The following is a 284,525-nucleotide window of genomic DNA, read 5'->3' on the forward strand; positions in this document are numbered from 1 at the left end:
CTGATGGACTGATGGCCCGCAGGGGAACTGGTCCCACCAGCCTGGTCCAAAGTCCACTGAAACCAGTAGAAAAACTGTCCCAGACTCCAGCATTGTGCATGACCCAATGGGACTGCTGAGCTCGTGGGGACGAAATCAAGTGTTAAGGGGTGACAAAGCCCCTCTGGACTGGGCTGGATGAGGGAGGTCAGGACAGGTCCCTTCCGGGAGGTTTTGCCGTCTCCAACTATCCCTCATAAATAGGAGAAAAGTTCTGGCCAAATCCTCATTCAGAGTCAATCTAAGCATTTCCTGACTCGGTGTTGATTTCACAGATTAAAGCTGGTCAAAAACAACCTGGTCAAAATCCAGCCAGCATTAACTTTTGGAAAAAAACCTTGAGGAATTTCATTCGAGTTTGTTCTGAGGGGACGGGCTGCGCTTTTCCCACCCAGAAGCTTGTTTGCTCTTGAAATACGTGCAATAAACACATGAACGCCGAGCCCCAGCTACAAGCAAAGAGGCTGCCTTCCGCTGCAACGGCATTATTTTTTGCAGAACTATGGGATATTAGTCAATCTGGGGTTACGCCTTTAATTTCAGGTCTGCCAGTGAACAGTATTGCAACTGCACCCAAGTTTCCATGTTCACATGAGGCTGCAGTAACAGCCTGGGGTTTGGCACAGGGAAGCAAGACAGGAGTTTAGGATCAAAAATCCCATTGATCCCAGAATAAAGGAGGGGAGGATGTTAAATAAATCCCTGCATATTCCTGCAGCCGGTCAGAGGGAAGCTTTCCTTTCTGGTCTTGTTGACCTGTTCAGATAGAGCGTGCCCTCGCAAAGACGAGTGGAAACCCAAAACACAACACTGCAGTGTGTGCTCTGAAAATATGTGCAGTCCAACCGAGGCAGATCCCAAATTTTGGCAGATTCCTAAGATCAGGAAATTCCTTGAGAGTTCGGGAAATTCTCCAAGACTGAACCCAAGCTATTTCACTTGCAGAAGATATCAAGTTCTCCTCCTCTTTTTTTTTTTTTTTTTTCTGGTGATGGGTCAGTGGGACCTTGGCGAGCACACGTTGCTGTACAGTGAGAAAGAGGATTAGCAAAACACTGCAGAAGGCCAAACGCAGATGCAGGGCCCGCAGGAACAGCTGCTTGCAAAGGGAAGACGGCGAAGCCAAATATCAGCCACGAAGTCCCAGCTCCAAGCAGGTCTGGAAAGAGCCCAAGCTGGTATCAGTTACACTTTCTTCCCTGCTCCTTTGCCTGTGCATAAATAACCGCCCATTATTTATGGCCGTTCCCCATCGCACACCCTACACGCGTGCCTGCAGGGTCACCTCGGAGGACGGGACAGAGCTGGCTGCAGTGGGAGGGGATGAAGGGCCCCTCTTAGGACCCAAAAATAACTCCCCCTCATCCCCTTGCCTCAAGCAGCATGGATAATGGCAGGGTTTCAGCCCAGCTGTTGCCACATTGATCCATCCAGAAGTCACCCGGTGCTCGGGGACACATGGGAGCCGTGCTGCCCATGGCTTGGAGCAAGCAGCCCCAAGGTGTGGGAAATCTCCTTTCCGCCCCAGGATCCCATCTCCAGGCAAAATGGCCACAGCTAGGCCAAAACAGGCGCAAAACAGAGAATCAAGCATGCAGGCTAACTTGTCCCAGGCAGGCTCATAGGGCTGCTCTCCAACATCCACCCCAGAAACACGCATTTGCCACTGAGACAGTCCTCATCCAAGCAGGCTGTTGGAGCAGCCAGGAAAGCTCCACATGGCTCCTGCCCCCAAAACGCAGGAGATGGGGGAGACAGAGGACAACCCTCAGGCTGCTTCTTCACAGAGCCCTGCAGCCGCCTCTGCACTTGGCCATTGCCTACTCAGGCCCACCCTGTGCAGGGAAACCTGTCCCCAAAGCCGCCTCTCAGGTCCATCTCTCTTGCTGAAGTCACCCCAGCAGACATGACTCCCTGCCTGGGCTATTAGCCTTCACCTTGCCTGCAGCAACCGGGTGCCCAGGGGCAGCCAGCCCTCCCAAGCATCCCAGCACTTCGATGCCAGGCAATCTCCGCGCTTTGCAGGAGTGTCAGAGGTTACAATTAGCTCAACTGTGTCTTGTTGCTGGGTGACTTTAAAAAAAAAAAAAAACCACACAGCAAAGAGGTCCATTTGTACTAATGTCTTTCAATATTCCCCAGGTCCCAGAGGAAAAGTATTTTCTTTCCGCTCTTGTGGTATTTTTCTTCCACTATGTGCAGCAATGAGGTCACCGAGCAGAGGTTTTGTGGCTAAATCATTGGGTTGCTGCCATCGTCCTGTTCCCGGGAAAGGCAGAAGTTGGCCCAGCTGGACATGCAGCCAAGGAAGAACATGGATCTTCCTGAAAGCCAGAGGCACAGCTCCGCAAAGGACCTGGCTGAGCCCTGGAGAAGCGATCAAATGTACCAGTTCTAGGGGCTTTTCTTTAAACCAAAATGCCAGGCTGCTGTTCTTCCCACTTCCAGTGAAAGTTTCTTGCACCAGGGACGGTCCCTACAGAAGAGCATTCGTGCAGGAGAGATGGAAAGGACCATCGGAAGTGCAAGTGCTGAACTACTGCAGCGGTGTGGAAATGATTGAATTATTTCGGTAGCACATGAGGTCAACTTCTGCTGAAGACAACCTCTCCGCAGCCTTGCGGCACGCACCAGCTGGGGTGCAGCACAGAGCTGCGTTGGGAGAGCCTTCCCCAAGCACGCCTGGCTGCAGGTCAGGCCAGCAGGTAGCCCCAAAGCCATGCAATTCCCCCAAAGCCAGGGCTCCTCAGGCACTGCAGACAACAGGGTTTGTAGGATAACGTGTTGCTGTTGGGGGATGATCTGGCACCAAACCCCTCTCCTGGAGCTGTGGGATGGGCAGCTCAGACACCTGATCTCATAGCTGGCCCTGACTTGAGCAGGATGGACCAGGGACCCCCTGTATTCTCAGCCAGGCTGAATGAGCCCATGATCTGCTGCCAGAGCCCTCTCCAGCAAAGCCTTGCAAGAGGGACATGTACCTCCTTGCAAGGGTTCACGCTGGAAGGACCCCTCCTGCAAAAGCTTCCCAGCTGCACCAGTTCCTTCCCTCACAGTGCATGGCTTGAGCCCTGCTCCTGCCAGCACGGCTCCGTGCCTGACCCAGCCTCAAGCCCTCACCCTGAAGGCATTTTCCTCCCCTACCACCTTCCCTTGGCTTCAGAGATATCCTCGCAGGTAGGCAGGAGCTGACAAACTTTTTTGTTGCAACAGAGATCCCTCTGCTCACCCCAGATCTTTACCTGCCTGCAGAGCAGCCTTTTCTCTCACGCCCCCGTTGCAGAAACACACAGCCCTCATCCTAAACCCTGCCAGCTCCCCAGGCTCTCCAGCCGCAGGCAGCCAACCTTTTATAGCATTCCCCAGGCTCCTGCTCAGCCCAGCCAGAGCTGACGGGGACCAGCTGAGATCAGGGCTGCTCGTCCCTGGGGCTTACAGGGCCAGCCCACCCCAGCGCAAAGCCTGGGTCCAGGCAGGTCCCCAGTGCCCCACCATCAACATGCTGGGGTTTACTGGGAGGGTGTCACCTCCTCCCTTGCTCAGTCTACAGACTCCCCACCCTGTGTCCGTGTACTGCTGAATCCAGCTGGGACTGCCCCTGGAGACGGCTCCTGCTCCATCTCCACAGCTGTTGGCTGTTAATGCTCTCTTGTCCCTGGGGTCCTGGCACGGCTGGGAAAGGTTTATTTTAAGCACATCACCCCTGTCACACACAAAGGACCTCCAGCCTGCCCCTTGCCCTTGCTAAATCTCCCCAGCCAGCCTCCTTGCGCATTTTCCTGGAGGAAGGACGCTAACGGATATATAAATAAAGCAACCTGTGTATTCTTCTCCCCGCTCAGAGCTTGTGTAACCTGCGGTTGACCCCTCCTCGTCCTCCCCAAACCACAGCCCCAGTATGTGCTGCCTGCCGCCACCGCCGCTGCTGCTCTGGCATTTTTATGAATGGCCTTGAGCCCAGGGAAGAGATGTGAGCATGGATTTGGAACAGCTCCATCCCTTCTACCGCACGCGCTAATCTTGACAAATGATCAGCGTGTGGCTTTCGAAACCAGAGATAAGGCTGTCTGACCACTTCAAGTCACTACACTTTCCCACAAAGAAAGGGATTTTGTTCTCAGCCCCCGGCCGCAGCTTCCTCCGGAGCCTGGGCAAACCCAGGTGCCCCCCGCCCCATAGCTTGGGGGGGGGGACACTGCAATCACACCCCTTGGGAGCTGAGCCAGGGTCTGATTCAGAACAAAACCTTGGCAACCTCCAAACGAGGCAGACGTCGTGACATTGCCTGGGTTTCTGATACCACTGGCTGGACCAGGGCTGCCTCCTGCCTGCACGCCTGCATCTCCTTCCCGTTGAGGCCAACAGAGAAGTAGTCCATGCCCAGCACGGAGCTGGGATGTGCCAGAAGCATGTGCTGGGAGCCAGCAAGAGCTTCCAGTCCTGCAGCTGAGCCATGGCCATGGTGGGCTTCCTTGAGCTCAGTTTTAGCTGGGAACTGGAGCACCTGGAGAACTCCTGGCCCTACTGGGGTCACTGCTCTCCTTGGACTGGTATCCCACTGCACTGCTACGGCATTTGGGACATGCATCTTGCCTGCCAGTTTGGGCAACACAGTGTCCCTCCCTGGGGCTGGGGAAGCAGCCGTGGGATAGCTGCAGTGTCTTCACAGGGACTCTGAAACGGTAGAGCGAGCCCTGGGTGGATCCTGCTGGACACGCACCTGGGAAAGCTGGGCACAGACACAGCCCCGCTGCCAAGGGAAAAGGCCTCTGCAAGTGCCAATTCAAGGAATGCCTTTGATCCAGTGGGAATTGTTAGGGAGAAACTTTGCCTCTAAATTGAGCTGCTCTCTTGCCTTGCCACTTTGGGAAATGAATTTGTACTTGGAAAAACTCAGGCTGGGAGCGATCTTGGGAAGACATCCAATCCATTTCCCTACCCCAAATTGGTCCTGACAGGTTTTTTTTTATCTAACCTTTCCTTTAAAATCTCCAGATGGCTCAATACAGTCTCCTCCAGGGCTATATTCATTTTACTACCAGCTATTTTTTTATTATTAATATCCAACTTAAATTTCCCTTCCTGCAATCTGCTCCTATCCCATGGCAACACAGAGGGCAGCTGTCCTCTTACCACTGCGCCCGGTGCACCCCACCCTACCCAGCGTGGCGGGTGCCTTTCCGGCAGCGGTACCTATTTAAGGCTCAGGATTAGGATGGACAAGGCTGGTTCTGGCCAAGCGCAAGCAGAGTTGAAGAGCCCCTGGACTGTCCTATCACTTTTCCTATTGCTGCGCTGGCCCGCAGGAGGGTTTGGTGGGGCAAGAGCGCACAACCGCTGCTCCCTGTGCAGGCACCAAACATCGTACCCAGGTGGGAACGGGAGGTCAGAGGCTGCTGGCTTGTTGACCCATGAAGGGAGGCAATTATTCAGCTGATGAGGCCATGCAGGTGTTAATTAAAAAGCATGCGAAGCAGAACAGGTCACTGTTTGGTGTCATCCGCTCGTGAAATTAGCGTCGCGGTGGTTCCCCCAGCCCTGCCTGGGAGACAGAGCAGGGGAAGAGCTTCCTGTAGTACCTCTGCTCTTACTCTCATCTCCTCCAGCTGAGCTCCTATTTCTGGCTACCTCCTGGGTCCTGCACAATGTCCCTGCTTTTTGGCCAAATCTCTGCTGGATCCTTAGTAGGGAAAAACTTCTACCTGTTCATTCCTGGACTGGTTTGGAGCGTAAGCTGTGCAGGGGTGAGAGGTGTAACCAAAATAATCAACTCCTGGCAGTCCAGGTGGAGAAACAAGCTCCCTAGTCACGTGCCGAGCTGTTGCAGGAGGTGCTCACACGGGGACACTGATGGACACAGCCTCCCAGGTCAGGCACCCCGTGGGTGTCCCTTGGTAGGGTCTCAGATTTGCCGAGCATCCAGATTTGATCATCATCAGCAGCTCTGATCTGATCCCCTTTACTCTCCAGCCAAGGCCAGGAGGGAAAGCAGAGCTTTCCTCTGGGAAGCACCATGGGCTGGTGCTCCCTGAGCCAAAGGTTACCAGCGAGCAGGTCTGCAGAGCCTTTCGGCAGCAGTTCAGGGTGGCAAAGCCCTTCCATTCTGCTGGAGAGCTCGGTGCTCAGCACGCGCTTCACAGCTCTGGGAGATGGTGCTTGGCATCTTCTCTGTTAACCCCTGGGACATGCCCGTGTCAGGAGGAAGCCCTGGTAGGAAGGAGTCTCCTGCTTCTTCTCCACATGAGCACTTCTCCAAAGCCAGGATGCCGTGCCAGGCTCCACACGGGCACCCTCCTGTGCCTGGCCAGAGCTCGCGGTGCGTGGGGACCGGCAGCAGCACGGCTGAGCATCAAAGAGTCAAACCCGAGCTGCCCCCTGAGAAGTGCAACTTAACGAATCCCAGTTTCCTGCCGCTCTGTGTCTCATGGTTGGATTAGCTCATGGCTAATAAGGCTCATGAGAGTTTTTCCCATGGTTTGGGGCACTCGTAATGGCTCTCTCCCGTGTAGATTCTTTGATGTCTTATAATAGAGTTGATGATGAATCCATTTCCTCAGTGGCGACCCAAGTTTGGCGCTCTCTTGTCTACCCAGATGCCTTTTTTCATAAAACAATTAGACAATAGAACAACAAAATGGAATTCAGTCTCTCCGAGGATCCTGCCTCGCTATGAAATCTGGCAGAAAGTGACCCGGAGCTTCAAAAGTGGGGTTGGACGGCAGGGACAGGCAGACAGATACACACACGCTCCCACACGAGTGCAATGGCTCCCACCTCCTTCCCTTTCACAGCCAGGCTAGCAAGAAGGAACGAGCACTCTTAGCTCTGCCCTGTCGTGCCCGTTCATCACAGCACAGGCTTGAAGGCCAGGACCAAGGGCTTTTTCAGAAACCGTGCAACACCAGATGTTTTTTTCCTGAGGCCTCAGACACACACGTGCAGCACGCTGTTATTAAAACTGGCTCATACTCCCTGTGCACAGGGAAAAAAAATTAGGGCTGTGTGCAAGGTTAGTTCTCGACTTTGGCATCCAGCATTAAACCATGCAGGCTCGGTTGACTTTTGTTTGTTTTTATAGAGTTGCTTCTAGACCGTCCCGCCTGCAGCATCCCAGCAGAGTGGAACAATTCGATGCACCAGCTGGATGAGAAGTGCTTCATGTGCTGCCAAATATACCATGTAAAAACCATAATGCAGCCACCTCTGGGGTGCAGCCTGACAAGCGCACGGCAGCTCGCAGCAACACCCTGCAGCAGATTGAACCGAGAGGAGGGAGCCGCTTGAGAGGATGCGCTGGTTCATTACACAGACTTCCTCCTCTTGGTTTTCCGCCTGGTCTCTCCAGCCTGCCTTCCCCGGCACGGCTCTCCTATGGATTTTTCTTCTCCTGCTAATGTTTCTGTATTCACCTCAGACCGAGCCAAAGGCTCCTTTTAACTGAAAAAGGCCGTTTGTCTCGGTATCTTACCATCTCTGTCTCAGTGTCAGCCCAAGCCTTGATGCCTCCTTCCCACAGCAGCAGGTTTCATTCCTGCACTTGGGATTCCACCCAGCCACCCTTTCTCAGCCGCTTCTTGTTTTCCTCCAAGAGTTTCGGAGAAGCATTGCACACCTCGCCCTGGTGCTTCCCTGCCCGGGCTGACTTGGGGCTGACCTCTGCCAGACGAGGCCGGAGCCTCGTTGGACCCCTGGTGTGGTCTTGGTGGGTTGCCCAAGGGTGCGAGTGGCCTGGGGGCAGCGGGATGCTCAGCCCAGGGTCTGCTTATACAACAAAATCTCCTGTTCCTTGGCATGGCCTCACCTCTGCAGGGCTACCAGCTGACCACTACTGGATAGCACCAGGGGTGTTACCCCCCTCCCAAATTACCGGTGCCCTGGGCGGGGGTCCTCTCCCCCACGCCCAACAGCAAAGGCCCCCCGTGGCTCACACAAAGGGTCTTACACTGCTGTGGTTAATGGTGTGGTGCCTGGGGGGGTGCTGTTGGGACAGGGTAGGGTGCTCAGTGCCCAGCACCCACTGCTGTGGGTCACATGCGGGTGGGGGCATCGGGGTGCAGGTTAGCAGGGATCTCTGCAGCGCACAGGATGGGAGGAGACCTGAGCCTGCCTTCCAAAGCCACCTAGGAGGAAATGCACTTGGCTGTGGGAGATCCACGGGACTGCAGGGAAAGGCAAGGGATTCCCCGCTCTCTCCTGGAGGCTGAAACCAAAGCCCAAATCTACCAGGGAGGGCTGATATCAGCTCCAAAACAGTGCCGCTTCCCTCCTCCCCTTCCTGCAAAACCCAGGTGCTGGGTTCGCTGGGTCCTTGGTGATGCTGGATGCATCAGGCTGGTGCCAGCCAAATGATTGACAGCTGCCAGTCTCCAGCAGCACACATCGCCTCGAGCCGAACACGCCCAAGGGACAGAGTTAAGGTCCCTCCAGCCTTTCTCTTCGCCTGCGCTCAGGCGTGAAGCGGAGCGGGCCTGCGGGCTGGGGGGCGCATCAGGAGCCGTGCGGGTACCCCGCGGCTCCAAACCCCGCTGCACCTGCTACCCCCGCCCGGTGCCCGGGGAGGGGGCAGTGGGAGAAGGGACGGCTTCGGGGCCGAGGCCGGGGCGGGGGTGCGTGCCCCTTCCAGCCCCGCTCCGGGGCCGGCAGCGCTCTCCTCCCGAGCTCCGCTGGGGGCTGCGCGGGTCGAGCTTCAGCACCGCGGGGGCTGCGCGGGGGGGGGGGGGGGGTCGGAAGGGGGGTCGGGGGGGGGGGGGGAGCGCTTTGTCTCCCCGCCCGCGGGGCCGGGGGTCGGCGGCTGTGGGAGGGCGGGAGGAGGAGCGCGGCCCGCCCCCGCCGCCGCGGTACAAAAGGGGTCGGGCGGGCGGCGGAGCGGCGTGTGCCGCCGGGCAGGGCAGGGCAGGGCAGGGCAGGGCAGGGCAGGGCAGGGCAGGGCAGGGCGCGGCGCAGCGGGCGGCGCTCCGGTCCCCTCCGCAGCGCCGTCCCGGCGGGGCCCGCGGCCGCCCCGTCCCGCCCCGTCCCGTCCCGCTCCGCCGCCGCCGCCGCCGCCGGGCCCGGGACCATGAGGCGGGCGCGGGCGCTGCGCCGCCGCGGAGCTCTGCTCGCCTGCCTCTCTCTGGGGATGCTGCTGGCCCTCGCCGACGCCAAGGGTGCCTTCTACCCCCCCGCCGCCCCCCTGCCCTACGGCGGCAGGTACAGCCTCTACACGGCCGGCTCCAGCCCGCAGCTCGGCCCCGGCAAGCCCGTGGGCAAGCACAAGTAAGCGACCCTCTGCGCGCCCCCGTCCGCGGCCGCGCAACCGATCCGGCCCCCGGGCATCGGCCCCTGGGTGCTGGCTGCGCGGCGGGGCTTTCCGGACACCGCCTCCCGTCGGGCATCCCTTACCGGGCACAGACCGCGGGCACCGGCTACCGGCCACAGATCTGGGCTCAGCAGGCAGCATCCCCGGGGGACCGGCTGCCGCGGGCACCCCTTGGTGGGTACCCAACCCCCCCGTACCGATCACGGGTACCATCTCCCAGGGCTCGGCCGCGGGCATCCCTTGCTGGGCGGCGGTCCCTGGGTACCCGCTGCGGGCACCCCTTGCCCCACACCAGCTGCTGGGTAGCGACCTGGGGCTGGCGTGCAGGGCAGGGGTGTCCGTGCGTCTCGGTGCACCCCTTCCGTGTAGAGCAAGGCTGGGGGGCCGCTCAGCGCAGAGGGGGCACGGGGCTTGTGTTTCCAAGAGGGAGCGGGCTGCGTGGGGGGGGGGACGACGACGTGTGTGCTGCAGTCCCATGTGGGTCAGGGCTGGGGTGGCGAGGATAGGACGCCCGTGTGTGTTCGTGGGGTAGGTGCATGTACCTGTTCTGCATGGCACGGGCGCGGGGCTGTGATGTGCGGGAGGGGAGGATGGCAGTGCACAGACCTACGCGTGAAAATGCAGTCTGGATTGGAGGGGATTTGCCGATTTGCTTGTAAAGCACAGACTTACTAGAGTTTAAATATGTTTTCAAGTAACCTGGAAAGCTCAGGCAGATGAGGAATGTGGGCTTTACACGTACTATAGACTTTTTCCATTCAATTGCAAAAAGGCTGTTACATTGGTGGGGGGCTCGCTTCCCTCCCCGCTTGTTTGCGAGAACCGTTTCTGTCGGGCTTCTTTGAAAAGGGGAGGATGTGGTGTTATGAACAAGCTGAAATGAATAAAGTAACATTCGAGACGAACAATACTGGCAGTGCCAGTGAGAGCTTTCCAAAACCCGTAACATTTTCCAGCTGCTCACTCTTAAAACATCAGGCTGGAGCTATAAAACTGCTAGCCACAGGTGGGTGAGAAGGAAGGGGGTTTCTGAGAAGGAGAGTGAGCCAGAACCACCCTAACCCAAGTAGTCACAGGCAGGCAGTGTCTATTAGTAGCGGCTAGTAGATCTGCCCGTGTTGGCTGCTAGCTTACTTACAGAGGGGGTTAGGAGTGTGTTTGTAAGAGGATCCTGGATTTATGGATAGACAGTGATTCTAAATTTCCACATGCACACGTACACATGATCTCCCTTCCCTCCAGCTAAGAAAAGTGGCTGGCCTTCGCTCTCGTGTGGCCCTGTGCACGGATAAATGACTCACTTTTGGAGGAGCGGGGAGCAGCATGGATCCCTGCACACACTCTGAGCCTGGCAGCCTCTTGCCGGGGCTGAGCTGCTTGTGTCTGGGCAGGCTGGAAATGCCAGTCGCTGCTGGGAGTTGCGGTGCTCATCCCAGGGGAGCAAAGAGCCCTCGTCAAGGGGCTGGGGTAGAGGTGCTGGTGCTGCTCCTGGGGGAACAAGGGGGATGCGCTGGGGGTGTGGGGTCGGGGGGTCCCTGATGGGAGGGAGCAGGGAGATCCAGGGTGTTGGAGGGAGGATGAGCCTGCTCGCACTTTGCTGCTTCATGGAAAGAGCTCCTGCCCCATGTGGGCTGTTGGAGGCGGAGGAGCCTGCTCGGGGCCTCTGAACGGGGGCACTGGGGGGCTTATGGTAGTCCTTGGCATGGGTAGGGGATGTACTTTGTCTTCACGTGTTCGCCATCAGTGCTTGTCCCTCCTTCACCTATCTTTCCCCACTCAGAGTGAGCCAGAGCCCCACTGCTCTTTCCCCAGGGGGTGAGAGTGGAGGGGCTGGGGAGGGCTGTGCACACCCACCCCCCTGTGCATGCACACACATACATGCACACGCTCACTCCCCCAAACAGGAGACACTGCAGTCCTCCCCAAACCGTTCTGCTCCATCATGACTGTCCCAGTCCCTTCCCTCACCTCCACCTGCCAGAGTTGTCTCAACGCCACCAGGACCATCATCATGCCAAGCCTGTGAGAGCTGGGCTCAGGCCCTGCAGCTTGTTTCTCTGGTCAGCCCCAAGGCTGCTCTCCACAGGCCATGCAATGGCGATGCCAGGGGACTCCGGCTGCTTCCCAGCCTGTGGCCAGGCAGCTGAGCTGCAGTGACCTCAGCTCGCACAGGGAGAGCCGGGTCCTCTCGCTTCACTGAACGCCTCCTCGCACCTGCAGCTCACGCCAGCCCATCTGTTCCATCCCGCTGACCCTCTGTCTCCACCTCAGCTCTGCACTGTGTGCCTGTGCCCTCCTCTCCTCCTGCTCTGCCATCTGCCACATCCCCATGCCCTTAATCCCTGCCTCAACACACATCCCTGCTGTCTCTGCCCCTGTGGACCAAGTCCATCTGCTCCTGCCAGCAGCCTTGCCTTCAGCTGGAATAGCCTTGGCCTCCATCTGTCCCACCAGCTCTCCCGCATCCTTCCCATGCAGCCTTCCTCCTGGCCACCTCATCCTCAGTGCCTGGGTTTGCTGGTCGGCTCAGGAGAGGTCCTGTGCCTGGGGCTGGCTGGTACCCTGTGGCACCCAGCTGCAGGCACGATGGCAGGAGGGAAAAGGCTCCGCTCCTTGCACCACCCATCCAAGGGATCTGAAGAGGTTTCCAGCTTCCATCCAGCTTGGGACCTGGGTCGTGTCCCTGCCTCCATGGCGGAGGAAGCTGTGATGCTGCGGCCCAGCAGAGCAGCCAGCCTGCATCTCCTCTCCCTCTGCTGACTGTAGCATCACACTTGGTCTGAGTGTGACAGCACCCACAGCAAGGTCCAAAGGCTTTTGGGCTGGACCCGGCACTGGCAGCACTCCAGGAGCTGCAGGTGGACAGACCACCCCTGCCAGATGCTGCTGGAGCTATTTCTGGGATCCTATTCCCATAACTGCTGTTGCTGGTGGGGTTCTGCTTGTCCCCCCAGCCCCTCTCGCCACCCAGGCCATGCTGTGCCGAGCACAGCCCAGCTCTGGTGACAACGTGGCCATGACCGTGACAGCAGCAACTGTGCTCAGCATCTGGCCTTCTGCAATGCCGTGGCACTGCAGACCTGCTTGGGGGGGCTCTGGGTTTCTTGCAGACAGTGAAATGGCTCGTGAAAAACCAGAATGTGAGGGTGCTCAGCCTGTTTCCAGCACCAAGGCTGATTTCTCAGGCAGGGCTCAACTGCAGAGGGACCGCAGCTGGGGGAGGATGGGGCAGCCACCAGCTCGGAGGGACATTGTGGGGCAGGCACTGCCCGAGGCTGAGCGGAGAGCCTAGCACAGCTGAGGAGAGCAGAGCTGTGTTGAGGGTGCAGGGGTTTAGCTGCACCCTTTTAACCCAGAGGAGAGATGCACCTGGACTGAGGAAAAGGCATTGCTGGGGGGTGGCACCCTGGCACCTGGAGGGCAGCTAGCGGGGCTGGGAAGGGCTGGGCAGCACTGGCTCCCGTGGAGGCTCTTGGAGCTGGTCAGGTGAAGGCAGGTGAAAGCCGGGGTGCCTGGGGACACCAGGAGCAGGAGCCAATTCAGCCAGCCCGGCCCGACCAGGAGTGCCTGCCTGCCCCTTGCTTGCGCATCCAGCAACAGGCTGGGCACTGGGGGACTTTGCTCCATCCCCGCTCCCTGCACTCCCCCAGGCCCCACTGCTGTCCCTGTCCCCAGTGGGTAGGGTGGGCGATGCCCCCTCCCCAGCAGCTGCACAAGCTGGGGGGTCCCTCCAGCTCCTGCCCCCCCAGAGACCTTGCCGGCAGTGTTAGGCAGGGCAGGCAGACCTGCCCGGGGACTGGTTGAATAGCCGGGGTGCTGCTATCTGTTGAGGCAGGGGGTGACGGTGTCTCGCTGTGCTTCCCCCTAGGAGCTACTGTGCCTACGTGGTGCAGCGCAACGTGACGTGCACACTGCAGGACGGGGCCGAGAGCTACGTCAAGGCCGAGTACCACAAGTGCAGCTGGGGACCCAAGTGCCCGGGGAAAGTGCTGTGAGTACGGGGGATGCTGGGGCACAGTGCCCTTCCACTCCCAGCTTCAGGTCACAGGTCTTCTTGGGTTCCTGAGTGCCCGTGCCACCCTTCCGACCATCAACCCGTGTTTTCCAGAGGGCAGTGAAAGGGGCTGAAGGGCTTTTCCTGGACGAGACAGTCAATGGCAGGGCAGCGGTGCTGGGAGGAGGCAAGGTGGGATCTGTCAGGAGGGAGAGGGAGCTCTATCCATCATCAGAAATAAATCAGGAAATCATGGGAAGCTGAGGGGGTGCATGTGCATGTGTGCAGGGAAGCATTTTGTCACAGACCTGCAACTTGGCAGAAAGATGGCAGCTAGGTGAGAGCCTGACCGAGAGGAGGAGGAAACAGAGCCTGTGGCTCAGGCCTTCCTGCCCCAGGAAAATATTTGCAAAACTTTGCCACCTCGTCAGTGCTGGAGGGAAACACCCCGCCGTGCCGCAGCCAGAGCCGCAGCCCGGGCAGGGTGGACACTGGGACTTTGTGCTTCGCCACCCTCCACAGCCCCTGGCCAGGGATGCTGCTCCATGCAGAAATGCTGCTCTCCTGCATCCTCCCCTGGGCCGCCGAGAGTAACAGAGCCGAGCACCGAGGAAAACCGGGCTGAGAGGGGCTTTTGTCGGAGCCTGGCACCCCTCCTGTGGCACCAGCACGCAGCGCTGCAGCCAGCCGGGACTTGCCATGTGCTGGTGGTGCCACGGGCTCTGCAAGCAGCCTCTCCCGGCAGAGATGGGCCGTCGGACCTGCTCGCTGACTTGCTCTTTCCTTCTTCCCATCACAAGTGCTTTAGCAGCATTTGGGGACTTCAGGACATCCTGCAGCTGCTGGTACCTGTGGCGGAGATCCCCAAAGCCTCTCCCATCTCCATGGTGTCCACTGCTTGGCCCCTCCAGCCCTTCAAACAAAACCGGGGTGAAAACAGGGTGTTTTCTGAAAGCAGCTGGACCCGTAGCTGAACTTTCTGCACAGCCTCGGATGCTGCATCCATGCACAAGAGAGAAACATGTTTTTTTCCACGTGCTGGGGCCATCAGCTAATGTTTGTGCAGCTGCAATAAATACTTCCCCTTGCTGCCATTTGGAGCAGGGGGAGAAGGGTTCGGAGGTACCGAAGGGCTCTGGGCTCCTCTGTAGAGGCTGGCATGACACACAGAAGGTGCCCTGCCTTCTGGATGCCATCCTCATCCTCACTTCACCCCCTGACAGTGGCTGGGTGCAGCAGTCTCCTGCTGTGGTACATCCAGGCAGGTTTCTACACACTAAGACAGAAGGAAAGACCATAGAAACTCAGCAACGTCTGTTAGAGGAGTAACAACAAGAAGAGCTTGTTCTGACACTGTCCCGTGCCTTTGGGAAATTGCTGATGTTGAGAAATTTTGAAGTGATTCAAAGAACAGAGGATTTGGATTCGCTTTCTCCTCCTGCCCTGCGGTACACGTGGAGGTGGCTGTATTGCACCGGGAGTCACATGGAAGTGGCATTGCCCGGGGGCTGCAGCCAGGGCCGGGGGCACTGAGGACCTGGGCAGGGACACTGACGACAGGGGCTCGGCCCCATGTGCTGCCCTGAGCAACTGGATGGGTGCGAGTGCCTTATGCAACCCCTCCGTACAGCACAGACGGTTCTGCCACCTCCTCCGAGACCTTCCGCTGAATGTGCTGGAGAAGAACAGGGGCCCAATTGTGTGTTTTGTTGAAAAACAGCAAACTTCAGGATTTTCAGGCCCTGGTAAATTCAGATTGGAAATTTCCAAAAGGCAGGTTCAAAGCATTGGTGTTTCAGAGGTGGTGAGAAACACGCCGTCTTCAGCCCTGCGCAGCTCAGCTCGGTTGGTGGGGGGAGCACGGGTGCTGGCGGGGTCCTGTCCATCCCTGCCACCTCATGGGAAAGTGCCACGGAAGAGCAGGGAGCAGCTGAGTCCTCCCCGCTGGGCTGGTGGGGACCCCACATAGAGCGAGAGCAGAGAGGGAGGTGTTAGTGTCCCACTGGGCAAGGAGGTGGGCTCGCACCCTTGTTTGCTGTGTATGGCGGGGATCGATGTTGTAGTGCTCAAATTGGTGGTGGAGAAACCTCCCAGGGCATCCCAGCTGGGGGCAGGAGGAGGCGTAAGGAGCCATCCCTCTGTGCATACCGCACAGCATCGCCCCGGTAAACCTCGCCAGGGCTCTGCTGCCCCACTGCCAAAGCTCCCGCTTGCAAGGCCAGCCCAAGCCACTTAGGCTTCCCATCAAACTGATGCCCTCCACACATAGAGAAAATACCTTTCCAAAGGTATTTTAACCCTCCTGGAGGCTTCAGGACAGGATTACAGATCAGAAGAGGATTTTTTACCCCACTAGGAAATTCTCTAGATCGATTCAAAGTGCAAAACACCCACAAGCAGCCCAGACCCCTCTTGGAAGTGATCTGAGCTTGCAGGGGTTCTGGAATCACTTCCATCATTTCATCTTGTGTTCTCCTGGGCCAAAAGTTGCCAAACTGTGTGGCATCCGTCACAGTGGTCATCTATCGGGCCAGAGACCAAAGCAATACACTTACAGCAGCTTTTCTAAACTAACAACAGGAATCCCAGGTTAAAAAAAAAAAATCTGACAAAAAATCCTCTCCAGAAACCACAGATACATAAATAATGGCTCTGCTCAGATAGTCCCTCCTCACCCCTGGGCTGTTTGTCAGGCTTGTCTAGTTGTGTTACTAACTCATTGGGGAGAACTCTTCTCTCACCATGTGCTGTCACACCTGCACCTCGTGGTCCAGTCCTGGAGAGGGTGGGCACATGTTTTTGGAGTGCTGGTTAATGAGCTGTGTCCCTGGACAGGCACTGTAATGCTACACTGAGCTGTGGTGCAGCAAGAGCTCTTGGAGGAGGTGGGTCATGGTCTGCAGGTGCAGCACACGGGTCTCAGCCAGGCTTTCCCATGTGCCCGGATTTCCCACACCCAACAGGACCCATGACCCCGCTCTTCTCTATTGCTTGACGTTGAGGTTGCTCCTCTAAACTGTCTTCTCTCTTCCTCCCCTCTCCTGGAAAGGTACCGCACCTTCTTCAGACCCAAATACAAGATTGGATACAAGACAGTGACCGAGCTGGCCTGGAGGTGCTGCCCAGGCTTCATGGGAGAAGGGTGCCATGACAACCCGACCGACCAACCCGGCCTTCTGCCCCGACATCCCAGCCCTAAAATGCCTCCGGGGCAAAAGATGTTTCCAATCCCCAGACTTCCTCCCTATCCCAAAAGCCACCCTGACCTGTTTCCAGGACCAAAGAAGAATCAGTATGGTGAGATCTCGCTCCTGCTTCACATCCCCAGGTTACCACACCGCCGTCATGCTCTCAAACCTGTTCTTTCTGTTCCAGCACACGGCATGAATTTAGCAAACCTTCGGTGGGTGACGTGCTTGCTGATCAGAGACTGGACATTTGAGTGCTTTGAGGATCACTTGCTTTTTTAATCTAGTTTCTTTCAAAACGTGCCCACTTGCTTTTTTAATCTAGTTTCTTTCAAAATGTGCCGCTTCAAAATTGCCTTTCCTCATTGCTTTAAAGCATTTTTCCATTAATTTGGGGGTCGATAGAGTGTGTCTCAAGAGGAAGTTCCCCGGGGTTTTCTCATCACCTGCTGTTGAACTTGGGAGCAGAGGGCTTGATCCCAAGAAGAAAGAGGGTTTCCTGATCAGCTTAGGAAGAGATTTAGGGGAAAGGAGGAAGGGTGGGCCAATATTTTGCTGAAATGGCAGTAAGACGGAGGCAGGAGCTAATGTTAGTTAGTATGGAAAAGGACTCAAATCTAGAAGATAGCCAAGGAGGGAAGTTAAAGGAGCACCGGCCCTGACTGTGCCCTCTCTATTTCTTTCCCTGTGCAGGCAGGAAGCTGCCCGGCCTCTTCGGGGACCGCCTGGATCGGCTGGAGGAGGAGGTGAGGCGCCTTTCCCAGTCCTACGACAGCCTGCACACCATGGTGAGCGGCCTGGGGGACCGCCTGCGGCTGGCAATCCAGGAGGACACCACCAAGATGATCGGCTCCCTGATGAACAGCCCGGGCACACCTGACTCGACGGTGGGCTTTGGCATCATTCCTGATGGCCTGGTGGATGTGGCTGACAAAGCCGACATCGCCACGTACCCTCCCGTGGGGGAGATCCTGACCAAAGTGACGGAGGTGAGCGACGTGCTGAAAACCAAGGCAGATTTGCTGCACGAGGTTCGCGGCATGGTCCTGGACCACGACGGGCAGATCAAGCATCTGCTGGAGTCAGCCCGGCCCTCGCCACTCACGTCCATCGACCTGCTGGAGGAGTACGTGGACACGCGGCTGAGCAACCTGCGTGGAGAGCTGCTCGATGGCTTCGAGAAGAAGCTGGGGAAGATCCAGACCACGTGCGATTTCCGGATCCAAGAGGTGCGGCAGCAATGCGAGGAGGAGAAAGCTGCCAACCTGCGGCTGCAGCAGACACTGGACGGGAAGGAGCTAGAGATCAAGAAAGAGATCTCCCAGCTGGAGACCCAGATCCAAGGGCTGACGGTGGTGGAAAGCTGCTGCAGCAACCTGGACTACCTCACCGATCGCATGAACATCCTCGAGAAAGGCCTTCACAGCATCTCTGAGTCCCAGAAGAATTTGCACTCACGGCTGGATGGAGAAATCTCCACTGTCACCCTAGGGAACCTTTTTGAAGGGCGCTTTGAGGACCTGGAAGCCAGACTCAATGCTACAGAGAGAGAAACAGGGAGCTGCTGCTCCGGTATAGAGGACAGCATGAGAGGCACGGTGGTAGCAGAGGTGGATGGCATGAGGACTGCCTTTGAAGATAAAATGCAGACCCTGGAGGACAGGTTCATGACCATAGTGGGGGAGCTGAACAATGTCAGTTCTCCTGTGGGCATGGACGGAGCGGTGGTGCCCGTGCTGGAGGGGGAGCTCGCCAGCATGAGGAAACGGACGGATGAGACGCTGGAGGTGTTGCAGAATCGCCTCATCATGCTGGAGAGCACTTGTTCCCTGGGCTGCACCTCTGCCTCCAAAGATGTGGAGACCTTCCGGACAGAGATCGAAGACTGTCAGAACAAGAACCAGGACCTGCTCCTCCGGATGGACAGCAACTACGACCTCCTGCGCAAGCTGAACGCCACCATCCTGGAGATCCAGCGGCGAATCGAGGAGGAAGCATCGGGGGCTTTGCAAGGGGAGATCACCTTGCTAAAGATCAACCTGAACACCGTGAGCAAGTCTCTGACGGGGCTCAAGGACTCCGTCTCCCAGTACTCGGACACCGTGACTCACGTCAACTCCTCACTGGATGAGCACGAGCGGAAGATCGAGGATGAGGTCCACTCCATCCAGGAGAAGGTCAACGACCAAGGCTCCCAGCTCTTCTTCAGCAACCGGCGTGTCCTGAACCTCAAGGGAGACTTGGAGCGACTCAAAGCCAGGATCGTCAACGACCTGAGCTCCTGCAAGAGCGTAGCCCGTGACCTGCAGCAGGAGATTGCTCACTTTGATGACCGGGTGGCCCGGGTGGAGAGCGTCTGCGGCAGGCTGGGTGCTGTCACGGGGAGCCTGGACGGCATCAGGGACGAACTGGAGAAACACACGGGCAGTCTGTGGGACTACATGGGCCACATGAACGGGACCCTGGCTGCCCATTCTCAGGAAATAACGGGACTGAAGGACAACCTGCTTGACTGCCAAGCCAAGGTCTCCGAGCTGGCGGAGCAGGTCGGCCACTTGGAAGAGCAGGTGGAGGGGAAGCAGCATTAGCCACGCCGCCACGCGCTTCTTCCTCCTCCTCCCCGTGAAGGACAGGATTAACTTATATCACACAGACTCGCTCCAATGTGACAACAGTTCTTGGGATAATTTTTTTAATGAAAAGATAAATTAAAAGCTGCTACAAACCCTTTTTTTTTTTTTTAAATCTTGTCGGCCCCACTTTTCCATAACTCTGCCGTTACAGTACTCGCCTCCCGACACTCAGCAGCTGTCCCGACCCTGGTGCAGCAGGGTCACTGCCTCCTGGCCGGGGGCGTTGCTTTGGCTCCCGGGCTAATGACCCCAGAAGGACAACTCAGGAGGCAGCTGGAGGCAGGAACGTTGTTTTTTTTTTTTCATTTTATTTTTGTGGATTTATTGCTTCTTGAAGAATAAAACCCTGTAGTTGTCAGTTGAGGAATAGAGTTTCTCTGACCTAAAGACCACCTGCGTCTTAATCCAGGGACTGAGCAGAGCCAGGGCTCCTTACAGGGAACAAAACTCACCACAAGAATTGTGGATTTCAAAGAACACCCGTATTCGCACGTCCCCCTGGAAACTGCCTTCCCCTCTCCGAGACGGCAGCCCTCCTCGTGTACGGTAAATCCATTTATACTGCTCACTCCTTCATGCAAACGCACATGCCTTACGGAGCATATGAGGATATGCATTAGGAAAACACACATACGCATATATATATATGTGGTATGTGTATATGTATTTTTGAACAATCCACTGTCATGGTGCTCATCCGATTGCAAAGTTTCCTCTTGCTGCCCCCACGTCCCTTGCCGTGTTTTGAAGAACCACACCGAGCAGCTAAAAACCTCTGCAGCAGCACTTGGGGGAGGGCCCCGCGATCCCTCGGGGCTGCCGTGCTTTGCAATCCCACTTTGCTGTGCTCTCTGGTTAAACCTGGGACTGACGTGAAGGGTTATGGAAAACTTGTGTCTTCCCCAAAGAGACGTGTGTCCATAGGTCTCCGCAGAGACCAAGATGGGCATGGAGCAGTCCTGTCCTCCAGCTCTAGTTCTCTCCTGTTTTATTGCTTAAACTGTGAACGTGGTTTCCCTCATCTCGTCCTGGGGCAGGAGAGCTGCAGCTGCTCCAGGGTGCGAGCGTGAGGCTTTCCCTGTCTGGCAGCGCGGGAGCAGGAGCCTGCGTCCTCCTTGTGTTCTTCTGAGCCCACTGGGATGCCAACAGCCCCGGGGACATGCACCAACATGGAGCCCCAGGGAGGAGGGAGGCAGGGCACTTTTGAGAAGACCTCTCGAGACCTCACGAAAACTGAAGTGATTTACCCAAGGTCACTCTGGTTTCCCACGAACAGGCAGGCTGGAAAAGGTCGTACATGTTCCTGAGCAACTCCAGCCTTGCCCTTTGGAGCAGGTGCCTGGACCGTGCGGTGGTTGCACACAAACCCCACCTCTCCCAGGGAGCCCGGCACGGGTGTCCTCCGCTGCTCAGCCAACAGGGACTTCGTTACCAGAAAGGATGAAGAGGAAATTAAAAAGCCTCCATCTGACCAGCTCTGGCACTTTATAGCAGAGGAACATATTTTTCTATCAGCTCGGCGTTGCAGCTCATGGACCCTTCCACACCAGCTAGCCTTCAGCTCCCACCCGGTGCCCATCACCCTCACCAGGCTGCCCCTACTCTTCTGCGCCACGATTCCCCCCCTGGTCCCCCCTGCCCCACAAAGGAGCGGCTCTCTGCTCCGACCAGCACAAAGCAGCAGCAACTCCCAGCAGAGATGCATCTGGGCGCCTTTTCTCCTCCATAAAAACTGGATGAGCTCCCTGAAACAGATGCTTCCAGGCTGGGGAGGACCACAGGGATCACCGAGTCCAGTGCACCGCGTCATGTTACCCTGATGCGTAAAAGCTCTTTCCCCTGCCAGAGGAGCGTGGGCCATCAGCTGTACGAGCAGGGAGAAGGGACCTGGCCTCCCACCACTCGCTTACCCCCGGGGGCTCGCAGGCTGCTGGATGCTCACAGCACCAGAATCCACTCTTGCTCCTCTGGGCTTTGCTGATTTGGAGCTGCGCTGCAGCTGCTGAGACACTTCTCCAGCTGAGAAGCAACCTCCAGCTGCCTTTGGGCATCCTGCAAAACCTGCTCTTAGACAACAAAACCTATTTTTTTTTCCCCAGCCCAAGGAAGGAGTCTCGAGCTAGCCCTCGGCATTTTGCAATGGGCCAGGGGAGCCCTCGCCCCACAGGAGCATCCTGCCCGAGCCCCCTCCCCATCCCCTCACAACAGGGAGAAAAAAGGCTGCAGCAACCAAAGAGAAAAACTAAGCCAAGGGCCAGGCTCACCCCTTCCCAGGCCAGGGCTGGGTTAGAAAGCAGCTGAACAGCAACAGCTTCCTCCAGCACAGAGGGAGCTAGGACTGGCCGTAACAAAACCAGGACAAGGAAGAAGTCTGACCTTCCAGAAAATGGTGCTACGTTTGGACTATTCCTGACTAGTCACTTGAAGATAGGGACAGTTTCTATTTCAGTTCTCAGCTATTCGTGTTTAAAAAGTGAAAGGAACTTTGTATAAAATAGGGCATTTTTTTTTTTTGCTTGCAGAGAGGGAAGGAGATGGTGCCCGTGTGCTTGTCCTTGCACAGGCAGCTTTCCAAGGCAGTTGATAACTGATCCTGTTAAAAGGCTGCGTTTTATTGTTTCTAAAACCTTGTACATTTGTTCAGATTTTAAAAGCAAAAAAAGTGTTTGTACTGGAAAGGAAAAAAATAAAGTATTTCTTGCTGAGGTTTCCAGGATCAAGATGACTTGTGTGGCTTTCAGAAAAGCAGAGCTAGAGTTGAAGCACAGAGGCAGGCACACTAGAAGGAGATGATTTACACTTGCACACAGTGGTCAGGGAAGGAGAAGCTGGATGGCAGACTGGAGCCCAGCAGTGCTCCCACCTGTTTTATTTTATATAGTTACAGCTGAGAGCTCCCAGAGCAGGGGCACCAGGCTGCTGGCAACCAGGTTTCAGAGAAGTCCCCCACCCAGCGTGGGGACAGGCTGGTTGAGTCCCAGCCCAACCCTGCTTTAGGACAGCTGAGCTTTCCTTCAACGCTCCAATACAGGGGCACAGGAATAAGCTCCTGCCCTGGCACAAGACTGTGGCAGGCTGCCGGCACAGGAGAGATTCACCCTCACGCACACATACATAAAGCCAGGGTTTGCTTCCTGCATTAAATCAATTTCGCAACCCTTACCTGAAGGTAGGAGGAAAAAAAATAATTGAAATAAAAGTCCTTTTTAGTGCAGCTGCTCCACAGGCTGAGGAAGCTGTAGGTCCCGCTCCCATCTCTACCAAGACCAGACCCCCTTGGCAGGGCCCTTCAGCAGGATAAACCCAACCACGTTTGTAAAAGGACATGGAGCCTGGCTCCCGCTTCCATGCACAGGGCTACAGTGGACAAGAGGCAGCCTGGATTAAGGATTTACTAGTTATTGCTATTTTTTACTAGTTATTGCTATTAGTGAAGAACACTCAAAACCCCAACAGCTTCCATCCACCTTAACGAGATGTTAAGCCACAGGACAGCTTCGCTCCACCAGCTACCAAACTGCAGGTAGCCGGACTGTCTGGGAACACTGGTCATACTGGAGGTACAAATAGCTAAGCCAGAGGCTCATCAATAAATAAGACAGTGATCCACCACCACCACCTATAAAAAAGAGCCAGGCTTTAAAGGTGTTAAGAACATTAAGAAGAGACCTTACAGGAATTTTAGTTTAGTAAATGGAGTTTTTATAGAGTCAGAGCTCCCTCTCACACACCCCCCTTTGGCCCCCTGAAAAGGGGTTTCTAGTGCAGAACACAACCCATATTAGAAGTGCAAAATGCCTGAGATGCAAACAGGGAGGAAGAGACGCATCTGGAGCATCCAGTCCTGGCAGAGGACGCACAGGAGAGCCCTGGGTCAGGTCTCCACAGGTAATGGGGTCAGGAGAAGGCATCCAGATCAACAGCAGGCAGTGGAGGTCTCCAGTAGGCAAAGTGGCTGTACTCTGGACACACCAGAGCAAGGCTCCCACTCTGTCCCAGGGGAGGGAAGATAAGCTCCACTAGCTCCGACAGCCGCCCGTACCTATGGGGGTAAGAAAGAAGTTGCATTGGGGTCACTGGGGTTTTGTTTGCTTTTCCACCCCATGAGATGCTTCTCTGGGTTAAAGCCAGATTAATCCAAAGGTGCTGAGGAACAGGCAGGTCGCTTACGTTGACTTGTGGTTCTTCGTGAGCTCCTGGATCAGCTCTCCCCTGGGGTTGACCGTGAATATGCGGCTCTCTGGCAGGCCCACTTGCTTGTAAGCGTAGACATCCTGCCCAAGGAAGGCCAGCAAGGCATGAGAGCTGCAGGAAGGCACCACCACCCCCCCAGCCTGAGCCCTCCCTCCTCCCCAGGAGACCCACTCACGTTGGCTCTGTTCCCAAAGGCCGCATAGAAGGGCAGCTTCGTGGCAAACAGGTTTTGGATGTCCATCAAGCAGGCAATCTTGAATACCTCTGGCTTCTTCTCAATCACCTCCCTGCAGCACAAGACACATGCAGAGAGCAGAGGTCAGAGTGACATCAACTGGCCAGGGCTGTGGGCAGCCAGGCTGTCCAGGGCTCAAAGAAGTGATTTGAAGGGCAAGAGAGCTTTTGTGCATCAGGAGCTTCACCATGAAGATCCAGGGAGAGCAGGCAGTTCCCCTGCTGCCTCCCATGAAAGGCATCCCTGCACCAAGGAGGCCAGAAGCAGTTTAAGGCTGCGACATCCCTCAGCGTCGAGCTGAGGGAAAGGGGGGTGCCATCCCCAGGGACACAGGAGGTGCAGGGCTGGGGAGGAGGAGAAGACGCAGTACCTGTGGAAGGCAGAGAAGAGGCTGCTGGGGGCAAGCAGGATGGGGCCCTTGGGGAGGGCACAGCCTTGCTCCTTGACCCATTTGAGGTAGCCTTTGGTGATGTGTGCCATGCCGATTGCTCTGGCTGAGCAGTAGAGGAACTTGTAGCCGTTCCTAGAGAAAGCACAGGGAACCCCTCCGAGCTGTGCCCTGGACAAGGCATCCTCCTGCTCCTGTTCACCCCTTCAGCAAGCAAGGTGGCTTCACAAACAACGTCACTCACTTACCCAGGGACCCAGGCTAAAACCGATCCCCATCTGCCTCGCTGCTGGGGAGCGGCACTGGAGGGGGACCCCGTACCACCCTCCAGGCCCTTCCCAGCAGCCGCATGCCCATCCTGGCTGCAAAGCACCCTCTGCTGCTTGGTACCCGTGCACCCAGATGGGACCCCCAGGCCAGCACCTTTATCGCACCAGGCTGCGTGTGGCTTGCAGAGTGCTGGACACAGCCCCTGCAGACCCTCAAGCAGCCCGCACGGCTGGATAGGCACCTCGGGCAGAGTGGGTATGGTGCTCTTGCGGAATCAGAGGTGGCAGGAGGCAGCCGAGGTGTCAGCAAGAGCAGCCCCAGCCTTGCAGCAGTGCACCCGCAGCCCCCCGGGGAGCGGGAGCCCCGTGTTCCCCCCCCCGGGGCCGGGACGAGCCATCCGCGGGCCCACAGTGCCTCTTAGTGGCCACAGGTGCCAGGGACGGAGCTGAAGGCCGGGCTCCGCGGGGACCCACTGCCAGACTCTGCCGGGTGCGGGGACAGCATCGCACCTCGGGGCGGGTCGGTCCCCTGGGGGCACGGGAAGCTAGACGCCCAGAGGGGCAACCGGCACCGATCCACGGGGCCGAGAGTGCCGGCTGGACCCCTGTGCCACTGCTGCGCAGCAACCCAAAAGGTATTAGGTTGTGCCTGTGGCCTCTCAGGTGTAATCTTGTATGATCTCATCTCCTTCAGTGCTCAGCTACATCTCCCCAGCAAAGCCTCCACCGACACACGCTCCTCCCAGGGAGGGCAACACAAGCATCTGCTCCCAGGGGAGGCCCCCTGCTTTCACCCCCCAATGTCATCCAGACACCACAGCAAGCATCAGTCATCACTGACGGCAGAAAATTAGGCTATTTTGGCCAGCATCTGTAAGGAGCCCTGACTCTGGCTCCCACTCAGCCTCTCCTCCATCATCCTCCCACTTCCCCTTGGCCTCAGTTGATCCAATACCTACAGATGGATTTTGTGGAAGAGTTTAGCAATCCCACAATGAGTCCAGTCTTTTCCCAGATGTGGCAGGATGTGCCCAAGAGCATCTGACCTAGAAGGAGAGGAGACCAGGTTAGGCTGATCCAGCCTGGTGGGTATCCGGAAGATGACGTGGTTTGTGGTCCCTCCTAGCTGCTTACGCAAGCTTTGAAAGGACACGGTGCCCTAACAGGGGGGGAGCAGGGATGTGGGGTGGGAGAAAGGCCCTTTACTTGGTGATGGTGCCGTCAATGTCCGAGATCACCACCTTGTCATCCCAGTTCCACAGGTAGATGGTGGCCTCACAGCGGCATGTGCCCTGGTACTGAGTCGTCACGCTGAATGCCACCTCGTTGGGGCCATCCTGCAGATTCAGTCTTCCCTGCGGCAGAGGGGGAACAAAGGTGGTACACCAGCACTGATTCACACCAGTCCAAGGCTTGCCAGAGGCCAGACTGCCACCTGGCCAGACCAGAGACCCCAAGCCTCTACAGGGTGGCCACCCAGGGCAAAATACTCGGATGCCCTATAAAAACATTAGGTCAGGAATAGAGAAATCCCTGTTTAAAGGGTTGTCTCACACCTACACACACAAGCAGGCACTGAAGGAGGAGGAGTAAAGTACATACGATTTGTTCGGAGGAGAGCCGCAAGGATTTCTTGTAGGTTGGCTGAGATTTCTGCGCAGGGGCATCCACTGCTAACACGTCCCTGGGGTGCAGGGGCTCATCGTCACTGGATGACACCTCCTCCTCCTGCCTATACAAGAAAGGGAAGAGCACCTTGGCTTTACTCCGCAGACCACGGCTTTCCCCATGAGCAGCAGGGGATATCTGGAGGGGACCCAGGACAACCCACCCACCAGGAAGCAGCCATGGAGGAGCTTGGCTGGATCAGGGTCAGCCAGAGCCTTAACAGAGCTTTCTGCCCTCATACATTAGGTAGACTTGGGAATAAATGGTCATTTAGGAGGAGAAGAGATCATGCATAGACTCCTAAAGGCAACCTGGGAGGGAGACACTCACCTCTGCCAAGCAGAGTCATGCTGCAGCATCCCCACGTTGGCTTTCCCCGGCCTCGACTGCTGCAGGCAGAGAGTGGCGTCATTAGCACCTCAGTGCCACGGGCAGGAGCAGGGGCTGCTTTGCTTTACTGCCACTCAGAGCAGCGATACCAGAAAAGAGGTGGCAATGCACCCCCCCGCCTTTATGATGACATTGGCCCATGGAAGAGGAACCACAACCTGGTGCTGTGGCGGGGCAGGGAGACCAGCAAGCACACGTGGTGCCTGGGCTGTGGCATGAGGGGCACGAGGTCCACTTTACTGCATTACCAGTTGTTGGTAATGTTGGTTAATGCTGCTCGGGCATCAACAGACCTGAGGAGACAGCAACAGCCTTCAGAAGTCAACTTGCCACCAGGTCCCTCTGGCCGCTCTCGTACTCAGCCTCAGGCCGTCCCCAGGACCCTGCTACTCTCCTATCCCCACCCCTGCCAGCCACCAGAATGACTCCTGTGCTCTGGGGACACGGTTGTCACAGCCGCCATTGCAAACACCTCCTCCGCTGGGAATTCTCTCCTCCTCCAGGAGAACCACCACCTGCTGCCTTTCTTGGGCATCTTCTCCTTCACCAGTCGGTCAATGGTGCCCTGTGAACATGGCAGAACATGAGATGAAGTCAGTCCTCAGCCCAGGGAGGCTCAGCTGCCAACAGGCTAAGGAGACCATTGTCCAGGCAGGGTTTCCTTTGCAAAATTATTCACAGGATAAGATGCGCGACTCCTGCCACATTGTGAGCTGAGATGGTTTTGGGGTGCAGGGTACAGTGACTTGTTCCCTTCATGCAGCTTGGGAAAAAAAAATAAAAAAAAAGATCTGGATGCCTTATTCCATACAATCCCAGCCGGGTCTACAGAGCCCTGGAGCAGGCTCATGCAGTCCCAAATCCTCCAGGCTGCCAGGGCCGCTAGCTCTGGGCCAGCCTTGCACTGATACAACCGTCAGAGCAGGAGATTTTTTGACAAGGAAATCTCTCTCTCCAAGCATCAACGGTACGCAGGTATCTAAAAGCCACCCTGAGGTACCTCTGGGGGAAAGGACAGACCTCAGAGTTTGCGGGCTGGAATGATGTTCAGCTCTGCCCCAGACTGCCCACAAAGCCCCAGATGGGCAGCTTGGCCTCTTGCAGCCCCACTGTGCTCTTCAAGCCCTGCTGAGAAGCATGGCCAGTAAATGCGTTGTGCCACTGACCTCAGGAATGTTCCTCTGGAAAGCCTGCAGAGACAGGACCATGGGAGCAGCCACTGCCCAGTTGTAATACCTGGAAGAAGCAAGAGGGATGGGAACATCACCACTCCTGGAGCGAGGGCTGTTTCCAGATCACCATCCTGCAGCATGGCCAGAAGGTCCCCTCCCCACAACTACTGCAGTATAATCATTGTCTGGGATGGACTCATACTCCTACAGGAGTGTTTCTGTAGGGACAAAGGGGCCACACTGGTCATCTTGGGATGAAGCAGCAGGAAGAGCAGGCCACTCACTTCTTGTTGATCAGTATCACCAGGTTTGGGTCATCGATGAGTCCTGGATTCTCGGCAAACTGCTGGTAGGAGACCATGTGCTCCATGAACTTCTCTGGTGGGACAGAGGCTGTGTCATGCCACTGGTATATATAATGGATTTCAGGACAGCAGATTCCCTCTTCCCTCCCACCTACCGCAAGAGATCTGCCTGCTGCCCCCCAGGCCTCCGCACAGCGACAGGGCAATCGTGGGCATCGAATCAGAGTCGGAGTCCATGGGGCTGTCGGCAGGCAAGTCGGATGGCAGCTGGACACACAGAGAATTGCTGAGGTCTGCCACAGGCTTTGAACTCTGCTCTGTGTCACTACCAGCAAGAGAAGAAACAGTGGCAGCATCAGGCAATAGCTTTAGGCATACCTCCATCCTTTGCTGTAAGGGAATTGCTCAAGAAGGTCTGAGCTTGGCCAGCTGGGGCAACCCATACCTCCTGGGGAAATAGAGAGCCACCTGCTCCTCATCCAGGTTGGAGAGGTCTTCCAGGTAAACATCACTGGGACCCAAGTGAGGACTTCTTTTGGTGGATCCTCAATGCACAGACAGAAGGAAGGGAGAGAGCTTAGCTGAATCACCTTTTCCAACCATCTCAGTATCTATCGAGAAAGCTAACAGCATTTTCCTCTATCATATTTGTACATCATTAAAGAGGGCATCTATTTTCCTACTTGAAAAGCTGCCTTAAACCAACAGCAACAGAAGTACCTCAAGACACCTGCACTGGCATGAGACCGCTTGCCAAGAGGACACAAAGGACAGGCCAGAGTCCTGACTATGTTCTGCTATGACAATCTGAAGGTGCTATTTGAAGTTAGCGCCATGCAAGATAACACTTTGTGACCTCCCTCTTTGTACAATGAGGAATCCCAAGCGTCTTTTCTTCAGGAAGACCATTTTGTTCCGAATTTATGCCGGCTGGAAGAGTAAGATTTGTGTTATTACTTGTCCTAACCAAAGTCCTTAAGTACACTGTCAAGGGAGACAGATATATGCTGCTTCTCTGTGTGATTTTCCACCTGAGTTGGCATGCTCAGCATGAAGACATAAATCAGGCCAGGTGCTGCCAGACACTTCAAGTGAAGGTATGGTCTACACTGCTGAGAAATCTTCTAAGCATGCAAAAGCAGAGGCATCCAAGGATGGACTTCAGGAAATGTAAGGCAAGAAAGCCTTCCTGGGGATCTGGGTGGTCACTGAAAGGAGGAAACCTGAGGAATGTCTCTTCAAAGCAAAGGAGCTGGTAGCACACGGAGAGGGCAAAGCAAATATGTCACACCTTGAATACCCATGACAGTCATGGAGTTACACTGAATGAACAGCCCAGCCCCCCATCCAAGTCAGATACATCTGCAGGCCCAAACACCGCTTCCAGCAGCGCCAGTCACCCACTCACCTTGTCTCCTCTGGCTTTCCAGCTGGGGCTCAGGGCCCTCCGAGCCCACCTGCCTCAGAGCAGCGGCTCCCTCAGAGGGCTCCACATCTGGCTGAACCTCTGGCACAACATTCTCACCCCCATCCTGTTTCTCTTGTGGGGCTGAGGAGGCCTCCAACAAGCTCTCTGCCCCCACAGGCCTGGGGACGTCCTTCAGCCTGGGGAGGCCATTCCCATCGTGGGAACAAGGTGCACCCTGATGTCCCACTGGGCCTGGACCTTCTTCCAGACCTTCAGAGGTGGCAACAAGATGGGTTGCCTCATCCACTGGGATTGGTGTCACAGAGACAGTAGTTGCTGCAGTAGCAAAGGTCTTTGTGGACTTAACTGGTTCAACTCGTTCCGATTTATTCACCTCAAAGAGAGCAGAAGAACAGGTTTGAGGATGGGAAATTGCCCAAAGCATCAGGCAGAAGAGGACAACTCCTCTAAGGCTGCCTGGCCACAGCCTCCTCCAGTTTAGCAGCTGGTGGGAAGGGGGTGTCTGAAAGGCCTGCAGAGAGAAGAGCAAGAGCAGGGACTCACCTGAGGGAGCCTTCCCCAGGTCCACTGCACATGGGATTCAGCCCCTAGAGCAAAACCCTCCTGCGATCTGATCTCCAGCTCAGAATCACTTTTGGGAGAAGATGGATGGTTCATGGTGGGGCTACAAGAAAAGAAGGGAATGTGGGACCTCATCTACCCTACAGCCCCATGCTTTTCTATCACTGCAAGGACATTTAGGGCCAAGAACACTGTAGGGTTGGTTTCCCATAGGGTCAGTTCTGCCCCATAAGACTATCACTTACTATGGGAAGCTGGGGTCCAAGGAAGCAAAGTCCTATGCCACCAGCTGTCCAGAAGCAGCTCAGCAGCAGAGGCAGGAGAGCCCTGTGCACACAGGCTTCTTGCATCTGTGACCATGGCCAGAAGTGTCCCTCATTGGCTCCGAGCTAAGGAAAAGCTGCTCTCCTGACATCCCCAAATCCCTTTTCCTTACCACCTTCCCAGCCACAAGGCACATCCCCTGCTCTCACTAAAGCCCAGCAGATCGCCTTGGCTCTGCCCGTTACCTGTCCACAGAGGCCAGCTCCCCGTCAGAGTAAGGGTGCACCTCTGGGGACTGCAATGACCCGGTTTCTTCTCGGGGGAGATCAGTGAAGGAGAAATACACTGAATCACTGCAAAGGAGGAAAGAGGTCAGTTATGATACTCTCAGGCACCAGCCTCCTCTCCTGGAAAGCTGGCAATACCAAACTTGACCATTTCCACGGGCTTTCTACTCCACAGGAGGCTGGAGTCCAACTCAAAACACTATCCCCATGTTTCAGTACTGCTGGGCATCACCGAGCAAACCTACAGGCTCGACCCACCCACCGTATCACCCTGCCCAGACCAAGCCACTCACCTGGGGGCTGGCAGCTTGCATGGCTCCTCCGCGGACATCTTGCTTTTGGTCTCCTTGCAGCCTTCTAACTCAGAGTCCAACACCTCCTTCCGCTTGGGCTTCCTCCTGCGCCGTCTCCTCTTGCGCAGGGTCCCTTCAGCACTGGAGGCCTCCTGCCCATGAGAGGACTGAGCAGCATCCTCCGGGCTCTCCGCCCTGGGGATGGGGGACGTGCAGAGGCGGGAGGGGATGCTGCCCTGCAACAGGGATGGAAGAGCCTGTCAGCTCCAGCCCCCTCTTTTCCAGCCTGGCAGCTTATGGCTCTTGTCTGTGCAACATACACCACCAGCACAACCAACACCGAGCCCTCAGCTTGGGGGTGGTTTTGTGGCTAGGCCCAAAAGGAAAGATTTTGTACATGCAACATGTGAGTAAAGAAAAAAACCATCCAAAACCAGGGTTATCCAGCCACAAGCTAAAGACATCTTTAACGTGGGCAAGGAGAGGCGGGCAGGAGATGGCACCACAAGACCAGAATTACAAAGGCTGCAAAATGGGATTCGGCTCTAGAGCCCTCTCCCTGCTCTCAAACCCAGCCCAAGCTAGCAGCAACCACAAGTCAGCCTGGGTGAGAGCTGCCAAGATTTCTGGAAGCCACAACTAGTCTCATCCCGCTTCCCAGTAGAGCGGGCAGCCTGCCACAGCATCTGGCTCACTCTCATCCTCGTCACAAGATCCCCCAAGAGGCCAAGCTCCAAGATATCTGCCTGGCTGGCCAGCAGCCATGCCCAGAGAGGAAGGACAGCCTGGTGCAGATGTTTGGTCTAATGCTTCCACAGGGTGCTCCACTGCCCAGATCCTCCACACCGGTTACAAGGTCCTTTGAGTAGGAACCTTTCCGGACACACAAAACATCAGAGGGAATAACGGAGTCACCCTGGGGAAGAAGAGCTGTCCAAACCTGGTCCTTTCACCTCAAGTCTGCACTTCCAGGTGGTCACAGCAGGACACAGACCAGCAGCACCTCTTCATCACCAACCTCATTTTCCTCTGTCTCCTGGACGAAGAAGGCCTCTCCATTGTCACCCAGCTTCATGTGCAGGTCCACAGGCTCCCCATTGATTTCAATGTCAACCTGGCAAGGGGCAGAAGAAGCCTGTCCATCTGAACCCACTCACCCATCAGCGTACAGGAAGGCACTTCCCCAGGGAGGGGACGGCTTGGGGTTGCTCGCAGGGCTGACGGCCACCCAGCCTTTGAGGCAAGGGACCTCTCCCAGTTTTCCTGGGAAGCACAGTCCTCCCTGGAAGAGGATGGGTTCCATTTGGGGCATCCCCTCCAAAAATTGGCAAGCACCCCTTTCAGCAGGTGGGGTTATGGAAGATTTTAGGTCTGGAGACACCAGAGAGGAAGCACAGTCCCAGGGCAGGCACCACTTACCACCTTCTCCTTGGAGCGCAGCACACCCAGCTTCCCAAAACGCACGTGAAACGGGGAGCACTGGAAGGAGTTATCGGGCTGCCTCACCACAACCACATCGATGCAGCCTGTCAGGGTGGCAGGGTTCAGACCCCGGTACAGCTCCTTCACCGTGACGAAGACGGTCTCAGCAAGCTGCCCCACGTAGTTCATTGTTTGAGACTGCAAGTGAGAGACAGGAATAGACTCAGGTGGGGAAAAAGGGCTCCAGCAGCTAAATGCTGTGTGAGTTTACTCCAGGAGAGTCATTTCACAGCTGCAAACACAGCCCCATCATGGGGACAAGTAAGCCTCTAGGGAAACTGAGGCAAACACGTGAAGGGCCTTGATGGAGATCAGCCAGGGCCTCTGTGAGCACCAGAAAACAGGACAGAAGTCAGAGCACTCATTATTGCATCCAGCTTGGAGGAGAGAGACCTTTGCCATTGGGATGCACCATCACATCTGTCCCTTGGGAGGACAAATGCTACCTCACAGCAACACTTCGCAATCACGCTGTCAACATCCTGTTCAAACAAGAATTTGGTTGGCAGGAGACCTCCTGCCCTGCACTGTCCTTAAAAAACTCAGGGCAGAGAGGTGGGAAGCCCGAGGAGCTGCTGCGTACAGCACATGCTCACTTTGAACAAAGTCCAAACCTAACGTTTCCCACTCGGAGGGGAAGGCATCCCGCCTAGGCATTGCCGAATAGGCCAGACACGGCCCTTGTTAAGCCTGAACTCCCTGGTCTCCATGCCTTGGCCGCTGCCGTCATCATCCACCTTCCCAGGGAATCCCAGCAAAGGGGCCACGCTGCCCGGAGGACACCTGGACAGCTCTGCAATGCCATTTTCACAAGGCACTGCTGCACTCCGAGGTTGCACGGCTCCTGGTTTTCATTAGCAAGAACACGTGGAAGGAAAGCCTTGCCTGCTTCCTGCTCACCCCCTTGCCTGCTCACATCCTCCAGCTGCTCGCTCCCCAAGTAGAAACAATTCCCCTCCACCGTGCTGGAGGAGAGGCATAGATGCAAAGCAGGAGATTCACGTGATCCATGCTGGGGCTCACAGCGCAGCCATGCCTCCAGCCACACAAGGTGGCACACAGGCTCCAAACCGCTCTCATGCGGCCCCCCTTCCTGCAGGCCACCACTGGCAGCTGCCTCCTGGTCAACACATTGAAATCCCTGGAGTATTTTCTTGCAGATCTATGTCAGGGTGCTGGGTGTTGGTCCCAGCCCCTGGCCCAGAGGAGCCCCTTGCTCCGTTTGCTCAGCACTTGGCATCAGCAGGACAAGTCTTGGTGTCAGTGCATCACACCAGAGGCTGAGGACCACAGAGGCTGAGCCCAGCTTCCCAAGCTGCCAGCTCTGCATCCCACCTCGCCCCAAGGAGAGGATGAGGGCACAGGATGACCACTTGAGAAGGACCACGGATGAACTAAAGGAAACCTCTTGTGCCAGCAGCATAATCAGCTGATGGCATAGTGTCCCCAGGGGCTCTCAGCACAGCCCACAGCCAACCCAAGGGGCGGCTGGTGAGAGTTGGTTCCTTACCCAAAGGAATGAGGACAAGCAGGTGCCACCCGACGAGCCCTCTGCCCCAGCAGGCACCCAGCCTCTCCAATCTGTTTTGCATAAGCTCAGCCCCGTCCTGTCCCCAGACATCGCTTTGGGAAGGCAGTCTGCATGGGGAGACACAGTCCCCGCTCCATGTCCCGTCCCCCCTGCCTCTCCCTGACAGCCAGAAATAAGCCCAAAGCCTGGATCCTCCCCGGGGGGGGATGACAGCAGGGAAGCGCTAGCTGGCTCCCGAAGCTTCGGTGCCTCCATCAGCTCTGCTGCGAGCAGGGCCAGGGTCATGGGGCCACCCACCAACCTGCTGAGCCCAGCTTTCCCGGGCAGCCCTCCAGCTGCCTTCCCCGCTGCGCTGCAGGGCCTAGCAGCAAACAGGAGAGAGCTCCTCATGGCAGGGGGGCATTTTCAGAGAGGAGGAACAATTGGGCTGGCCCCGATGCTCCCAGGGCAGCGCTGATGGGCTCCTGGCTGGGATATACGTTGAGACAGACCTGAAAACCGCATAGGAAAAATCCTGGGCAGATAAACCTGCATGGCCTGTGGCGTTTGGGATGGGGGCTTGGAAAGACTCCCCAGGAACAGCCCCACATTGAGCAGCACCTTCACAATGAACACAGGGTGCAAGGGCTTAACACAGCGCTGCAGCCACCCAGCGAAGCATGCTGCTGAGCGCCTCGTGCCAGGGCCACATCCCCTCTGCAAAGCCAGCGTTTCCCCCCCCCCCCCCCCCCCGGGGCTTCATGCCCCTTTGCCTCAATTGCACAGCTGCCCCCTCCCCAGGCATCTGCCTGCACATTGCTGGGGACCCGGCTCAGCCCCAGGGCTCAGGGCAGTGGGAAGAGGAGGGCTCTGGTACAGTTTTCAGCTCAGTGAGTTTGACTCCCTGTGGATTTCACCCAGGACAACTAGAGACAGGCAGGGACCAGAGAGAAGAGGCTCAGACTTCTCACAGCTCTCAACCCCACCATGGATGGAGCAGGTCCATTAGGGAGATGAAGAATAAGTTACCCTCTGGAGAGAGATTAATAGGCAGACAGGGCAGGAGAAAGGGTTTTCAAGCCACCCCAAGGACACCAAGCCACATTCCACAAATAAACCCTACAGAGGAACGGGGCATTCCCACACCTCAACCCCAGAAACAGCGGGATCACAGCCCTTCACCACACAGCTCTTGCAGAGGGCAAAGGGGGCAATCCTCCCCCATGGAGGCAACACAGCTCGCATTCACCTCTCCAGCTAAAAAGACTCCCAAAATAAGCCAGATATTTTCCTAACAGCAGCCTGCTCTGCTCTTAGGTGGCAGCAAGCTGGGCCACCCCACGAGCAGCACACCCTTCCCACCCTGCACATCCACGCTCCCCGTCCACCACACGCTGCAAACTGCCCAGAACCTTCCCCATTACCTGGGCAGCTGCTGAACCTCAGCACCTCCTCAACTTTGGGGCAACCAGCCCAGAAACCCCAGAAGCTGCTCTCTGCCAGCAGTAACGCCCGCTCACCCTCAGCTCCTCCTCTCCCTACCGCTTCCTTCCTCTCACCTGAGCAAGGGGAGGGCCCTGTCTCCCATCCAGCACCCAGTCCCAGCACCGTGCCTCCAGCTGAGCCTATGAGGGCTCCCGGGAGGCCGGAGGGTGGATCTGGGGAGGCCGCTGACACCTGCACGGAGCAGCTGTGTCTCATTGCAACCAGCTTGTTTGTTCCAGCAGTTCCGGGCAGAGCTGCCTTGCACTGCTGGCGACCTTTCCTCCCTCCTTCTCCAACCCAGCATCCTGCAAGGCCACTGCAGCCTGACCCACCAGGCTGGAATTTCCAAAGACAGTCCTTCTTTCATTTTCCAGACCAGATCTCCCAGCGTTTAACCCCTCAGGGCACAAACTATACAAAGCCCCAGCTCTCAGGACCCCAGGGGAGACTGAGCCCTCTGAAAAGGTGCTCGCAGAGGCCGAGTGCGCAGCTCTGGGAAAGATCTGCCCTTTAAAAGCTGCCTTGCAATGGCTGGAGAGCATCCTCACGTAGCCATGGCTGGGCTGAGGACAGTCCAGAGTGGGAAGTATCTCGCTAGGGAGCCTGTGCCAGATCCTGGTTTCTCCCTCCTCCATAGGGCTATAGGGATGGCTATAGGGTCATATGGACTAGGATCATGAAGGGTGGGTAGGGTGATAATTGCTGTGTTGCTCACTTAATTGCTCCTGGATGTAAGATTGGGTGCACCTTGGTCAGGTTCAGACTGGGAGGAATGTGGAAGGTGCTAGTGTGTGGTGCTTGTAGGGAGGAACGAGGCTTCACCAGAACCCAAGGCTTTGGGGGATTTTGAGGAATAATTTTAGCTGCTCTGCAATAACTGCAAACTTTGGGAGAGTGAATTTGGGTGAGTTTATTTCATTGTGCAACTCAGGACTAGGACCAGACTGGGACACCGGGACCTTTTGCACAAACCAGCCCGTGTCCCCGGGCAAGCAGGGGAAGGCAGTGTTTCCTACCGGGGCAGCGCCGGCCGGGACACACTGACCTCCTGCAAAATCCTCTGAGGCTGCTGCAGTGCCCTGCCGTACGCCGCAGGGAGCCTGGCCTGCTCGCTGCACCCACCCTCAGCACCCCTGGGGGCTCCACAGACCTGTCCCCCCAGGGTGGCAGCTTTCCCTCCCCTTCTCCCAGCCTCCTGCCCTTCCCCTGCACCCCAAAGTCCCAGGGTGTGGGTACCCTGCACCCCGGCAGCCCGTGGCTGTTTCACCTCTCCACCTCCATCATTGTGGCTTTCTGCTTTTTGGTTTTTTTTTTTTGCCTTTTTTTTTTTTCCCCTCCGGGCCTTAGGAAAGCTTTGGGACAAAAAGAAGCACCAAGTATCATTTTACAGAGGCACCACCAAATGCCACAGTGAAGTCTTAACAAGACATAAAGGGAAGGATTGGGTGGCCAAGCCCCAGGGGCTCCTCTGCCCTGCGTTATCTCCAGTGGGACGAGAAAAGAGAGCACAAGTTGAAAGAAAAGCACAAAAAAGCAGAGGCTTTAAGAAAACTGAGGCTCTCCAGATCTCAATGGGCCTGACAGCGGTGGGGAAGCGATGCAGGAATAGCCAGGCGGACTCAGGTGAGAAACTGAGGCGGTGGGGGTTTTTGTGCCCCCAAAAAAGTGCATTGGCTCCCACCGGACTACGACGCCCCAAGGGCAGGAATGTCGCTGCTGTGGGCTCTGCCCCACGACCGCCCGACCCACTGCGAAGGTGATTCCCCAGCACCCTCTGTGCCGAGTTTTGGAGTGACGCGGATTGAGTGGCTGCGGCTCCTGGTCTGCACAAGAGCTGGTGGCAGTTTGGGGACAAAGGCTCTTCTGCTGGTGTCCGTGCAGGGCTCTCCCACCCATCGCTCGTGGAGGTGACGTTGCTCTGTGAGAGCGGGGAAGCGTCAAAGCTGGAAGGTGGTTGCTTAGCACCTTTTCAGTCCCCGAGGAGAAGGGTCCAAACCACCCAGGTTGGTCACAGCTGATGGGTTGATCTGGAGAAATGCCACAGCTCATTCCCAGGTGTCACCTCCCTGTGCCTCAGTTTCCTCAGCTCCGCCATACTGGTGAGGTCGATGGCAGTGGGAGGCACAGAGATCCTCCCCCCCCCCCCCCCCCCCTCCCCCCCGTGCCTGCACAGCACCGAGCACAGCCTGGACACGAGGTCCCAGACCCAACATAGGAACTTTCCTAAAGGCTGTAACAAACCAGCTAAGGAAGGACGCCTGTTTTCCAGCAGCTTAATATTGGACCGAAAGCAGCTCTTGTGGGTGGCCAGGCATGGCTGTGGTCCCCGAGGAGGGTGGGCTGGCACCGGGCAGCACCAGCTGCTGACCCCAGTGGGGCTCGCGGGGAGCCCGGGGTGGGAGGCTGCCACCAAACCCCGCAGCCCATGGCTAGGTCACCAGGCACTCCCACCCAGCGGGGAAAGAGCCTGCTGCAACCTCAGTCTAGACACCTCGGGATGTGACATCTCAGGTGCTCTGTCCTTGTCACGGCGTCTTAGAGTAGTGCTTGGTGATGCCACTGGAGTGGGTCTCACCCGGGGCAGAGGTTTACACCCTGCAAACCCTGGGGCTGGAACACAAATCCCAGGGCTGGAACACAAAAGCAAGGACAAATCTGGGCTGCAGATGGCTGGTACCTGGTCAAAAATGCCACAGAGGACATTTCAGCAGAGGACACCATTTCTTCCTCAACCAGCTGAACGCATCCTCAGGTAAGCACAGAGAAGGAAGGCAAAGCCAGCACGGGCATGCAGGCAGCTCAGCCTTGCTGTGGCTCCAATCCCCCACCCTCTGGACACAGGGGCGAGCACTTGGCACTCGGGCACCCTGCAGAAGTAGCTTCCCCCATCACTTACCTCCAAGGCTCCTTGCTCAGCTGGTTTTCCCCCCTGGCCCTTATGCCCAGCTCCTGACAACACTGTGCTTTGCTCGTCCCCCAGCGCCCCTGCAGCAGATCCCAGCTCTGCCATGGCCGCACTTGGTGATGTCTGTACCTCCCTCCATGCTACCCTGCAATCCAGCCCTGCGGTGTTTTACTTACCTCTTCTTTCCTTCTTTCTCCTCCAAAAAGCTTAAAGCACTTTTAATTGCCATGGTAATTTTTTGCAAAGCCATACAATTATTCTTGGTTCCTGCCAGCTGCTTTTCATACCCCCTCTTGCTCCCCCTTCCTTTTTTTTGGAAGGTGAGCCCTGCAGATCCATCACTCCCTAGGCTTGTAACCCTGAGCACCCCAATTTCTCTGTGCATCCTCTGCATCCTCCCCCCAGGAGCTGCTCCAACAGGGAGAGGTTTCCTCCCCCTTTTGGGAACTCCACAAGCCGCAGATGTTTGCAATGAGCCTCTGCAAAACAAGACGGCTTTTTTTATTAGTCAACTGAGATGCAATACTTTCAGCTCCTTGGATTCCAATGGAAAAGCAAAGCTCACACCCGCCTCCATCTTGGCGGCTTTCATCCTGCATCCCTGGCACTCCGCACCCATCTCGGATTGCAGCCTTCACCCTGCGCAGGGTAGCGGCACGGCCGGCCGCACTCTGGCCCCTCTGTGCTGCCTTGCAGGCTCTGCCGTGCCTCCGCCAGCCGGCAGTGCTGGAAACCACGATCCCAGCACTTCAGCGCCTCTCCAGAAAACCTCCATCCATCCACTTGGCAGTTGGGAGCACCCCAGGCACTCGCTGCCCAGGAGACTCCTAAATTTTCCTCTGTCCCAGAAAAACAAGTTGTGTCTTCAGTCACAGGGTGGGAGAGGGGACAGGCCGTGTCAAAGATGGGCTTGTTTTTCCCCATCTTTGTATTTCGACATGCTGCGGATGAGCCAGACCACAGCCAATTCTTCGGCTGCCTCCAAGGTGGGGGCTGATGGGGGTTTTGCCTCCTCCCTCAGTCACCACATTATTTCTCCAGGATTTTCCCAGCTGCTTAAACTCATCTTTGAGCAGCTCAGCAGTCCCTTGGGACACTTCTCCTCGGATGCCCCCCTTGCTGCCTGCTTCTTCATGGGCCTGGAAGGCCATGTGAAACATCCGGAGGGAGGGTGGACGATCCGGCTGCAAGAGAGACCCGGGAAGCCGGTTAACCCGCCTGCCTCCATGCTGGCTGAGACCTGACACAGCTCAGCTCATCAGAGATGCTGCAGAGGAGCAAGAAGCTCTCCCGGACAGGAGGGGAACTGAGTTGACAGAAAGGGTCTTGCTTTGCTGTGTAGACAAGCAAAGCTGGGGCTGGGATGGTAGCAATCTTTCCAGCCACGGGGCCCAGCTAGTAGCTGGGGACACCAGTACCGTTTGACGGCTGGAAGCCCACCTTGCCAAGCCACTTACTGCAGCATCCAAATCCTCTTCCCACCCTTGAGCCAGGGAACCGCTTTCTCCTGCTCCCTTTCCCACACTGGAAGGATGCTCCGGGACCTCGCTGCTCTGGGGCATGATCTTCTGATGGCCACTAGCCTGGCCCATTTCACCCTGGGCCCGCCCTGTCCTTTCACTTCACCAGCATCCCCCTTACACTGGGGTTTCCTGAGATGCTGGCAAAATCCAAGGCCGTGACGCAAAAAGCAAAGCTGCCTTTTCCTGAATGCCGTGCAGCCCTTGCAGCCACCGAGCAGGATGCTGCAAGCACCACGTGCCAGGTGAGAGATGGCCAGAGCCATTGAGTTTATTGGGCTGGGCGACCCAGCCCAGCAGGTCCAAGGTCCCTGTGCCAGGCAGCTCCCTGGAGCATCTCCCTGCTGCTGGCGAGGCTGTCACCCCTAACCGACATCCCTCCACTGTGACCCTCCAGGGAATCCCTGCCAGAGGTTGGGATGTGAAAGGGCTTTCCCGTTAGCACAGCCCCTTCTCCCAGCAGACAGAAACAGCCTTTTAAGAGCAGGGGGAGCGCGGGGAAGGCCGGCAGAGCTTCCTGCCCCTCTCAGCTGGCCGGGCAGGGTCTCCCATTTCCTTCCCTGGATCAACAAAGGGCTCCAGAGGCTTGTGAAAGGGGTGATTCAGCAAAACACGACGAGAGAAGAGGCAGAAACATCAAGTCAGCACAGCTGGATGGGGTGAAATTCCCATCCGTGAAAGCCACGGAGAGCAAGGCTCAGGTGTCCTGCTCCCTCGGGGATGGGGACAGTTCCTGGAGGTCCAGCTGCTCTGAGTGCCGGCCCTGGAGCCAGGAATACAAGAGGAAGACAGTGGTGTTGGGTTTTTGGTTTGTTTTTTTCTTTCCCATTCCCAGAAAGATCAGGTCAGACTGGCCTGGCATATGATGGAGTGGCTGGGAAAGCCATTTTGCCCAAAGAGGAGGAAATGCCATCCTCAGTCGCCAATCACAAGCATTGAAAAAGCTGAATTACGGCCACAGGACTGGTTGAAAACCATCCGTTCTGGTTTATAAACATGCTCTGCTGATTTGGCTCCTAGTTTCTGACCTGTTAAAAGTTCACATTTCTTCCGTAAACACAAAGGGTTCAAGCTTACTTAAAAAGAAAAACCAGGAAGCTGCAATTCCCACACAGTCGCGTTGCTCCAAGAGCCAGAGCTTGCAGAGAAATCCAGCCAGGCTCTAAAACCGGAAGAGCTGATAGCCCCGAGCACTAAATCGTCCTGGAAAATGAAGTTTCTGAACGTGCGATACACTGAGAGCCCTTAGCTTTTTTGTCCCAGCCGCCGATAATCCAGCCAGGACCCACGCTTTAAAGCCAACACCTTTAGATAAGCGACATCATATTTACATCGACGTAACCGTGAGCAGAGTCTGACCATTAGCTCCGAATCCAGGAAAGGCGGGATGACGTGCACATTTAGGCAGCTGGAAAATCTTTTATCTTTTGTCCAAAGCTGGTGTCTTATTTCAAGACAGACGATGTTTCCAAGCCACACTGTTTTTAAAAAATAATTGGTGCTCCGTTCAATCCCCGACCTGCTCATAGGATGATATTATTAAATGCTGCCAAAGCCCTTGGGGTGCAGTGGTTTGGCCACCCCAAGAGCACCTCTCCAGCCCCGGGAGCACAGCGGTGCCCAGAGCCACTCACCCTGCAGCTGGACCCCGCGAGCCCCCGGCCCGCAGCAGCCTCCATCCCGCAGCGGGTGGAACAAACTCCCCCCCCCCCCCGGGGGGGGGCCAAAGGCCGGGAGCGGGAAGGGGCAGGGCGCTTCCAGCCACCGAACTGCCTGTGCCAGGCTCCATCGGCGCTGGCACAAGGCGCAGAGCTGCCCACGCGAGAGCTGCTCACGGCCGGGTGGGCGTTTCTCGGTAACACCGATGGTGCTGACGGACAGGCTGTGCCTGCGTGGGACACGCCTGACCCATCGCCCTTCTCACAGCCCCACGCGCCAGCCCAGCGTGCCGACGGCAGGGCCCGCGGCCCCTCCGTCCCCCCGGCCAGGCTCCGCAGAGCCGGTTGAGCTCCCTGAGCCGGCAGGAGCCACCCGCTTCGCTTTGGCTGGGGCAAGGCGCCGAGCTGGGGCACCAAAAGGTCGCGGCGGTGACGAGGCGCGGCTGGGGGAGCAGGGCCCCGGCACGCACGGGGCACCCCCCGCTCTCGGTGCCCACCGCACGCCCACGCCACCCTCCCCCGTGTCTGGCTGCACACTCCTCGTCGTCCTCCCGGCGTTCGGTGCGTACACCCCGCTCGTACCCCCGGTACCGGCACCCCACGGACACTCGGGTGCCTGGTACACGCTCCAGCGCACGCACCCGCTGACCTCCCCGCGGCACGCCCCCGATGCAGACACCCGGTGCCGGCGCTCACCGCCCTGCCCCGTGCACGCGCCCGGTGCACGCTCCCGGTGCAGGCGCTCGCCGCCCTCCCTAACGACCGGTGCAGGCTGACCGGCGCAGGCGCTCGCCACCCGCCACAGCGCACGTGCCCGGCGCTCGCCGCCTTCCCGCTGCACGGACCCGGTGCAGGCGCCGCCCCGCCCCCCACAGCGCGTGCACGGCCGGTGCAGGCGCCGCCCCGCCCTCCCCGGTGCCTGCAGCCGGTGCAGCCGCCCGCTGCCCGCTGCCCGGCGCGCGCCGCCCCGCCGCCAGCTGAGCCGCGCGCAAGCGCGCGCGCCGCCCCGGTCCGGCTCCAGTGACGTCACCTCCCCCCCCCCCCCCCCCCCGCCCGGCGATGGAGCCTGGCTAATGCCGGTGTGTGTCGCGCCCGCCCGCCCCGCGCTCCCCCCCGCCGATGCCTGGGCTTGGCGGCGCCCGCCCGGCCGCCCCGCTGAGCCGCCCGCCCCGCCCGCCCCGCGCTCGCCGCCGGGGCCGGGGCCTCCGCCGGACCGCGCCGAGCCGAGCCGAGCCGCCACGGCGGCCCGGGGACCTGCCGCGGGTGAGTGCCGAGCGCCCGGCGCGGCGGGGAGGGTCCCGCGCCCCTCGCCTCACCTCACCTCGCCTCGCCTCGCCGCCGCGGTCCCGCCCGCACCCGCTTCCCCCCGTCCCGCGGGACCTGCCCCCCCCCCCCCCCCCCGGGACCGCAGACCCCGGGCAGGTGCGGGGGGCCGGGGGCGAGGCGCTCCCGCGGCCGCTCCCCCCCCGCCCCCCCCGGGCACCCACCCGGGGGTCGGGACACGCGTGTCCCGTCCCCCCCACCCCGCCGCCGCCGCCCCGCTCCGCCCAGCCCTGCCGCGGGCCGGGGAGCCGTCGGGCTGCGCTGCCCTTCGCTGCGATCGGCTCGCCAGCAATGAAAATCTAAATTAAAATAAATTAAATTAGAAATCGGCCGGCCCGGCCGCTGTGGGAGCTCTGCGTGAGCGCCCGGCTGCGTGGGGCTGCCCGGGACCCGGCTGCCTCTCCCTCGGGGCGGACTGGGCTGGTTTGGGGTTTTTTTTTTCTTTAGTCTGGGTCTTTAGAGGAAGAAAAGTCCTTTTTTCCAGCCCTCGCTGGCTGCTTGCTCCGGGGACTGAGGGGTGGCTGACCCCGCTCGTGTCACAGTTGGGGGTTAGGAGGGTTGGTCACGGGTGGGGGTTTTTTGTGGCTCCTGGTGTTGCAAGGATGCCTGGTTTAACGTGCCTGGCCTTGGGACAAACCGGGATGGGAACAGACGGGAATCTCCCTCTTTGCACAGGTAGGAAAACTGAGCCACTGCTAAGTGACGTGCCTGAGGCCGTGTAGGAAATCTGTGGCGGAGCAGGGACTAAACCCCAGATAGCTCCGTCCTAATTTCCTGTTCGGTGCTTTCCTTGCCTGGCTGAGGATGGTGGTTTAACCTCACACCCTCAGGCTGCCGGGGTAAAGTCCTGCCTGGGCTATGCCAGCTCCTAATCAGGGCTCCGGTGGTGGCAGCCGGGCGTGTGGCCAGGTGCCAGCGGACTGAGGCCGCTCGAATCCGAGCGGCGGATTTGGAGAGCGGAGACCTTTCGGTAAGGGGGATGCGGGTCTTGGGTGGAGAGCGGGCACGCGCCCCTCGAGCATCGCGTTTGCTTGGGATGGCTGGCGTGTCTGAGGAGTGATTACACAGCTCACACTCGGGGCTTTAAACTCCATCCTCTGGTTCGGGGCATGCTTAGTCTGTGCCCTCAAAACTCAAGCGACAAGGTTTTTCCAAGGTATCCTCTTCTATTCTGGTTATGAGATGGGAAACTTTTGGGGGAGAGGTAGGTGATGTATCTCATTTGGCTGACCGACGTACCTGGAAAAACCATATACCAGCCCTTCTTGAGCTGTGTTCTCGCATTTCTGCTCCCCTAAGGGAGCGGGCTCTGCCCGGCTGTGGGCTTTCCCCCCCGCCCAGCGCTGGAGGGTGACTCTGGCCGGGCAGGGAGGGTTTCGCTGCTCTTCTCCCTGACCACCTCCTCCAGCTGCAGTCCCCAACCGAGGATTGCGGGGTCCTGATGAACGATTCTCCACGGATAGGAAGCCAGAAGTTTACTTCATTATCTGGAACAGCTTATTCTAAACTAATTTCTCTTTAAGAGAGGAGGAGGAAGGAAAAAAACCCCAGAAGATCAGAAGCATTTTATTTACCGTGGAAGAAAACAGCAATTTAATGATAACTTCTATTAACTAGGTTGGGTCCGTGACCTTGATGTATTTTACAACTCGGGATGCGTAGCTGAGAAGAGGGAGCAGGCTGTTCCAGTCTGTTTATTGTTTCCTCTTAGTTCATCCCAGTAACTCGCAGCACACGGATGCCCACACAGTTTTGGAGCCCTGACCCACCTTTGGGGGTAGGAAAGAGGAGGCTGTTGGTTTACGTTTTGCTTCAGATACAACCTAATCTGTAGCTTGTGTTAACTGTATTATAGGTGGGTTGGGGTTTAGCATAGGTTTTTCTGACAGGGCTCAGCCTCTGCAATTCTTGCTACTGTAAGAAAGCTGTAGTAACTTGAAGCCCCAAAGTCACTCGCGGGAGCACATCTCTATCAATAAAATCCTTGTTGCACAGCCAAGCAAAACCAGCCCCGTGGGGGCTGCTGGCTTTCGTCGGGGAACTGCAAGGACCGATGCAGGCAGTGCTGACAGCCCGGAGCGGGGAAGTCTGGAGCAGGTGAGCCGGGCTGGTGGTAAGAGCCATCTGGATTGTTGGTGGGGGGAGATTTAAACAGCAGTGTGGCTCCGGTTCTCCTTTATAGAAATGTGTCCCCTCGCTTCGCGGGAAGGTTTTCCTTCTATTTAGACCTCCTCTTCCTCCCCTCCAAAAATGCGGTGCCCTTGTGTATGCAAGCTTTATCATCCGCCTCGGTTACTATGGTGTTACTACGTAAAAGCAGCTCGTCTCGTAGCTCCTGGAATTATCTACAACTTTGGGTTTACAGTCGTGTAACCCTGGGCCATGCCCATCCCTTGTCAGGCCTTTCCCCGTTTGTGGGGTGGGATGGGTCCGGAGGCAGCATCGTTTGCAGGGCACGGCCGTGGCTCGGTCCCCTGGGAGCCTCCTCGGGGTTACCAGGCACAAGGAGCCCGCTGCTCCATGCGAGGCTGTTGCATAGGTGCGTCGCTTGCTATTTCCGAACGCGGGGCCGTATCCTGGGCAGTGATCAGCCCTGGAAGACCCGCTCGTGTTCATCCCATCCGGGGACTGGGCTGCCTGCTCCCTGCCGAACGCAGGCAGGGTGTTAGCTCCCCCAGAAAACTGTTGGGAGCAGAAACAAATAATTGAGGGTCTGTGGAAATCTGTGCAAACAAAAGGCAGAAGATGGGAGCAGACATCTCCCCCCACCCCTGACACCACCGTCCTGCTCAGCCCCCCCCCAGCTTGTGCAAGCGAACCCGCGTGGGCTGGCTTGCTGCTGCCCGCTTTGCTGCGGTGGGTCCCTTGCTTCCCATCTCCTGACATTTTTTTTTCCTTTCTGTCTTTTCCACCTGATTTGCACGTAAAAAAGCACGAGGGAGATTCATCTCATGGAGAGGTCCTTGGTTTGCTCACGGTTAATGTAAGTTATTGTCACCCTTGTTCTTGCAGGGAGCTGGCACGGCCCTGAAATAGGGGGATTTACTTGGGAGGGCAGGAGCCCAGAGCCAGGTCCAGATTCCCCCCACCTTGATCATCCTAAGGATGATTCTCCCCGTGCAGACTCTGAGTCACCCCCTGAGGTGCCTCACTCTTTGCATTAACTAAACAGGAGCCCAGGATGACTATGTTTGTAACTTAGGCACCTATTCTAGGTGGAATGAGTCTAGTCCTGCTACGGAGGCCGATTTGGAGAAGATCCTGCTTGCTAGTGCTTGATATCAGGTCATTGTGGTGAAGGTCTGCAGCATCTCTCCCTCTTGCAGCTGTGATGGCTTTTCTGCTTTGTTGAGTAGGAGAGGGGTGATGTTTCTAATTAAAAAGAAAAAAGAAAAGTCTTGTACTTCTCCCCTTCTTTGTTTGTTTGTGTTTTCTCTTTTTTTTCTGGACAAATGTCCCTGCCCACGGCAGGGGGGTTGGACTAGATGACCTTTAGAGGTCCCTTCCAACCCAGACTACTCTATGATTCTAAGTGTTCTAAATAACAATGCTTAAAATGCAAATGGAGTGAGTTTGCATGAAGTGAAGTCACTGGAGAAGCCCTGGTCGGATGAGGACTGAGGTGGAGTTAGAGGAGCCGGTGGTGACACGTGGCACAAGAGCAGAGCCCAAGCGGTTGGGTTGCCACCAGACGCAGTCACAGCCATTGCAGCCGTGGCTCATCTCTGCGTGGAGGACGTTCTCATGCGTTTCAAAGACTTTGTGGTTTCTCTTTCCTCTCCCCTTTCAGAGGGACACTGTGTGAGGGTGCCCTCTCCTTTTTCTACGTGCACGATAAGGGGACATTTTACTGAACTCCCTTTTTATCTGCGTGCTCTCCACTCCTTATTCCTACCTTTTTTTTTTTTCCCCCCTTCCTTTAGAAATAGAAAAATTGGAGAATGAGCCTTCTAAACTGTGCATTCGGTTGCAGTGATGGCTTTTGTAATGTTCCTCCTACTGAAGGCGAGCGCTGCCCTCGCTGCTCCAGCCAGGCCCCCCATGTGTTGTAGCACTTGCTTGGGGAAAAAAATGAAATAAAATAGCATGGTGTTAAGGTTGCAAAAGTTTCCATTATAGCTTCACCCAAACGCTCCTGCCCAGTAACGCTCAGAAAATTCGGTTTGGGTGATGGGGCTTCCCTGCCTGCTGTGCCGCTGGGCTGCTCAAGGGGAAGGGGAAGAGCTTTTGGTTTTTTTTTTCTTTCAATACAGAGATGCTTGGGAGGGCCACGTCAGGAATAGGGTGGGGAATGAGCCCTGGCATTTGGCCGGCAGAGTGTCCTTAATAAAGAGCCTGGGTGGGACAGGTTTAAAGAGCGAGCACTTAAAAATTCACTGAGGCAAGGGGCAGATGGATCCGTTGAAAGGGGCTTCCAGCGAGGCGAGGCGGCTCTCTGCTATTTGTGTCGGTGTCTTTTAACTCTTCCTCTCCTGAATAGGTGTCTTGAGGTTGTTTTCAGGCTGACTTTTTTGTCCTACTGGTATAAAGGGGATCAGTTTGCTCCCGTGAGAAGGGTAAGAAGGGAGCTAGTTGCTCCTGGAGCCCAGCTTGGTGTGCGAGATGCTCGTGCATGCTCTGCTCTCGTGCTTCAATAAATAAAGAAGTTTTCATGGAACTTATAAAAACTTCTCTTTTGGAAACAGGTCAGGCAAATATTTATTCCCCTAAGGTGTCATGCCAGTATTGCACAAATACTTGAATGGGTAGTCATTTTCTTTTTCCCTGCTTTGTCTCTTTTTACATATTCAGTGCTTTTTTCCAGTGGTGTAGAGACACACATTAATAATTGTATGTAATCAGTCCTGTCGGTCTCTTTCCATCTGGAAGTCTGTGCATCTCCGATGGGCTCGTGCTCTACAATTGCAGTGCTGTAAATCAGAAGCCGTGACACTTTTTTCTTTATATCCTGGTGCTTATCAGAAAGCTGGGGGCTATTTTTTGTTCTCTGGAGGAGTTCAGGTCAGCAGTGGGATCAACTGCCTAAATCAATTTAAAAACAAAACTCCCAGAATCCAGCAAATCTTAACAAAATGGTCATACTGGTGGTTCGCTTTCCTGTCCTGCAGCCCCAGCCGTGGTGTTGCTGGTGTCCCTCTGGAAAGTGAGTCCAATGGTTGGGTTGTCCCACAGATGGAGAGTGTGGTTACGGCCGAAAGCTTGTGCCCTGCTATCTGATGGAGGTCGTTCTTCTGTCTTACCCGAATAACCAGGAATCAGTATCTGTTTGTCTTCAAAGAGGGATTGAAACTTCTTGTCTGTTCTTAAAATGGTAAAAATAAAGAGTTTAGTTTAAGAGGACCAAAATTAGGCTTGAGGTCTTGGACATTTGATCCTGTAGCTCTTCACCTCCAGATCTCAGCGTAGGAGTAGCAAGGGTCTTTGCTGTAGCGCACTGGAGTACTTGGAGTATACTTTGTGTAAAAGCACATTCGAGACGAGGTTGTCTTGGATGCTTTTTGATGTGTAGCACATTTAATGAACTGAGGTCTTGGGTCTCTGCGTTAAGGATCCAACCTTATTGCTGGCCTCTCATGCCTGTGCAGAGAGCAGGCTTCAATGGCTGGAGACCTTCCTGGTGGCTCCAGGTCCTGCCTTGGGGCACCAATAGCACAAGGACCATTTCAGCCTCTGATGCTAGCCGATGCGCTGGGCTTTTTCTTGCAGCCTGTGTCGTGCCTTCTGGCTCTGGTCAGCCTTGTAGAAGTGGTCACCTCTAAACCAGCACCTCGAGCACGGTGCTCGGTGGCTTTGGAGACCTTGATGGCTTGGATGTGGCACCAACAGGGCTTCTTGACGTGTGGGGGTTTGTTTTGCAGCCCTGGAAAGACGGGTGTGTTTACTCTTTGCATTAAGGTTAATTGGCTCTTACGTGTGTTCCTAGTTGTAGGGTGGTCATTAGAGACAAGTCATCCTGAATCGCGTGCAGGAGGTTGTGCGAGCCTGTTGTGTTGCGCTTCGGTTTGTTAAGCGGGATGTAAAAGCATCAGACTCCTCTTCTGAAATGTATCCTGCTCTTTCTTTCTTTGCTAGGAATCATTTCCATGTCAGAAAATATTTAAGACAAGGGGAGCGGCTCTGTTTTATAGAGGCAGAGCTAATTTAAAACAAAAATCCCGGCACAAAACCCCTCAGCCGCGCTAGCAGAGGGGAAGCAGACTTGTGGTCTGGACTCGGAGAATGTGAATATTTCATTAAGACCATAATCCACCTGTTAGGCTCCGTTCCTCCGGCCTTGTGTGTACTGTGAAGTGCAGCGGATGTTTTAAATAGCAGCCTGCACTCCCTGCTCCAGTGTCTGGCATTTTCATGTTGCTTTACAGGCAGGAAAGATGGAGACCGAGGGTGATGTAGCAAGCACTGCAGGTTTGCAGGTCCTTGCTTTTAGCTTTTTCCCCTCCGTTGTTGATGTCTGTCTCAGTGGCGTGGTGGTGTCCAACTCACCCAGCCCAGATTTGCAGTGCTGAGCCGTGTTTGCTCTGCCATGTGCCGGCACCGTTTCTGGAGGTTGGAAATTTGGCCCTGGCAATCACGATAGTGCTTATAAAAGCACTAGAAATGACGGTGTTTTGGAGGAGGCATCTTTGGAGCCAGTGCGCTGGAGGTTAATTGTTCAGAAACCCTCTCCGGTGAATAGTCATTGCCGTGTCCACCTGGACCTAACCCTTTCCCGAGCTCCGTTTGCTGCTCCATGCTCTCCTGATTTTGCTGGCATCCTCTTCTTGCCGACCTGCACGTCTGGATCACAGCAAGCCCGCGATCCCCCTCTGCCTTGATTTAGGAGTAGCTGGCTCTGCCACCCCCCAGCCCTTAGGAGGTCGTCGGTTGCCCCAGGCAGATGCCCGCATCGCTGCGTGCCACCCATGGGGACCCTGCTTCTCAGGCGATGCTCTCCCCAGCATCCAGCCTGGAGCTGGGCTCCTCCAGCCTCCCCGCCTGGGGGGGCCTGGGCACCAGCCGGAGCAGCAGCCGCGTCCCCCCTAGAGCCGGGGCTGCCTGCGCCCCGCTGTGCCTGCCTGAGCTGAAACTCCTGCCCGCGCCAGGGGAAGCTGAAGGCAGCCGGCTGTCCTGCCCAGCTGGGCGGGGGGGTCACCTGGGCTGAGCTGGGGGCTCCGGGGGTGCCCTCAACACAAGGGGATGCCTCTGACCGCAGAAGATGGTGGCAAAATAAGCCTCACCATGAGCGACCCTGGTACCCTGCCTGGCCTCGCTGCCAGGCCGTGCCGCTGCTTCGTCGTGGCTATTCTTCAGATGTGATTTTTCAATCTTATTGTCTGCTCTGGGGACACCTGCATGTTTTCCAGGGTGGTGTTGATTCCCTTCAGCGTTGCAGGACATGTGCTTTTCTTGTCACCTTCTAAGGAGGCCTCAGAGCAGCCTGTGGGTGCCCAGCGGCGGGTGGGGAGCAGGAGGAAAGCCGCTGCTTTGGGAGGAGGAGAGACTGGCTTGTTTAAAGCAACTTTAAAGTCTTCATGCTCCTACTTTGATCTTCTCTGCCATCTAGGATAGGTTACCTTTTTTTTTTTATTTAGTTGTAGTTTTCAACAGGCCAGTTGGAGCTGAGAGGGTGGGGGTGAGAAGGAGCCCCTGCTTTCAGGGGTAACCCCCCCAATAAACAGCGCTGCAAGACAAACACGAAGCCCCTTGTATGCTCAAAGCCCTGCTGTTGACAATACTGGTCTACTGACATGCGTGATTGCCCAGGTTAAATGAGGTGGTGAATAGTATTTGAGATTGACGTAGCGAAATTGGGGATCTCTCTGCTGGGTACCTTCAAAAGAGGGTCTCCATCAGGGACCTGTGCTTAGCTGGTAGACCTGATAGCTGGAGAACCCAGTCCTTGCCGGTGGGCATTGTGGACACGTATTGTTCCGTCCCTCTCACTCTTCTGGGGTGAGGACGAAGCCAAGTCCATCAGAGCTGCTGACGGGGCAGGGGCCATCATGGGACACGTCTGCCATCGCCACCTCTGCTCCCCGCTCACACAAACCCCTGTTCCTACCTCAGCACAGGTGTTTCAGCATTGCTGGAGTCCTGGCCTTGGAAATGGGGGCTTATTTCCCACAGGCGGGGAGGTTTTCCTTCTTCATTTCAAATGTCGGCCAAGTGGAAAAGGGTACGGTTGGTGTGAGGCAGCGGAGGATGCTGTGAACAACAGAGATACTGCTGAACACGGCAGGCTTGCTTTGCCTTCCCAGAGTGTCTACTCCGGAGATGTCATTGCTGTTCTGCCTTGTGCATCTGTTCTGCTGGGGTCAGGTCCTTGTAGGCATGAGACTCGGAAGAAAATGGAAAAAAGAAAAAAAAGTTGAATTTAAAATGTCATTGATTTCTTTTTTCTTTTGGTAATTTTCTTCTAATTTAATCAATTCCCTACTGTGCTGTAAATTCCAAATGTGAATGGGAAATAATCCCACCAGTACAATAATTAGCATGTAACCAGCAGATGAAGAAACCCCAAACTGCTGAGCTGATTGGTGAATGCTGACTATTTTCCGAATTAATTTCAATAATCGCATCTCCCATTAAAAAGGAGACAGGGCGGGGAGGAAGTCTTAAATTTTCCTCATGCTCAATGTAGCGAAAAATGGTATGTGCAGTGTAGCTGTTCTCCATGTGATTATAAAAAAGAGATGAGGGAGGTTCTTGAAACTGAATTGCAGATACAAAGTATTGCTAATTTTGCAACCGAGCAGCTCAATTTCAGTTGCTTCTTTTTGGGGGGGAAATAGAAATTGTAAGTCAAATATCCATAATTTTATGTAGGTGTGTGACAGTAGTCTACTGGAAGAAGAAAACATTCCCTTGCAGTGGTGCTTTGCTGCAGGATGCAAAAATAAGTCCACTGGAGGCCATTAATAGTGAAATTTGTTTCTGTGTTTTCCATCCATCCATCCAGCTCCCGAATACTTTGTTGTTGTGCTTTGAAGGGACGGAGGGAAATCAGCATTTGGGAAGGGGTGATTTCAGAGCATCCAGGAGCTGGGCACCCTCTTACCCCAGGGACCCGCGGCTGTTTTCTGCCCTGCCCTCCTCCGCTGCTTTCTTTGGCCAGTTCTGCCCCAAAGGTGGGTGGTCGGAGAAATCCTCTCTCTGCCTTGATACCTCCGTGGTGTGATGTCCAGACAGCAGCAGCAAAGGTCACCTCTGCAGAGCTATACCTGGCAGCTGGTGTAATTACGCGCCTGAATTCACATTCAGTGTTAGCAGAGATGATTTTATCTCCTAATGATGTTTTTCCCCTCCTAGAGTAGCCCCGGTCATCTCCTGGCCGAGGCCACCTCACCCTCAGGACTTATTTTCCAACAGCAAAGTACAGGTGACGCTGTTACCAGGTGTTGAACCAGAGCATCACTTTAGAGATGCTTTTTCATTCCAGTTTAAACTTAATTTTAGCGACATTTGCTAAGTTGTGATATAGCTCGGTGCTTGTAGGCCTAAAAATACTTTGTTTAGAAATGCAGGGGATGGGCTGCTGAAACCCTGGCCCTACAAGCGCTGCATACGAGCGTACCACACTACGCTGCAAAGGCGAGAAATCCCGGTGCGTTTGATGGAGCAACCATTTTCTTAAGGTGTTCGCAGGATTAGGGCAGGCGGAGGTGCCTGCGATGTGAAACGCTCACTCTGGCATCAAGCCGGTGATCCGGTGTGCCCCCCGTTTTCGGCGTGGGGAATGAGAGCTGCCCGGAGTCGCCCCATGGTGTGACAGCCAGGAAGGGAGACCAGGTCCCAGCGAGCATCCCTGGTGTGTGGCTCTCGGGTCCTCTCCCTCCCAAAGGCTCAGGGTACGGTGACGTTGTCAGATGTTATTTAAAAAAAAAAATTAAAAAAAAAAGTCAGACCAGTCCAAGTGCTTTGAAACAGTATTTATTATTTTATAAATTCAAGCCCGGCGCTCTGTGGGAAGGTATGCAAGCGGATCACTACGGTATTTTCTTTGCATATTTTCCTGATGTTAGAGACGGTCTCAAAGAAGTATCGCATTGTTTCATTTCCCCTCCACACTTCATGTTTTTCTAAAAATAAAAGCTAATGTCAACAATCCTACAATAACGAATGAGTGAATGTGCACGTCCTGCACCCAATTAATGTTTGGGTTTTTGTTTTTTTTTGGTGAAAAGCAAGATTTAGCTGGTAATCACGTTATGAGCTATGGATAAAAAGGTATCTTTTAAACCACCTCACTGATGGCTTTTTGCCTTTTTAAAATGCCATTAATGAAGTTAGAGGCTGCAAATACTCTCACAAAGCAGAGACCAAGAAAAGTCACTTGAGGTGAGTAAACAAGTTGGCATTTTTTTAATGAAAGCCAAAAAAATGGCCCACTGCTGTGTTAAGGGTACCTTAAATACAGAGTCTCCTTCAGTGCTGACAGGCATCCCAAACACCTTTTGTAATAAACCTCTAATTATAGCTTTGTGACTCCGTAGGTTCTCTGGATCAACTTGGGAATATTGCACTGAGAACCAGGGAGAATATTTATATTTTCTGTGACTGATGGGTGAACCAGATTTAGAGCTGGACCTGGTGAGCGTGGTACATAGCGATGTATTTATAGAGTATTACAGAGTTGTGCTTGCTGCTGCATGATACAGTTTTGGGGTTAAACTCTGTATTTTGGGAAATATTTCCCGAATGCATCACTGTGGATTCCTGAATCCAGACCCCAGCTGAGCCGTTTGGAAAAGGGTTCGGCTGGTGGCCAGCTCCTGCAGCCCATCACTCTCTCCTGACGTCTGACACTTGGATTAAAGCCCAGCACTCAGAACGAGGGACTTCGGTGAAAATCTCGGCTTTTTAAAGAAAAAAAGACCTCCAGAGCTTTGTGGTTACAGAGAAAAGCTGGAAAACGGGAATTCTTGGGCAGAGAGGGGTAGGGAGATGCCCTCCTCTCACCACCCCGCGTTAGCCTGGTTATTTCCAAGTATCCCAGACCTGGAGCCGGTGCCGTGGCGTTTGGGGCTTGACTTATGGTTTTAGAAGTTGGCATGGCATGGCACGTTGATTCTTTTCTCCTCCGTTTATTTATTTCCTCCCCCCTTCATTTTAATACCGTCTCCTGGGAGATGCCAGCTGAAATGTATTCGTTGCTGAGATGTTTCTTTTCCCTTGCGTCGTGGGTGCTGGGCCCGGTTTGGCTGTGGTTTGTTTCTGGCACGGAAGGGAAGAGCAGCAGGACAGAAGAGCTGTGCTTGCCGTTGGGTGCGCGTGCGTATGTCCCTGCAAAGACACCCTATAGGTGTTACACACTTGTTGTGTTGTGGGCTCAGCCCCTCTTCCACAGAAACGGCAAAGCTCTCCGTCCATGCCAACGGGGCTTGTCCTCCTCCGTTAGGACCTGCGCATCCCCGGGGCTTTGATGGACCTGCCTCGCCACGCTACTGAGTCAGCGTGGGGTTTTATTTCTGTTTGTATTTTCCTTGCAAGCTTAAGTCAGAGGTTTGTGAGACAGCTATTCTGATGGTTAGGGATAACAGTGGACAGCTTTCTGCTGGTGCAGAAGCTCTTGGAGAGGTCTGGCATGTGCTAAGGGATAGGGAGAGACCGCAGGGGCAAGGACAGGGAGATGTGGGGGTGAGGGAGAGCAGAGCAAGACCTCCTGCTTTTTTTTTTTTTTTTTGGCAGGGTTGAGTGGCTAGATCGTGGACACATACCCTGTCTAGGCAAGCAAAGCGTCCCTGTTCAGCTGAGCTCCAAGGTCCACGCTTCCAGCCACGTGGGACCTCCGTGGCTCTGCTCCCACGCGTGTAGTTGAGCACTGGCTGAAGAGCGCAGCGGCACTGGGGACAGCCGCTCTCCCCTGCATTTGCAAAGCAGTTGTTCTGATGGTGCTTCCAGGGCTGAAGTTCACAGCGCGGTTCCCCCCCCAAAATATTCAGAAGTCACCAGTCACTGCAAAATCCTGAAGCTGGATCAAATCAAGTGATAATCCGTCAAAGGTTCCTTCTGCTTGGCCATCAGTCCTTGAAAATCTGGATCGTGTTGCACTCCTGCTTGAGAGTTTTTCTCCAGAATTGTGTCTAGACGCTTACCTTTTTTTTTTTTCTTCTCCTTTCCCCCAATGAAATCTGAGGTTCTCATGACCCCAAGAGCTGAAGCTTCTCCTAGCTGATGCTTCCAGCAAGAGCATCTTTTCTTTCTCCAAACATTTTGAAGCTCGTGATAAAATTGCGAGGCTTTGGCAATGCCAGTTTGGGTGCTGTTTGTGTGCCAAACCCTGCTGAATACGTCTTTTATCACAGATTTGTAACAGTAGCTGTTGGAGGGGGAGCTTCACGGGAGAAGTGCTTTCAGAAGAATGCTTTTATAAAGGAATACTGTCCTGAAAAAAAAAGTGCCTTGCAGGGGGGGAAAAAAACCCAAGCCCAACATTTTTGTTTTGTTCATGTTGTAAAATTTGCCCATTAATTTGGGCAAATAAGGTTTTGCTTCCATTACTAGACAATTTTGTTTGTCTTCTTTGTACAAACAAGCACTATTGTGCTCCAGGCATTTTTTTAGGGGGCAAAAAAAGACATTTAGGCTCTGACTAAGAAATGCCAAAATCCTTGTTTTGTGTAACCGTCCCCAGGCTGAGCCCCAGCCAGGTCCCTGCAGGAGCTGGGATCGGGACCCAGCTGGCAGTTTGCTCAGACAGGGCGCGTTTGTAGCGGGAAGAGCAAACCGGGAAGACCAAAGATGGGTCCGTTCATCTGTTCCACCTCAAGTAGAAGGAGAGTTTAGGGAGCAGACAAGGCGGTAGGGTTTCTGAGCAGCGAATGTAGTAGTGAGGGAGGATGTATAGCCCCTGGGGGGGCTGCGGTGTGCTCAGCTCTTGTGTCTGCTCTGGGTCCCGCTGACCTTCCCTTTGTGTCCACTGTTGAGTTGAGCTGTTTCTGGTCTCTGCAAGAGCCGGGTATTTCTCAATGGCAGAAACATAAAGCTTGTCCTCCCACGTGTTTGCCTCACAATTAAAAATGCTTTTCCTTTAAAAAAAGGATTTTTCACGGGAAAACCTGCTTTAAAATTACACTGGCGTCTGAAAGCGTTTTGGCTGCTGCGTTACAGCCAACACCTAAGGATGCTCCTGCTGAGCATCCCCCCCTGCCAAGGAGGGGGAGCGTGGCACTTTGCTCCATTTTCAGTTTTGGTTTGGATCGTTGTACGCTGTTCTTAAGTAGCCATTTACTCTCTTTCCCATTTCTTTGGCACAGAAGCAAGAGAATAAAACATTAGAAGAGGAATGTGATTATAATCCCGTAAAAATTGACAGAGGAATTTGGCAGTGGTTGCAGCCTGTGAATGTAATACACAATATTTTATTCATTTTTTAAAATGATTAGATTTCAAGCTGACAGTTTAAATGACAAATTACCTTAAAAAGATATTGTGGACAGTGTAAAAACTGCCAGTGTGGTTTTTCTTTGCTAACTGTGAAGTTTGCAAGGTCCGTGCACCAAAAAAAAAATAGGATCCTTTGGCTTTAGCCAAGCCGCGTGCGGAAGCTGAGCGCGATGAGGTCCCTTGTATTAATAATTTGTATTGTAATAGTATCGTCACTGCTGGCTCCCAGGCTTTTTTATACCTGAGTTAACAGCAGTGCTGCCTGTCCCAGCGTGCTCAGGGGGACTTCTTGGTCAAAGGGAATTTTTTTTGGAAAAAAACTTATATTTTTGCTTTTGTTGTCCCCTTGCTCCCACGAACTGTTTGTGAACGGGACCAGTAATTGCAGCTGGAAGAGGCTGGAGATAAGGGCAGAGGAACTGTTCAGGTATGTTATTGAACGTATTGGCTGTTTAGATATGTTATTCAGCATGGAAAGCAGATCCCAGGGGACTGACAGAGTTCCCCGTCCCAGAATATCCCAGCTCACAGCGGGAGCTGGAGCTAACGATGCAAAACCCTCCGGGCGGTGCAGGAACGGAGCCACAGCTTCCCACGTCCTGCGGGATGCTGTAGGCTTGAGATTTTTGGACGAAAGGGAAACCAGTGCTCTTCTGTTTCGGCCAAACTGGATAATCACACAGATGATCAGAGCCCTGTTAGGCCTTGTGTAAAAGATGTAACGAAGTGATGATTTCTGCTCTCAAATAATAGGTAGTAAAATTTAGATATTTCTGTCCCCTGTGGTCCTCAGAGCATCCTTGTGGGCAGTGAAATGAAAATGAGAGGAGTACGAGTCTGCTCTGTTGTTTCCTTGTCTTGGAGTGAGAAGCTGACTATCGTTTGCCAAGCTTTAATGCTCGATGCTGCGTATACCTCTCTTTTGAAATCCAACCTGAATAGGATTTAAAATTTTTAAAACTCTGCAATAGGAATTTTTAGCTTAACGAGAATATTCCATAATTCCTCCTCCTTGTGATGGAAAAAATGACTAAGGTAGATGTGAATTGGACCATGTCTCTATCTGCTTGTAAATTCTTGGAGATTGGGCATAAAACTCATCTCTCCTTAGCTGAAAATAAACATCCCGGAGTAGAGGTGTGTAGTGCAGAAGGCTGGGGGAAGGTGTCCTCTTCTGGTTCTGGCGGGAGAGAAGAGGTTGGCTGGAGGAGGTCCAGAGAGTTGTGACGAGATTGACTGGCGGTCTAGAAACCACTGTTTTGAACAAACCTGAGTTGTTTGGCTCTAGATAAGAGAAGAGGGAGGGAGGAAATACATCTTCAGGCGCCTAAAAGGGAAGGTGGTGTTTGCTTTCTGCATTCACAGTGGATAGGGCAAGAGGTCACGGTCCTAAAATTGTAGAGAAAAAAGTTCAGATTAAATATTGGGCAATACATTCCCTAAAAGTAACAACTAGATTTGACGGTCTGAAGAGCTTGTGGAGCATCGGTTGTTGGAAGGTGAAAATGGCTTGGAAATATCTTCCTAATATTTCGTGATGGTAATTCTTGTGCGATGAAGGTGCAGTTTATTCTCCCGCAAGTGGGAGTTGTCTCGATGCTTTCCTGTGCTCCCACATCGCTGGCATGGCGTGGTGAGGCTAGAAAGGGTTGTTTTCAGTCTAAAATAAGCAAGAGATGACGAATGATGTTCTGGGGCTTAAATTTTCAGGCACTTAAAAAGATTGAAGTGACTAAAGACAATATAAGTTTGCATGCCTCTCTACAAAAGCAGATGTTGGCTAGAAGTATTTTATGCTCTTTGATTCTAAAATTGAATGTTATGGATGTTAAATTGTACGACTTGCCTCTCTCGATGATACAGCCTTTCCAGGACACTGGTTCACTTGAGTTGGAAGAGACAGAGAGGGGGCGTGAGCGATGTTGCCTTTAGTATAGCTATTTCTCTTTAAAGAAATATCAGTAAAGACAAGTTCCCAGCTCTGTGTAAATACTGGAGAAATAGAAACAGCCACTTTAGAGACCCTAAATGGTAACTTGTCAGTCCTTTAATTGTACCTTGGGAATGGGAACCTTTTTAAAACAGCGTCCCACATGCAGCGGAGCCTGCAGGACCGGACGGTCTCTGCCGGGCTGTCTCGGGAGGTCCCACGTGGCTGAGGAGTGTTTCCTCCACGCGCATCCTTTGCAGGTCAGGACCGTGTTCTGCAGCGTCATCTGCACACTCTTTCCTCCAAGAGTCTTACAAAAGATGCCAGTCTGACACCAGCTTCCCTTTTTTTTCTGTAGGGAACAACCGTTTATTATAGCCAAGAGCAGGGAGCAGATCTGTGCTATTGATTCGCAAACAAGGTGCAAAATCTCAGGCCAGGTAAGAGAGTTAGTTCTTCCTTGGCTGCAACTGTGCTTCACTGCACATCACCTTTTTTGTTAGATCCACTAACAAATTAACTCAGGTCTCAATGTATAAATGAGCTTTTTGCTCCTTGCTAGAGATAATGACCACCTTTAATCAACTTCAAGACCATCTGTGAGAGCTGCTAAGCCGTAACTGTTGTAAACTGGACCGCGACGCTCATTGAAGGGAACCGAAAGACTTGTTTTGTTGTGGGTGTTGGCACGCGGAGCAGCACGGTGAGGAAACCTTGCCATGTTCTTGGCTTTTGGGGCAGAAGGTCCCATGGACCACAGGAAGGTCCACATGGGCACCACAGGAAGGTGCCCATCTCTGCCAAAGCCTGGGGTCTTGCAAAGTACCTGCACGGCTGAGCTATTTCCCAGTCCTGGGAACAGCAAGAAAAGGTGAAGCCTCCCCCAAAGCATCTCCTCTGGGGACCGGCGGGCAGGGGAATTTTCATCTTTTTCTGTATCATTTTGCTCTTCCTCAGCCCGACCTCCAGCGGGGCAGAGTGCAGAGCCGGGCTTGGGGCTGCCTTGTCTGCTTCTGCGAGTATCAGGTTGAACCAGGCTTTGCTCTGCAAGGAGGCTTTGTTCTGGGACAGCCTTGTTCCCTTTCCAGCCGCGTCAAAAAAAAAAAAAACAACCCAAAAGAGAAGAAGAAGAGAGCTAACAGCCGTTAAAAAAAAAAAAAAATCTGAGATGGGGTTGCCAGGTGAAAGGAAAACAGAATAATGTCTATTCTTGAGGCTTTGCAGCAGTTTTGACTGTTAAATGTATAGACCGTCAGTGGACCCCTGCACAGGGATGCTGCTGGGAGGCTGGCGTTTCTCCCTCCCTTTTCACGAGCCTGCTGTCCCAGCTGGTTCAGGCGTTACGGTTTTAAACCCTCAGGTATACGAGGATGTCTTATTCTCTGTGTCAAGTCTGATATTTGGGGAATATATTCTCCATTCTTGAACTGTTTGCAGGTTTTGAGCCACTCGGTCAAGCCTGAGGAAACCGTAAGATTTGGAAAGGATGGCAGCGGAATGGTAACGACGATCAGTGGCTCTGGCAGACAGTGGAAATCCCCGAGACAGAAGGACCCGAGTGTATCGTGGCTATCAGATGCTGGGATTTTAATATCCGAAAGAAGTTAGGAAAAAAAAACATGCCTTGGTTGTCCTTGTTGCTGTTCCACTTTCAGCGATAAGCAGCTGAACTGTTTGCGTGTGCTGCTCGGAGGAAACCCCAACCCCTGTCCCCTTGCTCCAGCTCTCTCCTATATTATTTTACTTGAAGCAGCAACTTCAGGCAGTTCAAGGAGGAGGTGCCAGGGTAATAGTGGCTCACGGTGCCAAATTTGCAGAGGTTTTGGTCCATATTTCAGAACAAGGTTTTGGGAAACTCAGATTTTTCTCTGCCTCCAGCTTAAGTTTCTATTTAAACCACCTTTAATTTCAGGAAGCGTGAAGCCGCTCAGACTGCTGTGATCAAGGTCACTCTTCTTAATTTAGGTACTCCAAGGATCATGAAATCTTGTTTGTTAAAGTCTTAGGCATATGTTGAATCCCTAAAGGAGCATGTGAGTGATATTAAACCTACCATAGCAGAGAGAGCTCGTATAATAAAGGGAGAGGAGCAGTAGTGTTATCGAAGGAGGAATGGCAGATAAGCAGCAGGGGCCATGCTGTTATCGCTTCGTTTGGGAGATGGTAGTGTTGTGCAAGTTGTTACAGGACATTTACACAAATTGCTGGAATAAAAACCCACTCCATCAGCAGTCTAATATTTGTTTCTTATTATATGTTAAACTTTTTTTGGCATAGAAAAGGTTATCACCTGTTATGTCAAGGTCCTGGCATTCAACACTGGGATCTTTCCAAGTGTGTTGAAACCGAATTGGTTCAGAATAAGCCTTCCCTTCATTTTAGGGGAGGGAAAAAAAGAAAAGCAAGGAAAAAAGAAAAAGCTGTGGCATCTAGCAGGCATTTAGAGCATTTTTTCTTGTTCTCTGAACTCTTGTGATTTGCCAGACTTGGGGCTGAATTTTCCCCCAGTTTTGTGCTCACTTTGCATTTCCCGTGAATTAAATTGGGAAAACAATATACAGCAAATAACATACAGCAACCAGCACGGCGGGTCTGGGGGAAGCTTTGTCCAAGCGTGGCTCTGCAGCAGGGAGCGTCGGGACACCTGAGTGCTTAGCGAGGGAACACTTTTATACGTCCTTCAACACTTGTCCAATTCCTTTGCCTTTTTTTTTTAAATTTTCTTTTCTTTTTTAACTCTGCTAGGGTTCGGTCTGTGCGGTTACAGCCAGAGTGGATGCCTCTTGTCTGCAGGATTTTGGATGGGGTCGGGGAGCACCTTCCCAAGTTGTAATGCATCTGCGCTAGTTATTTGGTTAAATCTCTCCATGCTGCTTATTTACTTATTTATTTTAATCAGAGAAACTCACTGGTTGTGAGCAAAGGGTATGGTCAGCGGAATCCAACCTGAGAAATCAGCGGGGCTTTGGCAGGGGACTTCAGCCTGAGCACACACGCTGGCTGAAGCACAGAGACACTTGGGACGTGTTGCTGGGGGAGGAGAACCTGCCCCTGGCTGCGTTCCGGCAGGAGCAGCAAACGAGCCTAAATTTTCCTTTACTCGGAAATCACAACATAATTTTCCTATTTTTCATCCTTGTTACGAGCTCTGGCTCACCTTTTTCCAGGGTGACTCTTTGTTTTTCAGTATGCTGCTTTCTCCCCTGGTCTGAACTTAATCCCAGAAATCCACTTGGCTGGTTATCCCTTTAGACGGTTAAGTTTAGAAATTATGAAATACATGGGGCTGGCTCTGCTGCTTCTCCGGGGATGAGGGAACGGGGACTGGACGGCAGCAGAGGAAAATGGAGGGGAGAGAGGAAGCCCACAGCTAAAAGCAAAGCTGGAGGTTATATATAGCTGCAGGCTGCGGCAGTGTCGGTCAGGGTGCTGTGATTGCTGCTTTAAATATGTTCTCGGCCATTGAGGTTTCCAGTCCTGTTAACGAACCAAGCCCATGAGCGGCGGCCGAGAGCCGGGGAGCAGCGTCCCTGGTTTCCAGCACGCTGCAGCTGGGAGGCTTTTACTTTTACTGGGTTGAGAGCAGCACGGCTGAGTGCTTGGCGATTAATTCAGCAAACCTGGTTAACTTCTGATAAATGACGTCTTTGCTAATTGGGGGGGGGGGGGAATCAAAGGTATGTGTTTTGGGATGCTTCAGTGAGGATGTACTGTGGGAGCACGGCGGGGTGGACAGCATGAGCTGGGAGACACCTTAAACTGATCAGTGTTTTGTTTTTACTTTTAGCCTTTACTAACCAAGGGTCACCTTCTCCTTCGGAGGCGCAGCAGTAATTTTTGGTGTAACGTCTTCTCTTCCAGCCCTGAATCCCGGCGCAGCTGAAGCGACTGCAGGCACTTTAAAGATGCACACGAGCGTCGAGGAGGAACTGGAGAACGACAAGCCAAGGTCGTGGTCCGTCGTGCAGGTAGGTCACCGCTGCCACCTCAGGCCCCGCGTGCAGTGCGCACCATGCAGCTTTCTGTCTTATGTAGCTTGGGCAGAGAGATTTGGCGTATTTCAGTGTATTGCAGGTTTCTTCTATGAAGGCTGTTCTAGCCCGAGGGCTGAAATAAGTGGTCATGCAATGGTTTGCTCCGTTAACCTTTGAGCCCTGCTATGCTCCATGGTCAGTACAGGTCTTGGGTTATGCTCCCAGCGCTCTCTGAGAAGGGGGTAGGGTTTTTTTTGCTTCTGAATGTCACGCCTGGGGCAGGACAGAGTTCGGATGTCCTGTGTGTTTGTACTCTTCTCCTGGCTGGTGCTCCTCTATCTTTGTGCTAGACCACTGATTTATTTTTTTTCCCCTCCCCTAAGAATCCATATAACAATAAATGTTCATCTGTCCCGTCTTGTGGATGAGGGGTCAGGAGAGCGATGCATTTTCTCCTTGGCTTCTGTGGATGGAAGACATGTGCTTGGAAATAACACTCTGGTTTTCCATTACGCTGTTCCAGACTTTTGAAGAAGAAATTGGGTCTCATACCAGAGCGAAGCCATTTTATTTGTAAGAAACGAAGCTCTATGGTTAAGCCTTAGTGAGCAGACTGGCGGGGAATTCATTCACCCAGTTCATGGCTGTGTGATAAATGACAGTGTCCCCATGGAAATGGGGATTTTCAAATCCTAAAGTGATTTCTACCCAGCTTGTGGCATGCCTGGAGACTGCTTGTTTCTAGACTTTATTAAATAATCAGCATTGGGAGTACAACAACTGGACTGATGCTGTTTGCTGTAGCTTTCCTGACACGCTTCCAGTTCTGCAGGCTAAATCCAGTCTGTTAAACTGGTAGGAATAAACTAACGGACCCTGCTGTAGCACGTGATGTGCTGGGATCCACGTGCACCCTCAGCCTCCGAGAGCTGTCCTCCTTGAAGCTGCCCCAATTCATTGCACACAAGGTGGGTCCTCAAACACCTTATGGCAGTAATCTTGCAAACGCAGTGAAGGTTGTTGCTCTCTGGGTTGTCTTACCATTATAGATGGAGAATTCAGCAGGAGGAAGAGGGTGAAGCTTTTGTAGCTTCTCTCCGACTTGGTAAACAGAGTCGGGGCCTCTTGGGAGGGAGAGTAGGGAGAAGGGAATTAAATTTTATATCCCTTGGTATTTGCCACTGAAAGATAGTAATAATGTATTTGGATGCTTGGTGTGGAAGGTCACTGGGTAAGTGGGAAGGATTCCTTTGTGTTACATCTGCAGAAAATAATGTCGTTTATTACTCAAGGGCTTGCATCCAGAGACAGATCGTGGCATTGTAGCAATATGTGTCATCCTCTCTGTGTGCTCGTGGTCCTGCGCTGGCACACGGAGGCTTTCCAATATCTTCTTAGGGAGCTTTAAGAAGCAAACTCAGGATCTCTGCTCTAGGACTTGGCCCCTTTCTCTCCACTCCTCCTCTGGTGTCCTCTCCCTCCCAATTCATTTGTTTTTAAAATGGTTGTGCTATTGTGTGCATCAATATGCACATAGCCCGTCTTGTTTTTCTCTTGGACTGAAAGTGCAAAGCAAATCTGTTTATGGTTTTGGTGAGCTAATTCTTCCCCACCCTAGATTTTTAAATAGACTCTTTCTTTACCAAGCTTGCGGAGCTTGCAGGATGTATTGAAGTAATGGGAAAAATATGTTGTGTGTTAACCTTCCTTTTTTGTAAAGCTTTGTTTACAACACCCTATTCCTAGCAGTGCATTTGGGAAGTGCATATCTGGATGCTGAAGCAAGTAGAAGACTTTGAAATAAGAAAATGGGAATTTAATGCATTCAGGGAGGAAATGTTTTGAATTTTCAACTTTCAGCGCTTGGATTGTGGAGCAAAATCTAGTGAGCTGTGCTTAGTTGTCCCTTCAGTTGTTTAACTTCCCTTCCCCTCCTGCAAATCCCAGTTCTCAGGCTTGGCTGTTCCCTGGGCTGCCTGTTGCCTTCAGACAGGCTCCTCCAAAGCCATTGTTGACTCAGACCTTACAGATGAAGGTAAGAGCAGCAAGGAATGCTCTTGGCCTGTAAATAGTCCGTTGGATTAAGGGCTCGGTATGTCACTGGTGTGTTGGAAATGTTATTTTTACCTCTTGATTTCGTCCTTCCTATGAATCAATCTTAGACCTGTCTGTTTAGGTTAACAACCTTTTCTACATCCTTGCGGGGGTTTGCAGAGCGCCGTCCTGCTCTGTGCACAGCGGTTTCACCAGCGTGTTTTGGTTGCTGGGAGGCAGAGCTTAGCTCCGCTACGGGAGCACTAGAAAAGCCCCAGGGACACCAGTGTCCGCGACGTCCAGCCGGTGGCTTGGCTCCCAGCACTTGTGCAGGAGCTCTCCTGCAGCCTGCCCGCCTCGCTGCTGCACCTCCTCTCCTCAAAACCTGGGCCGTGGCTATTATTTATTTCTACTGCAAAACTATGAGCTGCTTGTGACTGGCCACGGGGCGGGAGCTATACGTGGAGGTGGCCACTACATGTGCAAATGCACTTCTCCAGCCTGAGCTTTGCGGGGCAGATGTTGGCTTGGCTGAGGCCTCTGGGTACTCCTGTAACATAAATAAGCAGGAGTAGGATTTCAAAGCAAGCAAATTTTTGGCATAGTTGGTGTCACGCCTCTTCATCCCTGTGTTTAGGGCCCATGGATCTGGAGGCCCACGGCTGCTAGTATGGTCTTGTTGCTAATAACCTACTGGAGGTGCTTCTGCTGAGCTGGCCCTCGCAGAGGGCTGAGGGGTTCATCCCGGTCAGACGGCGTGATTGTACTGAAGACAGGACCCATGGCGTGAAAAGCATATGGTGCTTTCACAAAACCGGGTGTTCTGTGTGAAATCTCTGGTCCCGGCTACAGCGTTGAACGTGCTCCTCACCGGGGTTTATGGTCAGGTGTTGCGGAGCGACAGCAAGGTCTTCTGGTGAGTAGCCTTAAAGCAAAATGGGCTGGGGCAGGGTTACCGTGCTCACACGGCTGCGATGGGCTATTCCGCCGAACAGCTGCCTCTGCTCTGCCAGTAAAGAAGAGATGGGGAAAAGATATATTTAATTTCCCCACCCTGAGAGAGAAATTTTTCCTGAGAGCAAATGTTCACCTGCAAATCTGCAGCAGAGCACAAAGTAAAGAATTCCCCACTCGAAGGCTTTGCAAAGCAGAATTGTCCTTTATCCATGTAATTTGGTAGCGCTTGGGTTTTTTTCTGTGACAGAGTCTTAGTGGAGGCGAAGTTCTCTCTTTTTTATCTTCTCTCTTCCTGTTGAGCCAACAGAGTTTGGTGCTCCCTGGGAAGGTGATGGTTGGGGGTTAGCACTGAATAATGCTCATCGCTCCCCAGGCAGGCGGCTGTGGCCCTGAGCGTGGAGCTGTGAAGCTGTTCTGGGAACTGACTGCAGTGGTCTACCTCTGTTTTCACTTTCATATCTCCCCAGTCAGTATGTGTAACTGTAAAGTTTTCCCAACTTGCAGCTCAGACGCTGTTTTCCTGATGCCCTTGCATCCCTTTCCCTCACTCCTCCCTTCCTAGTCTTATTTCTTATTGACCTATCTGCTCAGGACATACATGCAATATCAGTGTGACAAATTAAATTGCTTGTACCCAGAAAGATGAGGCCACTGGATGCTTAAACGCTGCATAAACTTCTTGGCTAGCCCCGCACTGACTGTTTTGACTCCCCCCTGTGCAGCCCGCATTGTACTGCGCGAAAGGCAAATTCTATGGCCCTTTCCAAGCCTATTGCCCAACACTTTCACTATTTATCATCAGCTGAAAATTATCTGAGTGCTGTAGATATCCACGGATGTGGTTTGATTGTCTGTTGTATTAAAAATTCCATCTGTCTATCAGAAGGATTTGGTTCTGCTGTTCCTGTTTGCATGTGCGTGGGCTTCTCCCCGTGCTGGAGGTCAGAGGGGTTTGGGGCACGGAATGATGCTGCAGCCCGGGCTCTGCTGTTCCTCTGGGCTCTGTGAGCGAGGCGAGCTGTCCCCCAGGAAGGCATCGGGGTACGTGGGGAGGTGGTACTGCTGGGGCACCAACAGCAGCCGTCCTCACCCCACAGACTTGCAGGAGCAGCCAGCCTGGATGCTACCGAGATGCCTTCAACCAGCCCTGCCCGGTGAGGGTACCCTGAGGGTACGGAAGGCTCCAGCGAAGGCCGTTTCTAGTTTCTGTGAATGGACTGGGGTATGCTGAGAGATGCTGTAGGCAGATTTTCTTTAGGAAGGCAAAGAGCTGTGCCCGTGGCCCATGAAAGCATGGGTAAAGTGCATTCGGGTTTTTTTGTAGCAACACAAACTGATGGCACGCCAGGTTCAAGGAGAGGCCTCGTGCGAAGGGAAAGGCTTTTTGATGTTTGGCTCAGTGGTAAGGCTGCAATATTCTGTTTCATCCAGAGGTATTTATGAACGAAGATGCAAATCCAAGGTGAAACTCAGGAACTGGCAAGCTCTTCCTCACTGGAGGCCACCCTTCAAAACAACGTGATTAACTGCGGAGGAAAAACACCTCCTTATCTCCCACCTTGATCTGGAGCCTTACAAGCACTTTGGTGGTTCAGCTGTCTGCAGCGCTCGGCGAGTTGTCTGTTCCAGCACACTGAACATGCTGCAAGTTTTATTTTATTTTATTTCCAAAACAACCCTTTGAGCGTGTTGGGCTGGAAGGGAAACTCATAATTCTCTGTGCCAATATAATTCAGCATAATCTCTTGGCAGTGCTTTTGTATGCAAACTGGGAAGGTTTCTGACTAAAGGTGACCCATTAAAAGGATGATCTCTGATAAATAACTATACTGGGGACTCGCAAGTCCTGGGTTCAATTACTTGCTTTGCTATAAGCTTCCTGTGACCTTGGGCAAGTTATTTAAAATTGCTCTGTGCCTCATTTCCCTTTCTGTAGCACGTCAGTGACAGCATTTCCCTTCCAGCCAGGAGCTGTGGCAGTGGGAAGGCGGTCCCTACCCTTTTCCATAGTCAGTGTGTGAAGAACCCGGATGGAGTAGAAAGCATGACTATCTCATGGGCCTTTCTTCTGTTCTCCTGGGGACAACAGAACAGGATGATCCATTTAAATGGTTTTACAGATGCCCAGAGCTCTTGCTCTGTGAGATCCTGGGGCTCCCTGCATAACTGCAGACATGCACTAGCAAGGTGATTGCTCCTTGAGCGGAGAAGCCTTCCTTAGCATCACTTTCAGTTTTTCTTTTAGCTTTAAATCGACAGCCAGTTTGGGTAGGGCAGGTTTCTGGTGCTCCTTTGGCCTCCGCATGAAGTTTTCCTTTAATGTAGTCTTCTGCGTTTGCTCCTGTGCTGCCTTTCTGCTTTAAATCCGGGTGGATGCTAGGGAGAGGCGACGGCTTTGTGAATAAAGAAGAGATGCTGGCATGTGGAGCTGCTCCCCACTGCAGCGTGCGGACGTACCTCGGGCAGATTGTTTCATCTCTCTCCACTTCGGTTTCATCTTTGCAGTGGGGGGTAACAGCGCTGACCACCCCTTTTACCAATTCCTAAATGGTGAGAGGCTTTTCCACATCCCTGAAACGTGCTAAAACCTCCTGGTTGGAAAGGCAGGGGGCTTGCTGGCTCCCGCGTTGTGTCATGAAGACCCCTTGCCATTCCCATGGGATAAGCCCGTGGGAAGCCTCCACATGACAGCCACATCCAGGCATCGGCAGGAGCTGCCTCCAGCTGCCTGTGTTTCAGGTGCAGCAGAGCTGCAGAAGGAGTGATGCTGAACCGCCTTCGTCCTGATGGCATGCAGCCCCTCTTCCCTCTGCAAGAGCCTGATGGTCCAGGGGTAGATCCAGGAGAGCCGCTGGCCTGAGACCCCCGCCCCGTGTCAGCACCTCCGGCGGCGGCTGAGCTCCAGCTGGTGTGGGGTGCTGTGGTTGAGTAGATGGAAATGAACGTCTTTGAGACGTGGCAGAAAATCAGGCCTCGTGGTGTTTGTGGGTGGGTAAAAATGCTCCTGGGGAATATCTGACTCTCCAGAAATAACGAAAAATACAGATATGTATATTTGCCTCTGGTCATATAGTTGGGTTCAATGGCTTGTGCAGGCTGTTGAGAAGTACACCAAAGCAGCTTAGCAGCAGAATGTAAACTGGGGCCAGCTCTTTCATCTTTGGTGTGAATATTTGTTGTATGAAGTTTTTATCACCTGTGCAAGAGGCGTGGCCCAGCAGCTGGGAAAATCCATCCCTTTTGGACAGAAGCTTTGCTTTCATCTCCATTCTGCCCTTCCCAAGAATGAAAACCCCAAACCCTTTCCTCTTCAAGGTATCTTGAGTTATTTAATGACGTGCCGGGTGGGATGCTGTGAGGCTGGGCAGCTGGCAGCTCGTGCTGTTCGGGGCAGGATAACAGGTTGGGGCTGCTTCTAGACCAGGGGGTTGTAAACCTCAGACTTCAGGTAGGTCTGCCAGCTATTCCCTTAGACTCTGCCTGTAGCTGGGAACCCTCCCGCGGTAAAACTGTGTCTTGAACAGCAGGCCTGACACTGGTAAAAGGGAAGAAATCAGACTGTCGATATAGGGGATGTGGTATCTTCAGGTGCTTATCCTGTCTAACCACCTTCTTCTCCCCTTGCGTGGCTTGTGTGAACCTCACGCTGGCACAACGCACATTTAAGGCCGTAGACTTTTCCCTAAGTTGTGGGCCTTCTAATTGTTCAAGCTGCTTTGTACATTGGGGAGGGTGAGCTCCAGGCTGGCGTGCATGTGCATGGAAGTTCACACGGACGTGTGACTTCCGAGAGCCTTCAGAGTTGTCCCTTGGAAGATCCTAAAAGGAGGTGCTCTGGGGAGAGGCTCAGCAAGTGTCCCTTGGGGAGAATCTAAAATGCCATGAAATAACTGCTGGCAGAGGAAGGGAGGGAAGAGGAGAAGATGCCAGGCAACGAGGAGGAGGCTAGCAGCAATGCCCTAACGTAGATGATCCCTGGTGAACGGTTTCAGAACACCTGTATGCTCTGGGGGACGGCAAGTGGTGTGTTGCTCACTGTAACTCGAATATCCTCCTGCGAGCAAGGCTTGGCCGGCGGGGAGCTGCAGTCCCGTGGGACCTTGCCCAAGATGGCAACTTGTGTAACCTAAAATGTGAGGGTATCTTCTTCGCCAGCAGCTTTTCACCACTCACCAGCACTTGCCAGGTGGTGATGAGACTTGTGCCTGATTTTAGAAGGGGGGAGAGGATGAAGGGTACAGATAGCAGCTGGCCCTGAATTTTGGGTGCCGCCCCTAGTGATTGCTGAGTCCTTTTGATGTGAAAGCAGATGGTCTAGAAGAACCTTAAAAAGAGTGGCAGTATAGCTCTTCAGTGTTTTGGACAGTGCTGCAAACCACTTTCCCAGCTGTCACTGGGAGGTATGTACAGTTTTACAGCATTAATCCAGGGAGAGTTCACTTAACGAACTCTCTCGCTCGGCTGCTCTGCCTGATCCTGGCCACTTGGGTAAGCAGCTTGACGCAAGGATTCGTGTGATTGATCTTAAGAGCATTACCCTTGCGGGGTTTCACTGCGAAGCTACCTCTTCTGCTTCTGACTTGATTGGGGATGAGTCCTGCAGACTGTGAACACTTCTTCCCCTTGCTCCCCTGACACCGTAGACATCTATTTGCTTAATCTTTTGTCAGCAAGTGATTATGGGCTTGTGTATGGAGGGAGTTCCTGCTGTCCTGAGCTTTATCCAGCGTGACACGCTGTCATTTTGGTGCAATATCATTGAGATGCTTCCAAGTCTGCTCTCTCCCAGCCCAAGGAAGAAAGCAGATGCCTGGAGGACTACGTTCTGCTAACGTGGCTACGATTTGGACTGCTGCCCTAGAAATGAAAGGCTCCATCATGCCATTACCAAGCCCCCGAGCCAGCCGGTCATCCCCATTCCTGTATTTGCAGACTGCCTGCTGACAGAGCAGAAATATTATTTTTACATTATGGTCCCCTGCGCTGACTCCTCCTGCAGTTTAGTTTATCCTGTTGTTTTCTTAGTTACGTTAAGCAGATTTAATGATATATACTGCACCGTTCACCCTAATGATGATGAACGTTTTAGACTGGTGTAATGAAACCACCCTTCATTTCTTTCTGAAAAAGGAGGAGGAAGTCTTGTTTTCTGTTTGTCTGAGGTTGTAACTTAGGCCGTGACGCTTTTGGTGGTGTAAATCAGAAATATTTCTGTTATCCATGGTATACTTTGCAATGAGAACTTTCCCATGCTCGGTTGAAGGGCTGGGAAATTTTAGTTCCCTGAAAGACAGCTTTTCTCCGAAGGCTTCAAGATAAATTAGCTCTAATGAAATGAGAGCCTTCAAATAGGCAAACTGATTTTTTTTTTTTTATTGACTCATTTCTTTTCATTCCTTGGTTATTCCCTTATTCCCCTGGAAGGATGCTGTTCCCATCCTGCTAGCCCTGCACCCAGTCTCGTCTAACTCGCAAACAATTGTTTGCAAAGGGTGGGATGATTTCAAGAGGGCAAAATGCAGCAGTCGGCTCTCCTTTAAGCAGCGTAATGATAGAAAACAGGCACAAATCCTTTCCCTTTTTTCTCCCATCGCTCCCCTTTATGTCACCTGTCTGCCTGATTTGGGCAAATAAAGCAGCTATTAGTAAACTCTATTTGCTGTTGTCAGAGGAAGGGGCAAAAAGTCCTGGAACCTGTCTACATTTATGGTGGGTTTTTTTTTTTCTTCTTTCTTTTTTTTTTGAGCAATTCATCTGGATTTTTGAAAGAAGTATTACTCAATGGTCTCTGTAAATTACACAAGTGGCCAGAAAGCTGTTCTGTATCCATGCAGCAGAAGTTTATAGGAAACAGGAGCTTGGTACTGATAGGCAGCTTCGCCTGCCTGGTGAAGAATTGATGGAAACTCTTTGCTGGGAGTGGGGGGGTTGGCCCAGATGTCCTCCAGCGGTCCCTCCCAGCTTGAGTTGTTATGTGTTTCTATGGCACCCGCAAAGGCCCCAAAATAGGACACTGGGGAGCCGAGCCAGCAATGCGGCTGAGCAGCGGCCTTAATTCTGCAAAGGGGGCTGCGCAGAGCTCTTTGGAAAAGCAAGTGGTGTCATTCTTTCAAGGTGAGCCAGCACCCGCTTGTGGGGACGGGACCGAGGTTTCTACCACGCGGGCTGAGATTGTGGGAGCAAGGCCCAAACACACGTGGCAGGAGCCCTTGGGGTTGGCACGTCGCTGTCAAAACCCAGAGCTCCTGCTCTCCTCTGCGGGACTGTCCTAAGCAGGCAATGAGCTGGGGCGGTGGGGTGGTAGCAAGTCTCTTTGCACTTGTGTGAACATATAAAATGTTCAGAAAACTCATCTAATACAGCTGTTGGAGATGCACTAGTAACTTCACACCTGGCTGCACGCACAGAAAGCAACCCGGGCATTTCCTTGGGTTGTAATTTCTACAGGTGTATTTTTGAAGCCTATGGCCAAGACCTGAAGATCGGTTCGGTATGGCTTGGCAGTAATTGGGCAGTATTTGCATAATAATAGTAATTTCCTTGTTCTCACTTCCTAAATTTAGTTTACAAGACCATGCTGCAATGTGACTTAAAGCTGTAAGTATTTGTCTCTGTTGGCAGTTGGAAATGTAGTATTAGCTGTTACTCTTTACAGAAATAAGTGCTCAGTGTTGGAGCTAAATTGAATAATATGGTGGTGTTCGTATCTTAATCTTTCAAATAGCACTCTTAAGTTCACTCCATTGATGTTTGAAAGGCTTAAAAATAATAAACTCCATTGTATAGAGCTTTGAATACAGAGTGGAGGCTTAGTAATTGCTGGCATTTCATGGGCAGACTCGCTAACACATGGCGAGGAAGCAATTCTCCCAGTGTGCCTGATTTTTTTTAAATTAATCTCCTTGCATCAAGGCCTCGTGATCCACAAATTAATAAGTACATCAATATTTTGAATAAAGGCTTGCAGGAGAGCTCAGTGCAAAACCCCAAAGCCTTTACTTGGGTCATCATACTGTTTTAGAACACCTCTTGTCTTCCTCATCAGTCTGCCGAAAGCTCTTTCCATCCCCGAGCTGTTGAGCAGGGTAGGTGGAATGGGCTGGTGAGCTCGTCTTCCAGCCAGTAAGAGACTCCACCGGCTGGCCATCATCAGAGAGCCGAAATCCTGAGCCCGTGTCCCCTGTAGGAAGGTAACCACCTAACTCCCAACCTTCCACTCTTCACAGGAAGGGGAAAAAAGCCAAATATTTGGTGGTTTTTTTTTTTTTTTAATGGTGTTCAAACTGAGGTCCCTGAGGAATCGAGTGTCGAAGGGAGAGCTCTGAAAGCAGGGATCTGGCTTTGCTGATTTTCCTTGGAAGATGTCTATAGTTCCCCTGCATCCTTGAGAATAAATTTTTAAATGAGGAGTCACAGAGGGCAGCTAAGGAAAAGGTTGGTTAGACCAGCAGACATGATTTAAAAAACAAACAAAAAATCAGGAGAGGGAGAGGAGGAGAACATGATTTGTTTATCACAACTGTACTTGAAACTTATTTTAAATGTCTGTCTTCTGAGAGCAAGGAAATTCCTTTTGCTTCCAGCAGTAAATAACTGGGATGCTTTTAGCTCACAGCTGACCTACAGAGAATGGTGGGTTTTCAACTAAAAAAATAATTGACTCTCCAGTAAGGACAACCCATTCCAAGTGTCACTAAACAGCTGGAGAAAGAGAAGAGTCCTGACAAGCATGGTTCAGATCACAAATAACCCTTGAACTTTGTTCTGTATCTCTGCGTACCGTCCAGGGTGGCTTGACAAATGGTTTTGAACAAATACAGTTTTCAAACCAGAGAGCGGATGACAAGGGTTGCGTTTGGCTGGCAGGTGCGCAATTCGGACGCCTGGATATTGCCCATGGAGATCTCGAATGAAATCCCAAATCCATTTTTCTCTTACTATCAATCCTAAAAGAAATGGTGAGTATTTCAGAGAAAGGGAGAAGGTTGTCCCCTGTGAGGTCTCAGGGATCAGTGGATGAGGGTTTGGTGGTAGGGACTATGTACTTCTCCATGCCTGCTCTTCTCGGCAACTGAGTGGTGGAGCACCTAATGTTAGCTGCGGTGAGGAGGACTTCTGAAGCTCAGCTTCCCATCAGGCATGTCTCAGCAAAGGGTTTGGCCGTTAGGATGCTTAATGGTCTGCCCTAGTCCATGCCAGCAGGAACTATTGGGAAGTGACTAGATGTGGAAGTCTGTCACTTATGTAGGTACTAGAAAGGAGCTGGACTTCTTTGGAAAATGGTGTTCCAGCTGAAGGAGCTGGAAACTTGCCGGTCTGACCATATGCTTCTGAAGTTCTTGTGGTTCAACGCTTTAGGCCAGGGTATTGTCTATTTAAGGCAATGGAAGAAAACCCTGTGCCACTCTTGCAAAGTAGGTATGTGAACTGTAAGCATCAGGACCAAATGGTAGTTCTAGAATTAGATGGTGTCCCTAATTTCCCTCTTCAGTTTTAAGTGGATGCAGCATTCTCCACTTACAGTCTCAACTGTTGTGTTGCATTGTTGTATGGGTTTGAACATCTGCCCCTTCCAGCCACAAAAGTGGCTGTGTTCCAGTGATGGGTGGTTTCTTTCTATTCAGGGATCCTCTGAGGCCTGGAAAAGCTTGAGTATTAGGCATGACATACTGTCAACTGTTGCAGATCTCCTTGGCTCCCCTCCTCCCAGCATCTGCAAGGCCAGAGTTAACCGTCTTGGTTTGTCCATGCACCATGCGTAGCACAGAAAGACCCTGGCCCTGCCAGCTGCTGCTGCTGAACAGGGAGTGGGACCTCACCAGAAACCAATGCCGAAAACATTTGTGGTCCCAGCCTCTAGGAAAGGGAAGATCTGTCGTCAGCTCCTTAGGGAGGGCTGTGTTGCTGGGACCACCCATAGCACCCTCGCTAGTGGATGCTCATCCTCCATGCAGCACCTCTGCTCTAGCGGTGTTGTCCCACTGCGTGGCAGGGAAAGGAGCAGGCAAAGCGGCCTCTGCAAACCTCTGCAGGAGTACTTTGCCCGGCATTAAAAATGGTTGGGATGCTAGAGCAGAGTGGGGGGAGACAAGGTGCCGGTCCCACGCAGGTCTCTCAGCCCAGTATTTCTTTCCCCCGGCATTGTGCTGGTGATTGACTGTCGTTCGCTTGGCAAAAGCCTTTTGAATATTCATTTGGCTGACGGGAGATGAGAGTACGGTAGCTGCTTGAAATCAGCTTGGGGAGGGGAAGCAAAGATGACTGCCTTTTTCTTGCTACTATTGCTGCTTGAACTCTCTCAAATGCATACTTCACATGGGTAAATGATTGTGGAGACCTCAGCCTAACAAACAAGCCTGGTCTTGTAAAGCAAAAATTATAGTGCCTGCATACTTGCCATCCTCATTCAAAAGCCCATTCCTCATTAATATCACTTTGTACATATTATTGCAGCTCGAAATGCCATTCCTCTTCTCCCCACCCATTTCCTTGACTGGCTGTGACATACAGGAACTACACCCAGTGCTTGACTTGCCTCTCCTGACCTTTTGTAACTTGGCTCCAAACTCCTTTTTTTGGGTCTTTTGCAAAACACTGTCAGAAGGGAAAAATCCTTTGTTAAAACACAGCCAACTCCTGCCTCAACGTGGAACAGTTTGTTCTGCTGAAAGAATGAGCCAGTTCAGTGAGCAGAAAAACATTGCCATAAACCAGCGGATTCAATAAGCTGCAAAAGCTATCGGCTGTGCTCAAGGTCTGAAAGAATGACTCTGAAGCAGGATCCACGGGGGAGGGGAAAAAAAAAAATCCACTATCCCAACCTGCCAAACTCCGTTTCCTTACTTTCAGCCCAAGTATTTTGCAGTTGTCTTTTTGGTTATAGCAACTGTAAGCGGGGGAATGGGAGCTGATGCTGAGCCAGAACGTAACGCAGCGTTCAAAGCTAGCATATTGGAAAAGGGCACGGTAGATGAAGTAATCCAAAAATGCTCAGCTGGGAAGGGGCTGCAGCACTGTAGCAGTCTTCAGTCTGTGCTGCAGATGGGCTCCAGCGCCCTATGCTTGCTGTCTGGTACTATTTAGTAGCTCGGTTTAGTCCTTCCCACCCACATCTTGTTTTAAAGCTCTGGACACTCTTTATTTCCCTGGAATTGCTGCGGGTCTGTCCCTTAGGTGGCCGCTCAGTAACTGGTGATCAGCCTGTCTTCAGCAAGCGTTTCTTCATTGCACAAGGACTTGGATGCTCGGTGAGAAATCCGTGTGACCCTCTAGCAGGCTTTTGGGTTTGTGGTTCTGCAGCGGGATCATTTCAGTGCTGGTATAAAAGCTGACGCTGGTTTTCTTTTAGCAATAAATGTGCTAGCATCTAGAGCTGAGGTTCCCGAATCTGGGGTGATGGCCCCCAAATAGGGTCACCCATATGGAGGTGGATGTGCAAACCTGGAAGTGGGGTCGTGAGCAGAAGTGCTTCAGAAACACGGGCTCAGAGGCTTCCCCCAAAATGACTCCTTGGGACTGGGCAGGCTGCAGCAGTGCTGAGAGCACGGTGGGCTTCTGCGCTTCGCGTGCTCTGTTGCTATCGGGTGCTCATACCTGTGAACTCCTCGCCAGCTTGGCCGAGAGTTTCCTGCTGATTTAAAAGACTCGAGTACCCTTGTCAGAAATTTAACATGGACCAAGGTCTACCTCTGGTTCTCATTTTGCTTTGGGAACCGGGAGTCTTTACTCCGAGCTCACTGATAGTTTTTTGGCTTGGAGCCAGTTCAGCAATTTCAGATAATAAAAATACAAAGAAGTATATTTTAGGTGTAACCTACCCCTTTTCACATGCATTCCAAAGGGCTGCGTCTGCCAAAGCTGGTCTTGCCCTACCTAAATGGTGATGCTTGATAATAAGCTCTAAGCGTGGGATCGCAAGGCGTGTAGCAAAGTTCGAACGTGGTGTGGCAGAATATTACTGACCTGCGTGGGGCCGTTTGAGGTGCCTGTGATCAAGCTGCAATCACAAACAGATCCCTGACAATGCAAGCAAAAAGAAGACCTCCTAGAGAAAGCACAAGGGGCTGAAATCGGAGCTCCTGTGCATTTATAAACACGACCGATGCTCTCATACTGTCCTGTTCAGGCACAAACCAACCCGCTGGTATTCACCAGCTGAGTGCGAGGTGATGGGAGACCCAGATACCGATGAGCTGAGGGACTTCTTGAAGCTCCGTTAATGCTGTCTGGTGTCCTCTGCTGGTAGCGTTAACCTCGGAGCTGGCTCTGTTGAGAGATGATTATCGGTCTGCTGGACCTTTTCCTTTGGGGGAACGCCAGGAATGTTTTGCAACATGGGCAAAATGTGAGGATTGAAGCTACGGAGGTGGGTCCCTGGGATGCTGGGACTGTGAACCCTGCTAAGGTAGTGTAACTCGGAGTAAATCTGTAATGAAGCCTCTATGCCAAAAGAGATTTTTATTTTTTTTGGAAGATGTTAATGGTATGATTGCATAACATTTATTTTGTGCTCAATCAAATGGATGAGGGCAGAGGAAAAGGAGTGAGTGAATTAATGCTAGTGATGTTCAAACAGAAGCATGCAAAGCTCCAAGGGATGATCAGTGGTTTTGTTTTGATGTGCGTTGTGGTTTTTTTTTATTCCTGACATTTTCCTGAAATATAGCACGCAGGCTTGTCTCTAAGGGGGGCACATTGCCAATAGTCTAAAGGTTATATTATCCTAGTGACCTATTTTTATACTCTAATCGCGTTCTGTTTCAGCCACCCCTTTCTAGCCTTCCATCTCGCTCGGTTTTGTGCTCATCTGAAAAAAAGCAGAGATAATTACTGTTAGTCCCCGGGTGCTAAGGCAGCAAGCCAGCCTCTACCCAGGTAACGACGGCAAAGGCGAGTTGCTGCTGTTTTGGAAGCTCGAGAGCAATCCAAAAACACAGCTCGTAAATGGGTGACGACTTGAAACAGGGCGATGAGGAGTGTTGAGGGGCAGAGGAGAGAGGTCTTCTCTTAAAGGCAAATTTTAAATGGAGAAGTACAGCAGTTTGTAGAAGGGCAAAATTTTGATGAATAGCTCTGTTTAACTAGCCTAAATGGGAAAGACGCTTTTCTACTCTAGGCCTGCCAAGTAATGGAGAATGAATACGATTGTTCGGTCAACTGGCTTCCACTGCCTTTAGACTGTACACGCGCTTTCAAAGCCAGGCTTAAGCTACAAAGCACCCTGACCAGTCGACATAAAGAGAAATTGTTCCTTAGTACAAATGTTGACTATGTGATGCTGCTTGAAGCTCGAAACTGCTGAAATTTCTGCGTGTGTTTGTACATTTGTGCAGTGCAAAATAATAAGATGCGAAGAGGCTTTTCTTGCCTGCGTGGCTTCTCTTGGGTTGTGGTTATTTTACTGCTGGTTGCTTTCCCTGTTCTTGTTGAGAGCACCTGAATTTTGAGTGCCTGCAGTGTTAGTGCAGTAGCGATCTGCTTTGGAGGGGAAAATCTCATTAACTGTTCATTCATGGGAGCTTGCTGTCCCGTATGGGGTTCAACCCTGAAAGAATTAAGTGTGTCACGACCTTGGTCTGGGTTATGGACCAGCTCTGGGTGGCAGATGCTACCTACAGGTGCCAGCCCTAGGCAAGGGCACGGTGTAGAGATGCACACCGCTTGCCAGGAGCCAGGGTGATGCTCTGCTGCTGGTGTTTTTAGGCTGCTGGAGATGATCCCATCCCGTGACTTCCCTTCCAGCTGCAGGCTTTGCAAACAGTTATCCAGGGAGGATGGCTGGATCCCAGCTAGCCGGGATACACTGCCACAGACTGGGAATAGAGGAGCTCAACCCTGCCAAATCTTGCCTTTTCTTCTCTGTTAGAGAGCCATGCTCGTGCAGCTAAGAGAGGTCCCGTCCGCACCTGGGAAGTTGGGATTTGCTCTAGAGAGGTGGGCTGATCACTCTAACTGCGTCTGTCCGTAGTGAACCACAGGGATGTCGCCTGGAGAGGTCTTTGCCAAGTTGCCGGAGTGTGTCCATCCACATAGCGTGTCCCTGGGATGGATTAGCAATAGCTGCTCTGTTCCTGGCAGGGGACGGTGCCCTCGAAGCCCATTGGTGATGCTGCTGCATGCCCTTTCCCCGTGCTTTGTTATGCTTTTGTTGTAACCAAAGCCTGTGACTCCAAGTCTGTGGCGATGAAACCCAGGTTAGAGTTGGTGTGGGGCAGCCTCTGGTGAGGGAACAACCCTTTGCCCCTTCTCACCTGGGTCTCGAGAGTGCAGGAGTCTTCAGCCTTCCTCTCTCCTGCCAGCCCACGCTGGGTACGTTTTGGCAATAAATTAATAAAACTGGTGAAACTCCTACGTGACTTGTCATGAACGGATTCCAACTGCAGAACAAATGTTAATGCCCAACTGAAGAGAAGTAAGAGTCCCGGGACTGGTGTGGCTGGCAACAGGGGCAGCCATGGGGCTGTGCCCCTCATACACCTGCACTCACTGCTGCATGGACCTGTTTTTCCTCCCCTCCCCAGCACCCAGGTAAATGCACCCAGTCCCAGGCTACTGAGCTGGCACCCAGCGCTGCCCAGAGCAAAGTGTGTGCCTGCCGTGCTGGGGGGGACCCGCTGCGAAACACGGTGGGATTTCCCTCTGGGGTGCTTGGTGGTGGGAAGGGGAAGGCAGCTCAGCCCTCGGGTCTGGGTGCCGCAGAGAGCACCCGCTCATTGGTGCTGGCCACAGGGATCTTTTATCTACTGACCTTTACTTGCTAATTACCTGTGGGGAGTTGGGAAGTCATCATCTGTGGACTTCCCAAAGACAGATGTGCATCTTCTGGGCCTGGCTGGAGGTAGAGCCTAAAGGGGAGAGACAAAAACTCTCAAACGTCAACTTTTTTTCCTCCTTTGATTCCCCCTCCATATTATGCTATCAGCCGGGGCCTGCAGAGTTACAGCTTAAAATCAAACCGCTATTATTTAAAGTGCCAATATTGTGCTTGGCTTTGTATGAGACAGAAACATCAACTTTGTCCCTGACCTGGGGAGTGTGTCTGCCTGCCTAGCAGGCACCGAAAGTGTTGAGAAAACTGTTATTTTATTTCTATTTTGGTGTTGATTTTTTCTTTTTTTTTTAACTGAGCATTTACTTTTCAGCAGAGCTGCATCAAACACCAGAGCCCACAGTAGAGCACGTAGCCATCCTACGTGTCCACGTGGAGCCTTGTCCCCAGCGTGAGCATAGGGCACTCAGGAGGTGGCTGGGCTGGGGGTAGAGAAGGGCGGCTGTCCCATCGTCCCCGTGCCTGGGCGGTGGGACCAGAGCTGCTGTGCCCGGCTGTGCGCTGCCTGGCCGGTGATGCTGCCTGGTGGGTTTTCTGGTGGTTGTTTCTAGGCGAGGTTTGCAAAAGGTCACAAAAATTAATCTTCTAACTGGGGACCTTGGCACTGCGCGGAATGAATGTTTTGCATTAACAACCAAACTCATTAATTCACTGAAACATTTAAAACCAAACCAGTTATATCCAGCCAAGCTGGAAAAAGCTGAAAGTTCGTACTCAGCAGTGCAGATTTCGAAACCTCCCTTTGTTAATCTCTGCAGAAGTAAATTTTCTGAAATTGCTAAGCTCACTTTGACCGATCTCGGCATTGTTTTCCTCAGCAGAGGCAAAGCTGCTCTGCAGAGGGTTAGCGGTGTGTACCTGGACCTGCCGGTGGGGACGGGAAGGCTCCTGTGCTGGGGAGGAAGGAGGGCTGGTACGGGAGGTGTTGCAGGAGGGGAATGCTCATAGCAGCACTGTAGGTTTTGGGCTGTGTCTAGCAGAAACGCTGCGCTGTTTTCATAGATTGGGACCCCAGATTTAACAGTTTCCATTTTCCTCCTCTATTATTATTTTCTGAATCGCTAGGGGTAGTTGAAATCGTAGCCTAGCACGTCTTGTGGTGCTCCTTCTGCTTGTTTGTAAGCTGGAGGTGGGTCGCTAGCATGTGGCCTTTGTGGGCCTCCTACACGGAGGAGAGACGAGCAGACCCGGGCAGTGCAGGAGCCTGCAGTTCCCCTGTCCTCGCCACTGACTCCGAGTACGGGGCTTGTCACTTCTGAGCCGCAGCCCTTGAGAAACTGATGGGTGGCCACCAATCTGGCTGTCCCTGTAGCCATGACATGGTGACAACAGCGTAAAACTGCATCTACCAGTGGAGCAGAGCTTTCCCGTGGTGATTTTTTTAACTGTTTTAAGTTGGGAGCTGTACAGACAAGCAATCGCGGCCGTACATCAGGGAGGGGGAACCACAGCCCAACCCAAGCCGTTCACCTGGGTTCGTGCCTGCCTTGTGCAAAGGCCGGGCTGCTCTGCCCTGTCACGGGAGCGGGGTGTGCACAGTTGTCTCGCTGTCCGAACACACATCAGCCCCAGGGTCAGTTCCTGGTGCTTTAGATACGAGAGAAATGTACCCCCAGCCACGTGCTGGGCTGGGATCCGGCCTGGCCAAAGGAGCCTTTGGGCAGCCTTTCCCTTCCAGCATTAGTTTCTCTGGGAGCATCGCTGGGACTGAATCGGTTTGACTCTGCTTTAAGTCAGTTTTCCCTCAAATTTCCAACAACGGTGGCAGGTTTAGGTGCACAGGTCATTTGACCTGCTTACTCTGCTACCTCACTATTAAATTAGCAGGTATAAATTAAATAGGAACCATGAATTTAAGTACAATCCCTTTGTCTTCCTGACTGCCAGCTATTCCATTCAGCTAATGTCTCTTTGCTCCAGTTAATCATAAAATAATACATGGCTGTACAGCTTGGTCTGAGGCATTTGCAGTGGTGGTATACGGAGCTCCATTGTAAGGCTGTTTTTTAATTAATTAATTTTTCTGCCATTACTTTACCCTATCCATCAAAACAGCCGTGCTTACTTTAATGACGGAGAAATCGGTGAATTATCCATTCTGTTATATATTAGTGGTGTATTAAAGTATTAGTGCATTCCAGAAGGTGAGCAGTGAATAAAACATGCTCCGAACATGTGGTTATGCAACTGTTCCATGGAAATGAAACGGACAAACAGTACACTTGATTAACTTTTTTTTTTCCCAGTAAATTGGCACTGTGATTCACTTCCAGCTAAATTTGCAATCTGTGTTCTCAGGTGGCATTAATATTGGAGCCCCAGCAGGAGAGCTGTGGCGGCTGGGGCCGCTTTGATTGCATTTTTAACGAAAGTTGTTGGAGAGAGCACAGAGCTCGATGCAAATGTGCTGGTAAATGAAATGCAGAGCTTTTAGGTTCTCTGTAGGTGGGTCAGGCCATTCACATTTACCCAAAAGAATAGTGACGGCGTGCTCGGGAGAGGCACTCCGTTAACGTGGCACAATGGGGGTCTTTGTGTATCTCCGTTGCTCTGTATCAAATTTACTCTGTTGACAGATAAAAATCATCTTTTTGATATCTGGTGACTCCATAAACATTAGGTAAGATCCTCCTGGGCCTCGAGCTGTCTCAGTAATGGAGGCTCTGGAACTGGATCTCTATCAGGAGTTTGCTGGAAGTGAAAAACCTTGCAGAGGGCCCAGCAGTTTCTCCCTGGCCTGTGTTAGAGCTGCAGAATAGAATTAAATAAGAATTCCCTTTTACCGTTGCTTCCCTGACATGAAACTCCTTTCAGCCTTTAAAGCTATATTTTGTAGCCTTCAGGCTGGTCTTATTGTTTTTTTCCTAATTGACTCGACTTGGAAAGGTCATTGTACCCTGCTAGATTGTGTAATATTTAACTTAGCATCAAAAATGAGGATCTTGGGATTGGTGTCAAATGGATGCTGTTCCCCTCTGAATAGCAAAGCCCATTCATAGTCATCCAAGTATTCGACTTGCTAATGCTAATGCATAACTTTCTGGCCCTCTGCAGAGGGAAAGACTAACCACGAAAAGGTGGGATGAGAGTGGCATAAAGCAGGTATTGAGAACACGCAGTTCGCACTGTCTAAATCAAGATCGCAGCTTTAATACCTTTTTTATTTATAGATTTTTTTTTTAAAGTTATAATTTCTAGCCTTTCACGAAGCTTTAGCATAGCAAACAGTCTTTTCTGATGCCAAGTTCAGTGATGACTAACACTATTTACAGGACTGTTTTGTAATCTCAGATCAGCCCACATTAACGGGAAGTTACGTTTTCCCATCAGTCGTTTAAATGGTGCCTGAGAGTTGCTGAGGCCAGAATCGGCCATCTAGGCTCTCCTGTTTGGAAAAAATGATGTCAGCTTTCAGAACAATTTTTTAAAAAACTTCTAATGAAGTTAGGGAGGTCAAATTGTACTTCCTCCATTTGATTTTTTTTTTTTGCATTAGGACCTTTCATTCCTCTGTTCTAAAAGCTACCGACAAAAATAAGCAGAGGAGGTATTGCATAAGCACCACAAAGTCATTTGCCCGATCTGCATTTCTCAGTGCATGAGATCAGCTCAGAATATCTGATATGAGAAAGCTACTGGTGCGCAACTGCTGTAATGGATAGGAGTTACCTCTGTGAGTCATCTGATAGGATGGTAAGTTGGTCTTTTTTTTGTTTTTAATTTAAGTTCAAGTTTTTATGAGTGTTTTTATAAAGCTCAGTTGCCGTTAGTGCAAATCCCAGGAAAATCTGGCACCGAGTCTTTGTAATATGAACCAGTGCGTCCATATGCTTCCAAGTGACCTTGCAATCTGGAAAAATACCATTTTATCCCTGTGTTTAAAAGAAAAAAAGCAGAGTTGCTGTATAAAAGGTTGACAGAGGGGTTAAGGCAGAGATGTTGCTCCCTCAGATGTGCTGCCCTCCCTGTTGTTGCGACCGTCACCAGGCAAGTGACTCCTGGTGCCAGCTACAGCAGACAGCTTTACTGCCCTCGGGTCGTGATCTGGGGCACCGAGCATCCGCTGTGCAGATGGCAAAGCTACATCAGGCCAGGAATAAGGTTGTGGCTAATGCCCTGGCCTTCCACAGGCTGGAGCAGTTCGGGAACTGCTTTAGCTTCAGAAAAAATAAAGAAGAGAAAAAATTATTCCTTTTTTTTTTTTTTAAACTGTGACAGATCTCTGGTCACCCCAAGCCCGGCAAAATGGGCTCGTGTTGCAGAGAAATTACTCTTTCTTCGGAAATACCCCCAGCGCACTGAGTCACTGAGTTGTGTGAATGCCAAGAGCTGCAAAGGTGGTGGGAGGGGGAGGCAACAAGTGTGTGATGCTGCCTTTGAGTTTTGGGGCCTTACTTTCTCTTGCAGCTCCAGACAAAGACTCAAGAGATGCTGTTTAAACAGTAACGAAGCGTGCACGGGGTGGGGAGGGAATCTCACAAATACTTTGCAGGCTTGCTGAGCGAGGAGGGCTAAAATACGTGGACCTGGCTGCAGCCTTCTTGCTCCCTGCAGCAGAGCTCCAGGCGCCTCTGCAGGCAGAGGCCCTTGGCACGGGCATGGTGCTTTGAGCTGGCGAGAAACTTCCCGATAGGATGGTTGAAAATGCCAATTTTGAAGAAATTGAAACGTTCTGTGGGGAACGTGTTGATTTTTCGTCAGGTTTTTCTGATGGAAAACAGGCGGCTTTCCGAGGGTGACCCTGCCTGCTATCACCTCCTGTGTGCCGCTGAGCCGGGAGCCTGGGCACGCAGGGAGCCCAGGCACGGTTCTCCCTGCCGAAATACTGGTGATGGGTCTTGGCAGGGCAGAGCGAGGGGAAATTTCGGCACTTTTCCTCTTCAGTTGAGAATTTGATGCAGGCTGTAAAAGAGGCATGTTTGTGTGTTTGTTTTTAAACAGGTAATTCACAGGTTGTGTGTGTGAAAATACAGTAAATCCAAGGTCAAGTTAAATTTTTCCAGCGAAAGAGGCTGAAAATGATTTATCGAGTGAAACAGTTAAATACCAGGACAGTTGTGCTTTGTCTAATGCCAAGGGAACTAACCCCTCCTCCCTCTCCTTGTCCTCAGGTTCAGTGGCAAATATGAACATTTGTCAACATTTGACAACAACTCTTTTGGACATCATGAATTTGCTGGAATCTAGACCACAGAGCACTTGCAATAGCGCTTTTTAAATTTTAATTTCATTAAAGTGAAAGAAAAATAATCATCTGGATCAATTGTAGTCATGGCTAGCAAAAGAAAATCCACAACTCCCTGCATGATACCAGTAAAAACACTGGTGCTTCAGGAGACTGAACTGGACGCTGTAGAAGGTGATCGTGAAGGAACGCAACAAGATGCTCCTGTGGAAGGGCCAACAGCTAGTGATGGTGGTGCCAGTAACAATAATAACGGAGCTTTGTCTAACGGGCACCGCGGTATTGCTGATAGTGACACTTATATCTGCAAGTCTTGTGACTTTGGATCTCAAGACGTCCATCACTTCTTTGGGCACTTGGACTCTGAGCACTTAGACTTTAGCAAAGACCCTGCGTTTGCATGTGTTGCGTGCAACTTTCTGGCAAATAGCCATGAAGGGCTCTTGCACCACAATGCAGAGTTGCACGCCGGCGAAACAAGCTTCATCTGGAGGGTGGCTAAGCAGGACAATCATACAATTGTGGAGCAAAGTCTCTGTGAGGCCGCCAGTAGCCATGACCTGCCGGGAGAGGTCTCTGAAGAAGGGGTGGACGGCCAGTCTGAAATTATCATTACCAAAACCCCCATCATGAAGATAATGAAAGGTAAACCGGAGGCCAAAAAAATCCACACGCTGAAGGAGAATGTGTCAAGTCAGCTGGGCAGTGAGTCAGAGGTGAAAGACGGAGAGCATTCATTCCCAAACGGGTCTGTGCCGGTCAGCCAGCCCACTGCAAGTTCGACAAAATCATCTCATATAGTGAATGGCTCCATCATAGGAAACGTGCCTGTTCTGCAGGCGGGTGTTGCACAACTTGTGTCACTGCAGCAGCAGCAACCCCCGTTGCATCAGCAACTACCTACGTCCAAGTCCCTTCCCAAGGTGATGATCCCCCTGAGCAGCATTCCGACGTACAATGCCGCCATGGACTCCAACAGCTTCCTCAAAAACTCTTTCCACAAGTTCCCCTACCCCACAAAAGCTGAGCTCTGCTACTTGACCGTGGTGACGAAGTACCCAGAAGAGCAGCTAAAGATCTGGTTCACTGCCCAGAGGTTGAAGCAGGGCATCAGTTGGTCACCGGAGGAGATCGAAGATGCCAGGAAGAAGATGTTCAACACTGTTATTCAGTCTGTGCCGCAACCCACCATTACAGTTTTGAACACGCCACTGGTTGCAAATCCCGGGAGTGTCCCCCATCTTATTCAGGCGACTTTACCGGGCCATGTGGTGGGGCAGCCGGAGGGGACGGGGGGGCTGCTGGTCACGCAGCCCATCATGGCAAACGGGTTGAAGGGCACCAGCTCTTCCTTCACCTTGGCGGTGACTTCTGCCCCCAAGCCACAGCCGGCGGCGCAGCACAGCACAGTGAGCTCCAGCAACGCGTCGGGGGTGAAGGTGGTCAACAGCGGCCAGCCGCTGCTCACCGCCTGCCCGGCGATCTCCTCGCAGACCTTCCTGGATCCCAACGTGTACAAAAACAAGAAGTCCCACGAGCAGCTCTCAGCCTTGAAAGGCAGCTTCTGCAGAAACCAGTTCCCTGGCCAGGCCGAAGTCGAGCGGCTGACAAAAATCACGGGCCTTTCCACCAAGGAGATTCGAAAATGGTTCAGTGATAGGAGGTACCACTACAGGAACATGAGAGGCGGCCGGGCCGTCTTCCCTGGAGACAGCGCTCTCGATTCCCTGCCTGAAATAGCTTTCGACATCTCACCCAGAGGAGCCGAGCTGAGCCCCGCAGCGGCAGCGGCCACACCGGCCCCTCACCACCCACCGCGGCGGCAGTCATGGCACCAGGCGCCCGACTTCACGCCGACCAAGTACAAAGAGCGGGCGCCAGAGCAGCTGAAGGCTCTGGAGAGCAGTTTTGCCCAAAATCCCCTTCCTGCGGAGGAAGAGGTGAACCGCCTGAGGGGGGAAACGAAGATGACACGGAGGGAGATTGATAGCTGGTTCTCAGAGAGGAGGAAGAAGAAGGTGGCGGAGGAAAATAAGAAAGTGGAGGAGGCGGCTCGGCAGGAGGAGGAAGAGGCGGAAAATGGCGGCGTGGAAGGGGAAGACTCCTCAGATGAACTGAGGGCCACGAGTGAAAATGGCTCAGTCGACGTCTCCAGCAACAACCCGAACTCGGTGGAGCGGAAAGTGAGTCCCATCAAAATCAACCTGAAAAACCTCCGAGTGACCGAGTCCAATGGCAAAAGCGAGTTACCGGGGGCCAGTACAAACGAGAAAGGGGATGGCAGCTCCAGCCGGCCGCCCACCCCTCCAAAAACCAAACTGAACTTTAAAAAAACGGCCCAGCAGCGGCATCTGCTGAAGCAAATGTTCGTGCAGACCCAGCGGCCCACAAACCAGGAGTATGACGCCATCGTTTCCCAGACGGGCTTGCCGCGGGCCGAGGTCATTCGCTGGTTCGGGGACAGCCGGTATGGCTACAAGAACGGGCAGCTGAAGTGGTATGAGAACTACAGGCGGGGGGTTTTCCCCCCGGGGCTGGTGGAGGTCAGCCCCGCCAGCCGGGAGGTGCTGGAGGACTACTATGAGAAGCACAAGGGGCTGCGGGAGGAGGACCTGCCTGGCCTCTGCGAGCGCTCCCACCTCAGCGCCCAGCAGCTCAAGGTGTGGTTTGCGGTGAAGGCAGAGGAGGAGAGCAGGGGCGCCGTCCCCGAGGAGGCCTGTGCCAGCGAGACAGCGGGAAGCCGGAAAGGGCCGTGCGAGACCGGCTCGGAGGTGTCGGAGAGCAGCGAGTCGTGGGAGCCGGGCGGTCAGGAAGGCAGCGCCGGGACCCCCGATGCCCCTGGCCCGCCGCCCGCTGCGCGGCTCGGTAAGGCCCCCGCCTCGGGCAGGGCTGGCTCCGCGGGAGGGTTTGGGCGAGCACGGGGCACTGAGCATTTCCCATTTGGGAAACCGAGGCTTTAGGGAAGGGTTTAGCGTCCGGTCTTGCTGTTCAGGATTTAAGTGAGGAAGCAGTGAGGAAACCCCTGGGAGGGAGGGGGGGCAGGGAAGGAGGATGAGGAGGGTCCGGCGAGATGCCGTGAGTGCAGCTGCCTGCCCGCCCCTGCCTGCCTTGCTCATTGGATGCTGGGTCCACTCTGAAGCCAAACCCTGGCTTTATTTTAAGCCGAAGTAAAACCAGCAGGAGCGTCTGGTCCCTTTACCTGCCCCAGGGGAAGGTGGCCCTTGGGTTTATTTATGAAGTGGATGGGTATTTGGGAAGGAAGGGGCCTGGCTGCTGTCCTCCCTGCCATTGGCTCCTTCCATGCCTCCCCCTGGCCTTGGGCAGCAGACGTAACCCCTGCCTGCCTGCGCAGGCAAGAGCCTCCTCCCTTCCCTCTCCCGCCGCCAGCTCTCCAGATGTGAGCATCCTTGTTTAGTGTGGGGCAAGGCTTGGGTGTTGAAGATGGAGGCTGCAAGGAGGGAGAGGACATGGAGGGCTGGTGTTTACAGCTGCTGGCCCTACCCCTCCTCCAGGACTCGCTTTTCAAAGGCGCGCGCATGTGTGTGTGTGAGCACATGCACACGTGTGGAGGAGAGGTGAGGTGGTTTCCAAGCCCTCTATGGGCTCTTCAGAAGTGCAGCTGGGGGCCGTTTCCTCCCTGGTGGGGTTCTCACCAGGTGGGATAGCCGAGCACTTGCCCTGTCCTGCCACAGGCTGTGCAGCCCCTCGTCTGCTCCACACACGCAGCCCCTTGCCGGCATGCTGGGCAGCTGGGATCCTGTCCAGCCCCGCTGCCTTGCTTCGGAGCCTCCACTAAAATTCATTGCTTCCCTCCCCTGTCTAATGCAGAGGAGGTGGAGCGTGTGTTTGAATGGGGCCCTGCCCTTCTTGCAGCTGAGAGGTCTGGACGTGGGTTGCCCCGTGCGCTTTGCTGGGGAGCGGCTGCGGCTGCAGGAGCGGGCTGGCGAGGCATTGCAGCGGGAGTGGTTTGGGGAAGGGTGATGGGCCAGCTTTTGTGCCCGTGCCAGGATGATGGCTGTGCCCCTGCTAGGACCCTCTGAGCGTGGCTTTATGCCACCCGGAACGAGGTGGTCCCATCACCCCTCGTGGCACAGAGGCAGGAGGTGCTCAGTGAGGGTGCACAGCTTCAGACTGCTGTGGGCTGCATCCCGCCTTAGCCCTGCTGATGGCCAAAGCCCAGCTCCGCTCCCGCGAGGATTTTGGGTTTCCTGGCCCCTCTGAATGGGGCTGGCCTTTCCCTGCAGCTGACTCCATCAAAGCTTCCCATTTTGCCCATCCTGAGGCACTCCTTCACCCCTTCCTCCCCACCCAGCACTCCACTTGGGTCGCAGGTCCCTGCAGCGAGCCGGAGCTTCTCTGAAATCTCTGTTCTTTTTCAGAAACAGACTGAACTCAAACCACCAGCCCCAGAGGATCCGCTCTTACCCTTGAGAAGAAATTTTTGGTCTTCAAGAAACCCATGGGCTGGCCTGATCTAAACCTCAGGAGCAGGACGTGGTGATAAAGCACTGCCATAAATGAGACCTTTGAGCACAGCACACGAGAGAGCGCGTGTGCAAAAACCGGGCACTTAGTGCAGAGCTTTCGGCGGCCCAGCCGAGGAGATGGCTAAGAGCTGGCGGAGGCGGGGGCTCAGCTCACACCCAGGAAATAGGATGCTCTTGTTTGCTTTCCAGTGGACAGACTTTCAGATTTCATATTCATATACCGATGCCTACAGCTGCCTATACAAGCATAACGAATCTCAGACATTGTGTAAACAAGGTCATTGCTTAGATATGGACTATCATGGCACAGTACTTTTTTCTTTTTTTTTTTTTTTTTTTTTTTTCTCTCTCATCTGTCCATTAATGTGTTTGTTCTCTAAAGGTTGGCATAGCTGCATATATCCTCTCCGCCCTTTCTGGTCCTTAAGCCCTGGCAATGAAGGGCTTTGCGGGCACACAAGTGTGTATGTGTGTGTTAGGAAAGGAAAGGTATCTGAGAAGAAAACTGCCAGTCTTGCATTAAAGTCCAGTGGGAGTTGAGTGAGATTTTCATCCCTACGGATGAGGTTAGATTTAGCATTGCATACTCTCCAATAAGTAGCAGGTTCCCAGACCCAGACAACCCAGGAGATGGAGTTTGGTGTCATTTGTCCCTTGCTGGCTAGAATATTTTCCCCTGTGCTCCTGGAGACTGACTGTAGCAGGCTGTTAAATCTCCAAGTCTCCCTTTAATCACTGAGAACTAGCACATAATAATTTTTCCATCCTGACCTGGAATCCTTTTCATTGTTCAGAGAGAACAAGCTGTTCTTCAGAGAACAAACGCAGAGAATACGCAGTGTTGCTGTGAGTGGTTCAAGTCATTGTTGTCTCCAAGGGATCGGCGAGGCAGCAGCTCTTCTGCAATCAGGAAGTTTCCCTCCTGCAGCCCTACATGACAGATCCTCCTGCAGCAGCGCTGGTAACTTCAAGTGTTTGCTCCAGTCGTCTTTTTTTTTTTCCTTCTCCTTTTCCACCCACCCCCCTCCCAGTTCATCTGCAATAGTTCTGGCGAAACAGCAAAATAAATTTCCCAGTTAACCTTCCTGCTTCCCGGTACCTGTACATTTTTAACGTGCCCATGTTGTCTTGGGTGGCTGCTGTGTGATGCAACTACTTGAAGATTTTTTTAATATTCTTTTCTAATAGAAAACAAGGTCTAGGAGGGAAACTCTTGAGCTGAATAGTCCAGCCAAATGCTGTGTCAGACCATTCTGTCACAAACTAATCAAATTCCAGCTCAAAATTGGTTCCATGTCTTGCCTTCACTTTTGCTCTTGGAAGGCTATTCCAGAACTTCACCACCTTTGAATGGTTAGAAACTTTATTTAAATTTCTAGTTTGAATTAATTCGTGGCTGGTTCATTTCTGGTTTGCTTTGGAGCCAACATTGTCCTTTAACTTAAATAGTTTTTGGTGTTTATCCACTGATGTATTTATGGAGAATAGTCATAGCTCCTTATTTTTGCCAAGCTAACTCAGCCAAGCTTTTTCAGTAGAAGGTTTTTATTTAGTGAGAGCTTTTTAATGTGGGAGACTTTATTGTTGCTGGTAAATGATATTTATTAGAAGGGTGGGTAGCAAGCCCCAAAGGATCGGATCCAGAGATTTACAAAAAAAAACTGGTTTAAAAACAAAAAAGCTCTTTCAGAACCTCTTCCAAAGATGGTGTCTGATTTCTACCTTTAATTGCCCTTGCTTTTCCAATTCTTTCTTTGTCCCCTCTTTTGAGGCCGCCTTGCTCAACTCCTAGGAAGGGGCTTTATCTGCTCAGTGCTTTGCAAGAGAGAGGGCTTCCTCTCGCCTGGCGGTACGTGCCTACGTGGTAGGTGCCTGCGCCTGAGCTCGCGTAGCTCCCCTGGCACACGGTGTAACCCCCGCGGCCAAGCGTGAGCATCTGCTTCGGAAGGAGATGACCTGCACCCTAAAGAGAGCCGGGGCGATGCGCTCAGATGCAGACACCCACACTGCAACCATCCCTTAGCAGTCAGACGAACCCTCCCCAAAACGCTGCGAGCAGGGGTGGTGTCGACCCGGAGCACCCTGCTGTGACACCAGGCTCCCTAAATTTCTTTCTCGTTAGAAGCACTATTGCTGGTCATGGCGTAGTTGGAGGCATAACCGGCAGCAATCCCACCTCAGCCTCGTGTCGGCTCAGCCGGGCAGCATCCCCGCGGCTCTCCTCCAGGAGAGCAGGGGCAGCTGCACTGCGAAGACAGCCAGAGCCCCAGGGGTTCACCCTCGCGGGTGCAATCCTGCGCACCCCGAAATGTCACAGGTGACGGGAGAATCTGGGTGGTCCTAGAGCCAAGAGGTAGCAGATCTGGGAGTCGTGCGGCCCGAGAGTATGAGTGTATGTACAGTGTTACCTTCAGAGAACAAATACAGGTAGGTCAATTTACTCTCTAGTGTCTATGTACATGCAGGTTTATTTAAGTACACGTATATACAGTTCAGATATGCCATTGATTCTTTATTGCATTAAAATGTACATTAAAAATGTACACTCTTACTAACTACTTGCTATATAAATATGTTGGAAGTGTAGTTTGCCCATTCAAGGTGATTTTCTGTGGGATTTTTGGTGTACACTTAAAGGCCTATGGCTAATTGGAAGAGTGATCCCCGCTCCATCTACAGAAATGCTTAAGGACTATGGTATGAACTGGTCCCTTTGAACCATTTTTCCATGCACTAGCTGAAATTTTTTGCACTTGGATTGTATTCGGCCAGTTTTCCAGAAAAATTCAAAAGAGAAGTCTTGTGAGCTAGAGGGAGAATTTCCCGGTGTACACAGAAAAACCAGCCTTGAGGGTTGGAAGCTGCTGAGGTTTTTGAGCTTTGTCTCCATGCATTCATACAAGAACAGCAGGAGTTTTCTTTCTTTTGGGTCGGAGGAATTTTAAAAAGTGGTTCCATGCAGACTCCCCTCGGACGCGGCAATGGGGCTGGCAAGCCCCATTGCGTGGGGAGGGTAAGATTTAGAGACAAAAAAATCAAAAAGCAATCGAGTTCCCTTTCTAACTAACTCCTACATTCCTTGTTATCTGCATTTTTTAGTTGACCTGAAATCTCCATGAAAGTATAAGCTGAAGATTTTTGAGGGTTTAGCTCTGTGGTCCTCTGATTCCCTATGCATCGTTTTTGAAGCTGAGGAGAAGCAGGTGTCATCTCCAAATAGACTCAGGTTTTGGTGCAGGACATTAGAAGTGTGTTTGCATCGGAAACTGAAAGGAAAAATTGAGAGGTGGCTTGACGGTCCCAGCAGCAGCTCTTCTGGTGCTAAGAGGAAGTGTCACCACAGTTCTACACAGTGTGTGAATATTTGTCATCATCTAATCAAAGAGGACTATCTTGACTTGAAAGGAGGGGTGTAAGATAGAGGTCGTGTAGCCAGCATCAGTAAGGAAGGGAAATTAAATTCTTCACCTCCATCCGCTGTGTGTGAGCTTAGGCTTGACAGGCACAGTAGTAACCATCATTTTTAATCCATGTGAATCTTGTTACTTATGTCTCTGAGGCTGCTTAGATTAAGGGCACAATCCAATTGCTTAATAACCCGAAACCCTGATTTGTGCTGTACCTGGCTCGCTCGTGTAAAGGGCTGCTGATTCTCCTGATGCAAGGAACAGAGTTACTTTATTCATTACCAGCAGGCCCTGCCGTGAGATTTCTAGACATGGCTCCGTGTTTCATTTGGGTAGCTTATTTTTCAGCTCCTTAATTAGCATCCTGGAAATCATTCTTTTTTTTTTTTTTTTTTTTTTTTTTTTTTTAGCAGAATACTAAACAAACCATGATTTATAGGCTCCTATTTCCACTTGCCTGAGAGCTGAGCGCTGCTGCACAGCAGGCCCGCAGCCATGGCAAGAGGAATGGGCTCAGGTGCTTGCTTCGAAGCATGGCACGCAGTGGTCAGCGTATGCCGCAGAGCTCCAGCTGCAGGTATTTAGCACAGCTGCACGTCCCCTCCCTGCCAGGGGCTTGCGTTGGTCACCACGAGAAGCCACCGGCAAAAGCGGTAGCTGCTGGCAGCTGTGATGAGAAACCCTGTAGTCAGCCCACAGCTGAACAAAAACCCTAACCTGCCCGGGTGACGCTCACACAAGAAGCTGGAGCTGCAAGATATCTGCTTAGTTAATTTTTGCTAGGTGTCCCCTGTCTGTTCAGGAGGAAAAGGAGGATGTAGAAGGCTGGTTTTCCATTTAGGGGTTTGGGTATATATATATATTTTTTTTTTCCTTTAATGAAAAGCAACAATTTTTGGTCACAGGTAGAAGTGGTGTTGTATTCTGTCTTCCCTGCAGCCCCTCTCTTAGAGACATTACAGAGGCAACCTGATCGGGAGGTGATGTTTGGAAGCTGGGTCACTGGGAATCAGAAGAGAAAGATGATTTTCAGCACTTTTAGGCACAAATTAGAAAGTTAACGTGATGCTGCACCTTCCTGTCAAGTTGATATTATTTAAAATGCTTGTAAACTTCTCTCTCCTGTTGCCCGGATAATTTTGGCTTCGCTCTTTTCAAATCAATCGGTGGCTGATGTGATTCAGCTCACTGCAGTAACCTCTTGTAATTTCTCAGTCAATCACAAAACCAGCAGGGTAAGATTAGGCAACGCTACAAATGGAGAAGGGGATGAGACACTTGCAAGCCGTACCTTTTTGCAAGTTTAGTTTCTGCTGTATGTTTTACTGGCAGCGGTCCCTGCCAGGGATGCTGGACTGGCATCGCAAAACCTTAAAGCAGAGCAAGGGAGCTCTGTTACCTAAGCAGTGATTCATTTTATTTTATTTTCTCATTATTGCCTGTTCCAGTAAAGAGTGCTCTGTTGGCTGACGTTGGCCATATTTTGATGGCACAATTAAAGCCACTTTTTCCCTGTACTGATGAAGGGTGGTATTAGGAGGACTCTTGCTTACTGGTGCTAGTGAAGGTTGGGCTAGGAATCCATGGCATAGAAAATTTCTTGCTAAAATTGCACTTTCTCTCTGCCCCATCTGGCTCCTGGTGGTGTTATGGGTACGTGGCTGTGATTCCCCTTGCACATACTAACATTGCACTAAAAGAGAGACTTTGGGAACAGCGTGTTGATCACTTTGTTTCTCAGCAGACCACAAAGTCAGCCTAATGGGGTCTCTTTTTTTCTTTTTTTTTTTTTTTAATTATTGTTATTTAGAAATCATGCTGGTGCTGAATGACCTGGAATTTTTGCTTGGATTTATCCAAAGGAAAATGTAATTGTGGCTGCAATGGGACCTTTCATAAGGGTGGCCGTGCAGCTAGGGAGCAGAGCAAGGGCTCTGCTGTGTAAACCGTCTTTGTACCGGGGAGGTGTGGGGGGTTCCAGTGGGGTTATTATTGTGTTTTTTTTAAGACCACAATTTTAGATGGTCACCATGGCAATCGTGTGAGACAGGAAATAGTTTTTACTTTTGGTAAAGGTTTTAAAGAGGAAAAAAAAAGAGAAGCTGCCTGTGATTGTGGGCTGTGGCTATTACTAGGGCTAGGGTAGCTTGTACCTGCTATGGACTTTACCTGCTCTTATTCTGAGGGCAAGAACTCCCTGTAGCAACAATGCCACTTCTGAGAAGTGAACGGCAAGTTTCCCTTCCTTTTGTATATGTGGATGTGAGGGTGGGCGAGGGGAAGAGCTTGCTTGTACAGTTCGTTGAAATGAAACCAGACATTTTTGGTTGTTCCTAAATAAAGAGCGTAAAAGACGAACGCGAGTCGACTGGTGATTGCACCCGGGTTTGGGGAAGCCCACGGGGCGTGGGGTGCTGAAGTGCCCTGGGGATGCCCTATGCCCGGTGCTAATGCTGGGTGATGGCGAGAGCTGCCCCGCGCAGGGGGATATTTGCTTATCCAGGAGCGGGGAATGCTCGGTCACAACCCTCATGTTCATTTTAAAAGCACGACAACTGACCTGCAGGGTAAGGCCATGAGTGAGTGACCCTGTCACTGCTTGTCCCCACTCTGGTTCAGAAAAGCATGGTCAGCTGTAGTGCATACCCTTGTTTTTACCCTTTTGAGTGAATAACACTAAACCTGGGGCTGCTCCTGGTTATTTTTTCCCCCCAGTAGCTGCAAACTCCCTGACAGCAGGAGGAGGGAGGGAGCAGCACAGCCCCCCCCTCCCAGGCAGGGCTGCTCCCAGCTCCTCGATGCAGCACCGGCACGTCTGCGGGGGGGGGGGGGGGGGGGGGGGGGGCAAACCGCCAGACACCCGAGCCACCACGCATGTAATACTGACACTTTTATTGTCGTTTAAAGCTAGAGCGGCCTTGTAAATGTAGAGTTTCACTACTGGACCCATAGGCGGTGGCTATACAGGTGGGTAGATGCGATGCCGCCAGGACAGAGGTACCTGCTGCCTCGGTTGCCTAAGTCCCCCCTTGCCCGGCGCGCTGGGAACAGGTACAGCAGAGGATGGCTGCAGAGGGCCTCCGGCAGCTGCGCAGGAGCGGGATGGCCGGGAATACAGGCAGAGCAGCGATGGCAGAGGGCTGGTTGGGGTTTGGTTGGGTTTTTTTTTTTGGGTCTCTTTCCTTGCGATTATAGACAGTTTTCGTCTCTCACCTCGGCGGCTGGCAGGCTGTACGCACCGATGCGCTTCATTAAGGGCTTGATGGTGAAGGTCGGTGGGTGTTTGGGGTTGGTTAGGGGTTGGGGTTTTTTTTTTTGAATTTTTTTTTTTTTTTTTTTTTTAGTTCTCCACTGGAACACCCTTCAGCAGAGAAAGTGGAAAAGCTGCCTGAAAGTAGGCCATAGCAGTGCCGTTTCCATAGAAACCAGTTCACAGCGTGCCGTGAGATTCACAAGCACTGGAGGTGCTTTTGCCCGCCGAGATGGGCTACAGCCGGTTGTCCCCGTTGACCCGGGTCCTCCGCAGTACCCTGCAGGGGGGCACAGAGAGGGGGGACACAGCTGAGGCTGACCAAGGGATGATCAAGGGCAATGCTCCAGTGGCAAAAGCCACCCTGCAGGAGGAAAGCAGGGGCTCAACACGTCCCCCACACCAGGACAAAGTGCCACCGGCTGCGGGCTGGCAGCTCCTTGTCCCACCCTACTCCCACGGACCCCAAAGCAGTGACTCCCCCAAGGACTGGCACAACTTTCATGCTGAAATTTAGGGTTTCCACGCAGCAAACAAGGCTGCAGCTCTGCTCTGGGTTAGTGGGAGGCTGCGTTTATCAGCCTGCACCAAGGAGACTAAATGCTGGGCAGGGGGGGAGACGGGGGACGGGGGGGTGGCGTGTCTCATGCTGGGAAGAGCTCAATGAGCACTGGCATACCTTCGCTCCCGGCTCTCAAAGTGGTCAGCTAGCTGCTCCTGCGACACACGGAAGTCCTCAAAGGGCTGCTGGTACCGCGACTCGAAGGACCCCTCTCTGCCTCTACTCGCTAGCAGCTGACTGGAAGCATCCCCTGCTCGTTCCCGTAGGGCTGAAGCACTGAAGAGGCTTATTTCACCATTTTCCTGCTTGGGTTGGAAAAAAAAAAATATAGTAAAGGGCTTGGGATTTCAAAACATATGTCTCATAGTAAAGGCAGTCCTGCTGCAGGGCCCCGCTGCCCTGCGAGCTGCCATACAGGGTGTGCAGGGCTCACGCGGTCTTGGGGTTTGCAACATGCAGCTGCTCTGTCTTTAACAAACATCGCTGGCTCCCTCCAACATTATTTTAAATGAAGAAATAAAAGAAACATCTGTCTCTGAAAGAGCTCTGCCCTCCGCTTATGCCAATGTGGATGGCCCCGGGCCAGCCGGGCTCCGTGATACTGAGCTATAACTTCCCCGCAGCGCAGACAGGGACTGGGACGGAGCAAATCCGCCTCCTTCAGCTTTTGCTGAAGGGATTTCCAGGCCAGTCAAATGCAGCCCAGGCAGGACCCTGCCTGAAACACCCTGGCTCGCTGCAGGAGGCGAGCCCGGCACTTCCCATCCTGCCAGCCCTCCGTGCATCACTACACTGCAGTGCTGAAAACTTGGCCGTCCCGCATGCACTCAGGTCAGGCAATGCAGAGCTTCGCTGCACTGACCTGCCGGCGGTGCAGAGCTGTGCTGCTGCAGGGGTGAGTGGAGCAGGACGCTCTCATGTCCTTACCTTGCTAGGGAAAATGTCTATCTTGACAAGCAGGGAAGCCAGCTCCAGGTTCTCGCTGTAGTTGTTCTTCAGGGGTACAGCTCGGAAACCTACAGCAGAGACAGCCCCGGCGTTACTCGCGGCACAGGCCACGACTGACCTGTCCTCACTGACAGGACGTGTCAGTCCCCTGGCACAGAACTCAAGGGGATCTCCTCCAACCCCCCCCAGCTCTCCTCTAGTGGCAGTCGGCCCCAAGGGATGTTAGCAAATGGCTTCTTCCTTCCTTTACCTGGTTGGGGATGTGACCTGTCATGAGGACAGGAGGGACTGAGCCAGCCTGGGGCCTGACAGCATCCTCCCGTGAAACTCAGTGTCTCCCTGGCTAACGATGCAATTAGCAAACTGGTGAGGACCACCATGACACCCCCTCCCCGCTTCCCCGAGCGCTTTACCCGTCTTCAAGCCTTTCACCAGGAAGGTGGCCTGAGCCAGGAAGTTCTCATCGCTGAACATGTCCTCCTCATACACCACGAAGCGGAGGAAGGCAAAATCGGGGTTGCTGACCTGAAAGTGGAACTGCTTCGGGGTCCAGAGAGGGTTCAGGCCGTTGTCCGCTAGTCAGAAAACACTGCCGTCAACGGGCAGCCCCCGCCGAGCGCCGTGCCCCCCCCCCCCCCCGCCCACCACGGCCAGGCTTTGCTGCAGTGCCCATGGCTCACACCACGGTCAGGAGTGGTGGGGCCTCCCTCTCCCTTCTCTTCGCTAACCCACTCACCCACGATCTCAGTTTTCTGCTTGGCATTGTCGTACTCGGCGCCGGACACCTCCACCTCCACGAAAGGACAAACGATTCCCCTTCCATTTTTGGGAAGGTGGCGGGCCCCCAGGACCTGGGCAGAGAGCAGGAGAGACTCGGTAAGAGGAGGGAAAAAACTTTGTTTGCATACCAAGACATTTTCCTTCCAAATAAATCACCCTGGCTCTGCTAACTGGAGAGAGACGAGACACTGACCGCCAGCCCAGCCCAGCCTGCCTCTCGGAGAAAAACAGTTCCCACCCCTGGAAGCTGCTATGGTGTTACCAATCGCTGATTTGATGTGTAAGCCATAAAAAAAGGCAGCTGAACTGCCCCAGGTTCCTGTCTGCTGCCTGCACAGCCAGGCCTGGGACCACAGCATCCCTCCTCCAGCCTGCCAACAGCTGCCAAGCCGAGCCGCCTTCCCCTGCCTGGAGAGCTACACTGGACACCCCCGTCTTTGCCCAAACTTCTCGGCCCTCCTGCCTCAGCTTGAGGATGAGAAGGAGCTGCTCTCTGCTGCTGCTCTGCCTCCTGTTCGTAGCACAGTCTGTGCTCAGCGCAAATGACAACCTGCTTCCTTGCAGGAGAAAGAAATCCCAGCTCCCTCTTGCCAGTGGCCATATGTCACTCCAGCGTGCTGTCGGCACGCTGCTGTTGCAGGGGAAGGACGCGCTGCCAACGCTGGATCATGTGCTTTGAGTCATGCTGGGCTCGAGACGGCTTCTCCGTCCGTGAAAGCTGGCTTTGGTGGGGACATCGGGCAGTTTTGCCAGAGGACAAAAGGCTGAGCCCGTCTCTTAAAGGAGACAGTGACAGGCTACCGCACAGTGACTCGTGACACCTGGTGGCTGCAACTGCATCCCAAGATGCAGGAAGAGTTTGGAAAACAGACGGTGCAGGGCAACGGTGCCAGGGATTTTTAGGAGGACAGTGGATACGGGGTCAATGGTGCAGATGGGACGTGATGGGGTGTCCTCATTGAGAAGGGCTGTGGCTCTCTTAGGTGGGATCGCTCCAAAACAGAGGTGGCCTCAGAGGAGCTGCAGTTTGTACGTGTTGTCAGAAACCTGTGAGCAGCTACAGGCAGGATCTCCGCTGTCTCCTCCCCAAGGTCTGCCTGAGCTGAAGGGACTTGTAAAGGAGACTGCTGACCCACAGCTCGGCTCCAAGACCACTAGGGATGCCTGTACAGCCTTGTGGGACAGCCGCTGGTCCAAACATGAGAGCCATCTGGTTTGGCACAGCCAGAGCCTTTCCATCCCTCCCGGAGCTTTGTCTGGTGAGCTGTCCCGTACCCCTGGAGAGCCTCTGCTGTGCAGCTCCGGGAGCTGGCAGAGGAACGGTCCAGCCCCAGTCCCACCATCCGGGAAGAAAAAGATTCAATGAGCATCCGCAGCCCATACTTCGGTACCCCCCACCAGCAGCCCCCCCCTCCCTTTATCATCACCAGCAGAGCAACACAGAAACGGGCTGAAAAGTCCACTCCGACCTCGAGCATCTTCCCGAGAGGGGCCGTGAGCAAGGGGACACAGAAACATCAAGCCCGGAGCAATTGAGTGACAAGGAGGGGACAAGGCACAGCTCTTGTGTTATCCCGTTAGGAGCCATCATGCGCTCGGGCAGTCCCGGCCAAGTTCTGGGGACAGGGATGCCACCTCCGCGGCTCGTGGATGCCACCTGCCGGCACGGGGCCCTGGGTGGGAGGGGTCCCGGGGGGCACCCAAGGATGCTCCTGCTACTCCTTTCCAGGCACCCGGGGAGGTTGGCGGCACTTCCCTCAGCAGCAGCCATGGGTCTCCCCCTTCAGTGAGGGCTCTTCAAGCCTGCGCTGCGAGACAGCTCTTAGGCAGGGGCTGAGGGATTTGGTGAGGAGCAGCCGCAGACAGAGGCCAGGAACCCAGAAAAACCATTATAACACCCCAAGCTCGGTATAACCACCCGGATCCGACCCCGTCTTCCTCCCACGCTGGGAGGAGGTACTGACCTCAATGGAGATGGAGAGCGGCTCAACCCCCCGCAGTGTGCTCTTGTCGAAGGGGTCAAAGATGTCATCCCGCATGTTGGTCGGCTGCAAGACGTACCCACACTGGCCGCTGGACATGAACAAGGCCTGGTTCATCTGCATGGGCTTGTCTGGAGAGCACAGGCAAGAGATGGAGGGAGGAGACTCTGTGCCCTTTCCACAAGCCAGATCACCTGGATTATTGGTGCCTCGCGGTAAGCCCTTTGCAAGGGGACCTGGCCCATCCCTTGGCAATGCCTCGTGCACCATGGCCTCATGCAGCCTGTGCACGTGCTGGGGCCATGGGGTGACTTTCTCACGCACAGTCTGCCCAACTACCCTGTGCTCCATGGGTCACCTCCTTCTTTTCCTCCCTCTCCTTTCAGCTTTCCTTGTGCTGGCTCTAGCGTTTGCCAAACCGCCCTGCGAGATGCTTGAATTCACAAAAGGTATGAAAAAGCCAGCAGGAAAAAAGAGGCAGGTAGTTTTCTGGTGGGTTGGTGAGCTGAACGGGTTCACAGCAGGGTTTGGCAACGGCCAGGGAAAGGGGAAGGCTGGACTGCACGGCAGGAGCAGGAGTGGAAGCTGGGGAAAGGTGAGCAGAGCAGTGAGCTTGACTCAGACCCTGCAACCAGCTGGTGTCCCAAGGCTGGGGCTGCACCGTCCCCTTCAGTACCTCCCCTGCCTGCCCTGCCTCTCACTGGGGACCTCGGGGGAACTCCCTGCTTCGTCTCCATTTCATCTTTTCCTTGTGGCACCACAACCTCCTGGCTCAGTGCAGCTCCCCGGGTCAGTCCAGCCCCTTGGAGCACATTTCCCCTGCGGCAACCACACGTCTGGACATGAACTCCAGGTCTTGCTCCCTGCAGAGCCCCTCCTAGACCTAGAGCCACTCCTAGACCCCCGTTTGCCAGGACCAGGTTAGCAGGGGTGCAGGCAGGTGGCTAGCAGGAGGCGCAGGGTACCCCAGGAGCCTGCCCACCTTCCCTGCCTGCTGCCCTCACCTGGGGTCTGGAAGTTTAGTGCTACCAGCTGGCTGCCGCAGATCCACATGGGCAGGGGGTCATAGTTGGAGGAGTCGAGGCGCTGGCCCTTGGGGTAGATGCGAGAGAGCTGCAGGCGGTTGTACTGCAGGAACTTCTTGCCTTTGATCTTGTTGACGTACTTTTCTGCTTTGGTCTCAGGGAAGGAGGACATGTCTCGGTAACAGGCCCTCTCTGTGCCGATTTCTGGAAGGAAACAGCACAGCATAAGCCAGGAGCACATTCCCTTTCCAGACACTTCAACCACCCCAGGCGCCTTCCTAACACCATCCTCTCCTCCCTTGGCTCAGCCACCACCAAGTTGTGCAGACCCTGCTCTGCCCTGGCAGGTGTTTGCCGGGTGCCCAACACTGATGGCTGAAAGCATCGAAACCGCTCTCGGTGATCGGGCATGATGCTCCCCAGCCCCACTCCCTCAGCAGCTGCTCTAGATGGTGACAGATCCCAGCAACAGAGGGATGGGGAGGGGAACTTCCACCCTCTGGAGAAAGACATTTCTGTCTTTCTAATGTAAACTGGTTCCAACTTGCTTTGGACACCTGCCCTCTGCTGAGATCTAGCCAAAGCAGCACCTTGGGGCACACCGCGGGGTCTGTAACACCATGGTGACTGCCTGCAGTGGCCACCAGACTGGCAGATGCTCACTCTCTTCATCAAAGGGCACAGGTCGGCAATAGACCACCAGCTCCGAAAGCTCCAGGGCAATCTTCTTCCTCCTCTCCATCATCTTCCCTTCAGAGAGCTGCCAAGAGAGGGAGAGAGAGGTGTCAGGGCCAGGTGGGAGCAGCGGCATTGGATAACCCAGCTCACCAACTGTGGTCAACGGCAGCGCTGGCCTGGTGTGACCGTTCCTGCCCACACTGTGGGAACCACTAGCAGGTCTGCTGGGTCTGCACTGGGGGGACACCACAGAAGCACCCATGGGAAGGGCCCTTGGTGGGTCCTACCTCCCGCCTGGAGCAGGACTGGCACTGGTACCAGAGCAGGGCAGCTGTGGCCTTGCAGCAGAACCTTGCCACCCTCCACAGATGGAGATCCCCCACCTCCCGAGGCTGCAACACCCTCCTGATGGACCACTCTTCCCAGATGTCCAGCCTGAGCCTCTCAAGCCACAATGCATGGCCACCAACCCTTGCTATATTGTCAAAGATTACTCTGGCTTTATCGTCTTTGTAACAGCTCTGCCAGTTGTCGCAGGCTGCCATCTCACCCCCGTCCCCAGCCTCCACCTCCTCCTTGGCTCCTGGAAAATCCAGGACTTGGCAAGGAGATGTCTCCCCTGCCAAGGGCTCTCCAGACTCACCCGTGCATCAGCCGTCTGGGCTGCCTCCCGAATCTTCTTCACCCAGTCCAGCAAGTCCTCGTGCGTATCAGCTGCTACATCAAGGGACAAGCGCGACACCGAGGCCATGCTAATGGAGAACACGAAGAGGCGGTTGTTCTTCCCCTCGGGGCGGATGGCTGTGTGGGGAGAGGGAACAGAGGGCAAGGTCACAAGCAGATGCTGAGCCAAGTCCTTCACACCACAGAGGGAGGAAGGGAGAGGACAGACACTGAAGGATTCTCATGACTGCCCCGGGACTCTTCAGCTAAGAGGAGAAGGTCCCATTTCTGGTCATTGGAGGCAACAGATGGAGCCCCGAAAGTGATAGGTGGGGATGCAGTGTATCCTGAGGGGGCTGAGAAGCCTCATGGGGCCTTTGTAATGCCCTCTTCCTCCCATTCCTGCATCTTCCTCCCATTCCTGCATCTTCTTCACTTTGTGCCCTGAAGTGCCCAGGTGGGAACAGCCACCTGGAGCACAACGTCCTCTGGGCTGCGGGGAGCTGAGGGACGGCGGAGAGCTGCAGACTGGACCCAGCTCGGCCAGCACCCAGGAGCCCCAGAGCCTGCAGCAGCCTGGCAGGGAGGCTGGACCACACGTATGCGAGGGAAGACAAATCCTTACAGAAAAGAAGGAGCCTACAAAATCAGTCTCAGCTCCTTGTCCATGGGGCGGCTGCCCCCTGAGAGCAGGCTCAAGGAGTGCTGGAGCAGCTCCTTGGCTGTACTCAGGCTGCAGGGACACGCCTGAGCCCCAAACCCCGAGGCACCCTCTGTGCTGGGAGCAGCAGTGGAGTGTGTCACTGCATGGCAAGCACACACCGTAGACAGGCATTCACTCGCAGCAGGCACAGGGGTGCTTAGAGACAGACGGAGACCAAAGCCCTTTGGCCCAGAAGACCCGCAAACGGCTGTAACACCCCCGACTCCTCCATCCCTCCCTGGCACTCACCAATCTGGCAGGAGGGCACATCCAGGACACCTCCGAGCAGGTCTCCCAGGGGGCTGTTCTCATCCAGGTGCTGCTGGGAATGAAGCACAGGCAGGGTGGCGGTGGGCACGGCACTGGGCAGCGCGGCCGAGCGTGGGGGGCTGCGCACACGCACTCCTCCCCACCACCCCTCCTTGCTCTGCTCAGGCACAAGCTCACCTCCCGCTCCGGCTCGAGGCTGCTGGGACCAGTAATTTCCTCTACGTAGTTGGAAGGGAACCACAGCTGCTTCTTGCCACCATAATCTCCTCTCCACCTGGAAGAGAGGGAAGGGGCAGCGTCAGCACCCACTGCGGGATCCCAGAGCATCCTGACTGGGAGTCGTGGGCGACAGGCGGCTCCTCCATCATCTGCTTTTAGGGCTCGTGAGGCTTTGGGGCTGTGCAGCTTGTCGGCAATACCCAAACAGACCCAACCCTAGAGGGGACAAACCTTTGTATGGATGGTGACACCAAGGTTTGACTGTGTCCCTGAGGGAAAAAGGAGGCTCAGGACCAACTCACCAGCCTCCTTCCTGTTTCTCCACATTCTGGATGATGGCGTTTTTGGTGAAGGTGAGCTCGTCCTCCCGCTGTGCCTTGTAGTCGAACAGGGCTTTGACTGCACACTGCAATGAGGAGGGGTCCCGTGAGGCTGGCCAGCGGATGGTCACACGGACAACAAGCCCACGGGATGAGAGGTCACCTTCCACTGCAGACGTGTTTGCTGGGGGGGGCTGTGAGGCACGTCGTGTGCAGCCAGCATCCAACCCTGCTGCCAGAGGCTGCCAGACCCTAGCAACCCTTGCAGAACAAATCAGAGCCCCCATTTATGCCAAACCAGAGGTCACAAGTCTGGTGTGGCCTCACACAGGCACTTTGGGCCAGAGCCACTGATGGGTTTAGTTTGAGGAGTTCAGAACAAGAGGCAGCCCAGTCTGGGAACCTGCAGGCTCAGCCTAGAGCGTGTCTTCCTGCATAGTCTAGAAATGAGTGTGCAAAATAATACAGCTCTTAGAAAATAAAGAGACACTTGCTAAACCCTCAGGCCCTGCAGGTTGTTTCATGCCAAGCAGTGAGAGCGTACCTTGAAGGTGGGCATGGGGTTGGCTTCCACGTAGAACCCGGGATGGCGTCCCTCGTAAAGGGCTCCGTAGTCCGGCTCCTGTGGAAGCAAAGGGCCAGAGGTTACAACAGTGGGTCTGCAGGAGAACAGGTCCCCTACCTTGGGGGAGGTAGGGAGAACACCCCAGGGAAGGCACAACACCAGAGATGATGTTGCACACAGCAAACAGATGCCCAGCCCACACTCCCTGCGGACCTGGCTCAGAGGGGCAGCAATAAATCTCACTCAAGCCAGTAAGTGTTTCCAACAGGGCATGAAGCCCCAAGAGGTGTGGACTGTGAAGCACAGAGACGGGTCACATACCACTACTTCAAGGCACCAGCTCAAAATGGACCTGTCCATCATCCTTTGGCTTAGCTCTTCCAACAGCTGCCCACACTCACCGCTGTCCCTATCTTCTCCAGCGTCTCCTCGTTGATGGGGTACCTCAGCTTCATCTTGCGGTACAGTGGGTGCTTTTCATAGTAGCTGATCAAGTCCACCAGGCTCTCGAACTCGGAGTTGCCAAGCAGCACAGTCTGGCCCTCCTGCTGCACTCGGCAGTGTTTGATCTTCCCTTCCGCCCTGGCAGGTGGAAAGACAGAGAGAAGCCACTTGGTGCCTGGCAAGAGAGGGGTCTCTGCCAAAATAAAGGCACCCAAGCAAAAGGTGCCCCTGGGCTGGCTGCTGAGCACAGCCATCTCCCATCAGAAGATGGGAGATGGAGGAGCAGGGTCCTAAAGGCTCTCACGGGGCTGTAAGGCTTATCCAGGGTCATCCAGGAGAGAGAAGAGCTCTGGGAGGGCTCATGTCAGGCTCACGTCCCCTCTCCTGCTCTTTCACACACTGCAGCATCCCAGCTCCACCTCCTGCGCCCACCACCCTTCTCCCAGAGACGCACCGGAATGAGATGGCGTAGGAGCTAGGCTCACTCCTCTTGCGCACCAGGAAGGCTCCGTCGCGTGGCACCCTCATCAGCATGTGCTCGGCTTGGGCCCGGGTGAGGTTGGCGTGGTACCACCTTTCAGGAAAGACATGTCACTGTGCACGGGTCTCCACACATCTGGCTCATCCCACACCTCTGCCATGCCGTACTGTTTCCCCTCCAGCCCACAAAAGACTGCCTTGAATACTCAAAAGGAGGACAGGGAGCTGAGATCATCATATATGTAACGCTGCAACAGGGCTGTCTTCTCCTTTCTGTGGGACAGGCAGGAACAGAGCCATTTGGTGACACGCGGCACGGGTGACGCTATCCCAACCAAGCCCAGCACCTCCTTTCTTTGCACTGAGCTTCCAAGACAACCAGCTCCATCAACAACGAAGCTGGCCAGCATGGCTGCTGTGACACAGAGAGCTCCACGGGGAGTAAGTGGGGACCAGAGAGCTCCAGCAAGGAAGGAAGGACTGCAGCAAGACCTGGGAGGGTTTCCCATGGGGTCCCAGCTGCCCAGTGGACACAACCCACCCTCCCCAAACATGCACTCACTCTTTGCTCTCATGGGCATTGGTCTGCGGCACCGGCTCCGTCAGCCTCATCTCAAACTCGTTGCACCTCAGTGGCACCTCCTGGTAGTGGGTGATGAGGTCGTAGAGGCTGTCGAACACCAGGTTGTCCGTCAGGAAGAACTTGGGGCTGCCAGCATCCTGCCGTGAGTGGATCCGGCAGTGCTGCACTTTCCCGTTGCGCCTGTGGAAGAGGGAGGGGGTAAACCGGGGTCGTCTGTGGAGATTTTGCATCTGCCTCAGGCACAGCTCCAGCCTGGACGCGGCATTCCTGCCCCACAGGAGACCCATCTGTGCAAGGGTCCCAAGGGACTTGACCCTTCTGCACTGGGACAGTGAGTTGACATGATGCTGGGGCACAGAAAAAGGGGAGAAACCTGCTCGGAGACCACTGGGGAATGGGACTGCACCACTGAAGATGGCGTCAAGATGAAGACTACCCCAGGAGCGACACCAAGCAGCGGGCTGGCGCCTGTGGCCCTCACCAGAAGGAGAGGGTGTAGTCTCCAACAAAGGTCTCGCTCTCTCTGACGAGGAAGGAGCCGTCGGGGGCCCCTGTCTCGATGCAGTACTCTGTCAGCAGCCGCTCCGCGATGTGCCGCCCGTCGCGTCCCGCTCCCAGCTTGCCGTGAAACCACTTCTCTGTGGAGTGAAGCTCGGTGCTGTTGCTCACCTGGCAGGGGGGAAAACCCACCGTCTTGGGTTACTGAGGGCAGGCTCGTGGTGCCGGAGTCTGCTCTGCTCAGGGGTCTTCCAACCAGCACCAGGGAGTTTCTGAAGCAGCTCCCACCCTTTCCACCACAGGATCTCCCCCTGAAGTCAGCTGGCAGTGGAGATGCTCAGCCCCTTGGGCAGTCAAGTCCTTTCTCTAGGGGAACAACTCACCGTCACGCAAGGCAGCCCTCACCTCCTTTTGCTCTTCCTCATCCTCGTTTCCTTGGTCACTGGTTGTCTCCCCAGAGTAATAGATCTTGCTGCTGGTCAGGACAAAGTAATGTGGGTTCCACTCCTGCAAGGAAACAAACTCTGGGCAAAGAGACCCCCCTGAGGAAGCACCAAGCTGGCCCACCACCCACCCGTGGGACCTTCCCTTCTTGATCAGTACAAGCAGTGAGGGGTGATCGGGTTTGTGAAGGACAGTCACTGACAACAATGATTTCAGTGGAGTCACAGGAGCTTCCAAGACATCTCCCAGATCCAAAGCATGGGTTTATCAGTAGCAAAAAACGGGCATGTGATAGGTCTTACATACAAACTGGCTGCAGATCACACTGCAAACACCCCAGCACATATTAAAAGGAGATGACCAAATGAAGAGCAAATCAAGGCAAAAAGAAAACTCTCGGCATGGATTCAGCACGGGGGATATCAGAGATGAGGATATCGGAGATGGTTATGCAGCTTTACCATTGCACTTGCCCATTTTCCAAAAACCTGTTTCATTCGCACGAGACTTTGCCTGACAGATCCTCAGCAAAGCAGCTGAAGAAGTGGACTGTGTATAAGTAAATGCACACAGTAAAATGAATGCTCGGTGCTTTACAAAGCAGAATGCTCGTTTAGGTGTGTTAAGTGTGTAGGCACTTGGCAGGAGGCAGGCAGGTCTAGAAATGCAGGCCATCACTAGGACTTACTGCAGCAACAGATAACAGGCTATACGGATTACACAAGAGCAGCTGCAGTGCATCAGCCCAGCGCTCCCTCTAGCTCAGCCTTCTGCCTCTAACAAGGGCCAACAGGAGGTGCCTAGGGAAAAGCACAGGAGAGAGCCAGCATAAAAACTCCCCCAGCCTTCAGAGACTCCTGAGAAACAGGATAGACCAACAGCCTCTTAGATCATTTGCACCACAGCCCTTCCTTCCAGCACCACACAGTGCCTTAGGGAGTTACCATGTCATTTATGGAGCCCACAGAGCGGGGCCAGGGTGACAGTGGCAGAGAGAGACGTACGTGATTGATGGGGTCTTCCAGGTAGAGGATCCCGTTCTTGATGGAGTTGCTGATGTCGTTCTCTGAATACATTACGGATGCGGGTAGCTCCTCGTAAGCACTGCCCTCTGCCAGCTTCTTGTGCTGTGGGACGAGAGAGCGGGTCAGGCACCTTGAGGGAAGCAGGTACCCAAAAAGCAGCATGGATTTCCTGGTGAGCAACCCTAAAACTCCAGATCTGCTGCAGTGGGTTCCTCCAGACTAGAAGGACCAAGGTAAGACCCGTGCCACAGAGATTATCAACTAGCACTAAAGTCCCACCCTTTCTTCCCAGAGGTGATTTCTGCAGCAGAAATACCAACATCCCCCAAGCTCCTAAGAAAGGCAGCACCCAGCTGCTGAGCTCATTTCCCAGCAGCTCCTCTCAAGCAAGAGAGCTCTTTGTCTCCATTTGTTTCTAGCATCAGGTCTCCATTTCCACCTCATCCACTGTCAACCAACCCCTTTCAGAGGTAAGAGGCTCCCCTTGGTCCCACACCCTCACCCCATCTGCCCCCGTTCTCTCCACTTAGGAGCCTTGCTGGGGAGTTCACCTTGATGAGAATCTTCCTCTTGAGCTGGTTTGGAGAGGGAAGGCCGTCAGCAGAAATATCTACTGGTTTGGTCAAGAGCATGTCCCCAAAGACCTTCTTGAAATTCTGAGCCATGTTCCTCTGCTGAGCAATGCTGCAGTGGTCCTCAATGGACAGAATGACGGGGAAACTGAGAGGAGGAAAAGAGCCGTCAGTACCAGCGTGGTGTCTGGATGGAACCAACACCTTCTGAGCCCTGTTTCAAAACCTGGCCTCTGTGCCCTCAAAGAGCAGTTTGCATCAACAGTGATCTGTGCTGCCTTGAGCATTCAATGTAGCCCCCACACAAAGGTGTCCCCAGCGCTGCTGGCAATGCACGGAGTGGAGAAGGACCGGAAAACTGCTGGGGTTTACCCAAAGTCTTCCCTCCCACAACTTTTTTCTGGGTGAAATCTCCCCTTGGCTGGGAGACACAACATGCTTTCTTCCCACCGAATCCCCGGCACACGGTCTTGTGTGGGGTCTCTGGATAAAGGTGGGCTCCACTTTGCTACAGCCTTGGCTCTACCCTCTCTTTGCCTTCCTGGCAGCTCTGCTAGCTGAAGTCCAGGTCCCTGCTGTACTCACTCGGAGCTGACAAAGGCATGCTCCTTGATAGTGACCAAGACGTCAGAGAACTTGATCTTGGTGGTTAAGGTGTGTCCATGGTAGATCACCGGCATGCCATCGGGACCGTCCCAGCAATCCACTGAAAGAGACCCACAGGGGAAACTTAGCCCAAAGGCTGGAATATAGGCAGGACACGGACATGAGATGGACTGAACTACGTGTTGCTGGGAACCGCGTTGGATGGTAATAAAGGAGTGAGGTGAAAGTCCAGATCTTTCCGGAGGACCAAAAGCTCGGGCACGCACCACCCAGTCCCACAAAGCAAACGACCTCAGCCCTTTCAGCACATCATGGTGACAATGCTGCCACCGGCACGTCAACCTTCAGCCCTGCCTTCCACGCAAAGCCTTCCCTAACCACCGCAAGCTATCGTGATGACGGAGAGGAAAGTGCCGGCTCCGGGTACTCACATTCGATACAGCGGCATCCCATGCGCAAGCAGCGGGCGTACGCCTCCAGCGAGGACTCGCTTGAGAACTGATCCCCCGTCAGGTACCTTTCACGTGAGAGAACACATCAGCAAAGCAACACACTCACCATGAGCATGGATGTCTGCTGGGACATCGCGGACCTGCCTCTGTGATGTAAGGAACAGCGAGAGCGACTTTCCCCCAGACCTGCCATCTTCCCCAGGTGAGGGGTTCAACTCTGCCCCTACTGCAAGGGGCTGCAAGCACTACTCTGAGGTCCAGCCTTGCTGCTGGCTCTTGAGATAAGCCTCAAAGAGCGATATCAGCATTGGCGCCACAAAGAGCCCCCTGCACCCGCCAGAAGCAGCCTGAGAGCAGAGTTAGACCAGCTCTTGCAGGCAGACAGGAGCTCGCTGCCTGCCCTCCAGGCTGTCAGCTGGCTTAGGCTCTTGGCCCTTTAAATTTGGGCTAAGGTGCTGCCACCGCGTCCCATGAACGGGGAGCACAGACAGAGCCTGTCTCCAAAGAAAGCAGTTCCTGCAAGATTCTTCTAGCAGCAGAGAAGGAAAATGGCCAATTTCAGCCTGCCAGGTTTTTATGATATCTGTCCTTAGAGACTGTGGAAGATGACATCGCTAATGGTACGAAATCGCCAGAGTGACAGCCCGGGACCTGAAAGCACAGTCTGTGCAGATGTGTGCTGCTGACAACACCAGAGCAAAACACTGATGGTTAAACCGTGCAGGAGGACTGGGGCACCAAGAGGAAGGTCTCTGATGTACTGACCCCGGGTTGGAAAAGCCTACTTGACCCATCACTGGGATCGGGCAGAATCAGGAGAATCCCACCCTGGCACAGGGGAAGAGGACGCTGGGAGCAGAGGGGTGGAGAGAGCCATCCCCTAGTCCTTACGTGTTGTGTGAGGAGGAGATCCAGTAATGGGAGAGGGGGTTGTTCATGTTCTCCAGACACACCATGTCCAGTTGCGAGTTCCAGATGCTGTTCTCTTTGGAAAACAGGAAGGTGAGAAACTGCTCAGGAAGAAACAGAAGCGTGTTAATGATGCGGAGGAGCCGGGCGCTGTGGTTTAGCTTCACCCACATCTCACCCCCCGTGTCAGCAACTACCGAGCAGGTAGCTATTTTCTAAGGTCAGCACAGACTGACCAGAGGCAACCAAGAGAGCACACAAGCTACCTGACCCAGCATGCTCGAGTAACCATAGCTTAGGCATTGCCACCTATCCTGTGAGCTGTGCCAGATATCTGCGTACAAATCCTTTGACCCAGCTGGAGACAAATGAATTGCTCTGCATTTTATTTTGCAGCTCACATGGCAGGCAATAGCTTACTAAGGCCATGTGGGTCAAAGGACCTTTGTGTGGGAGTCGGTCCAGAGTGCCAGTGACATGGTCATCTCCAGTTCTTTTTATTTTTTTGTTTTCAGCTCTTCTTGCTTTGAAAAGATCCTTACGTGCCCCAAAGGGGCATTAAGCCAAACGCAGCCCCTCTCCTCCTCCTGATGAACTGCCCGATGAGCACTCCCAGCCGCACACATTCAGCACAAGAAGAGAGCCCAGAAGTCATTCCCTTCGCCAACCGGCTCTTGTGCAACATGGTGACCCACCACGTTCATCTCATACAGCGATGCAGCTTACAGGAGCTGTGATCCTTTAAGCACTGCCACCCCGCAGTGAAGACACAGACAGCAGAGCTGTCACACCGCAGCACACATCGCACTGGGGATGTCACACCCTACTCCACCCTACTCCACCCACGCTAGCGTTCAAGGTGTCTTACTTCATCCAGGGAGAAATAAGGCTCGTCAATCTCCCTCAAAGGGTCTCTCAGAAAGTTGAACATGAATTCTTGTACCTGAAGGGTATCTGCAGCCCAGAGCTCCTGCAAATCCCAAGAGAGACATAAAAATACTTTCATTTCAGAAAGTATTATTCAAAATCACGTGCAGCTCATCCAACTAGAAGCTTTAACCATTAAGGAGGCAGTTTTTAATGCAAGACCATCTCTGCCAGGAATTCAACTGTCAGCACAAATGCCGGATAGCACACAACTGCAGAAATCTGCCCTGTTTCTAAGTGGTCTTCATTTTCTCAATGCCATGCATTTTTCTCTCCGATAGCTCCTTTGCACACATCTGCCATCCCTCCTCCTTCGGCAGCAGAAGCCAACTCGGCTTCCTTTTGCTTCTCTCTCTCCCTGAGTGTCTTTCATTAGGCCATCAAAACAGCTGCGTCTCCCTGCTGGTTAACTCTCCGCTCGCTGCAGACCATGGGCAGGGAGGTGGTAGTGGGAGACGTGGAGGACGGTGCAAAGCAGGAGGCCCCACGCTCTTACGCGAGGCACAGCAGTGCTTTCGCGAGCCAGCCCTGTCCTCTTGGAGAAGGAGACCAGCAACGAGACAGGAGCCTGGCAAAAGTCGAAATAAAGGGTGTGCGCAGCCCGCAAATGCGCTGCTTGCGCCTGCGTGCGTGTCCGAGCGTGCATGCTGTGCTTGCTGAACGACCTAAGATCGCTTTTAAATGGAAAGGTCAGCAACTGAATTGATCGGCTGCTCCTCAGGAGCTGCTGAGACCTCCCAAGCAGACAGGATGGACCATGATGCTTCGGCTGCTGCAAACCTGCAGTACCAGCTGAGGCCACAGGGACTGGGTAAATCTCCACTGACCAGTTCCTCCCCCCTGGGACCTCCACTCCTCTCAGATCTTCTGCTGTCGGTCCCTTTTCTGAACAGGGTGCCTGGCTGAGGCCAGGTTTACCCTCACCAGCGCTTCCCCTGCATCACCTCCTGCTCCAGGAAGGATGTGCTCAGGTTGTGGCTGTGCCAGGCAGAGCACCCCATGACCAAATCATCCCAGCTCCATGGCAAGGCTACCCTTGGAGTACCGGATCCCTACCGATACCGGTGCCTACCCCCTCATCCCTCCCCTGGGCCTGTGTTGAGCTCACCCTCTGGTACTCCAGCAAGAACTTCTGCAACTCCAGCAGCGACACCCTGAAGTGCTCAGACCTTTCTCCACCCCTGAAAAGCAGAGAGAGAAAAGCTTCGGTCACTCATGCAGCACATCACGACCAACTGTTACCAGCATCATGTGAGATGCCATCTGCAACCACCACGGCACGTGCAAGCATGATGTGCCCCAAGCAAGCAGCGCCGCAAGAGCAGAGCGGGATGAGCAGAGAGAGCCGAGGAGGGCACGACAGCAAACACACAGCAGCTGAGATTGTATGTCCGCATCTCGGAGCCAGAGGCTGCTCCAGGAGCAGACTAGGATTCACACTGCCAAGGGTACGACAACGTGAAACTCTGGTGAAGGGCAGCAAAAATCATCAGAGGGACTGATTTGTACAAAAAAAAATAGAGGGTCTGGCTTATGCAAGAGTGAAAAGAACTAAATAGGTGCAGGGCAGTCAAGGGGTGTTTGTAGACAGAGCTACAGGTATCCAGAGGACACGGACTCAAGGAGGCAGGGCAAGGAATGAAGGAGGGAATCATTTGTAGCTGATTGTCTCAAAAGACTTGTCCATGAACGTACCAAGCTGCAACGGACAGCCAAGGGCCATGCTGGGGACTAACACCAAAAAACCCAGACATGGACTGGGCAGTGCTGGCTGCCCTGGGCAGAGGGATGAACCAGATGGTCTGCTGAGGTCCCTGCCAACTCTCTTCTCTATGGTTATAAAAAAAAAAAGGGGAAACCATGGGGAATTACCTGTACAAGTTAACGTGTCTTTCACTCTTTAGCTTCCATGTCTAAATTCAAGCTCTTTTTATCATGGCTGAGATGTGCACAGGGCAGGGACACCACAGGCACTGCCTGGAGAGGAGCCAGCGGGGAGTTCACTGGGCACAGCCTGCACAGTCCCTGGCATTGTGGCCAACCAGCACCAACCACGAGGATAACCTTTGGGTTATCCTGATGGCTCAAGGTCTGATTACTTCACATAAACCAACTGACCGTTTTTGGAGGCAGCTGACCTGAGCTGGATCTCAGTGGGATGTCTGGGAGGGAGAGGGCCCTTACTGACCCGAGCTGAAGTGTCTACAGCAAAGATGCTTATTCAGAGTGCAGAAACGCAAGCAGCGCGGTGGCAAGCAAGAGGTGTGCAGCATTCCTCCTCTGCAACACGCTGCTGCAGGCACCAAAGCATGTTACGGAGCAAAAGAAAACAGCCCTTTCCCCAGCAAATACAGAGAATTATCCACCTTTCTAGGAGCGGGACATCCATCTGCAAAAGAAGAAGCACAAGCATTAGCTTTGCACTCGATCTCACCAACGTATGTGAAAGCACAAATTGATCAAGAAGGTAACGGGGATAGCAAACCAGCACTGTGCAGCTCTGCTTTCCTACAGCCATTGCTCACACACCACCTCCCCCATCCCCAGCAGCCCGAGCAGCCCCGTGCTAACTTGCCTAAAGCAATAACATCTTCACTCCCCGTCATCCCTGGCCCAGAGGTAGGAGACAAGAGCTATTAGCTGAGGGCAGCAGGGTTAAAAAGGCAATTAAGAGGGAATGCCCAGTAACAAATATGGTCTCTCCCTCCCCTTGCCAGCCCTGGAGAATTCAGCTCTTACCATTTTCTGGGCGCTGAACATCAGGCTGCGGTAGAGCTGTGCAAACTGCCCGTACGTGATATCCCCGTTTCTCTGCTCCACGTCCTGTGGCAAAAAAAAACCCAGAGGTTTTAGAGGGGCCACAGGCAACTCTGCACGGCCCGAGGAGTGTCTCCTCCCACCAGGATTCCCAGGGGAAAAGGAGGAGGGAAAGGCCAAAACCTGGCCAGACTTTGCCTCCTACCTTCGCCCGTCTCTGCTGGGGCCAGTGGGACCCCGTAGTGCCCAGGACACAGGCACATCCTAAACAGAGTTACGCGATTCCCCAAGCTCACCCACATAAAGGCATCACGGTGCTGATTAAAAAGCGTTATCGTTTACTTGAATAGTTACAAAAGGATCATTTTAATTTTTGTTTGCAGGGAGCACCTGAAGTGTCTGGAAACTGCAAGACCCGAAGTGTGTGCTCCCCTTTGGATACACTGCTCTTTGGCCTTGGAGTTCAGCACTGGTGGAAATGGCTGGTCATCACGAGATGACCCTTCGTTCCTGGGCCTGCAGCCATGCTGGCAGAGCCGGCCGCCTGTCACCCGGTGGCAGTGGGATGCAGGACCCGGGATGCAGGACCAGCTGGCCTCGCCGCCTGTCCTCCTGCACTCTACCCCACCAGGGCAAAGCCCTAGACCAGAGCCAGGAGCAGCGTGGGGAGCGGGGGAGGCAGGGTGGGGCAAAGTGAGGGCGCTGGCCACAAATGGGCCAGGGTGCGGCACCCAGTGGGAGCTGGCACCTCTTCAGTCACCGCCGTGGGTGGGGGCCCTCCCGGGAAAGGCTGGGAGCCTCTGCAATATGCAAACGTGCCGTGGGAGTTTAACCACCACCAGTTTTTGCTCAAAGGCAGGCAACGGGCTGCCGAGGGTCCCCAGCGCAAAGGAGGAGAGCGGAGGGGTCACACACTCACCGTGAGTCTCTCCCGCAGGAACCTCATGTTGGGGACCCGGTAGTTGACCTGAGACAGCATGTTCTTCAGGTCCTTGGCGGAGATCCTGGCTCGGCACGGGGAAGAAGGGAAACATGTTCAGCAGGTCTGGGATGGAGGAATCTCATCCTGGGACCAGGACACTACATGCACCGAGCGGCTGTGCCCAATGCTCTGGGCACATCTATGTTGCTCTGCATCTATGCTGCACGTGGGGAGCAGAGAGACGTGCTTGCATCCCAACGGGAGCTGCAAACACTGCTCCTGCAAGCTCCTAACACTGCAGGGTGAGTCCCAGCACCCTCAGCCCACTCGAGCTGATGCCGCAATGGGCACACAGTGCCTACTGCTTTATGGGAACGACCGGGGAGAAGCATTTTTCAAGTATCTGTGCCCTAACATGGATGCCGGGTGACCAAATCCCCTCCAAAACCCACTCCCTGGCCTGCAGAAGGAGCTGGAAGAGGGCAGGCTTTGCAAGTGGTTTGGACCCAGCTAATTTTATCCTAAAGAGAGGAAAAAAGCCATTTACAGTGTCTAGCCACAGGCACAGTGCTGCCATGTCATGCCCAGCTGCACTCCCCCAGCCACTGCCACACACACCGCTGGCACGGGGCAGCCAGCGTGGCTGTCCTCCTCCCGAGGCCCCTCGCGCCAAACGTGCCGGTTCCCGGACCGGGGAGGGCTCCGGTGCCAACCCCAGGTGGGATCCCGCACCCAGGTGGGCAGAGACAGGCAGCAAGGAGCCCTGGGCTGCCCCTGCCTGCTCCGGTGTTGTTCCCCCATGGGGCAACGGCCCTGCAGTGAGGAAAAACATGGATGACTCCCATCTGCAGGATTTAAGAAGCCGAGAGGTCTGCATGCAATCATTTTCTGGCAGCTCCTGCCTTAAAAGCAAGTCCTCTGAGTCCGCCCCAGCAATCACAGATGCTGCTTTTGCCCCCCCACTGAGTGAGTGGGAGCCCAGGACCCTACAGGATACTCCCCCATCCTGTAAAGCATAGGGCAGGTCTGACCCTGGGAACGCTCACAGCTTTGGGGCGCAAATATAAATATGCCAGGGAAGATGTCCTGTGCAGAGGTCATGCTGTCATCTGTGGCGATGCGGAGGGGCAGTGTGAACCGTGTCTCTTTTACGCTCTCCCCTGGAAACAGGGTGATCTCAAATGACAGAGAAAGGAGGAGGGATGGAGGGAGCCCCAAGGAGAAACCGGCTGGTGTCAGGCGCTGCAGAGACGAGGGCCTCCACAGCCGGCGGGACACAGAGAGCCCTTGTTTCTGGGCTCAGAGCCGCGGGGGACCGGGATGCACGCACGTCCAGAGCAGGACCTGGCCCGGCTCCCATGCCGTGCCTAAGGCCAGCACCCGTCCGGCTGAGGACCGTGCAGGCAGTGTCCTGCCACTCGCTGGCAGGAAAAAAAAAAAAAGCTGGCAAATGGCACCAGCCTCCCCTTCCCTCCCAGTTGTATGAGCTACAGAGCCAGCAACACGCTCTCAGCACGAGCAGCAGCTTTGGTATCTCCCCCCTGCACCTCCACCTCTCCCGGCAGGAGAAGTTACCCCTGGGGCTCAGAGTGGGTGTTTTGGGGAGGGGAGCCTGTCCTTTCCCTTCTCCAACGCACCCAGCATGCATGGCCACGTGCAGGGTGCTGTGCAACCCCCAGGGCAGGGGAGTCCCAGCTATGGGGTCCTGGGTGACAGGGAAATGGGGCAATGTTGGAGGAGTGAGCCAGGAGTGTAATAGTGGCTCGTGAGAGATGCCCTCACGCGTCAAGGACCACAGCATGCAGCAGCTCTCGTGGGACCCCCGATGGGACACCCAGAGTCCCCAGGGCCACCCAGCAGCAATCCCCCCTTGGTGAGAGGCTGAGACTGCAAAAAACCTCTTGGAAAAAGAGCAGGAGGGGCTGCAGCAGCAGAACCAGCAGTAGGCATCAGGCTGGAGTCCTGCTGGAGCCAGCGCCCGGCTCCGGTGATGCTGGGCTGTTTCACAGGGAGGAACTGGACCATGGCACTGCTCGTCGATGTGACGGCACCAGGAGAGGCGAGAGCAAGCCCTGTAAAAGCTGTGACCAGCTTTTCCTTCTCTGCTTCGGCAGGAGGATGGGGCGTGGAAGGATTTTATTTACTGTGTGTTATTAATAACGTTAAAGTGTTGGAGACCTTGGATAAACAGCTCGGTAGTATTTTGAGACTAGAAAGTAAAAACCAAATAAATAAACTAATTTCTTCTACGGAAGTTTTTTAAGGTTTCATGACAAACAGGCCAAAGGACAGATCCAGCCCTCTCACAGGGGATGAAAACATTCCACCACACACCCCCCGGCCTCCAGCGCTGTAACTCTGCTCCCAGCCATGGGGAGCTCTCCTAGCCAGAGGTGAAACAGTCTCCTCCGCAGCAGTTAGGGAAAAAACCCCAGCATCCTGTTATCCTCCTCTTTCCACCTAACCTCCCTTGGAAAAACAAATACCCAAAGGCCCAGCAGCCAGTGAAAACAGCCAACATCTGCCGGCATGCTGGAAGGTATGCGCAGGCACCCAGCCGGGAGAAGGCGGAAAGGAAAGGGCTCCAGTGCAGGAGGCTGGGGCACGGGGTGAGCGTGGGGTACACGAACGCCGGGAATGATTTCTTCAGCTGCCAAAAACCTGCCTGTTCCCGAAAGGACCAAGGATGGTTTGCAAAAGAAGTGTTTTTAAAAAAAAAAACAAACACACACAACTCACTGTTCCCTTTTCAAACCCAGTTCCAGGCTGAGAAGCAAAAGCAAAGAGCCCAGTGACACCGAAGTTAATGCTGAAACACCTCATAAGGGCAAAGATTTCATCCAAGAGATGTAGATGCCCCATAACTGCTGCCTCTACTTTGCAGAAAACACACGGATGCTTGTAAAATGGGGAGGCCCAAAATCTTTCTGCATTCCCCCTCTACTGCTGTTTTGCTCCTTTCACTGCCTGGGCTGGAGCAGCAGCTCTTCTAATTAAGCGGTTTGCATTGAAACCTCTCCCCTTGGTTGACAGAGAAGGAATATATTGTATTTTGCTGCCTTAATTCTAAATGCTAATACAAAGATGATATTAAGAAAAACAACAAGAGAGATGCAACAGGCTGCCTTTCAGCTCTGCTGACCATGCCTCGGGCAGACAAATTTATACATGCAATCTCTTTTGTCCCGTCGGGATGCCATTTCATCAGTTTTGCTGTATAACCAGATGAGAAAAAGGACCATTTTTTCCATTTCTCCTACATTCATGCTCCAAAACCCCCACGCAGCCACCCCTGCACCTGCCTCAGTGCTCTCCATTGCTGAATTAGGAAATATTACGCCCGGTCACCACTGAAAACCAGTACACCACATATAAAACCCAAGCCTGGATTTGAAAGGTGTGTGGTATATGCAGAGCAGCCGCGACAGATTAAAGGCACCTCTCCTTCCCCTTCTGCTTCTGCGAGGGTTTATCCCTCCTCCACAAAATCCCCGTGTACCCAATGGTGCTCTCGCCACACCGTAATGTAAGTCATTGCAAAGACAAGAATGTCCAATGCAGCGGGATTTCCCCAATGCAACACACTCCCGCTCCGCTCCAAGATGTAGACAGGTTGAATTTAACCCCCGGCTGCCCGAGCGCGGGGCCGTCCGCCTGACCTGGCTGTCATGGGGCAGCACGCTGCAGCTGGGAGGCAGGGACACAGCAGCGGGGACCAAAGCGGGATGAGAGGACCCGCTCGCTTCTTCTGATGCGTACAGAGTGGTGATTTTCACCTGCCGATCCACAGGACCGACCTGTCCGGCTGCGGTCACCCACAGCTCCCCAGCGGCGTGCCCCTGGCACAGCCAGCTGCGTTTGCAGGGCAAGTTTCTTGGCAGGAGCTTGCTGCAAGGATGAGAAGGACTCCAGGGCTCAAGGCGAAGCATGAAAATCAGTAGCAGTGATAGATCAATGGCATTGGCAGGGACCAAGCGGAGGATGCTCTGGAGCCCAGAGATCTGCCCGGTGCTCTGCAGCAAGCCATGCCTGGGCACCTGGGCACATAAAGGGGGCAGATGGGGCCTGGGTGCTCCACCGCAGCCGGGGGGCACGAGCTGATGTGTGAGCAATGTCTCCAGCACTGCCCTCTCCAGAGCAGGACTGGAGGAATCCCCCTACCCCAGGGGAGCACAGCAATGTGGAAATCAATGCTGAAAGGTTAATGGGCTCAGTTAACATCACGGGGGAAAAGCGCGTCCCAGGGATGAAAGGATCAAATAACAGCACCTCGGGAAGAGGAGACTGGCAGCCAGCGTGCGGCCGGGGAAAGCAGGAGACGGCAGCTGCGGCAGAAAGCAGAGCGTGGTAGAACTCGCCTCTTCGACAGGGAAACGTCCCTTCCCTTATCCCCGCATGACGGGCCATGACCCAATTCCTTTCCCTTCCCTTCTCATGACGGGTTCAAGCGTGACATTTCACCTGCTAGGACATCGCTAAGCATTCACCCAAGAACCCCACAATTAGTGGCCCTGCTGCAGCCCATTAGCCTAGAAGCCAAACAGTGGGATGATCCATGGCCTCACGGACCTCAGAGGAAGAAAATAAACCAAACAGGGTGGAGAGTAACAAACACAACCCAGTTCAGCCCTGACAGGGTGGCCACAGCCACTTGTTGGCTCTTTGGTGTCTGCTTCTTCGGGTGATGCCAGCTGGGGGTGAAGGTGTTTCACAGCTATGGGCTCTCAAGGTGTTACTGGGTCTAAACAGCTGGGAAATAGGTCAGTGAAACAAGACAATTTTTTGATGTTTTTTTTAATTCAGTGAAAATCAGCCAGGGAAGTATTGGGACTTGAATTAAGGTTCCTTGGAAATGAAAATTAAAAACCTGAAGAACCCAACAAAAAATCCAAAGCAAAGGCTGGGGTTTCAAGTCAAAGGTAAACCTTTCCAACTCAAACCTCCTATGAATGTGCACGTCTGTGCAAGCGAGGGTTTTCTCTCTTCTTACCTGTCTTCCCGGTTGCGATCCAGCGAGTAGAACTGCTTCCGGAGCCACCTAAACGGAAAAGCACAAACCCGCACACACTTAGCCCCAGCTCCTCCACAAGCCCATTTGGTTTGCTGCTGTCTCTGGAAGATGCTCAACGCCATGCCGCCCACTCCCACAGCCCTCCTTCCCACCAGAGAACTTGGCTCCGCTCCCCTTCCAGAGGCAGCCTACCCTATTTTCATGCAGGCAACCTGCCCCCCTTTAAAACTGTCTCTGCCTGAAAGTAAGTCCACAGATAAGACAAAAAAAATCAAAGGTATTCTCTTCTACATGCCTCTACACTGAATTGCTACAGATAATACAGGCTGCGCACACATAAAAACATCTGTTTTGTGGTAAAGCTCCTTTTCCCTGCATGTGAGATCAAACTCCGGCCAGACGATGTAGCACAGTGGGTCAACGGGATGAAGCCTCCCAAGTGCAGAGGCAGGAGTGCCAGGTCAGCGCAGCTCAGAGGGGGAATGAGATGTTGTCACTGTGCTCACCTTTTTCCGTCAAAAAAGGACACAAAAGGGAAAAAAAAGAAAACAAGTGCAGGACAAGGACAAGTTCCTCACCTTTCAATCTGCAGGGGGGTGGCAGCCCTTAGAGTGTCTGCCACCAGCCAGTTCAGCCCCTTGATCCACATATTGACCTCGTCCTCGGAAGTGGCTGTGGAAAGCGCACAGGAGAAATGGGAGGAAGGGACGTAGAAGCTGATCACCAACCCAAACCTCTTGGGACTATCATCTCCAGCATCTTATATCCCCTATTCCTTCCTTCATCCCCTTTCTGATAACAGCTCCCTCCCGTGCAGATGCTCTGGCCGGCTCCTCTCCCTGCCGAGCTCCTGCTCCCCTCCCGCGGGATGTACGTGGCTGGCTGGACCCCTTGCTCCTGCATGTCACACTCTCTCCTCCCTTCAGTTCCCGAGAGCTGGGGGGTTATCTTTGTCCCCAGGCAGTAACGCTCTGGCTGGCCTGGGTGACAGGCCAGCACCTGCTGGGAATGTGTGCCAGCTCCTCCGTAACCTCCCTGTCAGCAGCTCCATCCTTTCTGAGGGCAGAAGTGCTGTCTCTGTCCCTGTGTCCAGCAGCACGAGCCAGAAGGCAGATTTGCCATGGACGTTAAGGAGTCAGCATGACTGCCTCCATCAGTGCTCGTCTACGTGGGTTTAAACAAGACACAAGACTGCGTGCTGTTAGCAGAAAAGGATATCGTCCATCAGCTGAACTGCAGCCAGTGATCACGAGCCTGTCCTCCATCTGAACGGGAGGAGACTCAACAGCATACACGTCCTCTCTTTCCATAGCAAAACATAAGGCTGGGTGCTCCAGGTCCAGCTTAAGTCAACAGACAAGGCATTGAGGAAAGCTGAGACCAACACCTCAGAGGTACCGAGGCTTCGTGAGTTACTGTTTGCCACTGGCAGCGTTTTCTTGCTCAGAATTGCAAAGAAGCAGTGAGTGAGATTTCACCACTTCATGCGTGGGGCCGGTTACCACAACGCAGCTGATGAAGGCCAGCATGCCAAGCTGAGAGAAAACACTTGATTTCAAGCACACATTTGAACCAGGGTCTTCAGTTCACCCAACTTTTGGGTTTACCGGGCGAATTAACTGACTTAACTAGGGGTTGACTGTGTACCCTTCAGGGAACCGGTGTCACCTTCTTCCAAAGACACCTCCTTGGTGTGGTGAAAAGAGCATCTGCCCAGGGATATGTTCCAGCTCACTCGTGGAAGGATGCATCAGAAGTTTGGGTCCTGTGGTGATGAGGTGCCTGCCCAACCCTGCCCTGGCACAGCCCCGGGGCCACGAGTGCTTTACCTTGCAAGCTGAGGGTCTTCAGCCGGAATTCTGTGCCATAGAGGACAACAAAGCAGTGAGACTGGTCCGGTCGGAAACATGGATCCTCCTGGTACCGGTCAAAATCACGTGAGTTTTTTCCTGGACGAATCTCTTTGATTTCACGAATATCCACTAATAGAAAGGAAAAACAAAAGGGGAGTTCAGCGAATAGCTTGAAATTCCCGTGAAGATGGAGGAGAAGGAAGGGCACGGATAAAGCGGTTTTAGTCATCTGGAGAGCTGGATTATCACCCGTTACATGATGGCAGACCCAGGCAGGCCTACGGCACTGGGATACCAGGCTCTGAACAGCAAACTGTGTTTCCCTGGCTCTGTTGGAAAGCAAGGATGGGACGGCTGCCCCGGCCGAGAGCTGCCAGATGTCCGAGGACAGTGGGCGGGTGCTGGGGATGGTGCTTTGTAGAGGGACTCGCTGCATTCAGGCAACAAGTGACCATCACAGTAGCCTCCCAGTCCTCTCCTACCACCGCTGATGGCACAGGCTGAAGAGGCACCCAGAGCTCTAGCACAGCCCCGCCAGCGTGATCCTCAGCACAGCCACAGGTACCCAGGTCCTCCCAGAGGAGGACCTCACCTTTGACAAGCCCTTCAAGAGCCCCAGCTCGCTCCTCAACCTTTCAAAGCAGCACAGAGACCTTACCACTTATCTTGCACGTCTCTCTTGCCGTGCGCATGTGGCTGTGCACGCACACAAGCCTGTAAGCACAGCCCCTTCTCACCGGTTCCCTAGGAAGCCTCCCCAGCCACCGCCCCCTATTTACCTCTGTGCCCCCCAAGAACCGTTGGATGTCTCACCCGCAGCGATCCCCAGGCATGATGAGCGGAGGGCAGCGCTACCGCTACTGCAAGCTCCTTCACCCTTTAGCTTCACACTTTCCTCTTCCTCCACCCAACATACACCTGCAAACGGCACTTCTTTTTGTCTTTCAAGACTGCAACTTTTTTTTTTTTTTTTTTTTTTTTTTTAAAGAAAGCTTTTCTACAGAGGTGAACCCTCTGAGGGCGCAGCCTCCTGCCCAGCTGGATGAAGTATTCTTTGCAGCTACCGCGTCTTACAAACACCATAGATTTAAGATCCACTCCTCTCCGAGTTCAAGTTAGATACTGAAACTTGAGTTGATCCTTGGTTTAAACAACTTGATGGTGCCCCTGCCTCCTCCCTCCCCACTTTCACCCTAAATTATGTCTACATTTTCTGGCATCTCCCCCCTGCCCTGTTAGCATCCTCCTGGCTCCTCTGAGCACTACTAGGATGCCCAGGGCAGTTCCTGCCTTCATACACGTGCCATCTTCACCAGGAAAACTCTGTCCTTCCCTAGCCAAAGAGGGATGAAACGTTTATCACCTCTGCGTGGTGTTCAGAAGGCCACAGAAGAAAGCACAGTGCAAGGATCAACCAAGCCCAACCTCTGGAGATCCAGTTGTGGTGGATCTACCACAGCTCTGGAGCAGATTCGACTGCAGCAACACCCCCGTGCTTCCAGGCAGAAACCCCCTCCCCACCTCACTGCCAAACACCTTCCAGAGAGAAAACATTAGAAAAAACATGAAAACAGCAAAATCTCCGGAGATCATCTGAATTACAGACACCACCAGGGAGGTCTGGTATCAACAACCTAAACATATGCAAGGTGCTGGTCAGAACTAGGGCCAAGGGAGGTGGGATAACAGCTCAGGGCTCCCACCTCTCACAGTTTTGTACCGTACATAGTAAAACAAGTCCCAGGGACTTTATTTAAAAAAAAAAACCAGCTTCTTTTTGAACCTGTGGCAGCGGCAGAGGGGGTTACTGTCAGGGAGCAAGCCCAGATTGCAGAGGAAAGCTCAGAAAGTTGGATCTCTTGCCAGATGGGAGACGGCAGGGTCCCGGGTCACGAAGCTGGTAATTCAGTTGGACAGCGTGTTACCCTGGCCAGGGCTGGGGCTGGTGACTCCAGGGAGCTGTGCTTCTGTTTATTATCTTCATGCACACCCATAATGTCAACGTGCTTCCTCCAGGGAACGGTTGAAGAGGGCAAGATGAACTGCAAGCAACCAAGCCATGGTGAAATGAAACCCCCAGATGGTGCCCACCAGATGATGGCTAGGGCAGGGCAGGCAGCACCACCATCACGTCAGGCTTCTGGGACATGGGGACAGCATCATTCTGAGGATAATCCTTCAGTTATAGAGCTGGTGTCACACCTCAGCAGCTGTCCCCGGTGGGCCAACCCAAAGGTGACCAAGCGTAAGGCAGCAGCGTGACCGTAAGGGACAGCCCAGGATGGCGAGAGCCGACTCAGGCAGATCCTGGCAGCAAATGGCAGGGCAAATCCAGGCATGGGGCTGGCAAGGAGGCAGACCTGCCTGGCTACACGTGTGGGTGGTGAATCCGATGGTGCAGCTACAACATCATCCTGGCAGCTTCAGCTGTGGCTCATGGAGAACGGGAGCAGGTAACTCCAACCAGGTACCTCAGAGCTGTGCTCTTCTGCAAAGGGCAGCTGTGAGCATGCCGGAGCATTAAACGCCAAGCGAGGAGAAGGAGCTGAAGAGACACTGGTAAGGGAGCATCTCGCAGCTTCCCTCCCTGGAGGAAATTCTGGGAAAGGACTCTCATTGCCATGAAACAAAGAGAAAACAACAACAGCAACAAGAAAAAAAAAAACCCAAACCCAAGAATCTTTGCTTCCTGGAAAAATAGTTTCTTAAATGCTCAGGGGAATCAAATAACAACATTTCTGAGTCACGTTTCCAAAGCAGATGATGCTTCTGAGCAATGCGGGATGGAGATTACTGCAAACCTGGCGTGTAATTCATCCCAATTAAACTCCACTTACTGCACTCACTGTGGATCGACTCGCCTTTCATTTCAATTTACTGCAGTTTAAAACTAGACAGAAATGCGACCTGCTCATCACCCGCAGCAGCAGCCGACAGCACTGAACTGCATCGCAAGAGATGATGCTCGCTCCAAACGAACACCGCGGCAAGCCAGACACAGGGCTTGACTTTGGGGAGACTCATAAACCCTACATGAGGAACGTGGGATCCTCTCTTGGCAGGATACACCGTGCAGCACCGTGAGCGTGCATCTGGAGATGACGGCAGCCCGCTCATTGCCTGACACAGGACGTATCCAGACTGACCACTGCAATAACCCTCCAAAAGCTCATCAACTCGGGGCAAGAGCACAGAAAGATCCAGTTCTTGGGGCCGCAACGGGAGGACAGACAAGCTCCCTAATATTTACAAGGGTGTGACTTTTTAAGGCATCACCTATCCTTCGGAAATGAGCTGGCTGGAAGTTCAAACGTTAGCGTGCCCTGCCGTAACCTGCCCGTGTGCTCACATCCTTAGTGACACAGCATGTTATTTTAGCCCTTAAAAAACCGTATCACAGTTAAGGTCTTTGCATCCAGGACATGCACAGCAGGGCTGAAGACTAATCCTGTCTTTGAAGGATGCAGGGCTTGACCAACTGGCAGCTGGGTTTTCATGGTAGTTTACCAGACAATAACTACTGAAGGAAGGTGCCAAAATATTAGCGGCCCTCCTTTGCATCACGCTGCAAGCATCTCGTCTCTGCTTCGGGATGCCGCAGCGTGCTAACTATGCCCTGCCCTCACCTCCTGCTGCACAGAGCACCGGTGGGTTAGTAATAAGTAGTAAGACAGAGCTATTGTTACAAACTGCATACCTAAAATCCACGCAATGGAGAGAGCCCTGGAGCAAGCGAGGCGCTTATCAAAGACAGAAGCACGCAGGGAATTCCTAGGGCGAAGGGCAGCCTCTGCGAGGACCGCGCACCCGGAGGGAGCGGGGTAAAAACCTCCAGCCCACGCATGCTTGCAGCTGCTTGCTCATCTCTCTCACCCTCCCAAACATGCCTGCATGTGCCGGGGAGAAGGCGGTTTAGGGCTTGGTTTGTGCAGCCCTCTTCTTGCCGCAGAGCAGCAGATCAGCCTCTTGAACCCCACTGTCTCTACTGACTCAAACACCTTCCCGGCCCCCTTGTAGCATGGAAGGAAATGACTCTCAGCAGGAAGCACAACAAGCACAAATGCCACCATCCCGACCTAGCAAACGCCGAAACGCTGCTTCCCTGCACCGGCCCCTGCCTCCGTCCCACCCCAGGTCCTCCCTCCAGCACCCCTCTGCCAGCGCAGGACAAGGAGCCACCGTGCATGGGGGAAGAAGAGATGAAGACATTTTGCTATACCCCAGGCCTCGCTGGGGTTTTCTCTCGCTGATTTTGCTCGTGTCAGCTCCACGAGTTGCTGCAGCTCCTGGGGGTAACCCCAGCTTTGCACAGCACCAGCCAGGGCCCGCTGAGCAGTGCAAAACCTGCTGCGGGTGGGTTTTGCAGCCCGGGCTGAGCACTGCTCAACCTCAGCTTTGCTACTGGCAGAAAGGCTGCAGGCAAGCTTGTGACCAGCTTGAGGGCCCACGTGCAATCAAGGCAGAGCGTACAAGCCCCATCGCCCCTTGCCCTCCCCTGGCTCGCGCTAACTCCTCTCTCCCACACCCAGGTGCCACTCTCCCCATCCTCCCGCCTGTCCCTACCACCGCCAGACGTGTTATTCCAGACAATAAACCAAACCCCAGCCTGTAACTATTTCCACCGCAGCGTGCAAGAGCCCCAAGTCAAACACAGCCGTCTCCGCACACCCCAGCCACCCTCCTGCCGGTAAACAGGAAACCCAGCGCCCGCAGCAGCCTCCCTGCCCTCCCAGGCTTGGGCCACCTTTGTCTTTTAATCCCCCCCCAGCCTGCTCCCACTGCGGTTGCTGCAGCAAGTGCCGTTGGCTGCTGATCCCACGCACTTGGATCTGCTCGCCAGTGCCTGCGTTTACTTGGGCAGAGCCCTGCGGCTTTGCAAACCTGCAGGGAGGATTGCGGGGGGAGCCCGGACCCCCCGGGGCAGGCAGGGAAACCTGGCAGCCAGCCTTGAGCAGGGAGTGGAAATTAAAAAGGAGAGAGCAGACGAGCGGAGGCGAGCTGGAAGCACGGCAGAGGCTGTCCACGAGTGCAATGAATGGAGAACTGCAGAGTGCACGCTGGAAATGACATCTAACCACCGCTCCACCACACTCAGCACCAGCAAGCTCCCCAAGTACGTGGTGGCGTGGGCTCCATGACAGCGGCCCACGAGTCCCACCATGGGTCCTTGCTGGGAAAGACCTACCAGGGATGTGGCCAAAGACTGGGGGATGAGCATCTGGTGGAGCCCGAGCACCGCGGGTCATATGCATGCCCAGGCAGAAGAACAAGTGGCAAGTGATCCAGGATGAATCCTTCGAAGATAAGTACCCTGTCACTGGGGTGAGCCACATCTCCTCCTCCCCAGGCCACCCTCTCCCAGACCACGCTGTGGAAGGCTGCAGTCACTGCAGAAGGTAGAAACTCATCTTCATCCCACACGGATAGTGGCAGGAGGAGGAATAACTCGGTGCCACAGCAATAGCAGAGGTAGAGAGAAGCTCCCTGCTGGAAAATAAACCCCGGTCTGGCAGGGCAGAGATCTCAGAGTAGGGACCAGCAGCAAGCAAGGACAGACAAGCAGTGGACGAGACGGGAGGCCTGGAGCACGCTGGCCGTCCTCCAGCCCTCCCAGGCGGGTGTGCAGGCAGCAGCCAGGAGAGGCTCTGGGAAGGAGGCAGAAAAGCCCATCCAGCCTGGAGATGCTCTAAGCTCCTCACATGGTTCCACGTTGCACGCTGAGCGGTGCAAACAGGTTGTACCCTTCACAGCCTCCCAAACTTCCCCCCAGCCTGCCACCAGCAGAAAGGCCTGGCCCTCCACTTGCCTCCAGCACTTAAAAAGAAAGGACATGGTCACATTTCTGGGCAAAGAGCCTTCCCTTCAGCAGGAGCGGGTTGCATCAGAAAGAAAAAGCTGACCCCAGATCCACCCCCCGCACCATTTAAGAAAAAAAAAAAAGAAAAAATTACCCTCTGGTTACAGGAAAATCAGATCCACCCTTAAAGTCATTTAAAACCAAAACTTCATCCAAGCCTCGTTTAACCGCTGATGGGTAGGGTGTTGTAACGTGTAAGGATAAGGACACCCTGGAACAGGCTCCGAGGGCTGCAAAATCTCCACCTCCAGAGGATTTTTGGAAAGTTGTAAAACTGATTAAATAATAAAAAAAAAAAAGCTGACAAAAAGAGGGTTTAGTCCAGATTACCTTCCAGGATGGATTTATCATGGACAGCTTCCAAGAAAACACCCACCCACCCCCTCGACAAGCATCGCTCCGTGCAGCGTGTCTCCCTGGGGACAAACAGTGCAGCGACAGCCACATGGTCACTCCCAGCCCAGCTTGACCTCAGCTGGCTGACACGGACTGATCCTGCTCCGGGGCAGCAGAAGAGCCTCCAGGCTACTCACTCTGGCCAAAGAAAAAGTTTTTTAAAAAAAAAAAAAAAGTCTTCCTGCTATTTGACATCGTGGATCCCACTGAGCACAACCCTGTGGTCATCCCTAGGCTTCCCATCACTGGAAGGGGCGCTGGGCGGTCAGGCCCCCAGGGAAAGGCTGCCGAGGGAGAAAGAGGAAAAAAAGACACGACTCAGATGTGCATGTGCATAAAAATAAGAGAAATCTATTACGCAACAGCATGGAGAACAAAGTAGTGCCATCTCCCTCTTAACATTTCAATAGAAGCCCCCCTGAAATGGGGGGCTTTAGCATTAGGTATCAAGAGCTGCAGGAGGACCGCAGCCAACCTTCTCGTGCCGGGGTTCACCAGCTGGTTTATCACCCTGCGAGCAACCTTGCCCGGCCCAGGGCTGCTCCGCACCCGCTCAACGCTTCGGATTTGCTGACTGCAACCAAACACCGCTGAGCAAAAAAAAAAAAACCAAAAAAAACCAAACCAAAATCCCCCATGACTTCAGGGGAACGGTCGAGCGTGCGCTAAGTGCTTTGCTGGATGGGAGCCAGAGCCTTCAGCACCTCGCAGTCTGGAGCCCCATCGCCTGCCCTTCGCTATTTATCAAGCCCCTTCCGCCTGCAAAGTTCCGGGCGAGCCCAGCTTTTGTCCCCGCACGGACCCATCCCCACACGGACCCATCCCCACGCCCACTGGGGATGCCGGAGGAATTGGGCAGACAGTAACTATCTGAGCTTGAATTTGGCTGGACTGCAAAAATTAAGGCGGTTCTTACAAAATGCACATTGCACCCATAATGAACGCAAAAAGTGGGGTCCCACACTTTATATCCCCTCCGCAAGCAGTAACCCCAACTGATTAGAAACATATTTCAGAGGGAAGAGCCATGCATCTCTCATTAGTATAGGTTTTCAGTGACGATAGCTCAACCCCTCAACCCCACAAGCTTCCCTTAATAGAGGAGACTAAGGCAGACAGTGTAATGGTGAATTAAATGTCTCTGCACAGAGACACAGCGATGGGGTTACTGCATCCTCCTCCCGGCTGCACTCGCTGCCGTGCCTGCCATCAGCATTGCTGTGCATCAGCTATCAGGTTTCCGAAGGACAATCCCATGCCATTAACAGATGGCTCATCCAGACAGGACAACAAGAAACCAGCTGAGGCCTCTAATTTGACCTTACTACTTTTTCAGAGGGCAGGAGGCATGGCTGAGGCATCCATGGAGGCCAACATAAACACCAAACCAGCAGCGCCCTGTGCCCCAGCGAATCCCTCATCCTCTATGAACTAAAAATGGCCATGCTGCCCTTTTAGTGAGGCACCAAAACCCCTGTAAAAAGCTCTCACCCCCACTACTGTCCCAGGGAGGGACACAGCCACCCTGGTGCTCAGGGGCCCGTTGGGTCCCACTGCTCTTGTTGCTGCAACATGCAGGTACTTCTCTGGCCTCAGGAGATGCAGGTAAAGCTATTTTCCCCTCCAGACTCGGCTCAGTTGTGTCTCAGGTTGCTCCAGCAAGTTACTTCATCTCACCTGCTACCTGCATCAGCAAACAGCAATTTTTGCTCTGAGCCACTGCATTTTGGTATGAAGCAACTGTCGCATTAGCTCTACCCCAGAAGCAGCAACATCCATGTGGAGAGCACCTTGGGAGAGAAGACACTGGGAAAAAAATAGCTCAATGGGCTGGAGCTGGGACGACAGGGAGCTCCCAATTAGCCAGGATGACTGGGACTAGCCTGGATCCCACTCAGATCCTGGCTCACCTCTCAACGATCTCTGTCAATCAGCGTGGAGCGGGAAGATTTGGCAGAGAGCTTAAACGCCGCCCTGGGAGTCGGCACATCTGCCCAGGTGCCGGCAGCGCGCACCGGGCAGCCCACGCGGGGCACGCAGGGACGCGCCGGCTGCTCTGCACGGCTGCTCTGTGGGCACCAGTGTTTCCTGCCCGCGCCTCCGGCTGCCGCTGCCTCCGCTGCGCCCCTGGGCCACGTGTCCTGTGGCTTCCGAGCTCCAGTTCCTCCCTACCCTGTCCCCCCCAAAATCCTTATCAACTGCAGAGGAAACTAGGAGATGCGCAGGGAGATTAGGAGATGCTACGCAGCTGCATCGCTCTGCGGGTCAGAGGAGAGGATGTGAGGAACCGCCCTTCCCTCCTCCATCCCACGCACCCATGTTACGGGCTGGAGCAGGGAGGCAAAGATCCTGCTCAGACATCACCCTGCTCCTACAGGGCACTGTGGACCTCTCCCCAGACTGACCCAGACCTTGCTGCTCCACCAGCTTTAGCCTCACACAGGTGGCCTTCAAGAGCTCGCAAACATCCTCCCGATGCTAGAAGCAGAGGTAGCTGTGGGCTGGCAGCTGCCTATCCTGTATTGTCAGCACATCTCTCCTGCTTACTCTCAGCTGCAAGAAAATATGAGTTAAAAAAACCAAAGCTGATCCCCCAAGTGAGCGAAGCAGGATGCTGCTACCTCACAGCCTCTGCCCACAGCCCAGCACAGACCGGGGATGTAAAGGCTGGCAGTTTCCACTCCGCTGGTCTCAGCCTTCCCAGGGACAACTTCACGCTCAGACCCACCTGGCCTGAGCCACCTCCGTGCCAGCGCTGCCGCCGTGTCCACCAACACTGCTTGGCCCCAGGGCAGCTGAGAAGGTGGCGTTGGATCCATCTCTACCTCTGGTGGGCTGCACAGCCTCGGGCAAAGCACTCCAGCTCCTTCCCCAGCCTCTGCGGCACAGCCCCCTTGGTTGTACCCCTGGAGCCGTGGGGACGGGAAGAGCCTATCAGCCCAGAGCAAACTGGGCTCTGCTACAAACACCACACCAGTATGTCCATCCCAAAGCCAGACAAAGAACCACAACACCAAATAAAGCAAAGGAGCAGAGGTGGGACACCGATCCCGAAACGCGGTCACTTGCTGCAGTCACAGCCCAAGCCCCTGATGAAGCACCAGGAGCCCCCCAGTCCCCAGATCCTTCCACGTCCCGCGAGCAGCCCTGCCTCCCGGGCACCTGCAGCCAACACCTCTCCAACAGGAAGAGGGAGGAAGAGAGGCTTGGGAGAAAAGGGGGTAGCAGACATCCCCCAGTGCATCCTGCCCTAACGCCAGCTAATGGCCAGCAGTACGTTAGCAGGGAACATCTCCATACACACCCCCAGAGAGCCACACACCGGCTCTCCGCTCTCCCGGCCGGTCTCTCCCCTGAGGCTGTTTTGCTCCCGGCAGGGTCTTTGGCAGGGGAGTTTGCAGGGCACACAGGGGAGCTTGCTGGATGCAAAAGGCAAGCATTGCCCCGGTTCCACAGCCAGGCTCTCCTCCCTGAGTAGATGAACTTCTCGTACAGGATGCTACACTCCTGCTGGCTCTCCCAGTCTCCCCCAAGCTTTCTCCCATGTCAGTGGAAATGGAGCATCCCACGCAAGCTAGTCACTGGGGCTCCCTTCGCAGTCCAAGGAGGGATGGGCACTTCAGTCCAGCCCTACACAAGTGCACAAGGTAGGTGGGAAGAAACTTCTTAGGAGACACATCTCTTCCATGACTACTAGAGTGAGCACATCTGGCCCATACCTCATCTCTGGGGTAGCCAGCAGGGAACACCTCGGGAAGAGCAAAGAACAGGGAGAGCCCATTTGATATTTCCCCTCAGATACCCTCCCATCATCCAACACTTTGCAGTTTGGGATCTCTCTTAGAGGTTATCTTATCTGTCTACAGCAGGGTGCAGGCACCCAGTTTTAGCATAGCCAGTATGAGAAGGGGTGAACCCCAAGCAGCACAACTAGTCTGCAAAGTGTGAGAGCAGAGTCACAGTTCATGGAGCAGAATTCACCCAGCTCAGTGCTGGGTCTGGGAAGCACAAACATCCCCCCTTGCTGGACACCAGCAATCCCAGGGAAGGGAACGATGTGTCACCCTGTCCCTACAGCATAGCCTTGTGAGGGCAGCGGTGGGGAGCCCATGGAGACAGGCAGCTAGATGGCAAACACCAGGTGAGGGCCCCAACAGTCCTTCTCCTGGGATGCTTGGCGGGGCTCCCTCTTGTCCTCCATGGAAATTTTGTCTGCGTGAAGTTGTAGGGTTTTGTACCAGGATTTCTGGATTGTGCCAAATCCCAAGCTGGGCATGCAGGGCTGCTGGCTATATCCACTCCCACGTGCAAGGCTGGCACCCATGAGAGCCCTGGACTTGTTGCACCTTCACCGTGCAGGACACAGGAGCACGTTTCCACCCCAAAAACAAGAGAGCAACTCCAGCTAGGGTAAAGCCCCAGTTTTGCTTGCACGGATGCTGCTCTGAAGAAGTCCATGTCCCTTCCCCAGATGAAATAAGGCCGGTGGCAGCCTGCAGAGCCACCCTTCAGTCATCAGCCTGGTCTGTTTGAGAGGCACAAGCTTCCACTGACTCAAATGGAAAGGGGAAGCTCGGCACCAGTGCTTCTGGACAGACGGTCTGTCTAGGGATGGATCTGCAAGCCACCCCAAGGTGACCTTTTTCCTGTGTGGCATCAAGGCCTCCCTCCCCCTCAGCCCTGCCTGGGCGAGAAATGTAATGACTTTACAGGAACACAATAAAACAGTGGGAGGATGGGGGAAGCTGAAGATCTGAGAGCCCAGCTCCTCCAGCCAGCCTCTCCCGCTCTCTCTCCCTCCCTCCCAGGCAGATGCGCAGTGGTAAGGAGATCTGAGAGGCACCGCAGAGGGCAGGGATGGATCGATGGGGGCACCCGACACAGCGCTGCGTCTTGGCACAGAAAGGGGTGAGATGCTCAAGAAAGCTGCTCCCTGCACAGGTGTTTCTCATCGAAGGGCCCAACAGGGGAGCACTTCTGTGCAACATCCCCGCACCCCTCTCCTTGAGGTACAGGGTCACTGATGTCCCCAGACTCTCAGCCAGCTGGAGGACTCCTACCCACTGCCAGCACTGCCTGGGAAGGGAAGGGGATGGGACCAAGCAGACTGGCAAAAAACAAGCGGGAAAGAAGGGCAGACATGGCAATCCAGCAGTTCCTGAATGCACGAGGCAGTCAAAGGCACAGCTCACAGCATGACAGCCAGGAGCTTGGCAGGGCCAAGGAGGAAGCCCTGGCAGAGGTGGATCTGGGGACCTGGGTGTCCAACAGCAGCAAGCTCTCCTTGGAGCTCTTTGGAGATTTTTGCGCCCAACACAGGTGCCTTCTTGACTCTTTCATGCCTGGGGAGTCATGCCCCACCACAAAGCAAATGGAGACAAGAGTGACCACACACTGTCCCCAGGACAGGACACAAGGCAAGGCGTGAAAACTGAAGGACAGAAAAGATTTGTCACACTGGCAGCAAATGCCAGTGATGTTCAGATGCCATGACTCATTTTCATCCATCCCACCAGTTGATGCAATCAAGTTTCCGTGACAGTGATTTAACAGCAAAGATGACTGCTGGCCAGGACATTCAATGGGCAGCAGGGAGACGGCTTGTTCTTGTCCCTACCAGGACTTGAGCTCTTCAGTGTCAGGGTAGAGTTGGGAAGAGAAGAATAGGATAAAGATCCCATCTGCTGCTGAGCCATTTGAGGTCACCAGAACAGCCTGACCTCTTCCCCCGCCATGCTCCACTCAAAAGCTGTTTTGAGACGGCAAGGACTGAGTATTCACTAAAGCACAGATGTGATTTCCAGATGTGTGCCCTCCCCTCGATCTCCCTGTGTGCCATTATCTGCGGGAGAGGCCCCAGAGGGCTGTACCGGCTCCACCGATAACGCAGGGAGTAGCTGAGGCACCTCCTTGTGTCACCTCCTCCTCCTCCTCGGACTCTCCACGTGAGTCCCTTCCACCCACCACGAACCAGAGAAAGAGGCAGAGTTACCAGAGCGGCTGCCGGTGAAATCAAACCTGCTCTGTCCTAAAGTGGTTAAAAATGGAAACAATGGATCTCCTCTTCCCTTTTCACCAGTTTTGCTCTATCTGCACTAGCCACGATGGGACCACTGATGGTGCTGGCTTCACCTTCCATCGCCAAGGCAAGAGTACGGTTGATAACCAGTAAATGGCATCTTCTTACAGCACCATCCAACTGAAGATCTCCAGGCACTGAGCAGATACTACCTAAGCCACACACTGCCCTAGCAGGTGACATTATCTTCAGCTTATATGGGAGAAGCAGGAGCTCTTGGTGATGGTCTTCACACCAGGCTCCTCTACCACTTGGGTTTGTTTTCTTCTTAATGACCTCACCTGGGATTTATTTGGTCCCCATAACTGGAGACCTCCTCCTGCTTGCACACCGATCTGCTCCATGGTTCATACCAAACCTAATGTGCCAATGCTCCAAAATTTCATGCCCTCATCTCTAGGCCTTTTCATAACATGCCCCAGAGCCTGAGCTGCTGGGGATTACGGGGACCATACTCCAACCAGCAGCAAGACCTTGAGAACAGGCTGACACAAGGCATTAAATGACATATGAGACACCAAAGAGGGGGAAAAATAAATAATAAAAAAAAAAAAAGATAAAACAATTTCCGCTGCTTTGCTGGGACGTAGAGCCAAGTTGTGTCCCAGCAGAGCCAACTCCCCGCTGCCCAGCAAGCCTGGGGAGCCCGGCACTGCTTGGGGTCTGCTCTGCAACCCCGGACAGCTTTTTGGTCCTCTGAAGTTGAGGAGAGCTGTGAGCTGGCAAGGATTAGCAGGACAAGGACTGCAGGCTCGAAGGAGAGGGGGGTATCGAAAGTACCCCAGGATCCTGGCCAGATGAACCAGAGGTGGATGGGTGACGCCTGTGGGACAGGCGCTGGCAGAGGTACCCGAGCACGGCAGCTCGGAGAGACGAGGCAGCAGGCTCTGCTTCTGCTCTGATGCAGCCCAGGAGCATGAGATCCTTGCCTTTCGCTCACGCTGAGAAGGACCATGTCAGGCAGCGCCCAAACGCTCAGCAAACAATCCGAGCCTGCCACCACTCCACCTCTCTGCCAGCTGGAAAGCAGATTTATGGGGCGCAGATTTACAGGGCAGGGTGCCAAGGGGGTTAAAGTCCTCTTGGACATCCCATGCTCCCAACACGGCCGAGCCCCCGCCCGCAGCCACCCCCATTATCTGACCTGGCTTACGGGCTGGGGACTGCACGTGCGGAGACACCCCCTAGAGATGGTGAGGAGGAGGGATGAAGGATGCACCGGCACACGCAGGAGGGATGTCCTTTAATCACCGCATCACCCGGCACTTCTGGGAGCATGTAAACAGGAAAAAGATTCTCAAGCAGCTGCTCTACCCAGCATCCCTGCGGGGCACAGCCTGCCGCGACAGCCTTCCTTGATGTCCCCTCTCGGTGACAACAATTTCCAAGCCTGGCTGGTCTGGCCCTAGTCCGGATAGATGCTCAAATGGAGCAGGATGGGGCTTTGCACAGTGCAAGCCTGGGAGGAGAGGAGCAAGGCACACCGCAGAGTGAATCGGGGGAGCTCTGGCAGAGATGGAGAGCCAGACATCACCGCGCTGGAGCAGCTCACGGTGTCAGGAGGCAGCAGAGCAGTCCCAGCATCACTGCGTGCTGCTGAGAACGCAGCAGCCCTCCCACACCCATCCCTCCAGGCGCCACGATCCTGCAGCGCAGCTGGACAGACGGCAGCACAGTGACCATGCATCCAGCTCCTGGGTGATGGGTTTTGAAGCTAGAGGGAAAAGGCAACCCAAGGCAACCTCAGTCCCTGAGGACAATTTACCCCGCAGGTTGCTCCCCCAAGGGCCACGGGGGGGAAGGCAGCAGTGACAAACATCTGCGGGAAGGCAGCAGTCCTGCACGCACCCCCGTACGGGTAAAGGCCAGTGGTGAGCAGAGAGGCTGAGCTGCAAACACGAGGCAGCACAGCTCTGGGCGTGATGATTTTGTGTGTCAAGGCAGAAAAAAAAAAGTCACATTCCAAGAAAAATAAAATAAATGTGTTTGTAATGGCTTGGGGAGAAAAAATAACCCGTGAGGCACAGTCCTGCCCCTTCTGCCGTGGTTGTTAGCCATTTCATCCTCAAGGCCAGCAGACAAAGTCAGCTCAGCAAAGCATCCCGTTCATGGAAGCTCATGTGCTGGACCACGACCTTTGCCAGCACAATTTTAAAACGATGTGGGTTTGCCTGCCTGTGGGTGGCCAGGCATGCTCTGGGGCACCGTATTAACAGCATGAAAAGACATGATTGACCAAAACCTCAGAACCACAAGTGTTTGCAAACAGAAGGTAGGAACTGCAGAGGGAAGCAAGGGAGAGGTCCATTCCAGACTCCGGAATTCCAGACTCTGGAAGGCTTTCCATGGCTCTCCAGCCAGCCCAATTCAGGACCCCCAGCTCCAAATTGAGCTGAAGAGCCACCAGACCACACAGGCAGCAGAGAAGGAGCTGAAAAGCAGTTTGAAAAATCACAGAGACTTTCAGAGTATGAGCTGTCAGCGTCGTAAAGCTCTGCTGACTTCTACAGATTTAGAGTTGCCAGCTTCTGCTAGAGACGCCAGCCCTTGGCCTTTTGGGTGCTCAGGGTGCTCTACAATCATGTGTCCTCCCGCCGCCTGATATATCAAGGTGTTTGATATATGATGGAGATATATCAAGAGGCAGCAAGGTGCCCAGAGATAAGGAGAGCTGGGACAGGAGGGATGAGCCCAGGACAGCTGTCGGGCAGAAGCAGATAGCCCTGCCTGCAGCTCCAAGTGCTGAGGGACCTTCAGAAAGGCAGAAAATTCTCAGAAATGAGGAAGTTTCTCATTTGAATCAATGTCAAAAAGCTTTTTCCATGTAAAACGGCTCTTTGTGCAACATAAAAATCCTCAAAACTTAAAGATTAAAACCGTTTCGAAGGAAAGCTTTCTCCAGCACTGCAGAGTCCCTTCGGGAACGGCCGTTGTCACCATGTCCCCTTCCTGAGGGCTCTCCCCGGTCTGGGAGACACCCTCCCGCTGCTGCCTGATGTAATGCCTCCGGCAGAGAAACCACGCTCGGCGGAACAGATGAGCAGGGACGTCGGAGCAGAGGAAAAGCCGTGAGATCACCCAGCCACCCCCGTGCACGGCAGGATACAGTCACTGCGCAGAGGATGTGCTAGATATTAAACTGATCTCATGCACGATACTGGCAGGAGAGAGCCAGCAGCAGCAAACACCGCGAGCAAGTGAGCCGACAAGCCTCACAGGTTTCTGTGAGCATCCCTGGCTGTCAGATACCAAATCATTTTCTCCATACAGCTGCAGGTATCTGTTGAACACACAAACCTTTCTTCTTTTATCCTTCCCTACATAGGTATCCTTCCAGTTGCTCTATTTCAGCATCATCATCTACCACCCGCTCTCCAAGCTTGTTTGGCGAAGGGGAAGAAGAGAGGATGGCGGGGGGGGGGGGTGTAACTTTCCAAAAGCATTGTAACGACTTCAAAATTTAAGCCCCACTGATTTCTGATTTCCACTGCCCTTAAACCTCAGAGCACACTAGAAAAGAAAAAAAGTCTTCTCCAGTGACTTCAGACATTTCCTTTTATTGTATAACAAGGTTCAGCCGATGGTTTAAACTCAGAGCTGCACAGGGTTTCTGTGATCGAAGCCCTACACCTCCTCACCGCATGCTGCAAGCTCTTCCTGGATTCCCCGCACCCCTCCTTCATCGTGTGCTTTACACCGGGTCCTACCGAACCTGCAACAGTTTGGGAACGGGGACGCAGCACAAGGGGCTCGCTGCAGCCCCAGCCAGGCCACTCGGCTCTGAGAAGCACTGTCACCCACCTCCGAACCCAAACCGCCAGCCCAGCTTTTGGTTGACCTGCCATTAAGCAGAGACTGTCGCTGTTGGCCTCTTCATCTAACGAACTATGGCCCACCAACGGTGTGGTCCTGCTGTATTTCTCCAGCCATGCAGGACTGACAATCACCATGCTCGACGCCGGGCTGATCTGGAAGAAGTCTCACAGCTTCTGCCAGCCAGTTTCATGGCCTGGATGAGACGCTCAGCACAAACCATTTGCAACGCCGACCCCAGCAGGATCCCACTTTGGCAGAGACAGAGGAGATGGGCACACGACCAAACGCGCTCCACTTCCAGCAGCTTCAGAAGTTACCATCCAGGGGCTGAGCTGCTGCAACTGGTCAGGGCAGGACACAAGCAGAAGCTTGTGCGATGTAGCCAAAACTGTAAGGCAGTCTCAACTGAGCGCCGGTACTCACAGAGCTCCTGCTCCACCCCAAGTGTTGGCAAGTTTTACATCCTGGCCAGACTGCCCATCACGGTGCAGCGGTGTCACTTGGGTCACTTCCCAAGGGACACAACAGTCCCAGCGCTCTCTGGAGGGAAGGTTCCAGCCAAAGAGCAGCACACGAGTTCCCAGGATTGCAAAAATTAAACGAAGGCTGCACCCCTGGGGCAACTCGGTGGTCAAGCCTGCTCCACCACATGCAACACTTGGGGACGGGGACCTTAGCACTCCTCAGGGACGGGGACTTTAGCATCGACTCCCCCCCCAGACTCCTGCTGAGACTGCAGGCAAGCCGTTTCTCCTCCATCTGCAATCTGCAAGATATGCAGAAGGTCACACGCCTGCTCGCAGTGGGCATCGCTAACAGCCAGCACATCTTCAGGATGTTCGCAGTGCACACCACTGTGATTAGATAACGGAGCTGAGCAAACGCTTCGCCGATAAGAATGACTACCCCCGCTGTGCAGGCAAGGGAGCTAAAACAAAGAGCAGTAAAAAGATCACAGATTGGGTTGGGCGACTGCTGGCTCAGCTCGGAGGTGGGGCACGGTAAAAGTCCTGTACGAAATCCCACGACAAAACTGCCCCCGGAGATGGGAGGTGACGGCACCGAGCACGCGAGTGCCCCTCTGGCAAAAAGGGCAAAGCCAGATGTTCGGATCCAGCTTACTCAGATGCTCCTCTCACCACACATGGTGTCCAGCCAACGCAGCTGCCTGCCTTCCTAGCAGGCAGGGAGAAAGCCAAGCCGTATCGCTTCTGCTCTGAAAAACCTGGAGCGCTCAGGCCCTCGGTGTAGCTGAGAAGTAATCAGTCCAACACTACCCAAAACCTCTCCGGCACGTTTTAATTAGTGAGCTTAAAACCCATAAGCCAATACCTTCCACGTGGCTGGCTGGCAAACGAAGGAACCGGATGGATGGACAACGTGGGTGCAGGTACCACAGTGGAGCACAGGTCTCGCAGCCCGCTAACCTCTAGATGCTCTCTAGGTTGCAGAGAAGCTGTTGCGATGCCAAGGGAGGAGGTAATTTGTGACGTGTCTTACTACTGCGTGAGTAGGGGTCTTCTAACCTGTTCCTCCTGGGAGACGCTACCGAGAAGAGAAAGGAGATGACAAAGGGATGTAAAGCGAGGGAAGAGGCTGTTTCAGTTTGGAGGTGAAGGCAGAGTAGAGCTCAGTCGCTTTCCCCAGTTTAACACAAATATCCTAGTAAGCAGGAAGGGGACTGGTAACGACACAAGAAAAAAAAACCTTCACTCAAGACACTCCCATGGCAGAGCTTCAGCAGGGGAAGCTTTAACCGTTACGACGGTCACAAGCCACACTCCCACCTTCCCACACCAGCAATTTCTGCACCCACCTGCTCGAGGCACCTCGGGAGCGAGCTCCCCTCCTCCCAGCCCCTGCCCGCCGCGAGGGGCCGCATCCTGCAGCCACGGGGTGGTGGAGCAGGAGGGGGACCCGCCGGTGCAGGAGCCATCCTGCACCCCAAGAGGATCCGACTCTGAAGTTTGTTTATCCTTGATAGCCATTTCTGGCTTGCTTGCTTGCTTCTTAAGAGCTCCAAGCCCCTCAGCTTATTCAGATGGCCTCAAAAAAATAAAATAAAAAAAAAAAAGCTGTGCCTCAGTGGACTAACGGAAGAGGCAGGTAGTTGGAAAGGATGAGGCGAGTAGGAGCCACCCTTCAGAGTCACTTTGTATTAATATTTTACAGTTCCTGCCTTTTCTTTTACACAGGCAACGGCTTTTCTCCACCTCCACGGGACTGAGCTCATTTCACTGAAAGCAAGAATGCAACCAGGGTTTTTTCGAGGTGGGTTTTTTTTTTCTCCTCTCCCCTATAAAACAAACATCTGCTCCAAATTTTCAGCTCGCTCTCTAAGCAAACTCTCTGAATTTTCTGACGTCTTTCAAGGCAAACAGATCAATTAGAAGCTGGCCTATAACCCCCCAGCGTGTGAAGTTATGAATGCAAGACCCTTTTATATTAGAAAAAGAATTACGTAACACAGGAAGTTTAAAAAAAAAGCATAAAAGACAACTGACTCGAGGGATTAGCTCTACTTTGCTTTGGGTGATTAACAAAAACAATAGAAAATTATTAGAGCTCTTCCCATCGTAACAGCCAGGCCCTCTGCAGAGTTGATCAGCGAGAAAGTAATGCATTGGTAATTAGAGTTGGCTGAAACCCTTTTGGATAAAAATAAATATTAATTGGAGAAAAAAAAAAAAGACTTTTTTTTGCACAAACCAGGATTGCATTTTGCACAGTTTGAGTTTTGAAAAAGTACAGGAGAAGGAGGTGACCGCTTTTCAAAGCAAAAGGCTTCCTGCACAGACAAGTTTGCCCCCCCCTCCCCGTTCCTCAGCTGCTTCTGCTCATGGAGAGCCACGGCGCTCTGGAGCGAGCTGAAGAGCTTAACAAAGAGCAGGAGAAGGGTCCTTTCCGACAGAAGAGGTTCTTCATCTGGGAGCCCAGCTGGCTGGAGCCCCTGCTCTGCCCGCTGCTGAGTCAGAGCTGCTCACCGAGGGGAGGAGTAGGGGGGACACACGCTGACAATTAACACACAAGGTCACTCTTTATGCAACGCTCGCAAAGCGCTACACAAGGGTCGCAAAGCAAGGGGACGAAGAAGAGGGCTGTCACACCAGCGAGGGCTCCCCCCTCCTCTCGGCACCAACGTACCACGACCCCAACAGCTCCCGGCACACGGGCAGGAGGAAGGCAAGGCTGGGCAGTTTGATGGTGGCCAACAAGGCTGGCTGGTTGCCTGTACATCTATAGCACGTGTGGTGATGCCACCCAAGCCATCAAACACAAGCTACTCCCCGGTCAGCATCCCTCCGGTCCAATCTCACCGCTGTTAAGAGGTGCTGTTCAACACTAAGGGCTTTGCCACTTACGTTGCCAAAAGCTCCTTCCAGAGGCCAGCTCAGGTCCCGCTCGCTTCAGTAAGTAACTTGAAATAAAAGGTGTCCCAGCACCTCCGAGCACAAGCAGCGTGGCCAGTGGAGCTGGCAGCCACACACCCCTTCGGTCAGGGAGAAGCTGTCAGACTGACAGCACGCCGCTGCTGAGGCATCAAATGCACGGAGGATGGGGGTTTCCCTGGACCTTCCTCCAGGCGTGCTCCTCCCCAGCGCTGGGGTGACCTGAAGCCTGCTTAGGCTCTGCTCCCCTGTAAGCTCCAGGTCAGCACGCCCCAGAAAGCCAAGCACCACCAAAACGTCGCTTTTCATGAAGGTGAAGGCAAACAACTGGTTGACTATTGCAACCACCCAGAGTTCAGAAGACATCCGAAGTACTGACAGGCAAGCACCCACAGATCCTGGGGAGGCAGCAGCTCCATGACACCATCCACAGTGATGTTGAAGCTCTGAAAAGAGCGGCACCACGCCAAGGAACGACGACTGTAACTGTGCCCAGAAGCCCTCTCCTCCCAGCACACCACAGCTTTAGCCCACGTGCCTGAGGCCACCTGGAGATGCACCAGCTGACCCTCTGTCCCCCCGTGCACTGCCTACCATGCAGCAGGAGGCTTCCTGAGCTGCAGCCACGGGGGCTGTGCTCTTCCCAGCGGGGTCAGTAACGGAGCCAGGTCCCACTGCCCACCCCTCCTTGGGACAAATAGACATCTTGTTTCTGCAAAAACCCACCAGGTGCAGAGAAAGGAGCACAGATCCTCCATGCTGGGGTGTTCATACCTCTCCAAGACATGGCCATCTACACAGACGTGCCCTGAGTCCGACACCTCCGTATGTGATATACCGTGGATACTCACCTGTTCTGAAATGGATAAAAACCCAGGATCATTCCTACTTAGACAACTAACTTGTGTCCAGGGGGTTCTGAAGCTCCTTGCTGGTCTCCGTATCTCAAGAAACACAAGAGCATTCATTACCGACCCATGAACACAGCAGTCTTTGACCTGTAGACCCCCAGACATTGTCTGACGGAGATGCTGTTCCACGTGAAGGAACATCTCACCTCCTTACAGCTGGCTGCTCTCCTCTGCTCATGGCCTCACTCATATTGCAAGTTAGGGCCAAACCAGTACCGCCACAAAAAGCAAACTCTAATCTTCCTGCCAGCCCCAACCTCCTGCTCCCCACGCCAGCATGGCTTGTCTTCGTGGGGAGAACTGGGTCAGTCGTTGCTCATGGTTAAAACTACCCTGCACTGAAAGTGATTAGCTTGACTCCAGACCACTTCCCCTCTGGTTCACAGGCCGTGTGAATGCTGTGCCAGTAAAGGCTGGTCTTCAAGGTGGGGATGACCCAAGGAGGGGAATACATTTGCCACGTGAAGTGAAGCTGTCACACACCTAGGTTTTCCCAGGCATCCTTTTTCTGCCCAGAAAGCGCATCCAGATAAAAATAGGGAAGTTGGCCAACAACCTCGTATTGCTGGCCATTGATCGCGTGGCTTTGCCTCGCCTGCCTAGATACACAGTCACTACTTGTGTACACAAGCCGATATTTCCACCTGGAGCTCCCACGCGTCTGTCCAGGAAGTGTTAAAGCAAAGCTCTACTTCTCAGCCCTGCGAAGGAAGAGGGGCGAGAGGATGGGTGCTGCTCAGGGTGCTGGGTGACACCAGAGGAGGGGACCGGGGACAGGGTGAGATGCTCGGGTGCAGAGAGAAAGCCACGGGGAAAGCATCCGGCATCAAAGAGATGGGGTTGAAGATATGGCAGCTCTTCAGGCTAATGTCCTCTCTCTCTCCAGCATGGCCCATCTTGCCTCTCGGGAGGGTTGCACGCACTGCAGGAACATCACGCACGTTGGGAGGCACATGCCAGGGAACCCAGAGCCCATGGCCACCAGCTGGCCAACTCGCCCACGGCGCAGCAGAGGAGCCCCAGGTAATTTTCCACTGTGACATTTAAAGGAACACAACGGAACTGGCTGTCCCATGTTCCCCAACTCTTGCTTTTCTTTCGCTAGAAACCTGTGGGTTTTATTATTTTTTTAATTTGATCGTCTCAGTCCCTGGGACACGCTCTCTGCTTTTACTGATCTGCTCTTGGCTGTCTGCACAGCACAAGAAGTCCTCGCAGCCACGACATTATCGTCATTGTTACCACCACAGTTTTGGTACAAAGTTAAAGTTCTCTACGTTTCCCTGAAGTTAAGGTCCCAGCCTTCCAAGGGCTGCAGCACGCGCTTAGGTCTGCCCACAGGAACAATCGCCCGTGCAGACATCGGTGGGGACCTCCGTCCCACCATGAGCCATGGACCCACGAGGTCTGTAGACGCTGCCAGAAACCAGTGCCTGGCCAGCAAAACAAACGGGTGCTTTGCCTTAGTTTAAGAACAACTTAACCCAGGGCCAACGGAGCGCCGCACTCTCCTCCCTCTCCCACTGCCTCAAAGCTCCTAGAGGCCACTCTGGGACAGGTATGGGGGAGCTTCACATCCTGGTGATGCTAACGGAGCCCAAGGCTCCTTCCAGATCTGCCTGGAGACGCCGCAGAGCAGAAGCTAGAGGACTCCAAGGGTCTTAAGGCAAATCAAAGCCCCAAACTGGAAGCATCAGCATTTTGTGGTCCTGCCACAGAGACACGACCACCATCTCCACCTCCTTGCTTCACCTAAGCCCCCTGGCAATCCTAACAGCATCCAACCTTTCCACCCTGGGCCAGCAGCACTTGCCAGGAGGGACGACAACCCCTCCACGGCCTCGCTGTGCCCCAGTCGCATCCCTCAACGCCGGGAAGGCCAGCGCTAACGCGCCGCCGTGCCAAGGCCAGCACCAGGACTTACGTCACATCGCCTTCGTGCGCGTCCCCTCTTCCTCGCCTCCAGCATCGAACAGAGACACTGTCCTCGCGCTGGTGCGCGTGGGGGCGGGAAAGGTAATTTAAGAGAAACAGCAGTAACCTAGGAAACCAACGCCGAGGTTAAAAGTTTCCCAGTGAGGGGCCTCCCTACCCTCTCCCCCTTCCCACCCATCTTTGTGGTTTTACATTCACATTTCTTACGAATCTTTTCCCCTGCCCTCCTCGTGCTAGAGGTCCACATCACGCGCGGGAAACCGAAGCCAGCAGGCTGCTCTGCCCGTAACTGCACCCACTGCTCCAAACAGGGTTTGCAGGACCCGACCCTACGCTGACCCTGCTCCACCTGACCCCCTGCCATCATCCTGGGGCAGACGAGCAAAGGGGAGACGGGAAGAGGAGGGAATTACATTACAATATTTTGGGTTGTTTTTTCTGCTTTTGGCCCTCTCCGTTTCATCTCATCTGTTGCTCCGAGATGCCACCCCAAAAGGGCTCAAACTAATCCTGCCTCCCTTTGAGGCTCCTTACGGCTTTTAGGTGCTGTTAGCCAAGGTACCACCCGGGAAAAGGCACCTAGTTCATCCCAGGGGAAGTTTGATGCCGAAGAGGGATGCAGAAAGTCGGGAGGCGGCGCTGGGGGTGGGGGCGGCCATGGCGGTACCCGGCCCGCGCATCCCCCGCGGCAGCCGGTTACCGTGCGGGCGGAGCCGGCCCCGGGCAGGGACACCGGACACCTTCGCCGCCACCCCGAGCTGCTGCGCGGGGAGATGCCGGGCACGGAGAGCCTGGGGCTTCCCCCCCCCCGCCTCCTTCCTCCCCACCGAGCCTCACGCCGCTTTCCGAGCCGGCGAACGGCGACTCCCCGGGACGGCTCCGGCCGGGGCCGCCCCGCACCCATCGCCCCGAGGGATCCGGAGCCTTTTTCCTCCCGTTCCCGCCCGGGTTTCCCAGCCGTCGTCGTGTGTCGTGTGTCCCCCCCCGGCACTCACCGGCTCCCTCGATCTTCTCGGAGCCGCGGCTCCAGGTGACCTGCCGCGTTTCCAGCTTCACCTGGAAAGTTTTCCGTTCGGGTCGCTGCGACTTTTTGGAGTAGAAGAGGGTCATGACGGTGCCCACCTCCAGGCTGCGGCAGAGGTGCGCTGCCTCCGCCTCGCTGGGCGCCCCGGGGCCGCTGCCCGGCCCGGCCGCCATCAGCGCCGCGAACAAAGAGGAGCGGGAGCTCCCGGAGCGCCGCCGCCGCCGCCGCCGCGCTCAGCGCCGCCCGCCGCGCCCCATGCCCGCCCGCCGCCGGCTGCGGGGGGGGGGGGGGGGGGGAGGAGGGGGAGGAGGAGGAGGAGCGAGGAAGGAGGAGGGAAGGGAAAGGGGCGGTGGCGCGGGGCGGGGCGGGCGCCCGTGGGACGGGCGCGGGGCACGCCGCCGTGCGCCTGGGGCCCGCGTGGGGTCCGCGCAGCTCGGGCTTTGCCGGCTGTGGGGTCTCGGGGTGCCAGCGCGCACCCCCGCGGTGTGGCACGCGTGGGGGGGGGGGAGGGGAGGGGAGTGGACCCCTCGCGCGGTGCAGCGCTGTGGGGGCTGGGCGCGGCGTGCATACCACAGCTCGTGGGGGGTCCCGGTGCTACATACCCCCCCCCAGCACGCCTGGGGCACTGGGGGTGCCCTGCACCCCACATGCATTGCACACGTAGGTCCCTGGTGTGCCACGCGCCCCACAGCACAGGATACAATGGGGCCCTGGCACCCCACAGCCCATTTTGTGTGGGGTCCTGGGTGTGTAACACACCCCATGGCGTGGCACATGTGGGCTCCCAGGGGTGCCGCATCCCGCAGCACCGCATCCCATGGGCCATCACCCCGGTGCACAGCCATGGGGCCGAGGGGCTCAGCCCCCCGAGCCTCCCGCCACTGCCCCACCGCCCCTCGTGTCCACCGTGGGGGCTGTGCAGGGCGAGTGGGCACACGCAGGGACGCAGACGTGAGCAGAGCATGGACCAGGCCAGCAGCTGCTCCCGGGAGCCGCTTTCCTCTCCCTGCCCTCCCGGGACATCCCCAACCCTGCTGTGCCGGGACAGGCCGAGCGGGGTGGCTTTTTCTGGGGACAGTCCCCTCCGTTTGGCTGCCGCTGGCACCGCGGCATGGCTCCTTGCCGGAGCCAGGCCTGCGACTGCCGCAGCTTCCTCCCCGTAAATCACGGCCGGACCCGTGCTGGCAGGGGAAGCGGGATGTAGTTTGCAGGGCGGCTGGCGGCATCCCATCCCCGGGGGATGTGTAGGGAGCCAGGGGTCGCGGGAGGCTCTCCAGCCCCGGCAGGAGACCACACAAAAGCGGGGTTAGCGAGGGGATAAGCGGTTGAATTGGGAAGCGTTTCAGGGTGGTTTGCTCCATTCATGTGGTTAAAGCCTGCAATTTCCCTTTCTGCGCTGCTGGCCTTCCTCCCCACCACCCGGTGCCCTCCTCCCCACCAGGGCACCCCAGGGCGGGCTGCGTGCTCGGGCTGCCCTGGGCTGGGGACCGTGTCCCTGGTCCGGTGCAAACACCGAGGTGCGGTGGCGGGTGCATCGCCCACCCTGGCAGGCGATGCCGGCCAGGAGCTGGCCTGCCCAAGGGCGAGCACAGCCCTGCTGCAGGAGAGCAGCGCAGGCAGGGATTTCCCACAGGGACAGGTTGGAGGGGATGTACCCCTGTGGATAAATGTATAGATATTTGTATATATGTGTATGGATACAATATATACACACATACATACATACACACACGTATGCACGTGTGTTTGCAGGCCCACGGCAAGGCAGCATACGGCTGAGCAGCCCTTATCTCACCCTCCAGCTCATGGGTGGGTCTGGAAGGGACATCATTTGCTAAGTGAGGCACCCATCACCGAGTGTACCCCAAATGCGAGCAGCTCCCTCTGTCCCACTGCTCCACCCGCCTTCAGAGGGACACACACAAGTACATACATGCACAAGCGCACACATGGGTGTTTAGGGTCCTGCCCAATGTCTGGGCGTTAAAAAGACAGGCAAGGACAAACACACTGGGATAAGAACCTAAACCTGCCCTTATAAAAATGACCAGCGTATGACAGCACTGTAAGGGGTGACAGGACGCTGGGGACCTGCTCAGCTAAGGCAGAGCTGTGGGGAGCCTGCCGGTGGGAGCCCCGAGGCGGCCAGGTGAGCCCACAGCCATGGGTGCGGGACCCTCTGCCCCGCTCCCCTGCTCCCTCCGGGGTGAGCCGCTGCTGCTCCCGTCGGGGAAGTGGCTCCGTGCTTGTGTAATGGCCCCGCTCGGGACCGGCAGGAAGCAGCCGGCTCCCAGTGGTCTTAAAATAGTTGAGCATTAGGGGCACACCCTTGTTTTTGAGGGCAAAACCTGAGAAGGGAGTGTGGTCATCGAAGAAACAAAAAAGGTAACTCCCTCACTCCCAAATGCCGTCTGTTCATGCTGACAGAGAGCACCCATCACAGCGTCTCCCCGGCCCCGGAGCCCTGGGTGGCCAGGGCATGGAGGTGGTTGTGATGAGGTGTCTCCGATGGATATTTTTTCTTCTCCGAGTTTGACTACTCACTTTTTAGCTTTGCATTAACCCTCCGTGTCCGCGATGCTGCGACGCCGAGGAATTTCAGTTTAATTTGACAGCATGCGAAACCGCTTTTGTCTGTCTGCTGCCTGCCAGCCTCATTCGGTGGTCCCGGCTCCTGTACCGGCCAGGCTGCGGGCAATCGCCCCTGGCCCCTCAGGGTAGTGGAAACTTCCATCCTATTCCCGTTATCTGGTCCCGCTCTACCCTGCCCTGCCTTTGGTCCGCAGCGGGTCAGACACATTTTGCTTTTGAAGAAATTCCCTGGATCATGTTCATCACACAGCTGTGGAGGGGGTGGGCTTTGCAAGTCTCCCCTTGCAAACACCTCTGGGAGCAGGGGTTTTCCCCTCTGCGCTCGTCCCAGCACCTACAGGGCCCCCACAGCCCCAAAGTGTGGGGTGCCAAACCCCCCATATCCTGCGGGATTCATGGAGCAGCTGCATCCTCCGCCCAGGAACAGGCAGCAGGCTAACGGCCAGGTGACCTCCGGTTTAAGGACAGCCCCTGGCCTTGCTCAAGGGCTGGGGAGCAAAATCCAGGGAAACAAAATCCTGAGGCCACCCCAGGGGTGAATGCGGGGGGTCCCCACAGCCCAGCATCCCTCTGACACCAGTGTCTGGGAATGGACGCGTCCCTCTCCCTCCCTGGGGACCGCGCATTGAGAGGAGGTGCCCAGTCCTCATCCGAGCGAGCGGTACTCGGCATCTTGCAGTCCCTGGGAGAGATGCACCGCTCCGGGTTATTTATTCGGTCCCGGCTGTTCTGCGCTGCCTGGGGTGGGTAAACGAGAAACCAGCCCATGGGCTGAGAAAAATCACCATCGGGGAAGAGCTTCCCCTGGTCCTGCAGGGAGCAGGATCTGGAAAACCCGCAGGGAACGCGGTGCCAAGCTACCCCCCAACCCCAGGGTGGTGTTAGCAGACACAGAGCAGTGCAAGGCAGTTTTTTTGCTGGGGATGGAAAGCAGACCCGCCTGGGGCCGCAGAGACGCTGCGGATGCTGGCGCGGTGCCTGCCGCGTGCAGCACGCTCGCCGAGGAGCTGGGGCGAAGCCGTGCCCGTGGGCAGGGCTGCCTCCCTCCGCCAGCCTCCTGCCCCTTCCAGGCATTGCAAGATCCCTCTGGATTACAAACCAGCACCTGATGGGAAACCCACTGCAGCTCCAGGTTCCCTGTCCCCGCTCCCTGATGTTACTAGGGGAGCACACACTTTTTTAATATCCTGAATTCACCTGGTTTCAATTTCCAACCCCTGAATCCTGTAAGACTTCGAGGGGGATGGGGCTGCGTCCAGCGGGGTTTGCAGCCTCCCCTTGGCCATCGGGCCCTGTCCATGGACTCGCGACGCACAAGATCCAGTTTCAACCTAAATTTTGCCCCCTCCGCTGGTCATGTCCCTGCTGCCTCAGTTTCCCTCGCTGCCAAATGCGAGCCCTATTGTGGGGCAGGAAAGCCGTACCGGGGTGGTGGCGCTGGGGCAGGTGAGGACCAGGTGCTGCAGTCGTGGGATGTAAAACGGGATGCGGCACATTTCATGGTCATTTCTCTGTTTGCACAGTGAGTCAACGGGATCTGGGAATTCTCCATCTGAAGTGCGGGATGCGTGGTCCTGACCCCGCTGTGCCACAGGCAAAAATACAAATTAAATCCTCTTCGGCTCTGCCACAGGCAAAAATACAGATTAAATCCTCTTCAGCTCCCTGGCCAGGACAGAGCCAGCGGGGGAGTGCCCGTGCTCCCCGGCGTTCACAGGGAGCCGAGTGCCTTCTTAAGGGCTGGTTTTGCACCAACATACTTCTCCCTTCCACTGACAGGGAGAGGCACAGCACACTCCAGCCTGGGACATCAGCCCAGCCTCGCACCTCCAGGCAGAACACAACCCGAGAGCCACAACCCCCAGCCTGGTCAGGGGCACCCCGCCATGCCCAGGGAGAAGGTGGATCTGCTGGCAGAGATGCTGGGGTGGGGGATCCCCCTCTGCAGGAGCACGCCCCTCCCGGCTGCTTTCAACAGGGCAGGGGGAGAAGCACGTTCCCCTGCTCAGCAACATAAGGTATGGGAATTTAATTCGGCCAGGACTGAACACGGGGAGGGAGGGCTGTATAAATGGAAAGGATATTTTTACAGGCTGCATTGTTCCAGGCACGGGCAGGTCGGGAGCACAATGAGCCCCTTTCCCTCTCCGCTGGCATTTTCTCCGCTTCACCTTGGAAAGGCCCCAGAGAGCAAACGGTAACTCCTGCCAAACCGCGAGTTTTTGCAGCCACAACAAAGCGCCTGAAAATATCGCAGCGGGCAGCAGGAAGCCCTGCTTGGGGCTGGCTGCTGAGGGGCTCCTGCCGCTGGCTGAGCCCGACCCCGCAGCCACCCTTCGTGGGGTTTGGGAGCCCAGCAAGTGCTGCCCCAGCATCGGGGTGACTGGGAGGTGCTCGCGGAGGAGCCAGGGCCTGTGTCTGCTCCATGCTCCCCAAGGACACCAGGCCTTGGGCTGCCCTCTAGAGCCAAGGAGATCATCCATCAGCCTCATCGCCCGTGTCCCTGCCCAGCCTCCTGCCCTTCCCAGCCACGAGGGGAAGGAGAGGGGGTGCTGCTCTCACTCCATCCTCCTCCCTTCAGAGGGCTGCGGGCTAATAAAAGGCCGCAGAGAAACCACACCAGGAAGAGCAACTCCGGTCTCACCACATCCTGCTGCTCTTGCTCTCCGCCGCACTGGGGCAGGGGTTTCCCAGGACCAGGTGAGAAGACAGCCCGTGGGAGGGCAAAGCAAACCGATGCTGAGGTGCACTTGCATGGAAACACACGGTGACCACTGGACAGGTAGGGGTAAAGCAGGAAGGATCAGAGCAAGGCAGTGACAGGCCACATCTTCCCCAGGGTGGGAGGAACGCAGGACTCCCCTCTGCCAGCAGCAGGCACTGCCAGCTCCTGGGGTCCATTGTCTCTCCAGCAGGAGCCGAGTACCCCCAGCCTGTACAGCACAGGGGAGACCAGCCCCTGCCCTCAATCCCCCCCACCCTCCAGCTCCTTGTGCCGAGCAGTGCTTCGGCACCCAAAAACAGCCCTGCTTCCCTGCAGCACCCTCTGCACGCAGCTCCAGCCCCAGCAGCCCTGCCCTGGCCCCAGCTCCTCTCTTCTCCTCCACAGGCACCCTTGCTGCGCTAGCTCGAGCGCTGGGCTGCGATTAACCTGCTTTTGGCTGGAGCAGGGACATGGGAGAAGTCTTCCAGGCTCCTGAGCACACACTATAGCCCGGGCACAGAAGATCGATGCAGAGAACGTTCCCATCAGCAACATGGAGTAAAGGAAAACCCAAAACACGATTCCCTTCTCTGTGCTTCCTGGCGCACCCGGCTGCAGCATGCCCTGGCCCTCCACAAAGGCAGCCTCTTTCAAGGAACACGAGCTGAAAACCACCTTGCCACAGGGCCCACCCGGGCCCAAACAAGCACCATCCCACCCCTTCTCCCTGCCAGAGGTCAGCCTGGCTGTGCTCCTCGCTCCTGCTGCCTCGGGTCACTTCCCATTTCACTAAAGCAATGGCCTCCACTTCCAAGGATGCTTGGAAATACAACTGCAAAGCCACATTCCCCGTGTCCCCACTAAGTCACAAATGCCAGCGAGTCCCACAAAGGACCTTTACCCGGCATCTGCACCCCCACGCCTCAGGGTGAGGGCAGGCTCCTAGGCTTGCTGTGCAGGCTGCACATGGACAGGGCTCCAACAGGGACCAAGCAGCTTCTTATTAAAAGGGAACAAAATACCTTCAGGCAATTCCTGCTGGGGTTGGGAACAGGAACCGGGCAGCTCTGTGCCCAAAGAGCTTGGACAGTCGGGCTGCTGATATTTAAACGCATCATATTCAAGGCAGTTTCCCCTGGGGGTACACAAACCAACCCGGACAAGCACACTGCCATGCGGGGAGCACAGATGAAGGATCTGAGAACCAGGCGAGCTGATGGACCACCTCAAGCCCCGGCATTAACACGAGCTCATGAGCAAGCAGCAGGATCGCAGGCTCGCGGGACAGCCTGGTCGGCTCTGTGCCCCTAACAAGGGCTCCAAAACACCCCACGCTGTGATGCTGTAGGACCAACTCCTTCACCCATTGAGGGTCTGGTTATTGTGACCACCCCAACCTATCACAGACCACCAAGCCACCACAACTCAACACAAGCAAGCAGCAACGACAGTTACTCCAAACATTAGGGCAACATTAGCAGCTGTGGAAAGCATTATCCCTTCCAAAAGCCAGCCGCGGCCAGGTGCTTCATTTCAGATCCCTGGCATCATTACGAACCCACACCCTCTCAGCTCACCCCTGATGAAAAGACAACTGCTGGCTCAATCCCAGCCCAGCCGGCCCCTGCCACGGCCTCAACGTCCTCTGCACAGCCCTGTTCGAATGAGAAAGGCTCAAGCATCTCGCTACGGAGGCAGTGCCTGCTGTACGGGGGGGCCGCACAAACAAGGTGGTGCCAGGCCCACCATCTTCCCCCCCGACCTAGGGGACCTCACGGCCCAGGGCCCGAGGTGAAAGAACACGCAGACGCCAACACTCAGTTAAGTTGTAGGAATTTATTTTAAATAACCTACAGTTGATTAAAAGGGAATTCATGATAAAAATAGAAGATACTTGTTGAGGAAAGGCTGCAGGAAATGGTCTTCGCACACACACTACGCTAACAATGCCTCTAAAACTAATGATTATAGCAAAAAAAGGTTTCACATTAAAATTCTGCTTTTTAATTTTTTAAAATTTTTTTACACAATTACAAAAGAAAAAATAAAAGCCCTAAAATCTTGATTATTTTCCTTTTTGGACCGATGCTCATTTCCCTCGAAATTTATTGACCTGTGAAACTTCTTTTTACACAATAAAATCTTTCAAGTAAAAGAGGGGAGTGGGGCTTAGAAAAAAAGGGGGGGGGGAAGGTAAAACAGTCTGACAAACCTAAAAAGTAGATATTCTTGAAGTGTACAGAGCATGTTCAGAACAAAGGGTGATGGGAATGTCACTTGTTGCCAATTTCACTTGTCCTCAAATTCCACACGCATCTCCCCATCACACGCCCCCCTCCCCCCACCCACTCCCCAAATCTACACGATCTTTAAGATCAAGAAGAAAAGAAACCTGTTTAAATATTTTAAAATAATTAAAAGAAATAAAAATTCACATTTAAAAAAGGAACACTCAAGTCAGGAGGCCGATTTCCCATCGCGCTTTGCTCTGAACAAAATGTGGTGGATATTTGTAATTCATGTTCCAATGCCATGACTGTTTCAAGTGACAAATTAAAAAAGATTTGGGTATTTCCATGACTATAGTGACAGCTGTAACAGGTGCGTTGGGTTTCTTAAATTTTGTTTTATTTGTTAAATTCTGAAATGGGGCGGGAGGGGGAGGGGAAGGGCAGGGGTTAAGGAGTCCATTTTCTATTAAAATATAGAAGTTATTGCAAAACCCTAACTGTAAAAACGCACCAATATAATTGGATTTTGTATACAGTAGCTAAAGATTCCCACGCTCTCAGTGTGATGGTGAATTTGCCTGGCGGAAGGTTGACAAATCCCCCATCCACTTGCCCTGCCTCAAGAGAAAAACCACACAAACCAGACAGCTAGAATTTGGATCTCTGAAACATTTTTAAATAAGTTGTCCATAGGACAACTGGCTCAGCTCCTTTAGGATATTTCCAGGTTATGCGTTCTGCAAGATGTTGGCTGTTTTATCTGATGCTCACTTGCCCCTTTCCTCCCCCTTCCCCAGCATCCAAGGACAAGTAAGGCTCACAGTTTATCAATCTCCCTAAAAACCAGGCTACTCCCCCTTTTTTTCCCATAAAATTCAGCTCATTAAAAACAGGTTAAAACTCATAGTCTTCCTCTGCCATGTCGATAGCCCAGGCAAATTTCTCTCGTTGGGTTTTGTTATAAATCTTCTCTATAGGAATTCCCCACTTCTTACACCTGCAGAAAAGGAGACAGTGTTAGAGACAACACAGCACCAGCACTCAACCCCTCACTGTGCAGCGGACCTGCCCTGCTCCCCCCTGGCACCTTCCTAGCTCTGCTCCGTTACAAGACACGCCACCCAGCTGAGCACGACCGGTCTCCTGGTGCTAGACCCCGCAGGTTCTCCGACCCATCACCTCCCAGCGCGGTGCTGGCTTTGGCTGGCATGTTACACTTGCCTCAAGAGACTCTTTTGTAACTTCCTGAAACCATTTGAAGATATAAGGGAAAGCCACAGAGACAGACGTCTCTGGCAGCACAGGGGCACTGCTCTCAGCCACAGCCCTTGTCTACCAACTGTGGGGACAAGACGCAAGTGAAGGGGTGGTTCCTTCCAGCACACCCCAGGCAGATGCTTACCAAGCAACAGAGATCCTGGGATCCAGATAGTTGAGTTTGGAGGTGCCCAAAGCGATCTGCTTGTTCTCCTCCCTATCTGTAGCCTGAACCTCCAGCTTCATCAGTTGCTCCTCAATCCTCTGCACTGCTTTCTTCTTGCTCTCCACTGTCCTGGGGTGGGAAAGAATCAAAGTATTTAATGCCTAATGCCCTGCTGGGCTTGAGATGGCAGCACTGTGGGAACCCAAAGGGACTCTGCTCAGGTAAGCAATGCCACCAGCCACAAAGGGCAGCTGTGTCAGCACAGATTGTGACATAAAACACTCAGCACATGCAATTAAGAACTGACATTTTCAAAGAGGCAGAGCAGAAATCTTAAGCAGCAGTTTTGTTTTAAAGGGTTGGAAGCAACAGCCTGAACTGTACTGATGCTACAGCCACTTTAAAACCAGCCCATCTATCCCTCTGTAATAGTCATGCTGTGGTTCTGCCCTCAGAGCTCCCTTAACTCAGCACCCCTGTGGCTATTCTGCAGAGCCCACACAGAGTCCTGAGTACATCATCTGCACCGCGGGCTTCCAACAGAGCAGAGCAGAACCCAGAAAAGTGCATGTGCAATTGCGTTAACTCCTGGCTCCCCATTAAGATGGCAATGCTGCACACTGGATCCATTGCTCTGCTTGGTCCCGGGCAGCAGGGTGGTTGAGCACTGGCTGGTGCTCAGCTCAGAGGGGTGACACAGAAGAGACTAATGCTAGTGGCCACATAGAATCATAGAATAGTCTGGGTTGGAAGGGACCTCTAAAGGTCATCTAGTCCAACCCCCCTGCTGTGGGCAGGGACATCTTCAATTAGATCAGGTTTCTCAGAGCCCCGTCCAACCTGACCTTGAATGTTTCCAGGGATGGGGCATCCACCACCTCTCTGGGCAACCTGTTCCAGTGTTTCACCACCCTCATTGGGAACTGCAGTGTCAGATCACCCTGCAGTCCTCAGCTTGAAGGCCATTTCATCATGCACAGACTGAAGAGGGGACAAGAAAGCCTGAGGAAGTCTTCCCAGATCACAGGCTGGGGAAACAGAACAAAGGGTGAAGGACCCATTTGGAACTGAGAGCGCTGGGAGCATTGCACAGCCTCGTAACACCAGCCTTACTTTTTAGACTTTTCATCCCTCCGGACCTTGGCATCAGCTTTGGCGCTTTTCAGTTCTCTCCTGGCATCAGCTAACTGCTCCTTCTTGGCATCAATCTAGGAGAGGCAAAACCAGATGGCAGCACTGTGAACAAGCTGCTGACAACTGTGGCAGTCACCCCTGGGCAGCATGACCCAGGGATTAAGTTTGTGACCACGTTCAGAATCTACCAGTGCTCAGACCCGCTTCTGCAGAACAATTAAGCCATTGGCCTTTCAGTTTGCTGCAAAGCCTAGTGTGGCAAAATATTCCCCTCAGAAAATAGGGCCCCACTCATTTCCAAAGACAAGGTGGTGCTGGGAGCTTTCTCACACAGCTACAACCAAGCAGGAGAATGAATTGGCTCGGCCTGGGACTGGCCAACAGCCCCTCCAGGCAGCTTGTCCGCCTCCACCGTATCCCGCCAGTACCAACTCTGTGATGATAACACGGAAGGATGATCCCTGTTCCCTCAGCAGGAATCAGTTCTTGCCCCAAATCCTACAGGCTGAAAGCTGTTAAGGCTGCAGGCAGTTCTTCTCCAGTAAGTTTAGGATTCAGGGAGATTTAGCATTTTGCAGCCCCTGTTCAACTATTCCCCTTAAACATCCCCCAAGCTCTAAGATCTAGGGTGAAGGCAGCCATGTTAGGTGTTACAGAAGCAGGGGACACTGCAGTGCCAAACCAGAAGTCCTTATTGTGAAGGTTATTCTAAAGCCAGACCAGGAACAGACCTAACCCCTTTGGACCTCATGGCCTTCACCAGAAACAATCTGCAAAGGAAGAGGTCAAGTCAGAGGGGCATAATGTACCATGTACACAGCCTGCACTGACAGTGGCCTGGGATTCATGCAACAGGAGTGGATGCCCACCCTGGGTTCTTTAGGGGACATGAATCAGAGCTAGAGACTGCTGCTCTGAAGTTTCAATGGCAGCAGAACACATAGGTATGGGATGAAGGGCAGATAAAAAGGGTCTGGTCTTGGTCTTTACAAGTAAAAGACGACTCAGACTGAAAGGTGTCCCTTTCAGCTCACTAGTCCTCTCCAAGCAGGGCCATCTCTGAGGCAGCACTAGCCAACTCCTGACAGGGAAAAGCAGGCTCTGCTTCTGTTTCACCCCAAGTGAAAGGAAATGTGATTCTTGAGATGCAGCACTTGGAGCCCTGCCCCAACCCAAGAGCTGGGCAAGGGTGGGGGTACCTTGCTCTGCAGGTTCATCATGGACTTCTCAAAGGTCTTCGGCGGAGCCCTCTGGTGGTTACACAAGATGGCAACCGCTCTGTTGGCACGGTTATAGGAAAGGATCTTCGCTGGGATGTTGTCGTCCGCTGCAAAGTACAAGAAAGTGGTGAACAAGTGGGTTCTCCAGGGCTGTGCAGCCCCAGCCAGCGTCCCACTGACTCTGCAAGCTCAGAGTCACTGCAGAACTGACCTTCCCCTCTGACGGGCCAGTCTCCACTCCGTACTCTAATTACAGTTGTAAGAGCCTGACCACTTCCATCCCGGGCCCTAACTCTTTCTGGGATGGTTTCTTCAATAGCAACAGACACCATTTGCCACTCAAGAGAGGAGAAGCACATCCATGCTCAGAGCAGAGGACAGCAGGACCATACTGCTCAAGGCACTGTTGGGCTTCACAGATCCAACGTGCCCACTTTGTAAAGTTGTTAAAGTGCTAGATAGCAGTGCTTGACAGAGAGGTTGTGAATAAGCAGTCAAGAAATGTGGGGCTGTCACAGATGCGTCTGCCTTGCCTGCCACCTATAGCACTTTACAATTAACAGAAAGCAAGTAAGAGATTTGGAAAAGGACAGGCATAAACTAGCAGGCACACCTTGGTATGCTCACAAGCCAGCTCTGCCCTGCCCCAGTGCTGGGCTGCTCAACTACCCTAAAAGATTGTCTGGCAGCCGATTTTTGGTCAGACCTCAGCTGTCTGACATTTGCACTAGGAGAACTGCAACAAGGAAGTGGTGTACAGATACAAGACTTGTGGCTAAGCCAAGGAAGCCAGGTCTGTATTGCAGGATAAGATCTGTTCCCCTCACAGTTTCAAGGACAAGACTTACGATTAGTGAGCTCCTTGAGCTGCTGCTGTAGCGTGATGGAGGCGTTGTAAGTACGGAATACCTTGGCTGTCAGTCCCTCCATAAGGTCTTGAAGGTGTTTATTTAAGATACTGGTCTAAGGAAGCAGAAAGGAGATAACAGTTAGCACTAGAATTGACCACAGGATTTGTGAAATCTCTGGACACATGGCTTACGAAGCATGGCAGCTCATGGCTGAAGCCTAGTGTACTCAGACCTTACCACAACAGAATGGCCACAACATTACTGAAACCACCAGAAAAGTGATCAAAGAGCCAAGAAATATTAGACTGGTATGAAGTACCACGAGTGGCCAAAAAAGTTTTCTTCAGTGTGGAGGTTTTGGTTCCCAACAGGTAGAAATGTGCCTGTCCCATCCCAGGGAAGGTGCCTGAACCACCACAGTGCTCCCATAGAGCCAAATGTGCAAATGGGGATGGCATCTGAAAATCTGTCACCTCACACAACCATCTTCTCTGAACTCTGAAAAAACCTCCCCAAGTCAGAGCCAGACAGGCTCACCAGGACCAAAGCCCATCGCTTCAGGAACCTGTGGGCACAGTTGACAATACAGATACCAGATTGAGACAGACTCTCACTGCTTTTAGGCCGCTCAGGAAGAAAATTGCCACTGAAACCATTTCTGGAGCAGAGCAGCCGTTATTGCCTGGTGCAGAGTGAGCCTGTTCATGGTGCTCTACCACCATCCCTCACCATTAACTACGTGCTTACATTGAGGCGGTCAAAGAGGTCATCCTCAGGCTGCTTGTTCTCCATGAACAGCTGAAGATTCTTAAACACCTGCAGGAAAAGAAAACCGGTAACTTCAGGCACACAGACCAGACAGCGCTGGGTAGCAGTAATACATAAGGAAGCAACACTGCCAGGGAGCCACTTAAACTGTTTTCAGGCAACAGTGACGATGCTGGATGTTACTTCCCTGCAAAGACCCATCTCTCAATACAACGCTTGTGCTGAAGGTTCCTCCCCAGCAACAGGAGTCCTGAGCATTCAATGCCCCTTGTCCTCATCCTTTAGATCAAGATTGCAGGAGACCTGATTCTGCTCTGGCTTAGCTGCCTGACAGAGAAAGAGACCCCAAAGCTACCACCTTCCCCTTACTCTCCATCATTACTCCAGCCAAAGAGACCCCTGAGCCATTTCCCATGGAGTGAAGCTACCAAAACCCAACCCTTCTCATTGTTGCATTAAATGTTTCATACAGTTCCATACCAAACAAGTCTCATTGGGGTAGGGAGAATAATCAAAGCACCTTTGATTACACAGAGACCAGCTCTGCGTGCTCCAAATCCCCAGTTCCCAACTTCTCAACAACACACATTCTTCTTCTATAGACACCTAATATACAAAGATTGCTAGTTCCGCAATAACCAATTCCCCATTGTAAGCACTGAAGAAGAGACACCAAGAGATACCAACACGAATAAATTTAAACAGGAAAAATGTGTTCTTCTTTAAACAAGGAAGTAAGAATGCCAGCACGTGCTCATTTCTATAGCAGCCATAGTTTGTTTTTTTCAGTTGTTCTGCTCCCCAAGAGGCCAACATTTACTGCCGATTGTTGTTACAGTTACCACAGTGTTATACGTGTGGTATCTAACATACTGTGCTGACTGCAGAGCTGTGGGCCAGATGCAAAGCTGTTACACCCACAAAAACAAAAGTCTTTTTGGATAGTGCCCTCCAGGTTCACACTGCTGGATGGGGATTTATTCTGGAATGAGGTTAAGATCACAGCAGATTTGAAACTGGTGGACGACAAAGAAATAAAGGAATTAACATGGCCTAGGAAAGAAATCTTGGTTGGTAGATACCCAGGTTCATAGACCAGAAGTATCAGTGCACCTACTCTGTATGCTCTGGAGCACCCAAGATCAAGACCTACCTCAGTGAGGGCTCAGCTCCAATATGAACAAAACCACTGTGACAGAGAAGCTAGTACCATGAAAGCCCAAGTCGAACTGCTACTCTAACAGTGCCGTCCAGCATTGTATTTCAGAACCTTTTATGCTATTACTTGTCATACGGGCCTAGAACTCTACAGGTGACAAAACCAACTCTGCTGACCAGAATGAGACTCCAGAAACTCATCTAATGTAGCTGTTACAGTTATGTTATGCCAACTCTTGACACTGAGACCACAGGGAAGAGCAGTAAGAAATATCTCATCTGCTGGGTTATGTCACACCACCAGCAGCCTTATCTTCCATGGCACTGCCAATAAAAAGGGAAGAACATTCACTGACTTATTTTCTGGCTAGGTATCTGACCAGTGACGAAGTACCTTGTTATTGCCATCAAAACTGCGTTGACCACATTTTTCTGCAATTCAGTCTGCGTATGTGTTTGTACAGATGCCTTACCCTCTTCTCAACAGGGACTTTGTTGTAGTATCGGATAGAGTCTTTGCCGAGGAAGTCGAACTCAACCACGTATTCCTGGCCATCCAGTTCAGGATGCAGCTTGATATGTTCTACTCTCAGAGAGCAGCAGCCCACGGTGTCAGCTGTCTCTCCTTCTTCTTTTTCATTACCAGCTCTCAGGGCAAGCTACATTTTTATCAAGACAAGAGAGGTAAGCATTTCAAACCATCCCAGTAATGTATAGATGCTGGAAATTTTCAGACACTGGTCTAGAATCAGCAGTGTCCATAGGAGAAGAGAAAGGGAGAAAATGCATTTGAGTGTATCAAATTGACACCTGTAACTCAAACTAAGACAGTTCTGTCTAATGGAAATCCATTTCAAAACGTTTGATATTTTTTAAAAATCAGACTGACTTCCATGTGAACTCAACCTGATACAAAATCATGAAGTTCAGTTGCTCATCCTCTATGATCCTACCTCTTCACTGCACACTAAATAAATACACTTTAAATAGCATATAGGACACTTTGGGTTATATAAATAATCTAAAGGCTACATTTGGCTGCATTAAAAATGTGTTTTAACAGTACTGGCTAAACCAATTTCTGATTTTTGAAGAAAATCATTCAGCGTTCATATGAAACCACAATTATTGAAATCAAAGTTCCCTGGTTTACACCAAACCATTTTGAACAAAACCCGTTAATTTAGTTGGTCAAGACACCATATGCTACCAGGGCAACTGCTTTTAAGTAGCTTTAAATGCATTAATACAACTGCAGTTTTCTTTACGCTGTGGTGAAAAAATTAGCATAATTATGAAACCTCACGACTGTGACCTCAAACTAAAGAGGTTACAAACCAGCAGAAATTCCCAGGAGGAAAACTGAAACAGCTGGAGACAAAAGGCCCACACAAACTTCCCAGTAATCCAACTGGGCGATTCTGGAACCAGACTGTGAATTTTGCCTGAACTAAAACAATGCTGCCTGAAATAGCCATGTTCAGTACAATAGTTTATTGCTCTGGATTCCAGGTAATGGGAAGGAAAAGGAGACGGGAGCCTGCCCACCAGGAAGTCTCAGGATACCTTAGTAACTGGGGTCAATTCTGCCTCAGGAACAGACAACACAGCATTCTTGAGTATTCCCAGCAGGACAGGAAAGGTAAGAGGAGTGTGCTGAGGAACAAGCCTTACTTTATCAATGAAGTACAGCGCCACAGCCCTCTGCCGTACTTTCATCTCTTTGGATTTCCAGTCTTCTCGATATTGATTTCGGATTTTATCTACGCATTTCTTCAACCTCCGAGCTGTCTCATACTTCTGCCAGTCCTTCTCACCCTGCAGAGAAAGTTGGAATAGAGTCAGCATCAGAAAGCAGGCAAAGGAGCAGTTCCAATCTGCATCTCAAGGCTTTGCAAGTCTGTGTGGCAAATGGTCTCACTGTACAAAAGCACTGTGATTTTGCTGCTGAACAGCTCAGCTTCAAACTATGCTGCCATGCAGCTGTAGGTAATTCAGATTTCCACGATATTAAACACTTCCATGGAAGCAACTATAAAGACACAAAAGATACTATATCTTCCATACTTCTCAACATATAAATGGTTTCCTCTGCTTTATTCAGATGACACTTATGTTTTCAGCTGTGTAATTAAACACCCATAAAACGTAAAAGCAATATCAACAGTTCATCTTCATTATTATACATTCAAGCCATGGCAAAAACAGGGCTTGAATTCACAGGGAACAGAGATTTTTCCCTACATTTGTAGGACAAACTCCTTGGTTTCCAATCCAGGAAAAAAATCTCTTAGAAGAAGACTTAATGAGAGGAACTTAAATCCTACCCCCGGAAACTGACGGCTACTTATCTTTCAACAGGATTATCATTGCTTTTATGGAATTGATTTGTTGACTGGTTATTTGCTCCCACAGCAGGGTTTGTTTTCCTTCAGTCATGAGCTCCTTACCAGCCTTCTCAGCCAGTAGCCTGGCCGTGTTTTTAATTTTACAATTGACTAATTAGCAACCCATGGTTAGAACTTCACTACGTGATCAGGCAGGGGAAGTTAGGGCCAGAAGTAGATAAAATATCCACCAGAGCAAGTCTGATAATTTGCTTCCTTTTAGGTTTACACAAAGGAAAGGATTCCTACTAGGAATGACACAGTGATGCTTTTCAATAGATATTTTCCAGATTTCATCTGCTCTCCTGTGCAGCAATTGTATTCTTTATTTCAAGGGGAACAGAGGCACAGAAACTTTCCTATATTTTTCAATCAGTGTAGGATGAAATAGCAAGACAGCTTTACTTCTTATCTCTCTCCTAGCCAACAGCTACGTTTGCTTCTTGGAGACATGACCAATAAGATCGTGGGGGTTTTTTTAACTAGATCTTTACCTTAATTCTTGAGCTAGGGTTCAACATGATGTATTTGATAGAGCCTTGGATGTTCTCAGTCCATGACACCAGCCAGGTCACCTTGTTATCATGCCGGACCTCCTTCCATTTGTGTCCTGGTGGAGGGGGAGGGATCTTGGAATCCCTGCAGAGAATTACAAAACAGCAAATAAAAACTATTTAAAAAGACTTCCACAGCATTAAAATAGAGAAAGTAATGAATACCATCACACAAAGAAAGCACAGGGAAAGAAACTGAGGCAACATAACTATATATTTCCACAAGCAGGAAGTCAAGTGAATCAAAGCGAACAAAGATCAGAAATGTAACTGCTATCAATATGTATCTGCTGAAGAATTATTCTATAGGTGAGAACACACATTGCTAGGACCAGCTTTGACTTGTGGACACTGCAATAGTGTGGACACTTATCAGAACAAGGCTGAAGAGAAGCCCACCAAACCTTAGCCTTCGACATCAAGGAAGACAAAGTAGGGCAACCTACCTAGAAGAAAATTAATTTCTGGCAATACTAGCAGGAAAGACTGTTTAGGCAGATGTAGGCTGTAGGCATGAGGAAGAAAATACGTTGACAAAGTTCTACATGAAACCCGTGATAGCCTTGTTCAGTCTTTGCTTGTATGACTCAATTTCTTATCCATGTAAGATGAGCAGCATGCGTATTTCTACATGCTTGAATATCAACCTATACAGGATTTTAAAAAAGAAGCTATCCTATCTAGAAAGGAAAGCCAAGATGTGAAGCACCCAGTGCTCACTTGCTGCAGTTAATGATGATGTCTTCTGGCATGATGCGTCTCTTCAACATGCCCATTTTGGGATGGTTCCCACGACCTCGGAAGAGACCCGGGGGTTCAATCTTAAAGTTGGCAATCCTCTCCTTGTGGTTGTCCATCACGCAATAACCATATTCCTTCAATAGCCGCTCATTCTCCTCTTTGATTTTCTGGAAGAAGCCAAAAGCAAAGATGATATGGCATATCCAGCACCACACATCTCTAAATGCCAAGACTTAAAAAATTTCGATATTTGCACCACACTAATACTGAAGACCCAACTCAAAACCAGCTCCCCGCCATGCCAAGTGCTGTATCAACACACAGAGCAGCAGACTGTTCAGAAAAGCGTTCATAAAATGCAAGCAGCACAAACAAACTGGAGAATGGGAAAGAATGTGCGAAAACTCTCTTAAAACTTGTATTTGAGGGAAGCAGATTAGGGCTGGTGAAGACAGCTACAACAGAGGCATTTACCACTATCTACATACCACAGCTACAAGGGCAGCCCCAGCACAGTACTGCTGCTTTATAGTCTATATTCAGCATTTGACATCCACCAGACTTTACATCTTGCTGTTTATGTATAAAAACTCAGACTTCTGTGTTTGAACTCAGCATCGGAAAGTAGGCAGAGGAATGTCTCCAGTCTGCCGCATGTCAAGCCTGTGTCAGCAAATGGTCTCATAAGTAGAACACAGTCTCCTAAGTAAAAATGTGCTGAGACTTCACTGCATACTTCTGTGCTTGAACTCTAATTATATGGAAGGAAAAATAACAACACTGCAGGCCAAAATAAAATATCTGACCCATAGACAGCACTGGTGCGCCAGCTAAGAAACTAACAGAAAAAGCCACTTCTGCTCCATTGTAATAACTACCACAGACAAACTGAGAAGGGCTCACCCACGTTTATCAAATGGAAACGGCAGTAAGACATGGGCTCTCTATTTTGGTGGGACCCCTCTGACCCCAAAGGCCATACTTCCCAGCTACCAGGCCCCTCACTCAAAGGACAATTACTGTAGCATTGCAAAAGATCAACTAAGAACTTGGGGCAAGTTTCCAGCTTCCATTGCAGTAAGTCTCAGTCATCTAAAAACTATTTAATTCTCTCCCCACAAGCCACTGTAGCCATGCTACTGGAAAATAAAGTTTGTTTTTTATTCAGAAAACTGCATTACCTGATATATAAGATTTGTTCTCTCATTTTATTCACTAATGCCATTGCTGCATCCCTTCCACCATCCCCAATTTTACCCTCCAAACCCTAGGAGCTTCTAAAATGAAAAGCTATCCATAACTGAGTATCCAACTGCTCATTATTGGCCAGGGACCAAGGCTCCCATGAACTTAGCACCTCTGATTCTCTTTATTTACTTAAGCAGGATCAGGAGCCTTAGCCCTATCAAAATCATTCTAAGTCAGGATGAAGATTCAGCGGTAAACACAGTGCTTTGCTCTACCTGAGCTGCACAGTAAAGATTCCTACAGTTAACATGAAAGTAGTAATTTGAAAGCTAGTAAACACTGACTTATAAACAACAAGGCAGGCAGAGGAATGATTACACAAAGATGTTTACAAGCCAGCTAAGAATCAAGAAGTCTCCTAGAATTCCCTCTGGTACCTGTTTCTCCTCCTTGGACATCTGTTTCCTAGCTTCCGACTGAGCTTTGAAATACTGGCTCATGTGGGTGAAGTCACACTTGCTGAGGTTGGTGATAGTGCTCTTCTCTTCAGGGGTCATTTCCTTGCAGAAAGAAAGTAGCGCCTTAAGTTTTCACACATAGTAAGTTTTCATGCATAGTAGAACTTACCCTACCCCAGGCAGTTTAAACAGGAACAATTGACAGGCTCTCACAACAAACCCCCAAGAACTCCCAAATTCTTGCACATGCTCACTCCAGCTAAGGTCAAAGAGGAAAGGACAAGAAGCAGAGCATATGGAGTGCTGGCCTTCCAGTGGTCTGATCTCTGAGAGCACTGGCAATGCTGTACCACCTCCCAAAGTGCTCTCACTTTGGAAGAAAAATCCAGTAACCCGTTTAGGAAAACTGCATCAGCTGATCTAAAGGTTTGATCTTATGGCTGATCAGTTGACTGAGGCCAAGTTCTGAATTTTAGGTCTTTGGAAGGGGTTTCCTTGTAATATAAAGCTGGCTCTTCAACAAGGCATGTAACAGTCAGATCAGCTATACCCCATCATACTGTAACAGGAAAATTTGGTTGGGAGAAGTCTGACTTTGTTGGTTTAGAAAGGTATTTGTGATAGGGTCCTTCCTGGTGAAACTACAGGATAAACTGGAAACTTCACAGCAACAATCTGAGGCAGCTTTTAGTTGCCTCAGGCTAACTTTCCTGTGCATGGAACAGTAGCCCCTTCTCACTGCCCAGTGCTGAGGAGACACTGGCCATGCCTGCAGTCATTGCAGCCCAGGACTACATGCGTACCTTTCTCCAGTCTTTGAAAAAGTTTTTCCTGAAGATCTCCTTTGTAGTGTACTCATGATCAAGCATTTTTGCAAAGAATGTGGCAACTTCTTCTGCTTTGGTGCTCAGCTTCATGACTTTACCTACAAAGAAAGGTTTTCTTTTTAAACAAAATGATAAACAGGAATTGAAGCCAGAAAGAGGCCATAGTAACTACCTTAAAGGACACTATATTTTTACCACACAGAAGTTTTTCTTTAAAATGTTACATAGTACAGCAAATTGGATGGACAAAGGAAACAGAGGAGCACAATTGCTTGACTTTCATCATAAACATTTTGAAAAAAGTTTCCTCTGGAATCTAAACATTAAAAAAAGCAATAGCAATCTGATGAGACAGGTCTGAGAGACACAGAGCAGGAAGGGGAAAAGGCCTCCTGCAGGAAACCCTATGCTGAGACACCCCAGTGGTGTGTATGCTCCTAGGGAGATACTGCTGTTTGAAGTGAAAGAGGCATGGGATTTCATATTCCGGCACTCAGACATATGGGAAATACAGTCTCTGTATTCCTCTTCTACCCACAGAGGGACTCCACTTTGGAACACCCCTTCTAGCCTTTAGCTATTTCTAGCCAGGAAGAGCCCTTCCTACGTATACACCACAAACAGGCTGGAAAGTGATGCCAAATATTTAACTCCCCTCCATTACAGGGAAACGTGTCAGGATTCTGCTAATCATTCCCTTTGCTGTGGGAACGCATTCCTGTGTCTCCAAATCAGGCTCAAAAGCTAGTAATTTTTAAGAAAGGCTGAGCTTTCAGTGAATGGTGAGGTCGCATTTCAGCTTCTCCACGAGACTGCAGCGCAAAGCGAAATTGCTGCAAGGGAAGACTTTAAAACACAAGGGAAAAGAGGCTGCTGCAACATCGAAGTTGTGGATTCGACATCTAACATTCCTATCGAGCGTCTTTTTGGTCCAGATTGCATTCCTGACAACACATGAGGTGCCAGTGATCTCTGTGAAGGATTTTGCATGCAGCTCACATCTCCAGCTAGTTGCAAGAAATATTTAAAGTCCCAATGGGCTGGCAGACAGTCAACACCTGTGGACTTTTTAACGACCACTTTACTGCACAAAAGTCAATACAAGAAACACTACTGTTGATTCTATGCTCTTGGAAAAAAAATGCCACACTTTTGATTTACTACATGTTTTTAAAAGTTGCATCATCTCCAAAATTAAAGCAGAGAGTCAGCTATAAAGCTTTAAGATCTATAAACCCTCGTAAAACAGGACTTAGCAAAAAGTCCTCCCAATGATCTGAGAATATTCCACAATTAAATTAAACCAACAGTAACTCTGCCAATTTTTAAGCTGCAACCTAAAATACAGCATTTGTTTGCTTGTAACAGGAAATGGGGGAAGGGAGAGACAGCAAGGGAAACGGTTTTTCCAGGCTACAAGTCTAGCTTGAAAGAGGCTATCAAGTTAGTAACATGTTTTGGGGCTAAAATGACTGATATTTTTCCCAAATTGCTGAAGGCTCAGTCACCTTTATCTAATCACTTTAGAATATATTTCATTGGACACAATTTCCTCTTTTTTACAAAGGTTTGAAAAGGCTTTCAGTGACAGGTCTGGAAAAGAAAAAAAAAGATTTATTCCAGAGCCATGAATATTAGTTACCTGACTTAAAAACTGAAAACCAGAGAGCAACCAGGGGACATAACAAGCAGAAGAGACTGAAACACAACTGCCACCATCTACTCTCCTACCTTGCCCCATCTACAGAAAAACATGCAAGTTCAAGCCACCTCTAGGGTACAAGCAGTAGCTTGTTAACCCACAGTCACTCAAACATATAGTCAAGCTCTAAAAGATGGTTTTGGCATTTCAAGCTCCTTCACCGAGCGTGGTAAGCACTAACAATAGGTCCAGCAGTCATTGCGTTAGATGAAAACAGGCAGTCTCACCGCAATGCAATCACTAGGCAAGGGACAGATTCCTCCAGTGAGAGCCTGCAGCCTGGCGGCTGGCTGGCCAGCCATAGTGTGATTATTGGACTCTACAAATCATCCTAGCATAATCTTGAAATTAGACAATGCCTGGTGAGCACAGACAGCAGCTCTCAGCGGCTGCTGTGTAAATCAGACATCTGATTTTTTGCCTAGTTTCTCAAGGAAGACTTATGTGATTGCTTTATTTGCCAGACCCCCCTGCTCACCCCATAATTGTTGAGCCTACTGATGAATTTCTGCCATGACAGAGGTTACAGAAATCCCTGCACTTCCCAGAGGTTTCGTGAAATAGATGGCTAGATAGAAGAGGAGCTTATTGCTGCCTGCACCAAAGGGATAGCTACAGTGCAATTTGCCTCTCCCCTTCCCTAGACAGCAGGAGAGATATCATACATTCTTCAATAGAGGAAAAAAAATTTCCAACTTTGTATCAAGTTCTTATCAAACCCTAAGAAAGAAGTCTTTAGACATCCCTGATCACCGTGCTACTTGCTTGGAGATAGCCTTTTATAGGATGCGATATGTTTATTTCACTACATTGTTGCTGAAAATGAATGCCACCTATTTCTCAGTATTTAAAAACACTGTGTCATGTCACATGAAAACAGCACGTTGCTCCTGTAAGAGTTTCATGCACAGATGTCCCCTTCACCAAAAATTACATTTTCATCCATTCAAATGCCTCCCACTTAATTGAATCCTGGGTTAATTTGACCCTTCATTTAACATGATCACAGGACTAAAAAGAAACACACGGGTCATCAAATCTGGTCTCCAGCAGGCATCACATCATATAATCCCTTCCACATGAGCCTCTAACAACCAGTCAGCCCAGCATATTAGAATCCCACATCAATTAGTTCTACCACACACAATGGTTAGTGAGTGGGACTATGGCTTATACCACAGGGCAGTGTCCTTGAGGCCAGGGTCATCCCATGCATTCCTACGAGATCCTAATAATCCGTATCAAAATTCAGTTGTCTTTTATTCCACTCATGCCACCAAATGATCATGAATTTCATCGCTGATGATGGAAGTTGCAATTCATAAGGTTAAAAAAAAAAAACAACACAGCAAGCCTAAAGGTGACCAGTGATGAAGTAGTTACAATTATGTGCTCTACTGGTTATACACTGCTACTCTCAGGCATAAGACACTCATACTGTTAAGTAACCCGAGAGATTTACCACCGTAACAGAGTAAGAACAAGTTCATCTCCATGTCAGCTCGGTTAGCAGAATTCAGTAGGCTGTTCCTTTACTTCTACAGATCATTTCTTCACTTAGCCGTTGAGGAACTTCTTTTAAGCTAACCACTAAAACAAAACCACCTCTTCATCTCTTCTCTTCAGTCCCCGGAAGAATGCCACAATACCCTGAGAATGTTTATTTCTCTTCCCAGCAAGTGGAAACACAGATTAACTCACCATCATAATAAAACTTGACATTTTCAGGCAGAGGTTCATATGGCGGAGCAAATACAGGACCTTTGTGCTCTAGGAACTTCCATTTAATGCCTTCAGGGTAGCGCTCTTCTTCCCACCTTCAAGAGAGAAATATGAACCAATACAATTTTAAGCTCCTAATCTTCATTTTATTACTATGAGAGTATGTATAAGAGTATAAGAGTATGCTAAAGAAAATCAGCAAGCAATCATTGCTTTGCCAGGCACAGACCAAGTACAAATATTCAATGCACTGTCACCATTTATTTCCCTTTTTTCTTTTTTTTTTTTTCCTTCTTTTTTTAAAAAAAGCACAGCCATGCCAATGAACAGAACACTTTGGGTCACAGGTTATCTGATGACACCATAGTCCTCACCTCCCACTTGCCACTCTTTCCACAAAAATCACACAGCTGAAAAAGCTTAGAACTTAAGAAAATGAAGAATTCAGTCTTGTAAAGCAGCTAGGATCATGCCAAATTAGAGTCAGCTGTGATCTAACATCAGGTCCAGGATGCCTGCTCAGCAAAGCCAAACAATTGTAGTATATTATGCAGCCGCTTTCAGATGTGGACAAGTATGCCATTAAGGGCAGAGATAAAGAAACAGATGTTCATTTATGACCTAAATGAGAACAAACCTGCTTGGACAAGAAAGACTGAAATCTGCTCTGGCATTTCAAATTCTTTTGGTAAGAAAAACATACTTGAAGAAAAACGGAGTAGCACAGGAAAATTGCAAGCTTGCCTTAAAGCACCTCTATAAAAATGTTTTGCAAATGATGCATTAGGTATCACAACACAGCAACGTAGGCGCCACCAATCCCACGTTCCAACTGAACAAGCTCACAGGGTCAGCAATTCATCTACAGAGAAAAAGGGTCCTGCCAGGCCAGTATCCTCCCCCCAGTTCCCAGTACCCTGTGCCCAAGCCATTGATTCCACACTCCTCCACTCCCCTCTACACTTCTTTCATGATTACCAGAACATTACTGCTACACACTGCTGGCACAGGATTCCCTGCTGAGAAAGGCTATTTTACCTTACTGATTAATCAACTGGAAGACCATTAACCTGTCACAGCACTCGCTCTTTGAATTGCCCAGACAACTTCGCTGAGCAGCTGTGACAATAAAAAAAGTTTAAGCTTCCCTCCAGTGTCAGCCCTATGGAGTAGTCCCATTTTGGGTGCAACAGCAGCTGAGAAGAGACGTACATGTACTGCATGCATCTCAGGAATTGTGATGCACAAATACAGATCACGTCATCCCTAATGAGATAACAGGGTCACTGTACAGAAGATAAGCACTGTATAAAGGAAAGAGTTTCTGCTAGAAGACACTCAAAATGCTTCACTGGTGCCTGTACATCAATAATTTAGGAACAACAACAATTGTATGGGGACAATGCTTTGCTATAGTTAGAAAGGCACCATCTTTGACCACAGCACTAGACCTGACTTTTTCTCATGAGAAGCAGAGTAACATCTTTAACAGCAAAGCGCATAATCCCAGCTATCAGCACAAAACCTGTATGTCACATTTCAGTCCCTGGCTGGGAAGAAGACTTGAGTAAACTATGTTGATATAAGAAACTAATATTGATATTTGAAGTCTAGATCCCAAATATTTACATTCCTAATGATTGTTTTTTAAATTAATTAGAAGCTAGAAATCTAAATATTTTGTCAAACATAGGCCTACGTTCTTCTACCCAGAAGCTCCTTCCAGCAAAATAAATCTAAACCATTCGCCTCTCCTCCCAGCCAGAAAAAGGCTATCCTCTCTGACAATGAGTATTTTTATTCCAGTAAGAAAAAATGAGGGGATCATTCACAGTAGCTACTACTTTACAGCATAGGTTTGTCATTCTTGCTTTTCAGCCGTGGCTTTTTAAGATTTATCACCCTGGTATTTACTTGATGAGAAATTCTGTTCCTCTACCCATTCTTGTTCTTTTATAAAGGACGCATGTGAAAGGACTACTAGAAAGGTAGCAGTTTAAATAGATAGCTGAAGCACATTGTGCCTTTTGGGAGGGCTACAAGGAAACATGGGATCCATGGGGTGGTTTCGAAGTCCAAAGCTACCAGAAAGTTTGCCACAAAAAGATCACAAACCATTCCCAATCCCACCTACACCTTCCTAAACCTCGTACATAAGCGTTAAGACAAAAGGTAAAAGTGAGCCTCCTGAGGTCAGCCAATTTTTCATCCTCATTTGGTTTTAAACAAAAAAAGCACTACAGCAACACTGCCCAAGGTAGCTCCTGGTCCTAAAGGAATGTTCTACAAATGATTTTGTGGGAGCAAGGAGAATGCTGCCTATTAGGAAAGCTGCCTTTTGATGTCAGCAGAAACTGCTAATCAGTCATACAGGTTCCTTGATTAAATCCCACATCAAACCTGTCTAAGAATGCCAGGGTGGCTCAGGAAGGTAGAATTAGGGAGGGTTTTTCAAGTGGAATGAATATAGAGAAGATTCTTAGGTAAAAAACAGAATATACCTCGGGGATATGTTATTTCAAGGAAATGAACTTGCCATAACACAAGGTGGGAGAAGCGCTCATAAGGTATACTTCTGGATTACATATTCTTCACACACTGGCAGGGTGTGAAAATGACCTCTAAAACTGCTCCACATGGTGATGAACGAGGCCAATGCCTTGGGAATGTCTAGCATCAAGTATTCACATAAGTGAGGATGAAAATGCTCAAGGCAGCAAGCGCTTGAGAAAGCAGCCAGAAAAAGATATCAGACATTCAGAAAATTGACTCAGATGGAACATAAAATGCCCTTAAGAGACACAATTGAAGTGCAGATGAAACCCTGTCCAGCAAAGACACGCTATACAAAGCTGCAGATGGACGACAGGAACATCAGCAGAAGGATGCAGTTACCTACTGCCAAATTTTGCAAAACATGCTTTCAAAGGCAGTTTTCCTCAGCAGTAAGCACAAATCGCAGAGCTTAACACAGCTACCTGGGACTGTGCTGCCAAGGCAGGTGAGGAGAGAACAGTACGGCTTTCCAGTAAAGGTTTGCTGTTGAAGGATACAGACTATAATAAAAGGGAGCTGTGATAACAGAATATTTATTAAGTTAGACAGAACCAGCAAGGGCAGCTGAGACAAAGCCAAAAAAGACAACAGATTGTTAAGGCTTAAAGAGACCTTCTGTAGCTTCCTATTGCTTCCTGTCCCTGTAGTTTGTTAATGTCAGAGCACATTAAAAATATGCTGTCAAAGGGATCAAGAAAAAAGTGGATTGCTCGGGGGGGTGGGGGGGAAATCAAGATAGTTTTGGGGAGGGGCCTGAAAATCAAATTTCTAAGAGAGTATACAAGTATGAAAAAAACATGCAAGTGCTGATGTTCTGAGGAGGCTGTGACAATCAAAGAGAAATATGCAGACTATAAACACTACAGAAGAATTTTTCTTTTTAAAGGTGAATCAGTAAGAGTGACAGTAAAAGGGGTAAAAGACTGAAAACCTGAAAGGATTGAAGAAGATCGCAAAGGCATTCCCCAACACTACAGATCTATTAAAAAAAGCCAAATGATCTGAGAAAGGAAAACGCTCATGGAAACATCATCCCCAAAAGGTCATAAAAATACATTACAGGAGATTACAGGAGTGCAGAAAACACACGTGCTTTTGAAAACTACATATGCATTAAACTGAGGGAAGTACTAGGGCCCAAACTTCAAAACACACAAGTAATAGCTCCTCAAATCTAGCAATAACAATAGCTTAAATTACTGTGGATAGTTAAAAAAATCCAGCAGGTTTCTCACACAGAGCACTACTGATGCAGCACAGGCCTGTCTTCCAAATGAACCACAAAGTTCAGATTTATTTAAAAAAGGTTCTAAAAAAATTTAAGACTGAGCGAAAGCACAACTTCAGTTGCTCAGCAATGTTACTTTAGGATCCTGGGCAAGACAGAAAGTGCTTTCCATTCAAAACACATTTTCCAAACAGCCCAAGCTTAACTGGTCACTTGACCAACTTTCATTTTTGGGCCAGAGGCAGGAGCAGTTTTGAGAGGCACACAGTTGACATCCTGCCAGAATAAAAAGGTGGACACCCACTCAGGTTGTACCCTCTATATAACACAGATAAGGTCTACTAGAATACTAGTTAATACATCTGCACATATTTATATATTCCTGCTGATAGCCCCAAGCCTACAAGTTTTCATATTGCTCTGAAGAGTGTCAGCAAGAAGCAGGTTCTGGGCACAAGAATACTGGTATCTGATCATTATAGGTAGGCTCTACGTTCTACAGATGGGGGGGGGGACCCAACCCCACAAAAAACTTAATTCTTGTTTTAGGTACACCAAAAAAGGTATTTCACTTCTACTTCACAGGATGAACACAGTGAATGAGATATTTATTTAGAGCTTACCAGAAAGTAAGCCAATTATTCAGAACAAATCCTCATGAATCAATGACAGAGAAAGCCAGATGTGCTTACTGAGTCAGCACGGAAGGTAACAGGGAAAGTCCAGGTGCAGAGGGTAGCCTACATCACTGATACATAGTTACCATTTCCATTTTTGCTCCTCTTCTTTTTTCGGCTTCTTTCTCTTGTCTGCTTCGGGGACTTTCTTATCTTTGCTCTTAGCTTTCTTTGCTTTGCTGTCCTGCAAAAGGAGTAAGAATCCGTCACAACAAGCTACTGTATTTCCCCCCTCCCTGAAAAGATGTTTTAAAACTAAAAGACTGTCTCTTGGGGTATCTGAGTTTGACCACAAACAACTGAATTCCTGTAGCCTCTCTACATAAATGCGCTCTTAGATCATCCTATTAAGTCAAAGTCTGCTGATGGTCCCACTTACGTTTTAAGCCAAATTCTTTTACTTTACACTTGGGACATGCTAAGTGCACACACAGTCAGTTATTCTGCCTCACCTGATATGTGGCAAGTCTGGGCCATAGTAACATGATTGCTTAGTTACAGAAACACCCTCCTTGGCCTGCACTAGTGTATCTAGTCTGGCAAACGCTACAGAGCACACTTACCCCACTGTGAGGTGGCTTCTGGGAACGTACTGGTATATGCTCACTGTAGAGACACTTTCATTGAAGGGAAGAATTAACCATGTTGCCAGGAGGTGCTTGCAAGATGTGCCTCACAAGGGTATCTTTGCTAGATGTGGAGCGTAGCTCATTTGTCTCAAATTATAGCTAACCTCTCTTCGCCAAGTCCCTCTCCAAAGAAATTTCCACCCTAGGCTCCATCTAAAAGCTTTAAACATCTTTCTAGCAGCTAATCTCGGTTTCATCTCCTCCGCTTCTGAACTGTGCTATATCATCTGTGCAATTACCAGATGTTGGTAGTAAGGCTCCTCTACCCTCTGTGAGCTACTTAACAGAAGGACTGTGAATTGCTTGGAACAGGCTGGAAGTTCACATCCTGCAGGCATCTTCTCAATCCGTTGTTTTAAGAGTAGGAGAGAAAGTTTTCCTGACTTTTTATACATTATGGCTCAGATAAGTTAACCTGTACCATAGCTGGGGATCTACCACATGCAGCTTTGTCCCAGACTGGCCCCTGCCTCCTTACCCCTGAATCAGATTCCCCCTGCTCTATATAACTTAACACCAAATTGTCAGCCTTGCTTTTCTTGATCATAGACATAAACTCATCTTTCACATTACCTCTTCTTCCTCTTGTTTCCTTTTCTTTGCTTTCTTGATGTCTTCTGTTTTGATTTTCTTGGGTTTGTACTCAGCACTGTGAGAACAACAAGACTAGCTGATGAAAATAATCAATTTTCCAGTACAAAAAATAAAGAGAAGTCATACATATACACAGTTTGTGCACACAAGTTCACAATATTTCTGGCATGTTTAATTTCTAAAGAATATAATTTTATGTCCCACTCGCTCAGAAGACTGAATAATCCCTATCCAGCAAAACAGCTACAAAACCCTAAAACCCATAAGCTGTTACTGTGAATACCTCTCCACAAGTTTCAGACTGCTGAAGCAAAAACCTTCCTTGATGAAGAATTGATTCAAAAGCATTAGTAGCCACCCAGTGATTATGTGGGATGGGATAAATGGGCAAAAGCTCAGCGGCACGTTCTACTCCTAAGTCCTTTTCCAGTCATCAGTCTGGGATATGCCCACAAGGCTCACTTCTTGCATCCCCCACTAGTTCAAACAATAACAAAATTGACTACTGGCAAATTCTTAATCTTTCCATTGCAGACATGAGATGGGAGGTCACAAAAACTTAACAGAAGGCAGCAAATGATTACACAAAAGAGAAGATGTCACACCCATCTCTCTTGGAAACTGAGAAATACCACATAGGGACAGAATGCCACTATGGTTAAACCCTTCCAACCCTTTAACTCCAGACTGCTAATAAGGTCACACTATCTAAAGAGCTGGATACACATAGATGGTGACAGATCACAGTGTGATGTAACTGGGCTTTTATTTTACTGGGTAGGCCACTATATTGGGCAAACATCGTGTATTTTTCTTTTGATTTAGAGACAAAAATCCTCAGCATAACCCATGACATATTTAGACTCTAGGCGAATCACTCCAAGCAGCAGAGGCAAACTTCCCCCCCCCCTCGCCCCAACAGGCTGATAATGCATTTTCTTCCTCCTGTGCAGTCATTTCCTCACCCAACAGAAACCGCTGCAGCCACTTAGCCAGCATTAATACCTCACTTGCTCAGATTTATGTTTTACAATCTTCATCAGTGTCTTTACCTACCTTCCAGGTTTTTTCTTTTTTATTTACTAGCACTGCAACATTTCACAGCAGCAGGTAATGGTATTTTGCCTTGGACACCACAAATACTATCCTTGCCCTGCTCAGAGAACTTGTAACAGCATAAGGAGTCTGGTCTCAGACCTCCAGTCACCCATCTGAACAAGTTTGTGCTGACGACCTGAAATCCCACCTGCTCCCTCAATATTATCTTTTTAAAACTAACAGCAAACATCGAAGTCACCAGTACCCACGCCACTTACTCATCATCTTCTCGAGGTCTCTTCAGGGGTTTAGAGTCCTCTTTAGGAGATGCATAAAACCCGTCATCATCTGGTTCATCTTTAATACGTGGTGGACTACAAAAAGAAGCAAAGAAAGTTGGTTCTAACTTCAAAGAGGAAGTTTCTTGGAAACGAGCAACAATTCAGTTTTAAGAAATGATCATCTGCAAAACGGGCACGTCTTCCAGTCCTGGAACATGTTGTCGTCTTAAAACCCCAAAGACCTGAGGTGTGTCATTTTCTGAACATCCACAGACAGCATAAGGAGAGAGTCTTTCAGCATCTACGTATTTGCCATTTCTTAAGCAACATCAAGATCAATTTCAACTGCTTAGATTTCACTGTGTTTCTTTGAGGTTTTGAATAACAACAACTGTAGCTTCCAGCACTTTCAAATACACTTAAAACTGAAACACATGCATGTGTGCAGTCAAATAGCAGACGTTATTTAGTTTCAGCTCAATATGCTTATTGAGCCTGATAAGAGACAATAAGATTATCAACTAAACAAAGATTTGAAAGCTATTCCCCTGAATCTTTCGCCAACTAAATATTGAGGCATGTGAAAACCAGAAAAGGAAACAAAGATTTGGCAAAGTTAAACTGATCGGTCTCTTTTCACTGTCCAAACTGCGGGAAGCAAACAATCCTGTCCCTTTCAACAGACCGCAAATATTAAATTAGGCTTAATGTTTTCAGCCATAATGTCCCAAGACACCAGTAATAAGAGGGGAAAAAAAAAAAAAAAAGAGTATGAGTGCAAGAGAGACTATCCCTTTAAACAAACTCATTATTTCTAGATTTCACAGAAGCATTTCACTTATCTTCATAAAGAAAAAGATGTCTCAAAGACTCCAAAATTACATTTTGAAGCACTTAGTGCTGCTCCACTCAGGTAGAAAAAAGTAACAGTGCCATCTTGGGCTTTCCTATTCATATTCAATCAGCAATTTCTATATCAAATTGACTCAGTTTCCAAGTCAACGTGGATTTTGCAACTGGATGGAGTGGGAGAAAAAAAGCAGCACTCTGCTTTGTAGATCACAGTCAGCAAGAGACATTCTGGAGTCTTATTTTAGCTATTATGTGTCCATGAAGCAGAACAAGGTAGCTTGCTCTTTCACAGCTGTAAAGCCACTGCAGTGCTGGCAGATGCAACTCAGGTGAAACAGATACGTGCTGCTAGAAGAAGCCACTTCTGTGGCATCGCCTGTGATTAACTAAGAGACAAATCTGTAGCACGTAGACAGTTACAAAACATCTATGGGAAAAGAGGTATTCGTCCTATTTAATTTATTCTCCCTTCTGGGCAGAAATCTAGAACTACTGTTTATTAAGTTGCTAGGAACTTTATCTAGTCTGTTTTAACACTGAAATATTTCGCAACATTTTGTAATAGTGGGAAATAAAGTGTGATTATATTAAAAGAAAGGAGCTGTACGACCAAGCTGAACCTTGACTTGCATTGTTTCCAAGACTGTAACATTGCTCATCCTACCAAGTCTTAAGGAAGAAAATCAAAACCATCTGAGTGAGGACATTTTTCTCTGGTGAATTTGTAAAAGAACATTTCAGCAGGAAAAAAAGAAAATAGTTACTTTACTCTTAGACAGCTTTTGGCCCTGAAGAAGGCACAATTGTGAAGGCTCCTTCAGGCTTTCTTCAAACACACAAAAAAATGCTCTTGGACCTAAAAAGGACCCCGTTACCTTGATATAAGAACACCCAACGTCCCTGGTGAGATTAGCACATGCATGCAATTCTGCTGAATAGCAGAGGCTACAAAGAGTTATTATTAACTGTCTCCTACACCATGAAACACTTAAATGTCATTGCTTTCTATTTCCAGAGTATCCCCAAAAGGGCCTGGAGAGGGCGCCTCTTCCCTGTGCCAAGCATAACTACTTAGTTTGCATTTTTGAATAGGAGTAAGAAAATGAAACGGATGGAGGAACCCCTATCAAGCGGGCACATTCAAAATACGCAAAGAATAACTAACAGGCATGGACTAGACAGGTGCCTTCTCCCAACCTCTCTGCATCCACAGAACATGGTGAGACTGGAAGGATTTTTTTTTTTTTTTAAAGTGGATTCATAAAACTGGACACACGATTGAAAGCTTTTCTTGACTAATGGATACGAACACATGCATCCACCATACCATAGACCTCCAGTAAGTCAGTGGACCAGATTTACCACCTTAAAAATAACTAATGGCTGGATTTAAACAAGTCACAAGAGATCTTAGTTGGTCAACTATTCTATTAAGAAAATGTACTCTTCTACCAATTGCTCACTTCAGGTTTTTAATAAGACTACTTAGTGATGACTGATACAGCACCTAAGTCCAGGAGGCTCTATTATCAGCAGGAATTTAGCAGATTAGGACATCTAGGCATTTTTTGAAGGTACTTATGATTTCACACAAGCACCCTCCTTTAGGCTGTAGTCACTTACAGAAGAGACACTCAGAGGCAACCTGGGCTGTCACAAGGCCCTGTCTCCAGAAGACTGCCTGCAGGGTTCAAGTACCAATTTTACAACAGAGGTTCTTTCAACTCCAGCTACCAATGTTTCCATAGTTCAATCTGTCCTTGGCAGAATTCAACTATTTAATACTTGGACAAACCCAGCATATGTGCAGGGAGATACCAGGTATTCAACAGCTCCCATCTCCAGTTACTAGGCAAGTATATCAGTTACCAGTTCCCGTAATTGAGAAGAATATATCGTCTGAAGGGGTCAAAAGCGTTCCAATTTTTTCCCAAGACCAAGTGAGAGGAGTCAAACACTGAGCACCTAAGAGAAGTCAAACTGCTACTTTTTTCAGATCATAGACCTGATTTCTTACCTGGAGAAACCATTTTCCTTTTCCTTCTTTATTTTTATATCACCAGAAGATGATTTCATCTGAAAAACATAAAAAGTAGGAGCTGATTAGCACTGCCCAGAGCACCTTATGTTTTTCCAACATGCAACACAGGCAGGATATTTAACCCGGGGAAGGAACCAAAGGGCACTGTGACTATATCTTCATCCCCTGTAGCCCTTGGTGACCTAGATGACACACCAAAAAGGCAACATTTTCTGCAAGTCTTAGTCAATTCAGTATTTTCTGACCCTCCATTTTCTTTAATGGATTTGAGTTAAGTGTATAGTTTGTCCTTGCACGGAACAAACGTGATCTAACAGATTTTTCTCCCTTGTCTCTGAATATAAGCTTGGCAAAGTGAAAAGTAACAGGGGAAAAAATGTGGAGCCAGCGGACACAGCTCCACTGTGGAACTGTTTCCAGCCACAATACCTGCAGATAAAGCCCTTACAAGTTCATATCTAGCACTCCACAAACCAAGTCTCTGGGTTAGTGTTGGGATAATTCTCTCCAGGTTGATAAAAACTTGGAAGTATAAGCTACATATACTATCATTCAGTAGTATAAACCAGAACCATCCTCTTGTCTCTCCCACAGGAGAGACCTACCTTCTCTTCCTTTCTCTTCTCCTTGTCTTTGTGTTTGTCTTTGTGTTTCTCTGAGCTGCCATCTTTGTGTTTGGTTTTCTCCTTGTCTTTGTGTTTCTTTTCCGAGGAATCTTTGTGCTCACTGCAAGACAAAAGAGTATGTTTGCAGAGGGGAACACAAGGAGATTTGACTAACACAGACAACTTCCAGTGGTAAAAAGTCACAGGTTTTGATGATTACAAAGCCTACAAAATAAGGGATCACCTTAACAGGAAGATCCGTCACAGTCTCCTGTCACATGTCATCCATTCTCCTTGGGAGGAAGAGGAACAGGAGGGGAACATATCACAAAGCCACAGCCGCCAAGCGCTCCGCTTCAGGAAAACACCCATCAGCCTGGATTGCTGAGGAAATCCACAGCTGCTACGCTTAAAGCTCAACACTTTAGGTTGAATTCCCACTGTCCCTGCTCTTCCTCTTTTTCCTAGTCCACGTAAAAGGTCACTGGAATAGAGCCGCCAGTCCCATCAATGCCCATGTCAGCTTTTGCTCAGACAACAGTTTGTCATTGTAGCAGCTCTCATGTCTAGAACTTAAAGAGAAAACCGCTGATCTCTATTATTCCCAAACAGATGGGAAACCAGAGCAAACAGGATATGCGATGTCCTTGTGTTTATGCAAAGTCAAACAGAAAAGGCAGGAATAATGCTGCAGTCCTCAGTCGGAGCTGTTTCATCAACTGTGCCTCACCACCGTGGTCAGCCCAGCTCTGCTCAGCTGAGACAACACTGCCACGCAGGACAGGAACTCACCAAAGGTGTTTCCAAGCCAGAATCTGGTCTGCTACTACTCAGAGTCTGGTGCTACGGATAACAGTATTAAGAGTTTAAACACCCAAAATTCTTTAGTCAGAACAGAGGAAAAAATGCCCCCAAGGAGAAGAAAATCAACCTTTTTTTATTCCATTTCTATCCCCTTCTGATTTCTGAGACATTTGGGTAAATTTGGATCGCATTTTCAAGTTTTTCTTATCAACCAGAAAGACACATAGCTGTTTTCAAATGAAAATGAGTTTTCTCATGGAATGACTTGACCCTTGGAGCCAGAAGTGAGGAAACGCTCTCAGGAGACTCACAATAGAAACTGCACGAACAGGCCATGAGGATTAGCAGCACTGCTGTGGAAGCCAAGCAGCAAGCCTGTCAATTCGACAGGCCTTCAATACACATTTATAAGGTTGTGTGGACTCCCTGAGGTCACCCTAGGCTTAAGCAAGCCAAAGGCACGGCGGAAATCAGGCTCTCTTCTACTGGGCATGGTTAGGCACCAAGCAAGCTGCCTTCCTCATGCTGGCAGTTCACACTCCTCCTTCCTCAGCACTTAACTCCCATCACTACTGCTCTCTGGGACGCACTCTGCTTCTCCTTAGGACTACGCAATGCAATGCAAAGCTTTACTAGAAATAGGCAGCTTCCTTATTTCAGTTATTTCAACACTCAAGTGCAAGCCCAAACCGATCTGGGGGACATAGCCCTGAAAAACAGCAAGCCTGGAACGCCAGGTAAGAGCATGATTTTTAAAAACGATATATGCTTCAAGTCTTCTTTCTATCCTAAAAAACAGACTGTAAAAGGGTTGGATGTTTGATGGCTATGGAAAGCAAGCAGCACATTAACCAGCTCCCAGAAAGCTTGTGTGTGATTAAGAGGAAGGCAACCACAGTCATATGCCAACCCACACCCAGCTGTAGAACTGCAGAGTAAAGCGCAACGTGGAGAATTTCAGAGCCTCACGTAACACTAGCATGAATGGACCTGAACCTGCAAAAGGTCTAAGTTATTCAAGCTCCGAGTAGCACACACTCCAATAAATACACACCGACCTTCCAAGCCCAAGCAGCTAAAGCATGAAAATCCATCTCTGAAGGAAATCACTATATTTACGTATTGTGTTGCATTAAAAGAGATCAGTAGGAAGAGAAACCAGTTTCATTTTAACTCTCCAGCAACCTCTTTATACTACATATAAAATTGTAAAGGAGTATCTAAACATTAAAAGGCAACTGGCACTCTAGAAATTCTTGTAGATAAGATACACAGCACCACATGTTGCCTGTGAGTGAAGATTCAACAACTGCAGACTATTCTTACCCAGCAGATCGTGTTATGTACACTGTGTGATCAGGACATGCAAGTACACACACAGAACATCCTGACACTGATCTCGGAAATCCACGAGATGCCTGCTACTCTTGCTCAGACTTGACATCCCAGTTTCTGTACCCTGTTTATTCATCAGTATCTCAGACTCAAGACACCTATTTCATTTTCCTTTGCTCCAACCAGATTCATTGACTGGCTGAAAGCACAGACCTCACACATGTTATTAATCATTTTTAAACTCAAGAAGGTCTGGAAATTCTGACTTGATATCTTGTACTGTTATCTGTATGCTAGGTGCCTCATTTGCCAAAGATTTAAGTTTTACAATTACAAAGGTATATCATCATACAGGAAAAATCATAACGAACAAACACGCAAGGCTTAGACCCATTTTGTTCTCTGCAAGTCTGCTTGTTTCTATTTTCTGATTTGTTCTTATTTGGTATTTAAATCCTACCTGAAATAACATGTTTTACTCAGACAACGATTTGCATCTTCAAAGCATGGTACACACTGCAATCAATGGAGTTAGCTCTTTAAGGTAAAGTTCATGGCAGCATCTTGCTTGGGAGTTTGGAATAGCAAAAAAAAAAAAAAAGAAAAAAGTTTAAGTTTTCAAAGGCACCATACTCATCCTCACTAGCAGCTAAAAGCACTAGTTTTCAGTAAGTCACTGGTAGAGCCCTGGGATGTACACAAAACATGACCAAAAGCAAATTAACAGATGACAATCTACATCTGCAAAGCTAATACTGAAAAAGGCAGAAAATCCCATTGGCCTAGAGAAGCAGTGACAATTTTTATGTGTGTTGAATGCTTACAGACTATGGCTAGAACAAAAAAAAGTGGTAAAAACTTAGGCTTGCTTAAGTAGAAGCTCAAATGACATCCCTCGAAAGAGAGTAAGTGGCTACCATTGAAAAGCTGTTATGCAATCTAATCTAAAGCTAAGATTTTTCAGCACCGGAGTCAGAATCAAGAAGTCTGGATTCCTGACTCAGTTTTAGTCGTTGTTTTTTTTAATTTTTTAATCACAAGACTATCCTTCCCCTTTGCTCTGCAGCAAGCACTAAGATTTCTCACCAAAGCAATGTGGGCTCAGATAACCCAAGGAAACTCTGTCTCCAGTTTCACTCTGCAGCTTCATTTTCAAAACACTATTGGTGGCTAGGCCCTGAGGTCCTGCTTGCTGCTGCTCCTGGTACGGGACTGGAAGAAATTCCCCAGATAAAAATTTGATTTCATGTGCTACTTGCTCCAATGTAGAAAAAGAGCATAAATTTCATTCCCTCATTTGTAAGTAGACGGCTCGTCAGCTCTACGTGTTTCTAGACACTGGACCACAGCTCTGACTTCAACAACTCAGTCCAAAGTTTTCTGACGTGCAACGATGAACGCATGTGCCTCTCTTCCCTAGGAGGGCCCGAAATCTGCATCTCTCAGAAAAGCTCATTTGGAAACCCACTGATAACAAAGGCTTCAAGCAACAATCCTGAGAAAACTTTTTCTCCAAAAGCAAAGCAAGTTGCACAGATATTAACTTCAGTCAGCAAGCTGAGCAGCTTTGGTCTTTCATTTGGCTAAGATACTTACGCGAGCCTCCAGGGGAACACAATTTAACCACCACACTAATCTCAAAAGAAAAGAGAAGGCAACAGGATACCATCCTTACCCTGAAGAAGAGGTTTCAGCCTTCTATCAGAAAGCTATTTCCAGACAACCTCAAAGCTATTATTAGGAGGGACTGGGAACAATTTAAACATCAGAAGTCTGTCTTCCTGGCCGATTCAAAACTGGAAAAAAAAAATCACTTTTCTTTAAAGAAACCAAACACAACCAAAAAGGTCTCAAGACTGCATGTACCCAGATAATTTTATCCTGAATTCACGTTTCAGAGCACTGTGGATCCTTCGTTACCTTTGCTGCACATACCACTCTGCCAACAAGCCAGCTTGAAGTCACTGAAGTAGGACAGCAAAACCCCCGTAAGATAGAGGGAAGCTTCAGTGCAAGTTAGCCTGAAAAGAGGACAACTGGATCATGAAACAGTTGTTCACAATCTGTTTTAGAAATACCCAGCTTTGCTGACAAAGTAAGATTTTCCTTTTCACCCAGACCATTACAATTGAACCACTGCAACGGCACTCAGTTTTACACCTCTGAAGGCACTTAATGCTGACAACCTGCACTGGTTTTTGTTTGTTTGTGTGTTTGTTTTTTTAAAGGTAACAAAGTACAGTAGGACACCATATTAATACAGGCAGAACCAGGGATTACATCATCTAGAGATGTATCACGGTACTGGCTTAGTTCACACAAAGGCCAGATGAGCAGAAATGCACCTCCCAAAGCACTACAGCCTTTTTGCTAGCTTGCTTACTGTCTTTCATTTAGAGTTTTAGTGTGAACAAGGACATCTGAAGGCCTTGGAGAGCTCAGGCTGAAGCGCACGAAGCAGTAAATGCAACAGAAGAAGCCATTTCCCTTTGGAAGCATGGCTGTATTTCCCAGTGAGGATGCCTGCAGGAGGCCAGGAGGGAAGAGAGGGAGAGGAAGGGAGAACAGGCACCTGGCAGCAGCTGCTGAGGCTACGATCACGTGGGAAAGACACAAGTGGAAAGTGTTTCCAAAGAATGGCAGATGTGCAGATCACAGCTTCCTTCTTCAAACTACAACAGCTTTGCAGTAATTTAACACCGCATTCTTCAGGTGCCATTTATGTACATTAATAATCCCTTCCCAGGCCCTTTCCATTCCAGCCGCAAAAATCACAAGCTGGGAAGGATGCTTTATCTAAAGTGTCTCTCTTATTTCCTCTCTCTCATTTTCTCAGCTGTAATTAGCTCGTGACTAGGAATCTGCTACTAGCAAGCACCAGAGCCTGCTGCAAGCGAGGCTTTGCTTGCCTACTCAGAAGCTGCTACAATGCAACTGAAGCGTAAAATAACAGGGAGCTGTGTTTTTAGTGAAATCTAAAAACACAATGGGGACAGAGCATAGGTTACGCAGCCCATGTCTCGTTTGACGTAATACAGTATTAAATGGAAAACTGTGATCCTATTCAGACTAACGCATACCAAGGAACGGCTGACTGTGCAGGGAGCATTTCAGAAACAGAAGGCACACCAGCAAAGGACAAGTTTTCAGCTTGCTTGCAGTATTTTATGCTCACTGTTAGAGGGTCATCATACGGTATTACAGGGAATGAACACGTGAGCTCCAATGGTTCTGCTGAGATTTCAGCAATACAATAAAAAAAAAAAACCCTGAAACCACTTTTCCCAGAGTTGAAAGGAGTCTTTTCACCAGTTTTCACAGATAATAGATCAAGCCTTCATCAAGAGGAACAAGATAAAAAGCTAGACTAATCAACAGCTGATAAAAATATTAGAAAGTAGAACAATATTCGCACATTCAGACGAGGATCAGGCTTAGCATGCACTTTCTATAGATGTGCGAGAATCAGGTATACTACCAAATGAAAAGCAAAAATTTTTTACTACTGGAAGGCAATGTCACATTAGAAAGCTGATCAAGGTGAACTGCGCACTCAAACGGGGGATAAAAACAAAACTCCCCACGCTAGGGAACAGGGGGTGCTGAAATTTTTTTTTAAAATTGCTTTTTCCCCTACGTCAGATATCCTGGCCTCTTCCTGCCCCCAATGCACACAATTCTTAGCAGTTCAGGATCACATAATAAATCAGAGGAGGTGTGCAAGAAGTCTGAACAGAAATTTATCCTCATTCACGACTAGCAAACGCCTGGAATCTGTGTTTTTCCTAGCAAAACCGTAAAACTTAGGAGGTGCCGGTGAAGATCAGGTCTATAAACCCCTTATGTGTTCCAAGATTCTGTTCATCTCAAGCTGTGATCACAAGAGATTTAGTAAACAGAGGAAATATGCAAACTGACAGAAGATTTTTCTTGCTGCGGCTCAGATGCTTGTCACATTGACAACACAGATCAGTGCTGCAGGAGCAGCCTCTCTACTCCCATTCCCTGTCACAGCCATGTCTGCGCTGTTCAGTCTACTGGCAGCCCACACTCCATGCACAAATCCCAAGATACCTGGCAGAAAGACACTTGTTACTGTGAACACTTCTAAACCAATCTCTAACAAGTCTTGGCTTCAAAGGCACCATTATTTCATTATTTTACATGGTCTACTTGTTTGAAATGCTCGTCTCCCACAGATCAGAAGCCTCTTGCCACATCAGATTTGTTTCTTTTTTTTTTTAACCACTGACATTTATATTTAATGGGTATGTATTAGATTTTCTTTTGGGGATCAGTAAGTACAGGGCTGAGAAAAGGAGCAAAAGAAAACACTTTGCTTGATAGAGATTGCTTGATAGCTATGTGGATTTATTCTTTGACATGGATTTTTCTTTAGTGGGCTTTGTGTTTTCTTTCCTTGAGGGGTGATGGAGAAGATGTGAGGCATACAAATATTCTCTCCCAGTTTACTACAGCTGTAAATGAGTGGTTAAGATACAGAAGTGTCATCTTGTGAGTGGGAGAGGAGGAAAGCAAGAAGCAAAATTAAGAAGTTCTACATACCACTCCACACACTTCTGCCATATGAAATAAAAATTATCTATTTTAGGTATTTCTGAGACTTATCTTGGCAGTTTAGATCCTTCAGAGTCTGGATAAAGGAAACATTTATTCTCCTGCATTGGAGTTGTTCTGCCTTCTTGATGCAGGTTTTATTTTAAAAGCCTTTTTTAAGTACAGCGCAGGAAATAAAATTGTCAAACTATTACAGACATAAAAATGATCCGCTTCAAACACAGACAATGCTCTTAACTGTGTACAATGTCCGATGCAGCACTGTACTTCCCAGAACGCAATTAGGGGGCTCTTCACACACTCTGTATAAAACGCCACGGAGGTACAGACCAAGTTTCACCAACAATGGCTTGGATTTCCGCTCAAGCACCGTTCAACCTCTTTAAGAATTATCAAAGATCCAGCACATCTTTTGCAATAACACAGCACCTTTTCTGAAGTACAGAATGGATTTTCTGAAGATTTACATGCAATTCTATTAATCTAACAAACTTTTCTAAAGGATGCATTTTCAATTTTAGCAACAGGTGACAGGCTTTTATCAAGTGCTTTAAAAATTCCCCATACAGGTAAAACCCTTGGGAAAATCCTACATTCTTGTTACTTTGGAAATTTTTTGTTTAATTTCTAATGGAGTAATGCCTATTTTTCACTTGTTTTTCATTGTCAAAGAAGAAACTTCAGGACAAACAGGGAGGTTTTTTTCCTTCAAAATTCTTCTGTGAAGAAATATCCCCTATCAAAATGGCTGTCACATTCCTCAGCAGGGCAGAGGCTCTCAGAGGTCTGCTGCGGTCCGCTGCAGTAGGGTTCAGCTGGTGTTTTTGCTGCAAACGGGAGGTGCTGGATGGTCACAGTGGAGGGACAGTAACATGGTGGCACTGCTGCAGGGCTGGGTTTTGGAAGGGGCACTTCGTCACCTTTGTTTCTAAAAACAAGACCTTCGACCCAGTAGAGTCTTTACAACAAGTTGTAATGAGACAGGGAGTGACCATGAAAACCTCTCATACCATATAGAGGTTCACAGCTTATCTTGCTGCAAAGGGCTTAAAAGAGCTGTCGAACTTAAAGAGGAGTTTTCTTTTACAAGAAGACAAGCGTTGCAAACTTGCTGATGACCAGTTGCTACCAGTAGTATGCTACCTAGCAGATATTAGCCAAAAAATTAAACACACTTAAGGTGCCCCTTCAAGGTGAAAGTACCATTTGAACAACAGATGAGAAAGAAACTGCTTTTTGAAAGCAACTCGTGCTATGGAGACAGCATCATGAAAACGGATCCATCACTATGTGATCTTGTTGCCAAAAGCGATGCAAGTGTGTCACTGAGAAAAACTCTCCTAGCTGCACACTTAAACTTGGAAACAGAATTTTCTAACCTGCCTGAAAATCTTCCAAGCCAAGAGCTTCCATGGGTTTTGAACCCATTTGCTAAAAATCTAAAAATGCAACACCTTTCAGTTAGCTTGCAGGCACAACTGGCTGACACTGGGGAAGATGGACATTTACCAGCTCAGTGTCAAGAAAACCCTCTGCCTAAGCAGTAGATGGGCTGAAAAACTAGTATCCCTGTTTAGTAAGCGCAGCCGACGATGCACTTCTTCCATTTGCATATACACATCTGCATAAGGAATCTTTTTCAGCAGTGACGGCCGTGACAACCAAGTATCAAAATAAACTGGACCTAGAACCAGCCCTTTTGTAGGGCTCTATCACAAAGGCCTAAGCCAAGACTTTCGAAACTAATGAAGCATAGGCAATCACAGAGCCCTCACTCTTCTTCGCCCAAGAACAGTTTTGCTTTGGGTCTTGTTATATCACAGTTAAGCGCCCTTTTGAAAGAGGACAATTCTCCAGTATTTCCCCACAGAGCAATTTCCTCCCCTCCCACTGCTGGCAAAATTAAAAGCTATTAAAAATGGCAAAGTGATTAAATGTCCCCGTCCCCTTCCCCTCCCCAGTGCAACTCATCTGCTTAGCAGTACGATAGTGATCGACACTGGACAGTCATACAGGCCATCCTAAAATTCAGACTTCTCTGTTCGTCTTGGTTCTGTCCAGGAAAGTATTTCGGTACAGTGACTGTAGTAACGGAGCCTGACCTGAAACTTGGCTTGCTTCAGTCCTGCCCCATCCCGTCCCATAACTCACTAGTCTGGCCTCTGCCATCCTTGGATTCACACCTTTCCATGTGAACACTTGGCAGTCGCCTGGTCACAAGCACGTGCTCCGTTCAGGCCCTTCCAACAGCTCCCCTCTAAGCAATTCCCTGCTCACCACAGATCCTCCTCCACCTCCACCCCCATGCTGTGAGCTGCTGGGCTATCTCCTTCACAAGACAATAGTAACCTAAACCTAATCCTCGCAGACACAACTTACATTTATGGAATTACGTGGATGACAGCTGAATCAAAGGATTTGGGGAAGAAATACTTAAATTTCAATTATGAGGTCAGTTATTTCTAAAAAGTTTGTTTTAGAAGTCAGCTGGCTTTACGCAGCAAGCAGCCATGTACCCTGTGCATGACTAAGCATGATCAGGGCAGTGAAGATCTTAGAGTGCTCCTGAAGGAGCGATCCAAACAGAGCACCGCACCCATGTCCGCGTCCATTACCTTCCCTGAGTACCACCTTCAAGACCAGATTTCATGATTCAGCACTATAATACATTTATTTATAAGGTGGCAGTTTTGAAAGGCAGAAAACACACTATAGAAAACTTGCACAAGCTGTGCACTCAGCCTGGGGAAGGGAAGTTCCACCTTGTGTAGGGGCCTGAGCGGCAAAGCAGTATTATGTCATCTCTCTGCAGAACACGCCTTGAACAAAACCCCTGCACATGTATGCACTCAGTCATGCCATCCACATAGGTATACCGTATTATGGGACTCAAAGATGCAGTATATTGTGCTCACAGGACAAATGAACACTTAATAGATAAATGAAAGTGACTGGAAGCTTTAGGCACAGTGCCTAGAAAACATGATGCCTCTCTCACAGGGATTTCAAGGCAACACTGTAGGGAGGAAGGAGTTACTTCAAGATAAAGCATGATTACATATCATCTCATGAGCTACACCTCACAAAACACATTAGCCATTCTTATCTCCTTTCCACTGTTTTGGTATTTATTGTTTACACAATTAGTAGCATGCAGCTTCAAGTTATAAGCCATAATTAGTTTTTCCAGTTAAAAATACACTGACCATTTCCAACTCCTACACAAATAAGGTCAAATCATTAATGAATTCTGGAAATTTAAAGACAGTGCTTACATTACTCCTTACAAAAGGATGTACTTTGCTAAGACTGCAGGGGAATGGTTTTTCAAGTGAAGCAATGAGCATCTGGAAACACAAGACAGTCAGTTTTGGGGTGTATGCTTGAAGATCAGAAAAAAGAAAATCAGAAATCAAGGCAATATAGATATGTGAGCAAACAAGAGTGCAAACAATGTGTCCAAAGCATTTCATCTTTGCTGTGGAAGCCTGTAAATGCTGCAAGTTATTTGGCCTAGATTTCCTCCCTGCCCCCCGTCAACGATTTACTTTCAGAAAAAGAAGAAACATATTATGGAACAGTAAGGTTGTATAACTTCTCAAAAGGTCACAGAAAACTCAAATAAATTGCGACCCCTATAAAACAAGCCCACTGCTCAGCACAGACTCTTTCCTTCTTTCCATGCTTCTTTTTAACAGAAATCATTGTTAACATAAGCTTTTTTAATTCATTTTTAGATTGTGTTATCACAATTGCACAGCAACTAGTTAATAACACTTGCTCGGCCATAGCATAAATGCTATCCGCCATTCACCAAGTGTCACAACAGAAGCTTACCCTCCAGGGACTGTTTTTTGCAAGTTTCATTGTCAGTGTAGGCTCCGTGGCACTTGCATGCCAGGAGTTACAACTCGGAAAGCTTTTCTGAGTAACATCCTGTGTGTGACGTAATTGCCCTGTGCTCCATCATATCAAATCACCACGGACAGACCTGCACATCCTGGTTCTTGCAGTTCACAGCCTAGGCTAGGGTATCAATTGGACTGTGGAATTCACCACCACCTCAAGAGCTACAGGTCATCACAGAGTAAATAAGTGTTTACGTTCAGTGTGGATGATACAGCAGGTGACTGGCATGAAACACTTTCCCCATATAGCGGCAGCGTAGTGCATCAATCACATCAGACAAAACAGCATGCAATCCTTTCAAATTCATCATCTAACCCAGCAGAAGTTCATAACACTGCCTCACAGTGTTGAGATATTCAGCTATTGTGGTAGCAGGCCAAGGACACCACCATCATTCTGGGGGACTATCTTTCCAGACACTTCTAATTATGAGGAGGCTGAATAGTCACATCAGGTTCAACTATGCTAAAACAGTGGGGTTTATACCAACACTCAAGGGAGCTCCGCATTTCTGACAAACAACTAGAACCACACACAAAAAGGATCATGAACAAAATTGATCAATCTTCATGAAGATGGCGTTAAACTAGTTTTCAATGCTTTTAATAACACTAAGCTACAATAATCTTTGAGACATTAGTATTGGCTCACATTTGCAAGATACACTACTTCAGCTACCCACATGGAAATGCATGCAATGACAGAAGTTAGGCTTAAAGCACCTACACTCATATAAACCACACTCAAAATGTAGCAATTCCGTCCTCATATTATCAGAGTAATTCTTGAAAGACTGCATGTGCAACAGTGTTTTATAGCCTATGAGGACTTCATCGACTTTTTCCTCACCTATTACTGTGCTTGGACTTTTCCCGGTCTTTTTCCTTGTCCTTCTTGTGCTCTTTGTGCCGGTGTTCTCGGTCTTTGTGTTTATCTTTGTGTTTGTGAGAATCTGCAAGCAGAGAGGCAAAAAAAATTAAGAAATCAAGTTGGGAGAAAACTCCACGCCTCCCTCATGAACCTCTGCATTTTTCCCCACCCAATACCAGTATTTTCCGTGATTCAAAGTTTGTAACAAAAATCTTAATTTCAGAGGCCCTAAATGGATTCATGGTTCCTGCAGCACAAGTTAATTCATCTTGGCAACAGCTGCGTTTATATGGACTTTGGTTCAATGACCTTTAAATGCTTTACAGACCCTGAAAAAAATGCAACCCTTCTTATTAAATAGGTAAGTATGGCTATAGCAAGTTGAATCTTATTTGGCAGATGGGAAACCTAACTTCCTATGCCTGTATTTCATGCCAAATAGATTATAAGGATACAGGAACAGAACATAAAGCTGAAATGTTAGGCCTGCTGAATCCTAGAATTTAGACTGCTATTTCCACAAGTATCTAGTCTAGACAAAGCACACACACACCCCCCAAATTAAAATAATCTTATTCTTATCCCCAACAGTGCATGACATGACAGGCACACAGCAAGGGAAAGGGGGAGTAATGAGGGAAGAGGAAAAGAAAGAGTGAAAAGAAAAGAGGACTAGGAATTCCCTCCTCATGCTTCTCTTCTGCAGGAGACACCTCCCTCCGCTAACAGCCCCACCAAGAAAATCCAACATGACAGCTGTAATGAGTATGTGCTAGTGGTAACCCACCTACACAGGTTAGGACTGGTCCAAATTAAGTGACAGGTCAGAAATGGGAGATGGCACTTAAGTAAATCTACATGAACACAGTAATTTTTTTGGTATCAATTTCTACTCCGAGTGACATTTCCCATCCTCAGTGACAACTGTACTGTACAATAAAGTCCTTTAAAGCACCAAGGAAATAGATCCAGCACAGAAAATGAGCAACATAGCTGAATTGTAAATAAACTCATTTACAAGCATCTTTAGGTCCTTAAATGTTCTTTGTAAGTAGATCAAAAAGGAGCTGAGGCTGAACTAGCACCTCAAGCCCACCTCAAAAGGCACTATCATTTACAGTCAAGGTCACTAATGTTGGGAAGAATGTGTGCATGCCCAAAGACTCCCCCTATTATTATTTTTTTTTTTTAAATATGCTTCTAAAAGCAACTAAAATTAAGTAAGCTGCCCAGGATACCTAAAAGGCTGTGCTGAATTTGGCAACTGTTTTCAGATCGCAGCGCCAGAATTTCCACCAGAGATCCTGGATGTAAGGTATTAATGCTTAATTAATTGTAAAGATGTTACTGTGCCTCTTACTATCCCTACACTAAGAATAGGAAACTGCAACACAAGGATTTGTGACTTTCACAGTCACATGGGAAATGCATTGCAGAGCCAGAACAAGCTTCATTCTCCTGACTCCAAGTCTTTCACCACAAATTCATTTTTCTCCTTAACTGACACCAGCTCTTACAGCCTCCGAACATTCAACTGGTTTTAGTGGAAATATACCCACAGTCACATTTCCACAGAATACGATTTTAATCTATTGCTTTCTGTAACTTCAGGTACTGTTTTCACACACCTGCAGTAAGACAACCTAAAACAACATCTGAATGCTGACATTCAAGCCTCCAACTTGCCTTCTGCATCTTTCCTCGATCCTCCTGAACTTGGTGACACTTCCTGGTGCTTTGGTGTATACAGTATATCCATCTAAAGCACAAGATTTAGTTTTCTATATTTTGATGTACAGGCACAGGGCAGGTTATGTGAAACATCTGGTGCTACAGCATAAAGCACCTAAGAGTTTTCAAGTACCTAAACAGCAAAATCTCTTTCTCAGCAGGCAGAGCTTTGCAGGAATCTCTGGCAAACTGTGGAGGGACTGGACACCTACACTCTCTGAACTGCCAAGAAGCAATTTCTCAGTACCCTTCTTCCCACCAGGACAACACACATTTCACTGGCAAAAATGTTTTTGCAGTGCATTTCACACTTAAGATTCTTCAGTTCAGCCAGTAGCTGGAAGCTCAGGCTGTTTGCAAACTGCCTGGGTTTTATTCCACAGAGGTTTTACTCACTGATTCCTAAAGCACCGGCTGAAGTGAACATCCATCTATTTACACTTGATGAATAGGTAAATTGCTAGAAAAACCATCATGATGCTATACATAGAACTATGTACACTCATTTCATAACATACTTGCTTTTTAAGGAGGCACATACCAACATAGAGTCAATTTTTTTCTACTAATCGATGGAAAACGTGTGCAACTGAGCTCAATGGTATTCTCTTTAGAAACCACAAGATTATTTTTCACAAAAAAGCGGAAAACAGAACAGTCTTCAACCTTCATCACCAGACTCCCTTCCAGCTGACTCATGCTTTCCAGCTGAAATTAATACTTGCTCTCAAAAAGTAGTTCCAGGGCTATACCCTGGAAACACTAGAGTCAGACATCTATTTCCTCAGTCCTCTGCACTGCTTACAATGATTTGGTATTTTCAGACAATTAAAGCCTGGTACAGCAGCAAAAAAGTGCCTGACCAGTTAAACTAGCTCTGCTTGCTAGTATTTGTCACCGCTCAGCTTTCCTTTGCCTTCTACCGAAAGGATTCCTAGTAGGAAGGTCTTTCATAGAGGTGATGGCTAAAAGGCAGCCAAAGTGGCTGGGGAACAACAGGAGGTTGTGCACATGGTCTTGAAAGCAGAAGGGAAAAACTGGCAGGAGAGCTTTCACCCAAGTGCAGTCAAGGCTGGATAGGTACTTGGCCTCTCACACTGGACAACACTTTAAATTCAGTACTTCCATGGAGGTAAGTGTACTACCTTCCAGACATGTCTCCTAAGAATGAAATTATTCTGGAATATTTGCCTAGCATTCAGACTCAATGGTGTTGCTTTCTGACACAATGCCATGAGGTAGGTTAAGAATGAAGACTTCAAAAGAGTTTATTAAATAGTCTTGAGCTGCCATATGTATGTCTTCAGAAGGCATTAAAGCTCTTGGTCTCTTTTTTTTTTTTTGAGGGTGAAGCTGGATGAAGTTCAGGAGACTGGGTCATTAAAAAGGACAGAATTCTTTTTTTGGCATATCACACAAAAGTGCTTTGTTCCAGACCGTCTTTATCTAGGAGTCCAAGTTGATAGTTATTTGGTGGCTGACACGAAACAAGTTTAGCCATTTCATTCCAGTTTATGTACCCATTTCACAGAAACCAACACAGCATCACCTCCAACTGAACTACACAGGCAACAGATGACTGAATGGGGAACAAAACTTCAAGACACAGTGGGCCACCTCGCAGCAAACCTCATCAACACAGAAGCAATCAACAGAAGTGTTCCTGTCTGTAATATATGTTCTTTGACATATTTAGCACATTGATTCCTAGAAGAATCTTTCAGTCTCCAGTAACTCTCTCCCAGCTTGCAGCTGATTAGCAGTTGACTAGGTCCATCCTCATGTGAGCTACAGAATGAGGTCAGACATTATCACACATTCAGATTTGTGTCCTGCCTTTTATGTCTTCCATTAAGTATGTCTGCTCCCTCTAACACTAAACAAGGAGATAAATACTATTCCTTCTCCAAGAGCATTAGCAAAATCCACCGTCTACTGTAAGCAAAGTTCAAACCCCCAAAAGCTCATGTGATATTTAAAGGATTTCAGAAATCAAAAAGTCTCTCTCCAGCATCAAGGTTACAGTGGGGACAGGGGTTATGCTCACTGGGCGAGGATCCATTACCCCTAAGGCTCTCCCTTCAGTATTCTCTAACCCAAACAGAGCTTTTGGCATCTCTTCTGTTCTAGAAAGCTTGATGTCTCTGGCACTGGATCTCTGCCTGTTAATGCTGAGCCTGGTATGTCTCCAAAAGATTACTGCAGTCCCCATACTACTCCTGCCATTCCCCCTGTACCTCCAACAATCACAAGCAGCTCTGCATTTTTGTACATTGATTCATCTTTCAACTCTGTTTAATTACAAGGACGCCTGATTTAAGGATGGGAAATTCTAAGCACTTTTGGTCCATGGCTCTGTTTTGTTCCCCCCCTGCCTTCGCTCCACCGCTAAGCCTCTGGGGAAAGGCTGAGTCATAACCCTATTTGCAATACTTGTATATACGTATTACTGGAACAGTGCAGTTTTACTCTCTATCCAGGAACAGAGCTGTAAAAGGTTAGGCATCTCTAACTACAGCATGACGAGAGCAGAGATGAAGTAAAAGAAAGCCCTCTTCCAGCAGGCAGTTGCCACCTGGAGAGGCAGAGTGCCAACAGACAGCAAAGGCGAGCAGTCTCCTTTCATAACAAGAATGACCCCTGTATTAATAGATTAGTCTGGTGACAAAACAATTATGTGGAACTATATTGTTTTAATTCATGAGACAAATTCCTTTGCTTTTAGAACACTTTTGAACACCCTTCTCCGCACCCCACCCCTCCCCAAAAAGATTACTTACATATCACAATCAAGGGAAGTAGGCCTACTTCCTACATTAATATTTCAGTTTTGACGGCAACTTTTCTAATAAAATCCTGAAATCACACAGAGGGGCATAGGTTACTGTATGCCCAGTCAGTACAGTTATCAATATTATTTGGGAGAATGTTGCTGGCACATGATACAGAATGCTATAGGTGCCATTTTATCCCACTCCCACTGCCCACTTTTATTCCAGTTCCATTTTATCCCATTTTCATAATTTTGCATTAGAATCTTTTTTTAAGAACTGAGAAAAAGAAGTGAGCAACAATTTGGCCCTTCTCATTTATCCTACAGTAAGTGAGATAGCTGGTAAATTAACACCTGGTAACCCCAATTTCTGGTCAACAGCAGCTTTTCCAGATAAATCTATTAGCCTTCCATATTTGCTGTCTTCTGGTTCACCTTCTTGTAAGTTTTTGTGGGGACAATTTGAATACCTCATTAACCTGCTTACAGAAAGGTTTCTGCCAGCAGTCTTTGTTCTTTTGAAATGTTTTACTAGGTTCTGGGGATAAAGACTTTTTGTCTTCATAGAGTTTGGGGAAGCAATGTTTCCAAAGCATGAAATTCAATAAAAGCAGCAGGACCTGGGTTTTTAGTAAGTGACAAGAAAGGAAAGCAACTACAATGATACTGAAACAAGGCTGCCAGGCTTCTGTTTCCTCATTTAGAGTGCCATACTTAATAGCGCAGATACACCTTTCAAAAGCAACTTGACATGCAACCCTTTACCAGTGTTGAAAGACATCTCCACAATCAACATTGCTGCAGAAAGCCATTTCTAAATCCTTAAAATCCTTCTTGAAGTCAAATTCAAATGAAGTACAATTACTGTGCTATCACAAATTTATTTTGCTATCACTTCAGGTGCATCACTGGGTCAGATGCACCAGGTTCAGGCAGTCTGACACTTCAACAGTGCTCACTGTTTCCCTCCATAAACCAGAATAAAATCTGAGTTTTATAGTTTACTGCAAAACAGCTAAATTAATTTTGACTAAGCATAAGGAAAACACACAAAGCAGCTCTTGGTTGTAAAGCTTCAGATCCTCAGTCATTCATTTTCCAATCATACAAGGGAAGAAATAGAAAAAAAGTGTGAAAGCCTCATGAAAAGGGAGCTTGGAAAAGTACAGCAGAATAACCAAACAGTTTACCCTCTCTAAGGCAGGAACTTTATTACTAAAAGTAAGACTCCACCAGAGTGCATTCTTCCTTTTTCTAAGGGTTCACATGAAGAAATATATCATCATTGAATAGATTTGAGTCAACCTATTTTCCAGGCTATAGGTACTCCAAGACAAAACCCCTTCTGGGCTGAGCCAGAACTGACCACACCACATGGTATCCAATTCTGCCGAAGCTTGAAAACTTAGTACTTTTGATAGAAACAGAGTAAAACCAATGACCCCCTCCACACTTCAACAGCTATCTGAGGCAAAAGATACTACGGGGACAGACAGATATTGTGTCTTTTTCCTTAAAAGGACTGTGCTGGGAAACTTGGCTTCAGAACAAGACAGACCCCTTAGTTACTGCATTCTTCATTGATCTTGTAATTTGAAGGCCCTCTATTCCTTGCTGTTGAACAGGGGGAAAGGAAGAAACCTGTGGAATTACTTGGTGATGAATCTTGACAGGGGAAGACAGATAGATAGATGTCTCCAGTCATTCTCCGTCCTGTAGAATAGCTCCTACCAACTTCTTGAGAAGTTCCACTTACTCTCCAGCAAAGTTTTATCATGCAAGCAAGGATCTTACACAGCTTTTTAAAAACACAAGAAGTTTGCAAAACAAGATCAACGCACCTTCTGCTCCACCGAAACCCCGGGGCAACTTCAATCTAAGGAAGAGAGGTAAACAATGTGACAGAACTGCTAACAGTGAGAGAGCACGGCGGGCACAGGACCAAGTCTGCAAGCTAAGCTGTACACTCATTTATCCATCTCAAACTTTAAATCTTATCATGGATAGGTTAAGGAGGCCGGGGGGGGGGGGGGGGAATCACAGACTGATCACTCCTATCTTGGGTGACTGAAGCCTCTGGGACATGAAGTTAACCTGAAGCAAATGTCATTGCTGGCATTTCATCAGTCTAAACCAACCTGCAGAAGCTGGGTAGGTAAGCAAGACATGCTGCAAGAGCCTATTCAGAAAGAAAAGGACAGATAAACTTTAGCGCAGATGTTTTGAGCCCTTCTTCAAATTTTTTTCAGCCACACTGGATTAATCGCTTTTTTTCTGCGCGCCTCATTTTTTCACCTGCTGAGGAAGTACCTAATACTCTGTGGGTAATTAATGCTTAAGTAATTGAGATAGCTATGTGGTATAAAGGGATGCTGACCTTAAGAAACTGCTACACTGCAAGCATTTTGCAGCAAAACAACTAACGGTGGAGACAGCAGCAGCAAGTTTAATGACCTGTCAGTGCCTTTTACATGGCCTCTTCTGAAAGAGGTGGCATGTTCACATACGCCTATTCCACAGCAGAACTTAGTTGCTGTGTAACAAGTGCATAAAATCACTGCAAGTAGAATTGCAGTAGACAATATTACATAAAGGACAAGACTGAGGAAGCCTTATAAAGCATGAAAATACATGTTTGATCAGTACAGAAAGGCTAAATTAATAGCTGCTTCTTACACATGCCAATGGGCTCCCAACCGAGAGGCAACAATGAAGTTTCAATCCATTATTTGCACTTAAAAACAAAAAAAGTTCAATGTGAACAGAAACATGTGTTTCCAGGGATTCCCAAGATGTAAAACATTCTCCTGTAATTGAATAAATAAGAGTCAAAGACTGAAACCCATTAGTATGTTTCCACTAACAATGCAGAATAAAGCAGAATAAAACAGAACTGCAAGTTAAAACTTCAGGGAAACGACCAGCATCAGTGTACAGCTTAAAATGCTGCTGTGCTGGCATGGAGGAGAGGAAAAGTCCAGAGCAGTCTTTTAAGGAAACAAGATAAGAGCAACCCCGTTCTTGTCCCTAGTGATATTTATTCTTATAAGGCTACACTCTTATGAGTAGAAGTACTTACTTTCCATAGCCTCCTCCATTCAGAATTTGAGTACCTTGCATACTAACACTCTTCCCTTCCTTTACTGGGGTAGAAATAGTTTCAGCAATTTCTTCCTGTTGCTTTATGAGTCTGCACCCACATGAATAAACAGTTATGCACTGCATGTACATCTTTAAGGAAGCAGCAAAACTGAAGATACACTTTTGCCTCAAGTTTCAAAAGCCATGGCCCATCACATCTCTGCACATCAGGAGGGCAGGATGAGGCCGAGAGCAAAAGGATCTAGGGAAAAATCCATGCAGTGAGCACTGTGAGACTCCAGGACACTCTAGAAATAAAGCCATGTTGGAAGCATCTGCAAGTTTATATGGTATATGCCCACCTCACTCCTAGCTGTTGTCATGTCCGACAACTGCCGTGCTTTCAGTAAGCACTCACTCTTCCACATCCCATTTCAAACTAGCCCAGAATTACCTTCCACAGCCAGTGAAGGGGTCCGAATAGATACAAAAGTGGAAAGCTAGGCAACTGTAGCAGCCAATGACCCTTTTCAAAGCCAAGCCTGTCTGTATCTGAATATCACAACCAGATCCAAAAGAGCAAACAAAGGACAGCCACAAGCTTGAGCTTCGTTACCTCTCAGGTTTCAAAGGCCTTACACTCACTGCAACTAAATCTGTATTCCAATTTGCTAATACACATATATACAGGACTGAGACCCTGAAGGACTTATGGGTATATAAAGTGAATGTTGCTGAAGGGAAACAGCTGTTACCAATCGGCTCAGGGAAAAAAATTTGCATAAAAAAGTAGTTACAGGTAGGTTCCCTGTGGATTTCTTTTAGAACCCCTAATACTGAACAATTTTTAGTAGAGCATCTAATCTCAAGCTTTTCCAAATTCACACCTGTTTCCTCCCCATTGTGCGAAATGCAGTTAACATAACCGGCACAGCAAGAAGGACAGACTTGCTGAGAAAGCCTGGACAATTGCTCACAAACCAGTCTAGCGTCCAGGAGTGTAAAACTAGTTTAAAATTATAAAAGAAGATAAAATTTAAGGGCATTCAAATAGATAATGCAAAGGTGACTAATCCCATTTTCAGCGTTAGAAAGCAACCAACTTTTAGCCCAGACCCAAGGCTTAGCACAGAAACCACCACGCGGTGCTGTCACATACAATCTCCTCTCGGGAAGAGACAAAAGGGAGGGATGTATGCACACACCGAGGGATGTATCGCTGCACCAGAGACAAAGACAAAAAGAACTGGCCAGGGTCACTCGCGAGTCGCTCAGGAGGAAGAACCAGAGGCACTCACGCCTCTGCTTGCCTTCTGCCCCGGTTCTCCAAAGTGTTTGCTACAGCGAGGCAATTGCAACATTTACAGTCATGTTTAGACTTCGGAGCTATCAGGGACTTCAGAAGATAACCTATCCCTTACTTCAACACAATCTAAAGCAAAATGGTTCGCTTAACCCTTATTTTTCTGGTTTGCAGGAATCCTTTTCCTTAAGGAGTTCTTGGCTAGCAATTTGGGCTGCAGAATTTTTGGGACAATACATTGCTCTTCATCGATCCCCTCTCACGAAGGGTGTGCAATCCAGGGTGGATAGAAACACTCACTTTTGCTCAACCACCAAGCGCACTTACACCAGAGACACTTTTGCTCTTTGGTTGCTTCATAGCTCAGAGAACCCCAGCTTATGCTCAACTGTAGCATGAGAATCAAGCCTAGACCTTAAGTGAGGAGTGCAGTGGCTGTGCTTCTGCCTGCATCGCCGTCACAGGTAGGTGGGCTGAATCATCACCTGGCGATTTTTGACACAGAATTGCCCAGGGAACAGCTCTGAGAGTTACTTTAGCAGACTGGGTCAAGAGCAAAGAAAATCTTTCAGTGCAATCTGTGACAAATTCACACTGCAGAGAACTTCATGTACTGTACTCCATCCATAGACTGAGTCAGTGCCCCTAGCAGAAGGTTCTTCCGCCTCCAACTGCTCTTTATACCATCATTAGAAAGGTGCAAACAACACAATTTGTGATGCAAAGTCAACAGCTGCTTACTGCATGCAAACTTTCAAGACAGGTGAATCAGGAGAAAATAAGGGCAAACAACTATAATTCCTAGTCCTTAGAAAGGATAATAGAAACTTCAGCTATATTAAAGAATAAAGAGATTAATATTATTTTGGGGCATAAGAAGAAAAGTTTCAGTTCTAAAAACTGTACTAGCCAACAGGAAAACTGCTGTGTTGTCAGGAATAATTACACTGCAATGATGTCAACTAGAAAAATATTTTCACTTGCTGGCTGTGTAAACCACTAGCATTTTTGGATTCACTAAAAAGACATTTGTAAAGACTCCCTGAAATCCTGACACTTCCTCAGTGCAAGAGCGATGTCTCAACAGTAGCTCACACAGAGCCTGTATTTGTACCAACACCACACGAGGACAGGGCTGGCATGTTTGACTATCCTGGGTTTGACCCAGAACAAAGGCTCCCCCCCAAGCAAAAATTCTACAGAAGATTAAAAAAAAGCAGTTGCATTGAAATGCTTCTCTTGTAGCAGTCAATGACTAGCCTCCTGTCAGCAGTCAGGATCACACACAGTTTATACACATGGGAGTGGTACAAGCTGTGCTCAGCGTCCTCAGCGGAGAGGCTCTTATGGCATTTGTTCAAAGTCTTTTATTAATCATCCCCTGACAACATGATGTGGCTTTGGCCAGTGCTGGTCTCCTGCTTGCTGTAGGGAGGAAAGAGTTGAAGAGGCAGCACCCTTGGGAACAACGTAAGTCCTCCGCAATCCTCAGTATTAGAACATCAAATGAGTCTGCAATACAAAGTGGTTGGTGAAATCTTGAAATCGCCTCTGCCAAGCAGTACCACTGTTTTACAAGCTGGAGTCAGATGATTCTCCTACTACTTGTTTAGCAGCGTGCCTACTAAGCTGAACTGATGGGGGAAGCATGGCCAAAGTCTTATAAAAAGTTTGTTTCAGAAGACCAGGCATTTATATTATTTTTAATCACACTCAAGCTGGTTCCTCACTGTAGGAGCAACTCCCACACTGATTCCAGCTGGTGGTTTGCTGTTTTTTTTTTTTCCTTTCCTATCTATCTACAATCATTTCTTTCAAGTATAGGGCTGCACTGGATGGATACAGCCCGATTTCACCTCTGTTCCCATTGTGGGCGAGTTCAGTGATCAGCCTGTGATCAGCCTGGCGTGGGTGAGTAATTCCAACGGTTGTCTGCAAGCATCTTATCACCAGAGTCAGCTTTGCCACAAGTCCCACTCTCAAGACAAGGGAGGGAATGGAATTCCCCTGCCTTAAGGGGACATTACTGCAATTAGCATACAAGAAGAAACACGATTCCAGCTAAAATACACAAGAAAGTAAACAAAAGGTAAATGTTTAATGACAGTTGAGATTTCTGCACTTCGAACTTCTGAAAGGAAGAGAGCGGACATAGAAAGAAGCATCACCACAGCGGTGTAGGTCACAGTAGCTTTAAAAGTGAGTTCTAAAATAAGGCTATGACTGCAATACTTAAATGACTATTAAGTACAGCTCCTAGATATGGTGCACCAAATTCCACTGGAAGTCTTCAATTTACATCAGGAGACATGAAATATTACTTTAAGTCACTGATTTGAATCTCATTATGCACCTGTAATCTGTTTATTTTGTTAAATCCAGGTCAAGTCTCACTAGCTGGCAACTGTTAAATCACACTGATACAGGTACCTGAATATAAAACGTAACCTGTTAATGCAGGATAACATGCTGTGGTTACTTTATTATGCATAACAAACTCCTAACTGTTTCAATTAAAAAAGCTCCACACAATATATTATCAGCTTGATGAGGTTTTTCGTTGGGTTTTTGGGGTGGGGTGGGGTTTTTTTGTTTGTTTTTAAACTAATGACTTGCATCTTTGGATGGAAATCAGAATTTTTATGAAATGCACAGCCAACATTTTCAGACTCTACCTTACACAAAACTCATATCTGCCTTGAATGAGACTTATGAAGAGGAGAAAAATATCTACTTAATTTGTTTCACATCTAAAGTGTACTAAAAGAAAGCAAGCATAATCCTTGGAAATCGAACTGAACCAATTGCTTCTGGTTACCTTGTTCCTCAATTTTGAGCGTAGTCCTTTCTTTACCTATGCAGAAACAACTAGGTGTGAAAAGTTAGCTGTCTTTTTTCAGCTTTCAAGTGGCTTCCACGATCATAGTCACTAAATGAGCTGTTTAAACTGAAGGAAGTATGCTGCAGGTGCAGAGGGTCATCAAAAGTTCGTTTATCACTGCACTTCAAACTCCAAGTGCTTAACTAATGACTTCCATCATATCCATGGTTCTGCTTTACAACTACTGCAACATGATCACATTCTCTACTTTTCAAGTTTTCTGAACATGAAACCTAACATCATTTAAATATTTTAAGAGGTTGGTTGGTGAGAGGGTTAGAAACATGCTCGAAAAACTATGAGCACTACAGAAGCAACCATAGGGATTCAAGACTTTGTTATTCCTCTTTAATACAACCCAAAATGAGAAAAAACAAGTTACATTGCTTATTTTCAGGAGTATTCCAAAGGAAAAATTAAGAAATATTTCTTTCCACTTGATTATTTGACAGCAGAAATAGGCAAAGGAAACAAGAGGAACATCTAAGACTATTTACAATCTGATAATTTATTCCTGAATGATTCAACTGTAAGGCTAGGAAAAACTATTTTTAAAAGTTTCTTGGCTGCCAGTTTTATACATGTTGAGACAAATTTTTAAAAGGTTATTGTGATTCTTAATAGAGTCAAAATTAAATCAATAAATCTGTTAAAATTTATTACAAATTTTCCATGAAGGACTAATACCACCTTGAAAGCTGTAGCCACTCCAGCTGATTTAGTAGTTTGCTCCTACACAAACAGCCCAGAGCAGCAGCTGTATGTTCCCTCCTATCCTCCTCCTCCAAGTATTTCAAGCCTGTGCTAGACAAAACCACTTCTGGGAGGGAAAGCGCCATCCAGGTACCCAGCAGCAGAAAGCAATGCTCACACTCTTCAGAGTAAGTTCTGCTTTACCCAAAAGAGCACAGCAGCCCCAGTGGTTTCTGAAACTGCAATACGTGAATACATTTAACCTGTTTTTCAGCAGCACTATTTTGCAAGTTTTAAAGTGTACCAATTTATTTTTGAACTTGGATCTGTTTTCCAACTAGCAATTATCTTACTTCTTGTACTCCAGTCCCTAGCAGACCAGAAAAAAACTCCCTTTTTCCTGTGATCACAACTGCAACTTGTGATCACCTTTTACTTGATACTATCGGATGTGAAAAGGCACCGATACTGAAACACCGGAGTCTTAAGCTTTCATTAATGGCTGTGGTAGTACTAAGTAAAGCCTGTAAGTGGGAAAACTACGTGATGGGTAGCCCTAATACCGTAAGAAAGAATTAATATGAGTAACCTCTTCTGAAAATCAGCAAATGACAGGAGATACTTAACTTCACATGCCATCCCCAAAACTAAGCAGCTGCATGGACAGATCAAGATACTCCTGGAGAAAGGTATAATAAAATTTAAAGTTAAGTAACAGCTCGTAACAGTAATGTTTCTCTTCTAGTGATGGCGTACTAAATACCCCAAATTTGTTGGAGACAATGTAAGTTCAACCTGGTTTTCTAAGGACATTTGTTTGCATCTCTAAGAGGTGAAGCAGTTCAGTAGTCTCTGCTCAAGAAAGGATCTATGACCAGAAAAATAGTTCAACACAGGTTTTCACAACAAGAGACTTTAAAGTACCAGTTACCTTGAGATTAAAGTATAAAATAAGATACTTTCTGCCACTACAGTCTCTGTGACAAATACTGAAATCTTGTCTGCTAGCACTTTACAGTAAGACAGCTACCCCGAGATACAGAAACAGCAATTTTTTAAGTGAAAGCAATAACCACAGACAAGTAAAGCAAGGAGACAACTTGCTAAAACCAAGCATCACATTCTCAGAAAAATCTAACTTCGCTACAGCGAGAAGCGTGCAGTTAATGTCAAGTCCAGCATTTGTTCCATCAAGGAGAGCATTAGGAGTTGCTTTATGAACTACGTGCATGTCTGACATACAAGAGTAATTCTGCTTTGATTAAGTGCAAGGGAAAACTGTAGGGACCAACAAGGAGGACACATCATTTGACTCGGTGTACAAAGATGCTTGACAACCTATTTCTGTACTGATGCCTTTTTGGAGTACTGATCTCCTCAAGTAATTCGATCTGAATTTAGTTCTGTATGTAAATAAACCCATTCGGATCACAGGATTTGGGAAATCACATACCTGTAGTTAGCAAAGCACTGACCACACTGCCTAATAAGATACTATTTGGATACCTGGCAGTGATGGACAGGAGACAGTTAAGGTTAAGAAATAGCTTATGAGATTAAGAACTGAGCAAGTGTCACTGACACTTGTTGACCAAATGACACCAACTTCAGAACATGGAAATAAGAGACCTATGAGAAACCTAGAAATGACACAAATTTGCATTCATTTTTAAGCCTTCAAACACTTCATGGATGCTTACAAGAAAGCCCTTCTGAATACCAAATCTTGTCTGAACTGAAAACTAGTGGAAAACTTAGCTTTCCAGTCTCTGAAGCAACTATGATAAAAATCACCATTATACTTGTTTGTAGTCTATGAACTACAATTTCTTTTTAAATACTTTTTTCAGTATTGGGGAAAAACAACTAAAGTGAAGGCTTCTTTGACTCTGTTCTGCTATAGAGCTAATTGCCAAAGACTAATTCCAGAGCTCTGCTGAGATTAAACTGTTAATACATCCAAAAAGACACTATAAAAACTCATCGGGGGGGGGATCAAATAGCATATTTATTTCAGCTCCATTCAAAATGTAAATATTTGCCATGTGCAAGTCAGTAGACTTCTTCCCTAGGACTTCTCTGTAAAAACGAAACTGAGAAGTATTCCCTTCCCCAGCTCAATGGCCCTCCCAAAACACAAACACACTGATGTTATGCAAAAAGGACTCCTTGAACTACAGGCTAAGGAATTCCCTTTGGGATTTAAGGTTTCTTAGTCTGGATTAGAGTCTGAGCATAAGGCTCCTGTGCCTGGGTGGATGGCTGGGGTATTTACAAAAACAGAAAAAACACAAGAACTTGAATTAAAAACAAACTACTTGCACCATTAATAAATGAGGCTCACATCTGTTTTGAACACTGTTTCATGTTCTTGTGAAATACAGCTACAGGGGACTCATTTCACAAAACAATGCTCCACAGCTTCATTCTGTATGAAGGAACCCGTTTAAAAATACACACTTCAGCTTCAGCACACCAAAACCTTGTAAACCTCCCAATCCTTCGGAAACGCGGCCAGGGCATTAGTATCATTTCTCCTTCTAACCAAGTACACTGATGAGCGATGGGCAAAGCCCAAGCACAGATCAGTTCCTAGGAGATCCAACCCACCTTCTGAACTAGCTATCCCTGCTGTCAACACCAGCTGTAACCTGTTTGCTAAACTGCTCACAGACCAGATTCAGTTGGCATGCAGAGACGAGACCAGCAGCTTTGAAGAAAAATCTATCAGATTCCTGAAAGAGGCAAATACTGCACTGGATGAGTGCTGTAAGAGACTCCTACTCATGAACACAGAGAAGGACAGAGTATTTTAACTCAGGCTATGGTTCAACAATAAATTCACTTTTTCCTCTACACATACGAGCTCACGCTTTGACAGTCATGGATAGCAAAACCGTAAACCGAAGATCATGCATCACTGGACAAGAGTCTCAACAACAGGGCTGGGCAGGAGGGAAGGGGCAAACATGTTAGACACAGAAAGCAATGCTTGAAGAATGACAGCTTTACACCTTCATTTATGAAACAAGAAACCGATGGACTCATCAATTCAAGTGCTTCTGCCTTTTGCCTAAGATTCAATTTAAGAATTAAATTACTGGGATAGCCAGCTTATTGCTAGCTGCCATCTCCATCCACTGCAAGACAAGCTACGGACTGGGGCAGACAAAACTACACTGTGCTGGGCTCTCCCAAGACCACATGCTGACAACTAAAGAAGCCAAGCATAGAGCATCAAATGCCAAGCTGTACTTTCCTCTTTATATCTAGACAATTGGAACAGTCTAAAACCTAGAAAGCAGCTTCCTTTAGATACAAGTGATGCTGAATAAGCCTACTTGATGATAAAACAAAAACATTGTTTATGACAGCCACCAAATTCCAGAGAGCAGCGTATTTTAAATTAAAGACTGTATCTACTCATAAAAACAGGTATTTCAAGGACAGCTTGCTTATGCTTCCCTAATGAAGTGCAGGTGACATACACAGCTATGATATTATGACTCAGACAAGACACTAGCTCCTCTGAGAGGCTTCCTGGTTTTGGAGTAGGAAGAACACAGGAGGATATAAGAAAGCAAAAGTGAAAAAGGCTCTTGAAAAATGCATGTTATCCACAACATTCACGTCCAAAGGTATCCTGGACAGCTGGAGAGACGTTCCAATCTGCTGGAGCAAGACAAAGTAACCCAAACACCTACACAGCTCCAGTATGACAGCTTGCAAATATCAGAATTAACAGCACTGATATCCTGACTCTGATTTGGGCTAGTGCTTGTTGACTAACAAGATGGATCAAGATGACACCTACAGCAGAATTGGGCAACACTGCAGAAGTTAATCCAGGTCACTGTTGTTAAGAGTTCATCTCTTGGCATTGTATTTGTAGTGACATGAACCTACTGCCTCTGGATCTGGCAATTCACACTTGTGTACTGGAACACAACTTGCACCTTACCTTTTCTGCCAAAAAGCACTCAAGACTTTTTGCTCTTTATCCCTGAGGTGCACTGTTACCAAACTGAAGGAACCTAATCTTCAGTCAAAACCAATGCTAAAAACTAAGTCTCGAGGGGAAACACCAGTAAGGAAAGCTTACTCTGATCCACGCATAAAGGGGTTTCCTGTGCACAAGAAGCATTACAATAGATACGGCACATTTTAACAGCCTCAATGACATTCTCGGTCCTCAAAAGAAGAGCAGGCAGCTTTTTATTCCCCATCTGGTGGTCATTAACTCTAGAGTACAAACCTCAGAGTACGTCACTAGCACTACTCCATCCCTCCATTTTGTACATGCTGCTTGTGTTGCAATGAATCATACCCTCACACGGATCTCCAAAGAGCTCCAGCTTCCAATTTCCCAAAAGGCTAGATTAAAATGGAGAGTGCTCGTCTAACTTGTAAGTGTACCTTCTTAGGCAAGTTAAAACTGGTACCTGCCCATCCCAGCTGTTTTATCTCTCCAATAATTGATCTTACTCATACACTTGCTAGCATTCACAAACTGGCAGAAGACATAATACGCTCTTCCTATTGCTCAAGGCACAATTAGGAGACACTCATACCAAGGTGGCATGCATGGTGCAAGAGACTAACCTGTAAAGTACTTGATACCGGAACCCCGCACACAGACAAGGGAACCACTGATCTCCCCACTGTAAATCCAGTGATTTCACTAATTGCAAAACCCAGCATGCAACATTTTAGTATTTGTGAAATAATTTAGTTAGTACCACAGGAAAAAAAAAAATGCAGGCTTAGCTCCTGAGATGAGTTCTGTATTCAAGAAAAAATTACAACATATGCTAAAACTGTAGAAGCTGGGTTTTTTTTGTACTGCCCTTTGCTAACCACCTCAGTCCTCAAGTGGAGAGAGAACTAAAAGTCAAAAACAAAAGTCCAAGTTGGAATTGAATCTTAGTCCTAGCCAGACAGCTTTATACCTATTTCTGTGCTGGAAGAAATCACTCCCACTCTGTTCTTGTTTTCCACCTCTGAGAAGAGCATAGTACTCCCTCTTCTCCTACTGTGTTGTCTATTTAAACAGCACGGCCTTAGGACAGGATAACAATGTATAGCACAAAGGACCTTAATCCCAGGCATAGTGTCCGTGTGTAACAGAATGTCCCTCCCCAGCACTTCCTGCCTTCAGCTTCAAAAGTGTCTCTCTTCATATTCAACCCTTCATCTTCACATAGCTTGACCAGAGCACCAAGCAACACAGAGTATGCTGATAGCTGACAAGACAGCATCGCACAAAACCAGAAGCTGGAATAAGAACTGCCAACTTACTTAGCTATGAACCTCCCTAAGGACAGAAGGAACTCCATCCACTTGCATCCGCTGCAGAGCAGATGAAGGAAGACAGCCCTCCCACCTGGTTATCAGTTGTCCAAATCATCCCATGTCACAAGCTATGTAGCAGGGTGTCCCCTGCCACCTCCTGTACTTTTTTCCTCCTAAAACTCTGCTTGCAGACCACAAAAATAGAAGCCTCTTAGTTGTGCTACCCTAACTCCAGAAACCTCTGCATTTCAATTGGAAAACCACTACATGTTTCTCAACTCTATCTCCAGATACTTAACAATCTGCAACAGACACTTACCATGTTTCAAAGGGAAAAAACCACAGAAGGTGAGAGCCCACCTTTCCCTCACCCTCTCCCCTAAAAGGTCCTTTTAGGCCACCTCTCCAAAACAAGAAACTGCAACCTCAGAGGAAGATGAGCAGCTGTTTTGACAAGTCTGGCCCTTGTTCAAATACTGGAATATAAGCCTTGAGCAGTAATACATTGCCATCGATAAAAAGTTCAGCTAAAGTACATTGCCTTGGCCCTAGAACACAGGTCATCTATTCTGTGTTACATACAAAGGAAAAACTACCACACTGTCGTTCAAATTGAAAAGGTGTACAGAAGAAAAGTGGCAAATAAAGGGAGAAAAAAGGTCCTGGATAACACTCCACAAGTTCATATTCTCATGTGTCAGAAGCAGTGTTAGGCAATAGATCAGAGTAAGTGACAAATGCCAGGAAAAATTAAAAAGCTATCTGTACTTGGGTATCGCTCCATTCCTATTAATTATTTTCTTGACTTTTTACCATGAAGCCACATCTCTGGTCAATGTCTAAAAACATTCTTTTTAAAAATTCTTAAAATTTTTCCATTTAGACACTGCCACACATCATCTAGCTGCACCAAACTGACAGACATTTGGATGGAAACAGACAACTTCCAATCCCATGCAGTATACACTGAGTAGTGGAGTGAGCCCAACACTTCAGAAATTACAAAGCATCTGGTAAAACTCATTCCAGAGCAGCCAGAGAAACAGTGCTCATGCATTAGCCCAGTGGGTTTCAGACAGGACAAGCTGTATGCAGTCTTATCCACGTTGAACATGAGACCTCGTATTTCATTTGTTCCTATCATTTATTCCCTAACACAGCAAAATGCTCTACTACTGAGGTCCCAGATGCTTGCTGCAAAAATTAGTAAGACTGTGCAAATCAATGATTAGGATTTCAAAATGAGCAATAAGTAGTAAAAGTCACCAGGGTCTTATTTTTAGAAAATCACTGAAAAATAGCATTATGGGAGAAAAAGGAACATTTTGAAGAATCAGAACTATGCCTTCATTGAGAATGTAAGAGTCTTGCTTCCCCAAATAAAGTTGTACTATCTGCTAAATACTGCGTGTCTGTAAGAGACTGTCAGCTGTATACTGCTGCTGCTGAGACGCTTAGCTGTTATCCTCACCATGGAGCACGTCTTTAATAATGGACACAGATATGACCTAACCAAAGATGAGTTACATAGACTGATAAAAATATTTTAGTGAAGCTACAAGTACACTCCAAGCTTTCCTGAGGTAGAAATCAGTCTCTTCAGTCATGGAAAGATACAGCCAACTGCAGAATCACTCTGCTGCAGCACTGAATTCCATGAACGTCCATCTGTCTTTAACAGGCAACCATCTATGTTGGGCAGAATTATGAAGGAGCAAATCTTGCTCTTTTGGTGGGTGCCGTGAAGCTCAGCACTCTGCAATACTGCTAGAGAAGGAAGCCATTGTCTTTATAACGCTCTCTAAAAAAACCCTTCTCTGACAAAGGTATAAGATAAAAATACATACATGCACACCCACACAGCTCACAACTGCACAAAGCGTATGGTAAGTTTGTGAACATGAACAAATACATTCATGTCAAAAATATCAGTAAGGAATCCAGAAAGATCTACCCATCAGAAGCTTTGTGGGAAGCAACTTTTGGCTCCAAGACTGACAGGAGCCTTCTAATAAAACAATTTCCCAATGGCCTGATGCTGTCCCTCTTTACCCTGCAATCATCCCAGTTTCAGAAATTATCATCTTCAAACTTAAAAAGGGATTTAAGTACTTTAGGTGGAGACACAGGTTGTTTTTCTTGATGAGGTACTGTCTGCTGAGGCTGAATGACAAGCACCTACACTAACTTTCCTGCTACACCTCCCATATTTGAGCCTGCACTGCCCCCATCCCATCGAGATACGCATTTCAGACATTTTCCAGCCCCCGCCCCCAAAGCTTTCCAAGACAGGAGTAAAGCATGCTCAATGCTGTCCGTCCTTGTGACTCCTTCACATTGGGAAGTGGCAGTTTCGAAACACACAGCAGCTGTCAGTACAAGTTAATTGTCTAAGCTGACTACTACTGCGACCATCTTCAAGTGAAGCTACTGAGATTTAAGTAACAGCTATGAACAAAGGAAACTTCCCCAGGGTGAAGCAACAGTATCAAATGTAGTATTCACGAGAGCTGTCTGGCCACGTCTTCTTTTTCGCGTGGAGTACATTATTCTAGCGGACAAACAGGCCTTGACATGATGGAAAACACCACTAGAACTTTGTGATAACACTCTAGCAAATTTGTGAGGCAATTCTTATTTGAACCACTGTCCCTCTTCTACTCATCCTTCCTCATTACAGGACTCCATCTCTATCATTAGCTATTAATGGGGAACTAATTGCCAAGGTCTCCCACTTCCCCAAAAGCATCAAGTCTGATCTCCACCAGTTGCGCTGGAGGATCTCCCAGAATATTGTTTGTCACAAGGACTGGCACAAAACTGTATTTCATATCACCGCTCCTGCTGACACTGCAACACAGACTGAGGTTTAACAAAATCCTACTTTTATCTCAAAGAAGTCCGAGAATCATCGATGTTAAGTAGGTGTTACAAAATACCAAGTTTCGGGAAGACCGACTGCAGCTCCACTCTCTCCACTTTCATTCTCAAGTCTGGGGCTCACTTGTTCATCAGCTGAGTACAGAAGTCAAATTAAGAAACCAAATTTCAACTTGAAAATATGCATGTATGCTCATGTTTCTAAAGCCAGCAGCAACTTTCTACTGCTTTTTATACCTTACAGGTCACAAGAATACAAAATTAACTTCACCCTTTCTTTTCACATCACCTCCCAAATGTCCTAACTCTCACTGTGACACCAGAAGACATTACTGCAGTTCACTCTATGATCATTAGTTTAAAAAGCAAGCATTCAAGATGAAAATATTTCTAACTATAAATCTGATTAAATCCACTGGAACTATTTAGTATTTATGTCAGCCAGGACGTTTTAAACAAATGCTGTGCTAAAAACACTGTAGTCTCATACACACCGGGACACCACTACCACAACTTGTTCAGCTGAAGTACTGAATAGCAGGAGCCTGCAGTAGAAAAGGCGCTCTCTGCTCTGCCCAGAACAGCACTTCAACACTGTATTAATTCCAATGTTCAACCAGTGACAGGCAGTGGAAGCCACCAGAGACACATGCAGTGGGAGCTCCCTAGAGCAGACAGTTTAGCAGCGTAAGGACAGCAGTAACCGGGAATACTGTTTAAAAGGAATAATCCTACTGTAGCCGAGAACTGGGTTTTAAACTGATTTTCTAGCTGTTCTTTCAGAAGACCAGGTCAGCAGCAAACTCACTGCTGAAACAACAGCTAGTCCATACCCTTCTCCTGTTCTCTTAACAGGAGGAAGCATTTTGAAATCTAATGATGATACATATTTAAACACTGACAGTGCTAAACAGCCCAGAATGGATAGTCATGCAGGGAGAAGGTACGGCTGGGCATATCTGTCATATGTTGCTGTCTCAGTCAAATGAAACAGCACCAGAAAAGCAAGGTGATAAACACCGATTTCTACAACGAATATCCTCTCTCAGATTTGGAAACCTAAGACACAGTCCTTCAAAACTGCAGGCAGGAGCGGAATACCTAATGCTAAATCGCATTTTGCTCCCATGTTTCGGAATGTGAGGTTTTCTATAAAACTTGGGGCAGTTTCTATAAAACTAACAGCTGCAAAGGCAATTCAATTTAATAAGCCAATAAATATTTCTGAATGACTGCATGTCTTACAAGGATGTGAGAAGTTATATTAGCACAACCAGCTCGAGCGGACTTGAAAGAAAAACTATCCCATCTTGAAAAGCCACAGAAAAAAAATCTGCACCAATTTCTTACGTTAAATTATCCTTTTCTTAAATAGTCACTGTATCATTAAAGCCCATCCCTGCAGTCCAATAACAAAAAAGCAGATACACTGTCAGAGCTCCGCTGATTTTAGCAGAACTACAGCAATTTACAACATCAGTAAGAATCTGACCTGGAGCCTCTCTCTAATAGGGCAGTGGCTTGTGCTATTTCAGCAGGTATTACTTTAACAGGAATCCAGTGAAATCATTAACAGAGGAATTTGAGTCAATGAGATGTTAAGTACTTGCTATAATTACATATTATTGCAGTATCTGCTGACAGTGCAACTCAGGAGGTTGGAATTCAATGAACTATCCAACAAATATCTGAAGTCACAGTTGTAAGTGAAATTAAATCTGAATTTGTGTTCGATCACATTTATGAGCTGTGTGCCTAACTTATGTGAAGCCATGTAAAAAAACCACACTTTTACATTGGTCCCCTGGTTAAAAATCTTTCATGTTTTACAAAGTAAACAAAGTAGCCCTGATAGCAAGTTAATAACAGATATCGCTTAACACTGTAGTAAAAGGAAAAACATCTTAAGAAAATCTGCTAGAAGTAGGAAGCACACAGGCCATTAACCCCCGAAACACATCTTCCAGCACATTTAGGTAATTCTGCTGAGTTTTAACAAAAACAAAAGTTGGCCACAGCTAACAGAAATGCATTCAACTCCCCACTCCCACAAGACACCCATTAAGTTTTAACCTGAATGCTGAATGTGTCAGAACAATTAACACAACAGACCTCAAGGTCTTTAGTAAAGCCCTTCTGAGGCTACTGCTGGGAAAATAGATGCAAACAACTTATGTAGTACATGATATCTAAGAGCAGCTTACCAACAATACATTTATTTACATTTCTGAGTCTGCATTTCCGAGAAGTGTCCTAAATGATCGATTTACTTCAGAGTACCCTCACTTGTAACAATTTGATTCCTACAGTAAAGCTACACTGTTATATTCTACAAGCCCTGCGATAGATTGCTGTGAACATAATTGAAAAATCAATGTGAAAACGAAATTAAGAAATTTTTCAGAGATTGGCGTCTGACGTTAAATACTTCTAAAATAAAAAAGCTAAGTGGTTTCAGACTTAAAACTACCCCAAGTATTGTTCTGAGGCTGTGGGCAGCACTTCTTACAATGCAGGCTCATCACCCAGCACCGCAGTCTGGAAGTGAAGGCACGGAGTGACTCAAGGCTTGTGTTGGAAGGAACAAATTACATTCTTCAGAATTCACATCTCCGTGTATCACAAAAAAGGGAAAGGAAATTTTCAGTGGAGATATCCATCTGCATCTAAATACCATTAACTACCTTTTGTATTTGGGATCCCTTGCCAAACATTTGACATTTAAACACACTGGTGACGGCATGCTCCCAGGGAACTTGAAAGACAGTTTCGCCCTGACGTGCACAAGATACAGATAGAGCACAAGAGTTTACCTTCAAGCTTCCTAACTTCACGAAGTTTGTTTAGTACAGTGGCTCTAACAGCAGCACTAAGGTACACAGGGCCCTGTGTCAGAAGTAGCCCTGCCCTCCTTCAAAAAACTCTCACCCATCCAGAAGGCACCAACAAAGCAGCAGCAAGGAAGCACAAATCTGGTCTCCAACAGACTGTTTCACAACCATTGAAAAATCTTAAGGATCTCCGTTATGTTGCTTTTCAGTTTGTTAGCATTTAAATCACTCCCACCTTTTACGTGTGCAGCTCTATCACACATGAAACATGAATTTAATGCAAATGTGCTGAAATTTCCTTAACTTGTAAGGCATTTGTTCAGCATTCTCACTATTTAATTTAAATTTCCCTCTTGCTCATTCCCCTTCATATCTTCACCCTGATGTATACAGAGGTGCCATGTGAGCGCCCAGGCCAACATAAAAAACCTGCCAGTTTCTGATAAGATGCTGCAGCAGCAAGGGCTGCTTTTTTCCCCCTAAAAAAATTCACTGTTAAAGCAAGCCCCTCCTTCAAGCGTGTTTGACTTCCAGAAGCCATCTCTATGACGCTGGACAATCAAATTCACACTTGACTCCTGTTAATATACTGTAATAGTTACTACAGCAATACTGGCCTCAAATTGCATCTTAAACTTATCGGTCAAGTCAACCAGAGGAAAAAAAAAACCACTGCTTAGGGTGATGTCTTTACTTTCTACACAGAACGGTTCTGGATTTTACACAAGTTCTGATCGCAGGCTGATGAACAGCCAAGACACTAACAGCAGTTAGTGGAATTTCGTAGCTTTGGAGTGCAATTTATTTTGCAAACAAAAGTAATTTTTATCTACTGCACTCTGCAAACACAATGAGAGAACTGAAAGTCAAGATAAATTGCTTTTAGTCTCAACGTTGTCCTCAGTAGTAAGAGGTTGTTACGTTCAACCTTAATAACAAAGCTCTTAAAGGCAAAACTCAATAGAATCCAAACAGATTTTGCATCTGAAGTGATCTGCAATTTTACCAAGTGAGAAGAAAAAAAAAAATCAGAATGATTCCCTCCCTGAATACATAGTTGTGACTCAACATTCACACCTGTGAAAAAGGGGTCATTTTCAATGACCAAGCTGTACTTGGAAATGACAGTTTTAGACTTCCATTTCCATTCTACAATGCTGAAGACTGCGAGGACGTTACTTGCAAAAAAGGCTCGCTGTTTCAGCGCAATACTGTTCTCAGGATGGTTTGCAAACAGGCACTGCTGGGACGGAACATGGAAAATTCTTTACAGTGCGTACTGATACTAAAAATACAGTTAAGGTGAAAAAAATACCCACTATGGCCAAATTAAACAACAGGGAGAATCTGGATATTGAGACAGAATGCAATTACCCAAGTTGGAATTTGCCCAGGACACTCTTGCTTAGAGTCATCTGGCTATTTAATGACAAGAAATAGCCAGGAACACATATTTACTGCTGGCATCCTCTCTCATACCTAATACTACCCTGCTATCAATGAAATGGGTGTGTAATCAGATCCGAGTGCTCAGCTACAACCAGGGTGCTCCTTGGTGACCTGCAATGGGCTAGCAGATCCACCCCCACCCACCTTACTTCAGCTGCAACAACTTGTGTGATCACCACCTGAGGTAGTATGTCCACTGACCCAGATATGAACACTACTAACAACAGGAAGCATCAAAGTGCTTAAGCTGCTCTATTACTGATACACTACCCAGAAGTCACCCAAAACATTCTTTATGAACAAAAATGTTTACTGCTGGTACATTCAACATTTAGAATGAGTCAGTACCAGCCCCCAGAAAAACTTCCCTTCCCCCTAATGTAAAGAGGAAAGGCAGCCTAAAAGGAGACTTTGGCTCTACTGTTAAACGCTGCCTAACAATAATCAAAGTACAAACCAATTCTAAACATCTGGGGAAAAAAAAAAGTACTTGAGATTCCTACCACCCACTCCTAATCTTTGCCACTAAATAGGATCAAAACAAGAATATAAGAGCTGGAGCCTCACCGCTATGCCTAAATGAGAACCGCTCTTCTCAGATCCGTGTGTGACAATTCCTGACACAGAAGTGCAAAGAACTCCTGTGTGGAGGAAACAAGACTCGGAGCAAGCAGAAGTGACAGGTTTTCAGGAAGATCAGTTGTGGTCACAAGGTCAGAGAGGACAGTGTCTATTCAGCATCATTCCCTTAACAAGACTAACAGGGTTACACGCACCTTTCAGTACTGAAAAGGATTTTGGATTTTAGGGGCCTCTGATCAGTCACAATGATGTCACACAACTGCCATAAAATAATTACAACAGGAGCAAAAGGGTGCTGATACCTACACTGGTATGAATTTGTTGGGTATGCTTGATTTACCAGGAATTCAGTTTTTCCATCCAGGTGTCTTACTTTGAATCTCTGTATTGAATTCCTCCAACACATGGTAGAAATAAAAACTGGAGGAGTTTTAAGTGCTGTATGCCTAAAACTCTTAAAAGAATAAAACAGCACATGGTCACAATAGAGGAGAAAAATCCCTCCAAGAGGTTCACTGGAAGCTGGAGTGGAAAGGTCAAATATGCATCATTTCCCCTATGTAAATCAGTACATAACTAAAGCTTATCAGGGAGTACTTCTCCCTAAATAAAGATGATCCTTAAGCAAATATTTCCCAGCATAAGAAGACTACAAGTATTAAAATACATGCTTATATTTAAGTCGCTTCAAGAGTTACTCGTGCACTCCTTGGGAAATCCACTGCACCCTTTTTTCTGTTAAGAATTATTCAGAGCCCTACTAGAGATTCAGAATGGAAATAATAGTTCAAAAACTGCGTATTTGCTACTGCCTGCTCCTACTGCACACACACAATCACATTCCAATGAACTGACAGAAAGAGAGGTGCACCCAAACGTAGGTTTGTAAATATTTACACGCAGTAGCCTACAAAACAACTAGACACATGGACATCATCCAGAAAAGCATGCTAAAAATCAGTATAACTATAAGTCTAGCAGATATCTTCAACCATTTTTTTGTCCTCTACCACCTCACCAGTCAGAGGACAGCTCAGAGTTCCTTACACATCCCGAACAGTGACAATTACACACACGCACAAAGGTAGGTTGTACATCCTCAACTCCCCTCCACCCTGCTTAAGCCCTTCAATTTGACACCTACCAACTTGGGGGGATAGCAATTAGCTTGCTTCCTAGAAAAATGAATAAACAATCAGAAAAAGTTAGCAGCCATCAGGCTGATTAGAAAAGATAGTATTATATGCATGTATATATATGAATATAAATATATATACACACATAAGTGTACATATTCATATATAAATATATACATATATATAAAATTACAGGACTCCTATAATGTTTCTGAACAAAATGAACAGTTAGCTTGCAAACTTTCTGAAGTGATGCTGTCTACCTTTCTGGAACTGTCTACACTGTTGGTTTTGTTTTTTTTTTTTATGTGGGCTTTTATTTTAATTAAAAAGCCCCACCCAACAAGGTAAAGTTACATCAATTGAATAGCAAGGAAAGAAGTAAGACTGATCTTAAAATGGATGCAGTAGATTCTTTTAAAGAGCAACATGTTGCAATCACCTTTCATTTTAGGGGAAGGGAGGGATTCCCTGAAAGGAACAGAGACGGGGAGCAGTGGGGGGAGGGAGGCTGCGATAAAAAACGGCTTGGGGATTTATTTTAGTTAAAAACTTTGCTTTCCCCTCCGTTAAGAAGGGGCTGGGGGCCGGGAATCGCCGCCCGGTGCCTCTGTAGAAGGCTCCTCTCCGGCAGCTCGGGGAGGAGGAGAAGGAGAGAAAGCCACACAGAAGAGAGGAGAAAAAGAAAATGGCGCAGAGACTAAGTCCCGACCGTCGACAAGGCGACTTTCCAGGGAGGAATCGGGGCCCAAAGGGGACCCCGGGAGAGCCGATGGGCTCGGATCGGGGGCCTCCGGTGCCCCCACTAGGGGAAGCAGGGGTCGGGGGGGGGCGAGGCCGCCGGGAAAGGGGCGCTTTTGGCAGCTCGATGGGAACAATGGGGCCGGTGAGCGAGGAGCCGGGACTTAGTCTCTGGGACGCCATGTCTGTGCGCGGCCGGCGCGGCGAGGCGAGGGGCGCGCCGGGGCCACACTCACCGTTCGCTCGGAAATCCGCCTCGATCTGCGGGGAGAGGAGACAGGGAGAGACCGTGAAAAAGGCCGTCCCGCCAGGGGATTTTTTTTTTTTTTTTGGGGGGGGGGGGGGCCCGCGCTGGATTTTCCCCCCCTTCCTTCATTCTCATTTTTAGAGAAATTAAATAACAAATGAGAAATGACCAGCGCGATGCAGAAGGTGCCCTCCGTGGTGGTGGGGGGGCAGGGTGAACTGTCCCTCGGCACCCGCACAGCTCCTGGGGTGACACCCCCCCCCCCCCAGAGGGGAGCGAGCCAGGGGAAGGTGGCTAGCCGCCCCCCTCCCCTCCTCCCAGGCAGGGGGTCACACAGGAGTCCCCTCTCCCCCACCGCCCCCCATCTGGGCAGAAACGGGCCCCGGAGCGGGGGGCGCTCTGTGGATGGGGGCGCCCCAGCACGACGAGGGGGGGACAGGCCGGGTTGACAGGGCTCTCCCCAGACGCGTGGGCTACCCCCAGCGGGGGCAGGCAGGGGGCAGCAGCAGGGCACGTCTCCCCTCACTGAGGTTAAAGGAAGGGGGGGGGGGGTGTCAGCCGGGCCCCCAGGGCTGACCCTGAGGGGAAGTAAGGACCCCACGGCCTCGGTGGCGAGAGGCCGGGGTCCCCCGGGAGCGGGCCCCCGCGGGCGGTGAAGGGGCGCTCACCTGGGAATCGTTGTGCAGCTGGTCCCCGCTCATGCCGGAGGGCGCGGGAGGCCTAGCGGAGCGGAGCAGGAGAGGAGAGGAGAGGAGAGCTGAGGAGAGGAGAGCCGAGCCGCGCCGCGCCGCCGGGGACGCGCGGAGCCTGGACGCGAGGGAGAGCGCAACCCCTGGCTCCACAGCGGTTGTGTAACAGACTAAGTCCTCATTTCGGCGCACTGCGCAGGCGCGATGCCTTTTACGGGCGGGGCGGGGCCAAGGCGATGTGAGGCAGAACGCTGGGGCGGGAGCTGGGAAACGGCAGTTCTCGTATTTGCATTCGAGCCACGCCCCCCGCGCGCGAGCCGGCGAGATTTGCATACGGACCACGCCCCGCCCGTGTGCTCTCTCCGAACGCAACGGACCCGCTCGCCCCCTCCCGCGCGCCCTGAGCCGGCTCGGTTTTTACATATCCGGTCCCGCCTCTTCCTCCCTCTTCTCCAATCGCGCAGCAAAAGCCGGCGCTCATTTACATGCTCGACCCCGCCCCACCGCTGAAGGAACGCGGTGCATTTTGCAAGAACCCGTGCCCCACTGTGCGCGCAGTGCGCATGCGCTCCATCCCACCCCGCAGCCCGCCGGCTGTATTTGCATACCAAGCCCCGCCTCTCGCCCCGCAGGCCCCACCCCCGCCCTGTCAGGGGAGCATGGCGGCGCCCTGACGGCTGGAGGGGGTGGCGGGGCGGGCAGCCGTGTGGGGCTGCGTCCCCCCCCGGATCCCCCGGCACAGCCACAGCGTGAGCACCCTGCCAGGCCCCACAGCCCCTGCTAAAGGAACGGGCTGCTGGGTTTCCTTGGGGGCCCTCGGGGCATGCCCTGGGCCTGGCCGAGGCCTGGCAGGCCTGCCCCCGACCCCCGGGCAGGGTTTAACCGTCAGCTGGGGCAGGACGTCTCCTCACGGCAGCTGTGCTGCTCCGGCACCCGGGAACTGGTTATGGTCACGCTTACGGCATCCTGGTCAATGCCAGGCAGGGCTGCGGTGCGTGGAAACACGGACGGTGTTGTCCGGGCTGGGTGACTCCAACCTGGGTTGCGTCTTCCCTCCAGATGGGCGGCTGGTGGGCTTGGGGCCTGACGGGCCTTTCTCTTAGGCCGGCTCTCCGCAGGAGGAACTGTGCGAGCTCGGCTGAGTCATGCTCCTACAGAACCTGTATAAGCACAAATGGTCTGATGTGCAGTTTGATTCCGAGCATTTCAAAATGATGCAGCTGTCAAGTTCCCTTTGGCAGGAAAGGAGCCGAGCTTGGTGCGCGCATCTGTCCTGCAGAGAGCCCGAGAGTGTGACGGACGTCTCATTGTTAGTCTGTCTATGCGACTGTATCAGGCTGAAACGCAGAGGCCGCAGTAACCACGCAGAGATTACACTGTGCTAGGCGCTGTACAACTGCTCTGCACCCAGATAAGAGTGATGCTAAGGAGGGATGCAGGTTGGGCAGGCTTGGGCTGACTTGACTTGTTAAAGTCAAGGACGGCAATGGTGCATTGTAAATAAGAGCTTCCTGCTTTAAAAAGGGATCAACCAGCAAGATTTTTCTTCCAGCATAAACAGGCCCTTTAATTTTTTTCTCTCACGAGGAAACGGAAGGTAAAAAGGAAACAAAAACTTTATTTTCTTTTAGCTAATGTGAGAATGAATCACATACCTCCCTAGAACAACACACCCATCTCCCAACCCAAATATGAAGACATTTATTTCTCTTCTGCAGCAGCTCTACTAAAGGGGTTTTCTTTTCAGTGTACTAAATGGCAGGTTTAGTATGCGTGGCTGGTACATGTCTCACAGGACTGCCTCCAGTCTTCTTGGAGCTTCCATCCTGTGCTGCAACACAGACTGTACCTTTCCTCAGCTTCTTTACACAACCAGAGCTTTGATTTGACACTAAAATAATCTGGCGCTGCCAGGCTATCTGAAGAGATATATCAAAATGTAAGCAGCGACAGCAGCCACCTATTTGCACTGCATATTTATATCCCGCAAAGGGAAAACTCTGTCACTTTCTTACAGTCTTCAGAAGAGGATCTGAGGACTTCCTTTTTTTACCAAGAGCAGGCAAATATGTCTGGCTCTAGAGCTGTTTATTATGCAAACTGCTAGATTTTTAAATATAAACATAATGAAAAGGCTGTTTCAGACACCTCTCCTGTTGGAAGAGGTGTTTGCCCCTAGCTCACAAGAATGAGATGAAAGGGGGCTTTGCTCTGGGTTTGAGCCCCTCCTTGCTGCCATCCGGGGGTGCAGACGCTGTGTCCGCCGATGCGGGACAGCCTGGGAGCGGTCTGGCACCTCCAGCTTTGGGCACCAGAGATTCCTAAAAGCCCTTTCTTTGAAGCGACAATTTCACTTTAAATCTTATATATCTCTGTCTCCCCAGGAAGCCTGGCTCAGGCAGCTGTGCGCTGCCACAAGAGAGGGACCTGCTGCAACCCCCACCATGCTGCAGCTGCAGCCAGCCCCATTCGGAGGAAAGGATCACTACCTCTTCTAGCAGCTGCCATCTTCACAGGCATTTGCGAGCGCACGTCTGATTGCAAAACAGAGCTTCCAAACTGGCACATGAGAGGCTCAGTGCTGGGCTGTCTGCAAGAGTCTGCTGACAGCCAGATAGGAGAGCTCTGAATGTAAAGGGAGCTGCCCGGTTTGTTAGCTCAGGTCCTAATAAAGACCCATGGCAGCTCCCATGCCAGCGGTGCCAGAACCATTAGTGACAAGCAAAACCTTGTGCCACTGCTGTGAAACGCCACTCATATGATGAAGGAAACCGCTGCCTGAGACATCCATACCTAAACCAGGCAGAAGTGTCTCCCAAGGATCACTTCCCATCTGCTACATTTTGTCTCCGCTCTCCCGTAGGGTTAGCTTGGAGTCTGAGCCGAGCCTGCAAGGAGCCTCTGCTCCGCTGTTGGATCCCAAGAGGCAGGGAGATAGATAACTTGTTCAAAAGCATATTAAACTGTAACACCTGTGTGGCCACATCTGTTGCAACAAGCTGTATGATAAAAACCCCATCTGATCTCACGGGACCCCCTTCAAACCTATAACCTGCAGCATCACACTCCAGGAGTCTGCACCTCCCTCATTCCCTTCCAAGCTTGCGTCCTTTGTTGCTGGGGAGGCTCTACCAAAGGAAGGGAAAGGTCCATACAGGACACGCTGCTGTACAACCAGCTCTTTCAACGGCAGAGGCTGGCAGTGAAGCGGTTAACAGGCTTGGACCTGCTTCCCTGGCAAGGCTGTGCACACCCCATCAAGATAAATGGGAGAAGTTCACACCTCTGAGTGCTGTTGTCTCTCCCTGTCTCTCCAGGGCTCCCTGGGACTGCAGTACATCACCATCAGGTTAATGTAGCCTAGGTGATTGCTTGCAAAAAGAAACGGCTGGAAACTACATGTTTAAATTAAACCATAAATCGTCCTGGATATAAAACCTGTAGGAAACCCTCCAATTCTTAATCCTGGTGAATTGCGAGATTTGATTTATTTGGTGTACTGGGGGCTTCTTGCTGTGCTCAGGGTGCCTGTTTTGGGAGAGGGAGGTGGGTGCTTTTTTCCTGACCTGCTCTACAGACCTGTGTCAGGACAGGATTCTACGCCTTGCTCCAGCTTGAGTCCCTGCTCTTGTGTGTGGACGAGAGCTGTAAATGCAGGAAATCCCCTTGCCAAACCAGGCTCGTGGCTGCGCTGTGCCTGCAGGGTGGCTTCAGCCTCCACTTCTGCACTGCTTCTTTCTGGATGCTGGAGCAGAGAGTTCGGGAGGGCAACAGCTTCCACAGACCTGCCTCCTTCATGCAGCAGTTGGACCAGTGGCTCTCAGGGGGCTCTGCAAAGGCTTTGTCAAAGGTGACCCCAAAGGTTGGGCAGTGCTCCTTGCAGCAAAAGCAGGACTCTTGCCTTCCCCGGGCATCGGAGCCAGCACGGGCTCCATGGGGTCACTGGAGCCCAGGGCAAAACAAGGCTGTGCTGTCCCAGGCCTAAGAAGCTGAAAGTAAGTACAAAAGTGAGGCTCTAGGACCAATACAGGACATGAAACCTATACATCCAAACCCTAAACCCTCTGTAGCCCTCTTTCCAAGCCATTGCCTTGCTTTTAGCCTCATGTGAAGCCATCTACATTGTGTTCCTTCAGTTAATTCTCTTCTATATTCAGCTTTATTATATGATGCATTTCAAGTTCGCAAGTGAGACAGATTTGGTAATTAAATACATCTATATCTTGATGTTTTTGATTACCATATCAAAAGTTCAGGTCTTTGACCCTCTCTCAGAGTGCAGGAGGAGGCACACAACATTGCCAACTCGTCCAGTTTTATTAGCAGTCCTGCATATCCAAGTTCACTTGTTTTGTTTTCCTTGATGTTATTTTGTAAGAATGTCTACTTTCGTTAGAGGCAGCAGCAAGTTTCTAGTACTTGTGTTTTAGGAAAAAAAAAACATATTAAAGAAAGGCTTCTGCATATGAAACGAGCATTCTCCTAATGAAGAGGTAACAAAAGACCAGTTACAAAACAGATTTAAACCCAAAAATCTCATTTTTAAAAGCCTGCCATGATTTTTGAGTCTCAGCTCATTTGTAAAAGCTATGGTTTGGATACTTATATCGCTAGTCTACGATTTTTCACAGCCAGAGAGACCTGCCTGATGTGCAGGATTGCAGATCAGTGTAATCCTGTAAACCTGCTGTCACTACAACAAAGTGACACTTGTACAAAATAGGAACAGTCAGATATATGACTCCCCTCTCATTTTTCATTAGAATAACCTGCTCAAAACACTCATACCTATTACGTACTGTCAAATGTATTGAAACTAAATGATCTCAGTGCTTTGAAAGCCCTTTATTTTCCACTTTAATAAACTGCAGCAATTATTCACAGTTTTATATGTAAGACGGGAGCAAATTAAGCAGAACCAGCAGATACCACTGTAAGTGGGAGCTTTCAAAGGTCAGTCTTAATTACCGAGTTTCACCTGGGACGGGAGAAGCTTGCAGAAGTCCTGGGAAATTATTAGTAAGAAAACAATAGCTGATATCACTTGAACTTTATTATGTCCTCATGTGCTGTGGTTAAGGGAGCCAGGAGTGGTAGAAAGGTTGGTATAATGGAAAGAGCAACATTTGGATCATAATCTAAGGAGTATGTAACTGCATTTTCTCATGGAGCCAGCTAAGATACACAAACCCATATACATCTGCTGTGATGGTTTGTGGCTGCTGTATGACCACTGCCTAACGCTGAATGCAGTCGGGCATATATATTCCACTATGTCACATTGCCTCCCTGCTCCTAGCAAATAAAAGCAACTCTCCTGCTTGAGAAAGCAACGAGAAACCCATAAGCAGCACCGTGCTTCAGCCTGTCCTCCTAGTTTGACTGTGTAGAGCAGTGCCTTGTATTTGGGGATTACCCCATCGCCCGGGCTCCCGGCAGCAGAGCGTGGGTGCTTTGGGAGCCCCAGAGCACATGAGAAAAACCACCCTTGCATAACAGGGCAAGCGTAGGAGGCAATAGGATGGCTCTTTTTGAGTGTTAACGTGTTGCAAATATAACTGAGATAAGGAGCCATTTCATATAATCTGTGCCCCTGGAATGAATTTGTCATGAATCTAGGCTAGGTGGTTTCACTTCTTTTTTCTCCCATAGCTGATTTCAGTTGCTGTTTCTCACATAGTAGCATAATGCTGTGATGCAGATTCCTGACATTGCAAGGAAAGGGTCCAAACACTTCTATTCATATCAGAACTGCTATTAAAAAAATACCCAGAGTTAAATTTGGTACCCACAGTTAATAAATGGTTCTCCTTCACAGTACATGACATAATATTTCCCCCGTCTGTTGTGTTTTCCATCCAAAGGAAAGAAGAATCCCCATTTTGGGAAAGAAACTGCTCACTTGGAGTGCTTCCATTTCTGGAGTTGTGCCATGTGAAGAATGCTGGGCCCAACTCCAGGAGATCTGAGCAGCCTCAACCCATCCAAAATCCACGGGAGCTCTGATACTCATCACTCCAAGTGCCAGGCCAGACGTATCCCAGAGACTGCCCCTGCTAAACCCGAGAGCACTTTTGAAACGGAGCCTTTAAAAACTTTGCTCAAGTCGGTGGCAAGAGCTGAAAATTCAGCAGAGGGTCTTGGTACAGCTTCCCATCCAACACGCCAGCGTGACATTTCCCTCCTACCCCAAGACTCATGCCAAAGACCCGCTTTAGCCCAAGGGCTTTGAGATAGCCTAAGTTCAGCCTAGCCTGGAAAACTCTGGAAGGAAGCCCCCAAACCGTGGGGAACTGCCCTTTAGCTAGCTTGCCTTGCAGGCTGGAGGGGAGTCTGACCAAACGTGAGTGCTTTCAGACTTTAAAGCCTGAATGAGGCGTGAATTGCTCATGCCTTAGTCAGGAGATGACATGTGACCCTATTAATGACTTTATTAGCTTCGGTGTTCCCATGCAGTTGGGCAGTGCTTCCCAGGGAGGGAGGAAAGTCCTCTGCTCGCAGGGCTTCAAGGGCTGCTCGGTTCCTGCTCTGGCACAGACTTACACTTGCGTGATGCTTGCAGCCGTGGCCGAGCTCACTGAATTGCCGCTTTCACATGGCAGTGGTGGATGGGCCAGCAGGGACTGCCACAAAAGCACTGCACCTTGCTTGGTGCACCAGGCTGTTTGGGGATCCCATCCTGCACCCCCTTCAGCACAGGCTGCTGTCCTTGGATAGCCATGCCAGTGCCGGCAGCTCTTACCGGGTGCCTCAGCTCTCAACGGCAGCTCCAAGGGTTTCTGCCACATGGGATCTCAGCAGGCAGATGCAGCGTCTGTCCTCTTCTGTGGTTCTTTCCAGGCTCTAGGTAGACCCGGTCCCCTCTCAGCACCAAAGGTAAATAAGCCAGAAGGTCTTTTGCAAGTTGACACTTGGTGAAGTTGAGGTGGAGACAGACCCTGCTTTTGGGGCTGCAAACCCCCTATACTGAGGACAGTCTGCTACAGGTTACCCCACTTTTAGCCTCTCTGTCCTTCCAACTCATCATCTGGCAAATGAGGTTCATGGTTCCTCCCTGTCAGCACAGGTGATGGGGTGAGAAATGCAGGCGTGGGGTCCTCTGCTGATCAGGTGAGAATGATTCAAAGGAGTCAGGGCCTTTTCAGGTCTAATCCCATCAGCCTTATTAACAGTGCCATTACTAAGTGGAGGTAGCTCAAGGCTGGGTCTGCTAAGGGCCACCCTCTCCCTGGAGGTGGGTTAGATCTTAGCACCCTCTCACAGTCCAGGAGCGGCCCATCAGGCTGTGCCTGTGTCCACCCTGGGTGCAAATCCTTGCCTTAATACCAAGATGCAGCAAACCATTGGCAGAGGCAAGCGCAGAGCGTGCTGGGGTTGTTCATTTAGGGCAGGACTGCCATGGTTCACCCCGCAGAGCAAACCCATGAGCCAGGAGCGCTTGCACCCATGGGTGCCAATTGCGAATGCGATGTCGCAGTGGGATGCAGTGTCCACAGGCAGCGTCACGTCAGGCTGGAGAGGTTTTTGGGAGACGCTTGTGTCTAAGCCTAATACTGTCCTGCTATCAGGCTAAGGCTGCTGGCTCTGAAAATCCAATGAGCTGCTATTTCAGCTTATTAATTGACTCTGTAAATCAGAGTTTAAAGGGCCACTGTTGGAGTGAATCTGACCAAATTTGTACATTTTAGCAAATTAGATAGCTCTGTATAAAAATGTCTATGTTGCTGGTTTTAAATTTATTTCTCATGGTTTTAGCTGGAACATAAATCTTTCCTAAAATAACTTGCAATGTTAGTATTGTAACAGAGCTACGGAAGCCTAAGCGTGAACCCCTGATCAGGAAATCCACCAAAACCTCAAGTGGAAATAACTACTTTAAAGTAATTTTGTCAGGGAGGAAGTAATGAAGATATTTTAGAAGGAAACAATAATCAATCTCAAATAATGAATAAAAATAATTATGAAACTGATTTTAAAAATAATGAGGGGTTTTTTGGCTTGCTTTTTTTTCTTTATTTTTAAAAGAGATTTGTCACCTTCAATGGGCTTTAGATTTGTAAACTCCTTAGACCCTTCTGGAACATTAATAAATATTTTCGTGTCCTATAGAGGTCTTCATAAAATGTGAGATGAACATTGCCAATGCCAGGGATTTCATAGCCCCTTTCAGAAATCCACATCCCAGAAATAATGAGACTGGATTTAAAATAATAAATGTAACTTTCTGTTTGAATTCTTAGCACTGATGTCTTGAAGGTGCTTTTTATTATCATTTTTTATGATGAGGTGGAATAGAAACTTAGACCTGATCTGCTCAATATAGCTGCACTGATTTAACACAGTAGCAAATCAATTTAATTAGATCAGTGATTAGACCTTATGTGAGCACACCTCCATGCTAAGGGAGGCTTAAACTACTGGGGAGTTACATCTTTAGGTCAGAGAAACAGACTGCTGACTTAATAACAACAAAAAAAGGTTTTTCCTTTAACACAGATATTTTTCTGGACCAAACTAGAGAATGGGGCGGGTAAGCTGTGAGGAGGGAAGGTGCAGTCATCCCCTGCATCAAGGTGGCCAAGAAAAGGTGGTGGGAGAAACTTCTTACGGGGGTAACCTCTGGACCCCAATCACCGACACATCCACGTCTGGCTGTGCAATATGGAGCAAGGCAGAACAGCATAACCAGCAGAAGGCTTGTCCAACAGATCTAGTCTTGGGTCAGGACCATCTACGTCTACATCAACATCTATGTCTACATATAGAGAGATGAACAGACAAAAATCATCGTGGCTTTAGAGAGCTCAGGTGCTGTGGAGATAGCACAGAAATGCGGGTAACCAGCTGTCTAAATTGATGTTTAACTTAATCTAATGCCTGCTGCCCGATGCTCATGAGGATGCTTATTTTTTGCTACTGTTCCCATCGTCTGCAAGAAGCTCTGTACAAGCAGACCCCGGTGCTGGCTCGGGAAGCCGGGGGTGCAGCAGGTCTGGGCACAGGCACGGGCAGCCGGGTGCAGGATCGGTGCTTCTGCTCTCAAATGAGGAAGCCTCTCTTGGTGTGTCTGAGGGGTTCTTCCGTGTAGCCCCAAGATCACCTGGCAGCAGGCTGTGACACAGAGAGCAGGTGACTTCCTAAGGCCTTCATCAGGATTGTGCACCTCTGAATCCATCATGGAGATGTGTTAACGTTAACGCTAAGTAATAAAGTAAGGGTGTGCAGATGCAGTTATAGAGAGAGGCTTAACCAGCCCTAAGTAGAAGGAATGGGATCTACGTTTAAACACCTTTTCATACAGCTAGCATAGCTGGTGTGTTTATATGAAAGCAGACTGGCAGGAAAGCATAGCTCGTATCACAGCCCAACCGTATGGATGTGAAGCAGTCTTAAAAAATAAATAGAAATAACAAGGAGCCCATGGGAAAGTGTCTCTTTGGAGGCTGGATCTGGTGCAGGAAGACAGCAATAGTGTTTTTGTCCAGCCCTTGGTCTCCCTGAGTTTCTGCAGGCACGGGCTGGGGACACACGTTTTCCTCCAGGGACACGTGAGAGGTCCTGCAAGCCCACGGGCTCTGCTGTGAGCGGCTGCGGGGCTGTGGCTCTGAGGGGAGCGACTGGTGGCACCAAGAGAGAGATCGTAGGGCAGATGCGAGAAGGAAAAATGGTTCAGGAGAGGGTGGAGACGCATGGCAACAGCTGTCTCCTTCCAGGCACCAAGGCAAGTGAGAACGCAACTGGGTGGCACCAACGATGTGTTACCCCCGAGCTGAGCCCCATCTCTGGTTGCTACCCACTCCCCTTTCCTTTTCCAAGACCTCCTGGATGCAGCAGGAAGGAGCAGAGCTGGAGATGGGGCTGCACAGCCACCAAACGCCAAGGAGCAGCGATTTCCATTCACACTGCCCACAAAGACCACAGCCCCTGCAGTCCTGGGAACTGATTTTTGATGACCGCACTTAGAGCAATCTAGATGCAGAAGAAATAAACACAAATATCCTGGCCAGCTACTGACACAATGCTTGATCCAAAGCCACTCGAAATCAGTAAGAAAAGTTTGTTATGGTTCACAGGGCTCCAGGACAGGGTCCCAGCCTGGGCACACAGAGGGAAGGGGACAGATGAGACCAGTGCGGCTGCTCAGCTGAAGGCAACAGCATGGCCTGGAAGCACAGGGTGAAATCCTGGCTCCTGGGAGGCTGTGGGCGCTGGGCATCAACTCCAGCAGAACGTGTTTCAAGCGTAAGAGAGTTCAGTGCCTGCATAACTGGATGCTGATGAGCCCTGACCTGGTTCAGAGAGGTGCTGGAAGGGTTTTCCCAGGAGTACGGGCAGAGCTTTGGGCACACAAGGTGTTGGGCAAGCAAACGGGCTGTCACTGATGGTTTTACGTGACGTGCTATGAGCACGTGACGCTGCCCAGTGCTTTGCGAGCTCCGTGTCTTTGTTTTGCATGAAGCGTGTTGAAATCGGCCATCCTTCATCTGTATTGCTAATTAGTAGTAAAAACACAAAGCGCTGAACGTGGCAATGCAGATGGGTTGCAGGCCAGCTGTTCACATTGCATGCCTGCCTGAGGTCCCATCCCTGCTGCGGGGATGCCTCTCTCCCAGGAAAGCCCTCCAACATCTGGAGTTTCCAGCCCAGTGTAGCAGAAGGAAGCGGCACCAACGTGGGCTTTGCTGCTGTGCCAGGACGTGAGGATGCAGGAGCTGTTTCCCGTGCAGCCATGGCAGCTGGCAACCTGGCACAGGCAGCTTGCGAGTTATAATCCATAATAGTCCCCAGTGAGCGGGCACAGGGATGAGAAGGGGCTGGGAGGGGAGCACGGCACCATGCCCTCTGCGGGGTGCAGGCTGTGCACCCCAAAGCCCTGTCTTCCCACCCATGTGCAGCTCCTGACAGCAGCAGGATCCCGCTGCACCTCCATCCCTGGAGCAAGTCACCCCAGGCTGGCAGGGCCCGCTGTCACCAAAGCAGGGGACTCATTCGTAAATCCAGTGCTGTCCGGGACAGGGCTTGGGGAGGAGATGGGGATGGAGTGGGGAACAGGGGCTGCTTTGTTGTGATGGAGCCTGCGTGGAGAGCACGTGTGCGTGGAGAGAGCTGGGGGAAGAGGATCAGTGGCTTTGTGGTTGAAAGCTCCCAGTTGGCTGCTCCTTGCATGGCTCATGGCAGGGCTCAGCCCATCCGCGGCTCCCAGCAGCACCCAGAGCCCCTGCCTGCTCACCCAGCCCCTGCCCGGGGTCAGCACAACCCAACAGCCCCCCCTCCCCTGTTCCACCCCAGAGCAGGCCTGGCAGAAGGGCTCACAGCAGGGAATGGGGTCAGGAAAACCCCCTTATGCCAGCGCACAGGACGAACCCCTGGGGACTGCAGGCTTTTCTGGCTGCTTGCTTGTGTGTGGGAGCTCCTCTGGGCCTCAGTTTCCCCATCTGCAAAATGGAAGGGGGTGATGCTGGTCTCTTTAAAGTGCTTCAGAGGGAAAAGCCCTGGCGTTGGTACAGGACAGGGGCCTTCCACCAGCATCGCTGGCCCTTGGGCAGGGTGGGGATGGGTGCTGAGCAAGGTGAGAGGGTCCCGGCTGGTGCAGTCACCAGCGGGTAGAGACAGGCAGCCCTGAGCCTGGCAGCTGGCTTGTGGCTGCTTATGGGATCAGGGCAGACAGCGGGGCAAGTGCTGCCGGTGCCCGCGGCCATCATGCAGTGCCCTTACTGCCTCAATGGACCTATTTAAGCATGCCGCGATGGTAGCGTGACACCTGCAACATGTGCATAGAGCGACGGGGCAGGTACCACTCCTGGGTGTGTGCCTGGGAGCAGCACCCGGCCCAGGCATTTCAGCATCATCCCCTTCCTCACTGAGATGGGCCAAGTAACTGTGAAACTGCAAGGACGGACTCCGGGACCCTTCCCAAGCCCCACCACATCGCCAGGAATCATTCCACTCTGCTGCTCCGGCTCACCCTGCTCCGCTCAAACTGCACCAGCAGCTCTGGAGTTACTCCTGATTTACACCTCATCTGGCCTCATTTTTTTGCTCCTATCGTACCAAATTGCTGGCACGTGTCTGAGATCCAATTATTTTAATGACCGTTATAAAAGCTAATAAACTTCAGCAAAGCCTCTAAAAGCCCCAGCCGCTCCGTTTGTGCGTCTGTATAGTCACCAGGGCAAAAAGCATTAGTGCCGTCAGCACATACAGGCCGATACAGGCACCCCGGGGCAGTTAGATGTGGTCATATTGCTTAAGACCATGCACTGCAATTGCTTGACAGGTAATTTAAATATAATGCAGCTGAATAGCACCAATCCAAATTGCTATGAGCAAGAGACCAGAGGGGCAGGGCTCTGGGAAGTGTTTTCTGCTTCAGCCAGAAAAGGATCTCTGCTGGCCCCTGAGCACAAACCCAAATCTGTGGGTGAAATGGTGCTTTTGCCCGTTTTTGTTCAGTCGACAGTCCTGTTTCAACAAGGATAATTCCACCAGAATGAATTGCACGTGTCTCAGCAGGGGAGCATCAACCAGAGAGGATGGGTGCTGCGTTTTTACCGTACCAGTGTTGCCACAACAGTGTCCCATCACACCCCTATCCTTAGGCAGGGACGGGGGACGCCCATGGCCAGGCAGTGGGCTGGGACCTGGCCCTGGGAGCAGCTGACGGTCACAGTCACCGACAAAGGCAGGAGATGCCCCAAGTACAAGTACAGCCGGTTGGAAATCTCTTCGGCCCTCGGTTCCGTGACCTTTGGGGCCTCCAGTCTCCTATTAGCATGTGCTTTGTGCTGGAAGGGGCTTTTCTGGGTCCTAGCGCTGCTGCCTGATGGAGGGATCTGGCTGCAATCAGCTTTCGGGTACGAGGAATTCGTATATAAAATAGATAGGAATAGCCCCATGCAAACATCTGGATTGCATAAGTCCCAGCAGACGTGCTCAGAAGCATGGCACGGAGAGCGGCTCTGCAGCGAGAGGCCTCTGCATGGGCTCGCAGGGCTGAACAGCTGGAGCTCAGCGCTGAATCTTTGGGACCTGGCTTGCCACCACTCATCTGCCCCGGGGCTGGGCAGGTGGTGCAGGGACCTCAGTGCAGAGCCAGCTCAGCTTTCACCAACTTCATCTTTCTGAAAGTTTTTCAGCCCTCTCTCTGAAACCGAGCCAGCTCTCGCTGCAGCAGAGCTGCCTTCGCTTCCCCTTTGGTGCCCAGCGGATGATTAACCTGCCATTGCATGAACCACCCCAGGGAAAGGCAAGCAGCACACGTGGGTTTGCTTGTGGTCAGGTGTTGCACTGTAGGTCAAACGCTGAGTCTGCTGCTGGGCTGCAGCATTGTGTCTCCCAGCCGAGGACACAACCCATCCTCGGCTCCCTGGGACCAGCTCATCGCTTGCTGGGACTTGCTGAAGGGCAGATGGGGTGGAAACAGAGGCCCCCGAGCCCGGCTCTGCCCAGCTGCCACTGGGTAAGTGCTGCCCTTCCATCACCGGTGCTCGAGCAGCTCCTTCTTGCCATGGATGCCACCAAGAGCAGGGTCAGCCGCGAGTGATGTACACCGAGGCCGGAGCATTCGGCACCCAGCAGGTCCTGCCCTCCCAGTCCTCCACCCACCCACGCACACCCCACGGTAGCGCTACACGGTAGAAAGTGAATTTTCAGGGCAACATCTTGAAATGGGCAGCTCAGATTCATTTCCAAATTACTGTGCGTGGCTTCCTCTCTTGAACTGGTGTGGGGGGCTATGGGAGAGGGGAGTGGTCCTGGAGAGTAGAAGTCTCGAGGTTTTATTATGCTGGTGAGGCTGTCTTTCCTTGTAGCCCCAATTGCCCCTCACCATCTCTCCCTGCTTCACGCAGAGGTAAACGATAGCAAAAGTCAGGAGGACTAGCGAGAGGCTGGAAGACTGTGGCGATGGTGATGTGCATGGGGGGCACAGTGCTGAGCTGCAGATCGCCTTCTCCCACTTGATGCATTAACTCCTTTTCTGCTGGTCTCTGCTGCAGCCTTTTGTAGCGGGGCCGCAGGTCTGATCTGCCCTCGTAGCAGCTCCATCAGCAGCCTCCAGCCTTAAGAGCCAGGAATAAGGAGCAACAGCAAAGCAGTTACTGTGTCGCAGGTCTCCACTGATAATTAAAGAGCCATGCGGATGAGCAGATTTGTGTTGTCCCGTGTGTGTCTGCTGAAATCTTCCACTATTTGCCAGCAGAAAAGCCTTCCTTTGTCAGTGCTTGGAGCTGACAGCACCTGCTTGGATTTTCATGCTTTCAGACTGATCTGTTTTAGAATTCAAAACTTGCAACCTATTTTATTTTTTTGCATTTCATTCATCTTGGTGGCTGAAAATAGCCTATGCAGTTTCAATTCCTTTTTTTTCCCCCTCTCTGTTTTTTAAATCATCAGTTTCATTCTCAGACAATCTCTTTGCTGCAAAAAATAAACGTGTCTTCAGATTAAGAGCTCTGTCTTGGTTTAAAAGCTACTGGGAGCATGGCCCAAATAAGTGCTACCTCCATGTGCCCTGCGACTATAAATCCTGCCTATGCTCCCTGGCTGCCAGTTTCTCCCACAGCTAGCCAAACTCTGATCCTGAGTGATAAATATCAAAGAGCTTACTTTTGCAATTAATAAACTGAATAACAGACATGCTTCTGAATTTCCAGACAACTCACTGTGTGACTGGGGAGTGGGGCTGTGCGTGGGGGGGGTTGCCTTGTGTACAGGATAAAGGCAGCCCTGTGGTTCTGGGCTCTAACCAGCCCGAATCACTGCGCCCCAGTCCCTCTCTCTTCCAAGGATACACACAAACCGTGCACAAAGTTTCTAACTAAAAAATTAAAACTGAATGATATTGTAATTTCAGATGAAAAGATCCTCTCAGTAGTTATATATATATATCTATGTGCATTTGTGCAAAGGCAACAAAACGCACCAGCAAACACCCAACACCGTTGCGTCTTCGAAGGGAAGGTAAGGAAGCTGTGTCTATTAACGCAGGGAGAGAGAAGGGATGCAATCGGATATTGCGGGTGAACAACAACTGTTAAGACTGACTGAAATCAAAACTGCAAGAAATCTTTCCCGCTGGGTCCACGCCACAAGCGTTTCCCATCCCAGTGCTGGCGGCAAGAGCCAGGGCCGGGGGGGGCACAGCGCATCGTGCCTGGCAGAGCCCTGGGAGCCGAAGCCCCGGGAGTGGAGCCGGTCCCCGGCCAGGGTGGGTTCACGGGCTCACTGCAGGGCTCTTGCTGAACTCCCAGGGCGGTGGGTTAATTATTAGTCACCCCATACATAGCTGCTGTCACCCTTCGCTTTGCATGCCTGATACTAGATTAACATCTGGTAAGTGCCACCATGAGACTGTCTCTTCAGCCCCAGCTCCTTGCCTTGTTTCTCAGCTCGTGGCTGAGTCCTCGTCCGCTCGGGCTAGGAATGAAAATAAACAGAGAATCGCAGCTCTGCTGCCAGGCAGGCAGAGGGGACAGCTTCAGGTCTTCACTTGGATTCAGTTACAGCAGCAACAAAGTTATAACAGGAACTGATATTTTTATTCTTTTCATTTGCATTTGAAATGTCACTCTAGGGACACTATTATTATTGTTATTATTGCAAATGTGCGCCTTGATCTTTTCCAGTCTCGACTGCACTGCACACACAGATACTGATCCCCACCCCGCAGAGGCTGGCCATCCAAATTTCATTGCCTGACAGAAATTAATTGGGGTGGGAGGGAAGCACACATCCTCCACCTGAGGAGCGTGTTACAGATCCACTTCTGCACTCAGGTCCACTTAGACAAGCTCTTAAAATCAGCTTTGCAACATTAAAGTTCCTCCTGAGTGTTATGATTTATTAATGATTAATTACCACATAGCCCAGAGCAGAGGTTTCTGTTTTAAAAATATTCTTGTTGCTAGTAATTTTGGAGTAACGCCCATGGGAGGACTGTCACGGCTGGGACTCTTTCTTGTTAGGTGCTCTACAAACATGGAACAGGAGGATAATTGCAGCCGTGCCCTGGAGGACCTGAATGCTGAGCTAAAGCCTGGTTTTCTAGGAGACCTCACTGGCCCCCCTGTACCCAAAAACCTTATTGCAGCAGCAGGAGGGCCTCATACAAGCAACGCGTGTGGCCAGAGTAGGTATAGTTGTTATTACACTTGAAAAGAGTCTGGGTCCTGGAAACGAATCCTTGGATTTTTCCCAGGGCAATGTGCTTGTAGGAGAATAACAAACAGAAGATCACAGGGGGCTTTGTCAGGTCATGCACCATCTGGTCTCTCATTCTTGGCTCCAGCAAGACTGAAGGGCTTGTCTTCAGCCCACCATCACTCTTGAAAATGGTTAGCATATGTGAAGGCTCTTGGCAGTCCCCAGTGCTGGCCAGGGAGAACAGGGCTTTGAGAGGAAACTGAGGCACACGGAGATGAGCTGGCCTCCTCTGACTCTCCAGGTTAATGCTGCATCAGAAAGGTTTGGGTACTCAGATCCGTGCTCAGCTCACCAAACTGAGCTGGAGTCCATCTCGCTGTCTTGGATGATGCTGTGATGTTGAAAGACGTGGGCTGGTGGGGCAGCGAGCAGAGGAGAAGACGCCCGTTGCACCAAGTGGTCGTGACCACCAGACAAAGAGCTGCTCTTCTAGCTGCTTTCCTTCCCCACATCTTGCCAAGCACCATCGCTCTGCGTCTGGCTGGTGATGGCTGGTATTGTCTCACCATGCCAGCAGGGCTGTCCTCTCCTGGGCAAACCGACCCGGCTCCCTCTGGTTTTGACGGCTGCCGGAGCTCTCGCAGCTCTGCCGTGGCAAGCGCTTGCTCGTGGCAGGTAACGGAGACCCACTGCCAGAAAGGGCTGGGATCTGTGGTGGTGCTTTTATTTCAGATGTTCACATCCTTTCCTCCTTGAAAACACTCTGTTTCTTCCTCCTCAGCAGGGGAAGAAAGAAAAAAGAAAAAAAAAAAAAAAGGGCTGCAGTAAAGGATCTGGAACATGCTAATAACTGCACCTGCCTCTCGGGGCACGTATCAATCTTCCCACGACGTTCCCATGGAGATGACCCAATACGCCGTTCTCCCCTCCTTCCCTTTCAGAGCTCTTTAACCTGCTGCGCAGGCAGGAAAAGTTTATAAAAACAAATCTCTGCAAATCCAGCTTGCAAAAGTTCTTTTGGGAAGGGAGATGTAGAGCTGTCGGGACTCAGGCTGCAGCGGGACTGCCCTCTGCTCCACCGGAGAGAGGCAAAGCAGTGCACGGGAGGGGAGGTTCAGCCCGCTGGGAGGAAGGAAAAGGCCAAAGGAGAGAGGAGGATACCCATCTGCTGCTGGGGTGTCCCAGGGAAGCTGCGGGGTGACCTGCACCCACACTTATCCCAGCACGATGTCGCTGCCTGTCCCAGCTGCTTCCCCGCAGACTCTGAAGTGAAAGGCAATGATCTTGGGGAGCTCGTTACCCTGGCCTCGGGAGAAAACATCATGCAAAAGTCATGGCTACATCTGCTGAGGGACTGGTAACCAGTGACCAACCCCCCTCATGGTTAGAATAAGCCACGTGCTAGCTCATAAGGACAAAATCTGAGAGGAACGGGAGGAAAATAGAGCTGTTGAATGAATACATTTTTACTCAATGAATTCCTCACTTTTTCAAGTAATCTTGGAAACTTTGGGAAAGAAAAGGGCTTGGACTACATTGGTACAGATTCCCAGTGACTGCATTGTGAGGCTAGCATTGTAGCGTAAGAGAGCACTCTCGTTTTTAAACATGCCTCGCCTATTGCTTCCAATTTCTGAGCCACTAGGATGCACCCTGTCACTGATAAAAGTTTTAAGAAGAACCCCTAAACCCGCAGAAGCTGCAGTTCTTACACAACCCAGTGACCCAAGACGTGGAGGGCTCAAAGAGCCGCTGCAGGGATGGACCAGAGTCCTGGATGACCCAGGGTCAGATTTGGGCAATTCACGGTGGCAAATTTAATGACCACATCCCGCATCAAGGCAGAACCTGTCAGTGCCAACATGACAATCCCATGGAGATACAGCCACGGGTACCTAAACATGGCTTGAACCCTGGAGCTCTTTCCAACTATAGCTAGGTGAGGGGCCGGGCAGGGAGCAGAGGAAAGCGTAGACACCGTAGAAAGGGCTCTTCTGATCTACATGTGGGACCTGACATCTCCAGGGGTCGGATCTGCCATGGCTTTCCCATGGGAGCCTCTTCCCACACATGCATGATCTTTGTGCACCGTGCCCCTCACTTTGATCTCTGCCTCCTCCCCTAAATCTGTCAGCTGGTGACTGCCGTAACTCCCCACTCCCGACTTCACAGGCTGAAACCCTTTCTGGGTGAAAACCAAACCAAAACAAAACAAAAAAATCCCCCCCATTACCCCAGGCCCCTGACAACACCATCATTCTCCTTAAGCGTGTGTTAAAGATGCTACATAAAAATAAAATGTATCTTTTCTGATGACACAGAATCCTCGTCTTAAAAATGTAATTTATGAGGGAGGCATAAATCCTGAACAGCTAGCATTGCTTTTGCTAGCTCATGAGAAAAAGCCTTTGTTCTGAAATCTTGCCCATGGTGTTATCGGCAGCAATCATTCTTCCAAAAACCTCACCAAGTTTTATCTGAACTCCCTTGCAAACATCACTTGAGTCATCATTTCGCAGGGAGCACTGCTTGCTTCCAGGTAGCGTTTGGTTAATCTGAGCTTGGGCCACAAGGGGACTGAATTTGGTAGATCCTGTTTCCCCTTTTCTCCAGCACAGACTGGATGGGGACTCTGGTTTCACTTCAAAACCACCTAAAGTTGAGCTGCTGTTTGGATCAAAAGTCAGCAGGAATACAGGCGCATTTATTTATTTATTTATTTTTAACACGGTTCTCCCCCTGCCCCAGCAAAGAGGTAAGCACTGATGTTAAGGGGGGTGAGATTTAGCTTTAAAAATCATGACTTTTCATCACATAAGAAGATATTTGCAGAGTTTAATGAAATTGGATATTGAAATCTGCTGCAAGGGGCTTTGAACACCTAATGCTTGCTATTTCCTTTGAAAATCAGTGCCCTAGGTACCAACGATCCACTCAAACCATTCCTGCTCTCTTCCAGTGTTAACTGAATCCCCCATCCCCATCAGCCATGAGCTGCCCCATCACTATGCGTACGTCTGTCAAAAACACACCACGGTTCAGTCTGAAATGCCCTGTTTGCAGAGCAGAACTGCTCGGCTGTGACTACGCACGCTTTGTTTTTCAAACATGGCTTAAATCAGCTGCTCAGGAGGCCAGCAAGATGAGCTGAGCTCGAGTTTTCCACCTCCAGTCCCTTTCAGTACCAGAGCCCAGTTCCGACTGACTCTCTGCCAAGGGAAACTCTCTTCCTACTTGAGGAAAAAAGACAAAAACTTGGGCTACAAACTTCCCACGTTTTCTTTTGTGCTGTGGTGGTGGATGGGTGCTCCAGGACACACTCAATCCGTGGCTCCACCACTCCCCATCTCCACCTTTTGCTATTCAGCTGCCTGCCCTCTTTCTCCAACACCGAGACCTGACGGATCAACACAGTCCGAAGATTTATCCTACTGATAAAGCCAGTGAAGTGACAGAACTGATGCTGAAGGAGGTTGGGGAATAACACTGCTGCGGGGGGACTTTGCTATCAGGTTGGATAATGAGTTGTTAGGATTACAGACCAGAGAGCTGATTCCTGCTGCAGGGGAGGATGAGCAACACAGCCTCCAGAGAACTTCTCCAGCCTTGTTTTCACTCAGATTCCTTTGTATCCGCTGGGTTCGTGCTTGTAGCAAGGTGGTGAATAGGTTTCTAACCCCGTTACAGCCACAGAACGAAGGGACTCATCCGCTGCATGAAGATGTAGAGATACCTCCATGCTTGTAGCAGAGTAGCTAGCAGGAAGAGGCCCAACCCAGACACGCCAGCGGTGTGATTGCGCAAGGGTTGTGCCAGTCTGCAGCGGCTGTATCTCCCCAGACACTGCAGGGCATCTGGCACGAAGGGTGGCAGAGCCATGTACCGGGATGGGTGCCATTACGTGGTGGGGTGCAGCAGAGGCCCTTGCTGAGGCACTACCACCCTACGGACCAGCACGCTCCCTTGCCTCGGGCACTGCCACACAGCAGGTTTCACCCTTCCCTGGGCCATGGCGGGAACCATCAATGGGGAGAACTAGACAGAGAGCGAGGGAAGTCATGCCACGTCTGAGACTCTCCACTCGAGTCTCTGCTGGCCCAGGAGGGACACGAGAGGAATCCCTGAGCAGATGGAGAAAGCCCCGGCAGTGCTGACCTGCGGGGAAAGCAGGAGCGAGAGCTCCGAGCACCATCTTGTGGCACTGACTGTGCGGGTGTCCGCTCTGTATACACCGTACACTGCTGTACACACCACACAGTGCCACACAGGCTGTGCACTGCTGGACAAACTAGACTGCGTGCTGCTGTACGTACTGTGTCCTGCCCTAAGGGCTGCACAGCGCTGTACAAACTGCACTGCATCTTGCTGTACCTCCCACGCCCTGCTGTACGTACTGCACGATGCTGTATAGACTGCACACGGCGTGCTGCTGTATGTACTGCTCGCTACCACACAGGCTGCATACGCCTGACCTGACTGCACGCTGCTCTACGGTCTGCGTGCTGCTTTGCAGACTGAACCGTGCACTGCTATCGGGGCTGCAACAGTAAGTGGCAGTATTTTTTTTTGACATCCCGTCACCCACATGCATCCACCCTTCCCACGCAGGCTTAGTAGCGCCAGGCACCAGGGCAGTGTTTGCCCCACCTTTAACCGTGGGAATCACCGTGCAATATTCAAACAAATTTCACGTTCACTGAAGAGGCCGGTTCTTTGGCTTCTCACAAGCACGGTTACTCTGGGCCAGCCTAGCAGCACCCTCTGCGCCACTGCAGGCTCCGGCAGACGTGCTCCCTCCCCTTCCATTACCATAAACCAAACCTCAACAAAAACCTTTGATGAGTTTTACAGAAAATGAAACTAAAGCCTTTGTGAACCTCTGCAAGAGGAGCACAGTACCCATGTTATTGCCTCCATCTCCTTTCCTGGGATGCTTTGACCACCCTCTGTCTGCAGCCTCACAGCCCCATGCTCCAGCTCAGGCAACTGCTTTGTTTTAAGCAAACAGTTTAATTCCAACATTGCCCTCCATTGGGATTTGGCTAAGAGTTTGTGATGCTCCAGAGGTGTCTTACGAGTGCACAATTCTGGAGTTAAATCTGTGCAAAAAGAAAAATCATCTTTCCTTAATAGAAAATTAACAGAGAAAAGAGAAGGGAGGTTCCTGTTGGTTTCTTGATGCTAGAAAAGAGCTTCAAATTGAGAGCAAGCCTGGGGCACAACTGCACCTCCTGATCCTGAGCCTCTTGGGTATTTCAGAGGCCACGTAACATCCCAGACCTCCCTGTGCATCTGCGGGGGAGCAGAGAGGCTCTGTTATTTCATGTCTCTGCCTCAGTTTCCCCACAGGAAGGCGAGGAGCATCGTGCTGCCCTCACGACCGGTGATGCTTTGGTACACAGTGGTAGGAAACCCAAGGGTGAGGCTTATTGTACTGAAACTTTTTCCTCTGGAATCGAGATTTATGGCATAACCACGGGAGGCTGCCGGGAAAGGGACGGAAATACGGCTGCAGACTGCCAGAAGATGGCACTCGTGGTCTTCAGATCAAGCCCAGGCTCTCTGAAGATGGCTCTCTGCAAGGGAGCCAATAAATAGCCCTGGACAGGCTGTCAGCCTGTGTGATTTAGGGACCAGAAATAGTGAAACTGTGGAGGTTTCTCAAAAATTAATTTTTCTAAAATGGGAGAAAGATGAAGCTAAGTAATTTTTTTCTGCCTCCCTTGCAAGCCTCTTCCCTATGAGAAAATCAAATTTAACTCATTTGCTGTTGCAGCCCCAGAAGGGTCAAGGTCGCCTTTGGTGGGGAACAATCCTGCCTGTCCTGCCACCACGCATTAGTGGCTGTCACGCTGCTGCGGGCTGCTGGCCAGACCAACACAGGGTGCTCAGCCTGGGGCATCTCACACCTTCACCTCCATGGTCCACGGGGCTGAGCTGGCTGACACGTTGCAGCAATGTTGTTCCATAGGATGGGGCAGGCAGCAAAAGCTTTCATCCAGTGTCATCAGGACAGGGCTAATTTAGGAGGGAAGAGGTAATTACCAGAGCCACATTTTGGCTAAGGTCCTGAGGACACCCCCCCCCCCCCAATTTTAGATCTGCAGGTCCTATTAGTCTGGTTTACACATCAGCTCTAAAAAACACACTTTAGCTTTAAGTTTAAGCATAAGGTGTTGCACAAATACCAGCCTCCTGTTCTCCATCCCTTTGGCAGCTTGGGCACGGATTTCCTGGGAAACCTACAGGGTGATCCCCCCCTCCTCATACACATCAGGGAGGCACCTACCCTGAAACTCTCAGGATTTATTTAACTCCTGTTGTGTTACATTAAGACTCTTGCTTCTTGGATCCTGCAGAGGCTGACAAGCCAGGTGTCACTCCTGCTAGGTCCCCTTGGTGGAAACAGGCTTAGCTTGGCTCTACACCCAGAGCACAGCCACGTCCTGCCCATGAAAGGTGGCCCCGAGGGCCAGATGTACCTGTAAAATAGGAAAAGCAAAGGTGGCTCATGCTAAGCCCTGCAAGCCCAGGCAGGGCAGGGGGCAAGGGCAGCCACACAGGCAGGAGAGCTGCAGCCTGGTTGCAAGGCAGCTCCGTGGCCGAAAGGCAGAACAAGCATTGCATTATTTGAACCACTGCCCCAGGCCTCGAGGATGGTGACGGGTACGAGGTACCAAGCCCCTTGCAGCGCACAGATGTGCTCAAGCCTGGGGCTTGAGCTGCTACGGGCTGCTACGATGCATGAGATGAGATGTGGTACAGGCTTGTGGGGATGCTTGGAGCCTCTGGCATAGGAGAGATGATGTGGATTAATCATCAAAAGGGGAAGAGCTGTGCCAAGGATCAGAGCAGAAAAATCTGACCTCTCCATCTGAAAAACCTGCAAAATAGTCATTATGCGCTCATGCCCTCGAGGGAGAGATGGGAGGGGATGTGCCAAGCCCTGCCACGCTGGGTCAGGCCAGGTCTGCCTGCAGGAGCATCCTCTCCTCTCAGAGCTCCGGGGCAGACGCCCAGGGAAGGAACAGGAGAACAAACAAAACTGCCTCTCTCCTCCCACCACCAAAACCCGCTCGGTGTAAATTATGCCCTAATTATTGAGCATTGACTGCCCCCTATAAATTATGGATCTGTCACTGTTTGTTCCCCCAGGAGGTGCTGGGTAATTTTTGCGGTGTCTCTGCAGCTGCATTCCTACTCACACAGCAGTGCCTGCACCGCTCAGCCCTGCGAAAGCAGTTTCAAACAAGGATTTTTTTGCATCATTCCTGCCTTGCTTTTAAACAACTATTAATTGTGTAATAATTTAACAATTATTTGCTGCTGGTTTGAGTGTTCCCTCTTGGTTATGGATCCTGTTGTTAGTGTGCTAATCACACTTACATCCCCTCACTTCCCTCTGCGCTCGTAATCCAGGGTGGTGTTATTGTGTTATTGTTTGGCCTCCCGTAATACAGCGTGGTGCTGCTGTGTGTTGCTCAGCTGCTGCTGCTCTGTGCCAGAAGTGGCTGCATTTCACTGGGCCAGCAAGCTGTAATCACAAAGCAGATCGATATTATTGGGGTGGGGGGGAAAAAAAAAAAAGAGGGGTTAGTTTGAGATTTCGCAGACCTTGTCCAAACACAGAATAAGAGACTGTCCCAAAGAACGTTTGTGCTACACCTAATATTTTCACAGAGTGGTAGAGCAATGAGAGACTTGGACAAGTCCACAGAGTAAGTCAATAGCAGGGCTGGGAGCAGGGTACCAGGGTGATGGAAAAACAGCCATTTTATGCTGCATTTACACGAGGTTCTTAATTATAGAGATCAATCAATACCAAAAAGAAAGAATCTCATATGATCTATACCTATGTAAAATTGAAAGACAAGGGAGTCCAGACCCAGGATATTCACCATGGACCTAGTCCAGTGATGGATAAAGAAGAGGAAAAAAATCTTTGAGGCAATGGAATATTGTCCTTACTAAGAGAGATCATATTTTTTAGTGAGAGATCAGGAGAAAGAATGGACTCTATAAATACATTTGTGGGCAGGCATCAAGGTGAAAAAGTTAAGAGGATGGTTCTGGTCTAAGCTCAAAAGGTTGGAAACTGGATTATGAGTATATTTGGTCTACTGCCCAGTGACAGCCAGCAGGGTGAGGGACTCCCCTGCACCCAGAGCAACCCCTGCCTTTGTCCAGGTTGTCCTTTCAGGTGCCCTCAGGCCTTCTGCTGCAGGAAGCAACTGGCACTTCACCCAATCCTCACAGGTAAAGAAAAAAAATTTGGACTGCCTCTCCCTCAACTGGCAAGATGAACTCAGGCTGGGGAGAGCTGCAGTCTGTCAGAGCAGATTTGATGCCCCAGCACCTGCACCCCAGCAGGAGAATAATGATGTGCAAGAGAAAAAGGGGAAACCGAGAAGTCCTGCTGGACCACTACGATCAAGCACAGGAAGCATCAGACTCAGCCACGGCGCTCTGGAGCCACACAGACGCCTGCTGCCCTTTTTGTAGTTGCTTTCCAAGCAGAACCACAATGAGTTTAAAGTTGGGATTTGCAAAGAGTACTTCCCCATTGATTTTAGGAAGAGAAAAATGACATTAAAGCTGAGCAGCCCTGGGCACTTGGTGTCTTGTATGGCTCTGAAACAGCAATGTGAAAATACAAGTGGGTTCTGCAGGATTTCTTAGGGGAAGACCCCAAAATACACAGCCAGTCCAGTCACTGCAGAGCTGCTCTGGCAATGCCATCACCTCTGTAACATGCTTCATAACATCTCTTCTCTGGAGGGAGAGGGGATCGCACAGACCTCCTCAGCTGCACAGTCTGGAAAAACAGCACAGAGCTGTCCGATGTGTCATTCGAGAAGTTACTTTCTCCTTGAGATTACATGATTACCAGGTATAATTATTTAATAGAGTCACATCATCTTCATCATGCTTGAGGCAAGGGAACTGACCACAGCTCTTTGCCAAGACAGAAATCCTAGGAGTCTGTATTAGCCAATTACCATACCCTACAAGTGTTGTAAAAGGTATTTTAATAGATGAAACTGATTTAGGGACTTGATAACTTCTCACTTAAAAACAAACAAAAAAAATCCTTTTTTCCTTTTATGGTGGCTGGAGAAGTTCTGATTTTTGTCAGCTCCCCACCTCTGTTTTAAACTCCACAGTGAATTCCCTTTTTCTTGCATTTGTGGCTGCTTCTTGCTCTGTAGACCTTGATTCTGAAAAACCACACTGCTATTTGGTCTCAGGGTGCAATGAGGTCTGGTGAGGGTTTGCAAATGCCTATGAAAAATGGCCACGCTGGGAGCATTTCACCTAATCTGAATTACATGCTCAAGACATTTGTGCAGTGTCCAGTGCTGGAAACATGAGAAATGGACTTGTTTCCTCGATGTGCAATTTCAGGAACATTCCTGACAAACGAAGCCATCCGCTAACCTTAATCAAGGCATCTTGTTATGGGCTGGTCCGAGGAGCAAGTATTAAACATACTGTACTGTGGCATTATTTATGACTTGCACTGACACTGCATCACTCTGTTATCCATACTTATAGAAAAAGACCCACTGTAAGTATAATTAGTTAATAAATCACCATGAGTGATAAACAGAATGATGGATGCAGGTTTCAGTTGATCACTTTTTTATTAAGGAGAGATAAATCAGCATCATATTGTTGCTGTAAACCTTTCAAATTGGTCAAAAATCTTGCCATGCTGAAATGCAGCAGGGAGGTGATTAACATGTCAATTGTGCAGCAACAAATTGTACCTGATAATTGATATCAATCCTTTTAATTTCTCCCAGATGTAATAGTGTTATATGTCATCCTGCTCTCCTGCCTCTTCAGCATGGCTTCTGCAACCTCTCCTCCCCACCCAGAGATCTCTCTGGGCATCTCCTCTAGCCTCAGCCCATCTTCCCCATGTCTGGCTGCTACAGCTCCTGAAAACCTTTCAGCCTTCTCCAACTAACCCTGTATTGCTCTCGGTTATTGGTGCTCTGGTCCCACCTGATATCAAGAAAAGACAATGCAGCCACCATACAACCTTTTAGTTTTATTATTGCTAATAACATCGCTCTGTCAGAGCTACAAGCCTTACAAATAAAGGTTGGCTGAAAATCTTCAAAAAGGCAGCGGTTGGGGAACAGTGATGTTAGCAGATTAAGGTGGGTCCTGCCACCCACCCATCCATCCAGGCATTCACCCCAGGTTGACTCAAAGTCTAGAAGTTTTGACCTGTTTTATCTAATAAGGTGAGAAAATGGCTCTAAGGGAGCAACATCCCTTCCTCCCAAGGAACAGACGGGTCAGACACAGGGGAGGGGAAGCACTGCAGTTCTCAGAGGAAGGAGCTAAGTCAGAGATGCAGAGAGACCCTTGGCTTTGCACAACAAGCTCTTTGGTCTCTCGGTGATTAGCCACTACTACAAAATCAATCTTTATTTCCTTGAGGCAGGGCTCACAGCTCTGCTTGGTGTTTTCATGATACCAAAGGAAAACACAAACAGAATTTAACCCCCCTCCCTGCACATAATGCCCAGGGAGGAATATCTATGGAGATCAAAACCCCACTGCAATTGTGATTTTATGTGATGGTTGTACCACAAGCGAGCCCATCAGCTGGATGCCTTGCTCTGTAACCTCCAGATCCAGCTCTGCAAGGGACCATGAGCCCAGTGCTAACCCAAACACTGCTGAGTGGGCAGGAGCAGCACCTACAGCCATACATCCCTGGTGTCAGGGAAAAGTGCCTTTCCCCACATCACTTACTGTAGTATTTGGCCACACCAATGACTTGTGTCATTTGGTGTGTTTATACGCAGTAAGGGGGGACCAGGAGGCAGCCCGAAGGCCCTCTCTGGGTGCCTGGGGTAGGACACCACAGGGTCAAGGCTTGCACCAAGGGCGCTACTTTAATTCACAGCTCCAGTTGGCAACAGAGATCAAACAGCTATCTAAGTCAAACAGTTTCTAGCACAAATTTTTGCCTGCAGCTAAATGCAGGGAAAAAATGCTTAGGAATTACTTTCAGCTACAATTTTGCTAAAATTACAGGCTAAACCAGGGAGGCTTACTTAGAGCAGCCTGAGAGCTTGGCCTGTGCTGCACGGTCAGAGGAGTCAGATGTGCGACAGACAGGAGAGAAAAGAAGCTGCTTGGTTTGCCAGCTGGAGCAAGCTCTGCGAGTGTCCAGCTATATTTAGCTAACAGCGATATAACGTGCCTTTGTGCCACGTTCCCAAGGGAGTCTGTTACTTCCTCCGTAAGACCATACAACCTTTTTCAGCCTATGTGCTTGCACGGCAAAGTCCAACCATTAGGTAGAATATTATTAGAAGTAACCATTTTTCTTTGTAACATGCCCATACATTCACAGCTCATTCGCAGTGGTCCAAGCCCTTGTTGCCACCTGTACAACAGCCCGCTAGAATTAGCGGGTGCATTACATGCCCTGGATCACTTGTCCACTGAACCACAAAACAAAGCTGAGGAGCTCTTACAAAGAGTGGGTGGGGAGTGGTGCTTGATTTTGAGTCATGAGTGGATCTTCAGGGCTGTAATCACTGGATCACGTCCTCAGCTGGTGGGTATCCATGTGGCTCCATGGAATTGGTGGAGCAACTTCAGCTTCCGCAGGTGGAGGACATGGGTGGCATCTCCCATTCTCACAATAGCCTGTTCTCCTGCCCCATCCACATTCAGCCTATGGCTCTGGCTCTTCCTGCCTTTTTCTTTCATCATGGTCTCCCCTCTGTGTACATCATATCTGTCAGGTCTCATATCCCCATGACATAGCATCCTCTCATATTATACTTGCCATAATACAGAGAAGATGAATATTGCCCCATAAATGCCTCTTAAGTTAATGTAAAACTACATCTCGCTACATCATGTATTCAACAAGCCGTCATTTTCCTCATAAATTTTGAAGTGCGTTTTAGCTTCTTGAAACGATTGGCTTGTGCGTCCGGCTGAGAAATAATCACAGCCCATGGCCTAGGCTGGATGCAGGGGCTGTAAATCATCCCAGGGCTGAGCAGCCGTTCTGCCCTCCCATCCCAAGCACCCACATTTGCTGCTGACTGGCTTTATGGCACCAGCTCAGCACGAATGACCCTATTCAACAGCCAGCCCTTTAAATCAGCACCAGACAGGTGTCACTCTGCAAGGAAAATAGCCTCACTTTTTTCTCTGATGGAAAAAGAGGATTCCTGATGCTGGAGCATTGGTCTGCTACAACAATCAGCACTCAGGGACATGTTAGACACTACAGGGCTGCTACTTCTTATTTTACTGGGATATTTCTGACATTTCCACTCCTGCTATGATGAGTACACGGCACTGGAACCATTCAGCTTCTGAGTATTCACCAGATTTTTCCATTTTGGCATGGGGCCATCGAGCCCAGAAACCTCCCTGCAACGAAGAGTCACGCTCCAAGCTGCAAACTGTGCTAGTCCTTTTCGGACATGGACCGAAAGGGAGGACCTCTCACATGGGATGCTCAGCTTGAAGGAGGCTTTCAAGGTTTACTTACAGAACAGGGACCACTGACCACTTTTGACTGCACTTGTTCCAAATTGCTCTGCTTAAAGAGCACCACGAGCTGTAGAGATGCCCAACCACACGGATGGACCCACCTTACTAGAAATAAGATGGTGAGCTGCTCACTCCTGAATAGAGATCAGGGAGGCAAAAGAACCCAATCCCTCCTCCCAACGCACACCAGACCCTTTTTCTGGTAACCAGCATGACCTTTAAACCACAATAGTACGTTGAACTCCGCAGCAAATGAGTTTCCAGGCCTCCCTTGGCAGTTGTCCCTCTTGACAAAATTCATCATGCACTCTGGCATGAATAGCTAGCTTCAGCATCTGTGTTTTTGGGGACGTTTGTCAGGAATAACACAGGATGATGTACGCTATGTATGCCTGAATTACACTTAGATACATCTCGGGATTAGTCCCTTATTTTTCCATACACAGCGTTTGCTGCCAGAGGCAGAGGAAGCCCCGCTAAAGCCAAGTGATAGCAGACTAAATGCTCTTTTCATCACATTTTGCCTACCTGACAAAGAAATCCCCCAGTCCCCAAGCAGGGTCAGACTTGCCATGGAGCTGGACATGCCCGTGGTCTTTAGGTAGCACCTCCCAGCAAAGCCCACCCAGCCCTGGCCACCATGTTCATGCCATGTTTTCCCCCCCAGACAGCTGAACTGCCTAAAGCCTCCCTTGGAAAAGGAAATGAATTTCCCCCCGGCCACCGCTTCTCTGCAGAATTGCCTTTTGGGAAGCTTCAATAACACCAATTCCCTCCTGCATTCAAGTACCCCTGAACGAATGACCCTGCTAGTGGTGCAGTTTTTCCCTTCGCCCGCCTCCCCCCTTCTCTCTCCCCCAACTTTGATTTGATCAGGCCAAATCTGAAATGATGTGTGAAAGTAATGATATTTTGTAATTAAATCTCTGGTGATGGCGCCTCTAATTTGTGGTACATGCATTGTTCATAAGGAAAAAGGCATCAATTCATTTTCTGACTGGCTACTCCAGGGACTCGTAATTAGACCCAGTTCATCTCTTGCTGCCTTGCATATTAAAGAGCTACTGAAACGCAAAGGAAATTTGGGAAAGGGTTTTTTTTAAACCTTCTAATAATGTTAGCTCAATTAGAAACACTCAGGAATTAAAAAAAAGAAAGTTCTGGATCATCCAGAACATAGAGGCAGAATTTTGAGCTGGCCAGGGCAGGCTGTTCACTTACCTGCTGCTGAGGCCAGGGACCAGTTTTACCTATTCCCTTACAAGTTTTGATGTTTTCAGTATGATTTATAAAAGAAAAAAACACACTACAATACACGAGACAGAATTCTGTCTTAAAATGCTGCCCTTCTGCTCTGCCTCCAAAATAAAAGGGAGAAAACTTTGGTTTGCTACAATTTGAAGAGGAGCGTCAAGGAAACACGTGAAAAAACACGTTTTTCCAATGTTGTGGAAAGGGAAAGGAGCCAGCAGACACGCAGGTTATTTTGTAGGGTCAATGCTATAAATATGTATTTACATACCACGATATTGTACATTCACAGAATTTGCTGGGAATGTTTTACGGAAAGTCTTGGATGGAATATGCTCAGTTCTGTCATATTTACCAAACATAATAAAAGGAAATTCAGTAGGTACTGGCAATAATAACCAACAGCCCCCAAAGATTCCCCGAGCTTCCCACTCGCAGCAGCATGAGAAACTACATTCCCATCCCACAAGGATTTTGAGAACAAATTCTCTCCCTCTACTAGTATAAAGTTGAATTCTCAAGAGCACTTGTGTCCTGGTCATCCGGCAAAAAAAGTCACTTGGGTCAGAAGTATTTGGGTTTGGTCTTTTTAACACTTAAAAGGAATCAACTTTGTCAGTGTTTGCTTCCCAATAGGAAGTTGCTTTAATATGAGAATCAAATGCTCTCACACAAAGATGCTGAAACCAAATGCTGACATTTTCAAAACTTTTTTCTGCCTTTCACAGTCACTTTTCAAGGAAAAAAGATGCTGGAGAGACTAAAATCTGGCGAATCTGCATTTCCTAACAAAACTGTCCAGCAGCAGCTTTAGAGCACCCAGCCAGACCCTGTGCCCCGTACATAGCGCTGTGGGCACTTCCTCACCCACTGTGTATGACCTCTCTTTTGGCAGCGCCAGCTATAGCGGGTCCCTTACATCGGTGGCACCCAGCCATTCGATCCATGCGAATGAAGCACTATAACAGCTATTTTAGGCACCAGACATCCTTGCCGCCCCGACTTGGGTCTCCCGGTACAGCCAGATACAGACTATTAATCAGAGCAGCACTCCTAGCTCAGCACAGGGAATTAAGAACAGAGCTCCTGCTCGATGTGTGGGACTTGTGCTCATCCTCACCATGTCACAGGATGCATTTAATTTGCTCCAACACCTGCAAGCAAATCCTTGGGTGGAGGGAGGGGAAGAGGCACCTGCAGGCATGCCTGCTTTGGGGGAAGCAGGGCAGCATGTAACTGGGATTTTCACCACACACCCAGCTTTGAAATGCTCCCTGCCAAAGTGAGCACGAGTAAAGGGAGAGGAGCAAGTGATGGAGAAGCAGATGAGGAACCTGAAGGAATTAGGATCCTTTCTGTCAAGAGCAGCCAGGCTGGCCCACACCTGCAGCACAAACACCAGCCAGCAGCTTGGTAAAACTGGATATTTACCGTGGGAGCTGCACTTTTTGCTCATGGTAAAAGTAACAGAAAAGCAGTGAAGAGGCTTTACCTGGGAATGCACCCTGACACTTCAGCTAACTGAGGTGCTGCAGAGATGAGCAAATATCTTAACAAAGTCCATACACTTTTAAACAGATATATTTTCAGTTAATCCCTCTGCTTTTATGGGGAGTCCCAGCATCTGGCAGAGCCTCCCAAACCCCTGCCGTGCCGAGTTCAGCTCCCCTGGCTGGGCAGTCCTCCTTTTTCAAAAGAGGTTGCAAAGACCCTGCTTCATGGCAGGGTCTAACAGCATCGAGGTGGGAACCCTCCTCCCCCGCAGGCAGCTGCCCCTTATCTCTTCTGCCCACCCAAAGCCCCCACACCTATCACCAACCAGGACCATACTGAGGATTTGCTAATGTGTTGGGCCACGGCTATCATTTCTAACAGGGGAAGGTATCAACATTTCAAAACAGTTTAATTATTCTGAGAATGCTTAGCTATTAGCAAAGACAAGAGAGCTCAGGGCTATTTTTCAGCATTAATTTTCCATTTGAAATGAATTCCTTTTGGTTACACTTTTTAAATGTTTCTTTTAATTAGACGCAATTACTTCAGAAGAATTGCTTTTATTTCTAAGCCTGAGATCTCAATGATAAAGCTGTTAACTGGCCGAGCTGAATGCTGTGTATGGCTCATTTAGCTGGTACACTAAAGTATATTGAACTAGGAAATTATACAGTGAATCAGCTATTAATTCATTTTATGATCCTTTCACTCTAACATCGTGAATGAGATCTTCAGGGGGAAATTTAGTCACAATACATATAATTGTTCAACTATATATATGCCACTGGTTTACTACTCTAAGGTTACAGGCATTTCAGAGCTGATCGGGGTGCAACTGTGCAAACAGCATTGACTCCTGACTCCAGGTGCTACAGGAAGCATCGCTGCAGCCCGCAAGGCAGGAGGGCCAGGGAGGTCCTGCACCTGGGATAAGCAAGGGAACGAGCCATGGACACATCCTCTGTCCAGACCTGGGAAAAATAAACCTGCAACTTTTCTGTTTGACAGTGCTAGGAATCAGCTTCCAGGTGTGTGTCTACACACCAGTGCTGTCAAAGGAAAAAAATCTGTGCTTTCCTTTCAGGGCCCAGTTGTATTACCACAATGTTTGGGGCAGGCAGAAGCTGCTGGGGAGAACGAAGGATGGTTCATACAGTGCTGATTGAGTATCAAACTGCTGCAAGCCACCCGAGAACTATGAATGAGGTTTTCTCCAAGGGGTCTGTCCAAATCAATATGTTTTCTCAGACCAAGCAGTACTTGAATCACAAGTTGTACCCTTCATACTAGTGATTAATTAAGCAGCTTCTACAGCAGCGATTGATCCTGTGTGGATAGGACCAGCCCTGCTGTGAAGAAATACCAATGTGGCCAGCACTGCACCATGCAACACAGGATCCCCCTCTTCTGTCCAACTGCGTCCATTGCAGCACCTCACCCTGCGGCTTTGCCCCTCATTTGGGTGTCTGCATGGCTGATCCTGCTACAGGGGTATCGGGGCGAAAGAGATGTCGCAATGGGAACATACATGTCCCAGCAGGGAGCTGGACATGGGCTCTGACCCTTCACTAGCTCCTTGGAGCCTGCCTGGGAAATCTGCGCCTGGGCTGAGCCCTTTTGTCTTAGCCTAAAATCCTACCCGTAACACTGCTGGTTTCTCAGACCATTGATGGGCTGCAACACTGATTTAAACTCATCCTCACAGCTCAAGAGGCTATTAAAAAAGTCTGGTGGCCCAAAAGGACACAAGAATTTGTGCTTTAACTCCCAACACTTTTCCTGCAGGGAACACCTAATTGTCATCCCCAGCACACCACCAGTGTGGGAGCCCAACGAGAGCCCCATATACAGAAAGGGATTTGCCAGCACATCACGAGCCCTGCTAGCACTGCAGTACGGCTTGGATGCATGTTAAGCAGTTGTACATACTGCAGAGTCACCATATGGATATCTTTGTAATTGAAGATGTAATGTAAACCTTGGCATCCAGGGCCTTCTTCTGGAGAAATCATTGTGGAAATGTCATATAATTAATGAATTGCATCAGCCAGCAGGGAAAAAGACATTTTAACCATGGGATCATGGGACTTTATTACTGTAGATGGACTAAATCTATATCTTCCAGCATAGATCAGTCCTGACAAAAGTCTGAGGTTGCCAACTGGCCAGGTTTGTTTTTACTAACTTAGCTCTCATTATTTCAATGAAGTCCAACTGATGCTGCATAGAAACCAATTTTTCTAAATGCTGCCAATAAATTAAAATAAAGATGTTGTGTATGAAGATTGGCAGGTGTCTCCCTGCAGATTATATCAAGCTTCCAAGAAGAGTCCCCCACTTCAGCAAAAGCCATGGCCAAACATTGCCTATGGAAAGCAGCAAGGCAGTGGAGTTTAAAGCAATTAGCAAAATTGTAATTAGTGCCAGCACAGCACCTCGCAGTGGGGGTGTGCACAGAGAGGATCCCTTTGGACCACTGAGATGTAGGTCTAGGGCTTGTAGCAAAGGCTTTGGGCTGTGTTACAGCCTCTGTGCTAATGTGGGACCAGTCCTCATGCCCTGGGACTTTAGTCACATCAGTCTGAATTTGACCGTATTCAAACTTGCAGTGTTACGGCGGCCAGATTTTGTATGAGAGACAGAATTCAGCAAAACCCCACTCCCTGTGGGACTGATCCTGTTCTGACTACATGCCCACAAGTGCCTGCAAGCCAGGGGAGAGGAGGGCTCCGGAGCTGGGCTGCAGCCGGAAGCAATGCAGCTTGTGTTTCCTCCGGCAGGCAGGCAATCAGCCGAGATTTTCTTGGTCTGGGAATTTAATGGCAAACTGCCACTGCCACAGCCTGCGTGGGAGGAAGTTGTTGGGCGAGCGCTCGCTTGTTGCTGCAATCTGGGCTTTCCCAAGCACAAAGCTCTTGTTCTTCAAAGCATCTACAAGAGGCAGGAGCACTCATGCATCCTCCCTTGGAGTAGGCTGCTGTATTCAGAGAAGAGTGGACATCCATCCTCCCCTCAGCTCTCAGCATGGGACAGCCCGGATCCTCCGGGTGTAAGCCATGTGCTCTGCTGCCCTCCCCACACAGCTATGACATCCAGATGTCCCCAAATCATCTTTGCTGACATCTCTTGGGAATCTACCTAGGCCAGCCTGTCACCTCCCTCCTCTGCTGTCTGTAGCAGGGGAGGAGGAAGCATTGCAAAATGCACATCCATCTTTATGCTGTAAGAGATGACACTTGGCAGTCTGAAAACATCCACCTTTAAGAAACAGCCGCTTGTTAGTGTGGAGCAGAGGTACTTGCACACTCAGGCAGGTGAGGGGCTACAGGAAGAAAACTGCTTTGTGTGCAGGACAGGGCAGGATGAGGACCCTGGATCTGAATGCTCACACATGCTCATAAATTCAATATCTGACCTGGGGGGTTAATCTAGATCTACTCTATCTGGACCTCTCCTACAGGTATTTCAAACATTAACAGAGGTGTTAAACCCCTGCGTTACAAAGGCTGTTTAGTGAAAGTGAGAAGGGAACACAGTTAAAGTATTAGAGCCCTGTCCATCGTCAGTTCTGTCTTGCATCTATTCAGTTCCAAGACACTTGGTACTTTGTTGTTCAAAAGCGTTTGCTTAATCCACAAAGTGATAGCATACAACAGCGTACCGTTCAGGGAGCAGAACTACTGCAGGTTATAGCAAGACTATGCATTAGTATAAATTAATGACTTCAGTTAATTAGCCATATAAATTCATACTAATGTGCTACCCTTCTTAATTATATTTATCAATTACTGAAGAAGTTTTTTTAATATTGCCTTTTCACATGTTTCCATACATTTAGCTGGTGACAAGTTTCAGTAAAATTCTTTGAAAATTCAGAAAGACAACTGTGCTCAAGCACTCCTGCCACCTCCAGAAACCCATCCCAGGTCAGATAGCTGTCCCTGAGCTTTTTGCTTTGCACTTTTGTTTCACTTGCACTTATTATTCAAGCTTATTTTGGCAACTGAAGCTACCTGAAAGGTATTTTCCTATTTAAAAAAAATGAAGCTACCTGAATTTTACACAACTTTGCACCTGACTGAACAGGCCCTGTCCATTGCCAATGTGACAAAGTCTTTGGCTACTGAATCCAATACCTGTTACCATAGGCAGCTCCATCTTATCACCCCTTTCATAAGACAGGAGAAGCGGGCCAAGTTTCACAGATTCAGTTAGAAGCTCAGCCCGCACTGTCCCTTCCCTGCAGAATCTGCCCAGCCTGTGCTTGATCTGTACCTGCCAAGGGCACATGCTCGTGGGGATGCTCAAGCCATTTGGAAAAAACACCTTTGCTCCCTGGACTACAGCTGCAAGTCGTGAGTCAGCCTGGACCAGCTCTTTAGACACTGCGACAGCATCCCAGCTGGAGATGTGCATGCACACACACACACTTGTGCTCTCCGCAGCTCACGCAATTTGCAGTGTCCCACTTTCCCTCCACCACCTTCAGTCCAGTTTTCATATCCATTGATACCTTCCCCCTGATTCATGGTGCTGCTTGACTTCATATCAAGCAGAGGATGGATATCTTTTTATAAAGAGAAATAAAACATCCCCTCTCTCTGAAGGGGAAGGTGAACAGCCTATTGAAACATACAGACCTGTTCTCCTTCCTTGTATTCCTGCTACCCAGAAATGTACAGCAACAAAAGATATGATTCAGTGAAGTTATTGAGTGCCAGGCCTTCACATTTGTCTTCCAGTGACTCTTAAGTCTTCCTTTTCTCTATTGAGTTCCATCTCATTGACTTCCTATAAACACTAATACAGAGCCACAGACCCGCGGACATGCCTGGAATACAACCCACACACCTTACAGACACTGTGCCAGGGTCTGGGCTGGGCTCAGAAAGCCCAGACTTCCAAATAACACAATATGACTAGCAGAGTATTCAGAACCACAAGTCTCCTCCGGACCCCTCAAAAAACACTCCAAACTTATTTTCCATTTCTCTTCTGTTCACGAGTTCCACAGTTGAACTCGTTCCACCTTTGGGGATTTTTTCTTTCCTTATTTTTTGCCTCAGGTGGAAGCCGAGATTTACACATGTTCACTCAATTCCAGAAGTTTTGTGAGAAAACCCCTCCCTGCTCCACATAAGCCCAGACAATGAAACCAAGCAAGGCGGCTCACCGTACGACATGGAAATGCTGTTAATGCTAAACTAGACACGGAATTCAAAGCGTGCCTCTAATTAATCACCAGTTAGCCAGCTTCGTTGGGTGGCATCTTCCATCTTGTTTCAGACACAATGGGCTTCCTCCCCTTTTGTAGTCACACACGTTCCTCTTCCTCTTGGGCTTAGTGCTTGACAACTACCAACCTCCTCACCCACTCTCCTGCCATGCCACCCTCCCGTCCATCCGCCCCGTTGAAATATTAACCCAGAGCAGTGAATGGCTTTGCTGACTGCTACATAAACAACTGCCTTGTAGCTACCGGTCTGCTGTCTGCTCCGTTAACATCTGAATGTTATCACCATTAAGCGATTGCCAGGACAACAGGAGAATGGATGGACAGAACTGCCAAGGAAGATGAGAAAAATTAAGAGCAGGAGCTGAAATAAAGCTGAGGAAAGGAAATTGCCATGGGTAGCCCGTCTCCAGCAGCACACCCTGCTACTGCACTTACTGCTCCGTGATTTTTGCTGTATGAAATATCACTAGTGGCTCATCTTCCTGTGTGCGTCCTGCAAATCACCGCCCCCCTGCAGCCGTGCTTCCTTGAGTACATCAGTTAGGGGATATTATGTTTTAATATTCATTCAGATCTGTATTGCTGCTGAGGGACTCTGGTACAGGTCCTTTATAGGAAGAACATTAAAAAGCTGCCTGATGGGACTAGATAGCTCTTTGGGCTTGTGTAGTGCACATGCTGGGAGTATAAACCCTCTTCCTCCTTTGGACCCAAGACCTATCACTTGTGTAGCTCACAAGGAGTTTTCAAAAACCTCAGATACTAGCCCAGAAAAATCAGAAGCCACACAATGGGTTCAGAACTCTCACACAATGAAATTGGACCTTTTAGCAAATTTAATCACAGGTCTCTAAACCTTCTTTGGGATGTGATTAGGAAGTGGTGTCCAGGCCGGTCATCTAGGGGTTTGCCTGTGATCCAGACAGCTCGGTTTAACCTGCCTGGAGGTTTACTGGTAATCCTCTGACCCCCGGCCACCAAGCAGGGACAACCAGCTTGCTCTAAAGCCTTATGCTTCCCAAATGCAGCATTGCAGTCTCAAGCACAAGTGGGCACAGGCCTTCTCATAAGCACAAGTACTTTCTTAACCCAGTATTGAGCAAAACAGCAGCCTGGCAGGGAAGCAATGCTACTACCTGTGATTTTTCACACCTTCACAACCTACACTAGCTCCCACGCTCTCCTCTACTTTCCAGTCTCTCTTTGTGGGATGAAACAGAGAATGTGATAAGACATCTGATGATGCAGGTGGCACCATCTGCTCCCTCACTAGCTGCTGCTGCCACTTAACCATCCTTTTCTATGAGTTAGAGAACCAAAGTGACCATGTATGAAGCAGCTTTCAGGATGGTCCCAACACAGCAAAGAGCAGTTCTCTCGTTAGCAAGTCCTGAACCTACAGCCACCAATTGTTATTCCTTTCCTATAAGCCAAGTCAAGTTCTGGGCATGATATAAAACTTGACACCAATGAAGTTTAACCAGTTCCCAGAGTCTCCGATGTGTCTCTACCCATGGATTTATTTCAGAGCTGAACACCGGTCCCCCAGTGCAGAGCATGGGACTGTGCAATCCAGGGGCTGGAGTTACCACACTGAGGAGCACTTCAGCCTCTGTTCCATGAGTACCTTGAGGAGAGAGAATTAGATCTATTCTACATGCAAGATCTGTCAGATTGGTGCGCGGTCTCTGGGCATGCAGCCTGCTCAGACTGTGATGTATGCTCCCTCTGCAGCTTCCAGCTAACCTCTGCTGCAAGTTTGCATACAGGAGAAGTGCCTGCAGTGCTTTTGTTTTGCAGAATATAGTGTGACTACGTTGATGGATAAGAAGGATGCAACCCCATTCTCAAAACTGTGCTCCCTCCCATCCTTGCTGTGTGCATCCAGGGAAGAGCTCAGACAGACTAAACCCTGTAGCACCTAAGAGGAAGCACCAGCAGACTTAGCCCATGGTCTCCTTCAGGAGTGTTAAGACACCCTTTTATTTTACTAAAGGTCACATCCAGCTAAACTATATCCTTTACTCTTGTATGAGAAATAGGTCCAGCCAACCCACTCCAAAAAGCATCCTTAGCTGTTTCAACGACAGGTTTTTTCCCCTACGCGAAGCTCTTGGTGACATTGTCCTTCTGCAGAAGCATGTGTGAAGCAAGTTAGTAATACTTTACTCATCACTTGAATTTGTCATTACAATGGAGTTTAGTTTTGGTGTCAGATTCTACTGTGAAAGACCAAGAAATTGAAAACTGAAAGGAAGTAGCAAGAAGCTGCTAAAATGAACAGTAAACCAGAGTCTTAAGATTTAGGGGTCCAGTGGCTTCATTGAACAGTTTCTAAGCATAAAAAAAAGATGGTGGTAGCGTGGTACCCCCAAGTGCAGAAACTGAAACGAGTCTTGGGCTTTTGCTACTGCCTGTATATCCAGGGTATTTTATATTAGCTCTCAGGACAGGAATGGGTGGGCTAGTGGTCAATCATTATTCAGATAAGATACTGATGATATCATGCATCATTTGGTGGTTATTTCAAATCAGTCTGGTCTTAAGGGTGTATACAATAATTTCTCAGTAGAACAGCAGTGGCTGGACCCTGACAGCCCATCAGGACACAGTAGTAGGGCAGAGTCACGTACTTTCCTTTGTTAAGCAAAGGGAAGAAAGGTGGTGTGCAGCTTCTCCTCCTTATTTGCATTTTTACTTTCCTTTAAAAGAGCATGGCTTTCATTTCACCTCTGCCAGCATCTCCATTTTGCTGACTCCTCTCCAGGTGTGCTGGAAAGGAGGCTGAATTGCAGAGAGCCCTTGCAATTAAGGTTGAGCAAGCTTGTCAGCCAGATTTCAACCACACAAGCATCCACCAAAACCAAACTATGGTCTGTTAACGCAGCTCACTCAGAAATGGAATGAAAATATTTCTGAGTCTATCAGAGTAAGGCTGGATGCTGTTCATGATAACTTAGAGCCTTTCACCTTTTGGTTGTTGGTTCCAAACACCAACGCTTGAAAGTCTGCTGTAAGAGGACATGAAAACAATTTAAACCAATTACCATTTCACCAGTACCCCATTTCCAACAGTGGCAAACAGAAGTTGCTTAGAGAAGAATATAAAGTTAACAGTCCTTCCAGACTCAAGCTCTGCAGCTCAGGGACTCCTCCCTGAGCCAGAAGGGATCATTTTATTTAATGGACATAGCTGGATTTTTCTCCCATGCATTTGTCTAATTGCATTTGGAAGCCTCTTAACTTGCCACTGTGGTTAAGGAGCTGAGCTGGGATGAGCTCAACCAGCCTCAGCTTGGTCCTTATAGGAAGGCAGTGCCCCACATGCCATCCCCCCAACATGCAGCGTCTGGGGACACGACTGGCACTTTCAATTTAGTTACTGGAGGTTAAAGGGATGCCAGGTCTAGCTGAAATCGCACATGAATTGCTTTGCAAGAGCAGCACGGTGCCTGGAAAAAACATTACACTTGCTGGAATAGGAAGCATTGCTCTCCAGCAGTTAATCCTGCCCTTCTCACTAACAGTGAAATTCAGGGTGAAGACAGATCAATGGACAGCATGTTTTATCTTTCTTTTAACAAACAACCCAACCAAAGGTAAAAGATCAGTTACATCTCTAGGCTAGAAAAAATTGCCTTAGTTTTAAAACAAAGCCAGAAAATTGTAAGTCACTGCTGAATTTTATGTTCAAAGGCTTTTCTTTGAGAGGTGAAGTGTAACTAGATAAAAGTGAATAACTAGACAAGTGCCTTTCTGTCTCCCCTCACTGCCAGGCTGTCCGCTGGCAGACTGACTTATTGGAGGTCTGCCTGGCTGGATACCACTAGACCAGCTTTTTGGGAGACAGCTTGAAATGATCATTTTTAAAAACTCCTATTCCTCTGCTCAAACAGGGGGCAGAGGATGTCAGCTGAGCCTGTGTGCTCAGGGGGACAAAGGTCTCAGCCCACCCCTTGTCACCACAGTGTCAAAAGCCCAAGCTCTGAGCCAGCGTGTGCAGAGCACTGGGACAAGCTGAGCTCTAGCACAGGGCTGAACATGCTGCAGCCTGCCAAACACCCCATCCTGCTCCTCCAGCAGCAGGGCAGGCTCAGAGCCCCACCACACCGGTCATCCCATGCCCAGGACCACTGCTCCAGCTTCCCCTTTCTCAGGCACAGCCTTATTGCCCCCCCACTAACCAGCTGAGCCCTCCCAGAGCAGGGCTGATGTGGAGGCACCAAACATCCCACATGCAGAGCCATTTGAGACTAGACAAGACAATCTTCGTCTCCCTGATTCAAGGTTAGAATATTTCTACCTGCAGACCAGCACGACCCCAAGGCTCAGTCACATCTGAAAGACATGCCTTTGGCATCAAAATGCCTTTAGGGTCTACCTAAAAACCATTTTCCAAAAGGAAGGAGACTTATTCCACCGCCTCAGGAGGAGAGCAGAGGAAGGATAGTACCTGGGTTTATCACCTTTTGCAAACACCTGCCAAATTCATCACTCAGGAGTTTGCTTGTGACATATTATTTAATAATATCTAGAAAATACATTACAGATGCAGGGTCTTTTCTTTGCCAGTTGATTTTAATGTTATTGATTATTCTCTAAATCACTTATTGTGATTTTGCTCTGAAGCATTTAGTCTTTGGGCAAAGGTACCAAAAGCAGCTTCTCAATTTATAGCCACAATTTTTGCTTCAGCAGTTCATAGACGGAACAAAACCTGCCTTTTGTCTACACCAGTAAAAGCAATTTTTATATGCCAAAAAAGCCAGGAAATTTGAAATGCTTTTAGAAATTGGCTCTTATGTGGATGTGGGTATGTACATAGTCACTTGATTAACCCACCCCCTTTGATGTTGGACTGGAGCTTGACTGTGAATTCACCTTACCTATATGGGAAGATGATGGAGGAACCTTGTCAACACTGGGCTTTCCTTCTCTTTTGAAACATTAGCAAGTTATTTAGTGGCTTATTGTATTTTCCCTTTTATTCACTAGCACACTATTGAATTTTCTAATGCTAGCACCCAGCTACTTAAGGAGTTGCACACAGAAAGAGGCCATGTCCTAGCCACAACTCATTTCTTCTCCTGGAAGACAGTTTTGGCAGGTTACCTTAAAGTATCGAGCTGCTTTCAAAGGGCCTAGTGACAAAGCAAATTAGTACCTCTGAAGGGCTAGGACAAAATAAATACTTATTAAAGCCAACAAAAACTTGATATACAATGCACCCAGGTTGTGGAGTTGCCCATTACAAGGCTGCAGAAGTGACTAGTTTTGAAAAAGCAATCCCTCTCTTCACATCTTCCTGGCTTTCTCAGTCTTTATGGTATTTGCAGCCTTTTTCTGAGGCTGTTCTGAAGAGTTCTAGCTCCACAAGGGCTGAAGGAAAAGGAGCTTTAAGCTTAAAAGCACTTCTAGTTCATATTCCAAGTACAAGATCTATGTTCTGAGTGCCTCTGCATTTGCTTCCCATGCTGGAGAAGGCAGATATCCTCATGCTGTGATACTGCAAGGGTAGCCCAGAGCATCTTTGCTCTGTACTGAAGTTTCTCTGAAACCATTTGCTGGTCTGCACCCCAAAAACCAGCCCTGAAAACACCACATCAACCAGACCACCAGCCTTGGTGTGCACAAGTCACACCAACAGCTCAGGAGGCTCTGGCATTGGTAGCAGCCTCTCAGCTGCTTTGCTCTGTCTGAAGCTCTTTCCCTTCCCCTCTCAGCAGGAGGTTCAGGGATCAGCCTGTGCAAAGGCTGCAGTTTGCTGACGGCTGCGCTGGGAAGTCCCTCAGCTGCTGCTTTGGGCAGCTCTTCACAGCAGAAGTTAACAACACATGGCTGCTCCACCAGAGAGCCACCACCTGCCTCCACAGCACACAGCAGCCTGCTCAAATGCCTTCCTCAGAGCCTCGCTCCCCCCATCCCCATCTCACGGCTGGAAAGTCTCCGGGTGAGCTGCCTGAGCAGACAGCTTTAGGCTTCTTGCTCCTGCTTGCCATTGTCGCACCACACATCAAGGCGAGTTGCACACCCCTGTGGCGCAGGATCTGTGTGCACAGAGATGCCCATAGTAAGCTGGCACCAACGCAGGTGGTTTTACAGCCATGGCAAGGGAGGGAAACAGACTGCAGGGGTCTAAGCCGAGGGAGGTGGATCCGACCCCTGATCTCTCCAGCTGTAGCTCTTACATACCAGGCAAATGAGCAATTCCAGAAATTCTCCCTTCATGAAATGCACACCATCCTTGTTCTCTGCATTAAGAGGTGATGGTATCAGGGGGAAGTGAGGATCATTCATGACCCACAGGTAGGAGTGCCTTTCCTCTACAATTTTTGCTGTGTCAAGCTGAACTGGCATAACCTAACCCAAGCAGGTAACATCACTGTACACCACGTACCATGACACATGTCTTAGGATGGTCTTTGCTAGACTGAGCTTTGATGATCTCTGCTGTGATATGCCCTCCTACATCCTCTCCTGACTGAACATAAAGCTTCATGGTTCATCTGTTTTGACTGGGGAGTCAAAATGCAAGGCCAGCAGTGACACAACAGTCCCACCATTGTCCAGACACCCTCGCTTTCTCTTCCCCCTCTCTCCAAATAGCACCTCCTTCCCACTCCCCTGCCTACACAGGGCCTCTGGCCCTGTTGTTCCTTACATATGCACCCTGAGCATCTCCATGCTGCCTGTTCAATGATTAACTTCTGGAGCTGCAGTCGTTAGAGCTGGGAGTTACCACTGTCCAATAGCAAATAACCAGGAGGCAAGGAAAACGCTTTTACCCATCAGCTTAAGAGAAATGCTCATATCTCAAGACTGGACAAATTGTTGTGGATTTAAAAACAAAAGACCAAGGGACACTTCCGTAAGATTAAGAAGGTCCAGGAATCAAACTCAGCTCTGAAAAGCCAAAAAGCCCTGTTATGGTCAGTCATTCAAAACTCCAGTTCACCAGGAGCTAACACTGCCTGCACTGAGCATCATACCTTTGCTATATGCCCTCATGGCCTGAAGGTCCCATGAAAACCAATTCCCAGCACAGGGAAGCTAAGTGGCACTTTCTGCTGGTGCTGTTTAGCCAAATTTCTGGCAAGGGTAGGCTCTTGCCAGTGCCAAGTATATTGCACTGTCAGCACAATTTATTCACAGTGGTGGGGGTGAACCAGGGCTTGAGAACACCTCCACCACCCCTGTGCCATAGGGTCTGCTGCAGGGAACCCTCCAGCTCCCCCCCCAGCAATAACCTCAGCCTCCTGCTCAGAGGACTCAGCTAGCTTCTCCCAGGTACAGATTGTCCCCTGACAGTTCATGCCCTCTCCTCAACCCCAGCATTTTGTTCCAGGCCTGGGAAACAGTGAAAAGCAACCCAACTCAAACATTTCAGAGTCAGAAAAGGTGTCTGAGGTGGATGTGAATCTACAGAGTTCCTGGAGCCAGAGCTCTCTTGCTTCATAAGAACCAGGTCACCCTTCTTGAGCTCATTCACTCTCCCACCCCTATACATCTCCTATCTCTGCTAATCTAGCAGCTATTGCCTCTCATAAGCCTCCAGAGAAAAGAGTTAGACAAGACTTCAGATTTGTCCTGAGATATAATCTACAGGAGTGTTTTTTTAACCCCTAGAGCACTTGCAAAACAGCCTGAGCATTGTACTTCTATTACATTTGGAGGCACAGAAACGAAGGGGTAGGGAGGTTTGGGCACTTGGGAAGGTCTAAATATTTCAGTCTCGTGCATGGGGTCTTAAACCAGCTCTGGTGAAGTTGGCACGTTCATGGGGCACAGAGCACTGCCACAACACGGTAATGCTTTCAGTCCCAGGGCAATACGGCTTCTTTAGCAGGGCACTCTGCCCTAGTAAGTTCAACATCTCTTCTGTCAGGGGTAAATGGACCTCTTGCATACTACAGGTTGTTTTTGGAGATACCGCTGATCCCTTTCCACAGCACCGCACAGCAGGGGCACGCTTCTCATAACAGCCCAGGGACACGGTCTCCCCGGCTTTTGTGCAAGAGGCCAAAACCACAGACCGGAGTGATGGGAAAGAACTGCCCCCCTGCCAGTAAAATCTTTGCCAGCTAAATTGTCATGTGCTCATCTCTTTGTACCATGGTGCCTGCGCCTGCCTCTGCAAACAGCAGCTGCCCTGGGAAGCCACCCAGAAATCAGGGCAGTGCAGACAGTTTATTACATTTGCATGCCTGTGTACAGTCCAGGGCGCTGCTCAAGTCGCAGGTCAATGGGAGCTGCAGGGATTCTCTGCTTCTGGGCGAAATACATTCAGGCTAAAACCAACTTCAAAAACATGTTTAACCTGAACTCTTATCTTTTATCCCTTTAAATATCCAAGCGGCCACTTTTGCAAGCCTGAAGCCTGGACTCCAGCAACATTTATTTCCCTCTTTCATCCCAGCTGCAGCTCCTCAGAATTTATCTCTATGGTTAACTTCCCCTTTCATAATATTAGCACAGTTGAAGCACTTGCTTTCCTGTTGCAGGCAGTGATTATATAGCAAATTAACCACAAGCTGTTCAGTCCAAGTCCAGCAGTTGGAAAGATGCTCCTCTGAGTAATGGTTTGTGTAGTTGATGCTTTCATCTGTAATTTGCATTTGTAATAAATACAGAAATAAAAGATGGGGTCTATATTTTAAAAAAAATAGCCTGGTATGGCAGGGGCAGGCAGGCACCTCAGGGGTTTTAGGGGCTGCATCCCAGGGCACCACATCATCTCCTGCACAGGGCGGGGGAATCCATCCACACGCCTCTCCCACACAAATCGTGGGCTTCCTGCCCAGCCTGATTTTACACAAGGAGAAGGGGCACAAAAAATTAAAGCAGAAGTCCTTGCATGGCTTGTACTAACAATTACATAGCAGCAGTTTCCACCATCAGGAAGACGTGCTGTGTGCACATACCCAGTGATGCAGGGACACACAGCGGGTAGCCTAGATGAAGTTTTGCATGCCCTATGGCCTCCCTGCTAGTGATGGGGGTGCCACATCACCTCTACAAGACCCATGCAGGCTGTGTCAATGCTCCTGAGTGGCAGGAGAATATCTGAGCCAGCTTTGCCAAGCTCTAGTCTGTGGGAAGTGGGTCACCTCAGAGGCATGAAGCTCAGCTGGGGCAAGCTGACCCCACTGAGGAGCAAAATACCCAAGCTGCAAGTCAAGCACTGCATTGCCTTGACAAGACTGCCCCCAGCATTGCTGCTACACCACCACACACCCAGGGACATACAAACATGGTGACACTAAACCAGAGGCCGACAAGTTGAGCGTATAGCTAAAACACTGTGGACAAATGGCGATGCCTGGGAACAGGAGCGCTGCACCAGTGCCCTGGCAAAGGGACAGTACTGGAACAAGGAGAAACAATCTCCAGAGTGTCTTGCTGACCCATCAAGGTGCCATGTAGCTTGTGGGGCCCTGGAAAGGCATTTGGAGGAGGAAGGCTCTTCTGTGACAGCACTGGTCCTGTCTTTGCCTCTCACCTACCTCCTCAGTAGCTACGTTCATCACTCCTTTGATCTCAATTTTTCCACTTGTTTCCTCAGGTGGAAAACAGTTCATGGTTCTCAGCCAGCACTGAGAAGCACACAGAGACATTAATAAATACCCATATTAGCGATTACTGCCACCACAGCAGCCACACAGGCTGGCAAAGCCTTAGGCAGCACCAGCTCCCTGCATCCCTCCCTCCTTTGCACATCTTTAGTCAGCAACTGCCATCTCCCAGGTCACACTGCACACCCGTGGCTCAGCCCCCACACGCTGGCTTGATGTTCCCTACCTGTATTTACCACTTAAATCAGGGCATAGCCAGTACATATTTATCTGCCCTAGGGCATTGCGCTCTGCCAGTTGGGGAAGGTGGTCCCTGTTAGGTGAAGATGGTTACAGCATCACATGGATGCCTCTTGGTAGATGCTCCCCTTTACTCCACCCATAAATCCCAAGTTTTGGGACACAGACCCACAATCTCTCAACTAAGGAGAGAAGGGAGAAAAGCAGATGCCAGATTACATCCTCCTCCCCATGGAAAGCAGCAGACAGGCAGCCACAAGCAGTTTCCCATGCCCGTGCCAGAGGCGTTGTGCTCAGCCCACGCAGGTGTACACAACCCTGGGGCCATTCCATGGGACTGTTCCCACTGTTCAGGACGTGCAACTCCCCCTCATTTGCTGAGGTGGCACAAGGGAAGTGACTCCACTTCTTAGAGAGGATACCACAGTGAAAGCAAGGTGGCTGCCTGTGACTTTTGTTCCACAAAAAGAGCCCAGCTCTGTTTAATTACATAAGAAGGGAAGACCAGGAGAGCCAGTTTCTTAATGAGATTTGGTAACATAATTATTTGCTACAATTAGGAAGCAACTGAAAAGGTTCCTTTCTAACACTTTGGAGAAGCCCAGCATTTTAGAGTTGATTTATCTGATGTCAGGGACCAACTTTATCTTTGCTTCTGTGCAGCAGTGAGCACATTTTTCAGCACTATACCAAAGTTATTACTTATGAATCATCACATATTTACACATTTTATGGAGCTACTGAAAAATATATTAGCCTTCCTAGATGGGTGACCCCAGACCACACTGCACAGGACTTGAGCCTCCCTTGTAAAACAAAATCCTCTTCCTGCAGTGATGCTGAAATACAGCCAGCACTGGGACATGCTCTGCTGTCTCCCCTCACCCAGCTGTAACAGGGTAGCTTGCAGTGCTGAAATAGCTCATCTTTCTGGCCCCCTCCCTGGCCAAACACGCTACCCCCCAGGCTCAAAAGGTCCTGCAGCTTTTAAGGACTTGCATCTCAGCTGATGCAAGCGGAGTTGGGACAGGCAAGTGGCTGAGCAGAGACCTCCAGCCACATGGAATCCAGACAGGGCAAAGCAGGTATTTGTGGGCAGGTAGGAGCCACAGCCTCTTGCACTGGACAACAGTGGTTCTTCATCCAGATACCACCCTTGGTGGTCCCATGTTTCAGTCCTCCACCAAGCTATCACAGATAATGCTCCCTCCTCCTGCTCTGCAGCTTTTAGAGGCCACATATGGGCCAGCAGCATCTAGTGTCGGGGAACTCTCGCTCTGTGGCCTCTACAAGCCAGAGGGCAACAACTAGCAAGGAGGTACCTTAGCTGGGGGGACAGAAGGGACATGGGAAGGGAACTGTTCTAAGAGACCTCTGGGGGCACCCCTAAAAGAATAAAGGTAAGAGATGGATGAACAGCATATGCACAGGAGGGAAGTTACACACATTGCACAGAGGGGAGAGGGGGGAAAAAAGAAGATTCAATCTTTCTGGAGACCAGTGAGATTCTATAAACATAATCAAAATATAATAGAAACTTTTTGGAAATGCTGTTAGAAGGAGAAAGCATCAATCTTCATGGAACTCCACTCAACAGGCTTTCTCCAGCTAATCAATCACGGTCAAGACATGGGCCGTCCCATCTGTCTGTGCAAGGGACCAGGAGGAGATTGCTAAGTGCCTGGGCTGGAGCTACCATCTCAGTACCAGAAAATTCATCATGCAGGAAGAGAAGGGGGGAGAAGGGAGAGAAGGAAAATAATGTATAACACTAATAAAGTTTCTCCACCCCTTCATTCCCAACCGATTTTTAGTAAAGGAGCCCAATCCAGAGGGGTTGTCAGTAAGGGGGTGGGAAAGGGGATATGCACTGGGGAGGAATCTGGTCACAAGATGCACTCCGGTAAACGGAAACAAAAGCCATCATCTGCATACCAGTCCCTTGGCAAAGCCCACGCTCTCGCCACCTCGGCTGTTGGCAGCTGCACAGGAGCGAGTCTGCACCCAGCAGGGCTGGTGTCCTTCTGCTCCTGGGCTGGGGGAGGACACTGGCAGGGACAGCACTGCTGGGGAAACGCAGAGCAGAGCGCAAGGGAGCTCTACCAGCTAGCACCGGGTTGAGAAGCCAAGCCTTTGCATGCAAACAGCATTAATTTTTTTCCTAGATGCTGCCATAACCATTATGGGGGGCTCTGAAAGTGGAATAAAGTGGAGCTTAAGGACTCGCAGCATACAGCCTATTTCATCTGCAGCAGACATGGGATTTTTCGTGTCACATTATACCAACATGTACACACACAGGGTGGGGACTTACACTGCAAAGAAGGAGTTTTGCACTTCACTCAAATCCCCGCTGTCTTTAAGCTGCTGTCTCAGTCCTCACTGTGCAGAAGTCCCTTCCTCCCCCCGCCACTCCTCAGACTGGGCCCCAACCTCCTTTGTGCTCAGCCACCCTGTCCAGAGGCACCAGCAGCAAGGAGCCCCAGCACATGCCTTACAGCCAAGGGCTCAAATCCACATTTGCATGAAAAGGTACCATTTCCCCTGCTAAATGCATCCAGAAATGATGCAGTGCAACATGACTCCCTTTCTATCCACCTTCCCTCTTTTAAACCTTGAGGATTTCTTCCTTCCACTGAATTTTTGCAGTGGAAGACAAAAAGCATCTGCCAGCACCCTTTGCCAGAGCCCATGCTGTTGATTTTAGGTACCACTTGTCCGTGTACAACCCAGGTTTGACATGTTCTGTGCTACTCTTAGCATCAGACCTCAGGGACTTGACAGAACTCCCCTCATGTTTACAAACATGTAATAAAGTACCACAGGCTTTCTCCAAGGACTCCTTTGGCCTCAGGAAGGGTTCAGTCCAGACACAAGCCCAGCTCTCTCCGCCATTTCCAGTGCTTCCCATGACACCTAGAATAGCCCTAGCATGCATCTGAAGATAGTACCAAGTTCCGCATAAAGGATTTTTTTCTTCCTCATTTTGATTACATGAATATTTTTCCTACTAGTGTTTTGGCCAACTTTTGTAGAGATTCTTGTATGTTCAGCACCAGGTGAATGGGAAACCAGCACAAATATGCTCACATCATCTGCTTAAAGAGCCATTTGAAATAGGAAACCAATAGGAATTTATGCCCTAAACATTTTTTTCCCCCCTAAATTTAATCTAGCAGATTGACTGGACTTTACAGGTGAAGTTCAAGAAGTGAAATTAAGTAGGTGAGAGATACATTCTTCCAGAATATTTATTCTTCCAGAGCTATGACGATCCCATACCTTCCAGTAAATGTAAAAATTCTTCCCTTCCTCCATAGATAAAAATAGACTCCACTTAGTGTAGTGACACAGGATTTTAGCCTCTACTGTAAGTGTAAATATAGCAACAAATTAAGTAAAAACATCTAGTAAATAATGTTGACATCCCTGAAGGTGAAGTTGCTTCAAGTTTAACTCTTACAGGCTGGTCTGTGACCAGGTGGCAGGAAGACTTAGTTTAACCATTGTAATGGATTTCCTTCAGGGTGTTAGTCCCATCTTATAACACTGTTTGTTCTCTTCTGTCAAAGTTAACTTCTCCTCCCCCTTCCAGCCCCCCGCCCCCCCCAGTGAAAACGCCAGACTGAAATTTTTCTGGGGTTCATTGCTATGAGAAGCCAGTGCAAAACTCTGCTCAGGCTACAGACACATCAACAGAGAGTTTACGAACAGCTCAAAACCATGAAGTTGCTTAAAACTTATCAATCCATATCACCAGGAATTTAAAACATTAACACATGGCTTGTAGCTATCTCATCTACTCCTATATGTGCTTTTAAACACATATAACCACCTGCCCCTTATGTCCTAATGTGCTTGTAACCATAGTTAGTAATTTATTAAGCCTTTACTGCCAGAGTTTAAGTATAAGGCACAGCTCAGCAAAAAACAAGATAGAAAGGTCACCAGCAAGAGGTCCACTATTCTTTACTGAATTCAATTGTGGCTCCCAGGTTATACACCTTCCCCCCCCGCCCCCCCAGCTCTCACAATGAAATTTTAGAAGAGGCACCACCATCAAGTCCTGCGTAAACACAAGGCAGGGATCATTGCTTGAGACAGACCTCCCAGCTCTCCCCCAAAACCACAGCCCCAGCTCAGAGGGCACACAAGTCTGGAGACTTCCTTCTTTGACCCCAAAAGCCTAGCACAAGTCTCTGGGAAAGAGAGCAGCTAACATGACCATAGCTTTTACTCAGATGTCCTCACCCTTTCTCTTTTTTCTCCTTCCAGGCAACAAGGAGAACCCAGCTCATCACAGAGAGAAACCAGACAGCTCTTGCACAAGTTCAGCCTTTCAGAGCGCAGCATACCCCAAACAGAGTACCTCTCCTGAAGACCCATCCTTCCTCCAGCTCCTCTCCAAAGCAAATCAGCCCCTTGTACTCCATTAACTCCTTTACATGTCATCCCGCTCCTTCCTCCACCTGGAAGGGGCAGGGACTGCCTCAGATGGCCCCAGACCTCCTGCCATCCTGGGAGAACTGGAAGCAGCTGCTGAGGGGTGGGTGTCTGCAGGAGCTCTCTGCATCCCAGGTGAGCACAACTGCAGTTTGCTTGCCAGCCTGGCACGACCAATTTACGTAGCAGTGTTAGGGACAAGTTTCCTGCAATAAAACTCTTCTTTAGTTGATATACAGTTATTCTCAAACCATAACCTTCCTCCCTAATTACCATGAATGTAAATGACCTCTGGTGTAAGGTTTATTATAACGATAATTGAGCTGTGGATTTTTAATAATAACCTCCTGGAGTTTCCACTTGATTTCCTGATTTACTTTATATTTCCAGGAACACATATAAGGGTCTGAGACTTCATCAGGCTGTTTATATAAAGTCTGACCATGACCTTCACCGGTTCTCCGGGCCACAGTCTCTTAAATTGTTAGATGCATCCAAGCTTTTGGGTTTTCAAAGGGTCTCAGGGATTTAGGCAGTGTGATCTGACTGCGGCTGACTTGCTGTGGGATGGGGATAGCTGAATCCCATTGGCAAACTCAGGCATTTTACTTTTCCTCTCAACACGGGCAGACAAAGCACAGACCCCATCCTGGTGGAAGGAGGGAACGCACCCAAATGGTGACATGGCTTCACAGGGAAGGAGCTCAGTATGGAAAGTCAGGCAGCTTATCGCCTCACAGAAAGCTGGGAGAAGAAAACACATTGTGTAAACTGCCGGAGGAATTTAAATGCTCAAAATGTGCTCTCTAGAGTTGAAGTTTGCTCAGAATATTGGAGAACGGATCTCCAGGCAGTGTTGGACTTAGGCCCAGAAGGAGATTTCCAAGGCGAGAGAGGGAGATCCACTCCCACTCTCCAGTCCAGTCCAAGGCATCCCCATGCATAGAGACTTCTCAGGTGAAGACTTGTTTGGGTTTTTCAGGAAGCTAAACAGCCAACAAAATCCCATCTTGTTTAAAGATTATTCTGTTAAAATGGTACACTGTGTTTTTACATTATTGCTAATAGAGAAAAGCACACAAATAATTAATAAATGTTAACTTGTCTCTGGGGCTTTCCCTTTTTTGCATGTTTATTTTTGTGTTATAAATGACATCCATTTTCCACAACTCACTAAATTGGCAGATGAGGAAAAAAGTCCAAAAGAAGAGCCATAATCCTCAAGGGGAAGAGCAAGCTGTTGTTCCAATCAAGATGTATCCTGACAAGTCAAGTTGGTAAAACCCATTAATTAGCACTTTTGGAAACAGTTGCAAAGTTAATTATTCTTCTTTCAGATGAAAGAAAGCTAATTTCTGGCATTTGCTTTGACACTGACACGCGCTAACATTTTTAGAGTTGACATCCCTCAAGATAAATGATACTCTGAAGTGTGCGTGCAAACATTTTGACTGGGAGCTACTGTGGCGAGTTGACGGCACTGGCACCTCTTAGTGCAAATATTTTGCATCTGCTGGGATTGTGATCAAAGTTTGGAGGCTAAGAGGAGGGTGGGGAAACAATTTTCAACTTCAGAGAGGGTGTGGGTGACTGGCTTCAGACAGGAGGCAATAACATTGCGCAGGCAATGCAATCTATTTTATCTAGATAAGGTCAATAGGGAATGTAAAGCTTTCTAGCTAACTGTGCTGTCAAAAAGAAATCCGTTTTTATACTATCTGAATTGCTCTGCTCAAGAATCATCTTTTGTTCATGGGTTGGTAGCAGCAGATGAAACAGAAGATCTCCAAAAGGAAGTTCTCTCTTGGTATGATCAGGTGCCAGTTGGTATCAGCTCACGTGTATTTGAAAAGGCAAGATTTGGGATGTGGAAAGTCAGTAAAACTCTTGTGCCAAACGCCGATGTCCTCACTGGGAAGAACATCAGTGTGATTTGGGATTTAGTCCCCAAAGCCCTTTTGCAATTTTGGAAGCTGCCTTGATCACGTCTTGCATGTACAAGGGCAGTGAGGGGAAGAGTTTATCTGTAAATGTAAGTTATTTAGGCCTCCTTTTAACCAGGATTGCACCAGAACACACACTTCAAATCCCACTCCAATAAAATTCAAGTATATGCCTAAAACCTGGGCTTCCCCTTGCAATTTTTAGGGAGCTACAGATCCTCCTTTTTTTACTCCAGCTCTTTACGTCACTGGCATGACTCCATGACTGATCCAGGTTGAATTCTAGGACCCTGTTTTTTCAGTTTCAGTCCTCATCTCTTGAAGTCTAAAGGGTCGGTGTGAGATGAGTAAGGACAGCATGCCTAAAACGCAGAAACTGCTTTATGCAGGAGCTGCATTGCCAGGAGAACACACTAAATGAGAGCTGCTATTTGGAGAATCCCAGGGTGACACGCAAGAGAGCTAAATAACTAACCTAAGAAGGTCAAAATCTTCCTGGTGAATTACAGAAGACCCTGTGCCTTTAGTTGTCTCCTCCGAGCCATGCCAGGTTTGGGTGCACCATGGGGCTGGCCTGGCAGGGGAGGATGCTCATCCCCTCCTGTACGCTCAGCAAAGCACTTCAGAACAATCTTCTTCTAACAGCCCAGCCCTTAACAAATTATCAGCCCAGGGCATCATCTAGGGGCCAAACCACCACTTTAAGAACCTGTTGCTTGTTTGATAAGATTCTCCAGAAATAATAAGTGCAGGCAGGTACATGAAGAAAGGAAATTGGTGGTAGAAAAAAGTATTTAATTTGCTTTTCAATCAGCATGTGGGGGAAAAAAATTGAACTAGGAAGGTGATCTAAAGGACTACTTAGTTGGTATGCGATTCACACACAGCAGGGCAATCAAGAATGTGGAAACACCAGGTTCAGAGGGCTCGATCCAACGTGGGAGGCAAACACCACCTTTTCCTTCAGGGGAGCCAAAAAAAATGACATGTGCTAACATGCAAGTCCTTGCAGATGGGCTTGCTATGCTGAGACAGTTTAGTAAGGACAAGACACAAGAAAATAGAAAATAAATAAAGAAATAAAATTGCTTCAAGCAGTTCTCCACTTTGCGAGGAGCAGGGAGGTGGCAGTCCTGAGCTGAGAGACTCGTCCTCCCGGCAGATCTGCTGCGCTCCCTTTTGCATATTCCTCCGTCGTACATAATACTTATTGCCGCACAAATTGCAGGGATTATTTTCTCTTAACTGCTAATGGTTTTAGAGACTGTAATTGGGGGTAGCGCTTTGTAATTTAGTGCCAGAGGGGAAGGTACCTGTACAGGAGACTTAACTTTTTTCTGTGGGCACGCACAGTTATGGCAGGAATACTGGCAAAGAGGGAGATCATTTACCAGTTCCCCACTTTTCTGCGCTGTACCGGCAGGTTTAAGAGGTTTGGAGCATTTTTCAGTCAATGTAATGAAGAAAAGATTTTTTAATTTATCAATAAATCAACCGTATTTTGTCTCCTTTTGCAGCGTTTGTGATAATACTAGGGTTCACTTAGCAACCGTAGTAGAAAATATTTCACTCTACATAGTAAAGAAAAATCAAAGATTAAAACAATTTACTTATTATGACGTGCCGTCTTGAGTTATGCCCTGAAATTATTACTTTTAAACCCACTGTCTGATAATTTACCCCATTTATTTAAGTGTGAGTTTAATCAGGATATTTATCAGCCTTGGTTTAGTGTATTAGTGTTTGATTTATTTAGCAATGCATATATCTATTTACATTTTAGCTTCCAAGTGAGTCATTCTTCTGACTTTGCAGTCAAAGGTTAAACAATTTGATCCATCCTGGGGCGGACACAAAATGTGAAATAAACAAGTACAGAGAAAGTACAGGCCATGAAAAACAGGATTAACTCTACATTTACACCCCTAACAGGCAACACTCATTCAGTGTTGCAAAACCAGTCTGTACAGTAACACAATTTTTGTACCCCCAGATAAGGAAATTACTTATTGTAATTCTTGTGGTGTGGTGAGAAAAGAAAATACATATGAAATTCGAGGGGAAAACCAAAGGTAGGAGAAGAAGATAGATGCTGCTGTGGTTGGAAACCCTTGAAAACTGTAAAGCTGAGTCCCGAATCTGGAAAGAAAATAGAAACACCCTCAGATATATTGTGATTATTTATTTTCTCGGGCCTCTTAAGTCCATGCCCTGGCGTGCGGAGAGAATTCTCGGGATTTCTTCACATGTTTTGGGCTGTGAGGACACGTGTGCGGGCTGTTCAGATGGCAGCAGGGAGTGCTGACAGGCAGCATGTGTTCGGCTGCCTCTGTCCCCTGCCATGATGCAGTCGGCACCTATAAATACACCGGCACGGAGATGCCTCCCGCTCACACGAGCGCATTTCAACCCGCTGTTCAGCTTCATGCCGTCCTCTCCCCCTCCTCTTCCCCGGGTGAGATGCAGCAGGGATTTTGTTTAAAGAGATGACGCAGCCCATTTAACATTCCCCGTTAAAACGCGGCAGCTGGGGGGGGTCGAATGCCCGAGTGCGACGCGGGGAAGCTGCTCGATGCTGCGGTGCAGCCCTCCTCTGCTCGCACAGGGACAAGAGACCTTCCTCGCTGGTTAAAATGCACTTTAAATGACAGAGCAGGGAGAGGGCAATGGGCATCCAAGGACCATGTTCCCGTCGTTTTCTCCTCCATTTGGTGCCCTCCTGGGGAGCCTGGCTGTGCCTGCGGTGCTTAGCGCTGGAGGACATCGGCAGGGTGAAGGCATGGATCAAGGTGCTAAGGGTCAACTCTGCTGAACAGCTTGAAGCCAGCCCAGATGACAGCCCTGCTGTCCCCAACAGGGACAGCTTGGTGACAACCTGGCTCCTACAGTTTTTGGCTGCGAACCAGCGGTTTGGGAAAGTGGATGGGTGCTCTCCGAAAGAGGAGGGGGGACCAAACTGGAGCTGTGTAGGCAGGAATGGAGATCGGGACTCCTGGGCTCCTGCCTGGCACTGCTAAATGGTGATGGTCATGGTTCCCTTTGGGAATGCATCGAGGTGTATTTATCAATGTTTGCTGAGTGCTTTGGGATCCTTGAACAAGGTGCTGTGAGGCTTATGATAAATGGCCTTCTTTATTCTTGGCTGTGGTGGCAAACAAATTCTGCAGTTCTGGAAATAAACCCCAATATTTTGTTAATCTGGAACAGATTTTATACTTTATATATACATATATTTCCAATATAGTTCCAGTAATTAACTATTAGCTAATTTATATCTCTTTTTTTCTCTCTCTAATTTATTTCTAATTAACACAGATAAAAGATTGTATTCTTTATTAATGCAGATGGTTACTTATTTCTGCTTGTATAATTGGAGTCATGTCCTGGCCCTGATCAAGATCCTGCTCTGTTGGGTAAAAAGTAAAGCACAGAGAGACACAAGTCCCTCTCACTGATCCCCTGTGTACAGAAGTCAGTGCTATGGAGGGATGGTTTTTCTGTTAAAATCACCTTATTGTGGTGTGTGTGACTGCCACTGAGCAGAACCTGCCCGTGTTGCATACATGGTGACTGCAGACCATTCTCTCTGCCCCTGTTTGTTGAGGATGTCGAGACCAGCCTATATTTGCCAGGAAAATGAGGGTTCATTTGGGCTGGCCCCTTCAGGTGTGTATCAGCCCAGCTAGGCAGGGATGAGGATCAAGTCTGGCCCAGAAGGGATTGCAAATTATTTTCCTAGGAAGGCTGTTTCAATGCCTTTAGGAGCCCAGTCACTTCCCCATGCTGGGGCACAAGCCCACCTGTGGGGATGAGCACTAGGTGCTAATGGGGGGCAGCCGGGGAGGTCCGTGTCCTGCTCTGCTGCCTTCAGCCCCGTGGCCGGGCTGGCCGTGCGAGGGGGAGCAGATGTGATCGGCAGCGGGTGAAAAAATCCCGAACGGGCAAAATTATCCCAAGGAATCTGGAGGGAAGGAGGCGGCCACATGCACGGTGCTGGGCTGGGAACCCGACAGCGGTGTCAACAGGGACTGATTTCATCAGACACAATGGATGCACCAAAGTGTAAATCAGGAATAATCTCACCAGTATGAAAGGGAAATCAGTATCGGGCAACATCAGAATTGGCCTGCTGAGTGACAGACATCCCTCTCTTTCTGTCCTCTGTTAAAAGATCATTTTGCATTATATTGCAACTCCCTTCACAAGGGAAAAAAGAAAAGGCCTCCCTGATTTTCTTGAAGGGACTCAGAGATAAAGACTGATCACATTTCGCAGTAATTGGACCTTCATATCTATAATTGCATTGATTTCTCCTAAGTTTCAGGCAATGACTCTAGCGAGCGAGAGAGCATTGCAGCAGGATACGGCTGCCAAGAAACCTTCTGCATTTGGGAGGTGTCAGGCTGGGAGGCTCGCTGTAGTTTGGTAACCGGCATTGCAAATTGCTTTATGAACAGTTTAATGCATTTAAGAGGGTAATAATTTCAGATCCTACCATACAATTCGTTGCAGTGGTGCAGAAGCGTATCTAAAAACTTCCAGGGTGAAGGGAGGCAGGGGAAGGAGGGAGGAGAAGAAGGGGAAGCGAAGAGAGCGAGGCATTGCAGGGGGATGGAAAACCTAATTGTTTTAATCATGCTTGATATTACACTGTGAAATTATAATTACCTTAAGAAGTCAGTCAAAACCAGTTAATAACTGTGGTGAAACTTGGCTGATTTGAAGTGGTACATAGAGGGGAGAGGAGACTACGGCAGCAAAGCTGCTGGGCTTGAACCTTGCAAGCTCAAGCAGTGCAAAGGCCCTCCAGGCGGTTTTGAGACTCTGCACAAGTAGGGACCAGCACACACATCATGAGCTAAGCCGGTATCATGAGTATTGAGTCACCACAGCACTTCTGATGGTGGATTGAGAAGCGCTTTCCAAAGAAGGATCATCAGCAATCCTCCCAGTATATGACATGGGGAAACTGAGGCACGGAGAGAGAAAATGATTTGTGAAATGTCAGCAGGCCACTGCCAGAGCTGGGGAAAACGATGGCAGTCAGCTGAAGAAAGGATCAGGCCTGACTTTCAGCCTGTGCTTATGTGGTTCTTGAACGGCAGCCTCTGGAGATTACTCAGTTTGTTCTTTAAACATCCCTTTTCTTTTGCTCATCGGAAGGCAAATCTTTTCCAGTGACTCTGTTGCAGTCAGAAGAAATGCAACCCTTAAAATGAGAGTGTACATATGGGCAAATCCTGGTCTTCTTCACCCATGTAGCTTTATTAAAATGTCTGGGATTATATAGGTAAGTGGGAACAGAGTTAGAGCTGTGCAGTCTTCATTGCATGTATACTGTGTATATATGGGTATAACAAGGGTTAATGAGCAAGCAAGCTGGGATAACAAGAGTGTCTTGATGGTATTAATATCCCAAAATACATATATAGATGTGGATAGTGCTGAACCCTACGGGAGGCTGATAGTGATAAGGGCAGTGACACTGTAACTAGCTATGAAGACCATAGCAGAAATATTTGTCACAGAAAAGATGCACCTAGGAAAGCTGCGTGCGTGTGTGCCAGATATTGCTGTCACTGATTGCTGTGGCAGGGCAGCAGCATATATATTTACAGTCTGGAGGATATATTGGGAGTGCTGGGCGATGGCTAGATATCAGCATGGACAGAAAACACGAGAGGAAGGAATTAGAGCAGAGCGTGGGAATAGGTCTGAAATCTCTTCGTAGGAGAGGTGTGTTGAATATCTGGCGCTGAATTTGTGGGTAGCTTTTACCACTTAGGCGCTGCGGAGAAGGGAGAGATGTTCTAAAATGGGAGCTGCAGCACTCCAGGGTTTGGGTATTTCCCGCAGCCAGGTCAGCTGAACCACAGCTCCCGGGGAGCCGGGTGTGCTGTGAGTGTCACGGTCCCATCGGACCGTGGGCTTTGACTGGGGATGGGCATCAGAGCAGCACAGCTGGGGACAGCTGTATACTGTGTCCTGTCATCCCTGTTCCTTACAGCAAGCTTATAGGGAGGAGAAAAGGAGCTTGTGGCTATTACATGCTCAAATATGGCACCAACACAAGTGCACAGTGCTCTGGGTGGATGTTCGGGTCAACTTCCCTCATATTGGACTTTAACGCCTCTCCTGGAGGTGCGACCCTGAGGTAGTTGAATGACTGGCCAGCCCAGGCTGAGCTGGGTTGTTGCTTGCCAAGCACCCTAAATGCATCCTTCCCATTAGTCCCAAACCCAAGAATAGACAATTGGTTCACAGGATCTTCATGGTGACAACCAGGCCATCCTCCTATCCATTCCTCTGTGACCAGTGTAACTGTTTTAGGGGCTCCATGTCCATTGCTATCGCAGTACCAGCCCCAGCAGAGCAGTGCTGCAGCAGGGCCAGGAGGTTGAGAAAACAGGAATTTTTGGATGAAGCGGGGGAATTCTATGGCCAAGCCCCCCCCCGCCACCCCACCCCCCCTAGATTAAACCAGCCATAGCTCCTGCCCTGGGGCACCCATGGAGCAAAGGCACCTGCTGGCAGGTGGGGAAGGGTCTAGAACTGTATCGAGAGCTGGGCAGGCTCTGCGTCCCTGGGACACCTCCAGAATGCTTTAGCCTTGCTGCTGCAGACCTCTGCTGCAGAGGAGGTGTGTTAGAGTGTTTTGTGTTATGCATCCATTATCAACTTTGGAAAATATTATAAAATATAACTAACTTATTAACTTAGAACATACCAATAATTGGAAACTTCCTTGGAAGATATCTGTCTGTCCACCTCTCCATCCTACAATCGCTTTGATTAGGGACTACTGGTAGAAGGACCCGAATGAAATCAAAAGCCCTAAAAACATTAAAGGGTTTCTTCCTCACCCTGTCTTTTTTATTTTATTCCCCGTCAGTATTTCTGTGACAACTCAGCCCCAGCAGCCCCAGGGGACAGGACAGAGAGACGAGAAGGAGTGGAAGTGCCCTTTGACTAAGTGGGCATTAAATGTTGGCTAACAACCGAGAGACGCCGTGTGACTGGAGAGAGGGGGAAAGTTAAAAAGAAAGAAAGAAGAGCTTTTCAATATGAGCATTCATGTAGTTTTGACAGGAGCAATTTATCATGGCTATGAAAGGCGGCTCTGCCTCCACCGCTGAAAGACAGCCTGGTTAAACTTTTACCTGCCCCTCTGAAAAGGGTGCTGTGCTGCAGCCGGGAGGGGATTGCTCCCTGCTCCGGTGATGCATCTTTCCGCGGGGTCTGGGGGAGGGAAGGGCGGTGGTTCCCAAACAGCTTGTGCCCATCTGTTCTGCACAGAAAGAAACCCTGACAAGGAAGGGGGAGGGAGCGTGTGAGGCAGCGAGCCGGGGGTTTCCGGATGCCCGCACCGCGTCGGGAATGCGGTGATGTGATGGGATCAAGGCTGGGAGCTGCCCCCCAGGAGATGTTGCAAGTTAGCACTGAGGATTTCGCCACCCCCCCTTAGCTGACCTAGAAGTATGAAAGATTGTGGAGCAATGCTCCTAAGCTGGACAGCGAGGTGACCTGACATTTTGGGGTGTGCATCATCGGTGGCATCACGGGTAGGCAACGGGGGAGTGGGGGAAGCCATGGGGTGCAGGAGGCAGCATGCCCCGCTATGCGAGAAGTCCTGTTGGCATCCCTAGAAATTGTTTGGAAGGAACAGGAGGGATTATGCTGAGGAAAAAAACATAAAAACATACCCCAAAGGAATTCAGCTGAGATATCCTTTTGCCCCCGGGTTTGTCATGGGGAAAAGTGTTGGTTCCGCACCAGCTCATGGCATGTGGGAGCCCAGGCTGGCCAGGATCCCGTGCACTGGCTGCTTTTTGTTATACTCTTGTGTGGATTGAAAATTTCCTGAAAAAATAATTTTCCACTGAATCATTACTGAGAGTAATGATCCCTCTAAATTAAAGCATTCCACTGCAAAGAGTGGATTTCATTGAAATTTTCAATGGAATGGTTAATAACTTCCATAGCCACTGTTTTTCCAATAACCAGCTGGTATTAGGCTACATTGTACTGTATTTCCAATATTTTACATACTAAAATTATACCATTTAAATGGCTATATTTTACATTCTGTGAAAGAAGCCGACCAATATTATAATAAAACTTTTCATCCTTATCAAAATTAAACCTTTTTTACCCTTCAAAAACTTCAGGTTTTTCAATTTTACCGCCCTCCCTCGAAGATAGAATGACATTTTGAAACCTCAGATGCGTAGCCACATCTGACTTCTTGCCTGCCTGCGCATCCATCAGCACCTGCCCCTGTTTAGGCATGAGCAGGACAATTTATATTGTTAAAGAGAGGAATGTGCTAAAGTATTTCCCACGTTGCAGGATGAAATCCAGCAGTGCTGTTTCACCAGGATAAAACCCAGCCAGCTCCTGTTCGACAGCTAAACAATTCCCTGACCGTGACATAGTATACCGAGTCGTCAGGGATGTATAATCACACACCAAAGAGCTGAACTCACCTAACTTTACCATCTCAAATTTAGGCTTCTTTTTTAAGCCAGTAATCTGGCTTCTCTCTAGACACAAGAGAGAGAAAGAGGGAGATAGACAATTTGTTCCCCTCTTAAATGCAATGTCTAAGACGTTGCTGAAGCTAGCTGAGGGTGAAATTCATCTTATTTCTTACCCTCTGTATGTTTAAGTCCTGTCCCAAAACTGTGGGACATTTGATCACGTTGAGACAGCTTCACAGAAATACAAGTTGTTCTAAAGACTATTCTGAGAGCCCTCATGCCAGAGACTATGGCCACATTATATTTGAAGCAGAAGGGGCATTAAGTGTACAGATATTCCCACTAGGCTTTTCATGTCATTAATTGGTGATCTTCCGACTCTGAAATAACATTTTTCCCCCTCACATTCCTTATTTCATTATCCCCAGCTCAATACACATCAGTGCAGTATGAGGCAAACTAGTTAGATATATTAGGAATTATTTAAATTAGAGAGAGATGTATGGGTAGTTAAATACTCAGTCTTCTATTCTACCCTAATTATGTATCAAATTACACTCAAATTATACCCAAATATAGATGTAGGGAGGTAGTCCTGAAATCTCCAGGAGGTATCAGTGGGAAGAAGGTGAGATTAAGCAGGTGGTGCAAGTAGATCTGAACTAATGCAATATGAAAACCATACAGGACTATCATTTTCTGTTGTGTCCTGTTATTACCAACATTTGCTTAAAATTTCTTTGCAAACAAGAGTCAGTAATGAATGAGTGTTCTCTGAGCCTGGAGGAAGCAGTTTATTTTTCTAATGCAAGAGGATTTTGCTCTTGATTTTAATGTCGTTCTGATTCTCATTCCTCTTTGTGAAAACAAGAGTGTTACAGTAATAAACCAGGTTTGTCACACTGTCCAGCAATCAGGCAGGCGGCGGGACAGGCTGATGCCTGTTGAACTGGAAAGCGTGTCTCTCAGACCACTTCCCACGCAGCAGATTTCAGTTCCTAGTTGTCCTGGCTGCCAGTGGATGGTGCTTTCACGGCAATGTTGTAAGCCTGCCCTGTCCCTGGCGCATTACATAGGTTAAGCTACGCTGTTGCTACACCCATGCCTTGATTTACTTGGTAAAATGGGTTTGATGCTCTTAAACTGCTTTCTAGGGGATTATGAAAACTAACTGAGCTCTGAAAAGTATCGCACTGCCTGGAATTTCTTCTTTGAAATCCTCCTCTCCTGGTGGACAAAAGCCGGAGATCTGCAGTGCAGCACGGTGCCAGCCTGGTTTGGAGAGTGCTCCGGAGCCCGTGGCCATGCCTCCATCTCCCAGAATGGTTGAAAGCCCCCAGTTCTCTGGGAAAGGACACGACAGCGTTGTTGCACAGCAGCCAAACATGCCACTGCAGCTAACGGTTGCACTTGGGCCACATCCTGGCTCTTTACCACTGCAGGCTGTGTTGAGACACCCACCTGCTTCTCAGCTGGAGAGATGTTTCTGGCATCAGCTTTGGAAAAAGCAGCAGATGGTCCCTGAAACCAGGTGTCCATCCAGGAGTAATGAGTAGCAAACTCTACAGCTGTGGGAAACATCATCGTTCTGTTCCTTCTGTAAGAGGAAAAACCTCCCCCAACCTGAAATAAAAACCCAAACAAACCCCCAAACCTGCCAGCATGATATTTATGGTCTTTGAGGACCTCAGGATCCAACATCCACGCTCCTGTGATATTAAGAATATCTCTGTGGCAGAGAGTGATAACAGCAGGTCTCTGAGTAAGAGAAGCAGATTCTCACCTCACATCTGAGGTGTCCCTCCCCATCAGCTGCTGCTGGAGAGACATACAAAAATATATTGTAAAGAGGGGGATGGTCCCTACCTCTTTATTGCTTCTATATCCAGCATTGGGAGGAAGCGGAGAGTGTCCTGTAAATAACAGCTGCTTTTCACAGGCAGAGGTGGGGACCTTGGCTAAGGCTACAGCAAGACAGACCTCACCAAATGGTGGAGCATGTCAAAGACACTCATTTCCCACCCTGACAGCAGCAGAGACTGGCTTCTGGGTGTTGACAGAGCCCACGGTATTAGCAAAACTGAAGCCCAGCCTGTGGGCTGCAGTGCATTCCTCTTGAGCATTAACAAACGCAGCATTGGCGTTAGACTAGACAAATGTCTGCTGAGAATAACATAGGCAGAACTGACGGTGTGGCATGGAGGAAAGGACTGCAGGACCTTTGGCTATCTCTTCCAGATTATTTTCTGTCATTCTGTGAACCTATTCAATACACACCTATTAATTAGGTTCAATGCCAAACTCTGAGAAATAAATGGTGAAGGACAAACCTAGAGACTGAGATGCAAAGCTACACATTGGAGTGAGGGCAGAGAGCAGGGAGGCTGGCTGGGGAGTGTCTCCAACATGCCACCCATTAGTCCAGATTTAAAAAAAGAAGCCTTTTTTTCACGAAGAAGCCAAAATCCCATTTATGAAGCTGGGCAGGCAGCAAGGCTCAGGTCCTCCAGGGCATCAGAGTGCCAGTGAGAATGATATTCCAAAGTAAAGGCAGCTGGTCACTTCAGTCTCAGAAGTATTCAGGAAGCAAAGCTGGTGTTAGCGTTGCTGAGGCTGATTCAGAGGAGGAAGCTCATCTGGGCACTCTGGGTCACCCTGAATCTGTTTTTCCTTTGACTGTGTAAGAATGCAGAGAGATCAGCCCCTTTGGTGATGGACCCTGACCTCCCTGGGAGTTCTACTGTGAAGCCAGAGAGCAGGACACAGTGGGCCAGAGAAGTCCTCCACCCCATGTTGCCTCTGAAAAGAGAGAAGCAGAGAGGATACTGAGACTTAAGGCAATCTAGAAAACCCCTGCTCTATTTCCAGCATCTCTTTCATAGGATAATTGCCACTAATCAGAAGTAAATACGTGTACATATATTTATATATTCCTGTGTAAATTATATATTTACATGGAACTGACAGACTTAGACCTCACTATTTTTCACGTTGTTATGGAGCGACTCGGATAGCAAATAGTAATAAATATTTGGCTTTTGCAAATGAACCATTTTTGATGTGCTGCACCAACAGGCAGGGTAACAAACGCCCGCTGGCAAGAAGCATGCCTTGCTTTGGCTTTTTAAGCTGGCTCCCATTGGGCCGTACTGCTGGTGGGGACGCGCTGTGTGGGTGTAGGGCAAGCAGCGGTGGTGCGGTGTAGATATTCTGATCAAAGCCCGGTTTATTGGTGGTTCTAGTTTGCACCAATATGAAAAAGATCACAGTTGCATGAGCTTATCAATGGGCGAAGCAGTAGCCTTGAACACTCTGAAGTCTATGCCAACAGAACCAGGCATATAGAAATACAACACAGAAAGTGCGTCAGACTGATCAGCTAGTGTCCCTCTTCTCTTGATGGGAAGGTCCATCCTCTGAAATGAGCAGAGCGAGGTCATGTTTCACTCTGTGTTGTACAGCCTTTTTGTTTGTCTATTTTGCACATGGTTCCTGGTCAGTCTACAGCAGCTTGTGGCTTGACATTTGAAATTCAACCTCTAAGTGGCAATGGCTGGGTTGATTTGACACTTAGGTCACATATTACAGCCTTATTTTCTCAATGAACACACTTGGCTTCTAGAATTAGAGGCTTGCTTGGTCCACATAGTTCCATTTTTATTTTTAGCATTTGACACTAAAATTTTAGGACAGGAACACTGGTTTTCTTTGTATTTGTACAGCATCCAGCAAAGAGTCCTAAAGGCTGGGACTAATGTCTTGTGCTATAGTACTAAAAAGAAACAGCTAATATATTGGTTCCTTGTATATTATTTTAAAATACCCGATTAGGAGGAAAAGGGATCTGAATTCAAGTCAAAGCAAATTCATTTAAAATATGAATTTTTAATAAAAAACCCTTTCCAGTCCTAATAGAGTATTTTTCTAGCCCCGCTATTTGTCTTTCTGTGGTGCCTGTCTCTCTCGCACTAAGCAGTAGCAGGATCTGAACATCTGTACCGTATCCTGACATGCCAGGCCTGGCTTTTCACACTGATGTCCCTTTGCACACCACAGAGGCACCATTCCAGAGGGGAAGAAAAAATCTATTTGCATCCAATCGACTGAGCGCTTTAAGTGCTGAAACTAGTAGACCAAACGAGTTTATTAGATTATCATTGCGGAAGTTAATAAAGAATTAATTTCTCTTCATGTGACATCCAAAGGCAGTTATTTCAGTGGCCTGTCCATTTACACAAAGCCAAGTATTTGTCAAGTGTCAAACTCAATTCCCATGACCCAGGCCTCCTCAATAATTCTGGATTAGGAATACCCTTAAATGACATTACAAAAATTTTATTCCAAGATGCATTGAGCTCCTGGGACTACTCAGGAATTTCAGGTTAGTGAAGGTTATGTAGTCAGCAAAAGCTTGTTGGATATAAGATCTGGAATGGAAGGATACGGTGTGCAATGTTTTTGTGACAGTGGAAGGCAGCATGTAAGAAGCAGCAGTTGATTTCCAAAAGGGGATCTTCTGTTCTGTTTCTCTCCCCTGGAAATCATGCAAAGAGGGTTTATCTGCATTGCAAAATAACTAGCCAGTGTGATCTCCAGCAAAGGAAATGTCGTGGTGCCTCTGTAGGAAGAGCAGCATGGGTGCTGTGAGGAGTAGGAGGAGGAGGCAGAATAAAGCCATCAATTGCTGCTGTGGGAATTAAGTGCT

The 284,525-nt window shown here is 49.9% G+C and overlaps 5 protein-coding genes across 15 annotated transcripts; 2 read left to right on the forward strand and 3 right to left on the reverse strand.

Annotated features, from left to right (window-relative positions):
- The first annotated feature begins 9,094 nt into the window (after nt 1-9,094).
- Nucleotides 9,095-19,104, forward strand: EMILIN3 (elastin microfibril interfacer 3). The gene is made up of 4 exons (XM_076352298.1): nt 9,095-9,291; nt 13,203-13,325; nt 16,378-16,625; nt 17,210-19,104. Exons 1-4 carry the CDS (start codon nt 9,095-9,097, stop codon nt 19,102-19,104), a joined length of 2,463 nt encoding a protein of 820 aa, XP_076208413.1.
- Nucleotides 19,105-22,818: 3,714 nt separating this feature from the next.
- LPIN3 (lipin 3) lies at nt 22,819-41,908 on the reverse strand. Of its 4 annotated transcripts, none has more exons than XM_076352119.1 (20): nt 41,861-41,908; nt 32,024-32,224; nt 31,623-31,718; nt 30,605-30,840; nt 30,270-30,377; nt 29,743-29,863; nt 29,179-29,572; nt 28,216-28,315; nt 27,926-28,095; nt 27,750-27,843; nt 27,460-27,529; nt 26,766-26,858; nt 26,234-26,292; nt 25,838-25,967; nt 25,442-25,590; nt 25,195-25,281; nt 23,949-24,101; nt 23,519-23,630; nt 23,320-23,423; nt 22,819-23,191 (listed from the first exon to the last, which is right to left on the reverse strand). In XM_076352119.1, the coding sequence occupies exons 2-20, from the start codon at nt 32,213-32,215 to the stop codon at nt 23,047-23,049; spliced, it is 2,613 nt and encodes an 870-aa protein (XP_076208234.1). In that variant the 5' UTR covers nt 32,216-32,224; nt 41,861-41,908; the 3' UTR covers nt 22,819-23,046. The 4 variants fall into 4 exon arrangements, with proteins under 4 accessions (XP_076208234.1, XP_076208235.1, XP_076208236.1 ...); XM_076352120.1 differs by lacking the exon at nt 41,861-41,908 and adding an exon at nt 41,806-41,816; XM_076352121.1 differs by lacking the exon at nt 41,861-41,908 and adding an exon at nt 35,021-35,112 and having other exon boundaries at nt 26,234-26,289.
- Nucleotides 41,909-42,366: 458 nt separating this feature from the next.
- ZHX3 (zinc fingers and homeoboxes 3) lies at nt 42,367-89,332 on the forward strand. 5 transcript variants are annotated; one of them, XM_076352339.1, is made up of 5 exons: nt 42,367-42,427; nt 61,644-61,750; nt 82,072-82,268; nt 83,687-86,625; nt 88,140-89,332. In XM_076352339.1, exons 4-5 carry the CDS (start codon nt 83,847-83,849, stop codon nt 88,148-88,150), a joined length of 2,790 nt encoding a protein of 929 aa, XP_076208454.1. In that variant the 5' UTR covers nt 42,367-42,427; nt 61,644-61,750; nt 82,072-82,268; nt 83,687-83,846; the 3' UTR covers nt 88,151-89,332. The 5 variants fall into 5 exon arrangements, with proteins under 5 accessions (XP_076208454.1, XP_076208453.1, XP_076208455.1 ...); XM_076352338.1 differs by lacking the exon at nt 82,072-82,268; XM_076352340.1 differs by lacking the exons at nt 42,367-42,427; nt 82,072-82,268 and adding an exon at nt 44,539-44,584.
- A 5,199-nt stretch (nt 89,333-94,531) lies between these two features.
- PLCG1 (phospholipase C gamma 1) lies at nt 94,532-144,698 on the reverse strand. 4 transcript variants are annotated; one of them, XM_076351697.1, is made up of 32 exons: nt 144,481-144,698; nt 121,079-121,231; nt 119,828-119,921; nt 119,229-119,276; nt 114,236-114,320; nt 113,299-113,382; nt 112,926-112,948; nt 111,668-111,740; nt 110,501-110,602; nt 109,615-109,733; nt 108,703-108,788; nt 108,251-108,371; nt 107,645-107,813; nt 107,073-107,195; nt 106,030-106,131; nt 105,608-105,795; nt 105,106-105,306; nt 104,518-104,637; nt 104,021-104,201; nt 103,599-103,676; nt 103,037-103,140; nt 102,693-102,789; nt 102,495-102,564; nt 101,523-101,680; nt 100,865-100,961; nt 100,181-100,405; nt 99,159-99,307; nt 97,151-97,265; nt 96,828-96,989; nt 96,394-96,482; nt 95,584-95,768; nt 94,532-95,184 (listed from the first exon to the last, which is right to left on the reverse strand). In XM_076351697.1, the coding sequence occupies exons 1-32, from the start codon at nt 144,680-144,682 to the stop codon at nt 95,142-95,144; spliced, it is 3,846 nt and encodes a 1,281-aa protein (XP_076207812.1). In that variant the 5' UTR covers nt 144,683-144,698; the 3' UTR covers nt 94,532-95,141. The 4 variants fall into 4 exon arrangements, with proteins under 4 accessions (XP_076207812.1, XP_076207810.1, XP_076207811.1 ...); XM_076351695.1 differs by having other exon boundaries at nt 95,584-95,771; XM_076351696.1 differs by having other exon boundaries at nt 102,495-102,567.
- Nucleotides 144,699-151,622: 6,924 nt separating this feature from the next.
- TOP1 (DNA topoisomerase I) lies at nt 151,623-218,669 on the reverse strand. Its single transcript, XM_076352449.1, has 21 exons — nt 218,455-218,669; nt 217,776-217,800; nt 190,146-190,248; nt 178,671-178,791; nt 178,042-178,100; nt 175,170-175,265; nt 173,833-173,908; nt 172,717-172,814; nt 168,149-168,264; nt 164,722-164,843; nt 163,898-164,020; nt 162,252-162,439; nt 161,472-161,616; nt 160,265-160,408; nt 159,064-159,249; nt 157,412-157,480; nt 156,662-156,776; nt 155,793-155,920; nt 154,573-154,667; nt 153,439-153,588; nt 151,623-153,033 (listed from the first exon to the last, which is right to left on the reverse strand). The coding sequence occupies exons 1-21, from the start codon at nt 218,485-218,487 to the stop codon at nt 152,931-152,933; spliced, it is 2,295 nt and encodes a 764-aa protein (XP_076208564.1). The 5' UTR covers nt 218,488-218,669; the 3' UTR covers nt 151,623-152,930.
- Nucleotides 218,670-284,525: the final 65,856 nt, after the last annotated feature.

The sequence above is a fragment of the Aptenodytes patagonicus genome, chromosome 14 (genome assembly GCF_965638725.1).
Source record: "Aptenodytes patagonicus chromosome 14, bAptPat1.pri.cur, whole genome shotgun sequence".
In the NCBI taxonomy this organism is placed as follows: domain Eukaryota; kingdom Metazoa; phylum Chordata; class Aves; order Sphenisciformes; family Spheniscidae; genus Aptenodytes; species Aptenodytes patagonicus.

Bases quoted from the DNA above. Each gene is read 5' to 3' on its own strand.
- EMILIN3 (XM_076352298.1), top strand. From the start codon at position 9,095: ATGAGGCGGGCGCGGGCGCTGCGCCGCCGCGGAGCTCTGCTCGCCTGC. The intron at 9,292-13,202 runs GTAAGCGACCCT...GCTTCCCCCTAG, and splicing joins AAGCCCGTGGGCAAGCACAA to GAGCTACTGTGCCTACGTGG. The intron at 16,626-17,209 runs GTGAGATCTCGC...TTCCCTGTGCAG, and splicing joins ACCAAAGAAGAATCAGTATG to GCAGGAAGCTGCCCGGCCTC.
- LPIN3 (XM_076352119.1), bottom strand. From the start codon at position 32,215: ATGAACTACGTGGGGCAGCTTGCTGAGACCGTCTTCGTCACGGTGAAG. The intron at 25,591-25,837 runs GTATGTACTTTA...CCTCTGCCGCAG, and splicing joins GGCTCTCCTCCGAACAAATC to GGAAGACTGAATCTGCAGGA. The intron at 23,192-23,319 runs GTAAGCGACCTG...TTACCCCCATAG, and splicing joins ACGAAGAACCACAAGTCAAC to GTACGGGCGGCTGTCGGAGC.
- ZHX3 (XM_076352339.1), top strand. From the start codon at position 83,847: ATGGCTAGCAAAAGAAAATCCACAACTCCCTGCATGATACCAGTAAAA.
- PLCG1 (XM_076351694.1), bottom strand. From the start codon at position 144,682: ATGGCGGCCGGGCCGGGCAGCGGCCCCGGGGCGCCCAGCGAGGCGGAG. The intron at 102,790-103,036 runs GTGAGTTGGTCC...CCTCTCTTCCAG, and splicing joins GAGAAACAGGAAGGAGGCTG to GTGGAGAGGAGATTATGGTG. The intron at 95,185-95,583 runs GTATGCCAGTGC...GCCCCCCTGCAG, and splicing joins TTTGAGAGCCGGGAGCGAAG to GGTACTGCGGAGGACCCGGG.
- TOP1 (XM_076352449.1), bottom strand. From the start codon at position 218,487: ATGAGCGGGGACCAGCTGCACAACGATTCCCAG. The intron at 178,792-190,145 runs GTGAGGAAAAAG...TTTGTCTTGCAG, and splicing joins AAGTCCAAGCACAGTAATAG to TGAGCACAAAGATTCCTCGG. The intron at 153,589-154,572 runs GTAAGGCTGGTG...TTCCCACCCCAG, and splicing joins AGGGATGAAAAGTCTAAAAA to GACAGTGGAGAGCAAGAAGA.